Source organism: Loxodonta africana, chromosome 10, assembly GCF_030014295.1.
Source record: "Loxodonta africana isolate mLoxAfr1 chromosome 10, mLoxAfr1.hap2, whole genome shotgun sequence".
NCBI classification, from domain to species: Eukaryota; Metazoa; Chordata; class Mammalia; order Proboscidea; family Elephantidae; genus Loxodonta; species Loxodonta africana.
The window spans coordinates 76,844,221-77,132,578 of record NC_087351.1 but is presented as its reverse complement, the minus strand read 5'-3'; the positions used below and the strand labels follow the sequence as shown (position 1 = coordinate 77,132,578).

General features: G+C 43.4%; 5 protein-coding genes and 1 long non-coding RNA gene across 13 annotated transcripts in view; 4 read left to right on the top strand and 2 right to left on the bottom strand.

The window, feature by feature from the left end:
• Positions 1 to 98,913: 98,913 nt before the first annotated feature.
• Positions 98,914 to 127,859, top strand: MAX (MYC associated factor X). Of its 6 annotated transcripts, none has more exons than XM_010588691.3 (5): positions 98,914 to 99,155; positions 99,872 to 99,898; positions 107,394 to 107,501; positions 125,507 to 125,636; positions 126,900 to 127,859. In XM_010588691.3, the coding sequence occupies exons 1-5, from the start codon at positions 99,120 to 99,122 to the stop codon at positions 127,085 to 127,087; spliced, it is 489 nt and encodes a 162-aa protein (XP_010586993.1). In that variant the 5' UTR covers positions 98,914 to 99,119; the 3' UTR covers positions 127,088 to 127,859. The 6 variants fall into 6 exon arrangements, with proteins under 6 accessions (XP_010586993.1, XP_010586994.1, XP_003408763.1 ...); XM_003408715.4 differs by having other exon boundaries at positions 98,922 to 99,155; positions 125,513 to 125,636; XM_010588692.3 differs by lacking the exon at positions 99,872 to 99,898 and having other exon boundaries at positions 98,915 to 99,155.
• Positions 127,860 to 139,422: 11,563 nt separating this feature from the next.
• FNTB (farnesyltransferase, CAAX box, subunit beta) lies at positions 139,423 to 219,141 on the bottom strand. Its single transcript, XM_003408714.4, has 12 exons — positions 218,851 to 219,141; positions 191,128 to 191,192; positions 179,882 to 179,954; positions 177,305 to 177,396; positions 165,710 to 165,856; positions 165,525 to 165,608; positions 161,563 to 161,649; positions 154,018 to 154,147; positions 150,796 to 150,928; positions 144,527 to 144,638; positions 143,299 to 143,413; positions 139,423 to 140,847 (listed from the first exon to the last, which is right to left on the bottom strand). Exons 1-12 carry the CDS (start codon positions 218,992 to 218,994, stop codon positions 140,716 to 140,718), a joined length of 1,314 nt encoding a protein of 437 aa, XP_003408762.1. The 5' UTR covers positions 218,995 to 219,141; the 3' UTR covers positions 139,423 to 140,715.
• On the top strand, positions 185,214 to 211,710 carry LOC135232611 (uncharacterized). Its single transcript, XR_010323176.1, has 4 exons — positions 185,214 to 185,295; positions 185,556 to 185,658; positions 190,527 to 192,359; positions 205,091 to 211,710. It is a non-coding gene; the product is annotated as an uncharacterized LOC135232611 (long non-coding RNA).
• An 18,771-nt stretch (positions 219,142 to 237,912) lies between the features above and the next one.
• Positions 237,913 to 266,844, top strand: RAB15 (RAB15, member RAS oncogene family). Of its 3 annotated transcripts, XM_023546255.2 has the most exons (7): positions 237,913 to 238,053; positions 260,191 to 260,251; positions 261,014 to 261,074; positions 261,567 to 261,644; positions 262,337 to 262,426; positions 263,827 to 263,892; positions 264,071 to 266,844. In XM_023546255.2, exons 1-7 carry the CDS (start codon positions 237,930 to 237,932, stop codon positions 264,227 to 264,229), a joined length of 639 nt encoding a protein of 212 aa, XP_023402023.1. In that variant the 5' UTR covers positions 237,913 to 237,929; the 3' UTR covers positions 264,230 to 266,844. The 3 variants fall into 3 exon arrangements, with proteins under 3 accessions (XP_023402023.1, XP_023402022.1, XP_023402024.1); XM_023546254.2 differs by lacking the exon at positions 264,071 to 266,844 and having other exon boundaries at positions 262,337 to 263,933; XM_023546256.2 differs by lacking the exons at positions 237,913 to 238,053; positions 264,071 to 266,844 and adding an exon at positions 257,107 to 259,374 and having other exon boundaries at positions 262,337 to 263,933.
• Positions 266,845 to 268,434: 1,590 nt separating this feature from the next.
• Positions 268,435 to 273,027, top strand: GPX2 (glutathione peroxidase 2). Its single transcript, XM_010588689.3, has 2 exons — positions 268,435 to 269,882; positions 272,462 to 273,027. Exons 1-2 carry the CDS (start codon positions 269,661 to 269,663, stop codon positions 272,810 to 272,812), a joined length of 573 nt encoding a protein of 190 aa, XP_010586991.2. The 5' UTR covers positions 268,435 to 269,660; the 3' UTR covers positions 272,813 to 273,027.
• A 4,264-nt stretch (positions 273,028 to 277,291) lies between these two features.
• The window catches only part of CHURC1 (churchill domain containing 1), a 23,966-nt gene continuing 12,899 nt past the window's right edge, over positions 277,292 to 288,358 (bottom strand). The window contains exons 2-4 of the mRNA XM_003408713.4: positions 285,620 to 285,755; positions 283,546 to 283,616; positions 277,292 to 279,066 (exon numbers count right to left, since the gene is read on the bottom strand). Of these exons, the coding sequence (XP_003408761.1) occupies positions 278,974 to 279,066; positions 283,546 to 283,616; positions 285,620 to 285,755 (300 nt within the window). The 3' untranslated portion in view covers positions 277,292 to 278,973. The remainder of the gene's footprint in view (positions 279,067 to 283,545; positions 283,617 to 285,619; positions 285,756 to 288,358) is intronic.

Sequence of the window (288,358 nt, the reverse complement as noted above, 5' to 3'; positions counted from 1 at the left end):
GAAAACCAGGCCCAGGGACATGCGCAGAACATCCACCTGTGACCGCTGTGTGATCTTCCACCAGGGGCAGTGAGGGGCTGCAGCTCCAGCCAGGGAATCGAACCCAGGGAGTGGGAGACTGCGCAGGCGTGACACCCCGTAATAAGTCCTGCTACAAATCCCAGAGGCCTCCAGGACTGAAGCCACCTTGGAAAGCTGCTGCATGCGCACCTTAGTTAACATATCCCCACCTGTGCCTATGAATAAACATAAATCTCCCCCGCCACCCCCCCCCAACAAGAACTTTTAAAAACTCTGGCCTGTCTTTTGTTCTGTGAGATCAGGGTAAGTAGTTGCTCTAGGCCCTCCTCCTCTCTGCTTGCAAGCCTCTTCAATAAAGCTTTACTCAGGTGGAAAACTACGTGTCTTACCTGCTCATTCTTGACCAGTGAGAGGCAAGGACCTTATTCCGGTAACAGTTTGAGCCCACCAAGATGCACCTCAGAAGAAAGGTCTGCTATCTATTTCCAAAAAATCACCCATGAAAGCCCCATGGAACACAGTTATACCCTGATACACATGAGATCGCCATGACTTAGAATCGACTCAACAGCAACTGTTTTTTAAATCAGGATTCCGTAATTAAATGGCGATAGCAGTTGATTGGCCCTTTGTAAATGAGGTCGACCAACTGAAATGAAGAAATACCCATACTCAGCAACTTGTAATAAAATAGCTTTGACCCACCTAAAAGTGAGAGAGAAAGCAGTGTGGATAGGTTACACAAGAAACAAAAGTAAGCCAGAAAGAGACTTTCAGTCCCTGCCAAGTTGGTGGACCAGCAGGACTGCTGGCTCCATTTCTCAAATCCACCAAGAAGAAACTATAGAGGGAAACAAGGATTCCTGGAACCAGCAACAACAAAAACAACAATAGCAACAAGGCCTGAGAAACCCTGGGGAGATGGCTCAGATGAAGGCCTGGCCTTCGGCACTTTCCAGGTACGCAATACCAGACAGAGCAGCCTGTGTTCATGAGAGACACGTTCCCACACTGGGGCACTGTGACTCCCTCAGGAGAAACTAGCAAACCATGCCAGCCACACATGTATCCTAAGCAGAGGGACCAGAGCAGAAAGACCAAGAATCTAAAACAAGCCTCACAAGTATAATTAAGGAGATAAGATATAAGCCATATGAAACAAGAAACTAAAAAGAACAGGTAGAAGTATTAGGTACAAAAACTACAAAAGTGAATAAAGGGCATAGGTCCAGGCTGCAACTGAAACGAGACCAGTTGACAAAGAGAGTAAAAGAGGAAGCAAGGTGGAGCTAGACACCAGCCAGCATCCTTCCTCACCCCTAATTTTCAGGTTTTGCTTTGAGAGCTTTTTTATGAAAGGAGTTAAAAGGTCCCTGGGTGGCGCAAATGGTTTACACTCAGGTGGTAACCAAAATGTTGGTAGTTCGAACCCACTCAGCAACACTGAAGAAGAGAGCTGGTGATCTGCTTCTGTAAAGATTGTTGTTGTCAGGCACCATCCAGTCAGTTCCAACTCATAGCGACCCTATATACAACAGAATGAAACACCGTCCTGTCTGGGCCATCCTCACAATAGTTACTATGTTTGAGCCCATTGTTGCAGCACTGTGTCAATCCATCTTCTCGAGGGTCTTCCTTTTTTTCACTGACTCTTTCCTTTACCAAGCATGATGTCCTTCTACAGGGACTGGTCCCTCCTGATAACGTGTCCAAAGTATGTGAGATGAAGCTTCACCATTCTTGCTTCTAAGGAGCATTCAGGCTGTGCTTCTTTCGAGACAGATTTGTTCATTCTTCTGGCAATTCATGGTATATATTCAATGTTCTTCACCAACACCGTAATTCAAAGGCATCAATTCTTCTTCAGTCCTCCTTATTCATTGTTCGGCTTTTATATGCATATGAAAACCAAAAAAACCCAGGGCCGTGGAGTCGATTCCAACTCATAGAGACCCTATAGGACAGAGTAGAACTGCCCCCATAGAGTTTCCAAGGAGCGCCCGGCAGAGTCGAACTGTCAACCTTTTGGTTAGTAGCCATAGCACTTAACCACTATGCCAACAGAGTTTCCTATTTTTTAATATATATGCATATGAGGTGATTGAAAATACCATGGCTTGAGTCAAGCACACCTTAGTCCTCAAAGTGACATCTTTTTTTCTTTTTTTAACACTAATAGAGAAGTCTTTTGCAGCAGATTTGCCCAAAGCAATACATCGTTTGACTCCTTGACTGCTGCTTCCATGGGCGTCATCTGTGGATCCAAGTAAAATGAAATGGATCTGTAAAGATTACAGCCAAGAAAACCCTATGGAGCAGTTCTACTCTGCACACATGGAGTCACCATGAGTCCAAATTGTGTCAATGGCACAAGACAACAACAACAACGGCACCATGCCAATGCCACCCAATTTTAAAAAAGTCAAACTCTGATGGTGCAGTGGTTAAAGTGCTCGGTTGCTAACTGAAAGGTCAGCAGTTCGAACCCCACGGTCTGCACCTTGAGAGAAAGACATGACAGTTGGCTTCTGTAAAGATTTACAGCCTTGGTAACCCTCTGGGGCAGTTCTACTCTGTCCTATAGGGTCTCTATGAGTCAGATGGACTCGATGGTAGTGGATTTGGTTTTTTGGCATTAATGTGGAAGCTAAGGAGCACTAGTGGCAAAACGGTTAAGCACTCGGCTGCCAGCTGAAAGGTCGGCAGCTTGAACCCACCCAGCAGCTCCACAGGAGAAAAGACCTGGCGATCTGCGCCTAGAGCCTAGAAAACACTATGGGAGAGTTCTACTCTTACATGGGGTCACTATGAATTGGAATCGACTCAAGGGAACCAATCAAAAACAACAGAGAAGTTAGAATCCCCTGTCTCTTGTGCACTTGCTCTGTTTTCTGGCAGGCTCTAGACCTGCCAAGTAGGAAGCCCCTCCTCCCTTCCAGCCTGGCCCCTTTGGCCCAAAACTTAAGGTGGAATTTCTCCCTCTTAAGCTCTACAGGGAAACCCTGGTGGCGTAGTGGTTAAGTGCTAGGGCTGCTAACCAAAGAGTCGGCAGTTCAAATTCACCAGGCGCTCCTTGGAAACTCTATGGGGCAGTTCTACTGCATCTTATAGGGTCGCTATGAGTCGGAATCGACTCGACGGCACTGGGTTTGGCTTTTTATAAGCTCTACAGGTTTTTTTTTACAGGTAGGATCAGCTACATAATTTGCAGGATCTAATGTAAAATAAAAATGTGAGGTTCCTTATTTTAAAAAATTATTAAAAGATTCAAGATAATGACAGCAAAGTATTCAACCCTGCGTGGTGCCCTTCTGAGGGTGGGGCCTTGAGCAACTGCAAAGGTCATGGGCCATGAAGCCAGCCCTGCCCCATCTCCACTCTAGCAACTAGAGGAAGGGGAGGGAGTGGGGGGGGTGGGGGGGTGGAATTCCACTTTTGGTTTGCTAATGGACTGCTTTCACCCCTGTGGCCACCCACTGGGAGCTGTCAAACTCCATTCCCAGGTGATTTCTTCTTGCAAGATTCAGGCCAAAACCATTCCAGAAATTGTTTTTCCTATTCTCACCAGTTTCTTCCCATAGATAAATAACCTCAGAGCATCAGTTTCTTTGAAAACTTCTTGAGGCCCTCAATTACCCCCAGGCAAGCACTCTGCTTATTCTTTCCTCATTCTCCTTGCCCCCAGCAACAAGTGCAGCTGGGCTGTTGACAGCCATTCTGGGGCAATCTCATTACAGAAAAGAAAGAAACTAGGAGGCATCCCTGCCCTTAGGCATTCAGTTCACCAAACTGCATTATCAAAATGGCCACCGGGCTTAGAGGGCTCCAGTGAAAATTTTTGAGTCAGACTAGGTAATTTCGTTTCTCTGCTTATTAAAAAAAAAAAAAAAGTAGGGGGTGATGAGGTAGTTGAGGGTTCTAGGACTCTGCAAACCATTAAAGTCAACTCTGATTTGGTTAGCTGGGAGGTTTTTTAAGGAACAATATTAACACCGCAGACTACTGGTGGTCCCCACCCCCCTACTACCCTCCACCCTTCTCTGCCCTGTTTGTGCACCAGGTAGCTAACAGCTATGGTCAGCTACCTTGCCTTCATTGTTGTTGTTGTTAGGTGCTGTTGAGTCGGTTCCGACTCCTAGCGACCCTACGCACAGCAGAACGAAACACTGCCCGGTCCTGCGCCATCCTTACAATCATTGTTATGCTTGAGCTCATTATTGCGGCCACTGTGTCAATCCACCTCGTTGAGAGTCTTCTTCTTTTCTGCTGACCCTGTACTCTGCCAAGCATGATGTCCTTTTCCAGAGACTGATCCCTCCTGACAACATGTCCAAAGTATGTAAGACGCAGTCTCGCCATCCTTGCTTCTAATGAGCGTTCTGGCTGTACTTCTTCCAAGACAGATTCATTCATTCTTTTGGCAGTCCATGGTATATTCAATATTCTTCGCCAACACCACAATTCAAAGGCGTCAATTCTTCTTCAGTCTTCCTTATTCATTGTCCAGCTTTCACATGCATATGATGCGACTGGAAATACCATGGCTTGGGTCAGGCGCACCTTAGTCTTCAGGGTGACATCTTTGCTCTTCAACAATTTAAAGAGGTCCTTTGCAGCAGATTTACCCAATGCAATATGTCGTTTGATTTCTTGACTGCTGCTTCCATGGCTGTTGATTGTAGATCCAAGTAAAATGAAATCCTTGACAACTTCAATCTTTTCTCTGCTTATCATGATGTCGCTCACTGGTCCAGTTGTGAGGATTTTGGTTTTCTTTATGTTGAGGTGCAATCCATACTGAAGGCTGTGGTCTTTGATCTTCATTAGTAAGTGCTTCAAGTCCTTTTCACTTCCAGCAAGCAAGGTTGTGTCATCTGCATAAGGCAGGTTGTTAATGAGTCTTCCTCCAATCCTGATGCCCCGTTCTCCTTCATATAGTCCAATTTTTCGTATTATTTGCTCAGCATACAGATTGAATAGGTATGATGAAAGAATACAACCCTGATGCACACCTTTCCTGACTTTAAACCAATCACCATCTCCTTGTTCTGTCAGAACAACTGCCTCTTGATCTATGTAAAGGTTCCTCATGAGCACAATTAAGTGTTCTGTCCTCAGGCTTCCCAGTTGGATTAGACTAATGGGAGACACCATCAGGAGACCTGCAGAGCTGCAGGTAGGCTGTGCCTCTGGCAAAGGTCACAGCTCCTGTCAGGCGGCCCTGCTCTTTCCAGGATCCAGTAAAAGCTTCATCCCCCTGCACTTTAGGTCTTTTACCTTTAGGGGTAATAATGGCTCCCTGAAACTCTACGGGGCAGTTCTACTCTGTCCTATAGGGTCGCTATGAGTAGGAATCGACTCGACGGCAGTGAGTACTATTGCTAGGAAACCCTGGTGGTGTAGTGGTTAAGTGCTATGGCTGCCAACCAAAGGGTCACCAGTTCAAATCCGCCAGGCAGTCCTTGGAAACTCTATGGGGCAGTTCTACTCTGTCCTATAGGGTCGCTATGAGTTGGAATCGACTCGACGGCACTGGGTTTGGTTTTTGGCTTTTTACTATTGCTAGGCCCAAGCTAATTGCACCATCACTTGTTGGTTTTCTTTGACCCTGCCCACACCTTTGTAAGCAGACAAGCAGATCCTTTGTCAAATTCTCCTCAATTACCTCATTGGAGCCATTTCTGCTGTAACACTGACTAGTACAAATATAAACACTTTAGAGGTAGAAAGACCAGAGTCCAAATGTGGCTTTACTGCTTAACAGCTATGTGACCTTAGACAGGTTGATCTCGCTGAGCCTCCCTTCCCAAACAGTAAAGCGGAGAAATGAAAGAGCAGACATGAAGTACCCAGCAGACAGTACATGCTCACAAGTGCTGATTCTCTTTCCTTTACTGAGTATCATGGATTGAATTATGTCCCCCCCAAAATGTATGTATCAATTTGGCTGGCCCATGATTCCTGGTATTGTGTGGTTGTCCTACATTTTGTGGTTGTAATTTTACGTTAAGGAGGATTAGGGTGGGATTATAACACCCTTACTAAGGTCACATTCCTGATCCAATGTAAAGGGAGTTCCCCTGGGGTATGGCCTGCACCACCTTTTCTCTTACAAGAGATAAAAGGGAAGCAAACAGAGAGTTGGGGGCCTCATACCACCCAGAAGGCAGTGCTGGGAGCAAAGTGTGCCTTTGGACTGGGGGTCGCTGTGCAGAGGAACTCTTAGTCTAGGGGAAGATTGATGAGAAGGACCTTCCTGCAGAGCCAACAGAGAGAGAAAGCCTTCCCTTGAGCTGACTCCCTGAATTTGGACTTCTAGTCTACTGAACTGTGAGAAAATAAATTTCTCTTTGTTAAAGCCATTCACTTGTGGTGTTTCTGTTACAGTAGCACTAGATGACCAAGACACTGAACAAAGCTGGTCTTTGGCCTCTCTTCAGCTTTCTTTTGCCCCCCTGGTTCTGCTGCCCCTGGCTACTCAGACCCCCCTCAACCATGGTCCTCCACCCCTGGTCTGGTCAATCCTTATAATCTGGACCTTCCCTTGTCACCTAAGTAGCTCCATAAACATCCCCGTAGACCCCATTTAAAACCATTATACCCAATTGTCTCATTCCTTTAGAAATTTTTCCCCAAAGAAGTGAATGAAAACAATCCAGGAATTTCATCTCATATCTTCACTCACTTATACATTACTGTCACAGGTAAGAAACTTGCTTGAATCAATTAAAATTTCCCCCTCCTTAAAGTACGGGTCTGAGAAGGGATGCTCAAGACACTTGGCTAGGAATTTTCCCCTGGACTGCCCTTTTCCAGCTGCTGAAATCCTGCCAGATAGGTGTCAGAGTGATGGTGTCAGATTGCTGCAAGGCTGCATAGTGTAGCACCATGGTTTGACTCAGGAGTCAGTCAGCCTAGGTTTATTTGGAGTTCGATTAGCATCTTGAATAGATATCTTCTCATCTTTCACAATATCAGGGAAGTTTTCTGCCAACAAATCTTCAACAACTTTCTTTGTATTTTCTGTTATCCCTTCCTGTTCTGGTACTCCAATCACTCGTGGGTTATTTCTCTTGATAGAGTCCCACATGATTCTTAAGGTTTCTTCATTTTTTTTAATTCTTTTATCCGATTTTTCTTCAAATATATTCATGCCAAGTAATTTATCTTCCAGTTCAGAAATTCTAGCTTCTACTTGCTCAGTTCTGCTCCTCTGACTTTCTATTGAGTTATCTAATTCTGTAATTTTATTGTTAATCTTCTGAATTTCTGATTGCTGTCTGTCTATGGATTTTTCCAACTTATTAAACTTTGCATTATGTTCCTGAATAATCTTTCTGATTTCTTCAGTTGTTTTATCTGTGTGTTCCTTGGCTTGGTCTGCATATTGCTTCATTTCATTCCTGATGTCTTAAAGGGTTCTGTACATTAAACTTTTGTATTCTGCATCTGGTAATTCCAGGAATGCACTTTCATCTAGAAGATCCCTGGAGTTTTTGTTTTGATAGCCTGTTGAGGTGATCATGGTCTGTTTCTTTATGTGACTTGATATTGACTGTTGTCTCCAAGCCATCTAGAAGTTATTGTATTAGTTTACGCTTGCTTACTGTGTCGTAGCTGCTTGCTTTGTTTTGTTTTGGTATACCCCTATGGGTTGCTTGAGTGAGCTAGCTTGATTATTTTCACCTTTGGAGCTCTGGTGTCCTGTCCCCAGCTGGCTAGAGCTGTTATCAGGTATTTCAGTCTAGGAGTCCATTCAGCTTTCTTGTATGAATTCAGCTCAGGTTTCCAGGTAGCTGATATCAAGTGTGTGGTACAGGCTGTGTTCTACAGTCTTAGAAGGGCAGGGGTGATTGGCATATATACCAGGATCCGATTGCAGCAGGGGGTCACACTCTGAAGAAGGCAGGGGGCTGATAACTGACCCCCAAGTGTCTCTGAGGAAAACGTGTCTCTGTTCCCTAGAACGTGCTGGTGGGTAGGTTCTGCAGAGGGACTATGGGCACCCAAAGTTTTTGGTTGTAAGGACTGGGAAGTACCAGTTATCTTTGGACCCCTGTCGTGAGTGGCTGGGTGACCTGAGTAGAGCTACAAGTCCTTAGGTCCCTGATGTGGGTAGGTGAGGACCTTGTTTAATAGGCAAAGCAATGTCAAACGTCAAACACCCACCTCTCCACCGCACAGCTGAAATGGTTGGAGTTTGCCAACAAGGGCCTATTCTCCCAAAATAGGCCCACACAGGTCCATGTAGAAGGGAAAGGCGCTCAAGGTCCACGGACGGTTTATGCCTGAACAGGAGCTGCTTCTGTCCTGAGCTCCCCCAGTTAATGGAGCTAGCAAATTATCTTTTCCCCCCACTTGCAAATTTTTTCTTCCCCAAGGCTGGGAGGATGGCTCTAGGTGGTCACCAGAGTCTATCTCAGGCCCAGGGATTCAATCGCTAAAGCTGGCATGGGGGTGGGGGGGGGGTGGTAAAATATACGCAAGTACTTAGCTTTTGCCGAGAGCACGCCACTCTTCTCAGGTTCCGGAGGTGTGAGTGGGCTGTGTGGCTGGCTGCTTCTCCCTGAGGAAACTGCGGCTGAATGCTAGGACCAGCCCGCCGCTGCTGCTGCAGCCACTCCAGGAATGGTGCCTGAGGGCTCCCCTAGATTCAGGTCCTGTAACTCCAATCCATTTCTGAAGGGCCTCTTCCTCCCCCTGCCCCTCAATTCGTTGCCTACGCTTGCCTTTGATGCTCAGGGCTCCCAGCTTGTCACAAATATACTCCTTTCACTTGTTTTTGGGGGTCTTTATTGTTGTAAAGAGGGCTCGACAGAAGCATCTGTCTATTCCACCATCTCGGCTCCGCCTCATCTCAGCCTAGGTTTAGATGCCAGCACTCCCGCTCACTAGCTGTGTAACTTAGGCAAAGAACTAAACTTCTCTGATCCTTAGTTTCCTCAGCTACAAAATCAGGGTCATCATGCCAACTTCATAGATTTGGGGCAGTAATTGCATAAAATAATCCGTGCAAAATGCCAGCACAGCACCTCGTAAATGATTCACACTCAATAAATTTTAGCTATTTTATTTCTACTCCACTTAGCAGGATCCACCGGAGCACAGTGAAGGCAAGGTGTACAGGCCATTCTCAAATTTCATGACATACTTTATTCAAACACTTCCTATGTCTCTGTGACATTAGTGACTTTTTCTTCTCCAAAGTCACTTTTTGAGTCATCTCACAGTTTTCTAGAGTATGTTACCTTCCCTTCCATCTGAACTGTTTGAATTGTAGCATGTTTTGAATCTATGTGCTGTCACTGGAATTCTACCCTAGACCATAAGTAAAACAGTTGTTGTTGTTAGGTGCCATCGAATCAGTTCTTACGCATAGCGATCCTGTGTTCAACAGAACGAAATACTTACTGCCTGGCCCTGAGCCATCCTCACAATTGTTGCTATGTTCGAGCTCATCGTTGCCACTGTGTCAATCCATCTCTTTAAAGGTCCTCCTCTTTTTTTGCTGACCTGCTACTTTACCAACCATGATGTCCTTCTCCAGGGACTGGTCCCTCCTGCTAGCGTGTCCAAAGTATGTGAGATAAAGTCTCACCATTCTTGTTTTTAATGAGCATTCTGGCTGTACTTCTTTCAAGACAGACTTGTTTATTATTCTGGCAGCCCATGGTATATTCAATATTCTTTGCCAACACAATAATTCAAAGACCTCGGTTCTTCTTTGGTCTTCCTTATTCATTGTTCAGCGTTCGCATGCACAGGAGGTGATTGAAAATATCATGGCTAGGGTCAAGCTCACCTTAGTCCTCAAAGTGACATCTTTGTTTTTCAACACTTCAAAGAGGTCTTTTGCAGCAGATTTACCCCATGCAATATGTTGTTTGATTTCTTGACTATAGCTTCCATGGGCCTTGATTGTGGATCCAAGTATAATGAAATCCTTGACCACTTCCATATTTTCTCCATTTATCATGACATTGCTTATCGGTCCGGTTGTGAGGATTTTTACTTTTTTGTAAAACAGTTCAACCTAAAACAGTTCAGTTTTTCTTTTAAATATAGTCGTAAATAATAGACGGTAGTTTTTTCATGTGCCAGGTGATCTCCACAACATAACCCTTTACTTTTTAAGGTTACTTTTTCAACAAGTATTACATGAACATAATACAATAGTCAAAAGGAAAAGGTAATTTTTAATTTACCATAATATTCCTTCTTAAAATAGTATATGCTTAATCTGCCCCCATCCATATATATTTAGATTGTTTCCAATTTTTCATGGAGTTTGTTTTTTTTAATGACTTGGAGAGGAACTAGGAGAGAAAAATCAAGTTCCACTTTGAAAGATAATCTTGATTTTTTATAGTTCTTAGCAGCATCTAAGTGGTAACCCTCCACCCCCTTTAGAACCACATCTATTCTTTCACTCCAGCTAGTGCTCAGGGGGCTGAAGCCCTAGGCCCAGGCATTCTTAAACCAGCCCCTACTTGACCCTTGCTAAGCTATGGATGACCCAGTAGCTACCAGCAGCAGGGGCATACTCCAAAGGGTAAAGTTCCAACTTGGCAGGAAATTTGGCCATCAGGCACATATGCACAAACTTATATAACCCAGGGGTTCAGCATGGTCATGTCCCACTCCTTTGCCAGTTCCTTGTATTATATCAGGTAAGGCCTAAGACCTCCAGAGAGTCACCAGCTAAAGACAAGTCGGGACTGAAAAGGAAAGAGGGTTGGAACAAATATACCCAAGCAAAGGCCTCTGGTCTATTACTGTGACATTCAGTATATCTCAATAGACAAATGCCCAGGGGCTAGGAGGGACCTGAACAATTGGTACTTTGGGGCTTGAGGGGTGTACAAAAGGGAGTGGACCACCTCTCCCCTGAAAATTCTGCTTATTGCCTAATACTGCAAGAATTTTTCCCAGTTTGCTTTGATGAAATCTTCCATACCTACTAGAGGAATGAGTTGTTTTTGGTGATTGCGAATTCAGAATTTCCAAAGTGAAGTTAGAGCCAAGGAGCTTTTGAGGAAGCTGGGTTATGCCCAGTGATGTGCTGGTAAATATTTAACAACAGGCTGTGGGGAAGAAGTATGTGGGAGGGAAGCCCTGATTTGTAGCCTTTGCCAGTTTCCGTGGTATAAATACTCGTGCCATGGCCAATTTCAAGCTATCGACATGATGTCACTGGATGCAAAGTTTGAAAAGTTGTGCAATAGCAGACCATTATATATAATTCCACCATACAGGTATAATAGATGTAAATAGCCTCAGGAGAATAGACAATAGTAAAATAATTAGGATGTGATAAGCTTAAAATACTTACTACCTTTGATTTTTAATTTTTGTATTTTGCTTTAATTATTATTTTTTTTTATGGTGAAAATATTTGTAGTAAAACATTTACCAGTTCAACAATGTTTACATGTACAATTCAGTAACACTGATTTACATTCATCATGTTGTACAGCCATCGCCATTACCATTTTCAAAATTATTCCACCACTGTCTTAGGCTGAGTTCTCTAGAGAAGCAAAACCAGTGAAGCATATGCATATATCAAGTAAATGGCTCATGTGATTGTTGAGTCTGGAAAGTTCCAAGTCCGTGAGTCAGGCATTGGGCTGGAGGCTTCCCCTGACTCACGTAGCTGCAAGAGCTGAGAAACCCAAGATCAGCAGGTCAGACGGCAGGCTAATGGATCACGTTCCAGAAACCAGAGTTTAGATGATGACAAGCCAAATGTAGAATCCAGGGCAAAGCAAAAGGGAGCAAGCGTTGCCAGAAAGTCCATATATATTGGATACGGGCCATACATCCAAGGAAATTCCCTTTCAATTGATTGGCTGTTCATAGTAGGTCTCATCGTGGAGATTACATTATGTCAGATCTCATCAAGGAGGTGATTACATTATTGCATAACTACCAAACTACACCATAACTGCCAAATCACTGAGAAGCACGGCCCAGCCAAGTTGACACACAACCTTAACCTTCACAACCACCATTAACAGAAACTCAGTGCCCCCTAAGCAATGACTCCCCCTTTACCCCTCCCTCCTACCTGTCATAACCTTTTGGTTTCTATAAACCAAAAAAGCCAAACCCAGTGCCGTCGAGTCAATTTCGACTCATAGGGTGGGGTAGTGGTTAAGTGCTATGGCTGTTAACCAAAGGGTCAGCAATTCAAATCTGCCAGGTGCTCCTGGGAAACTCTATGGGGCAGTTCTATTCTGTCCTATAGGGTCGCTGTGAGTTGGTCTCTACACATTTGCCTATTTCATATATGTGGAATCATGCAGTATTTGTCCTTTTGTGACTGGCTTATTTCATTCAGCATAATGTTCAAGGTTCGTCCATGTTGTAGCATGTGTCAGGATTTCTTTTCTCTTTATGACTGAGTAATATTTCATTGTATTTATGTATCACATTTTGTTTATCCACTCAACTGTTGATGGACAGCTTGTTTCCTATCTTTGATTTTAGTTTATTTAATTGTAACTTCAAATAATTTAACTTTTAATAATGGCTGTTTAACAACCAGCTCACAAAATTCCTGTAGATTTAACAGTCAGCTTTCATGAGTCAGTAAAGCCAGCTCCAGCTCACCATTCTGCTTTTCACTTAACACTTGCCCCTGACGCTGACACATCTTGGTCCCTCACTTCATTGTAGCTCCAGCAGAACAAACTTGAGTAAAAAAATCCCTGGTGAATTTGAATAGTACTTGGACTGTTCCTTCATTTGCCTATTGCTCTGGTGACTCAACCTAGACCTTTCTTTAAAATGTGTTTTAATTATAAAATATGGCAGACATGCGAATTTTTTTAAGTTATAGACAATAATGTAATGAGCATTTGTGTACTGCCCAGTTTAAAAAGATAAAACATTACAAATTCACCTGAAGCTTCCAGTGTATCCTCCTAGTCACATCCCCTCCTCCTCTTCCTCAGAGGTGACCACTGTCTAAATTTGGTGTTTACCATTCCCACACGTATCTTTATACTTTTAGTACGTGTGTGGCTGCAAACTTAAAGGTTGGAGATTGAAGTCTACCCAGAGACACTCAGAAGAAAGATGTGGCAATCTACTTCAGAAAAATCATTGCAAGCCCTATGGAGCATACATAGGGTTGCCAAGAAAGTCAGAATTGACTCCAGGCAACCGACTATATGTATATATAATCATATACTAAACCCAAACCCGTTGCCATCAAGTCAATTCCAACTCAGAGCAACCTTATAGGACAGAGTAGAACTGCCCCACAGGGTTTCCAAGGAGTGTCTGGTGGATTCAAACTGCTGACCTTTTGGTTACCAGCTGAGCTTTTAACCACTGGGCTCTACATACATATGTACATATATATGTGTGTGGGTATATATATATATTTATCATCCCCATATTGTATATATATAAATAATATATAGTATTGTTTCCAGAATCTTTTTATAGATAGGAAAACACAGTGAACTCAGAGTCCAATTTGCTTAAATGAAAACATTGATTTAGTTTTTTTTTAAGTTTCTGATTCTGAAGAAAGTAACTTGCCTAACAGGCTTCAGGTGAAACTGACCCCTTTATTTCTAGCATAAGGATAGTTTAGAGTAGATGGGCACATGACTGCCTATTTCAGGATGGAAATAAATGCTAGTGAACAAAGAAGAGTCTTTTTTGAGACTCGCGGATGATGGCTTGTCTTCTGCTTCCCTGTGAATGCCATCAGCAACTGACCATGGTTGTCACCAAAGATTCCATCTTCTGGCTTTTCATGGTCATTCATTATAAATGCCCCTATGAAGACATCTTATTCATTGAATCCTTTGCTGACAGTAATTTCTGTCCAAGAGGTAAGTGTTTACATAGTATTTCTATTTTATCCCTTTTAAAAAATGACAAATATCGACAAACATCAAGGCCGCGAAATGTTATTTACAAAGATTGTTGTAAGCAAAAAATCACAAGATGGAGATTTGTGATTCTTTATTGAACTTGATTATAAAAGTTTTTATCGAGCACTGTCAGACTCTTGAGCTAGAGAGAGATTTCAGATTTATAACTGGGTCCTAAATGGGCAACAGCAGATATAAAATCTTGGAATTTAATATCAGCTTTGAGAATGTTAAACTGAGAGTTTGAGCAGTTCTCAGTTTATGAACTTGCACGTTGTAGAATGCAAGGGCTATATTGATTTCTGACAGGAGAGGCTGTCTCTAAAATGAATTTGAGCCTTTTTACATTCCACTTCATTCTAAAGGCCCATTTCAAGTGGTGTACTCTTGATTTCCATTTAGTGCGTGTGACTTAATTGGAACTAAAAGAAAACAGCTTAACAGAAGGACCTCTTCCAGAGGGCCTGTTGGGGCCACAGCAGGGGCAGAGACAGAACTAAGGAAACCTGCTAAATAACATGAAGTTCATGTAGTGGGTTTTTTTTTTCCCCTTCTTTTTTCCCTAAGCGTTCCTGTTTAGAGTGGATTCAAAGCCCTTTCCTTGGGCTATTTTTGCAATGGAGCGCCAACAGGAAAGACATCCTTTGTGTCACGCCTTCCTCCTCATCCCCTCTGCGTGCCTGTATAGTCTGCCTTTATGGCAATGCAGGGCTCTCAGCTCAGAGATCTTGTGGGTGGGAGGCACCCACCACCCCTGACCTGATGAGCAGTGAAGCACAAGGTCTGGGGAACATCCGTTACCAGGCAGAATCACACTCTGGCATCTGTTTTACATGTCATTAAATTACCTGGGTAGTTTTTATTCTCGGGATTCCAGTCCATTGGTGTCTGTGTAGAGACCCAACATTTGTTGGCAAAAAATTTACCCCAAGCAGGCCTTAGTGTAGCCTCTAACTACTGTGATTGAAGGATATCAAAAAGGAGACTCTACCCCAAAAACATCTCCCTATGTTAGTTTCCCAAGGCTGCTGTAACAAATGATCACAAATCCGTGGCTTAAAAACAACACAAATTTATTCTCTTACAGTTCTGGAGGTCAGGAGCCTGAAATGGATCTTACAGGGCTAAAATCAAAGGCTGCATTCTTTCTGGAGGCTCTAAGGGAGAATCCGTTCCCTTGACTTTTCTCACTTCTAGAGGCCACCTGCATTCCTTGGTTCATGGCTCCTTCCTCCATCTTCAAGGTACATGACTCCCATCTGCTTCCATTGTCACATCTCCTCCTCTCTTTCTGAGTGTCCTGCCTCCATCTTATAAGGATCCTTCGTACAGATAGTCCCCGACTTATGACAGGGTTCCATCCTGATGACTTCATCCCAAGTCAGTTCTGACATAAGTCAAATACCTTTTTTTCCCCAAGTTTTCATACCCTGCTATACAATAGCGTTTTGAACGGAAAACCGTAACATTGAACATCTGTAAGTGAACATTTGAGAATGATAACCAAAAACCAAAACAAACCCACTGCCATCAAGTTGATTCCCATTCACAGCAACTCTATAGGACAAACTAAACTTGCCCCATAGGGATTCCAAGGAGTGGCCAGTGGATTCGAACTTCAGACCTTTTGGTTAGCAGCTGAGCTCTTAACCACTGTACCACAGGGCTCCTTCTGAAAATAATAACATCAGCAAATTACAAGCTGCAATATTGTATGCAATACATATTACTAACTATAAGAGCTACAAAAAAAAAAAAAAAAGACAGTCGTTAAGTGCAGTTCATAGTAACTCAAATACATCTTAAGTCAGGGACTATCTGTAATATATTGGGCATCTGGATAAGCCATGACAACCTCCCCATCTCAAGATCTTTAACTTAATTACATCTGCAAAGTCCCTTTTTCCATATAAGGTAACATATTCACAGGTTCTAGGGATTAGGACATGGGCAGCTCGGGTGGTAGGAGATGCATTATTCAGCCTACCACACCTCCCTGCTACTAAACTGAAATTGAGAGACATGCCTTTGGGACTTAAGTTTTGTGTGCTTAAGAGTTCCTTTTAAAATGGAAACATCTCTGGTAAAGGTGATATCAAGGAAGTATTTGGAAGAGTGCTGGTCTGCTCTAGAGTTCTCCTCTAATATTAACCACTCTATATTTTCTATTAAATAAAGAGAAGGGTTAAGCTGGTTTATGGAGGCCCCTATAAGTTGCCCCTACCCTGGCCCTAAAAACTAGGAAATAAGATTACACTAATGATTTTATCACTTAACCAATCAGATCAGAGATACTTAGAGTTACCTTTAAGAAAGAGAATGGTTCCCAGACCAGGAAGATCTCTGTGTAACCCAACTAAAGGATTCATTCTGGAATGTCTCAAGCAGAAGAAGTGTGGTCAGATAAGAAAGCATAGGAAAGAAGAGGCACACTGATTGCAGGTCCATGTGCCAAATATTCTCTGCTTACCCCTCCGGACCCCCTCTTCACCCTTCTTTTCCCTGGTCTGTGCCCTGAGAGGCTGACATGTACAGTATGGATGAGCTGGGCCCTCTGGCTTCCACTTGTATTCAGCCAATGGGAACCACAAGCTTAATGGAGACAGGACCGTAAGAGAGAGAGATCACGATATTTCTTCCCCAGGTTGTTCCCTGCTAGACTGTGTTTAGGTAATGGCTGTATTCCTCTACCAAAGGCCACAGGTACCATGGAAACACCCTCCCTTACAGCTGTAGCTCTCTTCAGGTTCTGGTAACTACTTCCTCCTTTTATCTTTGAGGTGGTAGTGATGTCCACAGTTGCTAGACTTGGGGTATTTCATCATCCCTTGCTAATTTTTAACCATCCCTACATCTTTAAAAATAATCCCTTTCTTAAACTGTCTGCAATCACTATCCCCTTTGGAGCGTGCCATTGATTTCCTACCTAGACCTTGCCTTATATCAGCCATATCCTAGCATGACCCAGAAAAGAGTATGCCTAGTTTTATGGGGGCATTGCCCAGTCATTGGAAACCCTGGTGGCATAGTGGTTAAGAGCTACAGCTGCTAACCAAGAGGCCGGCAGTTCGAATCTACCAGGTGCTCCTTGGGAACTCTATGGGCAGTTCTACTCTGTCCTATAGAGTTGCTATGAGTCAGAATCGACTCGACCATGACAGGTTTTGTGCGGTTCAGTCACTGTGGCAGGTATTCCTTCATTTGGAGGTAATGGCCCCAGGACTCAGAGCTCAATGCCATTAAACCCTGCTGTTATGAATTTAATTGTTTCCCCCACAAAGTGTGTTAGAATCCTAACCCCTATGCCTATGGATGTAATTCCATTTGGGAATAGAGTTTTCTTTGTTATGTTAATGAGATCATAACAGTATAGGGTGTATCTTAAACCTAATCACTTTTGGATATAAAAAGAGCAGATCAGACACAGAAACAAACGAGCACAAATGAGAGAAAGATAGATGCCATGTGGAAATCACCAAGGAACAAACACCTGAGCTGGGGAAGATGAGACAAGGATTTTCCCCCAGAGCTGACAGAAAGCCTTCCCCTACAGTGGGTGCCATGAATTCAGGCTACCTCCTAAACTGTAAAAAAATAAATTTCGGTTCATTAAAGTCACCTAGTTGTGGTATTTCTATTACAGGAGTGCTAGCAAACTTAGCAAAAAAGCCAAACCCATTGCTGTCAAGTCAATTCCGACTCATAGGAACCCTACAGGACAGAGTAAAATTGGCCCATAAGGTTTCCAAGGCAGAAGCAGACTGCCACATCCTTCTCCTACACCCTTTTGGTTGGCAGCCGAGCACTTAACCCCCATGGTCACCAGGGCTTCTTCACTAAGACACCTGGTATTTTCTACCTAACTCCCCCCGCACTGATTCCAGGAGCCCTAAACAGGCTGTTAATACTTTGACTCCCCACATACCTTCTTGCCTCACATGCTAAAATCAGCTTAGCAGATTTATTCTTATTTTATATTAGTAAATTGCCTTTTTTGTTTGTGTTTTTCTCTTTGAGCTTTGTTACTATGAGTCAGCACCCTGCAGTTAGTCAAATTTGGGATCTGAGAAGATGGAGTGTCTGGACTAGCAAGGCTGGGGACAAGCCAGGCGAGGAGCTGGACCATAGTGAATGTCCCAAGGTAAATGCCACCTTGCAAGGCCTCCTGGTGATCAGGCCCAATGGCATCTCCAGGCAATATCTATCTCAGCACACACTTGCTTTCAGACTTCTACAGCCCTTAATATCCTCCACTGGGTGAACATTCGATGATCCACCCACAGGCTGTTATCAGCTGACACTTTACTGAGATTATGACAGCTGGCTGAGAGCAGAGACAAGCAGAAATGGGACACGGCTCAATGCTTAGAGAGGGAGGCAGGGGAAGGGGGAGAGGTGAGGTAAATTTAAGGCAAAAAGAGGCCAATAATGAAAGAGGAAGTCAACTTGATCTGTTCCACATTTTTGCAGCTGTCCCTTAGAGCCCTTGCTCCCTGTTGTCCTCTCTCTGGGTCTGGGTTCTAGTCTCGGCTCTGTCACTAACAACTTGTGTGACCCTTACCTTCTCCAGGTGTGTTTCAACTTACAAAGAAATGCTAGAAATCCATGAGTCTACAAAAGGACAAATATTGTATGATCCCGCTTATAGGAAATAGGCAAATAGAGACCAAAGCTCATTAGTGGTTGCCAAAGGCAGGAGGGAGGAGGAAAAGGGGATCATTGTTTAGGGGGCACTGTGTTTAGGGGGCACTGTGCTTAGGGGGCACTGTGTTTCTGTTGGAAACCTTGGTAGTGTAGTGGTTAAGTGCTACAGCTGCTAACCAAAGGGTTGGCAGTTCAAATCCGCCAGGTGCTCCTTGGAAAACTCTGTGGGGCAGTTCTACTCTGTCCTGTAGGGTCACTATGAGTCAGAATCGACTCAATGGCACTGGGTTTGGTTTTTTGGTTTGGTGTTTCTGTCAGTGGTGGTGGAAAAATTTGGAAAAGGATAGTGGTAAAGGTTACACAGCATGATGAACGTAATTGATGTCATTTAATAAACCCCCCCCAAAAAAAAGTACATGTAAAAATTGCTGAATTGGCAAATGTTTTATTTTATATATTTTTAACAAAATTACAAAACAAAAAACCTACTGGTCTCACCCCTTCAGGAGCAAGGGAAAGTGAAGAAAACTAAAGATACAAGGGAAAAGATCAGTCCAAAGGACTAAGATAAGGGACCACAACTACCACAGTCTCCACCAGACTGAGTCCAGCACAACTAGATGGTGCCTGGCTACCACTGGACAGAGCTGGGAAAACATGTAGAACAAAATTCTAACTCACAGAAAAAGACCAGACTTACTGGACTGAGAGACCAGAGAAACCCTGAGAGTATGGCCCCAGGACACAATTTTAGCTCAGAAATGTCACTCCTGAGGTTCACCCTTCAGCCAAATATTAGATAGGCCCATAAAACAAGACTAAAGGGGCACACCAGCCCAGGGGCAACAACTAGAAGGCAGGAGGGGACAGGAGAGCTAGTAATAGGGAACCCAAGGTCAAGAAGGGCAAGTGTTGACATGTCGTGGGGCTGTTAACTAATGTCATAAAACAATATGTGTACTAATTGTTTAATGAGAAGTTAGTTTGTTCTGTACACCTTCATCTAAAAAAATAATAGTAATAACAAAGAGGCTTAAAAGACATATCAATCAATTACAGCTGCTGCTTGTTATTTGGATCCCTGTTCAAACAAACTAAAAAAGTTATTACACTGGAAATTTGAACCCTGACATTAAATGACTGTATATTTAATGAAAAAAAAAATCCATGGGTCTATTCTAGTTATATTTAGCATATCATATGCAAGTATTTTTAAGAAACACGCGTATACCCTAACGGCTTTTAATTGGGACATTGAGATTCAGTTTGAAGTGAGCTCTTTAGGCTACAGGTTTAGAATACAGGAGGGCAAATAAATGGGCTTGTATTCTAGCTCCACTACGTACTGTGTGACCCTGGCAAGTTATTTAAGTTCTCTGAGCCTGAATTTGCTCATCTAAAAAAAAAAAAAAATTTTTTTTTTTTTTTTACAGATGAGAATTTGCTCATCTGTAAAGCAAAAATAATGTCACCTACCTTGCATAATTGTAAGAGTTTTATGAGATAATGTGATGTGCCTAGAGAGCAGCGAGGAGCCCACATCACTAGCCTCCATGCCAACTTACATTTGAAGACAGAGTTCTATACCAAAGGTAATTTTAAAAGCTTTCTAATCTTACTAAAAAAAATAACCCTTAATCTTACTAGCATCATTTAAAGAACATTAAGGGGGATCCAATTTATAACACACAACAACAAATTATCTTTTTCTCTTCTACCTAATTTTCCTACCCACCCACCCACCACCTCCCCCCCCCCCCCCGCCACACCCGCAGCTCCAGCCTCCAGAATCTCAGCTCTATTATTGTTGTTAGGTGTTGCCGAGTTGACTTTCGACACACAGCAACCCTATGTGATGGAGTAGAACCGCCCCATAGGGTTTTCCTGGCCGAAATACAGGAGCAAATCGCCAGGGCTTCCTCCCCCAGAACCACTGGGTGGATTCGACCGCCAGCCTTTCGGCTAGTAGCTGAGCACTTAACCATTGTGCCACCAGCAACTCTAGAAACCCTGAAAAATTCTCCCCAACACTAAGGTTGCCAGATCTGGCAAAAACAAAACAAACAAGAGAGAATGCCCAGTTAAACTTGCATTTCAGACACACAAATCATTTTTAAGTATGAACGCAGTAATGGGGATGTACTTATACTAGAAAATTACTTGTCGGTTATCGGAAATGCAAATTTAACTGGGCATTCTGTATTGTATCTGGCAACTCTACCCAGCGCCCAACCCACAATATTTTTTTTTCTGCTTCTCCATTCTCCCCATCCCATGTTTCTTATGTAGATCGGCTTAGCTTTCTCACTTGATTTTTAAATTTTCATCTCCAATTTTGTCCATTACCGGCATTCTCCACAACAAAGGAGAGTTTAGAGCTGTCCCAGCAAGAATCCTCTCTCTCCCCGCCTCTCCAATCCTTCTTCTCTAGCCACTCTCCTGATCCTACAACTACAAAGCTCAGTAGCTGGGAAAACAAAGACAGAACTTTCTTTAGAGGGCAGAAGAGAAACCAGCTGCTGCTGAGTTGTTTCTGACTCATACCAGCCCCACCTGTATCAGAGTAGATCTGTGCTCCATAGGATTTTCAGTGGCCGATTTTTCAGAAGTAGATTGCCAGGCCTGTCTCCTGAGATAGAAGACAGAGAAGCTAATCGGGCAAAGGCTAAAATTTTATTAGTGTTAGGGAGTGGATTCAGCACACTTCTCACACACTAATAAATAAGGTACTTAGTACAGGGCCTGGTATATGATAAACACAGAAGCACTGCTTCTTATTCCTGTTCCTATTTGTCCTCCCATCCTCCCACTCAAAATTCAAGGTCTAGTTCTTTATAGAACATCCCAGGGAGCTCAGAAGAAGCCTGGCCATCTTTTTTGCCTCCACAAGAGACAGTTGTGGTAGCCCGAAGCCCTCTGAGTCTGGATCCACACCAGCTCCCAGGTAATAACATCCTCACCCTGTTCACAGAGCCACATGACCTGCTCCCCTTGATACTCAGGAAATTCAAGATTTCCAAAGGCTTCAAATGAGCTGGGTGGCCCCTTCCAGGACAGTGCCCTTGATTTTCTTTAGAAGATGCTGCAGCCCCACTGTTGCTGAACACGGTAATATTCCTCCATCCGGGGGCACCAGAGAGAGTTAAATTCCCATTAGAAAAACAAAGCCCACTGAACTGGAAGAGACCTTGGTCCCAGCACCATCGAGAGCGTGCCTCCCAAAGGGGTGCCAGGTCCATTAAAGCTTTTCACAGCTGATTGCTCACCTGTTCTTCATTTTCCACTTCACTCAGCGCACTAAACAGTGTCCTGAAGAGAAGGGCCTAGCAGAACAAACCAATAAAATTGAACATTTCTGCCCCAATCCTCTTTGAGGCTGACTCAATGGGGAGATATGCTTTGTTTCTTTATTTTTCTTCTAAGAATGGGAATTCAATCTGGGACAGATCAGACCCAGGGTGTTTTTAAAAAATGGTAGCACATTTTTCATTATAACTACCAAGGGGTTTCTCTGCAGTTCTTTTTTCCTGTATCATGACAACTTCCCAAAAGACGTCAGATAAGAACAACAACAACAACAAAAAAAAGGACTAAAAGAAAGTCAAGTTTGAGTAGCATGGAGACACTTTCTAATTTCAATTCATTTCAACAAATGTTTGCCATGATGCCCCGGCCCACCTCAGGTGGGTAAAGTAGGGTGAAGCTCAGCCCTCGCCCTCCCAAGGTTCACAGCGTTGCGAGAGACACAGACATCCTGTTGCACAGAAGCAAGCGACTCTGCTGTTACACCGACAAGCTGTATGCACTTGCAGGAACAGGTAGGAGGAAACAGCTGGACTGAGGACCTCAGAAGAGAAGCTGTGTTTCTTGTACTTTCTCCCCGTTTCTCTCTTCCCACTGCTTTATCATTAAACCCAGCCTACCCCTACCCCTGGGATGGCCACGTTTGAACTTTATAATCCTTCAAAGCCCTCAACATTCCTCCCACCCTCCCACCTCTTCTTATAGTTCTTTCTGCTTGTAAAAGGTACAGAATACAATATACATAAGTATATAACCATTTGCTGTCTAGTCAATTCTGACTCATGGCGACCACATGTGTGTCAGAGTAGAACTGTACTCCATAGGGTTTTCAGTGGCTGGTTTTTCAAATGTATCTCACCAGGCATTTCTTCCAAGGTGCCTCTGGGTGGATTCAAACTTCCAGCCTTTTGGTTAGTAGCTGAGCACATTAACCATTCACACTACTCAGGGACTCCAAGGTATATGTATATAGTATATACAATGTATGTATACTATAATATGTAGCTTGTATGTATATACATATACATATGTGCATGCATTTTGAATTTTAATTGAGCACTTAACTATGGTAAGCACTAGGAAAATGGCCCTGGAAAACAGCAATGAACCCTGCCTTTGTGCAGCCTGCAGAGGAGTGGTTGAGCACAGAGTAGGGTTTAAAACACGCATACTTTGGAGTTGAATAGAGCTGCATTGTCTTACCCTTTGTGACACCTTTGGCCCATTGAATTCTCTGGCTCAGTTTGCTGATGTGTCAAATGGGGACAATAATACCCAACGCATAGGCCTGTTATGAGATTTTAAAGAGATACACATACAGCACGCCATGGTGCCTGCACATCACGGGCGCCCAGAGCACATCAGCCTCTACCGTTAGTGCTGGTAGTGATATGCTAGCACCACACATTTGGGCAATGAATAATAAAAGTAACAGCATACTGTGCTTTATTATTTTCAAATTGTTTCACGTTTCTGTCTCATTTCACTAACATTATAAGCTTCTCAAGAGCATGACAGCATTAGGCAATATCTAAGTCTTCAACAAATAGCTGTTGGGTTTAGATTGCAGGAGAATGTGGAATTTTTCTGCAAAGCCACTGAAGTTCCCATTTTAGGCAAGAGCCAAGGGAGCCGGAGAATTTCCACGGCTGAAATGCCGAATACACACATTTGCTCAGTGAATAGGGCAGAGGGAAAGATAAAGTGAATACCAATTGGGCTGTGACAGCCTCGTATGACAGATAGCCTGCGGAGCAGAGGAGAGCACAGCTGAATAAACTCAGGCATAGAGAGAAAGGAACGCAACCAGGGGACACTGAGCTGGATGAAAGGTGGTAGGCCAGTGTGAGGCTGCAAAGGAAACCTCATATTCCTGCCCAGAGAGAGGCAAGGGCTGCTCCTCAGGCTGAGTTCTGCTCAAGGAATCTCAGAACGTGGCTGCATGGGGATCAAGTGGAAACTCGACTGAATGCAACCACCAGCATGGAAGAGTGGGGAGGTGAGAGACGATCAATAAATGTTTAATTGAGCCTAAGGATGCTTCTTCTCCCTCACCTTGGAGAGATGCTGTGCTGTGGCCACTGGAGAGAAACCATGTGATATTGAGAGAGTGGAAAATGTTTTTTCTTAGAGAGCCCTACAGGTCCCTGGCAGATAGAAAGGACTCAAAAAATATTTGCCAGTAATTAGTTGAGTTCTCCACCACCCATCTGTCAGTTTGTTGTACTGTGGTGACTTCTGTGTTGCTATGATGCTGGAAAATACACCATCAGTGTTTCAAATACCAGCAGCGTCACCCATGGTGGACAGGTTATCAGTGGAGTTTCCACACTAAGACAGGCTAGGAAGAAAGGCCTAGAACTCTACTTTCGAAAATTAGACAATGAAAACACCGTGGATCGCAATAGAATATTTTCTGACATAGTGCTGGGAGATGAACCTCTAGGTTGGAAGGCACTCAGAATACACAGTGACCACAACAATGGACTTGAGCCTACCAACGATCCTGAATATGGTGCAGGACCAGGTGACGTTTCATTCTGTTGTACATGGGATCGTCATGAGTCGGAGTCAATTCAATGGCAACTAATAAAAAACTGACTTCTGAGATTAGAAACCCATAATGTAGTATTAGAAGGGGATTGTGGATTATCTAGGCCAGTTCCTTAATTTTTTCAGTAAAGAAAACCAAAACCAAGAAACATAAAGTAACTTCTCGCCCAAGGTCCTGCAGGTACTGATGAAGCTGGGATTATAGCTAAGGTCTCCAAAGTTCTGGTTCACGGCTCGTTCTTTAGACCAATGTGTCAGCAATCAGCAGCACTGAGGGGCTAGTGCTGGAGCTGCAGCTGCTCCTTGATCTTCACTCAAGCAAGACCCGTTCAACATGGTGCTTTCCTTTTCCCCAGTTCCCTCCCAACCTAAGTGTCTGTGGTTGCTTTTGCCCCATTTCCTCCTCTGTGGTTCTCACCACACTTCTTTCAAAACTACAGAAACCTTAGCCCTGAACCAACATACCTCCCTTCTAGAGAAATGAGAGGTGACCAAATTGATGCCTCAAAGTTAGCTCTCATTATTATTATCGTGATTATTAATTTATTTGGTTACCAACTACTGGCTCGGCCCTGGCAGTGACAAGCCAGCAGCAGCTAGACACTTAGAGCTGGCCTGCCCCTCTGTACCTTGTCAGAAATCGCAGGCCTCCTCCAGGCCTCCAACAGCCAAGCACAGGAAGAAAATAAATGAGTCGATGCTGGCCTCGAGCTGAGTCATAAAAACTCAGACAGGAGTCTGAAGGCAGCTGGGCTTTGTGAGCAAAGCCCAGACAGAGGCTTTAGGACAATAGCTTCTGCCCCTCCCGTTGACAGAGCCCCCCACCCCCCTAACCCTCCCACCCCACCCCCAGCAGTCTTCAGACCCCAGGGGGAGCCAGGGCTCCTCACACTAGCATTTTATTGCTGGTTCTTAAAAAATGCCATCATCGCCAATCCCCTGTTTCAAATCTTTTAGTTGTTTTAAAATTGTGTGCTGTGTGCCCTGAGGTGATTTTAACACCAAGGGCAGCACTTTATAAAATAAATAGATAATGAGCTGTACAACAACAATAAACAACAAATTCCCTTCCCTACAGGGTGGAGATGGAGCAAGCTGGAGTGGGGGAGCCAAAGAGGAAAGCCTTATGAGGGATAGGGGTGTGTAGGCCCCATCCCTGCCAGGCCCCTCCTTCTCATATTCTCCCTGCAGCTTCCACAGAAAGTGCCCAAGCCCCAGCAGAAACTAGAACATTGGAAGCTAAGGACTTCCACTGGTCATTTGGAAATATCTGTGGACTTGCTGCTGCCCAGGCCAGCCAAGCAGAGCCCATTTGAAAAGATAAAATACCTGAACGGACTGTTTCCTTTTTGTAGTTTCAAAGGACCTATGGCCCCAGAGTCAGGAGGGGAGCAGAAAAAGATAGATTTTTTTTTTTTTTTAATTTAGAACCATGGCCACACCTTCCCCACCCCAACCCAAAGGCCAACCAGTGTTGCTGAGAGCAGGAATGTATTCATTGCTAAGGGGTACTTCAGCCTGGTGTTTAGAAGCATGGGCTCTGGGTCAGATCTGGATTCCAGTCCCCACTCTGCCACTCACTGGTTGTGTCACTTTGGGGAAAAGGTGTGATTTTTCTGAGTTTTAGTTATTTCGTTTTAGTTGGTAAAATGGTGACAATAACATACCTTTTTCAAATGGATATTGGGAAAAACGAAAGAAGGTGGATAACCGAAGTGAAGGGTTTAACACAATGCCCAGCACACGGCAAACACTGAAGATTAGTTATTGTAGCTATCACTGTATATTTAGTGCTATATTAGGCAGTCATGGAAAGGGAGAAAGCAGAAATAGTCACTGTCAGTGTACTCCAAAATCCCACCCTATCTCCTCTCTGCCCACCCAAATAGGATTTATCTTTAGAAGCTTCTCCATGTAGTGGAAAACCCTGGGTTTGTGCCCTGGCTCTGCTGCTCCCTAGCTCTATGTGCCTCTGTGCAAATCACCTAACTTCTCTGAACCTCAGTTTCCTCTTCAACAAAATGGAAATAATAATCAAGAGTCCACCTACTTCACAAGGTTGTGGTGAGGCTCAGAGTGATATGTGTGAATGTGTTTCAAAAGCTATAAAGTATGATGGAAAAATAAAAGTATTATTCTACCCAATCTTATAGGCCTCACTCAAGTTCCATCTTCTCTAACTTTTCCTGTGAGAGAAATCAAATTCAAACTGTCTTAGTTAGCTCATGCAACTAAAAAGTCCGGAAGTAAACTCTGCCATAGCTAGATCCAGACGCTCAAAAGATGACATTTAAAAAATCTAATTCTCTCCTTCTCTCAGCTCTGCTTTCCTTTGTTTTGACTTGATTCTCAGGCAGGGTAACTATGAAATGGCAAAGATGGCCACAAGTAGTTCAAGACTTAGAGTTTACCAGCTTAGCAACCCAAAGAGAAACAGTACACCCCCTTTTTTTTTGCTCATAGTTCTTTTCTTTTTTCAGTCCACCCCTTTTTCAGTTGTTCCCAGCAAAAGTCCTAGAATTAAATCTCAGTGGCTTGAATTGGGCCACATGCCTGTCTTTGACCCTTTCTCTATAGCCAGGAGAATGGAATACGCCTATTGGCCAACCTTGGATCATGTGCCTACCTGTTGGAGCCAGCTAATGAGGTCATTCCACCACTCCCCCAACTGACATAAACAGAATGAGGGAGGTGGTTCCCTAGAGGAAAAGCAAGGTGATGTTTTCAATAAGAAAGGAGGAGCTACTAGAGAACAGATGTCCACTGCACACAGATTTTACTATTGTATTTTCTGGCAGGATGTATGAAAAAAAATGAGAGGTAGACATTTGCTTGGTGCTCTGTGGTTGAATCAACACTTTCCATCCCTGGGAAACTCTGCCGAGAAATAAGGGTTCAGGGAAATGAATGTCCTGGACCACTTTAGGGAAGGCACCCTACTACTGCTAAGAAATGCAACTGTGAATGACTCATTAAGGCAAAAGAGTGCTTAATAAATACTATTTGATGATGAAGTTCTAACAAGGCCACTCACTTAGTAACCACAATTCTGACTGATTTCCTATTCCACTGAAGAATCTGCATGAGCCCAAATTTCAGCTGCTATTAATACAGATAACGTTGTCGGCAGGCTGCCTTGAAGCAAGCTCCATGCACAGGAGGGCAAATACCAAGTGAGGCCCCAAGAAACCACAGGTTATTTCAATCTAAGTCACAACATCATTTCAGCCCAACTCCACTTCCCTTAGAAGCGAGACAGACTTCCCCTCCCATCACTATTTCCACCTCCTAAACCCTTCTCTTACCATTTTATTGTATTACAAAAGCCATACACATATTTATTTCAGGAAGTTCAAATAAGAGTGTATAAATTCCACATCCTTTTCTTGGCATGTACGTATACCGTATGTAAGGTTTGTAAGTGGGATCAGGATGTTTCATAATATATATTGAGAATACCTCTCTATACCTGTGGACACTCTTCTAAGGAATTAATTTCAATAAATTCAAGTTTTTCATTGCATGGGTGCATCATAAATTCCCTACTCAGTCCTCTACTGTTGAGTAGCTGGATTGTTTACAAAATGTTACCATTATGGAATTCTCTGGAGTTATTTGAACATAAAGTGAATGCAACCTGGGAGGTATAATGCTCAAGCAGGGTAGGAAAGATGGGACATTGTACAGAAAAGGAAGTATGACAAAGAAGAGTTGCTCTCAGAAAAATATTATTTCTGTCTGACATCATGTCACCCACACCTGGAACTCAGAAGTTTTTCTGGGCTCTGCTCCCAGCTCAGTGGAATTTTTGCTATTTGAGTAACATGAGGAAACGTCGTTTCTCTGGGTTCAGGTGTTTCTGAACGTAGTGGGTGTGTCACTAACTTTATTAACTTTGAATATGTTTCAGTTATCGATTACTAACTGACAAACGGCCCCACAATTTGGTGGCTTAAATTAATCATCTTATTTGCTTATGATTCTGTGAGTCAACGATTTGGACAAGGGTGGTTCTTCTGTTCCACATGCCATTGGCTAGAATCATTCATTCGGTTTTATTCTTTGGTAGCTGGGCAAAAAGATCAAAGAAGCTTTCACTCACGTGTCTAGCATCTCAGAGCTTCTTCACATGGCCCCTGGGTCAGTCTGGATTCAAAGAAAGAGAAAATAGATCCCACCTCTCTTTGGGAGGAGAAGCAAATAATTTGCAACCATCTTTCATCTACCACAGTAAATACGATGAGGACAAAAGGCCTATAGCACTCTCCTGTAATCAAGATACATAGAAGGTAATGTGTTGCAAACTAACAAACTAGTATGTTCCAAGCGTGGGCTGGACCAGCTAGAAGAGAGGTTTAAGGCCTTTCATAGTTAATGACTATGCAGTTCTAAGCAATACACCAACAGAGACTATAACCATGGCAGCATATGGGAAATGAAAGCTCCTGGAAGAACTCACATTCCAGTAGACAACAGTGACAATCATCCCCAAACCACAGCCACCACCCACAGTGCTGGAGAAGGCCATTGGGTCTTAGATAGCTCAGCCTAACTCTTCCCCCTGCTGTGGAGCTTCACTTGCCCTGGGCTCCAGCAGGCAGCTGCTTCTCCTTTTGTAGATATCCACTCTTTAAATACAGTATTTCTTTCCCATACCTATGTTATACGAGTTTTGAGATCTTTGTGAGAATATCTCTGGGGAAATTACAAATATTGGCTCGGGAAGCATTAATGTGCTTCTCCAGACTGGCAAAAGAAAAGTAGGTATAGGTTGCTCTATGCTGTTGTTGTTAGGTGCCGTAGAGTTGGTTCCAATTCACAGCAACCCTATGTACAACAAAGCGAAACACTGCCCAGTCCTGTGCCATCCTCACAATTGTTGCTATGTTTGAGCCCATTGTTGCAGCCACTGTGTCAAAGATGCTCTATGAAGATGGTAAATTTCCCACTTATGAGTTAATAGTATCCTTCCATGTGGGGGGCATGAAAAAAAAATCCCTCTCATGTCCTTGAGTCCTAGAAGGCTGAGTGAATCAGCTTGGATAGTAGGGCCCTGGCTATCACCATTATTGTTATTCTCATGGTGCATGAGTTTCTTGATAACATCTACTCCTATCTAAGAGCTAGTTTTATAGCTTCTTACAGGGTTTTCCAGGCACTGGGCATGGCCTAAATTTAATATTTAGTCATTCATTGCCTGACTCCTGCTTGATTGATACGAGATGCTGCAAATCAGAGTTTGATATACATTGTTGTTGTTGGGTGCCATCAAGTCTGTTCCAACTCATAGCAACCCTATAGGACAAAGGAGAACTGCCCCATAAGTTCTCCAAGGAGGGGCCGGTGGATTTGAACTGTTGACCTTTTGGTAAGCAGCTGAGCCCTTAACAACTACGCCACCAGGGCTCCATATATATTTGATATATAGCTTCTCTGAAACAAAGCCACTTGTGTGGTAGTATGAGTTGGAATCTACTGGATGGCACACAACAACAATAATATATGCAAATGGATCAGATGATGGGCAGGAAGTTGGGTCCTCTGTAATCTATGCACAACCGTGGGCCCAGCCATCCATCTTCACAGAATTGTACAGAGGGTGGCTTCTTTAAGAAAGGCTTAGACTTTGTGTCTTTATTTTCTCCTAAACTGATCAGATAAGGGCTGACCAACTCTTAAATATTTAAATATTCTTTCTCACAGCCCAGCCTGAAGGCCTGTGCTACTTGATTTATACAACTCATATCTGGCTGACGTTAGTGATTGAGACAAATACCATCTTTTCAGAATTGAAAATTACTCCATTTTTTTCCCACCCCTATGCCTCCCTCCAACCACAAGCCAGTGTTCCAGATGGCTGGGGGTTGGAGAGATGCCTGCTTCCAGGGTAGGGGGTGCTTCTACCCTGCCCACCCCTTAGGCTTCTCTTGCTGTCCTTAGACTACCGAGAAAGAATAAAGACATTATTTCATTTGATCAGGATCATTTATAAATAGCAGAATCACTCTCTGCTTCACTGGAGCTCACAATACTGAGATGAATGAATTAAATGGCTGTTAGAGAAAGGAGAGTGAATTTTAATGCAGCGTATGGCAGACCTTCCTCTGGAATCTCTTCATGTCACGACCATTGTATAGGCATTAGGGTAAGCACTTTGGGGCTTGTATTGCTGGATACCAGGTTCTGGCCAGGCCAGGACAAGTGTAGGGGGATGGGGCACTAGGCTTCACATCACCCCCAGCCCTAATCTTCTGAGCCTGAAGTTAGCAGCTTTACACAAACTGAGCATCTTTCGTGGCCCCAGGAAAAAAAAAAAAAAAGAGCCCCTTCCTGTAGAGAGGTATTCTGTATTCTGTCCTTGACAGAAATGACCCCTGCACCAGGTACCAGAGTGTTCGAAAAGATTCTAGGAAAGAAGAAAGGGAAAGAGATGAGAGAAAGAGAGAACTCAGTCCTTGGCTTTCTCCCATCCCCTAGGCTGTCTCTGAGCTGGGATCTGCACATCCCATGGAGGCCATGCCTTCTCTTCCCTCAGAAACCTGAAAGGAGTCAACAAGGGGCTTTTGACTTGGTTCGCTGGTCTGACTTCCAACATTGGAATGACTGGCTTTATGTTTGGCCTCTTGTGACACCCTGAGGGAGTAACTGCACCTTCCTTCCTGAGCCCCATTTATACACACGCACTCACACACACCCCCTCCTCAGGCTCCCACATTAAAGTAGAATTCCCCTGCATTGTGAAGGGCCCTGTGATGACCTAAATACAAAGCTATAGCATCAGAGTGAGGTTTTTTTTTTTGGTTTTTTAGCATCAGAGTGAGGGAAAGAAAAGGATAGGGAAAAAATCCATTCAAAAAAACTTTGAGTCTGCAGATTGGGCTATTTTTTTTTTAATCATTTCAGACTTACAGAAAAGCACAAAGTACTTTCTAGAGAAAATACAAAGAATTCTTGTATACTGTTTGCCTCATTTGCTTATCATTTTCTCTCTGTACATATACATTTATTTCTGAGTCATTTGATAGTGAGTTGCAGATATGATGTCCCTTTACCCCTAAATAGTTGAGCCCCTATTTCCTAAAAAACATGGACATTCTCCTTCATAATCCCAATTCATTATCAAAATCAGGAAGTTAATATTGATACAGTACTATTAGCTAACCTACTTTTTTTTTTTTTTTTTTCGGATTTTGCTGATTTTCCTAATAACATTTGTTACAGGAAAAGAGAAAAAAAATTTTTTGGATCCAGAATCTAATCCAAGATCACGTGTTGGCACGTCTCCTTAGTTTCTTTCAATTAGAATAAGCACCTCAGTCTTCCTTTGTCAGAAACCCTGGTGGCGTGGTGGTTAAGTGCTACGGCTGCTAACCAAAGGGTCAGCAGTTTGAATCCACCAGGCGCTCCTTGGAAACTCTTTGGGGAAGTTCTACTCTGTCCTATAGGGTTCCTATGAGCCAGAATCGACTCGAGGGCACTGGGTTCTGTGTTCTTCCTTTGTCTTTCATGATGTTGACAGTTTTGAAGAGTTTATTTAATAGAATATCCTTTATTTGGGGTTTGTCTGATATTCCTCGCAATTAGATTCAGGTTATGCATTTTGGGCGGGATTATCAGAGTGATAGTGTATCATATCAGGAAACAAGATATTCACTTGTCCCATTTGTCCCTTGTGATGTTAAATTTGATCTCTTGGTTCAGGCTGGGTCTGTCAAGTCTCTCCGCTGTAAAGTTACTATTTTTCTTATTAAAATCAGTAAGTACTTTGTGAAGAGATACTTTAAGGTAGTGTAAATAAACTGTTTCTCATCAAACTTTTATCCATTAGTTTTAACATCCATTGACAATTCTTGCCTAAATCAGCTATTATTATGAAAGTTGCTGTAACACAAATACAAGTGGGTGGCTTTAAAGAACAGAAATTTGTTTACTCAGAATGCTGGAGGCTTAAAGTGTAAATCAGGTTCTCAGCCTTGTGGATTCCTTCCTTGTCAGTAATCCCAGATGTTCCTTGGTTCCTTGGTGCCCCTTGGTTTATGGACAATCTTCACATGGTGTCTATCTCCCCACATGTGTGTGTCTTTGTGTCTACTCTGATCTTTTTGTAACTCAGATTAGTTAGGTTTAGGATCCACCCAACACTGGTATGGCCTCATTAGCATAACATCCACAGGTACAAGGGACAGGAATCCAAGATATATGTGTGTGTGTATGTGTATATATATATATATGTATTTTGGGGGGAGCACAATGCAATCCTTAACAGTTACCAGATGACTTTTCTAATTTCATCATTCTTTCTATGTTTATTAGTTGGAATTTTACTATAAGGAAGAGCTTTTTCTTTTCCTGCATTTATTTATTTGTTTATATCAACATGGACTTGTGTTTTCTCATTTTAGTCAATGGATTATAAACCACTACTATTATTTCTTTTGGAACTCAGATAGTCCCAGATTTGGCCAGTGGGAGCTCCTTCCAGCTGGCTCCTTCGATCTTTTTTATGTCCAGGCAGGGCTATTTTTGAGGGGATATGCACCAGAACTGCGGTCCAGAAAGTTTCTTCAAATTATGAAAGCTTAAATAGTATTTCAGAATCTGATTTTTAACATTATGACAAAATACACAGTGTATACCAATGAATTCTAGCATTCTAATCAAATAATCTGGAGTTCCTACTAGCCAAAACGGTGGTGGTTTAAACTCACCCAGAGGAGCCTCAGAAGACAGGCCTGGCAATCTGCTTCTGAAAGGTCACAGCCTTGAAAACCCTATGGACCAGTTCTACTCTGCACACGTGGGGTCGCCATGAGCCAGAATCGACTCCATGGCAAATAACAACAATGACCAAATAATAAAATGTTTATTTACATGTATTTTATTGTCTTCTTATACAGTAATTACCAGAATCATCTCATAAATTAAGGCATGACTCCCTCCTACTTTTCCTGAACCCGAAGTGAGGTCAGCCTGTTTCACAGTGGGCCCAAAGAGGAAAAGACAGAGGAGAGAGAAGAGTGGGGGAAGGGGGAGCAAAGGTAGAGAAGTAGAGAAGGAAAGAAGAGGAGAGAAGAGAGGAGAGGGGAGGGGAAAGGAGATGGAAAGGAAGGGGAGGAACATTCTATTAAAGAAACTCTCCTCTTCTCTCCTCTTCCCTCCCCTTCCCTGTCCTCCCCTCCGCTCATTCATTCAGGTGGGTCTGGCACCCACAGCCTCCTCACATCCTCCCATCCCCATTGCCCCCCCCGAAAGAGAGCACTACACCATCCTTGGCATTCATGTCAGCAGAATGCAGGATGTTTTGTTGGAGGTTAGAAATGGTCACCTTCATCTCAGAAAAGAGCTGGAAGACAATCTGGGTTGAATTGAAGGAACTCAAGTTTCCTCACCACAGAAACACCACTGGAAGGAACAGAGGAGAGAAATCTCTCCGTTTGTGATGTTCCCATCACTCTCCTTTCTGGAACTCACAGCACAGGCTGGAGGAGCTTCCGGTAGAATTGAGTGCTGGGAAAAGCCTGCAATAAATCAGCTCTGTCTTTACTAGCCAGGGTTGCTATGGAAATAGGAATACACTGTAGATTTTAAGAGATGTAATTTTCTGTGATTCACTGTATATTTTTAGCTGTTTTCTTCCTGTATTATCTCCCTGTGGCAATTACCTATTAATGTTGGTCTGCACCAAGACTGGACTTGCCAGTTCGTTTTCAGAAGTGATGAAAACCCTGGGGATCAGTAAGTACAAGAGGGTTATGATCCACGGACTTAAAGGTAACCTCATAGAATAACCAGATTGGTTCAGGACATGAATTAACCAGCATGTGTCATGCTACATCTCAGAAAAGAGTAGAGAAGAATTGGAAGGCCCCAGATACGTGGTGCTGGGTAGTCTGAGGTGGGAACCTGAATCACACCACTCAGTAAAGTTGGTTAGCTCAAAAAATCAGGCCACACAAGTTAGAAACAAGCATTCTGGGCAAGAGAAACTACCGCCCAGTTTCTGAACAGAGAACTATAAACTTATACTAACCTTCTTTTAATTCAGCTCAAGTCTTACTATTTCTTTCCTTTCTTTCTTTCCTTCCTTCCCTCCTCCCTTCCTTCTTTCTCTCTCTTTTCTCCTCCCCCCGCCTTCCTTCTTTGCTTCCTTCCTTCCCTCCTTTCTTCCCTTCTTCTTACTTTCCTTCCCTTCTTTAATTTTTACTCATTTCTTTCACCACAAAACCTGGAGGAAGGACTGAGAGGATGTAAAAACTGAATCAGGCTTCCTTGCTATTTGTGAATTTTTGTATCAAGAGTCTTCATTTCAGGCAACACAAAATCCATCCTAAGTTGCGTAAACACAAAGAAGACTTACTGACTCTTAACAACTGAAAAGTCCAGTGGTATGAGTTAGCCTCAAGCACAGTGTATACAGGAAGCCAGGTGACATCAACCTCTAGGCTCTCTGTCACACTACTAAGTTTACTGGTGTTTTGGTGTTTCAGCTGTAATAAAGAAAACTTAGCTAATAAAGGCTTCAACAAAGTATGATTTTTTTATTCTCACATAAGTTCAGAGATAGGATTATTTTTTCTCATAAAACAAGTAGACCAGAATAGGTAAAGATGACATTACTAGGCAGCAGCTTGGTAGTGTCTCTAAGAATCTGGGCTCTTTCTTCATTTCTGCTCCACCACGTTTAGCGTTACAAGAGGACTGCTCCCGCTCCAGGCATTCAAGGTAGAAATAAGAGGCTGCTCGCATATGATTCTTTTATCTAGAGGAATCATTCCCCAAAGCCCCCAGCTGAATTCTGCTTCTAATTCTTTGACATGTCAGTGTCACATGGCCACCCTAGGCATTGAGAAGAATAGGAAAGCCCTTATTTAGGTTTTTCTAGCCCTTAGAGTAGAGGCAAAAGGAGTCCTGGTGCCGCAGTAGTTAAGCACTTCACTGCTAACTGAAAGGTTGGCAGTGGAACCCACCATCTGCTCACAGGAAAAAAATGTAGCAGTCTGTTTCAGTAAAGACCACAGTCTTGGAAATCCTGTGGGGCAGTTCTACCCTGTCCTATAGGATTGCTAGAAGTTGGAATCGACCCCACAGCAATGGGTTTGGGGTTTTAGAGTAGAGACAAGGAGCTGCGGTGGTGAGCAGTTGAGTGCTCAGCTGCCAACTGAAAGTTTGGCCGTTGGAACCCATCAGCCACACCATGGAAGAAAAGACCTGGCGATCTACTCCCATAAAGATTACTGCCTAGGAATCCCTGTGGAGTAGTTCTACTTTGTCATATAAGGTCACTGTATCTCAGAATTGGCTCGACAGCACACAACAACAGAGTAGAGACAAGATTATTACTTAGGGACAAAATAAGCAATAAAGAACAGTCACAAGATCATGTTGGTTTAAGTAAGATAGGATTTTTCTTGCTTCTCACAACAGTACAAAGAGAAGCTGTACATGGGATGGTGGGATAATTCTGCCTCTTCATCCCAGATTCTGACTGGCTGCTCCATTGGTGTCATTTCCCAGCCAGCAGAGGAGAAAGTGGAAGAGAAGATCAAGAAGCTCTCTCTTAAGGACATGAAGCAGAAGGTGTACTCATCCCTTCTACCTATATCCCATTGGCCAAAACTCAGTCACATGGTCATAACTAGCTGCAAAGGAGTCTGAGAAATTTAGTATTTGAGTGCCAAGTGCCCAGCTAAAGCCTGAGTTCTGTTACTAACGTGGAAATCCTGGTGGTGTAGTGGTTAAGAGCTACCAAAAGGTCAGCAGTTCGAATTCACCAGGTGCTTCTTGGAAACCCGATGGGGCAGTTCTGCTATGTCTTATAGGGTTCTATGACAGCAACAGGTTTGCTTTTTTGTTGTTGTTGTTTTGTTACCAACATGAGGAAGGGAAGGGGTGTTGTGGCACAATTAGTAATCTCTTGCAGAGCAGTTACAGGAGAAGATGTTTGAACAGGTGTTGGATTAGTCAACCAACCATTTCTATTACCGTCTCATTCTCAGAAACCCTCACTTTTATGCAAGACAGCTTCAGCATCGCCAGCCTCATACCCTCCCTGGTACAAGCCTATTAGAGAGACAGCCCAACATTTTTGCAGCTACTTTAGCCAATCTCATTACATCTCTTTGTTTCTGATTGGGTCACCTGCCCATCCCTGAACCAAGGAGATGCAATGCACTACTCTGATTGGTCAGGCTGGAGGCACCTGCTTTACCAAATTGCCAGCACCTTTCTGGGCCACAGTTTTCTCATCCATAAAATAGACATAATAATAGGCTGTACTTGACAGGATTGGTGGGAGAGTACTGCTGGTGGCTATTGTCCATAAATGCATTCTCATTTAACGTACTGAATTGATCAGACTCACACTAACCATGTCATTTTAAAAGGTAAGAACCCTAAAAGCCAAATTAGAGGTTGTTGGATACTTAGCCTGTATTTTATCTCCTAATACATCCCAAAGGAAAAAATATTTGTTCAGCACTTGCCATGTGCCTGACACTGTGCCAAGCACTTGAGATACATTCTATCACGTAATCTGCACATGGGAGAGATGCTTCCATTGTTTTCAATGAACGGATAAGAAAATTTAGCTCAGAAAAGTAAAGACCTTACCTAAAGTCACAGCCAGCAGAGCAATGGAGCCACAAGCCAGGACTAATTCAGGACCCCCACGCTCTGCTCCATTTATTGTGTTAAACGGATGAAGTCATGAAAAATCACCTTGTTGATTATGGTTGTTATGGGACAGCACAGCTCTGATGCCCCTTCATAGAGAACCCTCTGCAAGGAGGGTAGCTGGCTGACAGCCTCTAGTTGTGACCCCTTTGGGATTCCCCCAGCATCTACACCGAAGCCTCACTCTCCTTGAGCACAGCAGGAAACTGGACCCAGCTGTCTCCTGCCCAATGGCAAACTCCTCTAGCGGGAAGTCTTTGCTCTGGGGCTCCCCATCTGCCTGGACAAAATCTTCTTGGAACTTCACTTCAGCCTGAGCTCTTCCCTCTCAGCCCTCATTCCTTTCCTCTCTCCTTTGGCAAGTGTCAGACCTGCTTTGTTGCCTGAAGGCTCCTCTCCCACTCACTTATTCCCCCAGTCTTTATCCTTCACAGGTATTCCCCCCAATACATTTATTGCACATCTAATTCCATCTTAGCATCTGTGTCTCAGAGGACCCAAAATGACACACTTCCTGTACCTGCCTTAATCACTACATGGACTATACGACAGGCATGTGTGCTTCTTTTTTTTTTTAATGTGATAAAAATACATATAACAAAGAATTTACCAGTTCACAATTTCTTGATGTGCAATTCAGTAACATTAATTGCCTTCATCATGTTGTACAACCATTGTTGTTGTTGTTAGGTGCCATCGAGTCGGTTCTGACTCATAGTGACCCTACCCACAACAGAACGAAACACTGCCCGGTCCTGCGCCATCCTTCCAATCGTTGTTATGCTTGAGCTCATTGTTGCAGCCACTGTGTCAATCCACCTTGTTGAGGGTCTTCCTCTTTTCCGCTGACCCTGTACTCTGCCAAGCATGATGTCCTTCTCCAGGGACTGATCCTTCCTGACAACATGTCCAAAGTATGTAAGACGCAGTCTCGCCATCCTTGCCTCTAAGGAGCATTCTGACAGCTCTTCTTCCGAGACAGATTTGTTCGTTCTTTTGGCAGTCCATGGTATATTCAATATCGTTCGCCAACACCACAATTCAAAGGTGTCATCTCTTCTTTGGTCTTCCTTATTCATTGTCCAGCTTTCACATGCGTATGATGTAATTGAAAACACCATGGCTTGGGTCAGGTGCACCTTAGTCTTCAGGGTCACATCTTTGCTCTTCAACACTTTGAAGAGGTCCTTTGCAGCAGATTTACCCAATGCAATGCGTCTTTACAACCATTACCACTGTCCTTTTCCAAATGATTCTACATCATTAATAGAAATTCAGTGCCCCTTAAGAAATGACTCTCCTTTTGCCCCTTCTTCCCACCTCTGGTATCTACTCATAAGCTTTGGTGTCTATACATTTCTCTATTTCATATAAATGGGATCGTACAATGCTTGTCCCACTATTTCATTCAGCGCAGTATTGTCAAATTTCATTGATATTGTAGCATGTATCAAGACTCATCTTCTCTTTACAGTTATATGATATTCCATTTTATGTACATATCACATTTTCTTTCTCCATTCATCTGTTGATGGATACTTGGGATATTTCCACCTTTTGGCTGTTGGTTCCTAAGGATTCTTATGTATTACAGAACAAGAAAGCAATGAAAATTATAATTCAAATTTGGATCAGGGATTTTCCACTGTAGGTCACTAAGGAAGCTCTTAGCCGGGCACTTAGAAAGCGGAACTTCTTCATTAGGCAAGTTCTTAAACAGAGGGGAGAGCAACAGCCATTGCTGATTACTGCTGCCAGCCTTCAAAGGGTGAACTTCAGCTGCATTGGGTGTGTTGGAAGAACAGGGTGGGGAGAGCTGAGATTTGCCTGGAGTCACACAGAAGGGTTTCAGAGAGATTCCAGTCATTCCCCCTTCTCTATCCAAAAATTCCCAGTGCTACTTCGACAAGGCATTGATTCTTTACGGAAAGAGCAATGACTCTGCTACTTAACTCAGACAAATGGATAAAACGATCAATTATACAAATATACTAACTTCAGACAAGTATCTCCAAACTGAAGTGGGATTCCTCTCATTCCCTATGAGAACACCTAACCCTGTACCAACTCGACCTCCACTGCAGGCTTAATCTGGTGATTGCTAACTGATAGCCACTAAGTAGGTACAGCCTAAGGACATGTTTTATTTGGCCCCCATAGTATTTTTTTACAAAACTTAAATTAGTTGGCAAGATTTATTATAATTAGGATATGATGCATAAAAATCTAGAGTTGTTTCTTCTCTTTAAAAATCAGAAAACCTGAGAACACTAGGCATGCAAATCCACTTCCTGCTTCAGACAGTGGGAATCCCCGCTATTCCTAGCCTATGGCCTCTGCTGACCCTGATGACGTTTGAGTGCTTGACCCCAGGCTTAAACTGCTCAAGACAATAGACCTATTTGATCTTGAGCACTCAGATTCAAATCCTAAGGCCTGGATAACAATTGTCTGAAGCTAACTGTGAGCTGTCTGAGAAAAATGGGCTACTAAGCAAATTAATAGCATAACTAGGATTTCAGGAGGGAATTTTTTTTTTTTTTAAGTCATTTTCAAGCAGTCCAACAGGAACAATGAGCATTGTAACAGTTGGAAGCCTTGTCAGCAGTGGTGATGGCCAGAGGCAGAGGTTGGCCAAAGAAGTGGGACCCTGACGGTTTCCTTTAAGCCCGCCTCGAGTCAGGTACCTGCTGTTGTAACAATAAATGACAGCCAACCACCTACCCCCCCCCGCAACCCCTGCCCCATAGCTGTTAACATAAAATAAATTCAGACTCATAGTGGACTACAGGACAGAGTAGAACTGTCACATAGGATTTCTAAGGAGTGGCTGGTGGATTCAAACTGCTGACCTTTTGATTTGGAACCACAAATCAAACGTTAACCACTGAGCCACCAGGGCTCTGATGATGTGCAAGGCAGTCTCATAAGTGCTTTTTGTGCATCCTCTTTTTTCATTTCACACCACACCCAGGAGGTCAAGTACTATTATTATCCTCATTTTACATATGAAGAAACGGGAGGGTTCCAGTGACCTGCCCAAACTGGTCAGAGTCAGTAAGTGATGGCACCAGAATCTGTAGCCCAGGCAGGGATGGATTACCCAGTAAGCAAGGTATGTACAGGCTTAATTGTGTTTACTTACTAGTCTGTGGTGCACAAGTTTACATGGGTTTCATCAGAAATTGTGCACCACAGATTAGTAAAAAAAAAATTTTTTTTTTTTGTAGGTAAGCGCAAATAAGCCCGTGCGTACCTGGCTTACTGGGTAATCCATCCCTGATTCAGGCAGTCTGGGTGCAGAGCCCACACATGTACCTACTGTACCGTGATGCTTAGGCCTGCTTCACAAGGTTGTTGTAAGAATTAAACAAGACCATATAGACTAAGTGCTTTCTGTAAAGTGCTACAGAAATGATCACTATTATCACAGTTGAGAACTACTACAATTTTTTTTCAGAAGTGATGCTTTGCCTTAAAATCACCAATTCAGCTTGGCTTTTCCTAATTCATTCAAATTAATGAGGATTTTTGTTTGTTTTTCCTTTTAAAGACATGAGAACTCAGACACATCATTAGGCCTGTAGTGCCCTCTGCTGATTAACCAAGAAAATTACAAAATTCTACTAGCAGTTGACACTGATTCCCTCAGCTCCGTTAAACAAACATTTCTGGGAGCACCTACTTTGTCCTGGGCTGCTGCATGGTCGAGAAAGGCTAGGAATGGAAGGCACGGGAGGTCTTTTTCTAGCCAAGCTTGTGCACTATGATTTAGATATTTGTTGTTGTTAGTTGCTGTTGAATGGATTCCAACTCATGGCCACCCCATGTGTGCAGAGTAGAATGACCCCACAGGGTTTTCGAGGCCGTGACCTTTTGGAAGCCGATTGCCAGGCCTGTCTCCCAAGGCATCTCTGGATGGGTTCAAATTGCCACACTTTCAGCTAGTCAAGCGTTTAACCATTTGCGCCACCCAGGACTCCTAGGAGAAAGAAAGCCACAGGCGAGAGGGACCCCACTTCCCACTGCCACATCACAGAGAGGATGCCAAAGCCAGACATTGTGGTCATGACTGCCCCACCCTAAAAGGCCACAATGAACTCCAGCCTACCATGTAAGTGGTGCTCCTGCCCAGGGGCGTGCTGGTAAATATCTAACCATCGTTTCTCCGGAAGGGGAAAGCCCAGATTTGTAGTGTTCGCCAATTTCTGCAGTATAAATAACCCCACTATGACTGAATTCAAGCTACCAACATGATAATTCACAAAGTTTCTGCAGATTTAATAATTGTTTCTCATCAGCCGGCAGGGGATCCTAAAAAGATGAAGTCTGTAGTGAGAAGACTGGGCTCTACTTCTGGCTGTGCTATGTGTAGTTGTATGTCCTTGAGAAAGTTCCTAAACCTCCTGAGGCTTGACTTTTGAAGCCTAAAAGGAAATAATAATCCAAGAGTGCTGTTGACAGAATTAAGTTAGAATGCATGTAAAAAGGACTTTATAAGTCGGAGTGTGATAGAAATGTTTATTATTTTTCCACCTGAGAGATGTCTTTACAATGTGTGTGTTTGTTTTGTTTTCTCTCTCTCTTTAAAAAAGGAATATGTGTTCTTTGTGGAAATTTCAAAAAATATATTTGAGTATAAGGAAAATAAAAATCACCCAGTGTTAACTGCCTTTCACATCTGATGTATTTTCTTCAGGTCTTTTTTCTATGTGTATGTAAATATACCTTTAAAAAAAAAAAAGGCCAGGGATATTTATGACCCATAAATAGTGGTTTCTCCCTTCACCAGGGGACCACACACAAGTCTTTCCAAACGACCTGCAGACCCAACAGTAGGAAAGAGGGTGGAGTTAGTCTTCCATTCTGAAACTTGAAAACGAGGCCTTGCAAATAGAGCACGTTCCTCTTATTCTTTGCTTTGCAAGCCATTTCAGAAAGAACATACCCAGCATCCTGTCTGCCTATTCTAATTTGTAAATTAAATTTTTTTAATTAAAATTTGGAAGCTTTTCAATTAGTAAAGCATATATTGCTGTAGCCGTATTGTTAAAATGCTCATTCTTAAAAAAAAAAAAAATTTTTTTTTTTTTAGGCTTTCTTAGATGTGAAACTGAATTTGCTGCAGGAAATACTTTGAAAACCTCACGTTTTTCTGTGGCTGGTCCATGATTCACCAGAGGTACCCATGTAGAACATAAATGCAAATTTGTTCTGCTGAATTCTCTGGGTATTTTGACAAAATGTCATCTTTCCATCAATATTACCAAGATTATCCCTTGCTTTTGTCCTAAAACACGTGTTTCTTGGCTGTCAGAAACTGTCTGGGTCTCTTCTCTCTATTAATAACCACCACAGAGACTCCTGCCTGAGTCCACCACAGCCCCAACTTCAATAGCCCACCAACCTGGTGTGGCAGGTAAATCTCCAGGTTCTCTGAACCCTGGGGAAGGAGGCAGCAGATTCTCACATGAGTTAAAGAGCACAGTTAGAAAGATTTGTTCTAACACTGAAGTCCCAAATGTCACTTTTGAAAAGCCGCACCTACCAGAAGAGCTTGTAACTAAAGATTTCCAGTCCAGATGTTTCAGGCTAGGTAGTGCCAGGGCAGGTTCTTCCCTTTCATGGTCCATGGTACATACGGTGTACTGCACACTTTTCCCAGCTCTCAGGTTCTTTGGTAGTATACTTTTACCACTGAAAGTATTTGCTTCCTTCCAGTGGGGACTTGCATAATGGTGAAAGGGGAAAGAAATATTAGAGGCAAAATAGCCAGGGTATGAGGCTTGCAAGTAGGGTAGTACAACCAAGAAGTATGATTGGGTAAAAATTTTGTCTCTTTTGGCTTTTGTACCCCAGGTAAGCCTTGTAAGCATGCTTATCGTTTCATGTTTGATAGCTAGGGAGCCCTGGTGGGTTTGGTTGTTTTTTTGTGTCATATTTAGAAAACTGGAGATTCCCCATGTAACCTAACAGAAAACGCCGCAAAAAAAATCAGAAACCAAGGTCCGGTGGTAAACACCGGCAATTGCTAAGTACAAGTTCAAGAACCGTAAAAGTTCCGTTGTAACTATGTAGTACCAGATAGTACATCTGAAAATCCATATTACCAACCAAAAATTTAAACACACTCCATGACTCAGCATGTTTCCATTAATGAAAACACAATGTATCAACAACAACAAAAAAAATTCACAGCAGAAAATAATTGGACCTCGAAAGGGTTAAATGCCTAGCACGAGTCCAGCAGCTTAGGGACATTGCTGTTTTCACCCTGCTTCTCTTCAGGCACACAAAAGGGCAAGGTGAAAATAAGGATGCCCCCTCCATCATTCCTCTCTGCTGCTAAAAAAAAAAAAAAAAAAAAAAGTCGGTAGCTTCTGTTTCAAAAGAGAATATTTAGCCCCATCCAGAGGACAGGTCCTTCGTTAGGTATGAGAGGTCAACCAGCGTTCCTGGTAAAAACCTGGGCTTTGAATTCAAGCCAACCTGGGCTTGAGTCCAGGATCCACCACATACCAGAAGTGTGGCTGCGGGCAAGTGGTTCTAGCTCTCTGAGCCTCATTTTCTTCCTCTGTAAACTGAAGAAGAGGCTGTGAGTATCCCAGGAGGCCATATTTATAAGAAAGCTTGAGGAGTAGTAATGAGAAAAAGGAGCTCCTGGAATAAGTCACTCAACACTTGCTCCCAAGCAAAGCTTCAGCAGTGGGATGATTCCTCTGGGCTCAGCAGGGGAAAAACAAAAAACAGTTGTTACTGAGTCAGTGTTGACTCACGGCGGCCTCATGTGAGTCAGAGTAGAACCATGCTCCAAAGGGTTTTCAGTGGCTGATTTTTTGAAAGTAGATCACCAGGCCTTTCTTTTGAGGTGCCTCTGGGTGGGTTTGAACCTCCAACCTTTTGGTTAGCACCCAAGCATGTTAATCATTTGCCCTACCCATAGACCTGGGCTCAGCAACAGTGGGTTTAGCTGTTCTCCACTCCTGCTGGCAACTGTCTCTTTTCAATGAATTTTACGCTCTTGCTGCAGTCCTTACAAAGTCATCACCTACAAACCAGGACTTGTCCTTTCTCCCAGGCTGAGCCATACTTCTGAACAGCCAACCCTGAGGCCTTCAGGGCTTCATTCAGGGCCTACACCTAGCTCATAACCAGGAGCCCCTACAGCAGGTCTTCAGTCTAGGTAAGGCCCTATTGGACTATCTCCAGCTCTTGGGCAAGCACAACCCCTTGAGTCTCCTCTTTGTAAGTTCACCTTCCGGCTCCCAAGGACAGCGATTCTGTTTCTAGTGCTGGGTTCCAGAACCTACTTCAAAGCAGGACAAAACTCCTCTGCCTCACCAACACCACCACCACCATGCACACCATCTCCACTTCCAGGGTTAGGAGCCAATATAGAGACAGGTGCTCGAAGCTCTGAGACCATCAGGATCATTTCATTATGTCCTTCAGCAGCATGACCAGAAAACCAGGATATTCAGCTCACCCTCATCCCTGATTCTTCTTCTGTAAGGCTCAGATGTCTCCTATCAATGACGCCTTCCCTCCCCATCATTTCCTAACCACTTCCCTGCTTTATTTTTCTCCCTAGCAGGTTTCACACTACATATCTCTCCTATGTATTTGGCTTATTTTCCAGCCTCTGCTATTAAAAAAAAAAATTAATGTTTTTTCTATTAAAACATAAATTAAGGAAAGATATAAAAAAGCAAGGATCTTTTTTGTTCACCGCTATATTCTCAGATATCCTGGAACATTGTTGTTGTTGTTAGTTGCTGTTGAATCAGTTTCAACTCATGGCGACCGCATGTGTGCAAAGTAGAATGGCTCCATAGGATTTCAAGGCTCCAACTTTTGGGAAGCAGATCACCAGGCCTGTTTACCAAGATGCATTTGGGAAACAGCAACTTTTTGGCTAGTAGTAGAGCACTTTACAGTTTGTACCACCCGGGAATACAGTGATAGATATAGATAAAACCAAAAAACCAAACCCACTGCATTGAGCTGATTCTGACTCATAGCAACCCTATAGGACAGAGTAGAACTGCCCCATAGAGTTCCCAAGGAGCACCTGGCGGATTCGGACTGCTGAACTCTTGGTTAGCAGTCATAGCACTTATCCACTACGCCACCAGGGTTTCCATAAAATAGATATAGATAAATACAGGTATAAGAACACAACATCAGGATTGGAGGAAGACTCATTAACAATCATATGCAGATGACATAACTGTGCTTGCTGAAAGTGAAGAGGACTTGAAGCACTTACTGATAAAGATCAAAGACCACAGTCTTCAGTATGGATTGCACCTCAATGTGGAGAAAACAAAAATCCTCACAACTAGACCAGTAAGCAATACCATGACAAATGGAGAAAATATTCAAGTTGTCAAGGATTTCATTTTACTTGGATCCACAATCAACACCCATGGAAGCAGCAGTCAGGAAATGAAATGACATATTGCACTGGGCAATTCTGCTGCAAAAGACCTCTCTGAAGTGTTAAAAAGCAAAGATTTCACTTTAAGGACTAGGGTGCACCTGACCCAAGCCATGGTATTTTCAATCACATCATATGCATGTGAAAGCTGGACAATGAATAAGGAAGACTGAAGATGAATTGATATCTTTGAATTGTGGTGTTGGCAAAGAATGTTGAACATACCATGGACTGCCAGAAGAACAAACAAATCTGTATGGAAGAAGTACATTCAGAACACTCCTTAGAAGCAAGGATGGCAAGACTTCCTCTCACGTACTTTGGACATGTTATCAGAAGGGACCACTCCCTGGAGAAGGACATCATGCTTGGTAAAGTAGAGGGTCAGTGAAACAGAGGAAGACCCTCAATGAGATGTATTGACAGTGGCAGCAACAACGGGCTCAAGTATAACAACGATTGTAGGGATGGCACAGGAGCAGGCAGCATTTCATTCTGTTGTACCTAGGGTCACTATGAGTTGGAACCAACTCGATGGCACCTGACAACATAGATATACGGTAAAAAACCTGTGACAGCCAGAACTCAGTGGGACTGCCTTATTTTTCTGGGTCTGGCAAGTTTTCAGCCTTTGACAGGGCACAGTCTTACCACTTTTCTATCACTCTCTACTAGTGGAAAATATTTGAGTTTCCTTTCTCTGACATGTTTCCACCTTGCACATTGTCATGGACTGAATTGTGTCCCCAAAAAATATGTGTCAACTTTGCTAGGCCATGATTCCCAGTATTGTGTGATTGTCCACCATTGTGTCATCTGACATGATGTTCCTATGTGTTGTAAACCCTACCTCTGTGATGTAAATGAGGCAGGATTAGAGGCAGTTATGTTAATGAGTCAAGATTCAATCTATAAGATTAGGTTTTGTCTTAAGTCAATCTCTTTTGAGGTATAAAAGAGAAGGAAGCACAGAGACAGGGAGCCCTCATACCACCCAGAAACAAGAGCCGGGAGAATAGAGGGTCCTTTGAACCCAGGGTCCCTGCACTGAGAAGCTCCTAGTCCAGGGGAAGATTGATGACAAGGACTTCCTCAAGAGCTGACAAAGAGAGAAAGCTTTCCCTTGGAGCTTACGCCCTGAATTTGGACTTCTAGCCCACTAGACTGAGAGAGAATAAACTTCTGTTTGTTGAAGTCATCCATTTGTGGTATTTTTGTTATAGCAGCACTAGATAACTAAGACACATATTCTGACTTTCACGGGTTATACTGTATATATACATTGGGAGGCGGCAGGATGATTAGGGGAAATTCTAACTTTCCATGAAGGGAAGTTTTAGAAAAGCACTTCCTCTCCCAAATTCTCTTGAGTTGTGATTCAGACAATGTTGCCCCCACCCTGGGGAGCAGAGGGAGCTCTGTGGGTCAGTGGGATCACTGTGGGAAGCAGCTACCACTTACCTGCAGTCCTCAGAACCCAGCCCCATGGAGGAAGCCCATGCTTCCCAAGCCAGCGCGGCAGTTGTTGCAAAGCGCTTTTCAAAATTCCTGATCTGCCGAGTGGGGAGCTTCTTGGGCCCTTGGCCTCTGGTTTCCCACTGTGAATAGTCTCCTCCTGTCACAGAGGGCCCTGCAGGTCTCTGGGGACAGGAAGGGAAAAGCTGCAGAAACTGAATCAGCCTTTTGATTGGGAATCAGAAAGAATCTAAAGCTGAAAACTCAGGTTACTGTAGGGGTTAGTCTGGGAGGACACAACCAGTGCTTTTAGCTCTGAGGAGACGATAAAGGGAGTATGGAGACAGAAGAGTGAAACTGAACCCTTCTATTCCTCTGGCCTCCAAAGCCATGGCTGCTGCTGACCCACTCACCCACCTCAGGGAGGAAGTCACCTGCTGCATCTGCCTCGAATCCTTCCGAGACCCAGTAATCACAGAATGTGGGTACAACTCCTGCCAGGCCTGCCTCACCCCCTGATGGGCAGAGGCATCGGGCAGCCTCTTCTGCCCCCAGTGCTGCCACAGCCTCCAGGCTGAGCTTCAAACCCAACAAGCAGCTGGGAAACGTGGTGGACATTGCCAGGCTGCTGCCGGAGTGAGAGGATGCTGGGCCCTTGCACCACAAGGCCTGTCAGAAGTACCTGGAGGACATAAAGCTGTTGGTAGGGAGGAACAGGAGGCCAGCACTCTGCGAGATTTGCCTCAGCAAGCTGACCAGAGTAAGGATTCCCATTCACCTGGGCTAGGCATGGGCACAGGGGCTGGGTGGGAGGTTTCAGGCAGAGGGGCTGGAGAAGGGAATTAAGTATGCAAAAAGAGAGAAAGGGATGGAGGGAATTTTAGTGACAGTCCCTGGGTGGTACAAATGGTTAAGGCGCTCAGCTGTTAAACTGAAAGGTAGGCAGTTTGAGTCTACCCAGAGGCACCTCGGAAGAAAGACCTGGTGATCTACTTCTGAAAAATCAGCCATCAAAACCCCTGTAGACCACAGTTCTACTCTGACACACACGGGGTCACCGTGAGTCAGGATCAACTTAATGGCAACTGGTAAGTTTTAGTGGAGTAGAATTTTTCCCAACATGGGCCACCAGATAGCTAGCTACTCATTGTGATCACAGAGTTATCATTAAATACTTTACAGGAGAAAATAATTTTTTTTCAAGTGGCTTAGTGGTTAAGGAAAAGAAGCCCTGGTGGCGCAGTAGTTAAGCACTCAGCTGACAACCAAAAGGTCAGTGGTTCAAACCCACCAGTGGCTCCACGCAGGAGAAAGATTTACAGCCTTGGAAACACTATGGGGCAGTTCTACTCTGTCCTATAGGGTTGCTATGAGTTGGAATCCACTCAGCGACAACGGGTTTGGCTTAGTGGTTAAGGGATCTGGATTTAGCCATAAATCAAACCAAAGCTGTTGCTGTCAAGTTAATTGTGAATCATAGTGATCCCGTAGTGAGAGTAGAACTGCCCCATAGAGCTCGCAAGGGGCAGCGGGTGTATTCGAACTGCTGACCTTTTGGCAAGCAGCAGAGCTCTTAACAGCTGCATCACCAGGGCTCTGGATTTAGCCATACCTACATTCAGATCTCCACTGTACCTCTTACCTTCGAGGTCACTTGAGTAAATATCCCAACCTTAATTAATCTTCCTTCATCTGCAAAATGATAATAATGCCTACCTCTTAGGGCGGTTGTAAGGATTAAGTAAGGTAATGTCTACAAAGCATGTATCAGCACAGTGCCTGGCTCAGAGTAAGCAGTCAATAATTGCTACTGTTCTTATTAATTATTATTGTCATTAGTAGTAGGTAAGCATGTGAATTAACGGAGACTGGTTTAGGGTCGGAAACCCTGGTGGCATAGTGGTTAAAGCTAACGCTGCTGACCAAAGGGTCGGCAGTTTGAATCCACCAGGCGCTCCTTGGAAACTCTATGGGGCAGTTCTACTCTGTCCTATAGGGTCGCTATGAGTCGGAATTGACTCAACGGCACTGGGTTTGGTTTGGTTTGGTTTTTGGTATAGAGTCACTATGAGTCAGAATCCACTTGACGGCAAATGGTTTGGTTTTTTTGGTTTGGTTTCCTAAGGTTAGCCCTTGTTGGAAGATGCCTCTTCAGCCTATGGATGGCAAAAATCCAGAAAACCAAATTAAAATTTTTCCAGTGGCAGGATGCTAATAGTTCCATCTACAGTGTTCAGTGCACATAGCCTTGATCAGGGAGTCTACTGCCAGACCCACTGAAAACATGCTCCATTGTGACCAAAAGCAGACAATTTGATTTCCCTATTTCTTGTTCCTTTTTTTCTTAATTTTTCTCAGATGGGCCTTGCCAAGGACTGGGAATCCTATTAATTCATGGAAGCTTGGGGAGCATCAACACAGCATAGCCCACTTCCCTAGACCTGCTTATGACTAAATTTGTTTACACTGGGATGGCCTCCTGTCCTTTCCCAGAAAGTACATAGAAGGTGTGAGGACGTCACAATATATGTTGTGGTTTCAGAGCTTAAAGGTGGTGTCAGGAGAAGTACCCAGCTTTGGTGGCTTAGAGCCCTTGTCTTTGGTACAAGGTGATATTCACATCTCATGTTGGGAACTCTAGAGCTATAACATGTGATCCACCAGCAAGGAGCCTCTAACTCCATGGCATGAGTTCAGAAGTGCTGCAAGACCGGGTTTCACTCTGCACCGCTAAATCCTTCTTCCACCTTCCTATCCCAAGACCTAAAATTTAGACCAGGGAAGTCACACTTTGGATCATGTTGCTGTTAAGTGCCGTCCATCACTTCCAACTCATAGTGACCTTATGTACAACAGAATGAAACACTGCCCAGTCCTGTGCCATCCTCACAATTGTTCTTGTACTTGAGCCCACTGTTGCAGCCACTGTATCAGTCCATCTCCTTGAGGGTCTTCCTCTTTTTCACTGACCCTCTACTTTACCAAGCATGATGTCCTTCCCCAGAGACTGGTCCCTCCTGATAACATGTCCAAAATACATGAGATGAAGTCTCACCACCCTTGCTTCTAATGAGCATTCTGGCCTTACTTCTTCCGAGAGAGATTTGTTTGTTCTTCTGGCAGTCCATGATACATTCAATATTCTTCTCCAACACCATAATTCAAAGGCATCAATTATTTTTCAGCCTTCCTTATTCATTGTCCAGCTTTCACATGCATCTTTGGATCATAGGAGTGGCTAATAGGTTGTATTGCAAGTACCAACTCAAAATTATTATTATAGCTTCTTTGGTTGTTGTTGTTTTCCCAAAGAAGGCTCTGGAATCTTTTCTGGGCTAGAGATGTATGTAATCAATTAGAGCATCTGTCAGGGCACTGAACAAAAAGTAAGAATGGTTTCGCTACACAATTGTTACCCTTAAATTTTTTTTTTTTTTACAGTGCAACTATATTGCCAGGAGAGAATGCATTAACTTATTAGGACTATGGTATCAGCAGGATCCTGAGGGCATAGAAGTCAGTGCCAGAAGATTCAGATAAGGGGGTTTGAGAATGGAGGGCTGCCTGAGACCCGTTGAGGAGGACAAGCCCAGGCTGGGGTGGAGATGGAAGCTGGGAGGGCCTTGGAGCAGCCCCAGGCAGAGAGTTCCTTGGGAAGGTACCAGCACAGATGTAGCGGCCTCCATATGGGGCACCAAAGCAAATTCTTTTGCCGCTCCACGTTCCCCACCTATGAGTTATACTCTCGGCCAGCCAAGAGCGTTCCCTGCCCTCTCCCCAGAGGGGAGCATCATCCTGTCAGTTAAAAGTGTATAAGGAAATGAGAAACATAGTTACTCTAGTATGCATTTAGTACATTGCTCTCTAAAACACTAGAAATGCAGAGAATTAGAGTGTTTTATTTCTTTGTAAAAAATTTATCAAGAGTAGTTTGAACTGTGGTTCTCTCCATATAACTTACAATACAGAGTGAGTATCATTTATATGCCTTGGCAAATTTTCATAATCCTTTGGGTCAGCTTCCAACATTTTATCCTTTGTGCTTTCAATGTTGTGAAAGGTTTCCAAGAGTTACTTTAACGTGAAGAGTTTTGCCAACATCGCTTCCTCTGACATCATCTTTCTCACCACAACCATTTCTCTCATTTATGTTGATAAATCCACCTTCTGATTGCACATCTAGGGTCTCTCAAATGGCAGCAGTGTCACCATTCCCAAGGTCAACCATTTTTTCTATAACTCCATTTATGTTAGACTAGAATCCTGCAAAGTTATTTGCACAATACAGTACAAGTTTCTGCCTACTGCAAGTAATTCAAGGAAGTAAACACTCCATTTCAACCATAAGCAGCTTCCTGTTCCTATCACAATTTAAACTAAAAGATCTTGAGCTGACTTTAACTTGCTGTTACATTCATCAGACATTTTCAATACGATTCATGCCATAGCTTCATGCAAGTTTGGGTCTCATCTTGTCTTTGCTTTGCGGTCACCATTTTCAAATCGTCTAATCACATCCAATTTCATTCCTAGTTTCATCACTTTGCATTTCTTGGCTGCATTTTCATTTTGCTGGCCAATTCCCTTTTGATCATTTATTTGTGTAAAATGTCACATGGGTTTATCACTGGAAGACAAGGATGCAACACAACTCCACACTTTGCTGTCTGTGAGTGCACTAAAGAACAAATGAAACGTGACCAATCACAGCAGAGTCTGAAATAAGTGACATGATTGGGCACAGATCATGATGCACATCTGTTATTTACGTAGTAATTTGTGGACTGAAGAGCTAATGGTGAAGTTTATACTTTATGCAATTACTCTCAGTTAATATCCTGTGTTACCTGAAATGTGAACCGTACTGTTGGGGGACTGGTGTTCTTTAACTAAACTTTGTGCATTTTGGACTCTGCAAAGCAAGGATGGCCTATAGTAATAATGGATGTTTATTGAATGCTTGCAATATGCCAGGCTCTGTCTAAGTGCTTTAACCCATATAAACCTTCCCACACTATAAGGTATGAACTATTAATAAGTTCCATTTAACAGGTGAGGAAATTTAATCACAAAGAGACAATTTGCCCATGGGCACACAGCTACCAAGTGGTTTGGTTAAGCCTGTGTTTTCTTTAACATTCCATACTGCCTTTGATGGAGATAAGGAAACTGAGGCTTAGAAAGTGATTTTTTTTTTTCCAGGATCACATGGTTTTATAAGTGGCAACCTCTGTGCCATTCTACCACAGCTGCCTCTCCCACAAACCCACCTTTGAGGACTATCATTCCTCAAAGTGGCTATCGCCACTTTTCCCCAGCTCACAGAAGAAGAGGAATGTAGCTTCAAACACCAATGTTGTTCTTATTTTATCTGTTTATTTTGAAATAGGTAATACAGTCACATGGGCCAAAATTCAAAATGTACAAGAGACTATACCATTTCCCTCTCACCCTGTCCTCAGCCATGCAATTCTCCTCCCTATAGGCAATCAGTGATACCACTTTCTTCTCCCTCTACTCCTAAGCTGTCTCAGAATGTGTCATACCACTCATCCCCCTCTCATATAGCTATCTACTAAAAGTCAAGTTTGATCAGGGCCATGCCCAGAATTGAGGTTTATAGAAATTTTCAAAGTAAGAAAAATAATGGAAGAATCAAAATTCTTTAAAAATCATCTTTGAGTTGTTTGTTTCCAGGAATTTGAGAACCATCTGGACACCAGGAAGAAAAAGAAAGAGTTAGCTTTGGAATTTGTGGAGGGAGGAACAAGGAAGAGCCAAGAACTCCTGGTAGGATGAATGCTCTGATATTTCATGACAGGTGTGCTCAGGCATGACCCTGACTCCCAGGTGGGAGGAGAGTCAGGCAGCCACCCTGTCTCCTATTGAAGTCTGCCAGTCACTGTGTTTATTGAGGACTCTGCATGCAGCCCTCAACCTTACATTAGGCATAGCTTGGAAAAGGACTTACAGGGTGTATCAGGCCATTAGAACACTTCTAGGTTCCCAAGGGTAAGAATCAGAATCAGCACAAAGTCTGTTCCTATGAGGTGAGGTCAAACATACCTCTACTCTACAGCTTCTTCACCATTTCTGACATCAGCCACCGCCCCCATCTCCCACAGCACTCTGTACTCCTCTGCTAGGCTCGATAATTCATTGCAATGGCCACGCAGAACTCACATACCACACTCACAGTTAAGTGGTTTACTAAGGAAGTAACAGGGTATAACTCAGGATCAGGATCAACAGGCTACAGCTTGGGATCAGGATCAGGAAGCATGTGGGCAAGGTCTGGAAGGTTCCCCTGAAGTGGAGGGTACACCTCTCCCTTCTTCACTGTAGGACAGTTCTCTCAGCTCCTCTCAGCCATGAAAGCAAGCAGGCCCTTCTGTCTCCTGTGCACGTGCCTCTCCGCTGTGCACACCCCCTCTCAGCCATGCAGGCCTTCTCTTGGCCCCCTCAGGACAGGTCCCCTCAGGTCAGGCCTCCTCGTGGCCATGTACGCCCCCTCTCAACCATGCAGAACTCTCTGCCTTCAGCCTCCCTGCTGTTGGCTTCTCCACACCCAACTGAGCCACCTCACACCAAGTGTAGCAGCTCATTCAGCTCTCTTAGCTACGTTCCTAGAAGCAAGTTTCACCAACTCTACTACAGGGCCCCTTCCAGTCCTGTTGCCACTGGCTCTGCTTGAAGGCCCTTTCCAGACCTCTCACTATCTTCGGCGTTACAGCCCTTGACCCATGTTAAAGTTCCTCACCTCTTCTCTCTGTTTCTTCTTTTTACCTCTCTAAAACCTCTGTAGGATTGGCTGCTTATATAAGCAAACTCCTTGTAAATTTCAAGGCTTGGTCCTCCCACCAGGGCCACAAAATGACCAATCCCCTTGGTGGACCACAAGTCACTCAACTGACATAGTAAACTGACCAATCTCTGCAAGTTGTATAAAATAGACCAATCACAGGGCAAACTGTAGCCCAGGGCCAGACAAAAAGTATCAACCCACCCACCAAGTTGATTACAACTTACCCAGTGTATTAGTTATCTAGTGCTGCTATAACAGAAATACCACAAGTGGATGGCTTCAACAAACAGAAGTTTATTCTCTCACAGTCTAGGAGACTAGAAGTCCGAATTCAGGGTGTCAGCTCCAAGGAAAGGCTTTCTCTCTCTGTTAGCTCTGGAGGAAGGTCCTTGTCATCAATCTTCCCCTGGACTAGGAACTTCTTAGCACAGGAAGCCCAGATCCAAAAGGCATGCTGAGCTCCCAGTGCTGCTTTCTTGGTGGTATGAGGTCCCTCTGCCTTTCTGCTCACTTCTCTCTTTAATATCTCAAAAGAGATTGACTTAAGATACAACTTAATCATGTAGATTGAGTCCTGCCTCATTAACATAACTGCCTCTAATCCTGCCTCATTAACATCATAGATGTAGGATTTACAACACATAGGGGACTCATATCAGATGACAAAATGGTGGACAATCACACAATACTGGGAATCATGGCCTAGCAAAGTTGACACAATTCAATCCATAACAGTGGATAGCCTCTGGCAAGTTACTTAACCTCTGTGGGTCTCAGTTTCCTCAAATGCAAAGCAGAAATTCTGAAGGAACCTGCCTGGAGGGCTGTTGTGGAAGGTAAAAGAATTCATCTGTGTACATAGATTAGCCATGATAAGCACAGGGCACATGATAAGTGGTCAGTGCTTCCTCTGGCCCAGGCACTGTTCTAAGTTCCTGTATAAACCCACTAATCCTCACAAAAACCCTCAGAACCAGATATCATTATCCTCATTTTACTGGATGAGGAAACTAAGGAACAGAGAGGTTAACTGCTTGTCCAAGGTCACACAGCTAGTAAGAATTAAAGCTAGGATTTGAACCCAGATAGACTGTATTCAGCATCCGTGCTCATGAACATTACACTAAATATCCTCTCAATATTCATTTTTATTTATATATTTTTTTACATTACTATTTCTGCCTCTTCCTTTAAATCGTCAATTCCTTCTGTTCCAGTATTCTATAATGACCATATTATCTGATCCAGAACTTTGAAATAGATATTTAGAGAAAGGTGTGCTGCAGAAGGCAAGAGATTTAGAGGTGAGATGCAGTTTTGAAGATGAGGTTTGAATATGGTAAAACTGGTATTTCTAAGACATTTGTGATAGTTTATGGGAATAGCAGGATAGAAATTTGAAATCAGTATTGTCCTGGAAAACCCAGCAGAGTAGATAAAGATATTCTTTTCTTTGCCTTGTGTGGTGAAATGAGTTCCTTTACGTGGCCTTTTGGTTCTTTGGAAAAACAGCTTGAGATATTTTCCCCCTAAGCCCTGAGGAGTTACCTTTGCCCTAATTTTCTACCCCAGAAGGTTTGTTACTTTTGTCCAGGTTGATTGACATTTCCTAGGTGTTATGGATTGAATTGTGTCCCCCAAAAATGTGTGTCAACTTGGCTAGGTCAGGATTCCCAGTATTGTGTGATCTACCATTTTGACATCTGATGTGATTTCCCTATGTATTGTAAATTCCACTTCTGTATGACATTAATGAGGCAGGACTCAATCTACAAGATTAAGCCCTAGAAGAGCGAAGCAAGCAGAGAGACAGGGGGACCTCATACCACCAAGAAAGCAGTGCTGGGAACACAGCACATCCTTTGGACCTGGGATTCCTGTACTGAGAAGTTCCTAGTCCAGGGGAAGATTGATGACAAGGACCTTCCTCCAGAGCTGACAGACAGAGAAAGCCTTGCCTGCAGCTGGCACCCTGAATTCAGACTTCTAGCCTACTAGACTCTGAGAGAATAAACTTCCGTTTGTTAAAGCCATCCACTTGTGGTATTTCTGTTATAGCAGCACTACATGACTAAGACACCCACCCAGGAAGCCGAGGAGCCAACATTCGATTCCTATCCTCAGAACCTATGCACTTTACCACCACACTGGACACTGTGAAGATAAGTGAGTGCAAAGTGATAGCAAAGTTTTAAAATAGAGGAATCTTCATTTCTTTGTGGACTTGCATTTTACCGTCTGCTCATCTGGTGTTGTCCCAAAACCACTTTGATTTGCCTCAATCTAGTCACTTATCAATATCAGCTACTGATTAGTCCATCTCCACCAGACTCCAATGCTCCTGTCGGCACATGCCAGAGTCAGCCTTCTGCCTCCCGACAAAGGAGGCCTTCCTGTGGGCATCTTCCAGCTACATGGGATCTGGGAGAAATGAGCTTTTTGTGCTGTGCTGCTTTCCAGCACCATTTCTGGAAAAGACTACAGCCAAAGCTGTAGCTAACCAGGATAGCCCACATCAACCCCCAAAGTGGTTAAAGGAAGAAAAGGCTGCAAGAATGCATAATAGCTTTGTAAAAGAAATTATTACTTCCACTGTTGCTGGGGCCACCCTGACATTACTCAACATGCCTGATCGACTGAAATCAAGTTTGAGCGACTAAGTTGTTAAGACACACATACAAAATTCTCCCACAAACTCTTAATGACCACTGACGAGACTCTTCACTGGAAAATAAGGTGAATGGTGTGACCTAAAGACCACCAGACTTGGGGTCACCCAATTGAATTTAGCTAATTGACTGAATTCTGCTATTGTTGACTGCTAGAAGCTATGTGATTTTTTGTAAGTCTTGTATACCCTCTTAGCCTCAATTCCTTCTTTGATGCCCTTCTGTTTCTATACACAATTCAGCAAACAGTTTTGAATATCTCTTATATGCCAAGTAATGCTTCTCATAGCACCCTGTTTTTTTCCTCCATTACACTTACCAAAATTTGTAATTACATGTTCATTTTTGTGGTTGTTTAATAACTGTCTACTAAGCTAAACAAAGCAAGGGCTTCGTCTGACTTATTGTTGTGTGCTGTCAAGTCCATTCCAACTTATATCAACCCTATATGACAGAGTAGAACTGCCCCCATAGGATTTCCTAACCCGGAATCTTTACCAGAACAGAGTGCCAGGTCTTTTCTCCCAAGACACTGCTGATGGGTTCAAACCACTGACCTTTTGGTTAGCAGCAGAGTGCATAACCATTGTGCCAGCAGGGTTCCTTCATCTAACTTAGTCACCATTATATTCTAGCACCTAGCACAATGCCTGGCACATATGGGCACTCAGCAAGTATCTGTGAAATATGTGAATTAGTTAATGAAATGTAAGGAAGGAGTTAGATATACAGTTCACTAGGATATAATATGGTATTTACTAGACAAAGTATATAAAGAGCTTGAACATAGCAAACAAGTGATTAAAAAAAATTTTTTTTTTTTTTTTAAGGGAGGGAGGACTGAGAAGAACTTCCTGGGTTTGGTTTACCTGATCTGGGTCCTAGATGATCTGTGGAAGTTCCCCAGGCAGAGGGGTATGTGTAGAGAGAAATGTATACAATAAAAGAGACTATTAAATATTCCCAGATGCTTTTCATGCATTTTTGAAACATTTCTCCCATAAGCCTTAAGTCATATAATGTGAAACCCAAGTGTTGGCCATCTGTCCATCTCCAAGTCCTCCAGCTGGTAGTGGTCATTCGCATGGCTGGAAACCTGAAATGTCTGCATGCTCACAGTGAGATTCTGTTCTCAGAGCACCTCTCATCCAATCTCTTACTTATGCTGAATTGTGAATCTGCCTTCTAGCTTTGCCTCCTTACTACTGTTTTGTTCTGCCAACTGGCATGGACCCAAACAAGGAAATCACCCCTTTCTGCTCTGAATTTCTGAAAGCAACCACCAGGCCAACACAAGGCTATTCATATAGAAACCCTTTACCAACAGTTGGGACATAAAGGTGTAGGATAGTTTCTTACAAACACACAAACAACATAAAAGTGATTAGACACCATCAGGTCTGGCACATGCCCTTTGCTCAGAGGGGTCCCATGCTTGGGGTTTAAAGCTCTGTGGTCACCACCTTGAAATTCTTAATTTTATCTTGGAATTTGTTTTGTAAGTGAAGTCTGATGGGTCAAGAGAACATGCACAAGGAATTAGAGCCTCAACTCACATGGGGTCCCGCCTCCCACCACCGCCCTGCCTCTCTGTGACAGGCAGTTTGCTGTCCGTTCCCCTGCTGCCTGGTCCCCCAAGTCTCGCCCAGCTTCCTCTTGACGACTCCTACAGAGTGACCATTGCCACCCTCTGCCACCTGCCCCTTGCTGGTCCACCAGTCCACCGTGGGTTGAGGTGATAGGCCCATGGGAAGGGAATATGCCTGGTTCAACTTCCCCAACCCTGGCTTCATCCTGGCAGCTGGTGGGAGGTGGGGATCTGTAGCCAGTGGGCTCCACATGCAGGGAGTCACAGAGCAGGGCCCTCAGTGCCTGTGAGGGTCTGCACTCACCCCGTGCATATCCCTGTGCTCAAGGGAGCATGGCATTAACTAGCAAATAAAAAACACCATGATTGGTTGAGAGAGAAACTGCATAAGAAAGGAAAAAGGCTTTATATTCACCTACCTTTAATGGCACTTTTTTTCTGCTTTTTGAACAAGGGACCCCACGTTTTAGTTTTACGCAGAGGTCCACAAATTACCTAGGCGGTCCTGGCCGTCATTATTCTGATGTTCTGTGTCCTCTTCACCACAGGGAATTTCTCACTGGCCAACTTGCCCCACAGGAACTTCCCCACCACCACGTTTCTTGGATTCTTCTTGTGCTCCCATAAACCCTTTTCTTTCCCTCTTCTGTCCTGCTCTCCTCTCAATTCTTCTTCCTAGACTAGCCCCAAATGCCAAATTACTCTCTCTGTGCTACGCAGAATTTTTTAACACTCTTTGTTTCCATTTTCCATCTTCCATATCCAGCTCCTGGAACTGAACTTTTCACAACCATATGACCTACTTACTAAAGTGTTTTGTGAAACAAGAAACAGGTTTCCCTCTGAGAGAATTTCTACTACCAGTTTTTAATATAGCAGAATTTTTCTATTACAGGTACATATATATAAATCACCAAGTACTTTTCCGCAGCATTTGCGAACAAGCCATGTTCCCTGGAACGTTAGTCCCACAAGAGAACCCAAGAAGAGGCGGAGAAAGAGAAGAAGGAAGGAAGGAAAAAAAGGAATGAAGGAACAAAGAAAAAGGTTCCATAGTCAAATAAATTTGGAAAACACCAAATACTGCTCTTCTCCCTCATTTTTTTTTTTAATAGATTACCATGTGGCATTAACTTACTAATGAAACTGGTTTGACTTGGTTTAAAATAGCATTTCTCACTTTTATTTGTCCATGAAGCACTTTTGCTTGGAACAGCTACTGACCAACTACTTTGTAATTGTTGCCTTAGAAGTGGGGTGTCAGCAAACTTTTTCTTTCCTTTTTTCTTTCTTTCTTTTAATTGTATGTGTTTTTTTTTAATGTTGTTTTTGTTGTTAGGTGCTATGGAGTTGATTCCAACTCATGGCAACCCCATGAGTGCAGAGTAGAGCTGTGCACCATATGGTTTTCATGGCTATGAACTTTCAAAAGCAGATCGTCAGACCTGGCTTCTGAGGCACATCTGGGTGGGTTTGAACCACCAACTTTTCAGCTAGTAGTTGAGCATTTAACTGTTTGCTCCACTGGAGTAGCACAGCAAACTTTTTCTGTACAGAAGCAGGCGGTAAATATTTTAGACTTTGAGAGCCACAGGGTCTCTGTGTAACTACTCATCCCTACTGCTGTAGCTTGAAAGCAACCACAGATGATACATGAAGGAATAAGTGTGGCTGTATTCCAATAAAACTTTATTTATGGACAGTAAAATTTGAATTTAATGTCATTTTTTCGTGTCATAAAAATCTTCTTTTGATTTTTTTCAACCATTTAAAAATATAAAAACCATCCTTACCTCAAGGGCCAAAGAAAAGCAGGCAGTGGCAGGATTTAGCTGGCAGGCAGTAGTTTGTCAATCACTGACTAGGGGAAGACCAAGAAAATAAAGTCACTCTTAAACGAAAGTTGGAAACCGTTTCTCTACTTTAACTGGTATTAATTCTGAATTTTTTTCTAATTGATCACTTCATATTAAGGGCTCCCAGAAACCCAGTGGCTATCAAAATGTCAGCAGTTCAAATCCACCAGCCGCTCCTTGGAAACCCTATGGGACAGTTCTTTTCTGTCCTATAGGGTCGCTATGAGTCAGGATCAACTCAATGGCAACGGGTTTGGTTTGGTGGGTGAGCTATTAAAAAAAAAAAAAAAACCTGATCACTCGTGGTTAAAATGGTTCCAGCCCTAAAATTAGCTGATACTCAGGTTTATTGGTGGTAAATGCTTAATTATCTCGTGCCTGCTACTCCCTCTGGGCACATACCCTCCTGACCCAAGCAGGTTAGTTCTCGGAGTACCTGCCTTCTGCCTTTTATACTTCCACTTCATTCTCTGTACCTGAATCACACTGACTACTACTTGTCAGGAACAGTCTAGAAGCAACAGAACTAGATATGTTCTATGAACTCTTCCCATTCACGTGGTTTAAGATGGATATACTCCCATAGACTCCAACACCAGAACCAAGAAACTGAACCGCAAAGTAGACAGATATCCGCATGCTTTGCAGAGTAACTCACTGATTTCCAGCCTTTCCAGGACCACACCCACGCATGTTCTTGACCTTATAACACAGCCCATCCTCCTCTTAGAAGTACAAGAATGCGTGCATTTTTTTAACAAAAGTAATTAAAATTAATTTTCTGAGAAGTTTACAGTTCCCTCTAAGGTAGTTGGAGATAGTCTTAGAGTTGCAAAAGCTGGGTTTGTAATCACATTGCATGGCAAACATTTTAAAGTTCTTGAGTGCATTTATGTGTTGGCTCTTTTTTTAATCCCCTCACAGTGGGTATGTCACGGGGATAGACTCAGATAAAGAGGACGTTACAGGGCAACATCTGTGGACAATGGTGAAAAGGAAAGCTGCATGTGGTTGTCTTAGTGTTCCTGGTACCATTCGCTCACTATTCCAGAAACAAACACAAATTGAGCGGCAGAAGGTCACCTGTGAATTTGAGAAACTTCTTCAATTCCTGGAGGACAAGGAACAAAGCCTCTGTTCCAACTGAAGGACACTGACAAAACCATATTAAGAAACCAACGTGAAAATGTGGACACATTCTCAAATCAGAGGTCTCACCTCAACCACCTTGTACAGGACATGAAGGAGAACCATCCACACTCAGTCAATGGATTCCTGAAGGTGTGTTGTTGCAGCAGTGAGAATGGAGAAGATGGTGGCGGGTGGGGGGCTGGTGACACTCATTCATCTTTAGACAACTCCATGCATATCTTTTGGCTGATCTGTAGGTGAATATGTGCAGAAACACCCTAGGAGGGAGGCTACTGGTATTGTCCACATCTAAAGCTCCCGAAAGGTCACAGGTTTCACTCCAAGGAAGAAGTTAACTTGTTGACTCCGTAATTACTTTTGACGTAACACTCTTAGAATAATTGCACCTGCAGCACAGCCAGAGCTAGTGGCTGTCACATCTGTGGCAAGTCAGAAGGCTGTTGTCACTGACTTGCTGGATGACCTTGAATTTCCCCCTTTAGTTCTACTTCTGCTAGCATCATTACCAGATGCTTATTAACACAGTGGAGCCAGGGTGGCAAAGTGGTTAAGAGCTACAGCTGCTAAACAAAAAGTTGGCAGTTTGAATCTACCAACTGTTTCTTGGAAACCCTGTGGGGCAGTTCTACCCTGTCCTATAGGGTCGCTATGGGTGGGAATCAACTCAATGACAACGGGTTTGGTTTGGTTTTATTAATACATTAAGGCATTATTGTCCAGTGGTTGAGAACACGGTCTCTGAAGCCAGACTGCATTCAAATTCTGTCTACCAGCTACAAGTTGGGAAGCCTTCTTCAAGTTCCTTAGCATCTCTCTGCTCTGTTTCCTCATCCATAAGCACCTGATAAAAGTAACTTATTATTGTGAGAATTAAGAAATCTAAACCCCTCCTCACTCCATCTCAAAGGGGTAGGGAGGGAGGCACTAACCTGGATGGGAGCATGAGGTTCTAGAAGCTTGGGGAATGATAGCAGAGAACCCTCACCTGAGGCAATAGAACACTGACAACAAGGAGGAGGAAAAGCAAAGAAGGCAAAAATAGAAGTTGTGCATGCTGGGAGCATGATGCTCCTGGCACTGCCCTTTGCACGTGGTATTATGTACACATACAACGTTATGAGGGCTGATGTCCTTATTATTATTAGCTCTGCTTTGCAGATGAGCAAACCAAGGCTTAAAGACATCAAGTAAATAGTTAAACGTTCCAGAGCTTGTAAAGGAAAGAGTCAATAGTCCAACTTAGTGTATACACTTACACACTACATGAACTAAGGATCAAAACACCAGGAGAGAGGTTGAAAGGTCCCCTGAACTCCATGAGGTCAAAGACAGATAGGAACTTGGAGGCCAAACCAGGAGTTAGCAACTAGGAAAAACAAAAACCAGGATGTACTTTTGTTCCTACCTTGCAATGAAAATAGTTTATAAAACGCTAGTGTTATTTAAATCATTCCTCCCTTGAATTTATTCCTTGAAGAATAATTCTTTGAAGAAAGCATTTTGCACCCTTGGAAGCCCATGGGCTCAAACACACCCCTCTCCTGAGTCATTTCTAGGACTTCACAGAGAAAATACCTTTTAAAAGCTGGAGAACTACCAAGGGGAAAATATCCCACCTGTTAAATTAAGAAAAACCTTAACTGATACATTAAAGGCTGTGTCTGTTGGACAGTATTTCTTTCTTGTATAATTAAGACTTAGAATACAAAGCGCTCTTGCTGAGTAATGAACGAAGTTAAACAAACATGTGAAAGAACCAGGAAAATCTAACAGATGACACCTCTGTAAATCCCACCAGAGAGGTTTATAATAAGCAGGTTATTTGCAGTCACAAAACAGTCTATAGAACGATGGCCCAGAATGAATGCTGGTCCGCTTTGTTGAAGTGGCAGCAGGATCTCTAGGAAAAGTCAAGAAGTCTCATGCAGAGTGGGACAGGGATCGGTGTGCAGAACAGTACCTGAGCCCTCTTTGTTTTCTTTACAGAATAGCAGGAGCATCTTAAACAGGTGTGTGAAGGATAAAGGGGGAAGAGGACGAACAGGGGATGTCTTGCTTTTGCTCACCTGTCCAGGGCATGAAACTGTGTGAAGACAAACAATTTGCCTGGACAGGCCCAGACATGATTCACAACATTCCCCCAGTCCCCTGTGCCATAAAGGCATTTGGCTGGACTCCGTAGAAGCTGAGAATGGAGTCCTGGACATTTTTTTTTTTCCAGAGTAGTGGCTCCAATCCAATGCATTGGTCATTAGCAGTAGCTGGAGGCCTAGGAGCTGATAAGAAATCCAATGAGCTGATAAGAAGGTGGTTTGATGAATTTCTTGTAGACACATGTCCACGTGGCATTGAACTCTGGCCCATTATCTCCCTACTGGCCTCCTCCCTGGTTGTCTAGAGCACACGTGAGGGAAAGGACTTGGGAAGACTGTGCCCCTGGGGGAAGAAGAAGGTCTTGGAAGGTGTGCTGTTATTTCAGGCAGTACTGCCCTCACACCTGGACCAGAGGCATCCCTGTCCTAGGCCCCAAGCATAGAAAGTGCCCTCTCGAAACCCCAAGAGTAAATCCCCAGACGCCCTTATAGCTCAGTAATGAAGTCACCCCTGAGGTTCACCCTTCAGCCAAAGATTAGACAGGCCCATAAAACAAAATAAGACTAAAGGGGCACACCAGTCTAGGGGCAAGGACGAGAAGACAGGAGGGGACAGGAAAGCTGTTAATGGGGAACCCAAGGTCGAGAAGGGGAGGGTGTTGACATGTCGTGGGTTTGACAACCAATGTCACAAAACAATATGTCTATTAACTGTTTAATGAGAAACTAGTTTGCTCTATAAATCTTCATCTAAAGTACAGTTAAAAAAAATTTTTTTTAAGTATCATCTCTTCCTCAGGGTCAAAGTGACATGCATACTTCAAGCCCCCTTGTCTATACCACAGTCTCAGAATTTCCTGCCCAAACAGTCCTGAATTCACCTCCAGGGCCTGTGTTGGTCTCTTCTCTGGGTCTGTCCTCCCAAGGACAGACCTCCCCACTAGTAAATGCATCCATCCCAAAACCCAAGGATGGACAAGAGGTGACTTTTTGCAGGGAAGAAAGTGCAACATATGGCTGGAACTTGGGCATGTGGGCTGGGGTGTCTGCACATGTGTGCATAAGGCCACTGACAATGCAGGCAGAGCCGGGGTGCGAAGCGAAGGGGATGGGGGGCTGGGACAGCCACACCCTGTGCTGCTGTGTCCCTGACAGAACTCTGAGGAGTCCAAGTATTCTCAAGTTGAACCTGGCTTTCTAGGTTGTAATGAAAGCATATGTGTCAAGGGTGTTGTTAGGTGCCATCAAAGCGACCCCATGTGACAGAGTAGAGCTGCTCCACAGGATTTTCTTGGCTATAATCTTTACAAGGAAACCCTGGCAGTCAGCTCGACGGCACTGGGTCTGGGTTTTAATCTTTACGAAAGAAGATGACCAAGTCTTTCTCCTGCAGAGCCACTGGGTAGGTTTAAGCTGCTAAAGGAGGATAAAACTTATTAACCAGTTTGCTGGACAGATGTATGCCTTATAAAGATGCAGACAAATGGTATGTGGGCCTCCATTTGTTCTCTTGCCCCACATGCTGCAAATATTAGGGGTGGACTTGTTCCAAGGTTGTATCCTTCTCTTCCAGATGCCACTCCTGGGAAGCGGGGGGTTCATTTTTCCCTTCTCCCTCATTCCTAAGAAATAAACCAAGTTATCCTTGATCTTCAAAAAAAGAGTGTTTATTCCTAGAAGTGAGAACAGTGGGTTGAAACCATTAGCCCCCAAGTTAACTGAACTGAGCGAGAGAATCAATACTTTCTCCAAGAGGAGTAAATGCCTCAGCCACATCCTGGATGAGTTCAAAGGTAATGAAAATTCCTACTTCACTTGTGGTGATCACTGTGGATCTAGGAACAGACAAAGGAGGTTTACCTGCAGCTGGGAAGCAGCCCTGGCTTTTGTTCTTAACTCTAAGGGAAGATACATGTGGAGAGCACCTGTTGGCTGGGAGCTCAAAGCATTTTCCTTTTCTCTCCCTAGAGAACCTGCCAAATGCCCTGGAGGAAATAGGAGGTAAATTGCTCAGAATAACAAGCCCAGTGAGGTTGTCTAAATGAGCACCAGCCCATGTTACTTACAGTAGGAAAGGAAAATGTCTGGCAAGCCCTGGAGACTGGGAGACATGTTTGACAGCAATCAGCTGCCCTGAATTTGCAGAGAGAGGGCACCAGGCAGGGCCTTCTTACTCTCCTTGTAGCCTGAAGTGTCTCCAAGCACTTAAGAAAAGCACCTATGTAGATTATTGACACTGGTGGTGAGGGAGGACCATAGGGAAATCCGGCCCGAGGAGGGAGCATCGAGGAGTGAGCCTGGGAGATCCCTCTGACCGAGGTCGGCTGGTAGCCTCCGGATGGCAGTAAAATTTAAGCCTGAAGAAGGCTGGCCCCCAAGTTCTCACCACCAAATCCTGGCAAAGGCCCTGCTAGCTCAGAGGGGCCCAAGCTCTGGGAATGGGGCACTTGAACAACTCTGAGAGTGAGTAAAAGAGCTAGTCACCATCAAGTCAATTCAACTCATGATGACCCCCTGTGTGTCAGAGTAAAACCGTGCTCCATAGAGTTTTCAATGGCTGCTTTTTCAGAAGTAGATCCCAGGCCATTCTTCCAAGGTGCCTCTGGGTGGACTCCAACCACCAGCTCAGGTTAGCAGCTAAGCAGCTAATGTAAATTAACTGTTTACATTATCCAGGGACTCCCTGGGAGTGAGTGCATCCTTAAATTTTGTTCCCTAGGCACCTCACTCGCCTCACCCTAGTCCGGGTCTCGTTGTTGCCACGTCAAGCAGGCAGGCCTGGGGATGCTATGCTGACTGCATGTCCACTGGCAGCTGAACCACACTTGGGTTTCCCAGGTTTTTCCCGCCTGAGAGAGGAAAAGTTAAGACCTGCTACAAAGATGCAGTCCTCTGAGAACCAGTGGGTTCACCTGAGCCTGGGAGCAGGTCTAGCTCCTTTTTTCTCAGAGAGTCCGACAGGGGCACCCATCCAGCCACAGCCTCTATCAGACTCAAGGCCACTTCCTCAAAGACCACGTGCCTGTCCTCAGCTGCCCTCACAACACTGCCTCTGGTCTTCTCTCCCTGGACAATGTGATTCTGGACCCCAAAACTGCTAGTTTTTACCTCTAAGTGGTAGAAGGTAACCCCAGCATAGTAAACATTGAGACTAAACTGTCTGTGCCTTCCAGCCCAAAGAGGTTCTACTACTTGTCCTGTCTGGTGGGGACTGTGGAATGCTTGTCAGGCAGACACTACTGGGACGTGGAGGTGGTTTTGGTGGCTGCTGGAGGCTCGGTGTGGTCAAAGAACCTGTGAACAGAAAATAGTGGTTTAAGCTAAAACCTGAAGAAAGCATCTGCGCCATAGGGCTCTAACGAAGTTGCTACCAGGCTCTCACCTGCCCCAGCACCAACATCTTTTTAAAAGACAGACCCAGGACAATTTGAGTGTCTCTGGACTGTGAAGGGAGTCAAGTGTCATTCTACAATATGGAGAATCTGAGCCCAGTCTTCACCTTCTCCACCACTTTAACAAGAAAATCTTCCCTTTTTTCTGGCTGCCCTCAAAAGGGGTCAGTATCCCCCTCTGTCCCTAACGGGAGACCATTCCCCCTCTGAGCATATATCTTACGGAGAAACTCAGAGCGTGGGTCATAAGCATCCAGGAGCTGCTGCCTCAGCTCTCTTTGCTGGTATCAGGAGAGGGTGGGGCTTCTATTGCTCATGGGATGACTTGGGAGATTTCCATGGCTGACCGCACAGTAGAAATAAAATCAACAGGATATCCCCAATGACACACCTTATTCTATTTTAATGTCTTAGTCAAGGAAAACTTTTCTGAACTCATTCTTTTCCTCTTCATCAAGTGTCTTTTAAAACTCTATTTCAATCTGCCTAATAAAAACCAGCCCATCCACTCTAAAAACTCTCCCCCAAACAGTGGCAAGTAGAGCAAATGAAGATAACTGTGAGCCACCAAAAAAATCTTAATAAAAAAGGCATCATCAATAATTATAGCTAATACACCCACGTTACTTTTATAGCAAGATGTGATGTAAGAGCAAAAACCGGCTCTGTATGTTCAATATAGTGTTTTAAGCATATTTCATACAGGCCCTGCAACATGGGTTTATCACGACCATAACTAAGATTTTTTTCCCTAAGTTTCAAAATATTTACAGACAACAGCTGAGGGTGGCTTCCTTAAGGACTGGCAAAATTAGGGACCCTTTTTCCCCGCTCTGCTTTAGATGGTACTTTCACTCTCACTTATAGTAACAAGGTAGACATGACAGAACCCTAAGACAAAGGTTGACCAAAAGAATTTTATGTTCCCCATTACTTCTCGTTAAACGCAAGGCCGTGCAGTATCCACGCTGCTCCTATCCTCTGTGTGAGGGTAAGATTAATCTGTTATATGAATGGTCCACGGCCTCAGAACTGGGCAGCTTACTGGGATTGGGGGTTGAGAACTACAAATATAGTGACCTATATTTGTAGTGGGACCTCTGTCAATGAGGAGGGGAGATGATGTGTTTCCCCTTTATTACTTTCCACAGAGCAGAAATTGTGAGTTCATGCTGCTATTTATTCACAACTCTCATACCTCATTGGGACCTAAGGGAAAGTGCACCCATATTCTTAAAAAGAGGGGGCAAGTACGATTTCCAAATTAAGAGCTACTATTTAACTGTAAATTTATAGACATTGTTTTCTTCCATTATTGCACATTATTAGTCTATTTTCTGGGAAAGGTATTCAGATCTTGGAGTTGCATACTTAGTCATAGTAGGTAAGCATCGTAACATGATGTTTAAGAACACAGACTCTGAAGCCAGACTGCCTGGATTCAAATCCTGGCCCTGCCACTTACTAGTCATGAGGCTGTAGGACACCCCTCATCCTCTCTGTGCCTCAGCTCCCCATATCTGGACCCCAGTGATTTGGGACTCATACTAGTTCCCACCTCAGAGGGCTGTTAGTAGGCTTACAAGATTTGCTACTTGTACAATGTTATATTTATTTTTTGTGGCTGCTATAACAAATTACCACAAACATGGTGGCTTAAAACAACAGATATTTATTCTGTCACAATTCTGGAGGTCAAAGATCAATGCATTGGGAGGGCCAGATTCCCTCTACAGGCTCTAAGGGAGAAACCGTTATTTGGCTCTTCCAGCATTTTTTTTTTTAATTTTTTTTTACTGTGCTTTAAGAGAAAGTTTACAAATCAAGTTAGTCTCCCATACAAAAATTAATATACTCTTTGCTATATATATATATTTTTTTGCTATATACTCCTAATTGCTCTCCCCCTAATTAGACAGCACACTCCTTCCCTCTACTCTCTCTTTTCGTGTCCATTCAGCCAGCTTCTGACCCCCTCCACCCTCTCATCTCCTCTCCAGACAGGAGATGCCAACATAGTCTCAGATGTGCACTTGATCCAAGAAGCTCACTCTTCACCATTATCATTTCCTATCCCATTGTCCAGTCCAATTCCTGTCTTTAGACTTGGCTTTGGGAATGGTTCATGTCTTGAGCTTACAGAAGGTCTGGGGACCATGACCAATGACATGCTTCTAGTCTTATTCAGACCAGTAAGTCTGGTCTTTTTACTTCCAGCGTTTCTTGACTCGTGGCCACATCCCCCCAGTCTCTGCCCCTGTGTTCACATTGCCGTTTCCCCTTGTGCTTCAAATCTCCCTCTGCCTTTCTCTTACAAAGACACATGTCAGTGGATTTAAAATCCAGTTGGATAATACAGGATATCCCCTCAAGATCCTAATCTTAATTTCATCTGCAAAGACCCTTTAACATTCACAAGTTCTGAGAATTAGGACATGCACCTGTCTTTTCAGGGACCATTCAACCCACTACACATGTCAAGCACATTGTAAGCACTATAAAAGAGTTTGTAAAATAAATATATAATTATGAGTCTATTCGTCCTACCTGCCTCCCATGAGAAAGAAAAAGAATTTCTTGGTATGTTAGGAAGACTCATGCCCCATAGGGTATTTCCTGAGGGTGTCCTACAACCGAAGTTCAAAGACTTATAAGGTCAGCATCCTAGACCAAAATCACAGAAATGAGACCACGCCTGGTATAAACCCTTACCTTAGAAATTCTGTACAAAAATGACCCTAAGTAATCCTAGTCCAATTTGAATCATTCCCCTAAAACTGTTATAAAGAACAGTTATTTTAACCAGGGAAGTTTAAATTACTTATCCTCTGAGATGAGTTTTACAGGTAATTCTATCTTGGATTAGACATGGATGCAATTGTTTTTTATAGATCTTGAAACCATGAGTTGAGAGAATAGCTTTCAAAGAAAATCTCAAGCCTTCACCTGCTTGCAGACGAAGTGTTCCCTAGTCTACTCAACACGTGCCCTCCGGGCAAGATTTCACCACCTCCCTTGGTGAACGAGAATGACCTTCCTCATACTGTAAATGTACTAATTCATACTGTACAAATGGTATGTTTATTCTGTGGTTATTATCACATCGTAAAACTGTACGAGGCAGATTTTTACAAGGCCCTTCCTTGTGTTGGGGACTCAAGAGTGAATCATGGCAGAATGTTTCTGAGGTGAGCCGAGACAAAGACCTAAGTGGCAATGGCTTAAAGATATCCATCTCTACTGCCCTGCGGGTCAGCTATGGACTAGAAGAGAGTGAGAGGCTCCTACGGGTTCCAGAAGGTTGAATTGTAATAAATCTGGGGTTTGTCCTTACTTGGAACAAGATGTATTTGCTGAACCAGCTGCCCTGAACTAGGGAACAAGATGGCATCTAGAGGCCACACAGCCAAGAGGCAGGCAAAGGAAGTGGGAAGATATGAAGGCAGACCAGACGCCTGCAAAGTTATGCTAGGCCTTTAAGTGTTAGCATGAAATTATTGCAAGAGCAGAAAAGACTATGACCTATGACTATGTACAGATCCTGGATACAGAATTTCTTAGGATAAGAAACCTATACATGAACAGCTTAATTGTTTTTATGTTAAGGCATTATCAGGCTTTTTCGTTTTTTTAATTGTGTTTTAGGTGAAAGTTTACAGAGCAAATTAGTTTCGCGTTCAAAAATTTATACACAAATTGTTATGTGGCATTGGTTGCAATCCCCACAATGTGTCAGCACTCCCCACCTTTCACTTTATACCTGGGATTCCCCATGACCATTTTTCCGTGTTTCCTGTCCCTTCCTGCCGTCTAGGCTCTGCTTTTGGGCCGGTGTTAACCATTTGGTTTCTTACACTGGATTGAACTAAGAAACACGTTTCTCACATGTGTCATTGTTTGCTTTATAGGCTTGTCTAATCTTTGGCTGAAGGGCGGACTTTGGGAGTAGCTTCAGTTTTGAGTTAGCAGGGTGTCTGAGGGTCATAGTCTCAGGGGTTTCTCCAGTGTCTGTCAGATTGGTAAATCTGGTGATTTTTTTGTGAATTTGAATTTTGTTCTACATTTTTCTCCCACTTTGTCCAGAACCCTTTATTGTGATCCCTGTTAGAGCAGTCGGTGATGGTAGCCAGGCACTGTCTAGTACTTCTGGGCTCAGGCTGGTGGAGACTGTGGTTCATGTGGTCCATTAGTCCTTTGGACTAATATTTTCCTTGTGTCTTTGGTTTTCTTCACTCTCCTTTGCTTCAAACGAGATGGAGCCAGTAGATGTATTTTAGATGTCTGCTGGCAAGCTTTTAAGACCCCAGATGCTACTCACCAAAGTAGGAGGCAGAACATTATCTTTATGAACTATGTTGTGTCAATTGACCTAGATGTCCCCTGAGACCATGGTCCCCAGCCCTCAGCCCCAGTAACTCAATCCCTCAAGGTGTTTGGATGTGTCTAGAAAGCTTCTATGGCTTTGATTTGGTAAAGTTGTGCTGACTTCCCCTATATTGTGTTTTGTCTTTCCCTTCACCAAAGTTAACACTTGTCTACTATCTCATTAGTGATCCCCCACATCCCTCCCCTCCCTTGTAACCATCAAAGATTTTTTTTTCTGCATGTAAACCTTTTCTTGGGTTTTTATAATAGAGGTCTCAAACAGTATTTGTCCTTTCGTAATTGTTTTATTTCACTCAGCATAATGACCTCCAGATTCACCCATGTTGTGAGATGTTTCACAGATTCATCACTGTGTGTATTATTGTGTGTATGTGCTATGATTTGTTTGTCCATTCATCTGTTGATAGGCACTTAGGTTGTTTCCATCTTTTTGTTATTGTGAGTAATGCTGCAAGGAACACGGGTGTGCATATGTCTATTTGTGTGACAGTTCTTACCAGGCATTATTTTCGTTAGTTTTTTGTTAAATATATTTTGTTCGTGGCAGCTTATCAGCTATGTTAAAGGAGTTTTGCCCATGCTTTCCTTGGGGTGAATAACCAAAAACTCATTGCCATTGAGTAGATTCCAACTCATAGCAACCCTATGGGAGAGAGTAGAACTGCCCCATAGGGTTTCCAAGGAGCAGTGGATGGATTCGAACTGCCGACCTTTTGGTTAGCAGCCAAGCTCTTAACCACTGCACCATATAGGGGTCCATTTTACCCCAAGGCCTCTGAACAGAAGAGGAAGGAGAAATAAAAAAATAAGAGACATTAAAGGAAAGACAAAAACTCAGGGAGAAACCCGCCTGTCCTGCCACTTGAGCACCTCCCTCCAGTGCTCCCACCTGGCCCAAATCTTCCCACCAAGCCACTTCCCCACTCTCCGGAAACAACCTTCTCCCACCTGGCCCAAATCTTCCCACCAAGCCACTCCCCCACTCTCCGGAAACAACCTTCTCTCAGTCTCCCAGGAGCCTTACTTCCTCTTAATTGACTTCACAGCCAGATCTTTCCAGTTGCGTTCTATTTGTTCTCAGGTTCTCCAAGTCCACCAGTATCAACCTTTCTTCCTTCTTATTTTCTCAAACATAAAGTTTTTTTCATAACTGCAGTTTGCTTCTACATTTGTGCTTCCTCTTTGTTGTTTTTTAAGTGTTCCATACTTGATATAAATAATTTTTATGCTGTTCTGTTCCACTGGAAGTTCTTTAAAGGTGAAGAGCTTCTGTTTCATTTGTAACTTTCTACCACATCATTTATATTAAAAAATTCTTCAAAAGTAAAATATCTTTATTGCTTTATTTTGAAATACATCACCATTGTAAAAAAAATAAAAACCCAAACAGTAAGAAAAATATGAAAGTCCATAATCTCACCCCAAAGAGATAACATCCATTAATAGTTTGGAATACATCCTTCTTCACATCTTGGTCTATGCATGTAAAAAGACTTATAAAAATGAGAATGCTTTATATTCTGTTTCACAACTTCCTCTTTTATTTTTATGTTACTACGCAGACCTTCTTTGTTGCTCTGAATGGCAATATGATATTTCATGGCACAGAAGTTTCCTAATATTATTGGCCTATTAATAGATATTTAGGTTGTAAGAAAGTTGTCACGGTTGAGGCCCATGTTTCAAGTTTGAGTTTCTGAATGGATAATGGTAATAGAAACTAAGGAAAAAGAATACAGAGAAGTAGCAGATCTTGGGTTAATTAATACTTCTTTCTTTCCCCTAATTTGCTCTCTTTACAGTAATAAACAAACAAAAAACCAGTTTCCATGAAGTTGATTCTGATTCATGGTGACTCCATGTGGTGCAGAGTAGAACTGTGCTCCAGAGGGTACAACCATCAAAATCAGGAAACCAATAATGATATGTTACTATCTAATCTTCAGATTCCACTCAAGTTTCACCAGTTGTCCCAATCACATCCTTTATAGCAAAAGGCTTCAATCCAGGATCACACACAGCATTTAGTTGCCAAGTCTCTTCAGTTTGCTTCAATCTGAGATAGTTTCCCCGTCTTTCCTGGCCTTTCATGGCCTTGAAACTTGAAGATTTCAGGCCAGTAATTTTCTACAAAGTTGCTCACTTTGGGTTTGTCTGATGTTTCCTCATAATTAGACTTAGGTTATGCCTTTTTGTCAGGGATATCAGAGAAGTGCTGCTGTGTGTTTCTGACTGTATTCTATCGAGTGGTGCTGGGTGTCCATTGTCCCATTTCTAGTGATGTTAACTTTGATCACTTAATTAGGTCGTATCTGCCAGGTTTCTCCACTGCAAAGTTACTCTTTTGTCTTTTGTAATCATCAAATATTTGTTGGGAGGTACTTTGAAGTTGTATAAATATTCCACTCTCATCCAACTTTCACCCACTGTTTTAATATCCCTTGATGTTTCCTAGCTGAATTTATTATTATGACTTCGGTTGCCAAAGTGATTTTCTGCTTTTATTATTATTCTACATTCACTAGTTGGCATTCCATGGTAAGGAAAAGCTTTCTACTCACACCATTTCTTACTCATTTATTTATATCAGTTTAGATGCATGGATTCCTATTTTATTAAATAGGTGATAACCTGTGACTAGTATTATTTATCTTGATGCTCAACTCATCTGAGATTTGGCAAGTGGGAGCCCTTTCAAGCTGGCTTCTGTGTTCTTTGACATGTCTCCATTATTCTTCTAGTACTTCCTTAATTTACAGCATGAAAAGATACTTCACATTCATCTTGTACTTTCTCTGTCCCAGCCCTGAGTTTAGCCATTTCTTCAAAGAGCCTTGGTTCATTTAAGTAGAGAATGTCATTTAGAAGCCAAGATCTAGGCATGACATGTGCTTATTGCTATTAGGGTGTTGCTCCTTTCAGACACTCTTTTTTTTTTTTTTTTTAATTAACTTTTATTAAGCTTCAAGTGAACGTTTACAAATCCAATCAGTCTGTCACATATAAGTTTACATACATCTTACTCCGTACTCCCACTTGCTCTTCCCCTATTGAGTCAGCCCTTTCAGTCTCTCCTTTCCTGACAATTTTGCCAGCTTCCCTCTCTCTCTATCCTCCCATCCCCTCTCCAGACGAGAGTTGCCAACACAATCTCAAGTGTCCACCTGATATAATTAGCTCACTCTTCATCAGCATCTCTCTCCCACCCGCTGACCAGTCCCTTTCATTTCTGATGAGTTGTCTTCAGGGATGGTTCCTGTCCTGTGCCAACAGAAGGTCTGGGGAGCATGGCCGCCGGGATTCCTCTAGTCTCAGTCAGACCATTAAGTATGGTCTTTTTATGAGAATTTGGGGTCTGCATCCCACTGATCTCCTGTTCCCTCAGGAGTTCTCTGTTGTGCTCCCTGTCAGGGCAGTCATCGATTGTGGCCGGGCACCAACTAGTTCTTCTGGTCTCAGGATGATGTAGGTCTCTGGTTCACGTGGCCCTTTCTGTCTCTTGGGCTCTTAGTTGTCGTGTGACCTTGGTGTTCTTCATTTTCCTTTGCTCCAGGTGGGTTGAGACCAAATGATGCATCTTAGATGGCCGCTTGTTAGCATTTAAGACCCCAGACGCCACATTTCAAAGTGGGGTGCAGAATGTTTCCATAATAGAATTATTTTGCCAATTGACTTAGAAGTCCCCTCAAACCATGTTCCCCAGACCCCCGCCCCTGCTCCACTGACCTTTGAAGCATGCATTTTATCCCGGAAACTTCTTTGCTTTTGGTCCAGTCCAATTGAGCTGACCTTCCATGTATTGAGTGTTGTCTTTCCCTTCACCTAAAGCAGTTCTTATCTACTGATTAATCAATAAAAAACCCTCTCCCTCCCTCCCTCCCTCCCCCCCTCGTAACCACAAAAGTATGTGTTCTTCTCAGTTTTTACTATTTCTCAAGATCTTATAATAGTGGTCTTATACAATATTTGTCCTTTTGCCTCTGACTAATTTCGCTCAGCATAATGCCTTCCAGGTTCCTCCATGTTATGAAATGCTTCACAGATTCGTCACTGTTCTTTATCGATGCATAGTATTCCACTGTGTGAATATACCACAATTTATTTACCCATTCATCCGTTGATGGACACCTTGGTTGCTTCCAGCTTTTTGCTATTGTAAACAGAGCTGCAATAAACATGGGTGTGCATATATCTGTTTGTGTGAAGGCTCTTGTATCTCTAGGGTATATTCCAAGGAGTGGGATTTCTGGGTTGTATGGTAGTTCTAATTCTAACTGTTTAAGATAACGCCAGACAGATTTCCAAAGTGGTTGTACCATTTTACATTCCCACCAGCAGTGTATAAGAGTTCCAATCTCTCCGCAGCCTCGCCAACATTTATTATTTTGTGTTTTTTGGATTAATGCCAGCCTTGTTGGTGTGAGATGGAATCTCATCATAGTTTTAATTTGCATTTCTCTAACGGCTAATGATCAAGAGCGTTTTCTCATGTATCTGTTGGCTGCCTGAATATCTTCTTTAGTGAAGTGTGTGTTCAGATCCTTTGCCCACCTCTTGATTGGGTTGTTTGTCTTTTTGTGGTTGAGTTTTGACAGAATCATGTAGATTTTAGAGATCAGGCGCTGGTCTGTCATAGCTAAAAATTCTTTCCCAGTCTGTAGGTGGTCTTTTTACTCTTTTGGTGAAGTCTTTAGATGAGCATAGGTGTTTGATTTTTAGGAGCTCCCAGTTACCGGGTTTCTCTTCATCATTTTTGGTAATGTTTTGTATTCTGTTTATGCCTTGTGTTAGGGCTCCTAGGGTTGTCCCTATTTTTTCTTCCATGATCTTTATCGTTTTAGTCTTTATGTTTAGGTCTTTGATCCACTTGGAGTTAGTTTTTGTGCATGGTGTGAGGTATGGGTCCTGTTTCATTCTTTTGCAAATGGATATCCAGTTATGCCAGCACCATTTGTTAAAAAGACTATCTTTTCCCCAATTAACTGACACTGGGCCTTTGTCAAATATCAGCTGCTCATACGTGGATGGATTTATATCTGGGTTCTCAATTCTGTTCCACTGGTCTATGTGCCTGTTGTTGTACCAGTACCAGGCTGTTTTGACTACTGTGGCTGTATAATAGCTTCTGAAATCAGGTAGAGTGAGGCCTCCCACTTTCTTCTTCTTTTTCAGTAATGCTTTGCTTATCCAGGGCTTCTTTCCCTTCCATATGAAATTGGTGATTTGTTTCTCTATCCCCTTGAAATATGACATTGGAATTTGGATTGGAAGTGCGTTATATGTATAGATGGCTTTTGGTAGAATAGACATTTTTACTATGTTAAGTCTTCCTATCCATGAGCAAGGTATGTTTTTCCACTTAAGTATGTCCTTTTGAATTTCTTGTAGTAGAGCTTTGTAGTTTTCTTTGTATAGGTCTTTTACATCCTTGGTAAGATTTATTCCTAAGTATTTTATCTTCTTGGGGGCTACTGTGAATGGTATTGATTTGGTTATTTCCTCTTCGGTGTTCTTTTTGTTGATGTAGAGGAATCCAAGTGATTTTTGCATGTTTATTTTATAACCTGAGACTCTGCCAAACTCTTCTATTAGTTTCAGTAGTTTTCTGGAGGATTCCTTAGGGTTTTCTGTGTATAAGATCATGTCATCTGCAAATAGTGATAACTTTACTTCCTCCTTGCCAATCCGGATGCCCTTTATTTCTTTGTCTAGCCTAATTGCCCTGGCTAGGACTCCAAGCACGATGTTGAATAAGAGCGGTGATAAAGGGCATCCTTGTCTGGTTCCTGTTCTCAAGGGAAATGCTTTCAGGTTCTCTCTATTTAGAGTGATATTGGCTGTTGGCTTTGCATAGATGCCCTTTATTATGTTGAGGAATTTTCCTTCAATTCCTATTTTGGTGAGAGTTTTTATCATAAATGGGTGTTGGACTTTGTCAAATGCCTTTTCTGCATCAATTGATAAGATCATGTGGTTTTTGTCTTTTGTTTTATTTATGTGATGGATTACATTAATGGTTTTTCTGATATTAAACCAGCCTTGCATACCTGGTATAAATCCCACTTGATCATGGTGAATTATTTTTTTGATGTGTTGTTGGATTCTATTGGCTAGAATTTTGTTGAGGATTTTTGCATCTATGTTCATGAGGGATATAGGTCTATAATTTTCTTTTTTTGTAATGCTTTCAGACACTCTTATAGGATAAAGCTAGGGAAATTTATTTCTTTATGTATTGATATAAAATGAAAATCATGAGTTTACACAGTTAAATTCAATTCTAATTTAATACCACACAATTCATTCATCCTAGTTATCTCCCTCTCTATGTCATAGCTTCTCTCTCTGATAGGGAGGCCTCTGCCTTTCGTTATTTGCAATATATTCACTAATTTGATCAAGGACCCTGCATGTAACCAACCAATCTCCTATTGCTGCCGTCACACCCCTACACAGATGCCCTCATCACCTCACCTACTCTGGTCTACCCTCAAGTCCTACACTGGCACAAGTGCCTTCCTTACTACACTCAGACCCTGACAACCTGTTGGGCCATCACCACCACACATTCACAGATGCTCCCTCACCCTACATGGGCTCCTATTCCCTGTGACAAGCCCCCGAACACCCCACTACCACACTCCCTGCTGATGTATTCTTTGTTCAGACCAAGGTAATGGCTTTACACTAAATGATTCAGAAGGAAGAGAGGAAGGAAAAAAGTTTATCTGATTATGTTTTAATTAAAAAATTAATGCAAATATGAAAGGCAAATAAAGACTTAAGAATTGTCACAGATTTAAGAAGACTAAGGAGGCATGATTAAAAAAAAAAAAAAAAACCCAGTGCCGTGGAGTCGATTCTGACTCATAGTGACCCTATAGGACAGAGTAGAAACGCCCCATAGAGTTTCCAAGGAGCGCCTGGTGGATTCAAACTGCCGACCCTTTGGTTAGCAGCCATAGCACTTAACCACTACGCCACCAGTGTTTCCAGGAGGCATGATAACTAAGCGCAATGTGGAATTCTAGACCAGAAAAAGGGCATTAGTAGGAAAACTGGTGAAATGAATAAAGTCTATAGATTAAAAAAAAAAAGTTAATAATATTGTATCAATATTTTCTGCAATTGTACTGTGGTTATGTAAGATGATAGCATTAGGGGAATCTGGGTGAAAGGTATATGGGAACTCTGTACTATTTTTGCAACTTTTCTGTAATTAAAACAGAAAGTTTTTAAAAACTATTTCATTCTCTTTAGAAAAAAATCCAAATGATAGAGAAATATTCAAACTAATAAAGAAGGAAGAAACAGTACCAATTGTACACAAACCCCCAGAAAATAGAAGAAGAAATACTTTTCCACTGATTACTCCAATAACAAAATCAGAAAGATATTACAAGAAAACTACAGACCAATATCCCTTGTGAAACTAAACACAACAGCTCTTAGTAAAATCTTAGCAAATCAAATCAAGCAATATAATTCACCATGTCAACAGACTGAAATATATATATATATGTGACTACCTCAGTAGATACTGGTGAGAATGCAAAACGATAGAGCCACTTTGCAAACAGTTTGGCAATTTCTTATAAAATTAAATATACACTTAATTTGTGATCTAACATCACTTCTAGGTATTTACCAAGAGAAATGAAAAGTTATGTCTACACAAAGACTTACACACAAATGTTTATAGCAGCTTTATTTATAATTGTCAAAAGCACAGAACATACCAAACTGGTGAATGGATAAACTTTGGTACAAAGGAATACCACTCAACTATAAAAAGGAACAAACTACAAGCAGCAACACGGATGAATCTCAAAAGCATTATTCTAAGCGAAAGAAAAAAACATCCTGTTGCAGCAGAATCGATCCCAACTCATGGTGACCCCACATGTTAGAAGCCAGACACAAAAAGTTATGTACTTACTGTATGATTCCATTATACGACATTTTGAAAAAGGCTAAACAAGAGCGACAGAAATCAGACCAGAGGTTTCCTGGGGATGGAGATGAAGACAGGAGACCGACTGCAGAGGAGCAGAAGACAACGTCTCGGCGTGATGGAAATGTTCCGTATCCTGATTGTGGTGATGACCGCATACTTTTGTCGAAACTCATCTAACCACACTTTTAAAAGTGTGATTTTGCTATATGTAAATTTTACTTCAATAAACATGACTTTTTAAAAATGATACTGTAACAAATACCAAAAAAATACTAGTGGTAGAGGTGGGAAGCAATGCATTCTCTTTAGGAAAAATTCAAATAGTATGGAAGTATATGCAATAATAAATTAAAAGTTCCTCTCTATCTTCTTCAATCCCATTTCTATTGCCAGTTTGTGTGTATTCTTCCCAATGTTTTTATGCATACTTATTTATATTCGTAAAAATATGTAAATACTACTAAATACATTGTTTGAAATATATGAAATATATTTCATGTCCCTTTTCATTGTGGACTTCTTTCTATCATCTGTCAGTACCTAAAAATCTCCCTCATCTCCCTCCTCAGCACTTTTTTCCACTATCAAGGATGGAGTGGGTTTTCCATTAAGTGTTGTTGGCCATCTCTGTTTGCCTTGAGCCAACTGGCCAGAGAGGGGTCAGCCTGGCCAACAAGAAGAACAGACTTATTCTAGTAGCTGACAGCATCCAAAGGACGCTGTGTTCTTTGGACCTGTTACCAAACTAGCCAGGTCAGTTTCTCCTCCTATTTCAAAGCAAATTTCCTCTCATTCTCATTGAATTGCCACAGCATTTGGCCTGTAATTGCACTGCAGGGATCAGGGGAGAGCAGGGCGTGTGGCCTAGAGGAAAATATTTCTATAAATACAGAGCAATTGTTGTTTGCACATTATAACAATTTCTTTTTATTCATTCTTTCTTCCATTCATTCGTTTTAGTGAGTCAATATGCTTAGAGTTTAAACTGTTGAACTACTCCTTGAGAGACTTGTTCAAGGTCACACGTGCACTGGCAGCGACAGGAAGGAAGAGGGTGAGGTTGCTATACTGCTCTGCCTTTGGTCAGCAGACAGGCTGTGCCAGACACCACCATTCCTACTATGCCCAGATCAGAATGCCAGAAGCACAAGTTTCAGCATAGGCAGTTGGAAATAACAGTTGAATTTTGGAAAGTTGTATGATAGCTTTAGCATGTCCCTAGAAGGAACACCTGGCAGGGACTAAGTGTCTACTTTGCACCTCAGAGAACTAGTTCTCAGACTGCCGTCCCTCATTATCCCCACACACTCCTTGAGCCCCAGTCTCAGTAAAGTGCATGACAACTTCAGACTGTGCTGACCAAATAAGGGTCTCAATCCACCTAAGGAATTCACAAGCCAGCATTTTCCAACTCACTTCTCTGCAAATTGGAGTGGGTAAGGAGCTTATGTAACTTGATAAAGATAGCAGCAACTATGCTGTGGCTGGTTAAGAGGTGTGGTTTCAGGTCTTATGAGTAGATGGTTTCTAAGTTCCCTTCACATTCTAAAGCTCTCTATTATGTTCCTAATCCAAGGCAGCAGTGCAGGGGTTATAAGCTTTTGTTTCAGCATCAGAGGGCTTGGGCTCAGTCCTGGTCCTGCCATCTACTAGCTAGATGATGGTTGGGTAAGTTACTTGGCCTTGCTCAACCTCAGTTTCTTCATCTTCACTGGGCTGTTGGGAGGTTTTTGTGAAAATATACCAGGGCTTAGCACAGCACCTGGCATATAGAAAATGCTCCATACTGTGGCTATCGTTATTACCATTACTAAGAAATTTATCTTGGAGGCAGGGCCAAGATAGTGGAGTAGTCAGATGCTTCTGGTGATCCCTCTTACAATAAAGATCAAAAAACAAGTGAAACAACTGTATATATGACAAGCTAGGAGCCCTGAACATCAAAGGCAAAGTTAGAAAACGGACTGAGCTGCAGGGGAGGGAGAGGCAGTTCAGAAGCAGTGAGGAGTTGCCGGACCTGAATTGCCGGGAACCCTCAGGCACCATTCCTTGGAATAGCCACAGTGGGACTGGCGGTAGCGTTCTAGACATGGTTTCCTCAGGGAGAGACAGCAAGCTGCACAGCCTACTCACACCCCCGGAACTAGAGAAGAATGGTGCTCTCAGCAAAAGCTAAGAACTTGCATTTATTTTACCATGCCCCCAGCACCCAAGCCAGCTTCAGGAACTGTCAGTTTCCCTGGGCCTGAGATAGGTCCTGCTGTGCATCCTGAGCCATTCTCCTGGCATTGGAGAAGGAATAAATTCTCAATTGGGGGAAAAGATAATCTGCCAGCTCCACTAAGCTGGTGAGCTTAGGGTAGAAGCTGCTCCTGTCCAGACACAAATGGTCCACAAACTTTGAATACCTTCCACCCCTGCATGGACCTGTGTGGGCTCACTTCAGGAGAATGGCCCTTTGTTGGCACACTGCAACTGTTTCAGCTGTGTGGTACAGAGGTGGGTGTTTGATGTTTGACACCACTGTATCTATTAAACAGTGTCCTCACCTACCCACATCAGGGGCCTAAGGACTGGTGGCTCCACCCATGTCACCTAGCTACCTGCAACAGGGGTCCAAGGATAACTGGTACCTCCCAGTCCTTACAACCAAAAGCATTGGGTGCCCATGGTCTGGCTGCAGAACCCAGCCACCTGTGCACTCTAGCGAACAGGGATGAACTTTCCTCATAGACACTCGGGGGAAGGTTGTCAGCCCCCTGCCTTGTTCAGAGTGTGACTCCCTGCTGCAACCAGATACCTGTGCCTACCCCAATCACCCTTGCCCCTCTAAGACTGTAGGACAAAGCCTGTACCACATACTTGATGACCAACTACCTGGACACCTGAGCTGAAACCATACAAGAAAAGTGAATGGACTCCTAGGCTCATATATCTGGTAACAGCTTTAGCCATCTGGTGACAGGACGTTAGCACTTCAAAGGTGAAAATAATCAAGCTAGCTTACTCAAGCAGCCTATTTGGGCATATCAAAACAGAACAAAGCAAGAAGCTAGGATACAGTAAGCAAACATAAAATAAACTAATACAATAACTTATAGATGGCTCGGAGAAACAGTCAATATCAAATCACATAAAGATGCAGAGCATGATTGCTTCAACAAGCTTTCAAAACAAAGAATCAAGGAATCTTCTGGAAGAAGGTGTTTTCCTGGAACTACCAGATGCAGAACACAAAAGATTAATACACAGAACTCTTCAAGACATCAGGAACGAGATCAGGCAAAATGCAGAACAAGCCAAAGAACACACAGATAAAGCAGTTGAAGAAATTAAAAAGGTTATTCAAGAACATAGTGAAAAATTTAATAAGCTGCAAGAATCCATACAGAGACAGCAATCAGAAATTCAGAAGATTAACAATAAAATTACAGAATTAGACAACTGAATAGAAAGTCAGAGGAGTAGAATAGAGGAAGTGGAAGGTAGAAATAGTGAGACTGAAGGGAAAGAGGCCCGGGATAAGTAGGGTGTTACTGAAAAAAAAGAATAAATTGGGAAGCCTCACACTACCTGATTTTAGAATTTATAATACCTCCACAGTAGTCAAAACAGCCTGGTACTGGCACAACAACAGATACATAGATCAACGGAACAGAATTGAGAGTCCAGACATAAATCCATTCACATACGAGCAGCTGATAACTGACAAAGGCCCAAAGTCAGTTAAATGTGGAAAAGACAGTCTCTTTAATAAATGGTGCTGGCATAACTGGATATCCACCTGCAAAAAAATGAAACAAGATCCATACCTCACACCATGCACAAAAACGAACTCAAAATGGATCAAAGACGGATGCTTGCTAGCGTTTAAGACCCCAGACGCCACTCTCCAAAGTGGGGTGAAAATGTTTTCTTAATAGATTTTATTACACCAATTGACTTAGATGTCCCCTGAAACCATGGTCCCCAAACCCCTGCCCCTGCTACAGTGGCCTTTGAAGCCACTGTATTCAGGAAACTTATTCAGGAAACTTCTTTGTTTTTGGTCTAGTCCAGTTGTGCTGACCTCTCCTGTACTGTGTGTTGTCTTTTCCTCCACCTAAAGTAGTTCTTATCCACTACCTAATTAGTGAATACCCCCTCCCTCCCTCCCAAAAGAAAATATTCTTTGATGGTTACGAGAGCAGGGAGGGAGGGAGGGAGAGGGGTATTCACTGATTAGATAGTAGACAAGAACTATTTTATGTGGAGAGAAAGACAATACACAATACAGGAGAGGTCAGCAGAACTGGGCTAGACCAAAAGCAAAGAAGTTTCCTGAATAAAGCAAACAATTTAAAGGCTAGAATAGCAGGGACAGGGATTTGGAGACCATGGTTTCAGGGGACATCTAGGTCAATTGGCATAATAAAATCTATTAAGAAAACATTTGCATCCCACTTTGGAGAGTGGTGTCTGGGGTCTTAAACACTAGCAAGAGGCCATCCAAGATGCATCAATTGGTCTCAACTCACCTGGAGCAAAGAACACCAAAGACACAGGTAATTATGAGCCCAAGAGACAGAAAGGGCCACATAAATCAGAGACTCCATCAGCCTGAGACCAGGAGAACTAGATGGTGCCTGGCTACAACCGATGACTGCCCTGACAGGGAACACAACAGAGAATCCCTGAAGGAGCAGGAGAGCAGTGGGATGCAGACCTCAAATTCTCGTAAAAAGACCTCACTTAATGGTCTGACAGAAACTAGAAGGACCCCGGAGGTCATGGTCCCCAGGCCTTCTGTTAGCTGAAGACAGGAACCATTCCCAAAGCCAATTCTTCAGTTAGGGATTGGACTGGACCATAGGATAGAAAATGATACTGGTGAGGAGCAAGCTTCTGGGATCAAGTAGATGCATGAGACTATGTGGGCAGCTCCTGTTTGGAGGGGAGATGAGAAGGCAGTGGGGGACAGTAGCTAGCTGAATGTACACAGAAATACAAGGTAGAAAGAAGGAGTGTGCTGTCTCATTAGGGGAAGAGCAACTAGGAGTATATAGCAAGGTGTATATAAATTCTTGTATTAGAGACTGACTTGATTCGTAAACTTTGACTTAAAGCACAATAAAAAAAAATTTTTTTTAAGAAATTTATCTTTCTTAGAAAACACAAAAAGTTTTTCTGAAAACGAAAATCCTCCGTTCTAAAAATGTTGCTAAGTAAAATAAAGGAGGATGTGACAATCTGAAGAAAAGGACTGGTCAGACAGTTCTTTTTCTTTTTTTCTTTAACAGATCAGCATGATAACCATAAAGAACAGTCTCAGAGGTAGTTATTGAAGAAAACTGAGGCCTGGGGAGGTTCAGTGACTACTCAAAATCACAAAGCTAATTAATTTGCCAATCTGTTCTTAACCTCATTTCTCCCAGTCAAGCATCCCCTTCAAGGCACCACGCCTGCTCTGAGAAACACTGGTTTTAGAGGTAAATCACTTAGCCCCTCTGGATTATACCGATGTTAAGCTCATTTACTGAGCACTTACTATTTGCCTAGCACTGTCCTCTACATCTTGATGTTGTTGTTTGGTGCCATCAAGTCGATTCCGACTCATAGCAACCCTACGTACAACAGAACAAAACACGTAAGGTGTCATAAGATGTGCTCTGCACCTTACAATCATTTATTCATTCAGTCTGCCACGTGTAAGTATCACTTTCCAGTTTTATGGGCAAAGAATCTTAAGAGCAGAAAGGTTAATCATCTTGCCCAACGTTATGCTGAGTGAAATAAGTCAGTCACAAAAGGACAAATATTGTATGAGACCACTACTATAAAAACCCATGAGAAGGCTTATACACACAAAGAAACAATCTTTGATGGTTACCAGAGAAGGGAGGATGGAAAAACACTAAAAAAACAATAGGGAAGTAGTAACTTTGGCAAAGGGTTTAAAAAAGAATCATCTTGCCCAAAGCCACACAGTCAGTAAGTAATGGAATCAGGATTCCGGTAGTGGTCTAACTCGATGGGTCAGAGGAGTCAGACCGTGTATTCTCCAGGCTCCCCACCAGCTCTAATTCACAGCTCTATGGATCTTAGGGTTCCAAGACACTCACAGGTACCCAACATTTGGAGCACAAGATTATCCCCTAGAACTTGACCTTCATGTGCTTCCATGTGACAGTGGGAATGGGCCCACATCAAGCAAGAGCTGGAGAGGGAGAACTGGGTCCATCTCATGGCACCAGACTGGGCTACTCTCAGCCTGACTTTCTCAGCCTGGAAGAGAATGGTAATTCCACTCAACTTGCCCCTCATTCAGTCAGATGGGCAAGAGGCTTTCTTCTCAGAATATTTTCCAAAGATATGAAGCATGACTTATGGCCTGATTTGGAGGAAGCTTTTTAGTAGGGCTGCAAACCGAGAACTGTGCCTGGAAGGGAAGCCCCACGAGTTTGGACTGGGAGAGCAGCAGCAGAAAGTCTCAGGGCTGCCCAGTGTTCTTGGCTAGGGTTTTGTGTGCAAGGAAAAGCATTAAGAAAAGTGCAAAGAAAAACCTGAAGAGCGTTAACCTAGTTGCCCCATTGCCATCAAGTAGATTACAACTCACAGTGATCTTATAGGACAGAGTGGAACTGCCCCATAGGTTTTCCAAGGAGAGGCTGGTGGATGCCAACTGCTGACTGTTTGGTTAACAGTCATAGCACTTAACCACTGTGCCATCAGGGCTCCAGAAGAGCACTGTTGTTGTTGTTGGTGTTAGGTGCCGTCAAGTCGGTTCCGACTCATAGCAACCCTATGCACAACAGAATGAAACACTGCCCGGTCCTGCGCCCTTTACAATCTTTGTTATGCTTGAGCTTATTGTTGCAGCCACTGTGTCAATCCACCTTGTTGAGGGTCTTCCTCTTTTCCGCTGACCCTGTACTCTGCCAAGCATGATGTCCTTTTCCAGAGACTGATCCCTCCTGACAACATGTCCAAAGTATGTAAGACACAGTCTCGCCATCCTTGCCTCTAAGGAGCATTCTGGCTGCATTTCTTCTAAGACAGATTTGTTTATTCTTTTGGTAGTCCATGGTATATTCAATATTCCTCACCAACACCACAATTCAAAGGCGTCAACTCTTCTTCTGTCTTCCTTATTCATTGTCCAGCTTTCGCATGCATATGATGCGATTGAAAATACCATGGCTTTGGTCAGGCGCACCTTAGTCTTCAGGGTGACATTTTTGCTCTTCAACACTTTCAAGAGGTCCTTTGCAGCAGATTTGCCCAATGCAATACATCTTTTGATTTCTTGACTGCTGCTTCCATGGCTGTTGATTGTGAATCCAAGTAAAATGAAATCCTTGACAACTTCAATCTTTTCTCCGTTTATCATGATGTTGCTCATTGGTCCACTTGTGAGGATTTTTGTTTTCTTTATGTTGAGGTGTAATCCATACTGAAGGCTGTGGTCTTTGATCTTCATTAGTAAGTGCTTCAAGTCCTCTTCACTTCCAGCAAGCAAGGTTGTGTCATCTGCATAACGCAGGTTGTTAATGAGTCTTCCTCTAATCCTGATGCCCCGTTCTTCTTCATGTAGTCCAGCTTCTCGTATTATCTGTTCAGCATACAGATTAAATAGGTATGGTGAAAGAATACAACCCTGTCGCATGCCTTTCCTGAAGGGCATTAGTGACTAGAAATTACTAGCTAGAAGGCCAGCATATGGGATCGGTTGTAAGAGTACAACGTCTGGATCCAATACTGAATTTTATTCCCTGTTAGGTTTCTTATGAGCTGAGTTGCCTCCTGAGTGGTGTCTTATAAAAAAGGAAAACAGGCACAGAGAGACACACACACAGGCGGAAGGCAGACATCATGTCCCAATGGAGACAGATGCATCTACAAGCCCAGAAACGCCAAGGATTGTCTGCAGCTACTAGAAGCTACAAGAAGGATTCCCCATAGAGCTGTCACCCTGAGTTTGGACTTCTAGCTTCCTGAACTGTGGGACAATAAACCTTTGTTCTTTAAAACCATCATTTATGGTATTTGTTATTATGGCAGACCTAGGAAACTAGGAAGCTAAGACGGTGAGTTTTAAACTGCTTCTTGGAATATATTTTGCCTTTTGGAAATCATCAGAATGAAAACGCTGATTAAATTATTTTTAAAATAATAGTTATTGTCCCATTCAACCGCAAACATTTCTATAAAGATCTGTGATTTTTTTTTTGTTTGTTTGTTTTTTCTTTATAAATTGGGCTTTGTCTAATAAGACAGTGAGACAGAGATCGGGCTGGCTGAATTAAAAAAGGACTACATTTCAAGGCCCTGTGTGCTTGACCGGCTATAATTAAATCTAAATCTGAGTGCAGACCACCATGCAACTTTTACTTCTGGCACCCAAGAATTACTTGTAATTAACAAACTAGGTGCTTAGACAAGATAAGGGGCTACATTTCAAGCCCCTGTGTGCTTGACCAGCTATAAATTACTGATAATCCTCCTGAGTTGTTTTTTAAGGCCTCACCAGGTGCAGAGCATTCGCTGTAAAGATCAACGTGGCCTATGATTGACCTGCCACATGAGATAAACGTGAACAGACCCCTCGCCGAGGATCAAACCAAGATCCAGAGGCATCATGCATGCACAACACCTCAGAATAAGTCCTGTTCAGCATCCCGACAGCCTTTGTGACAGACTCCATCTTGGTACCAGCAACCTCTGCAAGGAAGTCCATCTTGAATTCTAACTGCACGTGCATTTGATTTTCATAATCCCTCCCCTTCTCCTGGAAATCTCCACCCATCTAATGAATAAAAATAATGCCTCCCCCCTCAAACCTAAAAACTTTTATAAGCCTTAGGGAATCCTTTGTTCATTGAGAGACTGGAGGCTTGCGTAGGTGGAAACCCCTCTCCCTCTCTGCCTCGAGAGCTTTTTCTCTTTCTGTCACTAATAAACCTTTGTTCCTGTGGAACGTCTGAGCCTCTCCTGGTCATTCTTGGTCAGAAGAAGGTAAGAACCTAGGCAGGGCTTAGTCCCAAGCTGGGAAGCCTTGCCCTGTAACAACAGGACATATGTGCAATATTATTCTCACATATTTCTTATAAATTTATATAAAATCTATCGTGTATCACTAAGAGTAGCCAAGAGTGATCAGTGGAACAACTTCCCATCAACAAACTTCCAATGTATACTGAGAAACTAACCCTGGTCTCAAGGAAAAAAACATCCTCTGCTGGCTCTTTCTTACAAAAACTGTGAACAAATGCCTTTGGTTTTCTGACAAAGAACTCGAATTAATTTAAGAATTACAAGTAAGGTATAGGCTAAACACAGACTGGCCCTTGACATTAATCTCCTCCTCTCCACTCTGACCCCTAAGTCCTCAGGATTGTTGAAACGATCTGGATGATAATTCAGAGCTGGACATTGCTGGCAGGAAGTGCCCCGCCAAGCACATTGTGGAGGGGGACTCAAATAAACAGCCTCTTTGTTTCCCATCAACCCTCAACCCTAGGATGTTTAAGTCAGGTAGGGAAGCCATACTTAGCCCCCTTGCATAGGTGAAACAATCTTCATGGTTTTTTTATCTAAATTTAATTAATTTTGTTGTTATTACGAATATACACAGCAAGATACACCAATTCAAGTTTCTGCAAGTACAATTTAGTGACATTGGTTACAACCTTCAAGTTATGCAACCATTCTCACCCTCCTTCACTGAGTTCTTCCTCCCTCATTAACATAAGCTTAGGGGCCCCTAAGGTTCTGTCATGGATTGAATTATGTCTCCCCAAAAATGTGTTTATCAACTGGGCTGGGCCATGATTCCCAGAATTGGTGATTTTCCTATACGTTGTAAATCCTGCCTCTATAATGTTAATGAGGAAGGATGGGCAGCAGTTGTGTTAGTGAGGCAGGACTCAACCTACAGGATTAGACTGTGTCTTGAGGCAAGCTCTTGAAATATAAAAGATAGAAGCAAGCAGAGAGACAGGGGGACCACATACCACCAAGAAAGAAGCACTGGGAACAGAGTGTGTCTTTGGACTTGGGGTCCCCGTGTGAGGAAGCTCCTAGTCCGGGGGAACATTGATGAGAAGGCTGACAGAGACAGAACGTCTCACCCTGGAGCTGACACCCTGAATTTGGACTTCTAACCTACTAGGCTATGAGAGAATAAATTTCTCTTTGTTGAAGCCATCCACTTGTGGTATTTCTGTTAAAGCAGCACTATATGACTAACACAGGTTCCTATCTAATCTTTCGAGTTGCTATTTTCAATCTGATCCCATATAGATAGTTCTTTAAAGACCATAATGCTCAATCTTCATGATTTTTTCCCAAGTACTTCTAGGAATGGTTAATATGTCCATGCAGTTTATAAAATACGATGAAATTGAAATAAACTGTGGCTAGGTTCAGTCCCACAGTATTTATCGTTCAGTCCCACAGTATTTATCGTGTATCTATCACGTGCCAGGTGCCATGCTAGGCACCAAGGATACAACCAGCAGCAAAAAGGACAAGGTCCCCAACCTCAAGGAGCTTACAGTCTAGTGGGGTGATAGTCAATAAATTAGTAAACAAAATGCCAAATAGAAACAGATGGTGATAAATGGTGCCTACTTTAGGCAGTGAGATCAGAAACCTTTTGAAAGCAGCTAAAAGTGAGCTGGTCATGTACAGAGTCAGGGGAGCAGAGTCCAGCCAGAGGGAACACAAACACAAAGAGGCTGTGACTGGGAGGAGGTGACAGATGGCCAAGAGACCTAGGGGGAGTGTGTCAGGGCACGAGCGGTAAGAGATGAGGTTAGAAAATCGGTTTGGGGCCAGATCACAAAACACCTTATACATCGGATAAGGAGGCGGAGTCAAGGTCATTGAAGGCTTAAGAACCAACGAACATGATCTGATTTAGCTTTTTAAATTATCACTCTGGTTGTTTGAGTGGATTACAGTAGAGGCAAGTATAGAAATAGGAAACCACTTCATTAGTTCAAAAATAATTTATTAAATGCCTACCATGTGCCAAGCTCTTCGACTAAGGTGAGGTGGTAGAGAAGAGAAAATTAAGATCAGTGAGACCTGTTCTGCAGGTAGACCCAAGAGGACTTGCTGATGATGAAAATGGGAGATAGAGGGGTGGGAACACTGCTGAGAGGATTTAAGAGTCACTCCCATGTTTCTGGCTTCGGTAACTGGGTGGACATGATACCATTTTGGGGGAGAGGGAAGACTGGTAGAGGGCCAGGTTGGGAAAGAGTAGCAGAACTCAAGAACTGTTTTGAAGAAGTAAATCTGAGAAGCCTGAGTGACATCTAAGAGGACATGTCGAGTGTCATGGATGAGTGAAGGGCTTCAAGGAGAGGTCCGAGCTAGAAAAACATCTGTGCACAGATAACAGGGGACATGATCACCTACAATTGAGCCCCAAGGACTTCCAGCAAGCAGTGAGTAGAGGAGGCATCAGTAAGTTGGACAGTGAGGTGGAAGTAAAACCATTCAGTACAAAGCCTTGGCCTGACTAAAGCCACCGCAAGTTACAAAATCTATCCTTGAGCTTACTATCAATCTGGTGGGAAACAGACTTGCAAAACAGGAAGTCACAGAACAGAACAGTAAGTCCTGTGAGAAGGGAAGTACCAGGTACTATGAGAACAGTAAATGGCTCCTACTCCAGACTTGGAGAATCCAAGACTTCCTGGAGGAGGTGATGGTTAAACCCCAAAGAATGAGAAGAAAATGAGCATGAATGGGAGTACTTTGGTGGAGATACCTCTCAGAGCAGTGGGAGCAGCATGTGGAAATCTCTGGAGGCAAGAGAAAACATGGTCCTTCTGGGGAAAGGCAAGAAATTCTGCATGCCTGGAGTATAGAGGCTCAGTGAGCTGGAGCGAAAAGGTACAGCCAGATCACAAAGGGCTTTATCCCGAGGACATTGGGACATTAAAAGGTTGAATCAAGGGAGTGAAGATATTTCATTCCTGACAAATCACTCTGACTGCAAAGCGGAGAATGGGCAGGAGAGGGGTGACACTGGAGGCAGGAAGACTCTCTAGGAGGCCATTGTCCAAGCGAGAGATGGCAGAGGCCTGAATGAACCAGGCCCTGCAGAAGCTAAGAGCATGAAAGGCCTGGAACACACCAGACCTACAGACTGACTGCATGAGAGGTTGCTGGGTGAGATAGGGATGCTGGGGTTTAAGAGGGCCAATAAACAACATTCTGGTCTTCCACCCTGAATTTGGAAGCAATTCATACGGACACACAAGACAGACAGATGGAGATGAAAATAGTAGCTTTATTACTGATAAGGCTAAATTGGAGAATGAGGTTTGACCTATGACCTCCCTGATATTTCTCCCCTGAACTAACTTTACCTACCCAGATGTAGCAAAGCTGGGCAACTACAAGTTTCCTCACCAGGGACAGGCCCTCTACAGCAGAGCAGAGTAGAAGTAGGTCCCTACAGATGAGGGAGAAAAGACTGAGCCACACTCCACCAGCTTCTCCTCTCAAACTCACCAAGCTCATGAGTCACTCCTCCTTATAAGTGAGGGGACAGAGAAGCCAGGAATATTCCTGCCATATTTTCCCCTCCCTGAAGAGTTGATTGGAAGCTCCCTGCCCTCTAAAATGTGAGAAGAGAAGGAAAGTATCCCCCACTGTATTTGGAGATTTTCCTTTTGCCCATCTAGACCCAATTGTTCTGGGCTCCAAGGTCTGAGTTCCAATCAGCCCCCTCTGCACTTGGCCCTGCCCGACCAGCCCAGTATCAAAACCACTCCATCCCCTCTCTCCTACAGGCCTGGTAGTGGTAACAGAGTCCCAATGGTACTGCATAATACCTTGTAGTTTCTTTATTTGTAAATAACTTCTTTATTAAAGGCTCTTTAAGTGATCCTAATTTGAATGTGCCAGTGGTTCCTAGAGTCCTGGAGTAGTGCAAACGGTTAACACATTCAGATGCTAACCAAAAGGTTGGAGGTTTGAGTTCACCCTGAGACACCTCAGAAGAAAGTCCTGGAGTTTTACTTCCAAAAAAAATTAGCCATTGAAAACCCTGTGGTATGCAGTTGTCTTCTGATACACATGGGGTCACCATGAGCCAAAATCAACTAGAATCAATTAGAGCAGGTTCCTACTGGGACATTGGTGATTACCTCCCCTCCCCCAAATTAGGAGAAAACAAGTATAACTGACATGGGGAAAAGGATGAGACTGAGTTCCTAAGGATTATGGTTTGAGAAGTTCACTGGTTTGGAAAGATAATAGGCTTACTGAGATAGTGCTTGTCTTTTAATAGCTCTGCTGTTTTGGCAAGAATGATTCTGCTCATTTAAAAAAGAAAAGAAAAGGAGAAATCTCTGGAAATTTCACCTCCTGGAGACAAATGCTATTAATATCTTCCTACACAATTCTCTTAAACACAAATATATATACTTACACAGATACGTTCAATTTTTGTGTGAGTGGATCATACTCTAAATACTGTGTCAAAACCTATTTTGTTTCTTGCTTATCTTTAAGTCTTAATTTTGAGTTGTCTGGGAAATAATCCAAGAAGATACGTTCAGAAATAAATTAAATATAACAATTTAGAGTTCAAGAGAGAGATACGGTCTTGGGGTCACCATCAACGAGATGATCATCAAAGTTTCAGGGGGCAGAGGATCCCACCAGGCAGCGGGTTGGAAGAGAAGAGGTGAGGGCCAAACATAATTCCCCAGGAACTCAAACACCGACAGGGCAAGAGGACCCAGAGGAGGGACTGAAAAGGAGCAGCCAAGGAGGTAGGAGAAAACCAAGAGAGTTCTTGACCTTCAAGAAAAAAGAGTGGTCAATAGTGTAAAAGAACACCATCAGGTCAACTAAGATAAGGGCTTTGGATTTAGCAATAAGGAGGTGGCTAGTGGCCTGGATAAGAGTGATTTTAGTCAAGTGATAGAGCAGAAGCTAGGACGTAAAAGAGCTGCGGAGAAAATAGAGGTAATTTTCCTGCCTGCCCACTCGCTGTCCCCCTTACCCTCATCAGAGCCTCTTGAATTCTAATGTGCATATAAATCACAATGGCATGTTATTAAAATGTAGATTCAATTTAGTAGGTCTAGGGTGGGGCCTGAGATTTCGCATTTCTAACAAACTCCCTCGTGATTTCCACACTACTGGTCTCTGTACCACATTTGAAGTAGCAAGTACTAGTGTGATGAAATGAGTTACTTTACGTGGCCTTTTGCCTTGGTTCTTTGGAATAACACCTTGAGAGATTTTTCCTGAGGGGTTAGCGTTGCCCCAGTTTTCTAGGGCCTGAGGAGTCAGCTTTGCCCTAGTTTTCTACCCCAGAGGCTTTGTTACTTTTGTCCAGGTTGATTGACATTTCCTGGGTAAACTATAAACAACTCGATGGTTTGAGACTTTTTGTCTGGCCCTGGGCTGCAGTCTGTCCTGTGATTGGTAAGGGACTGGTCAATATAGTATGCAAATGAAATGACTATAGGCTATGTAAACGAAGTGACTGTGGTCCACTGAGGGAACTGGTCATTTTGTGGCCCTGCTGAGAGGATCATAACTTGAAATTGATGAGGAGTTTGCTTATATAAGCAGCCAATCTCACAGAGGTTTCAGAAAGGTGTAAAGGTAAGACAGGCAAGAAGAGAGAAGCAGAAAGAAAGGAAGAGAGGAACCCCCTAAGAGAGGTGTAACATAGGCCAAGGGCTGTAACACTGACGATATCAAGAGGCCTGGAAGGGGCCCTGCAGCAGAGCTGGCAGCAACAGACCCAGGAGGGGCCCTCAGGCAGAGCTAGTGGTAATAGCAGAAACCTGTTACTAGGAATGCAGCTAAGAGGGAGCAGAACAAAGCTGCTACACTGACTATGAGCTGAGTTAGTTAGCAGTGGGGAAGCCAAAGGCAGGAAGACCTGCACAGCTGAGAGGGGTAGTGCCTGGCCAAGAGGTGGCCTGTCCTGAGGGGACCAAGAGGAGGCCTATCTTGAGGGGGTTGAGAGGAGGCCTACACACCCAAGAGGGGGCGTGCATGGCAGAGAGAAGGGGCTGTTTGCTTGCATGGCTGAGAGGAGCTGAGAGAGCTGTACTCTCATAGGAAGGGATGTACTGTCCACTTCAGGGAAGCCTTCCAGGTTTTGCTTATTTGCTTCCTGGTCCTGACCCTCAGTTGTACCCTATTAATTCCTTGATAAAACATTTCATTGTAAATATGGTCTGTGAGTTTTTTGTGGCCATTGCAACGAATTATCAAAACCAGCAGAGAAGTAGAGAGTGCGGGGGCGGGGAGGTGGGGGACTGACGTCAGAAACAGTGAAAAGTTGGAGAGTTGAGGTATGTCTGACCTCCACCTCACAGGAATCAGCTTTGTGCTGATCCTGATTCTTATTGTCCCTTGACAATTTAGACGAGTTCTGACAGTATTGCTATTGCAACACAAGCAGTAACTAGATCTGACCAGTCAATTCCAACTCATGGTGATCCCATGTGTGTCAGAGTAGGGCTTCTGTTTGCTTGTTTGTTTTTAATTTAATTGTGCTTTAGGTGAAAGTTTACAGCTCCAGTTAATTTCTCATGCAAAAATTTATATACATTGTTTTGTGACATTGGTTGCAATCCCTGCAATGTGACAGCATGCTCCCCCTTTCCATCCTGGGTTCCCCATGTCCATTCATCCAGTTCCTGTCCCTTCCTGCCTTCTTGTCTTTGCTTTTGGGCAGGAGTTGCCCATTTGGTCTTGTATATTTGATTAAACTAAGAAGGACGTTCCTCTTGTGTTTTATTTTTTGTTTTGTAGGCCTGTCTAATCTTTGAAAAGTAGGCTTCAGGAGTAGCTTCAGTTCTGGGTTAGCAGGGTATACAGGGGCCATAGTCTTGGGGGTTGCTCCAGTCTCTGTCAGACCAGTAAGTCTGGTCTTTTTTCATGAATTTGAATTTTGTTCTACATTTTTCTCCCACTCTATCCAGGATGTAGAGTTTTCAACGGCTGATTTTTTGAAAATAGATCACTAGGCCTTTCTTTCAAGGCACCTCTGGGTGTACTTGAACATTCAACCTTTCAGTTAGCAGCCAAATGCATTAACCATTTATATCACTCAGGGACTCCTTAAAGTAGCAAGGGGCTAGAGAAATTGGGCTGCTCAGTGACAAGGCCCAGTCTTGATAAGTTCACATAGGGCTTTACCAAAGAAATGCAAGTGTACAAAGATGAAAATGAATTAAAGTCCTAAATTACTATTCACATCAGGAAAGCACTAAAAAAGAAAACTAGAGGAAATTTCTGTTCTAATATGCTTAGTTCTCTTTCCTGCCTATGTGCCTTGGCCATGAAAGTCCTTTTATTTAGGTCATTTAAAAGTATTTCTTAATTTCCAAACTTAGGAGGGTTTTCTAGTTATCCTTGTATTATTTCTAGTTTAATTACATTAGGTCTGAGAACATCCTCTCTAAGATCACAGTCCTTTGAAATTTGTTTATGGCTTAGAACATGCTCAATTTTTGTAAATGTTCCATGACTGCTTGAAAAGAATGTATTCTACAATGATGGGTGCAGTCTTTTATGTCTATTAGGTCAAATTTATTAACCAGGTTGACAGGTCTCCATATTCTATCAAGTACTAAAAACAGATGTGCTAAAATCTCCAGTCTTTCTACCAGGAAGGCCTTTCCTCCTTACCTCTGCTTACTTGCTCAGGTCTCCATTCCACAATCAGAGAATCAATGATGAGCACAGTCTGCTCTGGTCCCTGCAGACTGGTCCTCGTCCTCGAGAGCCTAAGAAGACTTCCCTGATCATCAACACCTCCCTAACACCATTTCAGACCTGGGAAAATTTCTCCCTCCTCTCCTTTCTTACAGCATTCACTGCCTTTTCTACTAATTCAACATTTACATAATCTGTCTTCATTATAATTGTTTGTGTTCATAATTTGCCAGGTTTTAAATTCAGGGAGGGTAAAGGCTATCTTATTTCTTTTATAACAGCTTTTGTTGTTGTTTGGTGCCGTCAAGTTGGTTCCAACTCATAGCAACCCTATGTACAACAAAATGAAACACTGTCCGGTTCTGTGCCATCCTCATGACTGCTGTTATGCTTGAGCTCATTGTTGCAGCCACTGTGTCACTCCATTTCATTGAGAGTCTTCCTCTTTTTTGCTAACCCTCTACTTTACCAAGCATGATGTCCTCCTGCAGGGACTAGTCTCTCCTGATAACCTGTCCAAAGTACGTGAGATGTAGTCTCACCATCCTTGCTTCTAAGGAGCATTCTGGCTGTACTTCCTCTAAAATAGATTTATTCCTTCTTTTGGCAGTCCAGGGAACCCTGATGACATAGTGGTTAAGTGCTACTGCTGCTAACTAAAGGTCCGACAGTTTGAATCCAGCAGACGTTCCTTGGAAACTCTATGGGGCAGTTCTTCTCTGTCCTATAGGGTCGCTATGAGTCGGAATTGACTCGACAGCCACAAGTTTGGTTTTGTGTTTTTTTTTTTTTTGGTTGGGCAGTCTATGGAATATTCAACATTCTTTGCCAATGCCATAACTCAAAGGCATCAATTCTTCTCCAGACTTCCTTATTCCTTATTCCAGCTTTTGCATGCATATGAGGCAATTGAAAATACCATGGCTTGGGTCAGGTGCACCTTAGTCCTTAAAGTGACATCTTTGCTTTTCAACACTTTAAATAGGTCTTCTGCAACAGATTTGCTCGTTGCAATGCATCGTTTTATTTCTTGACTGCTACTTCCATGGGCGTTGATTGTGGATCCAAGTAAAATGAAATTCTTGACAACTTCAATCTTTTCTCCATTTATTATGATGTTGCTTATTGGGCCAGTTGTGAGGATTTTTGTCTTCTTTATGTTGAGGTACATACTGAAGACTGTGGCCTTTGATCTTCATCAGTAGGTACTTCAAGTCTTCTTCACTTTCAGCAAACAAGGTTTGTGTCATCTGCATAATGCAGGTTGTTAGTGAGTCTTCCTCTGATCCTCATGACCCGTTCTTCCTCATATAGTCCCACTTCTTGGATAATTTGCTCAGCATACAGATTGAATAGGTATGGTGAAAGGATACAACCCTAACGCACACCTTTCCTGACTTTAAACCACACATTATCCCCTTGTTCTGTTCTAACAACCACCTCTTGACAGCTTTATTGAAATATCATTTACGCACCATAAAACTCACCCTTTTAAGGTACACAATTCAGTGGAAAGCTGTCTTATTTATCTTGGCATGCACTATACAAATGATTCTCAATCTTGGATGCATATTGGAATCACCTAAAGAGTTTAAACAATACTGTTGCCTGGCTCTAACCCCAAAAGATCTGAACTTAATTGTTTGGGGGTGTGGTCTGGGCATTGAGGTTTTTCAAACCTCCCAAAGTGATTTTAACTTATGGCCAGGGTTGAGAACTACTGCCCTATAGCATTTTGTGCATAGCAGGCACCCAATGATAATTTGTTAAAATCATCGATTAGCCCTAGCTTCCAATATCAAGTTAATTAACTCACCGAAGAGCTACCATCCAGATCTAATACCCCATCAACTGATCACATAATGGTTTGCTACATGTGTCCGTCCCACTTAGGTCGTTTGAAAGGCAGACTCACAAACTCATTTAGAAAAGAGGTTTCCTTGTGAAGACATGCAGACTTCAGTTGAACAGGATCACTGAATAAGACACAAAACAGGTATTAAAGGAAAAAATGTAAAGGAAAGATTTACCGCGTTTACATTTGTCTCTTGCAGCATAAATGACATGCTCACATGGGGAGATACTGTCACAAAGATGGTGACATATCCCCAGATTTCTGCATTCAAAAGTCAGAGATAAAATGGTTTTCATTAGGGCATCAGTAATTTATGGAGAAACCTCAAGATTTCATTCAAGACCACATGTAAAAGTACTTCTGCCACTTTGTTTATCTCAGGGTGTCTTTGTTATTGTTTTGCTTTTTTCTTCTTGTGGGACTTGTATACTCTTCGAATGACAGCAGAGCAGTCTCATTTTTGCTTCCACAGCTGTGAGCGGCTCCAAGACAGGGACCGTTCAGTTCTTGTACATTAGCGCATTCTCGTGCTGGCACATGTTAGGTGTTCAATAAATATTGGTAGAATGAATGTGATCACATCTCTTCTCACAATATTTACATATGATTTAAACTGTGTAGGGGGCTGCAACCAGTTTCCCGTTTTGATCCTTTTTGCGATTCTTAATTATGACACTCTGAACTGGGGCACTCCGTAAACTGCCTGGGCTACAACAAACTCCAAAGGGGCTTTTACTTCCACGAAACCGGTTGTTGAAGGTAAGAAAGGGATCTGTGAAAGCAAAGCCGCACACTGAGTAGCAAGGTTGGTCACTCCGGGATGAATGAATACAAGATTCTCGCGCCTGGGAGCAGTCCCAGAGAAAGGCGATTCTTGTAACACCACTTAACACCTGCCATTGACACCTTCTCCTCAGAACCTAATCCCGCAGGTCTGCATGGGCTTTCCGAGCCGCGCCCCCTAATTCGCAGCCACAGGACTCCCTCGCGGGCAAGTTACGCCCCAGGTCGCAAAGCGGGACAATTCGGGAATCAAGAAGACAAAGTAAAACTAGGTGCAAGAAGGAGAAGCAGCTTATTTAGGCAGCCAGCTACTCCCTCAGAACCTCCACTCCGTCCCCTGGGCCCGGCGCTCATACGGTGCCGGACTCCAAAAGCCCAAGCTCCCTCCACGTGTCCTCTCTTCCCAGAAGCCTCCTTTGCTGCCTCGGGAGGAAAACCTCCTGACAACTCGCGGTCTGTGGACTACGACTCCTAGAAGGCACCGCGCCGCTTCTCTCTCCGCCCCCCCTCCACGGGACACGCAGGCGCTTTGGGCTTCGTCAACAAGCCGGGCTGGCGTCTCCTGGATGAAGTTCCTGATGGGATTTGTAGTTTTTCTGGCGCCAGCTGGGCGGTCGGTCAAAGGAATGGGAACTACAAGTCTCGGCGGCCTAAGCGTGACGAGTCGTCACGTGGCAGGGGGCCGACCGGGCGTGCGTGCCGCCGTTGATCCGGTGCTGCAGTGAGGAGGTGGTTCTCGCCCGTGTTGTGTGTGTGAGAGAGCGAGTGAGTGAGTGAGTGAGTGAGTGAGTGTGTGTGTGTGTGTGTGGGGGGGGACTCGGCTTGTTGTTGTCGGTGACTTCCCCCTCCCCTTCACCCCTCCCCCTTCCCCGCCGCCGCTGCAGTGGCCGCTCCCTGGGCCGTAGGAAATGAGCGATAACGATGACATCGAGGTGGAGAGCGACGTGAGTCCCGGGGCTTCTTCTTCCCGTGCGGGTTGTCAGGCGGGGACAGCGGCTGGGACTCTCAGCGGGGCGCCGGCGGGAGGGGGCCGGGCTGCCGCCGCCTCATTTCCCTTCTCTCCGGGACTTGGACCGCTTTAGTCGCCCTCCCGGCTCGCTTCCTTCCCAGCTCCTAAGCGGAGGGGCCTCCAGGGACTGGAAGTGGGGAGGAGACACGCGGCCTATGGGACCCCCACCTCCCCTGAGGAGGAGGGTGCTGCGGCCGCCCGCTCCTACCCTATTCCGCTCAGGATCCAGGGGACAGGGGTGGGGTGCGCTCGGGATCCCATTGTCCGGATCCTGGGAAAGGGGACGGTGCTCAGGACCTGTTCTCTCGGTCTGCGATCACTTTTTCCTGTGACCTGCGGATCCTGGGGGTGAGGGAGGGCAGAGAGGGATGAGAGTGTCCAGAAGCCCCGAGCTGGGTGCAAGGGGGAAGAGACAGTGCTCGGGACCCCCTCCTACCCCGGTCGGATCCGGAAGGAGAGGCGGCGCTCAGGACCCCCCTGCCCCGCTGCCGGATCCCGCTGAGGGGTTGGAGCGTGGGGTGGGAAGGGAGGGAGGGGGTCGGACTGACTCCCCACCCGCCGCTTCCTCCGCCGCCGGCATTTTCTAATTATTGAATATGAAGTGTAAAAATAACTTTTATATTTTCTATTTTTTTTTTTCTCTTATTTCAGGAAGAGCAACCGAGGTTTCAATCTGCGGTACGTCTCCTACTCTCCATTTCATTTTCATTTCCGTTCAGTTCTAGTACATTTGGGGGTCAGAGAAAAAAAGAGATCGTTCTATTTTAACATTGTAGTAAATCTGTTAACCGCTAAGGTGAGGTGGGGCCTTGTTCTGGGATTCCAGGTATTGGGGGAAGGTTGCAATTCTCATAATTCCAGACTCTCGGGTGATAGGTTCCAGTGACTGTGAATGGGATGAGCTGTATGTGAAGAAAGGAATCGTTCCAGTAGTTTTCAGATGGGGAATCTAGCCACCACACTCTAAAGCAGGAAATGAGAAATACAGCGTTCTGAAGTAGACTGTAGCATAATTTCAGGGCAGTGTCCTCAGAAGATGTAGAACAAGGAGGTTCCAAACAATATCTGCATATTAGTCGTGAGTGAAGCTGAAGCACATGCAATCACCTTTAACCAAAAGTCATGTGACTGCTGTAGACCTAGAATCTGGCATGTGATACTGTAGTGCAGAAATTGGAAATGTAGAGGAGCCAGAGGTTGAATATGAAAGTGTCACATGCAGCTTATTGTGGTCTGACTTTTTATATTTGAGTTGAAGGAGAAGTATAAAAAATAGGAAAATTGTTGGAAGATGTGGCATTGGCAGACAGGTTTGCTAAGAGATGAGGACTCCATACACTGTATGGACTCCATACAGTGTTATCAGTAATTTATCAGGGTTATTAGTATTTTTAGTAGATGATTCTGTGGATTTAGGTATACACTAATCTCATGTCTTTGGAGACAGAGCCAGTACTGTGAGTGTTCTGTGAATAATAGATTAGAGGGGAAGAAGGAATAGACAAAAAACAAATCAGAGAAGTGAAGGGAGAAGTATATCAGAGTATCTAATATATGACAGTTGGAAAGAAGGGTATAGAATAGGGATCAACAATTCAAATGTCTGTGGGGGCCAGGCAGCGAGATAGTTAGGAATACAGCAGTGGGAAGAAGTGAGGACTGGGGTACTGGGGAGCACACACCTCTTCTAAAAAGGCAGCCATTACTCAACTCCAGTGAGTTGTTACTATGTAGGGGTGAGGGTTCAGTGCTGACAGGTTCCCTATTTTTTTTAAGAAAGATTTGGAACCCGGATTTTTATGTTATTCTGATTTTTAAAAGAATGTGTGGAATGTTCAAGCTGTTTAGTGGCTGGTTAGAGTGTGCATGATGCCACTTTGATACTTCTGGTATACGAATTTAATTACCACAGGATGAAGGCAGGCACTCTTGTACCTGCTCTTTATTAGAGCGAGCAAAGATTGTGCAAGTGGCCCAAGCAGATGCACAGTAAGAAAAGTGTTGCTTTTAAGAACTGATACTTCCATTAAACTGCAGGATACAGTTGTCCCAGGAGTCCTAAAAATTGTCCTGGAAAATAGTCGCTAAGAAGATTTTTTTTTTTTTGCCTTAGGTCTTTGAAGTATTACCACATACCTGTATTTGTACATATATTTGAAAATTGAATTCCTTATTTGGTTATTATTATCTCTAATAATTTAGAGTCTGTTTACATTAACAGATGTATCATGTTCACGGCCCAGTCTATTTGAAACATTTTTTTCCTCCAAGTTTCCATTTTTAAGATCTGCCCCAGGGCCTGGGCAGGACTGGCGGGTAGGGATTGACTAGAGCTCTCATAGGCTTCCTTTGCAGAATTACCCATTCAATTGGAATTATTTTGGCTCTCCATTGAGAGAAAAGCTTTCTTTGTGAGGTTTTGGCTCACGGTTCTTGAAAGTGTTCTGCTTTTCAAAATATTGAAAAGTTGATGTAAATTGGTTTATTAGATTATTAAAATGCCTCTACTCTCTTAGAATGCCAATCTCATTGTCTTCCCTAGATGTTTTTAGTTTGGTGTTAAGGTGCCTAGGATTTTTCCCTTAGATTTCGGGGGTTAGGGAAGGCGTGTGGGTTTGACCCTTTGTTTTTATTTTGACATATATACTTGTTAAGACTTTTAAGATAATCACAACAGCATGGAGAAGAAGGAGATGTGCTACAGGCAAATTTTGTAGTTTATCAAATAATTGTGAACGAGTGAGGTAAAAAAGGATTGTTTTTTTTTTCTTTGTGAATACATCTCTTTACTCTCTGAGACTTAGTATAGGTAATAAACGTTTTTAAAATTTTGCGGGGGGGCTGTTAAGCTGTATCTTAGGAATAATGTTCAGAAAAGGGCGTGAACTGTAAACAACCAAGTATTTAGATTTGTAAACCAACTTTTAAAGTTATTTGAAAAAGGTTCTGTGGGTCCTAATATCAAAAGAGACATTCGTGTTTTGTAACCTCACTGCAGTAAGTACAACCTTAGTACATGAGAAATGTAGGATACTCAGCAAGAACAGAGTTAGGAAATAAGGCTAACTGTAAGAGAAAGTGAAACTGTTTTGACGAATATTTTTTGCTATTGCCTCGGTACAAACGGAAAACAACTTCTCCAGCAGCAGCCAGTAAGCTTTGTTTGAGGAAGTAACCCCAAACCATTTTTATTATTAAATTCAAACACCACAGAATCCAACTGATGCTACTTTATTTATTTTTGGAGGGAAAAGCTTGCATTTTGAAGATAAGTTTCTGGGACAGGTATATATTATGCAAGGGGTTCCTTTTGCTTTGTTTCTATTTGGGAAGTTTCTTTTGGAAAGGAAACCCTAGGCCTTTTCCAATGTATTGTCCTTTGTGGCAGCTGAATGTGTTGGAGTTACAGTGTACCTGTAGGAGATTTAAAAACAGATTTGTGCAATTCCACTTCTGTACCTTTCTGTTGTGACATATTTTTAACTTCTAAGCTCTCTTTTTTTTTTTTTAAGCTCTCTTAGCTTCTTTAGGGATTGCAGTGTATTCAGAAAGAAACGAGCTTGGTCACCTCCGAGATTGGAATCCACCCAGGAATTGAGTGTCTGTTTTACCTGAAATCAGTTGCACAGCAGAAGTGCTGCATGATTCATGTGCTTTGTCTCTCCTTAGAGTGTTGACAGTGATGCAGAACTGTCAGGTTTGGTTTCTCAGTATGCCTGTTTGATAGAGCAAAGGATATTCTTACGTTTAAAAATTCTTTTTTTTTTTTTTAAAGATGCTACTAGTGGTGAAATAGTTGATCAGAAATTCCAACTTGGTTTTTAATTAAAATTTCCTGACCAAGAAAGGCATCCTTCATCTTAAATGACTATAGTTTGATGGCATGTTTTGGTAATAGTGTTCCCAAGCTCTTTTAGGCACCACATGATAAAGTCTGGATAACAGACTTACTCATTAGATGATGTTGGGAATGTCTTGGCTTCAAGCAGGATAGGTGTTGGGAAGTTGAAATTAATAATTTCCTCTTAAAATCCTTAGTGAGTTTATCTCCTTCTGGCTGCCTGTTATTTCACGTTGCAGTCTTCATGTTGTTTAAGGTGAATGTTTTAAGTTGCTTAGAAATTCACTTTTATTTATTCTTTCTGGTCCTGATCTACCAGATGGAATAAATTGATCTTTTCTGATGAGAATTTCAGGCCTGTTTGTTTCCAGTGTTAAGGTTATTAATGTTTAATAAGAATAGATTGATAATAACCCTAAGCAATACTACCTTCCATCTAGGACGAATCTTTCTTAAAGTTGGTGAATGTTTAGTGGACAACTCTAATTCTCTGTATGCTGAGAATTTTCTATATTGGAATTGAGAAGATTCCGGTCAGGTGGGGCTAGGTGTCAGGTAGCCTGCAAGAAATGCATTGTTGTGGAGAGCCTTGTGCATCCTAGAATAATGAAGCATTTGTTTCCCCAAGCTATTTGCTTAGAACTTACAGGAAGTAAGGCTGCTGACTGATGTAATACCTTGAATGAAGATGTGTTCTCTATGCAATAAGTTGGAAGGAAATAATTTAAAGAGATTTCCCTCAACTTTGAACAGACCTGTTTAGCTTAGATGACCTCCTGCCAATTTAGCAACTTCTTGGCTAAAAAAATAACGTTTGCCTTCAACATTTAACAACACTTAGAATACACGTGCTTGTTAGTGTCAGAGATGGACAAATTGTAGGTGAGGATTTTTGTTCTGGCTGCCAGTGTGGAAAGTTTAGTGGAAGTAAAACTGAGAGGCTGAATGAAAACCTTGGCAGAAATGGCCAAGCTGGAAGCGATTTGGTGCCGGAGTTCTGTTGAGCATCTGTGGGCCACTCTTCAGTATTGCTAAGTCCCTTGGTATTTGTGTTAGCCTAAGATGCCCTGAAGGAAGAGTTTTCTGGTAGAAACTGCAAATCCGGTGTACCTGAAACCAGTGCCCTTCCTTATAGGTTGTGCACATGAGGTGTATTTGGGGGCCTGCTCTACAGCACGAGAATACCTTGTTGTCTCCTAGAATTGTGCCTGAGTGCTTAATTAATTCCACACGGGTGCTTTCAGTACCACCTGTTTTCATTATCAAACATCTTTCTCAGTTCAGGAAAGAGAAAGCTGGCTTATCTGAGTTGAGCTTTATTTGTTTAGAACACAATTGTTTGCGCCCTCCCCCCCCCCCCCCCCGCCTTTAAATCAGTTTTGAATTTGTGGGAGGATCTCAGATGCCACACATTGGGAGTCTTCACCCAGTTTTTCTTTCTCAGCTCTGAAGTCTTGGCCCCTTCAAAAAGGGTTGCCAGCAAGTGAAGACAGTTAACAAGGCAGTGATAAGTCTGGCAACTGGCCCTCCACTTGAATGAAGCGGGATGGAAGGCAGTGTTATCAGGTCGGGTGGATCTGTGGTTTGGAAATGTTCTCAAACTGAATTCTCAGCCTTGTGTAAAGGTTTTCCATATGCTCTTTCAAGCCACTATAGTGTATCATTAAGTTCAAAGTTGCCTGGAATTAGACATGTTAGTTCTGCATATTTCTAACGTGCTGTTTCAAATGAGGGTTGGAGAGGAGAAAAATACATCCTTGCCATTGTCTGAGAGAGCTTTAAAATTGACTGGTTAAGCATAGCAGCTCAGGCATGGACACGGCAGGAGGGATTGGTCTAAAATCCCACCCTTCTGCTAATTAAATTGAGCCTGGAACCACCACAGAAATTCCATCCACTACTTTAAGAACAGTCCCCAGCCCAGGCTTTCTACCAGGCAGTAGACTGCTGCCTTTCCTTGTTGAGCCAACTTCTCAAACTTGGCTGGCTCCCCAGATGAGAAGCCAAAATTTCTGCTGATGGTCCACAGCCAAGTTCACTTACAATCCTCTAACCGAAAGGCTTGCCTATCTGAGTCCTTTCAGGACTCAGTGAATGGGAAGGGGGTAGTGCATTGTGGGGATGGTTTGGTGTTAGGTTATATTTAGCTCCACCCCTCTAACGCAGGCCTGAGTGAAACCAAGTCCAACTCAATTCTAGCAGCTTGAGATTTGCAGGGCTCTCCCAGAAAGAAAACAGACACTTAGAATTTTATTTGTATCAACAAGAGGGATTGTGGGTAACTGTGGTGTCATTGCTTCTGTGCACAGCTCTTCAGCTGGGAGGAGGGCCAGGAATGGGGTGATTTAGTAGACTGGGAGTATCTTGGGCTGCTGCTGGAGACCAAAGCTGTGCTGTTAACTTGCATGTAAATAAGCCATCTTAAGGGAGTATGTAGCCAACACAGGAGAGTCTGATACCTGCCAAATGTCATCCCTCAACTTTCTAAATGCTTTAGTTATAGTTCAGGTTAGAACCCAGCCCAATTTACATGTGTATAGATGACTAGAGGAGACAGTAGTTTAGAAAAGGACTGGGCACTTAAATAAATTCCTTCATATTTTACACTGCTATTTCATACAGCTCTGAGAAGGCATTTGCTGTTTTCTAGCTGTAAAGCTGTATGATGCAGAGTAGCTCCCTACCCTCAGGTTCTCTGTTGTTTCTAGCTTGATTGTCCCCAATTTCCCTATAATACTCCATATATCGTGATGGTTCAGTAACTACTCATTTTATAGTGGATTCAGACTTGATAAGGAAAGCTTTAGAAATACTCCAGGTCCCTGCCCTGGAAAAGAGGGAGATGCTGTGGAGAACCAGGTTGTGATGGGAACCATGTGTCAGATTCAGCAGAGCCGCAGGTGAGGTGTTGCGCTTGAAAGACCAGGAAATAATTAAAATTACCACAGCTGCTCCCAAACTCCTTTTCCTCTGTAATGACTTAGACTTTTTGGATTAGATAATATGAGAATTTCAAGTCCTTTCATCCCTACAGTTCTTGTCTTGATAGTAGATTTTTATCTGTACATCTTGTCTGATACAGGGATTCTTTTGAGGCAACATGATTCTTACGCTAAGCCAAGCTATTTACTCTTGTTGCTTCATTTTTAAAATCCCTGGTGCCCTGTCTGGGTGGGTTAAAGCTGTGAACTTCTCATACACAGACTTGCTTTTTGGGTAAACTCAGAGCAGGCTTATGTACTCAGGGTAAAATCTCAGAATATCTTTCCATAACTCCCAAAGTGTAGACGTGATTAAGTTCTTGCTTCAGGTCAATTAGGCGTTTGTGTTGAGAGTTTGGAGGAGATGCCCTTTAATGAGGACCTGTTGAACGGTCCTGCAGTGCTTTCCAGCCCTGTCACTTCTACGTGGAGCTCTAGTGCATTTTGCCATTCCTCACTGTTGACAGTGTCCCTCCCCTTCCAGCTGACGGTTCCTCTTTGTGGTTCTGATCAGGACCAGAATAAAGATGTTGGTCTGTGAGCATTTAGATAATGCCAAATAAGTATGACCTGCCACAGGTGCTTGAGGAAATTCTTCAGAGCCTGTGGGTGTCAGAAGATCGCCATCTAGGAAGTGTGTCTTTCTGGCACAATCTGTGAGAGGGGAAGCCCTTGGCAGGATAGCACCTTGGAGCTACTTTAAAAAATAGGAACTCTGAATGCAGTTGGTGTCTTTTATCAGCTCGGTTGTAATGCTTTCAGATTCAAACACCTGGGTTTTCTAGAAGTTTCAGTTTCTATTGTATAATTTGGCTAGAAGATCCTAACCTAGTACCCTTAGTGAGCTGGAGACCAGACAGAGACTCACGGTGATGGGGTTCACACGGAAAGAAGCACGGCACCAATCATTTAGCTCCTTCCCTGGGCACCCTCCATGGGACTCTCTTACAGTGTGGGTGATCACACCCTATGAAGGAGCTGCTGGTGCTTTTCCCTGGTCACCTCCCAGCCATGGACTGGCAGCTCTTCTGTCACATAAGTAAGTTGGGGCAAGGACTGGTGTTGCAGAAGAGTCACATTTTGTCCCCACAAATAACTTTTCTTTTACTTATGCACGAGCTGGATGCATCGAGCTACTTTGGATGTTCCTGTCGCAAGCCTTGCTCACTCCTTTTTCCCCCTTTAGCAGAGCCTAAACCTGGAGACTCCTAACTGTCCATGTCGACAAATCCTTCCCAGTTCCATCACCAGGGACAATGATGACAGCATTTACTTCCAGGCTGTATCCCACCTGCCTTGTACCAAGCAAAAGAGTGACATTTCTAATGTGCTCTTTCTCACATTCTTATAGGCTGACAAACGGGCTCATCATAATGCACTGGAGCGAAAACGCAGGGACCACATCAAAGACAGCTTTCACAGTTTGCGGGACTCGGTCCCATCACTCCAAGGAGAGAAGGTGAGTTTATTAAGAAAGCTGATTAGCCACCACTAACTTGGAACTTGCTGTTGGCCTTAGCAGGGCACGCACCTCTCTGGAAAAAAAAATGTAGCCAAGGGTGTTCGGATGGCATAGTTCTTTTTCTTTTTTGATTCTTGATCCACTTTAAAGGAGCATCATGTACCCTACCTGTTTATTTTACCTTTAGCGAAATATGTCAGACGTACTAGAGCTGCTTATAAGACATCAGTAGAAATTGCCTTTAAAAATGAGCATTAGTTGTAATAAATTACTCATGCGAGAAATTGTTACAACTGTACACTGTAGTATAGAGAGTAGTCCATAGTAGTTTGGGATAGCACTAAAGAGTCCTTAGGTTATTGATACTCCAGATTTCCATGAGAATTTCTTTCATATTGTTCGAAGTTAGTATTTTAAATGAAAACTTACAGGAATGTATGTGAATGGACCTGAACACTAATGGTTTTCCAGTCCCAATGGTTGTCATGTATTTTCAAGAAGTATAAAGTGCATTTTAAGCTTTGTTACAAAAGACTTTGGGACAGGAGACACATTCATACGAAATAGAAGAAAAAAGTAACCATTCTTTCCCCTCTTCCCTTCCCACTGGTGGCCTTCCAGAAACTAGTGTTTTTCCTGGAGGGGTAGGTGCCAGCTGTTTCTACATTTGAAAGCAAAGTTAGGAGCTTTGAGTAAAAAGCCTGTGAGTTAGAGTTATTCCTTGGAATTTGGAGAAAACATCTGTTTGCAAAATTAGTTCCACCCTTGACACAGAATGTAGCTGGCTGATCTCTACAAGAATTGAGTGAAATAAGTGGCAAACTGGGAAGAGGACCTGTGTTTTTCTGGTCCAGTGATCCAAAGTTTAAACAAGCAGCCATTTTCTTAAGAAAAATCTTTGCTTTCAGGTGTAGTTTGAATGGCTCGCCTGATTTAGCTGTGTGGTAGGGTTCCTGGATTTGTTTGGTTATTCACTGTTAAATTTGGAATCATTATGGTTTCATTTTGCTTATATTTGTCACTCTGGTAAGTCATATGCGTTATACTTTATCTAAGATATGGCTTTCCATGTGGCTGAAGCATAGATTAGGTCTGATCTTTATTTAAAAAAAAAAAAAAACAGACCCTGTGAATAGTATTGCAAAACCAGAATTTGCCATGGGTTAGGCCTACTTAGTGTGGACTTGATTTAATGGCCTTGAACCAAGATACTTACCTGGAATAACAACATTCCTGGGCCCAGCACCACGGGAAAGCTTTATGATGGAGAAAAGGACACACCCTCTTTTAGTCAAAGTATACACGTGTAAAGGATTATGTCTTGTGCTTGTCTGAGCTGTTGACAGTTGGTGCTTGTTCCCATACCATGGTGTCAATTAAAATCACTGTGGCGAACTAAATGGACAAGAGTTGCCCTCTCCCAAATCTCATAGTCACATCTAACTAGGCGTGGTACCAGGGCAATGTTCCTGAATTGTGGCCTGTGGACTACCCCCATCACAATCACTACTGAATCAGCCTTTTTGGAGGCAGGCCTGGGAATCTGTATTTATAACAAGCAGTCAGGTGACATTCTTAAGTTCGAGAAGACTTTAGGAGAGGCAGGTCATAGAACGCGCAGCTGTACATTTTTCCTTATCCAGCATATACATTGCCGTAACATTCTTCCTTAAGTCCTTATAATCGCATTATCCTAAATCCTGTGTCGTCTCCTTTCTTCAAGGAAGTCGTAGGTTTGAATTTGGTAACCTTACAAACAGAATAGTTGGTCGTTTGTTGTGACCCATTCGTTTATTCACTCCCTCCATTCAATATGTATATTTATTGAGTCCTGCTACATGCCAGGCACTGTTCTAGATACTGGAGTATAGCAATGGACAAAACAGACAAAAACAAAAGATCTTATTCTGATGAGGAAAGGATAGAAAATGAACTAATAAGTAAAAAGATATATATGGTGCATCAGATAAATGCTGTGGAGAAAAATTAAGCAGCGAAGAAAGGGTTGCAATTTTAACAATTAACTCTCAGTGTGAAATATTTGTATTATCACACAGGACAGGACAGGGTTTCAAAATTAGAGGCAAATAAGCAATGTTTCACTAGGAAGGTGACATTCGAACAAAGATTTGAAAGAAATAAAGGAAAGAACTGTGCCTCTATCTGGTGATGAGTATTCCAGGCAGAGGGAGGGCAAGTGTAATAGCCTTGAGGCAGGAGCATGGGAGCATCCCTGGGCTGTTGTAGGAAAACAGAGAGTCCTGCTGGTTGGAGTGGAATGAGTGAAGGGAAGGTGGTCAGGGTGGTCAGAGAAGTAGCAGGACTGGTGGGGGTGGGTGTCAAGGGAAGCCAGATTTTAAAGCACCAGTCAACAGAGCCCTAATTTGGGAATTTACTAGGTGCTATTCTAATTTTGAAACCCTGTCCTGTCCTTTGTGATAATACAAATATTTCACACTGAGAGTGAATAAAGGAAATGGCTATTAGCTCTGATTGAATTCCAGCCCCTTCCCATCTAAAGACCTCGATCTTCTTTATTCTGTCTACCAGCACTATTTCACAGTGCAGTGACTCTAACATAATACTTGGGTTTCTGAGACTTCAGAGTTCTCACTAAATGTTGCAATTTTTTTAAATGTGGTATTTAAACCAAAGGAAATTGGCTCATGCTGATTTTGATTGCATGTTACCAAGTGGACATTTACGTGCAAGAGAGTGCCTCTTCTAGAGGACACGTGCCTTCAGTGTTCATGTTTTGTTTCTTAAACGCTGTTGTTTGAGTCTTTTGTGTCCTTTGCTGTTTTTCAGCTGGATGTGGAGCCATCTGGGAAAGGTAGGATGGCATTAGAACCCTCAGCCAGTCAACCAGAGTAAAGTAGTAAGGGCAAGCTCAATTGTGCCCTGTTTTTTATAAGGAGGTGTTACCTTTTTTAGAAGAAAAAATTGTAATAATTCTGTTTTAAGAGACTTCAGTTGGGGTCCCTAGGGAATGTTGTTGAATGGCTCCTTGCCAGCATTAAGTTCACCATGTTGATGTAATTAGGTTATGACATTATGTAAATAATCACAAAATGATTATTTTCAGGGCTTTTGAACCAGTTCAAACCAATTCAGTCATGGCTGATAAAGCATAACTAAAACGCCTGAATTCTTACAATTTAGGTGATCCAGAATGGGAAAAACTTCCGTTGAAGCGTTGGAATGGGAGACTTGGAAAAGGCATAGTGAGCTCTTTCAGGAGCCTGATGCAGGAGATTGGATTATTGCCAGGACTGTGGAGAGCGACGGACATGTGGACATTAAGAGCTGCACGGGGCGGGGCGGGGGGGGGCAGGAGCGCCATCTTTGAGCAGGGCACTGCAGTTTCTCCCTCTGAGCAAAATCCTATGGGCAAGAGATTTGGTTGCTGTGCAACACATCTGCTGCTCTTTTCTTAGAAGAATAAGTTTCTAGCAGGGCTTTGACTCATAATTTTTCCCATTCTGGTTCACCCAAATTCTAAAAATTTGGGTCAGCTTCCGGTGTCGCTTCCTTGGCCATGGCTGAACCAGTTCGAAGCCCTGATTATTCTACTGTGTGAGTTTGGGGAACTTAAAGCAGATCCTTATAAGGAAGGCCTACAGTCTCCTGTGACTTGAGCATCTTTATGTCCCAGGTGACTTCTCATTTAACATTTAGATTGTCGTATGTGTGCTGAGCTTTTTATTTTTAAAGAGAAACTAGCGTTGTTAGATTAACCAAGAATAGGGGATACGTGTGAAAAAAAAAAAATAGCTTTGAGTGTGAAACCTGAACTCCATTTATCCTTTGTTTCTTACATTTGCACTCTAAAATAAACATCCTAAAGAATAGTCATCTTTTACTTGTGTAAAGAAAACAATAACTAACATCCGTATTACAGCGTAAAGTTAAGTCTGCACAGCAATTCAGTTGGTATAATTATTGCTGCTACTACTTATCAGAGGAAGCAGGCTCAGGATCGTGATTCTAGTCTATAGGGGACAGGGACTAGAACTCAGGACTGCTGGTTGTCAAGTCCCATCTTCCTAACACTCCATGTTGTTACTGTTGAGTCAATTTTGACTCATGATAGTGACCCTATAGGACAGAGTAGAGCTGCCCCAGCGGGTTTCCAAGGCTACGGTCTTCCTTTATGGAAACAGACTGCCACATCTGTCTACCCTGGAGTGGCTGGTGGGTTTGAACTGGCGACCTTTTGGTTAGCAGCTGAGTGCTTAACCACTGGATGGCCAGGGCTCCGATACTCCGTAACCCATTGCTGTCAAGTCGATTCCAGCTCATACACTCCACAGAGGTAAACAATTTAAGGGTATTTTAAAGAAATCTTGCCAAAATACTTATGTCTTTATCTTGGGAGCTTTACCTGGAGAGAAACATTAATCTGGGCTGTGTGTGATACCTGGGCTACTAATAAAATACTCTTCCATAAGGGGCATCAGTCACTAATATTGAGGTGCAGAGAGTCGAGGATCATTAAAGTTTGTAAATTACTTCCAAGTACGCATGGCTGCTCTGAGCCCAAGGAGCAGAACGTTACAGTTGGCATCCATTGGGTCTTGCCATAGGTCCCGGTGTTCGCAAGTGGACCTTTATGTGCAAGAGAATGCCTCTTTTAGAGGACATGTGCCTTCGGTGTTGACGTTTTGTTTCTTAAACTCTGTTGAGTCTTTTGTGTCCTTTGCTGTTTTTGAGCTGGGTGTGGAGCCAGCTGGGAAAGATAGGATGGCATTGAAACCCTCAGCCAGTCAACCAGAGTAAAGTAGTAAGGGCAAGCTCAATTGTGCCCTGTTTTTTATAGGGAGATGTTACCTTTTTTAGAAAAACAACTGTAATAATTCTGTTTTAAGAGTCCTCGGTGTCCCTAGGGAATGTTGTTGACAGGCTCCTTGCCAGCATTGAGTTCACCATGTTGGCGTCACCCCATCAGTTTGCCTTTACAGTGGGGGTATAATTCTGCTGTCTCTCAAATAAGTTAGCTTCAGCACCTGAACCAGATGATTATATCCAGTCAGTGTCGTCTTATCACATGTGACTTTAGGGATAAAAAAAATCAGTGTCGTCTTATCACATGTGACTTTAGGGATAGAAAGTTGTATTTCACTATTGCCATTTGTATCTGTATGGTGGTTTGTAGTAGTTTCTCATCTTTTAAGTTTCTTCCTAAGTGCCTGTTGACGATACTTAACTGCTGTCTCAGGCATATGTGCTCTGGATTTCCTCCTTCTGGATAGGGCTATGTTGAAAAGAGAAAAATATAATCTAAATGAAAATTAACAACAGGGTTTTCACCTGGTCAGCACTAAGGTCAGAATTTCTGAATTTTGGTGTGAGAACATGAGGGCTGCCTCTGTCAGCGCCAACCACAGAGTCTGGCTCTTACACATTGTGGAGTGAGAGAGAGAGCCAAAGGAAATGGCAGGCTCGCTCAGCTCTTTAAAGAAAACAGCAGTGGCCAACTTTGTGGTGCTCTCCTAGATGAATAAGAGCCTTACAGTGCTGTAGATATTTAAAGGTGTAATGAGTGGTGTCTACTCTGGGGGGGTCTTGCTCTCTTTGGGAAATGATCATACCTAACAATTAACAATGATAGGTAACATGCTGAGCAACAAATAAGAGGTAAAAACATTGAGCTAATTTCAGTTTCATTTCCATTAGAACCTGATTTCCTTAACAGGTAGATGTTGAAACCAGATCATTTCCTTATGCCAGCGAACAGAATGATCCTTCAGGCTGAAAGACAGGATCCCTGGTAGATCCTCCCATAGCTCTGTGACCAAGGCATTTATCTCAACTGTAATTTTACATATATTTATGTGATTGGAAACCCTGGTGGTGTAGTGGTTAAGTGCTATGGCTGCTAAGCAAAAGGTCGGCAGTTCGAATCCACCAGGCACTCTATCCAATAGGGTCACTATGAGTCGGAATCAACTCAACAGCAGTGGGTTTTTATGTGATTACTTGATGAATGTCAAATAACCATTGAATAACCATAATAAGTACTGTGAAGGCAGGGAAGACGTCTCCTTTTCATCATGTTTCTTCCTTCAGTGCCTGGCACGTAATAGAGAGCACAGTATTTATTAACTGAAGGAAACAAGTCTGCTGTGTACCCTGGCAGTGTTAAACTTGGAGGTAGCCCGTTCTGGCGAACATCTCCAAAGCCAGGACAGTTCATTCAGCAACACTGTGTCTTTACATCGTATCTGGGCTGCTGGTTGGAGTCTCCTTAAAATGAAATGTGAACCACCAAAAAAAACCCCTTGCAGATGCCTCGATTCCAACCCATAATGACCTTATAGGACTCTGCCCCATAGGGTTTCCAAGACTGTAATCGTTACGGAAGCAGACTGCCGCTCTTTTTTCTACAGAGTGACTGGTGGATTCAAATGGTGACCTGTCAGTAGCTGAGCACTTGTCCACTGTGCCACCGCCTTGTGCATTTCACCCTGTTACTTACTCATTGAGGTTATTACCTCGCCAGACTCCAACTTGGGCAATTATTTTCTCTTGAATTTTCTATATCTTAAGTGGTTGCCCATAGCTGCCCAAGTCCCCCTTAAGCTTTAGGCTAAGCATGTATAAATGTATTTATTTAATTCTTTATACACTGTATTTGTGCTCTGCTGAAAACCTAGTTTTTCGTTTACCCATTAAGGTTTAATAACAGGCGTTCCATGTTCTCTTAATAAGGTACCCAACTTGCCCTTTTGCTTTTTCTCTTCCTTTCCTACATTGTTGTTGTTGTTAGGTGCCGTTGAGTCAGTTCCAACTCATAGCGACCCTGTGTACAACAGCATCAAACACTGCCCAGTCCTATGCCATCCTCACAAACATTCCTACGCTTGAGCCCATTGTTGTAGCCACTGTCTCAGTCTGTCTTGTTCAGGGCCTTTCTCCTTGTCGCCAACCCTCTACTTTCCTACATTAACCCTCAGCTTTATCTGAGTCTTTTCTTTTCCTCAAGGTCCAACTCAAGCCTGGTGCAGTCCGGCTTTCACTTTTTTTTTTTAAGTCAAAGAAATACTGTGTATCTCTATTAATATAGAGGCTGGAGTGCCCTGATATTACAATATCTGCAGTGTACTTTAAAATTCTTCAGGACCAATAAAACCAGTTGCTGTCCAGTTGATTCTGACTCATGGCAACCCCATGTTTGTTGGACTAGAACTGTACTCCATAGAGTTTTCAGTGACTGATTATTTGGAAGTATACTGCCAGGCCTTTCTTCCAAGGCACCTCTAAGCAGACTCCAACTGCCCACTTGTCCATTAGCAGTTAAGCATGTTAACCATTTGCACCACCCGGAGACTCCTCAGTCCCAATGGTGTCATCTAAATGTAGGTGTGTTCTTTTTAATCTACACCCTAGAGGTAGCCAGCTGCCCGAATAAGGCAGCTCCCCCCTCAAAAAAAACTGTTGCCACTGAGTCAGTTCCTGTTCGTGGGGTCACCATATGTTGCAGAGTAGAACTGGGCTCCATAGGGGTTTTTTTTTTTTTTTTCTATTTTATTTTATTTTAATTAATTTTTATTTTGCTTTAAGTGAAAGTTTACAAATCAGGTCAGTCTCATACAAAAATTCACATACATCTTGCTATACACTCCTGATTGCTCTCCCTCTAATGAGATAGGACAGTTTTTCCCTCCACTCTCTCTCCTTGTGTCCATTTGGGTAGCTTCTGGCCCCCTCTGCCTTCTCATCTCCCCTACAGACAGGAGATGCCAACATAGTCTAATGTGTCTACTTGATCCAAGAAGCTTGTTCCTCACCAGTAGCATTTTCCATGCCATATTCCAGACCAATCCCTATCTGAAGAGTTGGCTTTGGGAATAGTTCCTGTCTTGGGCTAATAGAAGGTCTGGGGACCATGGCCTCCAGGGTCCTAGTACCTGTCTGACCATTAAGTCTGGTCTTTTTATGAGAATTTGAGGCCTGCATCCCTCTGCTGCCTCGCTTCCCTCAGGGGTTCTCTGTTGTGTTCCCTGTCAGGGCAGTCATCAGTTGTGGCTGGGCACCATCTAGTTCTTCTGGTCTCAGGCTGATGTAGTCTTTGGTTTATGTGGTCGTTTCTGTCTCTTAGGCTCATAATTACCTTGTGTCCTTGGTGTTCTTCATTCTCCTTTGGTCCAGGTGGGTTGAGACCAATTGATGTATCTTACATGGCCACTTCCTAGCATTTAAGACCCCAGACGCCACTCTCCAACGTGGGATGCAGAATGTTTTCTTTTTTTAAATAATTTTTATTGTGCTCTAAGTGAAAGTTTACAAATCGAGTCAGTCTCTCACATATAAACTTACATACACCTTACTACATACTCCCATTTACTCTCCCCCTAATGAGTCAGCCCGCTCCCTCCTTCCCGTCTCTCTCCATAGGGTTTTTAAGGCTGTGAGCTTTCAGAAGCAGATCATCAGGCCTTGTCTCCCAAGGCGCTTTCTCGATGGGTTAGAACTGCCAACCTTTACACTTGGTAGCCAAGTGCTTAACTGTTTGAGCCATGCAAGGATTAAGGCAACTCCAAAACAAAAAACGCAAACCCACTGCTTTTTAGTCAATTCGGACTCATAGTGGCCCTGTAGAACAGAGTAGAACTGCCCCCCTAGGGTCAGGTTTCACATTTAAGAGAACTATTCACAAGGGCTACCCAATCCAGTGCATGCTTTCCTGCCTGTATACACTTAAGTGTTTCTCTCTGCCTGGCCCTCCCATTCCCTGTCTCTAGCTACCCGGCCTTCAAGGCCTGTATCAAACTCTTCACTGCCCTTTGAACCCAATGGTACCTCTCTTAACTCTGCTGGCCTTTTGTGTTGCCCTTCTGTGTCTTCCTTATTCCTTTTTCTTCTTTTTTAACATTTTATTTTTGTTTGGGTGAAAGTTTACAGAGCAGATTAGTTTCCCATTCAACAATTTATACACATTCTGTTTGTGACCTTAATTGCAATTCCCTCAACTCTCTACCAGCTTCCTCCCTGGGTTCCCTATTTCCATTCGCCTATCTTTTCCTGCCCCTCCCTGCCTTCTGAACTTTGTTTTTGGGCAAATGCTGCCCTTTTGGTCTTGTACAGTTGCTTGTTCTGGGGAGCACATCGTTAATGGGTATTATTGTTCACTTTATAGGCCTGTGTATTGCTAGGCTATATGGTGATCTCTGGGAGTGGGTGTAGTTCCAGGTTTGAAGGGTGAAAAGGGGCATAGTTTTGGGGGTTCCAACAGTCTCTATCAGACCAGTAAGTCTGGTCTTATTTATGAATTTGAATTTTGTTCTACATTTTTCTTCCACTCTGTCCAGGACCTTCTATTATGACAGAGTCAGTAGTGGTAGCTGGGCACCATCTAGTTCTTCTGGTCTTAGGCTAGTGGTAGCTGTGGTTCATGTGGTCTATTAGTTCTTTGCACTGTTCCCCTGAGTCTTTGATTTTCTTCATTCTTCTTTCCTCTAAACGGGAAGAGTCCAGTAATTGTATCTTAGATGGCCACTCACAAGCTTTTAAGACCCCAGTCACCACTCAGCAAAGTAGAATGTAGAACATTGTCTTTATGGACTATGTTATGCCAGTTGACCTTGATGTCCAAGACTGGTCCTAAACCCTCAAGCCCAGTGACTGAGTCCCTTAAGGTGTTTGGTTGTGGCTAAGAAGTTTTCATAACTTTGCCCACTGTGTGCTCTACCATACCAAAAACCAAACCCACTGCCGTTGATTCCGACTCATAGCGACCCTATAGGACAGAGTAGAACTGCCCCATAGAGTTTTCAAGGAGCACCTGGCAGATTTGAACTACCGACCTCTTGGTTAGCAGCTGTAACACTTAACCACTACACCACCAGGGCTCTACTATATACATGGATATATCTGCAGTACATACAAATATGTATGTAGAAATATCCTCTGCCAAACCTATATATTTTCATGGGTATAGTCCTATATGCTATCCCACACCTCTTCAGCTTAGGTACCTACCTATGTATCATCCACTTGTGAATTATCATGTTATTAGTGTCATGGCAGGGTTGTGTATAAGTATTTACTGTTGCTGCGTTTTACTTTTGGGTACCTCCCAGTGTTCTCCTTTGCCTTGGTCATATTGTGCTGGTATCCCCCTTACTGTATATTGCCTTTCCTTTCACCCAGGTTAATACCTGTCTACTGTCTAGTTAGTGGTTTTTCTTCCCTCCCTCTCCCATTCCTGGTAACTGTCAAAGAATATTTCTTTCTGTGTATAAACCTTTTCTTGATTTGTTATAATGGTGTTCTCGTGCAATATTTGTCCTTCTGTGATTGACTTATTTTACTCAGCATGATGCTCTACATACTCATCCGTGTTATGAGACGCTTCGTAGATTCATCGTTGTTTATTGTTGCGTGATACCCCATTGTGTGTATGTACTGTAGCTTGTTTATCCATTCATCCATTGATAGGCACTTAGGTTGTTGCCGTCTTTTTGCTATTGTGAATAATGCTGCAGTGAACATGGGCATGCATATGTCTATTCATGTCACAGTTCTTACTTCTCTAGGACATATACCTAGTAGTGGAGTTCCTGGATTATATGGCATCTGTTTCTAACTTTTTAAGGAAGTGCCATACCATTTTCCATGGTGGGCATACCATTTTACAGTCCCACCAGCAGCGTATGAGAGTTCAGATCTCCTCACACCCTCGCCAGCATTTGTCGATTTCTGAGTTTTTCTGTCATTGCCATTATTGCCAGGGTGAAATGTTACCCCATTATTTTGATTTTCATCTCTTTAATGGCAAATGATGTGAGCATTTCTTCATGTATTTGTTGGCCACCTGAATGTGTTCTTTGATGAAATATCTGTTAATGTCCTTTGACCAATTTTTAATTGGATTGTTTGTCTTTTTGTTGTTGAGGTGTTGAAGTTTTCTATAAATTTTAGAGATGAGTCCCTTGTCAGATATGTCATTGCCAAAATTTTTTCCCCAGTCTATGACTTCTCTTTTTATTCTCTTTTGATGTACGTAAGTATTTCATTTTTAGGAGGTTCCAGTTGTCAAGTTTATCTTTGGCTGTTTGGGCATTTTTCCTTATTTCTGTGATTATCTTACCTACCTAACTAAAAGATAATGCTGCTTGAAGCCAAAATCCTTGTTAATTATTTTGGGATTCTCTGCTATACAGAACTGGGAGGAAGGAGTCACTTCGATGAAGAGAACTTAAGAGCTAGGAGACTCTAACTTTTTTTGCATCTTGAGATTTGGAAGGATAGGGCTTGCTTACTAGGCTTTTCCCTTTGCAATTCTTTTTCTGTTTTCCTCTAAAAAAAAAAAAAAAATGTGGAAAATTCAGAAAAACCTAAGCCTCCCCCCTCTAACACAACCATATTTCCTTTGTTCTAAGATTCTAACAAACACTGCCCAGTAAAAATTTAATGCAAGCCACAAATACATTTTAAATGCAGTTTATTTTAGATACAGTTAAATTTTCTAGTAGTCATGTTAAAAAAGTTAAAAGTAACTGGTAAAATTAATTTTAATAATGTATCTTATTTAGCCCAATGTATTAATTATAATTTCAACATGTAATCAATATAGGGAGCCCTTGTGTCCCAGTGGTTAAGAGCTCGCCTGCTAACCAAAAGGTCAGCAGTTCAAATCCACCAGCTGCTCCTTGGAAACCCTATGGAGCAGTTCTGCTCTATCTTATGGGGTCACTATGAGTCGGAATCAGCTCAACAGCAAGGAGTTAACAGGGTTAAAATCAATACGGTAAAAATTATTAGTGAGATATTTTACATTTGCTTTCTAGCACTAAGTCTTAAAAATTTGGTGTGTGTTTTACGCTTACGGCACATCTCAATTCAGAGTAGTCACAGTTCAGGTGCTCATTAGCCGCACGTGACTAGCGGCTACTGTATTGGACAGTGTAGTTCAAAGACATATTTTCCCCACCCCACCCATTTTAATGAGACTGACATTGGGTACCATCTTAAAGTGGATGTTAAAAGAAATGCCCCCCTTTTTTCCTCTGCAAAAAGCTGCTTTTAAATCGTGGTTCATCTTAAAACGTATGGCATCTAAGTAACAAGAAAATGTGAATCGATTTGCATATTCTTTTCTGGTTTCCTCATATACGTGCTTTACACGGGTGAAATGTTACAGCTTGCTGCTTTCATGTAATATGCTTTTTCCCTCATGCTGGTGTTCATCTTTCCTCATTAAGGATTTTTCTGTTGGACATTTAAGTTGCTTCCAGTTTTCCAATTTTGTAAACGAAGTAATGGTGAACATCTTGGTGTACGTGGCTGCTTCCGTAGGATAGATTCCGAGAAGTTGGATTGTTGGGTCAAGGGGTGTAAGCATCTGTTTTTTTGCTGTGTGTTGCTAAATTGCTTTTCAGGATGATTGTTTCCATGTCTTCTTTTTCTCATTTCTTACTTTTTCAACAAGTTCTAAAGACTAGCTTTTGGTGGTGTTTTGAGAGTACCAATTTCACCATTACTGGGATTTTTTTTTTTTTTTTGGAAGGGGATGACTGTTTCCATAGACAAAAGGCAGTATCTTCATTAGTTTTGTATTTTATTTATTATCTTGGAGAATAATTTTTTTTCTACATGTTTGTTTACCAGTTGGATTTCCTCTTTGTGAACCTGTGTGCTCCAGTTCTTTGTGGCTAGAGATTTGATAGGGAAGTGCCACACCTTGGTTTCGAACACCAGGGGCACAAGAAAAAAGAATGCAGGGTTTGAAAAGTGATTCATGCTGACGCTTAAACAAATGTCCAACTCCTAGCTTTAACTAAGCCCCTTATAGAGCCTGATAGCTCTGCCCTTGCCTAGTGGTGAGCAGAACAGTCCTGCAAGCTAGGGAAGGCCTGGAAGAAGGAAGCGGCTGAGGGGCCACAGGCTCTGCTGGCTGTCACCCCACTACCCTCCAGCCTCACTTGTTGGCATTGATGAGGGTTCTCCCTTTTTTTTTTTTAATTGTGTTAACTTCACATAACGTGAAATAAACCATTTTAAAATGAACAATTCAGTAGCATTCAGTGCATTCATAGTGTCGTGCAATCACTGTGTAGTTCTAAAACATTTTTCTCACCCCAGAAGGAAGGAGGTCCCAATGAAACTTTCATTCCAACTCTGAATGAAATCGTTTCATTTCATTCAAAAAACCTAAGTCTATTTCACAGTCTAACTTTTTTTCCCAGAAGATAGCTTATTCAAATGTAAATTTACACCAGCTTTGCCCTAAACCCCTTGATTGGATGCCAACTCACAGTGACCAACCCTATAGGAGGACAGAGCAGAACTGCCCCAGAGGGCTTCCAGAAGCAGACTGCCACATCCTTCTCTCTTCGAGTGGCTAGTGGGTTCGAGCCACCGACCTTTCGGTTAGCAGCCGAGCTCTTAACCACTGTGCCATCAGGGCTCCCTAGCTTTGCCTTAGCCCTGTCTTTATCTCAATATGTGTAAAAGCTTGTGCAGATTTCAAAAAAATAAATGTTTTTATTTTCTTTAAAATAACTAGTGCAAAATAAAACATGTCAGTTGGTGAGTAAGGTAGTAAGTTGCTTTTTTCCATCCCTCAGGACATGGCATTTAGTTCTTAAGGGAACAAAGCATCTGAAATACTGGCTCTATAGAATCTCTTTTTGACAGAAAGCTAAGATCAGTGTCTCTCAAGTCAGCCTTAGGACCCTGGGAAACAGCAGTGCGCATACCTTCTGGTGTTCCTGAGGTTAACGATGTAGTACTATTGTTCTCTTCCTCACCTCTCCCCACCCACCTTTTAAGACAACTTGGATTGTTATGCAAATCCAAGGTACTGTAATAAGATTTACTACTCCAGAAAGGTTTGGAACTCTGTGTGTAAGGCTTCCTTAAATGGGATTTAGTAACCTTGGACATCATCCAAAAAAAAAAAAAAAGCATTAGCATTTACTATTTCAGGAATCATTTGGGGTCTTAAAAGGTTCTTATTGGAATCCAACTCTTTTGGATCTGGGGCCTTTCATTGAAATACATAGTAGATTTTTTTCTCCGGCACATGGGGTGGGACAGACTCAGGTCCAAAGCAGAGCTTTGTAAAAGTGGGTGCCTCTGGAGGATGGGTTGACTCTGAGGACATACCTGTTGACAGTGACAGTCACTTGGCAGGAAGTGACAGCAGGTAGGGAGGGCTGTCAGAGAGATGAGAAAAATAATTAAAAGCTAGTGTCCATGCCCTGTGTGACTTGGTGATGCAGTAGAAAGAGCATGGATTTTCGAGTCACATGACTGCATTTGAATCCTTTCTAAGCCTCTTAGTGACACTGATTTTAGGCCACTTCCTCTCTGAGCCTCAGTTTATCTATAAAGTCAGGGGGTACTAATACCTACCCCCATGATAGCGTTGAGGATTAGTTGAGATAATATGCAATGTGCCTGGCACACAGGTAGTAAATAAAGAGCAGATGTTAAACAGCGCAGTGCTTAAGAGCATGGGCCCTCGAGGCAGACTGCCTGAGTTCAAATCCTGACTCTGCTACCCGCTAGTTATGTGACATTGGGTAAGTTACAGCTTTGTGCCTCAGTTTCCTTGTTTGTAAAATAAAATATCAGAAGGTTGTGTGAGGATGCTTGGCACTTAAGTACTCAGTAAATGTTGGCTGCTGCCATTACTGTCATCATCATTTTTACCATTATTTGTATTGCTATGTGCAACCATGGCTTTGAAACAAGGTCCAGCAAGGCTGTCCAGCATCCTTTTGCATGACTCCCAGAGGTAAAGAAGAGGTCCAAGGAGCCAGTTTGTATTAATTGATAACGCTCTCTTCAATCCCCTCATCCCCAGTCCATCCTGCCTCAGGGCTATGTCCAGACCATTTAAGAGACTCGTTTCTCCTCAGAAAGGGCGTCAGAATTAGCAGCTTTTTTTTTAATTGTATAAACTACCAAGAAAAAAAATTATCCCTGTCCTAACTGAGTACCCGAAGGCAACAGTCAGTTGTCTGTGGACACTCTGACTTACCAAATTCTCTGCTCAGTCCCACTCACTTGTGGATTGTCACTTGATTCAGTTGGCTGAGAGCAAAATCAGAAACTGAAAGCTCAGAGCCATTCCATAGTTCATGTCATAAATTCCAGCTTCTTGCTGGCTTTGTGTTACTGTTCACATATTACAAACTCATAAACGCAGAGAAGGTCCTGCCCACACCTTAACCTTGTGCCTGGGGTCACGTGATCTTGTATGGTTTGGGAAGATGGGATTTTAGATGAGTAGCATTTTTCTAGTTTGTCTTTTTGCTCTCTCCTCTGGACCAAATGCATATGCAAGTTTGGGGGAATTCTGTATTTTGTGCTTTAAATTTTTTCTAGTCTGGTTTATTGCTTATTGGTACCCTGGGAAAGGCAAGATTATGTTAACTCTGAATTACTCTTTTGGACTTGCCTCTGCGTGGTCAGGGATACCTGGAGTGACCTGGGGCGCATCTGCTTTCAATGGGAGTGGAGGAAGGGCTGTGCTTAGCATTCTGGAAGCCTTGTGCTAGGTTTAAAGGTTGCATTAAAGCCGCCTTTGGGACCTCTTGTTCCTAAGGTACTCTGTATTCTAAGCATCTATGAATTTTATCTTCACCCAAAAACTACCATGGTGTGAAAATCCCATCATTCACGGGATCCCTCTTCTGGTTTGTTTTACTGTACTTCCTGCTCACTTTGCACTCTTGATCCTAATTTCATGGTTTCATGTATAAATGTATAAATACTTAAAGGAGAAATTGTAGCGTAAAGGCTACTACTCCTTTTGGTCATTCATGAAAAGTTATCACTGAACATTCGCAAGTACTCTCTGGTATCAGAGGTTTTTGCTTTTTTTCTCTTGTCCCAGATGTACATAAGTAGTTAAACAAGAGCTAATGTTGCTGTCCAGAAGCTGTTAGTTGAAAAGTAGTTTTAAAATAGGCAGATTTAAAAACAGACTAGGGTCTACCTATACATAGCAATTATATCAGTGGTGGAAAGGGTAGAATTTGGAGGGCTAGGTGGGGTCTTAGAGAATTTCTTGTCAGATAAGGAATGGCCATGGAGAGAAGTGTTGTGTCTGTAGTCACAGAGCCCATTAACAACACAGCCTAGACTGCACTGCCGTCTCCTGATTCACAAACTCTTCCTGGCCACTATACCACTCTGCCACCTATCATCCAGTATTCATCGTTTGTCCTCCATCTCTAGGATGCAGAGAGGCAAGATATTTTAATTACTTCCTTTTAATTATGTGCCTTATATTTTCAATTTACCACCTAATGATTAGATCCTAATAAGGCCCCTTTGGCAGAAATGGGAGACAGCATCTGGAGTGGCCTTACAACCAGATTTGCAAGCCCACGTTGCTAGTTACTCTCATTCCTTCTATGTAAGCTAAGCTACTCAGCTAAAGAAATACATCTGGCTGTTTCCCACCCCTCATGCCCTTGCCTGTGCCCAGAGTGACCCTTTCCCACAAAGTCCACTTTGGCCTAATGCAGGGTTTACCATTTCAGATGGGAGCAGGTGTAAGCAGAGCCCAGGCCAGCACCTGGCACACGGAAGGTAATCCCCCCCAGCCAGAAGCCATCTTGCCTGTGGCCTTTCTAATCTGTACTACTCAGTAAGCTTCTGGACAAAAGAAGCCATGACTAATACATTTAATTTCCCCACAGTGTCTGTCCAGTACCTTGCACATATTTCGTACAAGATAAAAATTGGTTGATTGAATATGAACGATTTCCTTTTGAGGAAATTGCCTTAAGGGTGCTATAGAGGAAAGCCTGGTAATTCTAGCACTTGAGAGGACTGGTGAATAAACTCAAGCCCTGCAAACCTCTCTGATACCCTAGCCAGCCTGAGGGCTAGACATCGAGATTGTCAGAATTTAATACAAATGGATCAGTTTTGCTAGCCCGAGCGTGAGTATTTTCTTTGCTTTTCTCCTCCTGCTGTATTCGGTTACTTAGGGCCTGCTGGGGTTATTATACAAAATTGTTGAGTACTGCCCTGGTCTGAGTAAGACACTTGCCTACTCCAGAGGGGCCTCAGTGGCACGAATGCCATACTTTAGCTACTAGACTACCCTACCTTTGGCTTCAGTTCTTTTGGCTTTGTACCATTCTACCAATTCAGCTGGCTGGCAGATGTGTTCACTCTAGTCATGTTTGCAGCCTGGAGGGAATCTCCCAGGCACATTTGACTTCTAGGAGCACAGTAACCTGACGTCTGTTTTGCTGGTTTATTAACTTGTTCCTCTGACAGGACGGTGCCCAGCCTGCCCACAGCCATGGGAAAGGTGTGGCTGCTTCCTGAAATGGCCCAATCTCATGCCCTAACTGTATTGACGCCAAGCACCAACAGCTTTCACAAAAGTTTCTTGAGCCAGGAAGGCTGAAATATAGTAACACAGCAGTATCACTGACTTTGAAATCATTAACAACAGTCTGAGCATTTGGCTGAACTCTAGGACCTTAATAAAAACTTCATACCCACTTGCATTCCAAGCCAGCTCCAACTGAGGTCTTCTTACTCATGTCTTTCTGGACCAGCTGCCTGTCGTCAGGCTCTACCATAGAGCGAGTGTGGTCAGCTGTCGGTTGAGTAGCACTTCAGTGTTCTCAGACGTAGCCGGGCTGAGGACCTTAAAGCAATTTAAAGAACCAAAGGGCATGAGAGGAGGACAAGTTTTGGAGTCAGATGGACCTGAGTTTGCATCCAGGCTCTGCCACTGTCTAGCTGGTGATTTTGAAGAAAACAGTGAACTTCTCTGAGCCTTAGATTCCTGGTGTATGAAGCTACCTTTCTGAGAATGCTAGTGAGAGGAGGTATGTGAAGCACCTGACACTGTCTGGCACAAAGAAGACTCCCCATAGCGATTACACTTCATTTCCTCAGTCTTGTCCCACCTCACACTGTCACCCCCAGGACCCCCGTTGCTGTTGCTACAGAAGGCATGGTTCCCTCACTATTCGGACTAGGTCTTTATTTTGTCTCCTGTGCTTTTTCTCATATTGCAACAGGCATCCCGGGCCCAAATCCTAGACAAAGCCACAGAGTACATCCAGTATATGCGAAGGAAAAACCACACACACCAGCAAGATATTGACGACCTCAAGCGGCAGAATGCTCTCCTGGAGCAGCAAGGTGAGCGCCCAAGTTCGTGGGGCAGCTGGCCCTGCTTTTGCATCTGGGCCTGCAGAGTCAGAGCCAGTTTTGGAGCATGCATGCAGAAGCGGCTTTGGCCCTGCTTCTTGGAGCCTCAGTAGTTGAGCATTAGAACCATCCTGAGGAAGGACCTGAGCTGCCAATGAGGAGACAGTGGAGTCTAGGGAGTTGGACATCTAGAGACTTGTATCTTTTCTGACACAATTTCTCCCCTTCTTGGGACTCAGGTGCTCTGTCTGCAGGTAGGGGGTCACACCTGGTGGCATCAGGTGTCGGAAAAGAGCTTTGAGGTCCTTGGAGTGGAATGTGCTGTGTGAGTACCGGAGACCCCAGATGTTCAGGGACAGTGAGCCCCCCCCATTGTCAGTGGTAGTCCAATCAGGGCAGCCTATGGGCCAGGCCCGTGCTGTTCTCAAATGCTCACACCCACCTTTTCCTACAACCACAGGGGAAAGCGAGAGCTGATCAAGTTCTTTGTTCCTGGGGAATTCACTTCTCTTCCTCCCTCATGGAAGATGCAAGTAAAAGGAAATGCAAGTAACCACTTGGGATAGAACACCTCAGATAAAATAAAATAAATGGGTTGACCGTCAAGGCTGCAGATGAGCTGAACTGTGGGATGGGCAGCGGGAGGCATCAGTGGGTTGGTTACTGGGCCAAGCAGCCTGCACGTAGGGGCTGTGTGTCAGAGGACCCAGGTAGTCTATGTGTATTCATGACTTGCTTCCAAGTGCCCAGCTTATCATTCCAAGTGGATCTTGTACATGAGAACTAAGCCAGTACTTTTCTTTGGATGATATGTCTTATGTCATCCTTCCCTGCTATTGTGGATGATGTCATCAGAGCTGTTAACGTATGACCTTTGCACCCTTGTGGAGGCTGGCACTGCCAGACCAGCTTCTCCTCTGTCATTGCACTGTTGGATCCCACAGGGAGCTCATGCTCCTGTCTCCACACCAGGCTTCCATGGCAGGGCAGTGACATCACAAGCCTTCTCTTTCGGGTTGAGTGGGATTGCAGAGTGTCTGACTGTGTTCACTGGGCCCCCAGGCCTGGCTGGAAAAGGAGGGAGGGAAATGAAGTATATGGATGGAACAGCCACCAGAAGGGAGTTCTTCTGAGCCACCTTGAGCCTCAGGGGCCAGCAAGCCCTTAGGAAGAACAGACTGGACCCTGAGTCTGAGACTTCCTTACTCCCTGGTCTCCAGAAGACTGTAACACTCTCCTTTGGTTGCCTTTCAGTCCGTGCACTGGAGAAGGCGAGGTCAAGTGCCCAACTGCAGACCAACTATCCCTCCTCAGACAACAGCCTCTACACCAACGCCAAGGGCAGCACCATCTCTGCCTTCGATGGGGGCTCAGACTCCAGCTCGGAGTCGGAGCCCGAAGAGCCCCAAAGCAGGAAGAAACTCCGGATGGAGGCCAGCTAAGCTAAGCGGGGCAGGCCAGCAATAAAAACTGTCTGTCGCCTCTGTCGTCTCATCCACTTTCAGTTCATCGTTAGAACCCTCAGAACCATTTAAGAGACTCTTTATTTTTCTTACTCTTTTTTTTTTTTAATTTTTATTTTTATGTAGAAGCTCTTGGACAACAGCTGTCGTTCTACTCCTCCATTTCCACTACTTTTTTTTTTATTTTAAACATTTTCCCTTCAGGGATTCCCTGTTCCCACCAGGAATTTTTAAACCAAAACACCCCAACTTGGCAGCTTTTTCTGTGGAGGACAGACGGCCGGCCGGACCTCTGAGCACATGGTGTCCTAACCGCCCTACCAGCTTCTCCAGCCCTGCCGGGCACCACCACCTGGAGGACTCCTTCCCCTCATAGGCCTCTCCTCCCGGTCCGCCCTCACCTCTACTTGATAGACTTTGTGAATCTGTGAACTGCTCTACTTTAAGAAGACCATCGGTTTGGAATAATCAGAATTATCCCCACTCCCCCTTTTTAAGGATTTTTTTTTTTTCCCTAAAAAGCTATTTATCACTCCTGTTAAAAGACCAGATCCTTGAGGAAGTTGGTGGTGTAAAAGGAAAGTGGGGACAGGTTTGCAGAGCAGAGTCTTTGGCATGTTTCACTGCTGCTTCTCCCGCAGCGGTTCTAAGCCTGCGTGGCAGCCCTGCGGGGGCTCCATGGCCCTCTGGTGTGCGTGGGAGAGAGCAACCGTGACGCGTCAGCCACCAGGGAGTTGGTAGGGGGTGGCTTTTTGGGGGTGGGGCGGGGGGGGGGATTGGGTGGGGGTAGAGGTTTTGTATTGAGGGCCAGTGATGACGTTTTGATATTTATTTCCTGCTACTGAAATTTGAATCTGAGTGAATTGTCCCTATTTCTGATGATGTCGGTATAGCAAAGCTGCAGATTCATAAAGTAATGATCAAATCTTCCTTTCTTTCCGTGTGCGTTTCTAAGAAATAGAGCCAACTGATTTTGTATGTAAATACCAAGAGCAATTTACCTGGTACTAAACCCGCACGCACCAGTGCGGACCCTTCCCCGCCCTCGCCCGCTCCTCTCCTTCCATCTTGGAACCTGTCTCCATTATGTGACCCAGCCCTGGTTCTGGCTCGGTCAACAGATCCCAGTGAGGGGTTGTGTGTGTTTAGGCCTCATTTCTTTGTCTTTTTCCTACTCTGTTCCTGGCATTCGCTGATTTCTAGTGTATACTCTGTAGTCTCAGTCCGTGTTTGATTCCATTCCATGGAAATAAAAAGTATGTTGTACATACTGCGGAAGAATTGTCTTGCAAGTTAAGGCTTCCCCCTTTACTATAAGACTATAAATAAAAACTTATTTTATCCTTCTTAGTGGTGGTGGTGTCTTCTTGCCCTTGCAAAGGCTAAGATGGAGGGAAGAGCTCTGTGGAGGCCACTGAGCCAGTGTGGAAGCCTAAGAAGCAGAGGCTGCTTAGCTGGGCTTGCAGATCTGGGAGCACTCACAAGCCAGAGCTGCTCCCCCTTTGTTCTGAGGGCTTAGCCCAGCCCAAGGGGGTGGGTAGACCCCTGTGATAAGTAGAGGATGGTATCTTAGCTTGCTGGACTGAGGCTTCTGAGGTTCCAACAGGGAAGGGGTTAACCATGGAAATATCGCTAGATGTGGTTCCTGCTAAACAAATGAGCCATGGAGTTAGCCCAGAGCAGTGGGTTCAGGTTCCTTCTGGCATTCTCCAGGACCTTTCGATTCCAAAGAGTTCCAATATGTTAAGAGGAGTCAGCAGATCTGCCAAGGGCTGGATGTAAAGAGGCTACAACAACATCCAGTTGCTAAGGACTCAACACTAGACTGAACGTCTGTGACCTTGCGGCAAAGAGGATTTATGACCAGAACACAGCTCAACTTTGGTGTTCCTGTCTGGCTAACTGACAGTCACTCGCTGTTCCTAGACCAAGGAAGGAGTGAAGTCAGCTTTTCGATTTGCCACCATCTCTAGAATGGTGGGAAGTGCTGGGACTCCTCCCAGTTGGGTGTCAAATCCATAGTATTTTTTTTTGGTTAATGGTGGTTGGCAAATGTTTCTACGATAGACAATTTATAACATGAGCAAACAAAATGCACGATTACATTAAGGAAAATAAGGATGCTAGGAGATATTAAAGACAACGTTTTTAAGGCAGAGGAGAGGACTGGAATAAACACAAAATTGAAAATGAGAAGTCAGGTAATTGCATAAGCCCTCAAGGTTAGCATGTTTTTTTTTCCTCTTTTCCATCACCCTTAAATCTCTTCGTTGTGTGTCAGGCCTTAATTATAAACTCTGTATTAAGAGGCTGTGTGTAAGTTAGAGTGGGGTCGGTCAGGGTGAGCCTAGCAGCAGGTGAAACCACATTGATGGGGGATGAAGGGAGTGTGAAGCGGGGCAGCCAGAGGGCACGGAGCAAGCCACTCAGGGCTGGACTTCCAGAGCAAACAGAAAGAACCTGGGGAGAGGTGATGTCCCTTAAAGCAAGTCGTTGGCTCCAGGATGTTGGCTGGACAAGGGGTTGAGTCTTGGGCTTCTTCAGAAGATTTCAGTAAGCCAGTTGGAGGAAGAGGGGCAGGAGAGACAGCTGGTTCACCTTGGAAGATCTGAACCCTGTGAAGAACATGCTGAGCGGACGCTGGTAAAGAGAGGCTGGTGCCACCGGGAGCAGCTGCCTGGAAAGGAAGACAAGGTAGGAGACCTTGGGCTAAAGGGAACAAATGTCACAGCTAAGTTCCCTGTATGCGGTATGTGTGTCTAGGAAGTGAGAGTGTGTAGCCCCCAGGACACCGAAGCTTGGCTATAGCTTAACTTTGACAAGGATGTTATTCTATGGTTGGTTTTTGTCATTGCTCTCTGGACCCAACCCAGTAAAGCTCTCTGGACAGTCTGCACAAAAAGCCAGATAAGTCATTTTGCTTGATCGCTGCAGTGGGTGGCTTTACTGAGTGAGGGAGGGGCTTGTTAAGTCTACATTCTCTTTTCCACACTAATTAAGCCAATGTGTCCCGGCCCTTTTGCAGTGGTGAGCTTGATATTTCCCGACCTTTACAATTGCCCAAGTGCAAGAGTATTTAAAATGACCCAGTTTTTAAAGTTCTTGATATGCTAATCCCACTGTATTAATAGCTACAACCTCAGCAAAGAATTGTCTTAACTTACAGAGCTATCATCCTAGCTGGGAAAGGAGGAAAAAAAACTGGGTAGATGATAGGAGATAGAACCCTAAGCTAGGACTGAAAAAAACAGAATTCTGCTTCTAATAATGGAGTGCAATGTTTTACGTTTGGTCTCTGAAGTCAGACTGCCTGGTTCAAAATCCTGTCACTGCCACTTAATAGCTGTGTAATCTTGGGCAAGTCACTTCTCTTAGCCTCCGTGTCCTCATCTATAGATGAGGATAATAATAGTACTAACCTCAAAAGGTGGTTATGAGGATTAAATGAGATAATGCTCATAAGGCTGTTGACCTCTGGGCCAAGTGAGCACTCAGGAGCCAACTGTCACTATCTACACAACGCAGGTGACGGGCTGAATCTGCAGGAGGGAAACGCCCAGCTCCCGCACTCCTCCCGAAGAGGCCCCTGGTGCGTTAGTCTGGTGTCTGCCCGTGGCTCTGCCCATTCCCGCGCATCACTATTCAGTTGGCATCTCTGACCTTTGTATACTATTGGAAGCTGAGACAGAAGCCCCCATAGTGGTGTTACTCAAAGTGGAGTCCTTGGGCCATCCCCAGGGGTGCCTGTTAACAGGATTCCTGGGCTCCAACTCCCGTGGCCTGTTAAAGCGTACTGTGGCCCAACACCCAGAGTCAGGCTGTTTAACGAGTTCTCCCAAGTGGTTCTCATGCTACTCAGATTTGGCTACCCAAAGTCAGATAACTCAGGGAACAAAAGGAAGCTGCTGGGGAAAGTGGGGCACAGCTGAGCTGAATAAACAAAGTGGGTCTGTGGTCAGGCTCTTTAGGCTGCACTTGGAGGAAGGCAAGATGTGGTGGGGGAACTGGTCCCTGAGCTACCTTGATGGTGTTTCCCCTTCTTCCAATGGGGCTCTAACTTACTATTTTGGATGCCTAGCTGAGCTGCCAAATCCTTAAACTCAGGAAGGAAGCACGCCAGGGGCTGCCCCAGCCACTCTCTTTTGAGCCTCCAAGCGAGGGTGGTGTCGGGGCAAAACCCATCTTTATCCTGCGCCCTGGCCAGCCTCTGGCCACCAGGCAGGTTTATGATGCAGCCAGATCAAGGCCCTCTCAGGCCTGTTCTCCAGGCTGCCTTCTGGACCAGCTCCAGGAATGTTAAGCTACATCTCTTATTTGTTCAAAACGGACTTTCTCTAGCCTGAGGAGGAACCCCAGAGTTTGCCAAGTCCTCCACTAGATGTTGAGTGGAAAAGCCCTGGTGAGAATGAGGCCCTGTTGCAGGTACCATAGATAGATCCTGACTCTGCAGAGACAGACTTGCCTTCAGTGTGCAGGGCTTAGTTAGGTATGGGCTAAGTAATACAGCCCCAGATTTTCCCCAGGAAGGAATCAACAAAAATATTTTCTAGTTAATTCCTCAGGTAGAAAATATATTGGCCAAGTGCCCCATTCGTGGAACAGTTAGGGAAGGGCAGGTTTAACTATGTGTTGGACTGGAGTGACTGCATCAAGAGTCCGTGCCTGGGTTTTGGAGGCTCTCCTAGCAAAGCATCATGGCCCCACTGTTAAGTGTCGTCATGGTTCAGCTTCATCAGGGCCAGGGGCAGGGGTAGGGAGTCCCAGAAGCTTCATAATCAAGGCCAGAGAGATGCAGGCCCCCAGCTCTAAGCCAGCCTATCTGGGTTGGCAGCCCAGCTCTGGCTCTTACCTTTGGGTCATAACATGAGAGTGGTAACACAAAGTGGCATTGTGAGGCTCAAATGGCATAAGTGAGTAAAGCCCTTGAACTGTGCCTGGCACATAGTAAGTTCTCAACAAACGGGAGCAATTCTCAGGCCTGTATACAAAAAAAAAAAGAAGTAAATTCTGGGCCATGCAACCAACATGTCTGAGCTTTGCTGAGATAAAGAGTAGATAACCTCTATCCTTCTCTGGTGTAATAAGGGTTGAGTGCATAAAAATCCTTAAAAGAAAGGGGAAGGAAATGTATATTGAATGCCAATGGGTGGTAACAAATAATATCTCCCTTGTTTTCTGAACAAACAAGACCACAAATCTGATTCGTTTTGGAAAAAAATGGAAAATGAAATATACTCTTGCTGGTGGGACCAGAACCACTAGCCATTAGCAGCCTGGTTTCAGTTCGTGTTTCTGCAAGTGCCTGGTGGCAGGTACGGTGCTGGGCACAGAGGCTGCAAACACACCTTGTGCCCCTTTGTTCCCCGCCTACGGCTGGCTCCAGTGGTGGTGGAGCCTTGCCTCAGAGGGGACCCTCTTACCCTTGAGCAGAGTCGGCCTAGTGGGGCGAGGTGGAGACAGGCCCATCAGCTCCTTGTGGCCTGATGACGGGCCCTCCAGGCATCCACCCTGGCTGATGTTTGCATGCTTCTGCATGGTGGGCGTGTCTAGAAGAGCCAAGCAGGTGGCCCCGGACAACTCACAACTAACTGGCAGAGTGGGTTCCCTCCTGCACCCAGCTCTTGTTGCCAGCTGCCAGCAGGCCTGCTTCAACTGCCAGGCCCCCCTTAGGATTGTTTTCCTTTGATGTCCACTGCAGGGGTGGGGCCCTTGTACACCTACAGCCTTCTGCAGGCAACATTATCCAACACAGTCACTGCTATTAAGTTTTCCCAGTAAATTGAAGGCCAAAGGGAAAATAAAACAAAGAAGAAGAAAAATCGAGGATCCAGTATTAAGAAAGCCATGCCAGAACCTTCTGCTCCAATGCCGAGCATGGAGAGGGATTAGCCTCCTACCAAGAAAAACAGAAACCTGACAGCTGCCACGGAGGCTTGTAGAGATAGGTGTGCCTTCTCACCACAAGCCAGCCCCTGTGCCAGCCCGGGAGCACTGAGCAAGCACTGCAAAGTCTGGTTCAGGAAATAACCAAAGGACGGTCAGAGCAGCCAACCACACCCTCAGTCATATATCACCCAGCCCAGGGGAGTCCAGTGACAGTGTGGCTCCCCCGCATAGTATTTGAGGGTGTCATTGTTTCATATCTCCCAGTGCCATCAACAACTCAGAGGTGGCAGGGGCAGATCTGGGGCTAAAGGCCAATGGCTTTGGGTCAAAAGGCCACAGCAAGGCCAACCAGCTGAGATGGAATGTCATGTCCACAGCAAATACCTACTGAAAGGCTAGTAGGAGCCTTCAGGTAGGGGAGACTCGTTAAACAATTTGACCGTTCCCCATCTAGGAAATAAGAGCTCAGGGTCCCTTTGCTGTTTTTAGGCAGGCATTTCCAACTGGGAGCTCTGACGAGGCCGGAGACTGGTCTCCGTGCTTCCAGCCACCTGCCCAGCACAGTGCAAGGCCTATCATGGGTGATCTCCACGGGTGCACAGATGTGTGCGTGCCAGTGGACTTCAGCTGCCTTGAGTATTCACCTCTGTGCACTTGAGCATCAGCCCTGGGGTTGGCTCTGCATGGGTTCAACTCACAAGGTATCAAGCAGCTCATATTCTAAGCCCAGCACTGTGCCAGATCGAGGTATCCTATAAAGCCAGGGCCCTGCGTTCAAGGAGCTTAGTTAGAGTAAGGGCTGTACCACCTTTCCCACAATCCACTGCACCTCAGCATCTAGACTTGGGGCAGCTGCTGCTCAGAGAGGGACTTGAAGGTGGAGCCTAGCAAAGTCAGCCTTCCTGGGGGTACAGTGTAGATCTCCAGCATTCATTTCACCATCACCATCGTTATCCCCTGACAGGGGGACCCTTTGCAGAGCACTCAACCATCCTCTTGCGCACCAGGCCCTGGTCAGCGTGTCTTGGAAGCAGCTTCCCTAGAGCCCTGTGAGGGAGGACCTGTCTAGCTTTCTTCCTTGAGAGGGTTTTGAGATTAAGCCCCGTTCTGGGTCTAGTAAGAAGCCCTGGTGGCACAGTGGTGAAGCGCTTAGCTGCTAATCGGACCCACCAGCTGCTCTGCAGGAGAGAGATGTGGCAGTCTGCTTCCATAAAGATTACAGCCTTGGAAACTCTATGGGCAGTTCTACTCTGCTGTATAGAGTCACTATGAGTCAGAATTGACTCAGCAGCAACTGGTTTTGTTTGGTTTTGGTTCTGGGTCTAGCTGAAGTCCCAGGCTCCTGTTATGCCTTTGTCTGCCCCATCAACCCAGGCCATCACAGGGAGAGCAGGTGGCAACATGAAGTCTCACATCCAGATAACCAATAGGTAGTATTTTAAAAACATTTTATCATGGAAAAATTTTAACGTGATAAAAGCTGAGAGAATAACATACTGAACCCAAATGTATCCATAACTCAGTCTCAACAATTATCAACATGCAATGCTTCTTGAAAGAAAAGGGATGAGAAAACTGCATTATTACTATTGAAAGTAAGACAGTGCTCACCAAATAAAACTGAAGAATTCCAAATCATTTATGTTGATATTCCCTCCTCAAGGATGTAGAGCCTAACTCCCCACTCCTTAAATAAGGACTGCGCAGAGTGACTTCCTTCTAAAATGCGTAGTCTGGAAAGGGGGGAAAAGACAGTGTAGAAACCCCACAAACTACCTCAGCTGAGCACTGATGAATCATGTTGATAGTATGTACCCCCGGTATGATGTGATGAGCAGGGTACTTTACCTCTGAGTCTTCCTCCCAAAACCCATAACCTCAGTCTAATCATGATAAAAACATCAAATTCCAATAGGGGGAAGTCATGGATTGGATTGTGTCCTCCAAAATATGTGTCAATTTGGCCAAGCCATGATTCCCAGTATTGTGTGGCTGTCCTCCATTTTGTGGTTTGAGTAATTATCTTCCACTTTGTGATGTGTTGTAAATCCTACCTCTATATGTTAATGGAGCCCTCGTGGCACAGGGGTTAAGTGCTCAGCTGCTAAACAAAGTGTCAGCAGTTTGAAAATCCACCAGCTGCTCCTTAGGAACCCTCTGAGGCAGTTCTACTGTGTCTTACAGGGTCGCTATGAGTCGGAATCGACTCAATGGCAATGGGTTTGGGTTTTTCTGGTATATGTTAATGAGGCAGGATCAGTGTGGGGTGTATCTTGAGTCACAGCTTTACAAAAGGGTATGAATCAGGACACACTCTTACTCAAGTCACACCCTTGCTTGAGTTACACCTTTTGTCTTACAAGAGATAAAAGGAGAGACAAGTGAGCAGAGAGAAGAGGGACCTCACTACTACCAAGAAGGAAGAGCCAAGAGCGGAGTGTGTCCTTTGGACCTGGGGACCCTGCGCTGAGAGCCTCTTAGACCCAGGAGAATATTCATGCCAAGACACATGTGGAAATCTCCAAGGAATGCCAGGCCCACAGATGTTGAGAGGAGACAAGGACCTTTCCCAGAACCAACAGAGAGAGAAAGCCTTCCCCTAGAGCTGGCACCCTGAATTTGGACTTCTAGCCTCCTAGACTGTGAGAGAATAAGTTTCTGTTTGCTAAAGCCATCTAGTTGTGGTATTTCTGTTATAGCAGCACTAGGTAACTAAGACAAGGGTCATCCTACAAACACACGTGACCAGCACTCCTGAGAAATGTCAGTCATCAAAAACAAAGTCTAAGAAATTGCCACAGCCCAGAGCAGCCTATGGAGACATGACAACTAAATGTAATGTGGCATCCTGGGTAGGATCCTGGATCTGAAAAAAGGGCATTGGGTAAAAACCAAAGCAATCTGAATAAAAGGTATGCTTTTAGTTAAAATAATGTATCAATATTGGTTCATTAGTTGTGATAAACGTACCATAGTGAGGTCAGATGTTAACAATAGGGAAAAATGAGTATGCAGTATATAGGACCTGCGTCCTTACAGCTTTTCTGTTGATCTAAAACTATTCTAAAATAATTGTTTTTTAAAATATATTATTTTTATTATAATTATTGTTGCTGCTGTTATTTGTATTTTCGGGGCTGTTTCTGCAAGGTGACCAGAGGCCAAGGGAAAGTTTTCCACTAAGCTGGGCTAGCAGTGAGCCCTCTGTTCTGGCCCTACCTGGTTTTGTTCTTGGATGTACCAGGGGAGTAGGGGGATGGAAGCTCAGGCCACCAGGCCCAGGTTTTCTGAACCTCACGCACTACCTGTGAAAACCAGAGACGACAAGCCTTATTGCAGGGAAGTGCAAGAGGGTGTCCAGGGACTGGCTAGGCGTGCCGGGCGGGTTGGAGAAGGCTGGCTGTCTTCAGGTCTGCGGTCAGCTCCCGGGAAGACTGACTCATCACGGTGTCGCTGCCTGAGTCACGCCAGCCTCACGCTCTGTACTGGGGCGGCACGCATGGCACAGCGAATGCCACCCTATGCCTCTGACAGGGCAGAGTAGAGGGTCAGAGGGTGAGGTGGCCCTGTCCTGCTTGCTGTCACCACCCCCTTCTGAGTGAAAGATGGAGGCAGGCATTAAGAGCCTCAGTCATCCAGCCCTGGAGGTCACCCAAGCATGCCCCCCCGCCCCGCCCCCAGGCCTAGAGTGATGGGAGAGAAGCTTGAGCTTCGGAGGCAGCAGGTATGGGCTCAGGTTCAGACGCCGCCCCTCAATAGCTACGGATCCCTGGGTTAAGCTCTCTGACCTGTTTCTCCAGTTGTAAAATGCAGATAATACACCTGCCTCACCCACCTCATGAGGTTGAGTCAAGGGTCAAATGAGGAAAGTGCCTAGAGCAGGAGGGACTCTCTCAGGGGTTATTGTTTGGGTGGATGTGCCAAGAATGGTCAGGGTTCTTCAGGCAGCAAATAAGGATCTCCTTGGTCTTGGGGCTAATCTGGGATAGCATTCTGTATTTATTGGGATGCTTTTGGATGCAAGTAATAGTAAATATAACTCAAATTAGCTCATAAAGCTGAAAAATCCAGAGGCAGAGGGGCCTCGGGAGCGGTGTGATAAGGGTTCCGGCCATGTTCCCAGGGAGTCTTTGTGTGCTGGCTTCTCAGGCTGGCTTCCTTGTAGGCAGGAAAATGACTGTAGAAATCCCAGGCCACACAATACACTACCCCTAAAAGGAGTTGCTTCCTCTCTACCATCAAATGTCCTGGGCTTCTCTCTTTGGACTATATAAGGTTACCTGCTGAATCACTGTCGCTATCTAAGCTATGCTGATTAGTTTAGGCCTGGGTCACTACCAAACTTGAACAGATTACTGAAGTAAAGGATAGATTTAAATGATTGGTTTAGGCTAATCAGGGTCTGGCCCTAGGAGAAGGAAGGAGGTCAACCTCACCCAAACTTTTTGGCTGCTACAGTTGGGGAGTAGGGGGATGGATACTAGGGGAGTAGGAGGCCAGCATGGTCCACTACAGGTTTCCATCCCAGTAATAATCCACTGTTGTAGAGAACAATGGCAGTCTGCCTCTCTAGCATCCATTTCTCCCTTTTGGTAAGAGCCCTGATTTTTCATTTGGGGCTTCATTCCTCCCCCATCCTTAAATTATGTGAATCTGATAGTGCCTCATTTCCCACTGTGGGAAAACCATGTGACCAAGATTTAAGCCAATCTGCACTGTATTCTCCTGGCCACTGTGGTTGCTTCTCAGAAAGGCACTGGACTTGATCAAAGCCAATAGAATGCAATGATTCTCACTGGGAAGGAAGACTAGAGCAGTGTCAGCTGCTCTGTTCTCTGAACTTGAACTCCAGAGGATATAAGGTCTGGAGCTGCTGCTGCTGTCATTTTGCAACCACACAGAGAGACCCCGAGGTTGGGGCTGGTAAAAGAGGGAGCATTGGAGAGAAATGGAGAGGACAGAGACCTACTGAAGCCACTTACAGCCAACCTAATTCCTGGACTTCGCAGTGTCTGAGTCAACACATTTCCTCTTGGCTTTAAGCCAGTCTGAGTCAGGTTTTCTGTCAGTTCCAACAGTGTCTTAAATCATACAATTCTCCTTCCTACGTGTAAAGGCAGGGAACAGCAACAAGTGAAGGGCAGAACAGCAAAGGGGAAAGGCCGTTCATTGTTCTGTTTGTGTCGTGCCCTATCATGAAGCTACTGGCCAGAATCTAACATGTGCCTTTAAGCTCAGAAATGATGCCATCGAGAGCAGGCAGTTTAGGAATAATCTTGTTTACAGGTATGATTATCTAAGAATTTACACCAGCTTAATCATGAGATGCCCCTTCTGCTCCCAGTAGGGCCTGACAGGCTTCACACCTTATACAGCACTCAACTCAAGGTGATCTGAGGTAGGCTCTAAGAGGGAAGTCTGGCCCACCTGGATATAGAGATCTGTTGTAGTTTTGTATTTCTTTATTGATGGAGGAAAATACTTACTTGGGGTAACCCATCTTGAATGCTATGTAAGTGTCTCCTATTTAAGGATCTACATGATAAACACCTCAGAGAATTTACCAGGAAACCTCCAGACCCAACTGGGAGTGGAAAGGGAATGTCATGGATATGCCAGCGTAAACTCCTCTGAGATAATAATAATATAGTAAGCGACCCTCTCTTCTCAACCTTGCTAAATGTTACCTACCCTTTGAGCCCCAGCTCAAATCCCCCCTCTCTGGTACAAAGCCAGCTCAGACTGGAGTCTCTTCTGGCTCTTAATCATAGCAATTATTACTGCAATTAATCTCTCAGTATCTTGAGGCTTCCAGTGTCCTCTAAGAAGGTTTAGTCTTTTGTTACAGTGATGGGAGGGATGCATTTCAATGTGTTACTTTGCAGCCCGAACCTTTAACAGGGTAAAAATAGCACAGGAGGCAGGAATTACCCTACCTCTGAGGATACCTTCTTCTCTTCCCTCCAAGGCCACAAAGTACCCACCATCTTGGCCACCCTTGGGAGAAGATCTCTGGCTCAATGAAGAGGAAAGCCAGGTGACTATGGGGTTCCAATCTGTCCCTGTGACAGCATCCCTGCCTCTGGCTAGGACATCCATCCATCCATCTACTCACCAGGTGCTGAATGCCAGCTCTGGGGCTACGGAGCCCAGTCCCCACTCATGGGGAGACGGGCACACAGGCAGTCAACGATACACACTGTGTGGAGTGCTATGACAAAAGTAAACGGAATCGCTATGGGGAGCGTAGGCAAATAGCTCTCCCACTCCTTTTCAGTCCCACTGCATCCTCAACTGGAGTGAGAAGATCAAGTCAGATCTCTTTGTCATCACCAGGAGGAGACTGGCAATCAATGAGTAACCTTCAATACCTTCTAACATTAGGCATCCTGAAGGAATTTTTTGGCAGAGATCACAAATAAGAGACGTTGTAGAAAATGTCATTCTTTTATTAATTCAAGGAGGTGAGACATAGCCCAGTATGCCAAAGCAACAGGGAATAAGAGGCAGCAATGGCCAGAGTTTTGAGAAGAGCCTCATGCTGCATCTCCACGCTCCAGTTTGCCTGCAGCCCGTGGCTGCTCACGTGAACGCCGGTGACATGGAGTTCACTGTGACGCAACAGTGAACAGACGACCCAATTCGACAGCCCACTCACCAAGGGGCTCAGTGTGGGCGGGCAGCAGAGGCACTCACTCCCACCAGCAGGTCTACAAGGCAACTTGCCTTGCAGCAGCCGGCTTATTTAGCACTGGATTTTACTTCTGCGAGCCAATAGTGGGCAGAACGTGAAAAAATCCTGAGTCAGAAATTAAGGTGAGAGATTTAGTAGTGTTAATACTTTAGGTGAGAAAAGATAACACTGTCTTCAAGGAGGGTGGCCTGGCAATCTGGTGGAAGACAGATGGAAATAAACAGGACAGTCCTGGGCTACAGGTGCTGCCTTGAGGACACCAGAGGGGTTTTCAGGGCACATGATGGGGTGCGTGAGGGGGCTGCTTCCTCCTCCACAGAGTTGAAGTAGAGGTTCCTTTTCCACTCATAATTGGTTTCCCAGGTCTAAGTCACCACACCTGGGGCTGAAGCACCACTTGCGGCCTTGGAGAGACTGCAGGGCTCTGTTCTCCGGCTGAGGAAGGACTCCAAGTTCACACAGCACTTTCTCCCCCAGCTCCAGATGACCAGGGTGGGAGGTGAGAGGTATCGAAGAAATGCAGGGAGACTTGAGTATCTCCTAGTGGAGTTCCATCAGTGTTTTTTTCTGGAGAACTCGTATTTTCAGTCCCTGGGCAGGCACCTGGCCCGCCAATTTAATGGTGGTGTGCGGGTAAGAACCGCAGTGGTGGCTCTGGCTGCTGTAATACTCATAGACATCATTTATTTCAATACGACTGTGCAGGCTGGAGAGCTGGCGGGAGGGGCTGCTTCCTGTCAGCATGCACTGTTCCCCAGCCTAACCCTGGGCAGGCCAGAGGCGGCTTTAGATGTCACACGAGCTGATAGATTTTTGGTTTGACAGGTGTGGAAAGGATTCAGAAACCACGCCACAATGTTCTCCAAACCCAGAGCCAATGGTTTTGTTTAACAAGAAAGGAAAAAAAGAGAGCCACAGCTCAGAGTGGCTAAGGCTTGCGTTGCACAGAATGCACTACGTATCGGATCGTATTGACCTTGGTCTGACTGGGGCGGTGGGTGAACACAGCCAGGGAACCCCATGTCCTCTAGTCGGTGGCAGGCTCTGCTGCTGCCTCATCCTCCTGCTCCTCGAGGCTGGGGACTGGCTTTTGCAGAAAGTGCATGGTGGCCTGGATCACCTTATCGGGTCCAATGTTGTACACAGGGTGAGTGGGCTGCTGCAGGGAGACAGACAGATGACAGTTAATCACCTCGGTGCTCTGCAGCAAGTGTTCACCTCCTTGAACACATAGTGTGCTTCTAAGAATCTACTATGTAGAACCATCAGAATATACACAAATATTTATCACACCAGGCCCAAATGTTCAACAGCCTGTACCAGGTCCACAGGGTATTTGCTAAAAACATACTATATTACATGAAACACCAAGTAATATTATACAGCCATTAAAAAGCATGCTTTCAAATACTTAGTGATATGGGCAGATGCTTATAACATATTGAGAAAAACAGTATGCACAGTATCATCCCCAACTTACTTTTAAGAAGTGTGTACATGAGGGCAAAGAACTTGCTTTGGCTCTATGGCTCTGGTTTCTGAAAATAACCAGAGCAATCAAGACAGGCATTTGTCTTCCAAAATAGCCAGGCAAGTAGGGGCTACAGAGGCCCACACCTAGCAAACGAACTTCAGGGCCTAAATGCAGACATGCATATTCACTGATTGGACTGATAATAACTATGCGTTAAGGCCCAAGTCATGCATATTCATTGAGGTCCCAACCAGTAGGGGACCTGGGACCTTGGAGGGCTCTCTTTTGGGGCCTTGTGGATTGGTGAGAACATCTGTGTATGGTAGAGGGTGTGGTGTGTGCGTCCCTGGGAACAAAGGAAGCCTTGTGGTATCGGGACCTCTCCCAGACCTTGCCTGATGCGTCTCTGGGCTTGTATCCTTTCTGGTTGTACTAAATAGGTGACTGCAAGTACAGGTAGCCTTTGTGAGTTCTGTGAGTCATTCTAGCGAATTATCGAACCCACCAGGGGCAGTGAGAACCAGCAGAGAGGCTAGTGTTTTGCCTATTTGGCAGGGGCTGGAAGGACAGAGTCCTAACTTGTGGAGACCCAACTCTGGGTGGTTAGGGTCAGGGAGAGAAAGTGCCATATGGGTGGCTGGTATCAGAATGATCAAGTGGAAAAGTGAGGATATGAGTTATCTTCCCATTTTGGAACTTAGCTTTATGGAGACTATCGTTCATACAGTATATGTGATGTATATGAACAGACATCCACCAAAATAGTAACAGTGATGTGTGATTGTTCTCAGTTTTCTTATTTATACGTGTGTGCGTGTATTCCAGTTATTAAGACAATGAGCATGTATTTACATTTGTAATCAAGAAAATGAACCGTAACCCTACTGTGCAGTAAGGGTGTCAGGCCATGTTTAAACTCTTTTATTTTACCGTACTTCGTCACAAAAAACCCAAAGGAAACTTTAGGTCTGCGACAGGGCATAACCCTAGGCCAGGATTCAGGACTCTCCCCCTCTGGGAGAATGAAGAGGACATAATCACAGGAGAGATTCATAAAATTATAAGAGAACACTATGAGCAAATTCATGGCAAAACATAATGAAAATTCAATAAACTGAGTAATTTTATAGAACAATATAAATGGTCAATATTGACTCAAGAAGGAATTTTTTAAAACCTATTTTTTTATATGAATAAATTAAATCAATAATTGATTATTCTGTCATCACTGCTTCACCTCCACAGAAAAGATACTAGGCCTTGATGTTTTGTTCAGGCAAGTGTTATCAAACCTACAAAAATCAATCTTTAACCTATAAAAACTTTTTCAGACTTAAAAAAGGGGGGGGGGAAGCTACCCATCTAATTTTATGAGGCTGTATTATCCTAAAATTACACACAACATGACAACTGGCAGAGGCCCCATCATTTGATCACTCTGGACATTCTTAACCGGGCTCACATCACAGACCCAGAGGACATCCTGGAGCGTCTCCTACCACCAGGCTATTCTAGAACCCATGCAGCATGAACATGCTGCCCTCAGGGAGCCGACATTTCTGAGGGAGGCAGACAACAAACAAGCTGAACGAACACTTCCAAGCTGCGAAGAGTGCTGTAAGGGGACAAAAGAGGCCCGACGGCAGCACACTAGGGACGATCCCAGCTACAGAAGGTGTCTGGTGCAGCTTCTCTAAGATATGGCACTAGGCAGACAGCTCACGGAGAGGTGAGGTCAGCCATGCAGTGCAGTGTGGCTGCTACAGGCCTGCAGGGACTCACTGCCTGAGTAATAATCGCCTGTGGCTTCCTCAGAGAGGGGACCCTCGTAAGTGGTAGTAGGTTGGAGGCCCTAGAATAAAGGCACAAAACCTCTCTCGTGGATTAGTCCACCGGCCGGAACTGAGTTGGCCTAGAAGGGTGTTCCCTCCACAGTCACAAAATGGGGAGAAAGTCCTCATCCTCATGAGTGGGCTGCAAAGTGGGAGGAGGGTAGGACTGTGAGCTGACCAGCCTGTCTACACAGGACACAGAGAGCTAGTTCCACACACCAACGGCGCTGTGCTGCCTCCTTGGCAAGTCCCCCGTCCTGGGGCCCTGTGAAGGAGAGGTGTTGAGCCGCCCACCCCACCTTACCAGAGCGTTCTCAGGCACCCCCAGCACCACATCATGCAGCATGGCTCCGCTGCCAAAGTGCTGGGCTATGGACAAACCGCTCAAGCAGTAGCAGGTGTGGTAGAAGTCACGTGACCTGCAAGGACAGGGAGGCTCTGAACAGGTGCTCCTCTGCTCCCAAGTCTCTGGAGCAAGTGTTATCAAAACAGGGCTTCCACGGGGTTTGTCCAGGTTCCAGCCCCTCTAACAAGTTCCCGGGCGACGCTAATGCCGCTGGTTTGGGACCAACTCTGAGAACCACTAGCAGAGCAGTGGTTCTCAAAATGTATTATACGTAAGAATCACCTGGGGATCTTGTTTAAAATGTAGATTCCGATTCAGTATATCTGGGGTGGAAATGCAAATTCCCAGCAGGGGTGCAAACTGGAATGAACTGGTTGGCACCAATGGTGGCCACACACATTCAGGGGCTGTGATGCTCACACATCCCACCAATGCCCCCCACACGGCTAGAGGGAATGGGTTTTCCCAGCAGTTTTTTTTTTAACCCATCCTTCAGTCCTGCCCAGAAATGTGAACTGTAATTTTAGAGTTGGTCTCTCCAGCTGTCTTTTGGAAAGGGCTGGAAGGCACAGCTCTCTGGTGCCAGTGCTAAATTAATATATTTGTCTAGAAAAAAACAACAAAATGTCTAGAAATGGACCAGATTCTTCCTATAAATTGCTGGGGACTGACCTTCAGCGGGACCTTCCCCTGGATGCTCAGGGAGGATGTTGGGGGAACAGGGGGGCAGCAGAGGAGGGCAGGGATTATGATTTCCCCTTTCTTTTTAAATTACGGCACATACAGCACCTCAGATTTTGTCATTTAATCCACTCTGTAATAGCTGTTGTGATTACAATCTCTGTTTACGACACTCGGGGGTTTTAAAAATCCTGTATCGTGTTCTATTTAAATCAGTTTGGTTAAAAAAAAGAAAAGCTAACAACCCAGAAATTTGCTGTTTATGTATCTGGAGGGAGATGGTGTAGGTGGCGGGGGTAGGGGGGCAACTGGAGATGGGGGACACACCCAGTTGGGGTACTTTTTCCCATGCAACACTAGCACTAGGCAGCTGGAAGGGCCAGCAAAGATGGAAAGGGGCGCCTAGGCTTTTCCTGTAAAGGCTTTGGTAGGTGCTTCCACCGAGGGGCATGCTCCTCTCTCCCCTTCCCAGCTCTCCCTCCCTCCCCAGAGAAAAGGCACTCACTTGCCAGGTTTATCCAGAAGCCCCCCAGCGGGGCACTGGCAGCACATCAGAATGTACTCCTGCAGGGCCTGCTGATGAAACATCCAGTGGCTCATACTGAGGGCGGGATCACCTGTGAGGAGGCAAAGGACAGTGAGGGCCTGGGGGAAGGAAGCAAAGGCAAGTCCAGCAAAGTACCCATGACTTACTCGTATTTAACTACCTGATGGAACCAGTCAAGGTCTCTATTCTTGAAAATTATACTCAAGACATGAATATAACATCACATGTCCCTTCTGAACCGTGACATGAATCAAAGCGCAGCAGCTCAAAGCGGTGCTTTCACTTTCCTTGAAGTGTACCCCACTAACTTGGAAGACCACCCCAGACCACATCTCCGGCAGGCAGTGAACTAGCCGCTTGGCTTAGCTTTCCAGACTGGCTTGTGTTACTGCTCCTGACCTCGGCTCATGACGCTTCTTAAGGCATTTCCTTTAGCGAATCTCTGAAACTTGCTAGCCAGACTCTAATCAGCTATGGGAACACTTAACAGGGGCAATAAAGTCTTATTCCTTCTCCTAATTGCCTAAGCCTGAATTTAGACTCTCTTCAAAGGGAATTTTCCAACTTTTCTCTTGGCTCAAAAAGTTTTACTAAGAGGCATTCCTGGTAAGTGCCCTCCTGCATCATGTAATATGATGGTGCTGTTGTTGGCAGCTGTGGTAGAGGCCGCTCTGACACATGGCAGCCTGGGGTATAACAGGATGAAATGTTGCCTGGTCCTGCGCCTTCTTCACGATTGTTGATTTCCAAGGAGCAGCTGGTGGATTCAAACTGCTGACCTTCTGGTTAGCAGCCAAATGCTTATTAACCACTGAGACACCAGGGCTCGCTCGCTCTCTACATACATTTACCATGGGGCTTCACTCCATCTCCTTTTACTTATTTTCAAGGTTGTTTCCAGTTCCTTGCAATTATAATGATGCAATGAACATCTTTGTGAATATTCTCCATTTAGGATTATTTTCTTCAAACAGATTCACGGGAGTGGAATTAATCAGTTGAAGGGAATAAACATTTTGAAAGCTTTTAGGAGATGCTGACAAACTACTTTCCAGAATAGCTTTAAAAATTTATACAGCCTCCAGTAGCATTTAAAATGTTACTGTATTATCGGCAGCATTAGCCACTAAAAAAATTCTCAGTAATCGAAACGCTAAAAACAGTACCTGATCATTTATTTTGATTTGCATGTCTCTGATTACTAGAGTGAAATTTTTCCAAAACTTTACTAGTTGCATTTTTTTTTTTTTTTTTTTTTTTTTGAGATGCCATCTATCTGTCCATTGCCTTCTGAGAGCCATTAGTCAAGTTTATTAATCTGGCTTTTTTATATTTACCCTTTATCTGTGACATCTGCTGCACATATTTTCCCCTGGTTTTTTGACCTTTTTTTAATGCATGAAGTTTTAAATTTATGCTGCAAACTGTTGATTTTTCCTTTGTGACTTCTTTTAGAAAGCGTATTTAATAGATACGGGGTTTCCTTTTGGGGTGAAGAAAATCTTCTAAAATTGATTATGGTGACGGTTGCAAAATTCTGTGAATGTACAAAAAAAAATCCACAGAATTGTACCCTTGAAATGGATGAACTGTATGGTATGTGAATTATCTCTTAATGAAGCTGTTATTAAAAATCATATTTATTAAACTTCAGGAGATCTGCATTAAACAACTGTACCACATATACTTTTCATTTATAATCCACAACAAACAAAGGGCTACTGTTATGACATCAGTGATAACCTATGGCCAAAATGAGAATCTGAAAAGAAAATGCTGTTTTTATTACTAAAAAGATTACAGAGTGTTTCGGTCACCTCCTACATTACTGGAGTTTGGAAGTTCAAGAACTCTACAAGGAACCTGCAGAGATCCTGAATTAGCACACCAGCACTCATAATCATAGTAGGTTGAAGGGAGATATGATTACAGGGGATAACTGTGTACTAGAATCAGCCTTTTAAATCTCTTACACACACCCAAACCCAAACCCAACCCACTGCCATCAAGTCAATTCTGACTCAGAGTGGACCTATAGGGACAGGGTAGAACTGCCCCACAGGGTTTCCAAGGCTGTAAATCTTTACAGAAGCAGACTGTCCCATCTTTCTCCTGTGTAGCAGCTGATGGGTTCAAACCACTAAACTTTCAGTTAGCAACAGAGCACTTTAACCACTGCACCACCACGGCTCCACCCCCCCCCCCCTTAAACTATAGATCCCCATTCTAATGTCTGAGCCCTGGTGGCGCAGTGGTTAAAGTGTTGACAGTTCAAATCCACCATCCACTCCTTAGAAACCCTATGGGGCAGTTCTACTCTGTCCTATAGGGTCACTATGAGTCAGAATTGACTCAGTGGGGTAAAAACAATGTCACACTGCATTTCAAAGGTACCTTTCATCTAAGAAATCAAGTCTTTCCAAACAACTGACAGGGGTAGCTCAATTTCACAGGTGGAGAAGTACAGGCATAGGGTATGCCTCACAGAACACACAAGACACTAGTAAGTGACAGTGGAACCAGAATCCCACAGGCCTGCTGCCTTCTTAGTGTTCCACAAAAATGAAATAATGCACTGATTAGTCAGCCTGTGATATTTCTGAAATATTAATTCATTCTTCTCAAATACTGTCTTCTCCACATGCAAGACAGCACTGTTGTGGAGCTACTGACAGTCACTTGCCAAGTCAGGGGATGCCCTGGATTCTTGGCTGCACTGTGTCAATCTTTTTTTTTTTTAGTTAGCAATACAATCATTGCCTTTTAAAAATGTATTTGTTCATTTACTAAGATAAAAGTAATAATGCATACGGTTAAAAAAAAAAAGTAGAGAAGGATATAAAATAAAAAGTAAGCCTCCTTCCTCTCCCAAAGGTTCCCACTGTTAAAGAAAGGAGTCTGATCTGTGTATGCTTCCAGGGAAAGTTTTGTGTCTGCAGCCTGGATGCACACAGATGCACACGGCCGTCCTCCGCACTGCTTTAGGCCGCGCCTTTCGCGCTTAGTGTTGGATCCTGGAGAGTGTTCCATGTCAGCCCACAGAGATCTGCTCTTGTATGGCCAGATCATAATTTATTTAACTTTCTGATGGGCATTTGGGTTGTTTGCTATTAAAATCTGACTTCAATATACATCCTTTGTTAATCTCTCTGCAAATAAACTCCCAACAGTGCAGTTGCTGGGTTTAAAGGGTATGTGCCCTTATAATTTAAACTGATGTCTCCAAATTGCCCTCCAGAAAGTGATGCACCAATTTTACACCCTCACTAGCGGTGCGGAAGTGCCTGGTTTCCCACACACTCCCCAACACAGGCTGCTATTAGGTTTTTAAATCTCTGCCAATCTGATAATAAAAATAAATAGTGCCCTACTGTTCTAACCTGCATTTCTCTAACTGCAAGCGAGCTGAACATCTTTTTGTTCAATTAATGGGCATCTGCAGTGGTTACAAGCATGGCTCTGATGCGAGCCAGTCTGCACAAGGACCTACTAATGGTTGTAGGTGGCGACCAGGTGTGTTACGAAGCTACTCACTTAACCTCTCTGTACTTTGTGTCCTCATCTATAAAATGGGGATAGCAATCGTAGTTATTTCAGAGGATTGTTCTGAGGCTCAAAACAGGAAAATACACATGAAATGCTCAGCACAGTCTCTGGGACACGGTGAGTCCTCACTAAGTCTCAGTGGCCAGTAAGAGCAGCAGCTGTAGCAGACGCAGTACTAAAAATAGAAGTAACCATAATAGTAGCACTTCCTTTTATGGGATCTGTCCAGATTCTTTGCCTGTTTCTCCATTGGTGGTTCATCCTTTAATTGATGTGTATGAATTTTTTTAAATTAAAGAAATTAGCCCTGCATCATATGTCACAAATATTTTCCCGTTTGCTACTTGTCTTATAAAATTTCCCTTCTTTTAAAAAATAACTTTGTTTTTCTTTACCCAAGAAAAGCATATTAGCTGTAGAAAAATCAAAGATACAAGAAAAAAAAAAAAAGAAGGAAAATGACAACCAGATACTCTCTATTAATATTTTGGTGTCGACTCTTCACTAGAAACGGGACTGCAGGCGTACTGATCAGAAACCTAACTCTGATCACAACGTATTATGAATGTCTTTCTACTTTATAAGTCCTTTTGACTCCCAAGGTCAGTATTTTGCCTACTGCTCAAAATACTTCCCTTTGATCCAGACCACTGTCTGTTTCAAGTCTACTAATTCCAAGACGGAAGTAAGCTTCCCTTCAGGCCCAACATGGGCCTTCTCCCAGGCAGTGGAGAAAGCTAGAGGCCCAAGAATCACAGGCAACCTTTTCCACAGGAAAGCTTTGAACCGGACTAGTCCTCCAGAGCTGGTGCTGCAATAAGCAAAACGTCAACAGCAGCGCCCCCTGCAGGTGCTGGCAGGTAGCTCTCCTGTTAAAGCACTCTCCAGATTTTCCTGCCAGCTGCAGAATGGCTGCACTTATCCCGGCCAGGGACAGGTACGGAAAAGGCTGACGGTTTTACCAGGTGCTCAACCTCACCAGTTCCAAATAAAAAGATCACCAAAACTGCACGTTATTTCTGGTTTTGGAAACATTGTACTCTCAGGGAATTGCTGACTTTCCTACTAGCGGTCAAGCCAGAAACTGGGCAGGCTCCCAAGCTGGGGGAACCCTGAGACCAAAGCCCAGTGTCCCAGAGCCTGGGCTTGGAGTGACCGGGTGGGAGAAATTTCAGGACAGACCCAGCAGCTGAGAAAAGGAAGTCTCTGTTTATTTCAATTCACCATCAAAAGTGGCCACAACTTAAGAACCCAAATGCAATTAAGAAACTAAAGAAACAGGTTCAGAAAGAGAAGCCAAACAAGAAGAAAAGCAGGAAGGGGGAGTGAAAAAGAGTATGATCTTCTACATTCAAACAATTAATTACGCAACTACTATGTCCAGTGAAAAGCTTCCCTCTGGGCCAAGGGTCTCCCTCTACAAACAGGTCCCCCACCAGCAGGGCAGCCATGAATTCCCCTCTCCCACTGGCTTACTCGGAGACACCCTGTTCTCACACAAAATAAATGAGTAAGATGATTCAAGAGTTGGCAGGCAGCCTGAGATTTCAAGAGATAATAAGGGAGTGTTCCCAGAATTTTTGCTTGCTCTATATGACTACTATATTGGAGATGGTTCTGTATCTCCAATTGAGACTCCACAGAAAAGAACATGAGTTTCTCCACTCCAACAGCAAGAGTAGAACAAACTTGTACTTCACACTGTTCAGTGAATTTAAAATAAAACATTTCTGCTGGCAACAACGACACAGCCAGCCATGCATGCTTAGTCTTTTCTCAGTGGGTCCTGGTTCCCTGCCCCTTGATGCAAGTGCCTATCCTGTCATTGTGTGACCATGTGCAGAGGGTGGGTTTTCAGTTCTGACATGACAAATAAGGAGCTTTGGGTTGGGAAGTGGCTCACATCCAGCTGAGGTGGCAGGCACCATGGGGCCCAGGACAGGAGTGGGCTGGCCCCTCCAGATAACGCAGAGGCAGCAACAGCCCCATACCAGTTTAAAAGGAGCTCATTCTTACCACAGGGGCAGTGGTGGTTCAGTGATAGCATTCTCACCTCCCCTGTGGAAGACCTGGCTTGGAGTCCCAGACAATGTACGTCAAGCACAGCCACCACCCATCTATCAGTGGAGGTTTGCGTATTCTATGAAACTGAAGAGGTAGACTGAGACGGAAAAAGGCCTGGAGATCTACTTCTGAAAATCAGCCAATGAAAACCTGATGGATCACAACAGTTCCATCTGTAAACAATCATGGCACAGGACTGGGCAGCATTTAGTTCTGTTGGGCATGCGGTCCCCGTGGCCAGCTAAAAACAATTTCTGGCTTCCACAGCTAGTTTGAAACAACAATGACCCTTAAACCAGTGGGACAAAATCCTATTCTGCATACGCATGCCCTACGGCAGGAGGTTCCAGGCAGGTTCAGGACAGACAGACCTTGTATCAAACACTAAAAAATCACTCTGGCTTCCTGATTTGGAGTCCTGGTGCTGTAGTAGTTAAAAACTTGGCCACTAACCAAAAAGGTCAGCAGTTCAAATCCACCAGCTGCTCCTTGCAAACACTATAGGGCAGTTCTACTCTGTTCTGTAGGGTCACTATGAGTAGGAACCAACTCGAGGGCACCTGACACCACCACCCAGGGAAGAAATCTAACCCCTGCTGACAGGCCCCTGGACTCACCTTGGGCATGCAGGGCTCGATGGAGCAGGGGTAGAAGCCCAGCCTGCCAGAAGGAGTAGCAGCCATCCACCAGCTTGTTGCAGCGGCCCTGAAATCCACCTTCAAATCGCATCTGCCGACTCGTCACCCATTGCTGAGAGTGAGACACAGATAGAAGACGTGGTTGTGGGCTGACTGAGATACAAATCCAGAAAGACAAGTCTCCAGAGGCCTGGCACTTGAGTTTTGGTACTTCAACTGTCTTACCTTCCTTTCTCTCACTGCCACAAAAGATAGCGTGCAACATTTAAGCTGACCCCTCTCAGGCAACCACACTGATCTCAGCTCAGCTCTCCCGTTCCAGCTCTCTCCAGATCTTCCTGGCAATTAAAAAATGACTGCACTCTCGTCCCTGCCGGGGACAGGGTCAGTACCTAATAGACAACTAACTACCTTTTTCCTGGTTCCAGATCTGTGCTGGTTCCCAGAGAATAGAGAGGCCAAGTTAGCTTGTAAGGAGACCTGCAAAAACCTCGTAATAAGCAACAAGGCTGAACCAGTAAATTTAAAGGCAAACCATCAATGACGATTTCTAATCACTTTCTCTGCTCAGGGAATTTTATTAAAAGGAGAGGAAGGGAATCTTGTGCTACATCTCATCAGATGATCTCAAACTGTTCCTGTATTTTTATCTGGCACCCAAAGTCTCTTCCCAAGCCCCTAGCAGACCTGGGTACAGAAGCCATCAGTCCTGATAACCAAATGATGGCTCTGCCCCACCTTGCTGCTCTGCTTCTCCAGGGGAAGCTGGTTGGCTCATATAAGAAAATCTCTGAAGCTACACAATGGCTCTTGATGTCACCCTGGTGGTCACACATGATACTACCATCCTTCGCTTATCTCCACATGTTCTAAACACGCTATACTACTGAGACAGAGATAGTCATGGGTTTGGCCTGTAGGAAGGAGCAGAACCAACTGGCTGAGCAGATATTGAGGTTTCCATTTCCCTCACGTGACCTCCAGGCAGTTCCAACCACCAGCTGCTGACTTGCAGAACTGCCTTCTTGAACTGAAAGACTACAGAAGGGGTATTTCCCCTGCACTTAGATGCTTCCTGGATCGAGTTGCCCGAAGTAGCCACTAGAGACCTTTATGTCCCGGAGCTCCAGCCCTCCCTTAAATTAACAGTTGTAGAGTTTAGATTATATCCCTCCTCCAGGCAAAACCCACCCATAGTCGCAATCCCAAACTCTTAAAAGAAAGAAAAGCATGCAGTGCCGGTTCAGGCACTAATACAGCCCCAGGCTGTCTTAAATGAACTAGCACTTAGGGATGACACAGTCAATGGAAGTGGGCTAAGCATTTCTCTAGAAAAGAGAATATAGGTCCTATGGGGTGGGGTGGAGTATCCATACTTACCCCACAGCTTAACCGTTTCTAAGCCAGACTAATTGTATTTCTTCTAGTCCATGATCCCAGGGGCTTATTATATACCCCTTAACTACCTGAATTCATAAAAACCCTCAGAAAAGGGTCCCAGTGAAGGGAGGAGCAGTTTGGGTGAGAGGAACACTGACATTTATTGAGTACCTACTATGTACCAGGCTGTTTTTATATGTTCTCTCATTTAATCTTCAAAGAAAAAGGAATTGTTACCCTTACTTTACAGAAGAGAAATAATTGAAACTAAAAAATTAGACAGTTTGCCCAAGGTCACACAGCTAGGAAGAGGCAGAGGCAAGGTTCAAATCTAGAATGTTGCCATTAGAACTTGTTAACTGCCGTCCAATCAGCTGCAACTCATGGCAACCCTACGCACAATGGGATAGAACCATTAGGATTCACAGGCTCACTTTTGAAAATAGATAGCCGGGCTTTTCTTCCTAGTCTGGAAGCTGCACTGAAACCTTGTTCTGCATCATAGCAACGCACAAGCCTCCACCAACAGACAGGTAATAGCTGCACATGAGGTGTGTTGGCCAGGGATCAAACCCAGGTCTTTCACATGGAAGGCAACTTTCTTTGAAACTCATAAGGCTAAGAAATGATGCAAGGATAATATATTTCTTATTAATGTTTCAGAAACCCTGGTGGCGTAGTGGTTAAGAGCTACAGCTGCTAACCAAAAGGTCTACAGCTAGAATCCACCAGGCACCCCTTGGAAACGTATGGGGCAGTTCTACTCTGTCCTTTAGGGTCACTATGAGTCGGAATCAACTAGACAGCAATGGGTTTTGTTTTGTTTATTAATGTTTCATCCTTGTCAGAAGATCAGATTTTAAGAGGCCTGATAACTCTCAGTCCAGTCCACAAAGTTAGCCATGTGAGCATGAACCCTCAAGGGAGAAGGGCAAGCTGCGGTAGGCTCCTGAGGATAAGGACGCATACTCTGGTTTTAAACTCTCTTGGAAGCTCACAGTGGCTTCCACGATGGGACCCTGACATCTAAACTCAAGAAGGAGCTGAATGTCAGATGCAGCACAGTCTAGCTGACCTGCTTTGAGGTCATGGTTGGAGTGGGCCTACTCCCCAGAAAACACAAGGGGGAACACCTTCTCTTGGGTGGCTGTGGGGTGCCTGTATGTTTGTGCACTAGGCCACCAAGGAGAATTTAACTATACTCTAGTGACTCCATGAACCTGACTACTTTCTGAGTTTATTCTGAATACTGCCAGAGCTTGCAGTCCAGATATAAATGGCATGGGCCACCTTCTTCCATAATTACCTGGCTCTGCCTAGAGAGCTCGAATATTCACATAGTACAGTAGATAATAAAAGCTTGGCTTCAAAAAGGTTCAAGCTCTTCTCATAACCTTTTTTTCCAGGAGATTCTTCCTGAGACACATGTTAACTTCTAGTTCTATAAGACAGACTGAGGATAACATTCTTCTTGGAGTACTACTCCAGGAACTTAGAGGAGTACTCATGACAGATATCTGAGTTACTCAAGAAGACTCTGGAGCTGGCTTAACACACTACTAGAGAGTTCTGAGCAGGAAGAAAAAAAGGCAGAAAGAAGGGAGTCAAGGCTGGAGATAAGACATTTGCCCAACTCCACTTTCTCAGAACGGTGCTGAGTGCTCCAAAAACTATATCTAAAGCTTCATTCCAGGACTTGTAGTTTGTTAAGCTCAAGGCAAGAAGTCAGCTAGTGCTTCCCATAGCCAAACTCTCCCCAAATCCCACAGGTCTCAGTGCACTGAGTCACCAACAGTGAGTGGGGGCCCAAGAGACACTTACTAATAAGCTCTTCAGGTTTAAGTAACATTCCTTCTTGAGAATTACCAGTGCAGCCAGGCCACAGAAAGTGTAGCCACCATGGGCTTCCATCCCTGGCACCCCGCCAATTCCACCTTCCCAATTCTGACACCTAGGAAAAGGATGAAAAAAGCAGATTGAGCAGTCAGTCTCAACTAACTTGCAGTCGGGCTGAATGGATGCACACAAGTCAGGACCATCCTTGGTACCAAAGACTGAGTTCACTCAGATGGGAGCATAAGCAGCCATACTCTGAAAGGGAAGATGCTAACTTTCAGAGTTGTCTTTCCCCCCAAAAAATAGAAACTTAGAAACTCTATGTAAGAAACATAGCTCCTCAAATCATTACTCTTTGGAAAAAGGTTATAAAATTATACATATGGTATGAAAACCATCAAGTTAAAAAACATACATTGAAAAATAATCGCTAATTCTGGTTATCTTTGCATGTAGGTCTATTCGTGATATTTTTCCTTTTTATGTTTCTTTCTTTTCAAAAAGTTCTATAATGAACATATGTATCTTTATAGCTATTCAAATATCAAAAATAAACCCTCAATTTTAAAAACTAAAATATCCTATATATTCTGATTATTCATATATTACTGTTACTGTAATTATTTGGGTTACGCTATATATTAAGACTATATTTTCTAGTCATAAAAACATGAATAATCTTTGACCCAATAATATACTATTTCTAGGAATTAATCCTACAAAATTAATACGAATGTGCCCAAAGACCAGACTATAAGAATGTTTACTGTATGCCCAATTATAACAGTGGAATATTAGAAACAAGTTAGAAGCTCAACAATAGGAGACTGGTTATATAAACTATGGTCATTTAAAGGAATACTAGAGAAGTATAGTGACTTCTAAAACATCATTGGAGGAAATGTTTCAAACATATGAAAGAAGTTATAAAATGGTAATATACTCTATGATTTCATGTTCAGAATTCTGGAACGATTAATAAGAAAAACAGTGGTTATCTCTTGGTGGTGGGGTTCCAAGTGATTTAGATTTTGTTCTTTTTGCTTGTCTGTAATAATCATGTTTTATCTGTGAAGTAATAAAGTATAACAACGTAGAACTTTCCCTGCAAGGATCTCTAAGCATGGAGTCACACTCCCTACAAGTGGGACCGCCTCACCATCCCAGCAGTGAGACAGGTGGACAGGAAAACCAGCATTTAATCCAAGAGCTGCTAAAACTTCAGGTGGGAGAGAAAGGGAGAAGTAATATCTTGCTGTCTCACGGCACCTGGGGAACTCACAGGTCTATTTTGGAGGCGTCCCAGCCCAGAGAGATCACCAGTATAGAGTACAGGGTCAAAAACAAGCTAACCTTCTCTGTACAGGTTCCTCGGAATCTCCTCTTCCCCCGCCCAGACACACACCTTCAAAGTTCCCTTTCCAGTGCAAGATTATGGCATTTGGCTCCTTGGATTATAGGAAAAGCTCAAGTTTGAAAGATGAGTGAAGGATATGCAAGGGATCTCTAAATTTTTATCAACTGGTCTTTTTTTTAATTGAAAAGGTAAAAAAAACATTTAAAAAAATTCAAACAGTACAAAAGAATATAGAATGCAATGTAAGTCTCCTGCCGCCTCATAGTCACTTTCTACACACACACACACACACACACATACACACACACCACACACACAGATATACACAGCTATGTTCCACTTTCCCTCTCTTTGTTTTTACATACATGGGAGCATATGATACATGTTCTTCTGCACTTTGCTTTTTTCATTTAGTAAAATTCTTTGGGAGTATCTTCTAGCTAAACATAATTGATTGAACACAAGTAAAAAAGTGAAGGAATTAAAAGAAAAAAAAAAAAAAAACCACCTACAAGGGTAAAGAGAGTACGAGAGGACATGAACACAGACAAGAGATAATAAAAATTTGGAACCCAGAAAAGGAGAGGGCTAGAAGTAACCAACTTAGCAAAAGGAAGGAACCTAAACCAACAAGGGAGAAAAGGTGAGGAGCTGGGGAAAAGCAGGCAACAAAAAGCAAGGGGCCTCCTCCAAAGAAAGGTTCAAGGATTAGAAATATAAGATAGTTCTAAAAGTGGGATGGTGTCATGGATTGAATTGTGTCCCCCCAAAATATGTGTCAATTTGGTTAGGCCATGATTCCCAGTATTGTGTGGTTGTCCTCCATTCTGTGATTAATATAATTTTCCTATGTGTTGTAAATCCTAATCTCTGCCTGTGGTTAATGAGGCAAGATTAGATTATGTTAAAAAGTATTTTAGGGTGGGATATAACACCCTTGCTCAGGTCACATCCCTGTTCCAATGTAAAGGGAGCTTCCCTGGGGCATGGCCTGCATCACCTTTTATCTTACAAGAGATGAAAGGGAAGGGAGCAGAGAGTTGAGGACCTCATACCACCAAGAAGGCCGAGCTTGTACTTTGGACCTGGGGCTCCTGCATGGAGAAGCTCTGAGACCAGAGGAAGATTGATGACAAGGGTCTTCCTCCAGACCTGACAGACAGAGAAAGCCTTTGCCTGGAGCTGGTGCCCTGAATCCGGACTTCTAGCCTACTAGACTGTGAGAGAATAAATTTCTCTTTGTTAAAACCATCCACTTGTGGTATTTCTATTACAGCAGCACTAGATAACTAAGACAGATGAGTCTGAACCAAGAAGATTGGCTGCAATGACAGGCTGGCCCATAAAATAAATGATATCACCCATGAATACTGTGCTCCTCTAAATAATCATCTAAATGAAACCAAACAGTAAACATTTTCCCTAGACCAAAGATGAGAAGGTAATGGGCACAGGGAAGCTAGACAAAAAGAAACAGAACAACCAGGATGGAAATAATGAGAATGCTAATATACTGTGAAAAACGTAACTGAACGATATGTACAGAAATTATTAAATGAGAACCAAATTTGCTGTGTAAACTTTCACCAAAAACACAAGGAAAAAAAAAATTCCAAAAAGCTAAAAATAAAAAAGATGATTAGTCGCAAATTCATGTAAGAATCAGTTAGACCTCTAGGTACCCACCTCAAACCTAGCAGAAGATAAGAGATTTGGAGGGCTTAATCAAGAGTACTTGAATTAGTGGATATCAAGCACAGCTGAGAGCAGGGGCAAGGCACCATACCAAACAGAAAGCTTAAAAGTGAGAGTCTATGCTCTGAAAGCAAACACTCCCGATTCCTTTCCCCACTATTATTTCACAAGGTAGGAATCTGGAAGATTCCTCCTTGGAAAACTGGTAAGCTGAAGAAAAAGCCCTACATATATGAGTATTCTCCAATGAGATGGCTGGATCCTAGCCCACCATTGCACACATAGCTCCCTGTCAGCTTTAGTACTTTACTCTTAAATATGAACAGCCAGGCTTTGAACACCAGACATCGGAGCAAAGATGAAGGAGAGAAAGACAGAAATCAAAGCAAACAAAAAGAAATAGAAGGAAATAATGCAGGAAGCAGAAAAAAAACTTTTTAAAATTATATATCTTTAAATATTACGTGAAATAAAAATATTGCAAGGAAGTGACCATCTAAGCTATATCAATTGGTCTCAACTCATCTGGAGCAAAGGAGAATGAAGAACACCAAAGATACAAGGTAATTATGAGCCCAAGAGACAGAAAGGGCCACATAAACCAGAAACTACACCCGCCTGAGACCAGAAGAACTAGATGGCGCCTGGCTACAACCAAGGACTGCCCTGACAGGAAACACAACAGAGAAACCCTGAGGGAGCAGGAAAGCAGTGGGATGCAGACCCCAAATTCACATAAAAAGACCAGAGTTAACAGTCTGAGACTAGAAGGACCCCGGTGGTCACGGTCCCCAGACCTTCTGTTAGCCCAAGACAGGAACCATCCCCAAAGCCAACTCTTCAGACAGGGATTGGACTGGACAATGGGATAGAAAATGATACTGGTAAAGAATGAGTTTCTCGGATCAAGTAGACACATGAGACTACGTTGGCATCTCCTGTCTGGAGGGGAGATGAGAGGGCAGAAGGGGTCAGAAGCTGGCCAAATGGACACAAAAAGAGAGAGTGGAGGAAAGAAGCAGACTGTCTCATTAGGGGGAAAGCAATTACGAGTATATAGCAAGGAGTATATAAATTTTTGTATGAGAGACTGACTTGATTTGTAAACTTTCACTTAAAGTACAATAAAAAAAAATATTGCAAGGATAAATCATCCCTGAAGTGAGAACAGGAGACTATATAAAAAAAGCAGCATTCAGGGAATAAGAATAAGCTCTGGAAAATTAAAAACAGAATTGCAGAAATAAAAACTGAATAAAAGAATTGGAAAATAAAAGGTAAGGGAATCTCTCAGAAAGTACAAGAAAGATTAAAGAATGGAAAATAGGCAAAAAAAAAAAAAAGATTTAAGAAATTAGAAGAGTGAAAGAAATTATTAAGTACATGGGCTCCCTGATCAAAGGGGCCTGCTGCGTGCCCTGCACAATGAATGAAAAAAGATCCACATCAAACTCCATCAGCATGAAGTTTCCCAATGGCAAGAAGAGATATTCCAAAAGCTTCTACGGAGGGGAGTGGAGTGGGTGGTAACAAAGAAAAAGAAAATCAAAACAAAAACATAAAAGATTGGGACTCACAATAGCACTGGCAAGCAGCATAGCACAGAGGCTATCATAACAGCTCTGGTCCACTGAATTTCTTTGTGTCTCAGCTTAATATCAAATTCAATATCCCATCATTTGACATATAAAGAAACACAGTGAAGTTAAACAGTTAAATAACTTATCCAAGGCACACAGCTAATAAGTGGCAAAACTAGGATTCAAACCCAGGCTGAGTTCCACATCTAGTAGGTGCCTAACAAATCAATCCTCCCACAAAGAACAGCTATAAACTCTGGACAAAATACAAAAGAAAATTTCCTGAGAGCTCAGCAGACTGAAAAATAGCAGACAGGTTTTGGTGGGGACTGCAAACTTGGAGCAAAGAGCAGGGAGTTAGACTCTCCTCTCCCCTTTGCTTGTTTTTATCCTCCTGGTTTGCCCTAAGGATGACCAGAGTGGTGGCAACAGCAGTTCAGGAGTAGTGAGAGGGCAGCCAAAACAATAATAGAAAGCTCACCATCTTTCTGGCAAGAACCAGGTTGCCAGAGAGTGAGGAGGAATTCCAGAAAGAAGAGAACCAGAGAAGAAACCCCAAATTCTATGTTTAAACTTAGCTCAAATCTCTGACTGACCCCAGAATCACACATACAATGGGCAAACTGAAAGCAAAATTGACCTGAGATTTGAGTCACTGCTCACTGCAGGAGTGATAATTTGCAGTTTGAGTTTAACCCAAGTTGATTGCCTGCTAAAATAAAACATTAGCACTCTTTAGAGCAATATAACAAAATCCAGTCTATTCAACATAACATCACAATGTCCAGGATACCATCCAAAATTACTTGACATATGAAGAGTCAGGAAAATGTGACCCAGCCTCAAAGGAAAAGACAATCAACACATGCCAACTCCAAGATACTCAGTTTCTGGATTATCAAACAAGGATTTTGAAGCCATCTATTATAATTACATGCTTATCTCAGTGAGGTGAAGAAAAATATACTCATAATGAATAAAAAGATGATAGAAAATATAGAAAAGAACCAAACCCAAGCAGTCTAACTTGAAAACCTATACTCTCAATCTCTAAGCTAAAGCTACCTTGCTAATGAGCATGACATAGCAAGTGCTCAATAAATGTTGGCTATTATCAACAGCCTTATTAACAATGACACTGAAGGTTAGAAGATAACGGAGCAGTGCTTGTAAAATTCTGAAGAAATAAAGTTTATACAATTCCCAACTTAGAAATCTCAAACCAAATAAACTATCAATCGGGTGTGAAAATAGAATAAAAACATATGGAAAATCTTAAAAATGTATCTACCAAGTGCCCTTTCTGGCATCTACTGAAGTATGTGCTTCATTAAAATGAGTAAGTAAATCAAGAAAAAGGAAGGCAGGAGCTCCAACAAAGGAGAGTGAAGCAAATTACATGCTGAAAGGAAGCTTCTGGATGCTTGCTGTGCAGCAAGCTGAGAGCAATCTGTCCAGACTGAAGCAGGAAGATAGAGGGCTCCAGGAAGGATGACTGAAAAACACACACACAGAGACACAAGAGAACTGATAGACTACCTGAAGTATCTGACTATATTGTAACTTTATAGCTCTGGCAGAGAATTTGGGAATGAATTCATGAAACATGCATTTTTTTTTTTTTTAAGATGTAATGATTAACTCCGGGAAAGTAAGTTATATAAAAAAATAAGTATGACCATAGTATATTATCTGGTTCAGCTGTAAACAATACTTACATAGTAATAAGTACTATTTTGATAAAAAATAAAAATGTAAAAAACAATACAGTTTGGATAACATTCTACTAATAGTACACATATATCTATTATACCTTCAGTTTTCTTTTTTAAAATATTAAATATTTGAAGCATCCAGGAAAGTATAACAAATGATATATAGAACATACACGTACCTAATGCCTAGCTTTGACTTAGCCATACACACTTCAGGTCTTCTTTTTTTAAAAGAAATAAACTATTACAGATGACTGAAGCTTCCTGTATACTCCTCCCCAATCGATCTCACTTCCTTTGTTTCTTCCCCAGAAGTAACCACCATCCTGAATTTAGTGCTTATCATTCTCCTACATACGTTCCTAACATTACTACGTATGATTCTTCCCATAAACAACACAGACATGTTTTACATGCTTTCAAATTTTAATTAAATATATTGATCTGTATGTTTTCTTTAACATCCTTTTTTTAATTCAACATTATGTTTTTGAGATTTATCTCTATTGATACAGGTAGCTCTATTTCATTCATCTTAACTGTTATATTATATTCCAATATGACTATACCACAATGTACTTATCCAATCTAGTGCTTATGGACATTTAACCTATGTCTAGTTTCTTGCTATTATAAATGATTTCTATACTTGTTTCCTTCACACATCCATATAGGAGTTTCTGTAGGAGTGGAATTACTGGGTCGAAAGCAAGAGTAACTTTGAGATATTGCCAAATTGCTCTCCAAGCTGGTTAAATCAATTTAGACGCCCACCAAGACTGTTTATCAAGATTTTTGATCTTTGCCAACCAATAAATTATACAACATAAAGAAAGTTTGGAAAACAGAAAAATTTTTAAGTATTTTTAAAATGTACAATCGTAGAAGCCTAATAGAAACCCTGGTGGTGTTGTGGTTAAGAGCTGCAGCTGCTAATCAAAAGGCTGGCAGTTCAAATATACCAGGTGCTCCTTGGAAACCCTATGGGGCAGTTCTACTCTGTCCTTTAGGATCGCTATGAGTCGGAATTGACACGACAGCATTTGGTGTCAGGTTAGAGGTCTAATAATACATCTCTTGTAACCTTACAATCCCTTCCAGTGCTTTTTCATTTTATTTTTTAGAAGTAAATACTCAACCACTTGAGGTCTAGGAGGCCAAGAAACAGCCCAGCTTCTCTCACCTTGCTATCCATTCAGCAGTGCCCTCAAAGAGGTCTGGGGTGATGATGTTTGTCAGCGAGGCTACTGAGGCCGCACAGTATGCACTCCTGGCAGGAAAAAAACAGAAGGGGAACAGTGTTAAGCCTTAGGGGAGAACCTAAACAAGGCTCACTGAACTTCTTGGGTGGGTTGCTCTCTTTGCCTCATTAGCTGTAATCACCTCCTGTCCTCACTCTTGGCACACGGTCAGTCCTCTTGGGTCTCCAACTGAGAGGTTTGACATTCTGTTTGGACAGAGCTGCTCACAGCATGGCTTCAGTGAAAGAACATGACATTCTATTCTCCCTACCTCCACTTGGTCACATCTACATCAGAGGAAATAATAGCCGTATCAATTCATGTCAAATGGGAATTCAGCTCTTCTTTCAAAGACCTGCCATGGTTCCCACAATTCCATGGTACCATTCAGGTATTTCTGATGTGCTCATTCATTAGATGTCAATACTATGTTAGACCCAGGATTTCGGTCTGTTTATAGCATGAACACATTAAAGGTACTAGCTGTGTATTTTTTTCTGCAACAGATACATGCCAAAGCAAGCCACCAGACCCTAATGGCTGCTTGGACCAAACAAGACTGATAGAAATAGATGAGCTCACTCAGACACATTCCTTAAATCTCTAGACGGAGATAAGAGCTTTGATTTCAAGCATCTCACCACCTCCACCTACACACACCTTTAGATGAAAAAGAAAGAGCATGTCTATTTATTTGTCTTTAAATGTTATCCAACTTGATTTGGAATAATTCTTGCCATTCCATCCTCTTAGCCCTAATTCCTCTCAGGACACATTTTATTTTGGCTTTCCCCTTGTCATGGAACACATCTACAGTCTGCCTTTTCTTATCCTCTACGGTCTTTTCAAATATCCAGCATCTTAGCTTCATTTTATGTTGAAGAGAAAAACTGTTTGTTCTAATTCTGCTCACAAATCCTTTTTCTAATGGCTCCTAAGAAACATAAAAGGGAGGAATAAAGAAGGGTCTAGTTTCCATCTTATTCAATGGAGGCATTCCAAAGAAATCTCTGCAGAAGCTGCAAGCGTTATTATCCTACCAACATTTTTATCAGCCCTGCATAGGCTGGCCAAAATCACAGCAGAGGTTTAGTTACACCAGCAGGCATCCGGAGCGAGAGTCGTACGTGCCAATGCCAACTGTTACCATTTACCATAAGCTCACTTCGAAGGTCTGATCTAATTTCCTTCAGGTCTTGAGCCTCTCAAAGGTCCAAGAGTATTTGCTCTTGAATCCTCTGAGGTAGGGAGGCAGCCAATAATGTCATCTGCCTCTCATAAATGAAAGAACGAAGAAATGGTGCCAGAGGCCACTAGTCCTAGATCTCACATTGAGACAAGGAGGGAACAAAATACTTTTTCATGTAGTTTCTTCCTCTCTTCTTCCATCCAGTCGCCAGATCTCCTAAATTTGTCCATTTCTCTCCATCCTCACTGCCGTCACCCAAATCCAAGTTCTAATTATCTTCTGCCTGGATCAGTCTCCTGTCCGGTCTCCCACCCTCCAGCCCTGAAACCAGAGTACTTTCACTGAAACACTAAAATCTATTCACTGCAACTGGAGAACTCCTAATAAAATACAAACCTGATCGGGCCACTCCCTGCTTAAAACTCCTCAGTGGCTTCCCATTGCCCTTAAAATAAACTGCAGACTCAAGGAGAGTTCAGGGCCCTCGGCAGTCTGTCCCTGGCTGGCTGGCCCCTCCAGCTTCAATTCTCACCACTGCCCAGCATGCCTTCGATGCTCCAGCCACAAGAGCTTCTCATTTCTTGAACACACCCACTCTCTGTCACCTAAATCTTTGCAAATGTTGGGTCCTTCTCTCCTCACTACCCCCACGAAATGCCCAGATTAGATAACCTAAATTAGGGGTCAGGAATACTTGCTCCTTTCTTAAGAACTGAGAAAATATGGTGCTTGCTAGGAGTTCACTGTAACTTGATTATTTTAAGTACACCGGAGCTGTAAACTCTTGAGTAAGCTCATCCAGAAACTATTAGGAGTTGTTACAGAACCTGAAAGATCATCAAGAGACCATCTTTGTCTAACCCAGAATGAGTGCAAGCTAGCATCTAGATGCCAAACTGTCCTCAATCATTGCTATCTCCCTCCAGGTCAAACCCATCAACAAGCACTCCTGGGCACTGGCAGGTGCTTCCAGGCCAAGAACAATTAAACGTCAAGTGAAAACCAAGGGAAATGGGGTACCAGAAACCAGGCAAAGCAAGGAAATTGGATGTGATCTGATAGGTTTTTCCATCATTCCCATCTTTAATTCTTCACATAAATGAAAAGCAAAGGCTAGAATGGCAGAGTATTACCAGAAGTGCTTAGGTGGAGGGATGTGGCTACTGTGCTCTTCCGAAGACAAATATATTTTATTGGAGAAATTTCCTACCATTAGTCTAGCAGGCTGGAATAAGAACATAGGAAACACCGGTGCTGGGATGAGTAAGTTATAAAATAATCATATCTGAAAAAAGGTATGTGACAAAATACCGATAGGGTCTTGCCAGTGTTTGTCCGCTTCTGCCTAGTAACCTCAGTATGTTTTAAAAAGTTAAGTTTCAACACTTTTGAGTGTGTGATTGACATATCTGCAGGATAGGAATAAAAATGTAGTGACCGTGGGGTGAAAAAAATTTTTTTTTCCTTTTTCCTTCAGAAGAGTCAACACAATACTGCCTTACCTCAATAGTTCTATTGGCTTCATTGGTACATACAGATGCCAGGTCTAATTTTTTTATTTGGACAGATTCTTTCCCTATACTTCAAACCAATGATTTTCCATTTCACTTAAACCAGATTATTAATCAACTTGTACAGAAGCAAACACATGTACAAATAGGATATAAGATGGCTTTGATTTAGAAACTCCATAAAAAATACATTTCTCAAGCCAAATAATAAGGAAATGGCATGAAATCTCAATGACCTGCCACCTTTGAGAAACGATTTACTCAGTGAATTCCCTAAATGCTTCATAAGTAATCTCGTGCCAGGTGAGTAAGCTACTTGCTAGGTACATCAGACACAATTCTTAAGTAATAATTCTGAGCCAACTGGTACAGATCCATTAATGCCACTTTACGGCACCGCTCTCTACTGGCCCGTGAGGGTTTCTGCACCTCCCAAAGCTACTCTCACACCCCTCGGGAGGATCTCAAGTATTAAAAATTCTCACTTTCTTTTTCTAGTCCCTGGAGAAGGACATTATGCTTGGTAGAGGGTCAGTGAAAAAGAGGAAAACTCTCAATGACACAGAAGGCTCTCAAAGAGTCACAGTGGCTGCTGCAATGGACTCAAACATGGCAATGATTATAAGGATGGCGCAGGACCAGGAGGTGTTTCATTTCTGGTGTACACAGGGTCGCTATGAGTAGGAACCAACTCGATGGCACCTAACAACAACAGTCCTAGATAGATGAAAGATTAAATTGCACTACACAAACGTAACCAATGTCACTGAATAATTATACGTAGAAATTGTTAAATGGGAAATTAATCTGCTGTGTAAACTCTCACTGAAAATAGCATATTATTTTAAAAAATAAATTATACTATACAGTTATTATATATTACATCATTTTATTCCAAACAAATATATTTTTAATTTTTAAAACAAAACCTTTTTAAGCATTACTTATAGTTTGACATTTATACAAAAAAGGTCTGGTGATAATGGTTTTTAAAATGCACTGCTAGAAAAAGGGCTATCCCAAGGCCACCGTATCACATTTGCCATGATTATGACACCATGACATTATGTAATTCTGTGAGAACAAAGCAGCAGCTTTCCCAAAGCTTTAATACTGACCCCTGCTGTTCCTTAGGTTTTACATCTCTAACGGCAGATAAGCTCTAGAATCTACTGATCAGCAGCCTGAGAAAAACCCTACTCACCTCACATCCACCTCACCTCCAACATGCATAAGAAAAGAGCCATCAGGTTGCTTCAGAGAGTACAAATACTGAAGAAGCTTCTCTCTGAGAAAAAATTGGGGGAAAGGCAGGAGAGGGCAATGGTCAGTGCAGGGTCAGCAGGCAGGCAGCCCTTCTGAGTTTGTCGCTGCTGGCTGGGGTTGTACCTGTTAATGACGTCATAGGCCTCCTCAGTGCCAATGATGCACAGTGCATTGACTGCTGCATACGTGGGTGCAAGGTGTGGGTACTGACCAGGGCCCCCTCCAAAGCCACCTTCTGGGCTTTGACACAGCTCCAGGAACTGGCACACACTAGATACACAGTCAAAGGGAAAAAACAAAGTCAGAAAGCATTACCCTACCATTGTTAAACGTCAGATTCCACACCTTTCCAATGACATCTCCTTCCTCAAAAGGGAAAAAATTATTTCCTCCCACCTAGTGAATATAAACCGTCCCCTCCCCAAGGAACTCAGCTTTGTACCCTGGTATCATCAGCTTCTGCCTTCTTATCTGAGTTTTGTATTAAGCATATGCCTAGTCATGAAGCAAGGAACATAAGACCAGGTATCAACAGCCTTTCATAGAATTGGGGGTAAGAGTCCCATATACTCAAGCTGTTCTTGACCAAATCTTTCCCATACTTTTTGTCATCCGCCTCCCTAGATCTGTGGTAACTGCCTCCTTTTCCTTGCCTCTGGGGTACCTCCCAAGCTTTGAATTTTGTCCAGAAAAGTAGTGCTCAACTGCTTTCCACGCTAACACCCTGGTCTAGATCCATTACCTTGGCCAGCCATGAATGTCTGAAGATGCTTTCTCACTCCTCTTGCCACTTGGAACCGAGTGGCTACGGATATTTATTTTTACCACCAGTAAGAAACAAACTCTTACTGGAGTTGGCCTCCATGGTTAGGAGAGTGAAAGAGAGGTGAGCTTCTGTCATGCACACCTCATGTGGTCACTGTCAAAGAAGCCTTGTTGACTCATATCACAAGAATGCATCACAGTCTATGGGTTCTTGGAGAACTTTTCACACTAAACCAAATAGGCTCTGTTGTTTGTTGTGCGCTGTCCAGACTATCTCGACTCATAGTGACCCTATATGACAGAGTATAACTGCCCCATAGGGTTTCGTAGGCTGTAATCTTTATGGGAGCAGATTGCCAGCTCTTTTCTCCTGCAGAGCCACTGGTAAATTCAAACCACCAACCTTTTGGTTACCAGCCTACTGCTTAACCACTGCACCATCAGGGCTCTCAAGAAGCTCCAGTTCTATTTATTGAGGGAAACTGTTTATTAAAGGGTTGAGTGCGTTGAAATAGCCCTTGTCTTCAAGGTGGCATCAGGTTACCAGAAATTATATTCCTGCTTTAAGGTGAAACCAGGAAAGCCCCTATTTGTCCAAGTTTACCAGAAAGGGGTGTTCCAGGAAAGCCCTGGCTATCGAGTTGTTTGTCTACGGCTCAGCAGGGGTCACAGCCTTCCTCTCAGGACAAACCTTCATTTAAGAGAACAAGCTGCAAGCCTGAGTCCTTTTAGTGCTCAGGAAGCCTCCTCTTCCCAGGCACTTTTCATTTCATTCTTTCTTATCTACTGCCACCAGACAGACCACGTACAGCCTAGTTAATTTCCATTAAGACACACATTTATTACTGCTTTCCCCGTCATATTTGATTACTTTTGATTCCAGACCTTCCATTATCCAGAGAAAGCAATATAAGATGCTGCTTACTTGCTACTTGAGTCCTGATTTAAGCACAGATTAAAAACAATACACATTCACTTCTATTTACGCCTAAAATTTTACTGTAGGAAAAGTAAGGATTGAAACTGAAATTGGTAATAAGAGAAGGAAGACAGTTCTATGGCACATTTTTAATAGCAATTAATTTTTATAGAGAATTTAATTTGATTGTAACATACTTGCCAAACCTTCACCAATTCTCGTTCCATTTTCCAGAAACAAATAGCTAATAAGCTACATCCTAACAAAGGTTGGCTGCACTAGCATACGAGCAGCTTTCCATATCACAAAAACAAAAAGTTTTAACTAAAAAGACTAGACTTAATGTTCTGACTGAGACTGGAGGCCCCCGGACATTGTTAGCCCAGAACTGAAACCATTCCTGAAGCCAAAGCTTTTTCTTTTTTATAAGACTTTGTGTGTGTGTGTGTGGTTGAAGTGAAAGTTTCCAAATCAAGTCAGTCTCTCATATAAAAATTTATATGCACCTTGCTATATACTCCTAATTGCTCTCTCCCTAATGAGACAGCACACTCCTTCCCTCCACTCTCTCTTTTCATATCCATCTGGCCAGCTTCTGACCCCCTTCTGCCCTCTCATCTCCCCTTGAGACAGGAGATGCCAACATAGTCTCACGTGTCTACTTGATCTAAGAAGCTCACTCTTCACCAGTAACATTTTCTATCCCATTGCCCAGTCCAATCCCTGTCTGAAGAGTTGGCTTTGGGGATGGTTCCTGTCTTGGGCTAACAGAAGGTCTGGGGACCAGGACCACCCGGCTGCTTCTAGTCTCAGTAAGACCATTAAGTCTGGCCTTTTTACGAGAATTCGGGGTCTGCATCCCACTGCTCTTCTGCTTCCTCATGGGCTCTCTGTTGTGTTTCCTGTCAGGGCAGTCATCGGTTATAGCCGGACACCATCTAGTTCTGGTCTCAGGCTGATGTAGTCTCTGGTTTATGTGTCCCTTTCTGTCTCTTGGGCTCATAATTACCCTGTGTCTTTGGTGTTCTTCATTCTCCAGGTGGGTTGAGACCAACTGATGGATCTTAGATGGCCACTTGCTAGCATTTAAGACCCCAGACGCCAGTCTCCAAAGTGGGATGCAAAATGTTTTCTTAATAGATTTTATTATGCCAATTGAATTAGATGTCCCCCGAAACCATGGTCCCCAAACCCCTGCCCCTGCTATGCTGGCCTTTGAAGCATTCAGTTTATTCAGGAAACTTCTTTGCTTCTGGTTTAGTCCAGTTGTGCTGACCTCTCCTGTACTGTGTATTGTCTTTCCCTTCACCTAAAATAGTTCTTATCTACCATCTAATTAGTGAATGCCCTTCTCCCCTCCTCCCTCCCTCCCTCCCCCCCAACCATCAAAGAATATTTTCTTCTCTTTTTTTTTTTAACTTTTATTAAGCTTCAAGTGAACGTTTACAAATCCAGTCAGTCACATATAAGTTTACATACATCTTACTCCGTACTCCCACTTGCTCTTCCCCTATTGAGTCAGCCCTTTCAGTCTCTCCTTTCGTAACAATTTTGCCAGCTTCCCTCTCTCTCTATCCTCCCATCCCCCCTCCAGACAAGAGTTGACAACACACTTTCAAGTGTCCACCTGATATAATTAGCTCACTCTTCATCAGCATCTCTCTCCCACCCGCTGACCAGTCCCTTTCATGTCTGATGAGTTGTCTTCGGGGATGGTTCCTGTCCTGTGCCGACAGAAGGTCTGGGGAGCATGGCCGCCGGGATTCCTCTAGTCTCAGTCAGACCATTAAGTATGGACTTTTTATGAGAATTTGGGGTCTGCATCCCACTGATCTCCTGTTCCCTTAGGGGTCCTCTGCTGTGCTCCCTGTCAGGGCAGTCATCGATTGTGGCTGGGCACCAACTAGTTCTTCTGGTCTCAGGATGATGTAGGTCTCTGGTTCATGTGGCCCTTTCTGTCTCTTGGGCTCTTAGTTGTCATGTGACCTTGGTGTTCTTCATTTTCCTTTGCTCCAGGTGGGTTGAGACCAATTGATGCATCTTAGATGGCCGCTTGTTAGCATTTAAGACCCCAGACGCCACATTTCAAAGTGGGATGCAGAATGTTTTCATAATAGAATTATGTTGCCAATTGACTTAGAAGTCCCCTCAAACCATGTTCCCCAGACCCCCGCCCCTGCTCCACTGACCTTTGAAGCATTCATTTTATCCCGGAAACTTCTTTGCTTTTGGTCCAGTCCAATTGAGCTGACCTTCCATGTATTGAGTGTTGTCTTTCCCTTCACCAAAGCAGTTCTTATCTACTGATTAATCAATAAAAAACCCTCTCCCTCCCTCCCCCCTTCGTAACCACAAAAGTATGTGTTCTTCTCAGTTTTTACTATTTCTCAAGATCTTATAATAGTGGTCTTATACAATATTTGTCCTTTTGCCTCTGACTAATTTCCCTCAGCATAATGCCTTCCAGGTTCCTCCGTGTTATGAAACGTTTCACAGATTCGTCACTGTTCTTTACTGATGCGTAGTATTCCATTGTGTGAATATACCATAATTTACTTATCCATTCATCCGTTGATGGACACCTTGGTTGCTTCCATGTTTTTGCTATTGTAAACAGTGCTGCAGTGAGCATGGGTGTGCATATATCTGTTCATGTAAAGGCTCTCATTTCTCTAGGATATATTCCAAGGAGTGGGATTGCTGGATAGTATGGTAGTTCTATTTCTAGCTTTTTAAGGAAGCGCCAAATCGATTTCCAAAGCGGTTGTACCATTTTACATTCCCACCAGTAGTATGTAAGTGTTCCAGTCTCTCCACAACCTCTCCAACATTTATTATTTTGTGTTTTTTGGATTAATGCCAGCCTTGGGAAGCCAACTCTTTGGACAATGATTAGACTGGACTATAAGACATAAAATGATACTCGTGAAGACAGTGCTTCTTTGCTCAAGTAGATACATGAGACTAAATGGGCAGCTCCTGTCCGGAGGTGAGATGAGAAGGCAAAAACGGACAGAAGCTCACTGAATGGACATGGAAAATCCAGGGTAGCAAGAATAAAGCTGGGGTGGAAAGGAGAAATCTGGGGTGGAAAGCAGGAATATGCTGTCACATTATAGGGAAAGCAACTAGGGTCCATAACAATGTGTGTATAAATTTTTGTATGAGAAACTAACTTGAATTGTAAACTTTCGTTTAAAACATAATGAAAAACAAAATGTTTTAGCTGGTGTAAAACTTAAAAAAACCTAGTTATCCATTCCCACCGCCAGTTCCCAAGATAGAATCAGTCAAAAGCAACACTCCTGACCCTGTAGCCTAAAGTCTGAAATGAGCTAGGATCTGAATGTACCAGACACCTTTCAATCCCCTCTCCATGCCAACTTCTCTCAGCTGACATGCTGCATCTGACTGTCCCTGGGGTGGTGCTAGAGAACTGGGGGGTTGGGCTCTTCTTGAATCTCAGACACTTACGGATCACAGAACATTCTGATCCAGAGGCTTAAGAACTTGCACCTTAAGGAACTGGCAAATGTGACCATGAAGCTACCAGCTGTCACTTGCAGAATTCTTAGCAATTCTGAAAACCAAGATGTTGTTAATGACGATTCTACCCATCCAAAGGTGGAGAAAAATTATCTTAGAGACCAGAAATTCACAAACTAAAAAATCACAAGCAGCAAACCTTGTGCAAACACCAAAAGAGTGCCCAACTCAAAAAAAAAACCATTGCTGACAAGTCGATCCTGACTCATAGCAACCCTATAGGACAGGGCAGAACTGCCCCATAGGGTTTTCAAGGGATGGCTGGTGGATTCAAACCTCTGACCTTTTGGTTAGCAACTGAGCTCTTAACCACTACACCACGAGGGTGCCACACTTCGTGAAGTCTGCACAAGCTCATTCATTTACTTACATGACTAAACGATCTAGTAGGTCAGTTTTCTTTAATGTCAACAAAGCATTTCAGTCTAGCTTATGTGACGGTGGAAACTCTGGTGGCGCAGTAGTTAAGTGCTATGGCTGTTAACCAAAAGGTCAGTAGTTCGAATCTACCAAGGGCTCCTTGGAAATTCTACGGGACAGTTCTCTTCTGTACTATAGGGTCACTATGAGTTGGAATCAACTCGACAGCAATGGGTTTCTTTTTTTTTTTAATGTGACAATTACCAACAAAACACCAAACTACCTTCTAGATTTGGGAATTTCAAACGTACAATGCGTACACCAAAATCACTGGGGAGCTAGCAAAGAATACAAGGACTCCAGCAACCCAGCTTGCTGAAGAAGAAAAGAGCCTGGGCCTATTTTCACCAAATTCCCAGGTGATCTGGAAACACACGAAGTGGGAGAACCACTACTCTAGACATGCAGCCCCGGTGCACAGTGGTTAAGAGCTTGGCTGCTAACCAAAAAGTTTGGCAGTTCAAATCTACCAGCTGCTCCTTGGAAACCCTATGAGGCAGTTCTACTCTGCCCTACAGGGTCGTTATGAGTTGGAATTGACTCCACAGCAATGGGTTTAATGCTATAAATCTGCACCGACCAACAGGTAGCCACTGGCCATATGTGGCTATTTAAACTTTAATTAAAATTAAAAATTCAGCTCCTTGGTTACACATGGCACATTTCAAGTGTTCCAACAGTCATATATGGCTAAAAAAAAAAAAAAAAGTTCCCTTGAGTCAATTCCGACTCATAGTGACCCAATAGGACCGAGCAGAACTGCCCCATAGGGTTCCCAAGGAGCGGCTGGTGGATTCCAACTGCTGACCTGTTGCTTAGCAGCAGAGCTCTTAACCACTATGCCACCAGGGCTTCCAAATGTGCCTAGCGACTACGAAACTGAACAGCACAAACGCAGAACATTTCCATTATCACAGAAGTTCTACTGGATAGCACTGTTCTATCATTCGACCACTAAAGAGTATGCAAAACTTACAAGAGGATCAAGTTCAATGCAAGATTATTCATGATTTACTGTTGGCCTTATAAGAATTAACTCAGACCTTTAGGTGGTAGGTGAGGCCTGAAAAAGTGATCTAACAAGCAGTTAATTCTAGACATCACTGTTACCAACCTGGATGAAGGACTCAAAAGCATGTACAGTAAATAAGCAAATAACACAAAACAAGCAGGGAACACTTCTAAAGTGAGAATCAAAGTCCCCAATAATATAAATCAAATCAGAGGCCAGTAAGAATAAAAGAAAACGAAATAGGTTTAAGTAGCCAGTAAAATACTTAGTGATGGCAGGCTTGGGGGATGAGTAAAGGATATTAAATGCAAGGTGGGAAATGACAAGAAATATAGCAGAAAAAGAACCACAGGTTGTGGGTCCTTGGGTTATGAAGAACAACCACCACAAAAATGCTTGTTAAAAGCATCATGAACCCAGTACTCCTTAGAACTGTATCTGGCCCAAGCCTTCATTTCGAACTTAAAGAGAGTTCAGGTTAGAGTTGTAAAAATGGCTAAATATAAAGAAACATAAAAAGACTTAATATTACACAGACAATCACAGTGAGGAAGCTACCAAGCCAAATACTGCAAGTATACAAAGGGTAATTATAAAAAATCTTCTAGTAAAAAACAAAAATTGAGACTAATCTGCAGCAAGAAGAATTTAGTTTAGATTTAAGAGAAAACTTCAGTACCTGAACAGGTTACCATGGACAGACCTGAGACCTAGAAAAGGACCAATCATCAGGAAGAGATGCAGGTGCAAGATGGACGGGATGACATTAGGTTTCTTGTATTAATCTTCTAGTACTAATTCTTTCAAATGTCCCAGTAAAACAGCTTCAGCTTAATACAATGGAAAGGCAAATCCTTCCTACAAAGAGTATGACAATGAACAGGTGAAAGACAGGTAGGGTCTCTTGCTAATTCGGGGAGGCCATACTGCTTGTGGAGTCAGACAGGTTGACTTTTCGTCAAGTGAAGGCAATCGTTAGGACAGCAGCTATTTTAAAAGTATGGTCAAGTCTAAACTTGGTTATTTTAGAGCAGGGTTTCTCAACCTTGGGCCAATGATTCTTTGTTGGTGGGGGGCTGTCCTGTTCAGTGAAGGATGTTTAGCACTCTCTTTTTACAAGCCAGCGACATCTGGTCAAAAAGTCCCCAGGTGACAAATAACTACGTATTATATCCTAAATGAAAGGTAAGGAAACATAGAAATTATATTTAAATTTAAAAATTAAAAAGAAAAATATTTAAGGAGATAAGCTACTAGCCCTTCCAAAGGGAAATAATAAAAGATTGGCATATCAAAATTTGAATTGATCTTTGCAAAAACTTTATGTGCTGAGGTGTCCTAAAATAATTTTTAAGTTAAAGATAATTTGTAGATGCTACAGAAGCTAAAAACCTAACTTTAACAGTGTAATAGTCTCTCTCTGATTTTTATTTTACCCCATTTTATTAAAGTGGCTTTCAATAAAAAAGCATGGGAGTTCTCATTAAAGGCTACTTTCTTCAGTGATAAAATCATTAAGCAAAGCAAATGTGGTTAGTCTAGTTCCAAAATATTAATTTATTATTATATGTAAACACATAAATTTATGCATACAATTTCTTGAGAGGCATGCTAAATCTGTGTCTGTGAATATATTATTATTGAAATATCTGATACCGCAGTGAAAGCCTGGCTTTGCTGGCCTTAGGCAACAGTCACCACAGCTGACAAAAATGATTTTGTCCACTAGAGGGAACCCAGCTTGTGATATTGTTCCTTAAACAAACAGAAGCACGACAGTGAACAAAATAGGAGAGAAAAACGTGTGTGTGTGTGCGTGCACGCGCACACACACACTAGAGAACGATGAAACTCCAGAGCTAAACTCTCTGCCTCTAGGTCACTTTAACATTTATGTTAAAAAAAGAAAAAAAAGACTACATTTGTAAAGCACTTCTTTTCTCTGTGCAAAATAAATAAAATGGCAGTATCCTTTTTTTTTATTAAGTAGTCTAAAAAAGAAACCTCACATTTTTATAGCTGTCAGTAAGATTGCTCTATATCTCACTAAACCCCCAACCCACTGTCGTCAAGTCATTGCCAACTCATAGGGACCCTACAGGACAGAGCAAAACTGCCCCATAGGGTTTCCGTGGCTGTAATTTTTACAGAGGCCGACTGACGCATCACTCTCCTGCGGTGCAGCTGGTGGGTTAGAATTGCTGACCTTTTAGTTAGCAGCCAAGCACTTAACCACAGTGCCACCAGCGCTCCTTATATCGTACTAAAAATAGTTTATTTCCTTACAGGTCAGAACTATAAGGCTCTGTTCATAATAAATATTATTGGCACCTAGAATTGCCTGCTAGGCACAAAACAAAATACACTTATTGGTAAGTCTAAGTAATTCTTGAAAAGTCTTCATATCACTGCTCAGAAGAATGACAGGTAAAGCTTTTAAGGCAGCTGTGAAGAAGAAATTTTCAGTCATCAACTATCAAGTGGTTCTTAAAATTAGGGCAAACCAGTTTTTTATTTTTAAAACATTAATTATAAAACAACTGTAGCAATTGTAGACATTTTGGAAAATACAAATAAGCTTAGAAAAGAATGAATGAACCCCACCATCCAGAAATAATTATTACCACGTTTATACAGGAAACCCTGCTGGTGTAGTGGTTAAGTGCTATGGCTGCTAACCAAAAGGTCAGCAGTTCAAATCCACCAGGTACTCCTTGCAAACTCTATGGGGCAGTTCTACTCTGTCCTATAGGGTCACTATAAGTCGGAATGGACTCAATGGCAATGGGTTTGGTTTTTGGGTTTATGTCTGCATATATCCCTATGATTTTTTCTGTGCATATACTCATCTATTTTTTAATCTATACAAGTCAAATCTTTTTAACTACCCTTTTCCACTTAATAAAACATGAACATCTCTATGTTAATATGTACACAAAACACAAAACCTAAGCCAGTTACCATCAAGTCGATTCCAACTCACAGTGACCCCATGTGTGTCAGAGTAGAACTGTGCTCCACAGAGTTTTCAATGGCTGTGACCTTTCAGAACTAGATTGTCAGGCCTTTTTCTGAGGTGCCTCTGGGTGGATTCAAACTGTCAACCTTCTGGTTAGTAGCCAAGTGCTTAACCAGCTGCACCACCCGGGACTCCTTAAATGTACATACAAATATGTATATATGGAGCCCTGGTGGTGCAGTGGTTAAGAGCTATGGCTGCTAACCAAAAGGCTGGCAGTTTGAATCTACCAATCACTCTTTGGAAACCCTATGGGGCAGTTCTACTCTGTCCTATAGAGTCTCTATAGGTCGGAATCGACTTCACAGCAACGGGTTTTGGGTTTATATGTATATGTAAATTTTTAAATGGTTACATGGTATTTCATTGTATGTATTACATCATAATTTAAACTTTAAATTTTAAAGCATCCCCTACTGCTAGTTATGCTGTTTCCAACTGTTCACTGTGTAAAGCCCTCTAAGGGGTCTTCTCATTCTCATGGGACCACAAAAGTAGCTACAGAAGCTCTGACACTTAATTCCTCAGAAAAGGCTTTGCTCTAAACCACCAACTATACAAACTAGAAAAAAAACCTCAAAATTGATTTTGACCTAAGTTCTTCCACTTCAGAAATCTCCTTATCATTCTATCTTCCCAAATCAAATTGGCCCATGTCCTCCTCCTCTATCGGGCATCTGTGCCTCACTCTCACAGAATCCTCCCGTTGGTTTTCTTTTCTCTCATACAACGTTCTCTTTCCGCTAGAGCATATCCTGATTGTGGATGTGCGGGGGAAAAACTTCCCAAACAACCCACAACCCCCAACTGGTATTTCAAAAACACATGGGCCTTTATTTTGACAATTAAATTCCTGTTACTGCAGAAACTGTGACCAACTTGACTTCCAGTGCTAGAAGCAACTTGGCTTGCAGCAGCATCCTGATAAAGACAATGCATATTTTTCCTCTCCCTCAGAAAGCTTTGTACAGATCACAAGGGTTAATGGCCTAATTCTTCATTATCTCCCTCATCCACATTCGTCACAAGACACCCTGCCCAGGAAGGCAAGAATGAGAGGTTATTGTTAAGACAGAATGAATGAGACAATGTGCAGTTCTGTTCTTCCGACCTGACAGTGTGACCGGGGCAGGGGCACTGTAACCAGGCAGGGGTACCGGCTGGCTTCCCTGCCTCCTGGCACAGCTGCCTCTGTGTGCTGCACAGATGAGAACCTGGCTCAGGAGCCTTTCCTCCCAGAGTCCTCTCCCTCAGGAGCACCAGGGGGAGTGGATGAAGTCAAGATGGACATGTTCTTTCTCAGTGAGAACTAGGACATTAGATCTGCTTCCTGGCTGCCCTTGTCTACCCTAGGTATCGCTAAGACTGGGGTGATGATCAGCTTTTTTCTTCTTTAAAATATAAAATCTTCATTAAAATATAACATATAAAGCTTCTGAGGATGAGGTGCCACACAGAGAACATCAGCTGCACAAGCATCTTGGGAAGAATCTCAATTGCTTGAATCTCAAATCATAAACCAGACATTTAAGAAAATTGTGAATCATGGCATCTGCACACCAAGATGACAACACATCCAGTGCCATCAAGAACCACACTGTCCCCCAGGCACTGCACTGGTGGGATGCTTCTATGGAGGTATTTACAGACGCAAACGGCTTTTTGTTCCTTGGGTTGGCACGCACTTTCTCACAGGAGCTACTCAAGTGTATACTGTACTTTCTGGAGAAATTATGTCTTTCAGAGTTGATGTGAAGACTTTCCTCAAAGACCAGAGTAAGAGCCAAAAGAAAAGGCCACAGAAGAAACCAGAATCCTTCTCTTGGGAGTTCAAAGTCTTCATCTACCCACCAGCTTATAATAGGTTCCTAAGTGGAGGAGTTTCAGGAAGTTACTGGAGGTCAAGAGAAGGGCAAGGATTTTTTGTAACACTCTGCATTTTCAATCAAAACAAATAAACAGAAACTCAGCGGGAAGAACCCCAAACTCAAAATACAATTTGAGAGAACACCTCAGATCCCCCAGAGCCAGACTCACTCTGTAGCCACCATCTGGGGGGTGGGTTCATCTAGCAGTTCCAAGCTGTGCAGGATCCAATAGCAGAGCCATGGGCGACTGGCATCCAGACACTGTGACAGGGAGGGGGAAGAAAACACACCCCTTATTCAGAATCAATCTGAGACACTGCTGACAAGGCGACATCTGTCTCACCCCTGGCAGCCTAGCAAGGGGTAGGAGGGTGCCCTATGGACAAGAATCAGTGAATGAGGGATGCTTGCTTTGTGGCCTTAGCTGGGAGGTGAAATGATATCGCAGTGAGAAAAGGATAATGAGGTAAAGAACTTCACCTTGAAGTTGGTGTGTCCTTCTCTGGCATCTGTGGAAGCCTGAGCAGAGGACTTCTTACACGCCAGGACATAAAGTCCTGCTATTTTTCAGTGTAGACCCAAGGAGATATACAGTACAATCTCAGGAAGGAATTTCCTGGCTTAACTGCTTCACTGATTTCAGAAGTACTTAGTAAGTATGCACCTGTGCCAAGCATTGCATTAGATACTGGGGGCATGATAATGAACACAATTTAGTTCCTATTCTTGAGATGCTGGGGATATAGAATGTATGTAGCTATCTCTGTGGAAGAGAACAGCAGACAAGACACATAGTTGCCTTGGGTCTTTCTGGAACAAGGCGGAATAAAACACATACGTATATGTATGTGCCGTAATGGGCAGAAACAGAGTTCTGAGGGAACACAAAGAAGAGATTAACTCTAACTGGGGGCGCTGGTAAAGCCTTCCAAAGGTGATATGTGAACAGATCTTGATCCTAATTCAAACTATAAATATTTATTGGGCATTCAAGTCTAGGCAGGGCAGGGCAGGTAGGATTACTGTCCCAGTGTTACAGATTAAAAGTATATAAATGAGGTCCAAAGAGATTAATTTTTTCCAGATTATAAAGACAGTAAATGTCAAAGCTGAGACAAAAACCCAGTTTCTCAGGCTTCCAATCCAGTGCTCTCTCCACAGGCTCAAGCAGCCCTCTTCATCAAAGCACTGTACGTCCACAACTGTGGCCGTTTGCTAGCCTGCCGCCTAGGGGGCAGCCTGGTGTGGTCACTGAAGAGACTGCTATGGATTCAGCCTGCCTGGGTTTGAATCCTGGCTCATCCTCTTACTAGCTATGTGTTTTTGGACAAATCGCTTATCTTGTTATGCCTGCTTCCTTATCTATAAAAAATACCTCCCTCATACAGTACTTGTGAGGATTAAATGAGATAATGCATGTTAAGCTTTTAGCTCTGGTTCTAATAAATCATTAAATCATTAGCTGGTATTAATTCTACCAGGGCTGGGCTCTAATCAGAGGGCTTGAGTCAAAGGCTGGAAACTGGGAGCCCAAAAGCCAGATCTACTCCATGGATGTGTTTTGCTTGCAGTGTTTGTTTATTTAGAATTGGTTGCAACATTTTACTATTGGGAGATACACATAAAAATCTGGATTCCTAGCTTCATTTGAAAAAAGAAGAGAAGATCTTGCAAATTGTGGGTCTGCATTCCTGTACTGCAGCAATTGGCTGGAACAGTTTGCCTTAGCCTTCACCCAGCCAACTTCATTCACTTATGCTACCTGCCTGGGCCCTACATTTGAGTTTGCAAAGCCCTGACATAAACAGTCAAACTTAAAAAACCCAAACCCATTGCCGTGGAGTCAATTCCGACTCATAGCCACCCTACAGGACAGAGTAGGACTGCTCCACTGGGTTTCTAAGGCTGTAATCTTTATGGAAGCAGACTGCCACATCTTTCTCCCGCAGAACCGCTGGTGGGTTCAAACTGCTGACCCTTCAGTTAGCAGCTGAGTGCTTTAACCACTGCACCACCAGGGATCCTAGTCAAACTTAGGCCCCTCTCCCCAAATAAGGAGCAGGTTAAAAGCTGAGCTGTTCTGTGTGAAGTGAGGCAGGAAAGCTGGAGACCGCCTGTTCCTATTCGCCCTTTGGCTGCCACTCAGTGCCATTCCCAATACCCTGCTCCCCACATATACCCCTTCCACATGCCTAAGCCCACTCCGTGCAACCCTAGGCCACGAGGAATATGATTCAAAATCTGCTTGTTACACTGCAGGTAGTACTCTCTGCGACTTATATACTGGTCCTCTGGCCAGTACAGAAATTAGATCAGCTAACAGGACAAACGAGCCCTGGTGTCACAATGGTTAAGTGCCTGGCTGCTCACCAAAAGTTTCGCGGTTCAAACCCATCAGTGGCTCCAGGGAAGACCTGGCAATCTCTCCCATAAAGATTATGGCCTAGAAAACCCTATGGGGCAGCTCTACTCTGTCACATGGGGTTGCTATAAGTCAGATTTGACTCAACAGCACACAACAGCAATAGGGCAAAGGGTTGGGGAAATAGGATATGATACGGAACTTTAGCTAGGTGTCAAGGGTTATTTGCCCCTTTGAAGAAGGACCTGGTTTCCTGCCAGAGCCACATGGTACAAGGATGAACCTGCAACAGGCCAGGCTCATATGCCTTTTGTATTTGAATAGGAAAAACATGAAAGACTTGGCTAAAAACTTGATAGAATGAGTTCCTGGGCAATGAGTTACCTCATAAGCATCTGTCAGCTGTCGAAGGCCTCTTTTCAGATAATGGAAGTGCTTCTCCCTCTGCAAAATAAGCCTGGAAAGACAAGCGCATGTAAACTTATTCTCATAACTTATGTGTCCACCCCCCTACCGAACATACGTGCGTGCGTGGGCAAACGCACATGCGCACACACACTCTCACAGCTTCAGGACATCCCCCAGCAGTCACTGGATAGATAACCAGCAAATTCTTTACCTCAAAGGGCAGCTAAATCAGAGCAGAGACCAGCATCTGAACGTCTCTAATGTGTCTGAAAATCGTGCTGGCAAAAAGTCACCTTCACGGCAGGTAATTCTGTACTAACAGAAAAGCCTCAATGAGCACAAGCACCTGGGCAGTGACAACCCATCCAGAAAGTTCCTCCAGGGCCTAAGAACAGATATCTTCTGGCTCCTTATCCTGCAGGCAGTTTAATATCTGAGCTTTGCCACCTCCTTGACTTGGTTACCCTTGCCCATCTCACAGTCATTTCTTCTGAAGTCACTTCTCCGAGGTCTGTAGTTTGTAACTCTGCCACCTGCCCCTCAGTCATCCATCTATTACTCCCTCCCTGAAATTCCACCTCCCACGTGCAGATCCACTGCCCCAGCCAGGGGATCATGTTTGTATTCTGCAGCCAGTAGCTCTCCTTGGCACCAATGCCAGCAAGACTGGCTTTAAGATGGAATGTGCCACCCATGGCCACCTGCACAGGCAGCACAGGCAGCAGCGGAGAGCACAGAGGCTGCGCTTCTTGCTTGGTCCTGCAGGAAGGGACTTATGTGGTTACATAAGGAAAAAAGAAAAATAGAACGTCAAGACATTCACTCTGTAGCTGATCACGGAAAAGGAAAGAAGTAGCACTCCCTTTTCTAGGTATTCAATTCAACAAATGTTTATTCAATTCCCACTGTACTACACACGGAAGATAAAAGATCATCCATGTGGTTTCTACCCTCAAAAAATCTTCCAGTTTAGTGCTGGAAATAAGATAAGTACAGAATTGGGTAGGTTTCATAAAGGAAACAGATAAAATGCTACTGCGGCTCAAAAGGGAGGGGGAATCTCACTAAGAAAGGAGTGATCACGAAAGGGTGTGAGAAGAGGTGGAATTTGTGGTGGGCGGCCCTGATGGAGGGAGAGCGATTTTACAGGTAGAGATAGGGAGGAGATGGTGGAGGAATAGTTGAGCTAGAAGGTAGAGAGCAACGCTATCCACAGAACTTTCAACAGTGATGGGTATTGTTTCTACCTACATTGTCTAATACGGTTGCCACTAGCCACATGTGGTTACTCAGCCCTTGAAATACTGCCAGTGTTACTAAGGAACTGAATTTGTAAATTTAAGTTAAAATAGCCAGGAGTGGCTAGTGGCTACCATACTGGACAGCAACCAAGTATAAAATGTGTGAGTAACAGATGGAGTCATTTGTCCTGAATATTAGGAATGAAAAAGAAATGGTAGAAAATGCTGCTGGGGCCCTATTTACAGGGGTCTGGGATACTAGCTGAGAAACTTCTACTTAACTTAGTAGGCAAAGGGAAGCCCTGAAGGTTTTTCAAGCTGAGAATAAAATGACTAGAGCTATGCTTTAAAAATTATCTGACAGCAGTAGGTATTCAATATGTGTTTACAAGCTCGGCTGAGTGAAGGCACTGAAGTGGGGAGAGAGATGAGGTGGGGGGACTGGGTAAGACGCTGTTAAGAGTCAGCCAGGTGGTAAGTTCTCAGGGTCCAAACTAGCATTGGGACACGAAATAAGCTGACTGTTGGGACATGAAAATTTTTAGGCACTGGAAGAATACTCAGGAGAGGATGACAACTGGGCTGCTGGAAATACATGCTTAAAGTTCAGCAGAGGGATTCAGGTTACACAAAGAGATTGGGAATCGTTTATCTGCACACATGTAACAGGTGAAGCCGAAGGAACAGACGAAGAGTGCAAAGAGAAAAGCTTGAATACAAAACTGTTGGAAGATCCATCTTCAACGGCTTGGAGGACAAGGGGCCAGGGAAGGAGAGAAACAAAGAGTTGACAGAAGCAGAAGGAGAACAAAGGCAATGTCATGTCACAGGCAATAAGGGAGAAGAGATTTCCACGTAGGTATTTAACAGTGGCAAATGCTATAGCAAGACTAAGAGACATAAGTACAAACCACATAGTGGCTAGTGACCTTCAAGAGAGTTCAGGGCAGTGACGAGCGCAGGCTCTGCACTGCAAAGGGTGATGACAGAGCAGATCATAAGGAAGACGAAAAAGCCAGACTCCGTTTCTCTTTCCAGAAGGTCCAGTAGTTAGGACTCTCTGACACCCACTCTATGTAGGCAGAATGTCTTAGGCTGGGGTAAATATGGACTCTGCTCCATCGAGCTATATGGTCCAGATGGACAGACAAGTAAGTGACAATTACAGTCCTGTCTGATAAATGCTGTGATGGGGGACGCATAGTGGGCTCTGGCAGCACACAGGAAGGCATGGAGGATCAGAGAAGCTGCCCATCCCACCCCAGGAAGTAGCACTGAAGCAAAGACCTAAAGTACACAAGTTAGCCAGGCAAAATTAGTGGGATGCACCACGGCATATTCAAGTAAGTTTAGTTCAGCTGCAGCAAAAAGTACAAGGTCGTAAGCAGAGAGAACTCATATAGAGAATGGGTACAAAGGCATCAGATAATGCAAGACTTGTAAGCACATTATAGGATTTTGATGTTAAACCTAAGAGCAAAAGGGAGTCATTGTGTTTCAACTTGCAATTATACCAAATGAAAGAAGCCAGTCATAAAAGACCACATATTGTACTATTCCACTTATGTGAAATGTCTGAAAAGTAAGTCTATAGAGTAAGAAAGTAGATTCTTGGTTGTCTAGGGCAGGGAAGGGGAAGCATGGGCTGAATGCTAAAGGGCATTGCGTTTCTTTTGGGGGTAAGGAAAATGTTCTAAAATGGCTTGTGGTGATGGATGCTGTCTTAGACTAGGTACTCTAGTGAAGCGTATATATATATATATATACACACACACACACACACACACACATAGACAGAGAGTTATCTCGAAGAAATGGCTCAAGTGGTTGTAGAGGGTGGCAAGTCCCAAGTCAGGCATCAGGCTGGAGGCTTCTCATGACTCACATAGCTACAGGGACTGACAAACACAAAATCAGCAGGTCAGGCAGCAGGCTGCTCGCTCACGGACTGCAGAGGCTAACAAAATCAAGATTGGTAGGTAAGACGGCAGGCTGCTGGTGCACAGGCTGCAGAGGCTGATGAATACCAAGACTGGCAGACAAGATGGCAGGCAGCTGGCTCAAATCCCAAGAACCAGAGGTCAGATGATGACGAGTCAGATGCAGGATCCAGAGCAAGCAAGTGAGCTTTGCCAGAATATCTATATATATACTCTATGCTTGCCACACCCCTGAGGAAACTCCCCTTACAACTGATTGGCCAATCACATCATGGAGGATGACTACATTATTACATAACTGCCAAACTACATCATTACATAACTGCCAAACCACTGAGAATCACGGTCCAGCCAAGTTGACAATTTAAAAAAAAATTTTTTTTATTGTACTTTAGATGAAGGTTTACAGAACAAACTAGTTTCTCATTAAACACTCAGTACACATATTGTTCTATGACATTGGTTAACCCTATGACATGTCAACACTCTCCCTTTTCAAACTTGGATTCCCTACTACCAGCTTTCCTGTTCCTCCCTGCCTCCTAGTTCCTGCCCCGTGGCTGGTATGCTCCTTCAGTCTTGCTTTGTTTTATGTGCCTGTCCAATTTTTGGCTGAAGGGTGAACCTCAGGTGTGACTTTATTACTGAGCTGAAAGGGTGTCTGGGAGCCATACTCTCAGGGTTTCTCCAGTCTCTGTCAGGCCAGCCAAGTCTAGTCTTTCGAGTTAGAATTTTGTTCTACATTTTTCTCCAGCTCTGTCCAGGGCCCTCTATTGTGATCTTTATCAGAGCAGTCAGTGGTGGTAGCCGGGCACCATCTAGTTGTACTGGACTCAGTCTGGTGGAGGCCACGGTCGATGTGGTCCATTAGTCCTCTGGACTAATCTTTCCCTTGTATCTTTAGTTTTCGTCATTCCTCATTGCTCCCAAAGGGGCGAGACCACTGGAGTATCCTAGATGGCTGCTCACAGACTTTTAAGACCCCAGACACTACTCACCAAAGTATAATGTACAACATTTTCTTTATAAACTATGTTATGCCAACTGAGCTAGATGTTCCCCGAGACCATGGTCTCCACCGCCCAGAGCCCAGCAATTCAGTCCCTCAGGGAGTTTGGATGTGTCTATGGAGCTTCCATGACCTTGCCTTGTACAGGTGGTGCTGGCTTCCCCAGTATTGTGTACTGTCTTACCCTTTACTAAAGTTACCGCTTATCTATTGTCTATTTAGCGACACACAATCTCAACCATCACAGATACACAACTCTGTGAATATACTAAAAGCCACTGAACGGCACACTTTAAGCGGGTGAATTGTTTGTTATGTGAATTATATCTTAATAAGGTTGTTACCAAAAAAAGGCAACTTTTTTTTAAAGGGAGTCATTGAAGTATTTTAGGCATGGGAAAAAGACATGGTCAGATTTATATTTTCTAGACCACATTCGGTACAGTGTACTGAATGGGCTGGGATGGGGAAAAGACTAGAGGCAGGAAACCAGTTAGAAGGTCAAAGCGGCAATCTAAGTGTGTTTGTGAAGGGAAGAAAGGCAAAAGAGCAGTAGCCTGAGGGGATACTGGGGCTAAAGGTAGGATATTAAGGTAGAGGAGGGGTGAGCATTTTTGAGGGCAAAGAGGAGGTAATGAAAATACAAGAGCCCAGAGAAAGCTCATCAAGTAAGGTCCCCAAAGAGGGAGGAGGGCTGGGATCAAGAGTACAGCAGGACAGATGAGTCTCGTGATAAGGAAGGATTCTATATTTGTAAAGACAGAAATGGTGGGGGATACTGTGAAGCTAGACAAATACAGGAGATAGAAAGCGGGAAGGAGGGAAACCAAGGAAACTTGTGTAGGGTGGCCTCAATTTTCTCAGAAAGTGAAAGGCAGGATCCTGGGAGAATTGTGGACTAGTCACTGCGCTCAGTGTGTCAGGGAATCTACATGAGATGAGTAAAAGGATTATGAAGCAGCAGTGAAGGCCCAGCTGAGGCTAAGTTGTGTAAAATTTTAGTGAAGTCACGCAGCAGGCACTGTTAGGTGATAGATGTATATATATACGTATATATATATATATATATATATATATTTTTTTTTTTTTTTAATCTTTCTGGGACCCTTTAGCAGAAGCACTGAGTGGACAGTAGGCTGCTAGGGTAAGGACTGGCAAGATGGGAAGAGCCGAAAGTCAAAGGAATGACGGAATTGAGAGGTAAGTGAAATAGCTCACCGTATGAGCTGGCCCTGACTGAGCAGGTTGGAAGCCAAGGCCAGAATGGGTTCCATGGATGAGAACCAAGACAGTCCAAGGGACTTTTAGCAATGGCAGGCAGGGACCCAGTAAGAGAAGGCTGAGAAATCCAAGCCAGCAAGGGTGAGCACAGAATTTCAACTGGAATTCCTGATTTCTAGCTCTAATTGGATCTGTTCACAGTGGGGTTTACTATAGGTCATTTTTTCTCTGAAAAACAGGCAAGAAAATTTGTATATGCCAAATACCTTGAGATGCTAAGACCAAAGGGGAAAGAAGAGAGAACACTCTACACCAAAAGAGAACATCATCCAACTTATTTAGGTATGTCAGGCTAGACCCCATTAAACGTTCCTTCTAACTCTAAAATTCTGTGACTGTTAAATATAATGCTGTTTACTTCTGAAAAGATTACACCCTTGAAAACCCTAGGGGGCAGTTCTACCCTGTCCTATAGGGTTACTATTAGTTGACTAGATGGCAACGAGAAGTATAATGCTAGAGAAAGGAAACAGGTAAAAAAGGAACTGAACTTTATGGGAACCACCTGTGCAGTATGCCCGATTATTCAACTACACTATAACTTTGTAAGGAGCAATCACGTCTGTCTTCAGCATTAACCACAGGGCCTGGCATAGAGCAGGCTCTCAACATCTATTTACTGAATTAACAAAAGAAAGAATAAAGAATGGTAAAGTCACTTTTCTGACTGACCAAAAGAGACTGTCTCCCTGGATACATATCCCTTCAATTTAAAAGAACCATAAACCTCAAAGGAGAAGTCAGAATTCGGTCATCCAGGCTAGGAGAGCAATGCTTAGATTGAGGCAAGTATTTGCTCTGGCTGAGGGGCTCTTTCTGTCAGTTCTCTCCTGTGTTCACACATACCACATTGCAGGTGATCAATCAGCCAAGGTTAACCTTCCCTATTGGACTTAGTATCTTTAGAGAGCTAAATTAAGCAACTAAACAAATTCTTCCCTTTTTAAAAAAAATCTGGAGAAGGAATACTTTTCCTTATCTTCTCAGCACTCTTCTCATCTGATAAGGGGCTTTTAAGCAACTAGAAAAATGTAATACCTCAGAGGCAAATGCTTTTCTGCCTCCAGAGGGTAAAAGACCCTGGCTTTCTCCTCAGGTTCCTGAAATGACAACTACCTGGGGCCCCATCTGCCTGGAAACATCTAATTGAAGGAAGCCTCTGTCAGCTCTTCTTTCACTGCAGGTTGGTCCATGAGGACAAGGATCTGAGACAGCCCAAAAGGGAGTGACCCAACAGCTCTCCTCCCACCATGAACTTCATTCACAGACAGCTAGGCCCTCAGAGTCCTGCTGGGATAGGGACTGATGAGTTCCTCTGGCTGGTTTCATCTGAAGACAAACTGTAGCCACAAACACAGGAAGAGAAATTCCCTTCTGTGACCATTTCCACCGTGGAAACTATTCTTCCATTCTCATCCATTTAATCTCTCTCTCTCTCAAACACACACACACACACACACACACACACACACACGCTGATATGCATATGTTATTCTAAAATCTTGGAAAGGCATTTGTTTCTCTGAGTGTTTATCTAGAGCTTCAAGGATCACACTGTTAACTGACTGAAGTTTAATTTCTCCACCGAGGTTTACAATTCTTTTAAACTGAAGGGACAAATATTCATAGAGAACAGTCTTTGTACCAAGAACCTTACCATTCTTAACTCATCTCTAGCCAAAAATGCTCTGCATAGGGGGTTAAAAAGAGAAGCTAGAGCTCTTCCCCCTTTCCTTCCTGAACAATTCAGCCCTCAGAGTAGTTTGATTAGGTGGAACAGAACACCATCAGCTCTGTGCAGGGGCGAGGGGAGGAGGGGAGGCAGAGCTCAAGTGAACAAGGAGGGCGGCTGTGCAGAGGATGGGGACAGGAGCTTGGGACACACAGGAAGACGGATCAAATAATATATTAAAAATATGGGGAGACAAAGCCAACTCTTCAGACATGGATTGGACTGGACAATGGGCTGGAGAGGGATGCTGGTGAGGAGTAAGCTTCTTGGATCAGGTGGACACTTGAGACTATGTTGGCATCTCCTGCCTGGAGAGATGAGAAGGTAGAGAGGGTTAGAAGCCGGTGAAATGGACATGAAAAGACAGAGTGGAGGGAGAGAGCGGGCTGTCTCATTAGGGGGAGAGTAATTGGGAGTACGTAGCAAGGTGTATATAAGTTTTAAGTTTTTATGTGAGAGATTGACTTGATTTGTAAACTTTCACTTAAAGCACAATAAAAATTATAAAAAAAAAAAAATATGGGGAGAGGCAGTTTCCACTGTTCGAGAAGGAACTTTCAAATATATATGCCCTGGGTAGGAATGTAAGTTGTATTTCTTATGATGGGCGAGCCAACTGGTCTCACCTTCAGGATGTGCTTCCGTATAATTCCCTCCAACCTTATCTCATGCCCTCACTGAGTGCCAACCACACTGCCTTCTTTGATCTTCTGGAAAGCTCCGCTCTTTTCAGCCTCAGGGCATTAGCACGTGCTGTGCCCTCTGCCTAGAACACCCCCAGCACCCCCTAAACGTAAATAATAAGCCACTTGGGGGAGGGTGGGAGGAAAGAAGAACTTAATTGTAAGGGCCTTGGAAAGAACAATAAGATAAAGGAATAAAGCTTCTAACTGCTCAGGATTTGAGAAACTCTGTAAGATAATGTTACATAGAGGAAATGGCACAAAACAATGGCGCTACGAGGCGCCTGCATGTGAGCTGCTTTAAGTGCTTTAAATCAGTTTTTTGGCTTCAGAGCCATCATCTATACTTAACCTCCAGAGTTCTAATACCTGTTGCTATTGCCGTAGAGTCGATTCTGACTCATAGCGACCTTACAGGACAGAGTAGAACTACCTCCTATAGTTTCCAAGGAACGGCTGGTAGATTCGAACTGCCAACCTTTTGGTTAGCAGTCTTAGTTCTTAACCACTGCACCACCAGGGCCCCAAAAAGCATGATTAGAAGGATGAATATTTCATAGTTTTAGGATGAAAGGAAAATCATTTCTGGGATGGGGAATAACTGTAAATGCACCAACATTCAACTTCAGCCTTGAATTTCAGCCAAAATCTGCTATTCAGCTTTGGCCTCAGGAGGCTGAGCAGGCAAATGCCTTACGTCAGCATCATTCCTGGCATCCCAGGACCTGTGCGCAGTCACTGGTCCCGGGATGTGTGTGATCCCATCACAGCTGATCAGCACAATGACCTCAGAGACACAAAGAAGCCACGTCATCTAGCGTTACTGCTAATATCGGAATATTCACTGCAGCTAATGGTTAAGGTTTTCTTTTTGCGCTCTAATGTCAGACTTTCAAAATCTGCTACTAAAATGTGAAATATTAACATCGTGACAATAGTTTAAAATTCAGATACATTTTCAGACTTATATCCTGGAAGTTCACTCTATGATGGTGATGTTTGGAGTCAGTCTTATACTGATAAATTCATTTTCTTTAACACTCAACCATTCAGCTAAAATATGAATATTTCTGATGTTAATTAGCATTCTAATTAGCAGCCTTTAAAATACCCATTTTCACAGTCAAGGATGATAAAATGAGAAATGTCAGATTCCTGAAACAAACCCAAAGTCCTGATATCTACTCTATTTCCCCAAGAGGAACGTTTTTTGTTTTCCACCCATACCTGACCCAAGACCTATGAATCAGGGGATTTTATTTTACTCCTTATCGCCCCCCACCCTGCTATACCCCCCACAAACAACTTCTTCTTCCCAGACTATAACCTGTTATTCTCCCTCATACCTCAGCAAGATTTAAAGGAAAGAAAAGAAAAGCCCAAAGGCTCTATTCTGATGGTGGGTAAAAAAGAGATGCCACATGATCAAAGGTCTCTTGTGTTGGAACTTGTGTTGAAAATAAAGGACACGTGTCCATGGAGACCCAGACAGCAGCCAGTGACTCAGGCCCCCATCAGGTGAGTCATCTGGGGGTGCGACTGCCAGCAGCAGAGGTGGAAGCAGGAAGCACCACGGTGCTGATCCCGTTCTATCTCAGAGAGCTCACTCTCTGTGAGCAGTTTAAACAGTGTCATTTGCTTATCTCCAGCTGTGGCTCCTGACAAGAGGAATAATTAATGCTATTGTGGTTCTGAGCTTTGGGTTAATGCAGAAGTTTAGTTCAGCAATTTGGGGAAGACTCCTCGTTAGTAGGTGTTTTCTTTCTTTCCTGGGAGGGAGGATGAAAATAACCTTCCCACCCTGTCTTTCCCTATAAGCAGTTGCCTTTTTCAATTGCTTTCTGCCTTGGCTAATTACAATTTTGATAGAAATGGCTTTTTAAGGACATAGTGGGGGAAAAAAAAAAGATATAAAGTTCTCTATGGTTTAACTCATTTTAATAATGTTCTGGTAAATAGAAGTACCCTGGAGACTGGCTTGCCAGGATTTAGGCTCTTAAAAAGTTCCATGAAGTCACAGACATGAAAAAGGTGGTTAGGGGCTGGACTTCAGACCCCTTAGCTTCCCATCCAGAGCAAATCAGCCAGCTGCCTAAATACACTTTGTTTAGAGACTGTCAAGGAAAAGTCATTAAATCATTATCATTAAAACAAAATGATCACCACGCAAGGTTTTGGACAAGATTAGTTCTCATGGCTGGAGGCAGGGGCAAATTATCCAATAGGCAAGGTAAACACCAGATTATCTTTGATGTGGTGAAGCCCACGTGAAATTGTTGACTGCCGACTAGTAAGCATGCTCAAGTAAGCCCGCGTTTACCTTGCTTACTGGATCATCCGCCCTGTCAGGGATTATAAATTTAAAAAGAAGCTTTGATTCTGTAGGAAGGTGCTGTGCGGTTGGGAGAGAGACAGATGCCCGCCATACCTAGAAGCAGAATCTTTGATGTGGTGAAAAATGTGAATTTGTTCACTACAGATGATCTGGTAAGCAAGGTAAGCACTGTGCTTACCTCGTCTATTGGATAATCCACCCCTGGCTGGAGGTGTAACACAGGATGGTTTCCGAAAGACAATTTGTAACTAGAAGAGAAATGCTAATAAAGGAATGGAATAGCCTTATGAAATTTTAGTGTGACACATTACAAAATATTGGAAAAAAGGGAATATAAAAGTTCAAATTAAATAATAAGTTTCTGCTTATAATCCCCGTTATGGAATTTCTGACCTCACAGGGCTTAACAGACTTCGACCTGCTAAGATCCAAGGAAAATGAAACACCTTATACTTCTCACTTGAAATTTCACCCTTGGGATCTGCTGCTCGATCACCAACGAGGACCATGCTGCTGGCAGCTCAAACTTCTCACATTTTCCCAGTCAAATAACAACTGATGGCAAAGGAATCCAATACTCTGCCCTCCCCCAGGCCTCTGTATCAATCTCAAAAGTGCAATGAGAAAAAGAAAAGCAGGAGTGTCCTCCATTTGAACACCAGAGCAGCAGGCCACAAATAAACAGCAAAATCATGAACTTTCTTCCTTCCTTGCCCCAACTTCGGCCCTCAGAGTTCAGGCTCAAGAGCATCCTGATGTAGTACCTGACTGCTCAGTTCAAGCAGAGCACCTACTGTAAACAGTATTCTAACAGAGGAAGGTGTCTGAGTCATAGCATATCCTGGGGGCAGTTTCACAGCTTATGGCTGGATAAGCTCAAGGAGGAAAGAATGCCTCTCTCAGGAGGTGGTGCTCTCCCAGCTAGTAACCAGTGTTCACACCAAGTTGACTCTGACTCATGACAACCCATGTGACCCTTCAAACTCCAATCCACAGCTTACCGTGGTACAAGGTGGTTGAACTTGTAAGAACTGAAGACCTCTTGGATCTTTTCTTCTACTTTTGCCTGGTAGGATGCAGAAGATAGGAGAGAGAAAACAAATACAGATGAGACTTCTATCAACTTTTTCCTCTCACTGCCACAAATGCCTATTGGCTGGAGTTGCCTGGCATGGTTGTATACTTTATAGAGCTATAAGGCTGCGGGGTGACAAGCTTAGGACAAGGAGTAAGAGAGAACGCGCTGTACCATTTGGCATCACAATCAACTCCTCCAATAACTTAATCCATAATATCCAAACTAATGGTGGTTTTGGAATTGGCCTCTGTGGTACCGGTAACTCAGGGAGCAGATGAAGACAGATACATTTTGCTTGCAAGATTTATTCTTGCCTGCTCTATGAAGTTGTTTGGTGTTCATTAACTAGCTGCCCTCACGTACACAATTAATTCCTGCCAAGGGTCATACTTCTTACTGTCATATTGAACAGCTTAAAGTATTAAATGCCCTAAGGAATTTATAAGGACATCAATCACCGAAAACCAAAGGGATAGCAAATCTGGGCATTGGTCCTACATCACATGCAGGACTCACTCCACAGTCTCATAAAGCAAAGGGTCTTAGAAGGTCAGGTTACAAAACACACCAGATCACCTGTCCTTTCTGAATACCACACCATAATACACTTCCAGTGTAGCCTCAGTGAGGAAAAGGGTACTAATGAGGGTAGGGCTGGTCAACAGGATACAGGTTTTCACCTTCATCAGAATCCCTCCTCTTTGTAGTGAGGCATGTTCTTGCTAGGATTTCAAGATACATAATAATTGCCTCCCTGGGAAATTTTAAAAACATGTCATTTATTTCTGGAACATTCATTGAGTTAGAGCTTCTAGTCCCTTTGACAAGTTTGCAAGAATTATTTATGATGAGGGGTGAGCAGTGATGTGAATCATCTAAAATGGCAGCCAATTTAAAATTCATTTATATTTGGTTATAGGATATGCTTTGGTATTTGTCTTTGAACATGAGTTTGAGGGATGATCTGGCTAAGAATTTACAATATTTCAAAAAACAGGCTAAAGTCACCTTGAGAACCTGACTTAAGAGGAACAAGAAAGTTGTTCCAGATCCCTCATAATTCTTTTTCCATTCCAGAAACTCATACGGGACTAACATGAAGCACCAGCCTAAACGGAACAAAGACGGCATTTCTCAGTCACGTGTTCCTTAGCTGTAAGTAAAACAGGATAGAAAAATATACAAGAAACATATGTCAGTAAGGACATTAAATAAAGATTTGCCTAGGATATCTGTTATATCTAAATGAATTGATGAATTTTGAATGAAACAAAACCAAGTGGGAGGAAAACTCACTTCCTTTACCCCAATACAACCCTACTCAAATCCCTATGACTTAATATTAAAAAATGAGCCCATCTCCTCCTTAGCATTCTGATACTTAGAGCCCTACGGAGAAAAGGTTCCTGTCAAGAACTCCTTAATGAGAAGTCTCACCTTCAGCTCCCACTGGGGCAACATAAGCAGACAAGCAGTAGATGAAGAAAATGGAAGTTTATTTCTAAACTAAGATACCCAACAGAGATATATCATACCCTGATGTGGAACATGCTTAAAATATTCCCAGTGTGGTGCCATTTCTCTTTGGATTTCATAATCTTCTTCAGAATGAACAAGCGATATTCCAGAACAGTAACTGACCCATAACTGGAAACATAAGTTCTGAATTCTAATAAACACCTGATTATCACAGGCCAGCTGCTCATGATAACAGAACAATAAAACTGTACCTAGTTAAAAGAGCTTTACCTGTTATCAAAAAACACTTTGTGTTACAAAGCACGAGAATGTTTCCAATATATTCTGTGAATGAGAAAACAAGGTAAAGTTTCCCCCATTCAAGTACATGAAGTCAAAAGTGTTTTCCGTGTCATCTCAATACACTTTGGTTTCCAAAGGTAAAAAAGTTCCCAACACAGTGTGTGGAAAAAAAAAAAAAAGAATTCACTTTATTTTCTCTTAAGACCTAGTGTGTGTTTTTAATAGCCTTACTGAGATAAAATTCAGACTATATAACTTACCCATTTAAAGTGTATGATTCAACGGCTTTAATATATTCACAGAGCTGTGCATCCATCACCACAATTTTAGAGCATTTCCATTATTCAAAAAAACAGAAAAGAAAAAATCCTACACCCGTATCCATTACCCGTCCCCCAAATTCCCTTCCTCCCCAATCCTAGGCAACTGCTGATTTACTCTGTCTCTATAGGTTTGGCTCTTCTGCATTTTACATATAAATGGAATCATACAATATGTAGTCCTTTGTGACTGGCTTCTTTCACTTAGCATAATGTTTTCAGGGTTCATCTATGTTACAGTACGTATCAGCACTGCATTCCTTTTTTATTGCTAAATAAAATTCCATTGTATAGATACACCACATTGTATTTATTCATTCATCAGTTGATGGACATTTAGGTTGTTTCTACTATTTGGCTATTATAATGCTGCCAAAAACATTAATGTTCAAGATTTTGTGTGGACCCACATTTTCATTTCTCTTCATATATACCTAGGAGTGAAACTGCTAGATCATACAGTAACTCTGTTTAACAGTTTGAAGAACTGACAAACTGACTTTCAAAACAGCTGCATGATTTTACATTACAGCAGTGTATGAAGGTTTCAATTTTATTATCTGTGTTTTTCATTATACCCATCCTAGTGCGTGTGAAGTGGTATCTCACTGTGGTTTTGATTTGCATTTTCCTGAGTGGCTAATGATGTTGAGGAAACCCTGATGGCATAGTGGTTAAGTGCTATGGCTGCTTACCAAAAGGTCAGCAGTGCAAATCTACCAGGCACTCCTTGGGAACTCCATGGGGCAGTTCTATTCTGTCCTGTGGGGTTGCTATGAGTCGGAAACGACTCGATGGCAGTGGGAATAACGTTGAACATCTTTTCATGTGTTTGTTGGCCATTTGTTTATCTTCTTTGGAGAAATGTTTATTCAGATACTTTGTTCTTTTTTTTAATTGGGTTGCCTTTTTGTTATTGAGTTAGAGCAGTTCTTAACATATTCTAGATGCATGTTCTTTATCAGATACATGATTTGCAAAAATCTCCCGTTCTGTGGGTTGTCTTTAGGAACTGGTATGTTTTTTAATAGAAAAAGATCACCTCAGAGTGATCATTATGGTTTTTGGAGTAAACGAGTTGCCATTGAGTGGATTCCGAGTTCTACTTGAATAGAACTGCCCCATACGGTTTCCAAGGAGCAGCTGGTGGATTTGAACTGCTGAACTATTGGTTAGCAGCCAAGCTCTTAACTACTGTGCCACCAGGGCTCTGGTTTTTAGAGTACAACATTAAAAATAATACTTAGCCGTAAACCTGCACATTTTTTACAAACAGTAATAGATTAACACAGAAATGAAAAAGCACTCATCCAGAAATGGGAAAAAAAAAAAGTAAACCCCAAAACATGGACTATCTCTCTTTAACAAATGGTGCTGGCATAACTGGATATCCCATCTGCAAAAAAAATACCTCACACCATGCATAAGACTAACTCAAAATGGATCAAAGACCTAAATATAAAATCTAAAACGATAAAGATCATGGAAGAAAAAATAGGGACAATGCTAGGAGCCCTAACACATGGCATAAACAGTATACAAAACATTACTAGCAATGCACAAACACCAGAAGAGAAACTAGACAACTGGGAGCTCCTAAAGATCAAACACCTATGCTCATCCAAAGACTTCACCAAAAGAGTAAAAAGATTACCTGCAGACTGGGAAAAAGTTTTTGGCTATGACATTTCTGATCAGCGCCTGATCTCTAAAATCTACATGATAACTGCAAAAACTCAACCACAAAAAGACAAATAACCCAATTAAAAAGTGGGCAAAGGACATGAACACGTCACTAAAGAAGACATTCAGGTAGCTAACAGATACATGAAGAAATGCTCATGATCAGTAGCTATTAGAGAAATGCAAATCAAAACTACAAGGAGGCTCCATCTCACTCCAACAAGGCTGGCATTAATCCAAAAAACACAAAATAATAAATGTTGGAGACATTGTGGAGACTGGAAGACTTAGTGGGAATGTAAAATGCAACCACTTTGGAAATCGATTTGGCACTTCCTTAAAAAGCTAGAAATAGAACTACCATATGATCCAGCAATCCCACTCCTTGGAATATATCCTAGAGAAATGAGAGCCTTTACATGAACAGATATATGCACACCCATGCTCACTGCAGCACTGTTAACAACAGCAAAAAAATGGAAGCAATCAAGGTGTCCATCAACGGATGAATGGATAAATAAATAATGGTATATTCACACAATGGAATACATTGATAAAGAACAATGCCTGTGAAACATTTCATAACATGGAAGAATCTGGAAGGCAATTATGCTGAGTGAAATTAGTCAGTTGCAAAAGGACAAATATTGTTTGAAACCACCATCATAAAAACTCAAGAAATAGTTTAAAAAGAGAAGAAAATATTCTTTGATGGTTACGAGAGTGGGGAGGGAGGGAGGGAAGGGGTTTTCACTAGATAGTAGACTAGACCTATTTTAGGTGAAGGGAAAGACAACGCACAATACAGGAGAGGTCAGCACAACTGGACTAAACCAAAAGCAAAGAAGTTTCCTGAATAAACTGAATGCTTCGAAGGCCAGAATAGCAGGGGCGGGGGTTTGGGGACCATGGTTTCAGGGGACATCTAGGTCAATTGGCATAATAAAATCTATTAAGAAAACATTCTGCATCCCACTTTGGAGAGTTGCGTCTGGGGTCTTAAACACTAGCAAGGGCCACTTAAGATGCATCAATGGGTCTCAACCCACCTGGGGCATAGGAGAATGAAGAACACCAAAGACACAAGGTAATTATAAGCCCAAGAGACAGAAAGGGCCACAGAAACCAGAGACTATATCAGGCTGAGACCAGAAGAACTAGATTGTGCCCGGCTACAATCGATGACTGCCCTGACAGGGAACACAACAGAGAACCCCTGAGGGAGCAGGACAGCAGTGGGATGCAGACCTCAAATTCTCATAAAAAGACCATACTTATTGGTCTGACTGAGGCGAGAAGGACCCCTGAGGTCATGATCCCCAGACCTTCTGTTAGCCCAAGACAGGAACTATTCCCAAAGCCAAGTCTTCAGGAAGGGATTGGACTGGACTATGGGATAGAAAATGATGCTGGTGTGGAGTGAGCTTCTTGGATCAAGTAGACACATGAGATTATGTAGGTAGCTCCTGTCTGGAGGGGAGATAAGAGGGCAGAGGGGTCAGAAGCTGGCTGAATGGACACAAAAATAGAGAGTGGAGAGGAGTGTGCTGTCTCATTTGGGGGAGAGCAACCAGGAGTACATAGCAAGGTGTATATAAATTTTTGTATGACAGACTGACTTGTAAACTTTCACTTAAGTCACGATTTAAAAAAAAAAAAATGGAATATCCTTTTTTGCTTCCCCTTTTTCCCATAGAGCCTGTCGGTGTTATATAAAATCTGAATAAATTTGTTGCTAGAAAGATGCAAGCATTCTTCAAATGTACTGCTTTACATAACAGAAGGAAAGTTAAAAAGCTAGTTATGTATAAAAGAGTTAACATACTCATTGCCATCGAGTCGATTCCGACTCATAGTGACCCTATCAGACAGAGTAGAACTGCCCCATAAGGTTTCCAAGGGGTGCCTGGTGGATTAGAACTGCCGACCTTTCGGTTAGTGGCTGAACTCTTAATCACTATGTCACCAGGGTTTCCAAAAGAGTTAACATAGCAGGCCCTGAAGCTGCTGTTCTCAGAAAGTTTTCCTTGCAAGGTTGGCCTTGGTTGGCATTTTGGGAATTTGGATTTCAGGAGGGTTCTTACCACTTCCAAACTAATAAGAGCGGCCCCTGAGCCTAAACTATTTGTACAAACAATGTGGTTTATACTGAACATCTGCTTTCCGTCTGAGAGTCTGGTATTTTGAAACACGCTAAGCAGTAGGTGGCTACCTATCCAACCCCCAGTAAAAACCCTGGGCGCTAGATCTCTAGTGAGCCTCCCTGGTGGACAGCATTTCACACGTGGTGTCACAAGTTTTGTGTATGTGTGAATCCACTAGGGAGGCCTTTTTGATGTTTGTGACTGGTTTCCTCCAGATTTCGCCCCATGCACCTTTTCCCTTTGCTGATTTTGCTTTGTATCCTTTCACTGTAAGCAATCGTACCTGTGAGTACAACTATGTGCTGAGTCCTTCTAGTGGATTACTGAACCTGGGGTGGTCTTGAAGACCTCTGGCACACTAGTAGAGTTAGAAAGTTAGCCTTTGGTATAGAATTAAGAGAAACAGTCACAACAACTGCATAATATCTATATGCGAGATCTGTAATTAAATTACCTTTTAAAAATTTATCAAAATCTTCTTTATAGGTGAACTGAGTTAGGCTGTTAAAAAAAAGTCAGCTAAATCTCTAAGAGTTCTGAACACTACACTACTGGCTCTCAAATCTGTTTTCAGAAAAAAGAACCGGCTTCAACACAGGGATGCTCAAGCATGTCTATTCTGCAGGGCCTCTATGTTGTATTTCCAGGCTTCCTTTCTATCCCAAAGGAACTGATTAAACTAGTCAGTCCCTCCTTTCTGTATAATAACCACCACAGGCAATGCAGTGGGTGCAATACAAAGGCAGTTTAACAGGCCCATAGCAACTGATAGTTTTCTTTTGCTTAAACAGCAAAGGGTCCATTGGTTCATTTCCTCGGGCACAAGGCACACAGTTCATGCTAATGAAAGTGATAGGCTCTCTTGGGAGAAGGATGATGGCCTAAAGCATCTAATCTGTTCCAGAAACACTACTACATGAAAATGTTACAAGAAACACTACTAGGATTAGTCACAAAAGATTTAGTCCCAAGGGATTATCGCTTCAAAATTTAAAAAGAGCCTGAATTAAATGAACTTTGATTGGATCCTGGTTCAAAACAAAACAAAAAAGCTATATAAAAAAATTGGGGGACAATTGGGGAAATTTAAAAATAAACTGGATTAAAAAAAAAACCAAACCCAGTGCCATCAAGTCAATTTCAACTCATAGATATTAAATGATATTATGGTATTATTTTTTTATTTTCTTAGCTGTGATGTTATTTATTGTGCTTATGTAGACAAATGTTATTCTTTTTTTTTTTTTATGTAGACAAATGTCATTCTTATGAGATGCATGTTTTAGTATTTAGGAGTGACATGTCATGGTGTCTTCATCTTACTTTCAAAGGTTCAAAAAAAAATTACTTGTACACATATATGCACATATATTGTACACATATATATATGTATGTACACATACATGCACACAAAGGAAAAACTGAAAGAGTGAAATTTATGGGTGTCCTGGCTAGCTCATTCACTGGGTTATCTTCATCTTTGTCTTTGACTAGGCTACTCCACAACTCTGTAGAGATAGAAGTTAATCTGTAGAAAACTGATAGTGATGCAAATAATTTCCACAAAAATGCAAACTGTATCTGCTAAAATGCAATTAATTATCACCCTGTGGATACTTACCAGGTTTGGAACCATTTGAAATTCACTTCAGCATTCCTTATCTGACTAAAAATATGTGGTACTCTGAGCTCTCTTCTGAACCAGTTGCAAAATCTTATTGGTTCCCTAATTAATTAATTAGTTAAATAAAATCTTTTGATGTGTGTTCATTTTTTATTTGTACAAGTCATGATTTTATCCTATTAAAAAAATGATCCTTTAACAGTTTATATAGGAGGGGGTTAGGTGGAGGGTAAATAGTTGCCAATTTTTCCGCATATTTGAAATATTTGATAATAAAAAGTTGTGAGAAACTATTAAAAATTAAAATGAAATGAAACAATAAAAAACTTAATACCCAGATTCCACAACTATGTCATCCAGGTATAAGAAAGACTTCTGAAAAGTTAGACACATCTGCACACACACACAAAATGCATTTATCTGTATAACCCAACCCAGTGCACTTGAGTTGATATTTATCTGTATACTAGTTAAATAAATGTTTACACTAATTAGAAAGTATTTCTGGGAATTTAAAAATACACTACAGTGAGATACCACTCCACACCTACCAACAAAGTCGCTAAAGTTGAAAAGGTGGTCAACATCAAATGTTGGCAAGGATGCAGAACAACTACAGCTCTCCTACATTGCTGGTGAGGGGGTAAAACATACAACCACTCTGGAAAAAGGACTAGCAGTTTTTTACAAAAATAAACATACACCTACCCTATGATCCAATTCCAATTCTAGGTATTTACCCAAAAGAAATAAAAACATATGGCCACCAAAAGACTTCTACAATGTTCATAGCAGGGTTATTCGTAACAGCCAAAATTTGGAAACAGCTCAGTTGTCCATCAATAGAATGGATTAAAAAAAAAAAAAACTAGTATTTTCATAGAAATACTAAATGCTATTCAACAATAAAAAGAGACAAATTACTGATACATGCAACAACATGGGTAAATCTTGTAAATATGCTGTGTGAAAGAAGCCTTACAAAGCCTTACACGAAAGAATACATGCTGTATTACTGCATTTAGATGACATTCGAGAAGCAGCAAAACTATAAAAACAAATCAGGGCAAAAGTACCTAAGGGAAAAGTGTACTCAGCTTGACGAAGGTAAACGATGTCACTAAAAAGCACCCAAGAAAAAAGAACCTGTTGGTAATTGCTATGACACATATATATAATTACGAAAAAACATCAAAAACAACCAAAAAATTTATGTGCGGGGTATATATGTACGTACATAGGCATATGTGTACAGTTATGTACATATGTAGGTATACATTGTTGTTAGGTGCTGTGGAGTTGCTTCCAACTCACAGCAACTCTATGCACAACAGAACGAAACACTGCCCGGTCCTGTGCCATCCTCACAATCATTGCTATGTTTGAGCCCACTGTCGCAGCCACTGTGTCAATTCATGATTGCTGAGGGTCTTCCTCTTTTTCGCTGACCCTCTACTTTACCAGGCATGATGCTCTTCTCCAGGGACTGGTCCCTCCTGTATGCATATATAGTTATATGCAGAAGAATATGCATCTGTGTGGCTGTACGCACATATATTCATATATATAATAAAACATACAAGAGGCACAGTTACAGATACTTCTTAGACATGATGAAACACCTCGTGGAAATGGATTTCTGGGTTTGAAGGATTAGGACCACAGTCTCGTGAGACATCTCAGCATAATATAGTTCATAAAGTTACATTCTATATCCTAGTTTGGAGGACAGTGTCTGGGGTCTTAAAAGTTTGCTAGTGGCCATCTAGGATACAACTATTGGTCTCTACTGGTCTGGAGAAAAACAGAAAGAAGGAAACCAAAGACCCAAAGAAGAAACTGGTCTACAAGATAAACATTCTACACAAACCACAGCCTCGTCTACCTTGTGACCAGAAGAACTAGATGGTGCCCACCTACCACCACCAACTGTTCTAATCAGGGCCACAATAGATGGACCTTGATATAATGTGGAAGAGAACCTCAAATTCTTATTAAAAAAAAAAAAACCTGCTGAGCTGGTTGACGCTGGAGGACTCCCCTAAACTACTGCCATGAGATGCTCTTCAAACCTTGAACCAAAACTAACCCCAAGGACACCACATAGCTAAATACCAAATTGGCTCAAAAAATAGGAATATCACCCGTAAGTACTGTGCTCCTTTAAAAAAATCACCTATATGAGACCAAATGGTCAACAATTACTTTAAAACAAAGATGAGAATGTAAGGGGGCAGGGAAACTAGATTAATGAAAATGGAACCACAAGAATGGAAATGAGAATATTCAAGCATTCTGAAGAATATAACCAGCATCACTCAGCAAACTTGTGTAGAAAGTGCTGAATGGAAACCTAAACTGTTGTGAAAAACCTTCACCAAAAACACAATTTTTTTTTAATTAAAAATTATTACTGATTTACACCAACTTCATATGGAAGGGAAGGAAGCCCCAGATAAGTAAAGCATTAGTGAAAAAGAAGAAGAAAGTGGGAGGCCTCACTCTACCTGATTTTAGAACATATTCTACAGCCACAGTAGTCAAAACAGCCTGGTACTTGTACAACAACAGGCACATAGACCAAAGGAACAGAATTGAGAACCCAGATATAAATCCACCCACAAATGAGCAGCTGATATTTGACAAAGGCCCAGTGCCAGTTAATTGGGGAAAAGATAGTCTTTTTAACAAATGGTGCTGGCATAACTAGACATCCATTTGCAAAAAAATGAAACAGGACCCATACCTCACACCATGCACAAAAACTAACTCCAAGTGGATCAAAGACCTAAACATAAAGACTAAAACAATAAAGATCATGGAAGAAAGAACAGGGACAACGTTAGGAGCCCTAATTCAAGGCATAAACAGAATACAAAACATTACTTAAAATGATGAAGAGAAACCAGGTAACTGGGAGCTCCTAAAAATCAAACACCTATGCTCATCTAAAGACTTCACCAAAAGAGTAAAAAGACCACCTACAGATTGGGAAAAAATTTTCAGCTATGGCATCTCCGACCAGGGCCTGATCTCTAAAATCTGTATGGTTCTGTTAAAACTCAACTACAAAAAGACAAACAACCCAATCAAAAAGTGGGCAAAGGATATGAACACGCACTTCACTAAAGAAGATATTCAGGCAGCTAACAGATACATGAGAAAATGCTCTCAATTATTCGCCATTAGAGAAATGCAAATTAAAACTATGATGAGATTCCATCTCACTCCAACAAGGCTGGAATTAATCCAAAAAACACAAAATAATAAATGTTGGAGAGGCTGCGGAGAGACTGGAACTCTTATACACTGCTGGTGGGAATGTAAAACGGTACAACCACTTTGGAAATCTATCTGGCATTTTCTTAAACAGTTAGAAATAGAACTACCATACAACCCAGAAATCCCACTCCTCGGAATATACCCTAGAGAAATAAGAGCCTTTACACGAACAGATATATGCACACCCATGTTTATTGCAGCACTGTTTACAATAGCAAAAAGCTGGAAGCAACCAAGGTGTCCATCAACGGATGAATGGTTAAATAAATTATGGTATGTTCACACAATGGAATATTACGCATCGATAAAGAACAGTGACGAATCTGTGAAGCATTTCATAACATGGAGGAACCTGGAAGGCATTATGCTGAGTGAAATTAGTCAGATGCAAAAGGACAAATATTGTATAAGACCACTATTATAAGATCTTGAGAAACAGTATAAACTGAGAAGAACACATTCTTTTGTGGTTACGAGAGGGGGCAGGGAGGGAGGGTGGGAGAGGGTTATTTACTGATTAGTTAGTAGATAAGATCTACTTTAGGTAAAGGAAAGGACAATACTCAATACAGGGAAGGTCAGCTCAACTGGACTGGACCAAAAGCAAAGAAGTTTCCGGGATAAACTGAATGCTTCGAAGGTCAGCAGAGCACGGGCGGGGGTTTGGGGACTATGGCTTAAGGGGACTTCTAAGTCAATTGGCAAAATAAATTCTATTATGAAAACATTCTGCATCCCACTTTGAAGTGTGGCATCTGGGGTCTTAAATGCTAACAAGCGGCCATCTAAGATGCATCAATTGGTCTCAACCCACCTGGATCAAAGGAGAATGAAGAACACCAAGGTCACGCGATAACTATGAGCCCAAGAGACAGAAAGGGCCACATGAACTAGAGACTTACATCATCCTGAGACCAGAAGAACTAGACGGTGCCCGGCTACAACCGATGACTGCCCTGACAGGGAGCACAACAGAGAACCCCTGAGGGAGCAGGAGATCAGTGGGATGCAGACCCCAAATTCTCATAAAAAGACCAGACTTAATGGTCTGACTGAAGACTAGAAGAATCCCGGCGGTCATGGTCCCCAAACCTTCTGTTGGCCCAGGACAGGAACCATTCCTGAAGACAACTCATCAGACATGGAAGGGACTGGACAATGGATTGGAGAGAGATGCTGATGAAGAGTGAGCTACTTGTATCAGGTGGACACTTGAGACTGTGTTGGCATCTCCTGTCTGGAGGGGAGATGGGAGGATAGAGAGGGTTAGAAACTGACAAAACGGTCATGAAAGGAGAGACTGGAAGGAGGGAATGGGCTGACTCATTAGGGGGAGAGTAAATAGGAGTATGTAGTAAGGTGCATATAAGCTTACATGTGACAGACTGACTTGATTTGTAAACTTTCACTTAAAGCACAATAAAAATTATTAAAAAAAATTATTACTGATTAAAAAAAATAGAACAGTGGTTGCTTCTTGGGGAGGTGAGGGAGTGGGGCTTGACTGGGAAGGAGCATGAGGGAACTTCCTGGAGTGAGGGTAATACCCTATATCTTGATAAAGGTTTGGGTCACAGAGGTCTGTGCACTTGCCAAAACTCAGGGAATGTGACCGTATGTATACTTAACATATATACATTTCATTGTGTGTAAAGAACTATAAATAAATACTGAACTCCAGTTAATAACTTGCATACTAGACTCACACACTTGGTGAAAAGTATACGGATGTCTGCAATTTATTTTGAAATGCACTAAGAAGATAGGTGCTAAAGCAAGAATAGTAAAATATTAATGACAGAACCTAGGTGTTGAGTACACTGGTATTCAATATGAATTTTTTCAACTTTGCTATATATTTGAAATTTTTCTTAATAAACTACTAGGAAAAAACCAAACACCTTATTACTACTATAAGAGTTTAAAAAAATATTTTCTCAATGCTGTCTCATCTTTCCTCTATGTGTCAGGCACTGTTCTAGGTGTCTGGAATACATCCATGAACTGAACAGACAGATTCCTTCCCCTGCGAAGTCTGCTTTGTACTCACCCATCTCCTTAAACAAAAGCATACTGAAATGCAGAGAGACATGTTCCCTTTAGAGCAGCAGTACCAAACTGCTCATAAGCAGTTCCCAGCAAGAGGCAGCTCCGGGGAAGAGGAACCAAGCTAAGCCTCAGGCCCCCACTTACAAACGCCCCTTCCAAGATCCTGTGTCCAAAGTTGTATTTACAATTACACAGTTTTTCTTTTTTTAATATGCATTTATTATTTTATTATTGTACTTTAGATGAAGGTTTACAGAACTAGGTTCTCATTAAACAATTAGTACACATTTTGTTTTGTGACAATGATTACCAACCCCAAGACATGTCAACACTCTCCCTTCTCAACCTTGGATTCCCCATTACCAGCTTTCCTGTCCCCTCCTGCCTTCTAGTCCTTGCCCTGGGCTGCTGTGCCCCGTTAGTCTCATTTTGTTTTATGGGCCTGTCTAATCTTTGGCTGCAGGGTGAACCTCAGGAGTGACTTCATTACTGAGTTATAAGGGTGTTTGGGGGCCATACTCTCAGGGACATATTGTTTTCCTTAAAGAGGGCCTCCAAACTGTAAAAACTTCAGGCCCCACAACACCTGGATCTGCCCCTTGTGGCCTACGGCCCAGTAAGGCCCACAGACCAAACTGGCCTTTAGAATTGTTTTGTTGGGCCCTTATTTTTTTTTTAATTGTGATTTCGTTGTCAACATCTGTTGTTAGTTGCCGCCAAGTTGACTCTGACTCGTGTCCACCTTATGTGTAACAACTAAATATTGCCCTGTCCTGCGCAACCTTCGTGATCGTTGGTATGTTAAAGTCCATTGTTGCGGTTATTGTATCAATCTGCCTCATTGAGGGTTTCCCTTATTTTCACTGACCCTCTGTTTTAGCAAACATGATATCCTTTTCTAGTGATTGGTCTTTCCTGATGACGTGTACAAAGTAAGGGAATCGAAGTCTCATCGTCCTTGCTTCTAAAAAACATTCTCGTTGTATTTCTCCTAAGACTGACTTTTGTTCATTCTTTTGGCAGCCCACAGTATATTCAATATTCTCCACCAACACCACAGTTTGAATGTATCGACTCTTCTTTCTTTTTCATTAAGCAGCTGTTGGATATGGATTGAAGAGACCATGGCTTAAGTCAGATGCACATTACAAATCAGAAGAATGCACATAAAAATGAAGATTTCTAGCTTCTCTCAAAAAATTGGCAAGTTTGGACACATATCACAATCATCTAGGGCTGAGCAGTGGCTGTCCTCTTTGGATGAGCACCTGCTTGTCAAGTCACCAGAGGCCCAATCACTACCCGTTACCTCCCTTCTGACTTTACCTGCCTGGCCCCTTGTAGGCATCTGAGTATGAGACCCATGTAGTCAAGTAAAGACCCAGAAGAAAAGGAAAATGACTGGAAAGTAGCTCTAAGGCAGTGGTTCTCAAAGTGCGGCTCCCAGACTACAGCAACAATACTACTGGGAACTTGTTAGAAATGCAGTCTCTGGTCACATGCTGGGTCTGCAGAATCAGAAAATACATGGGTGGGGTCCACTCGACTGTTTTTGAACAAAATCCAGAGGATTCTGATGTATGCTAACATTTGAGAACCCATGCTAAGGAATAAAGAGATTGAAAAAGGCTTTTAGTAGTGGTAACAGTCACTGTAAATGAGATGAGTCTTGCCATCCTTGCTTCTAAGAAGTACTCTGGCCGTACCCCTTCCAAGACAGATTCATTTGTTCTTTTGGCAGTCCGCAGTATTTTCACAAAATCTGACTAGGAAGAAGTACAGCCAGAACGCTCCTTAGAAACGAGGATGGCCAGACTTCATCTCACGTAGTTTGGACATGTTATCAGGAGGGACCAGTCCCTGGAGAAGGACATTGTGCTTGGTAAAATAGAGGGTCAGAGAAAAAGAGGAAGATCCTCAACAAGACAGGATTGACACGGCGGCTGTAGCAATGGGCTCAAAAATGGCAACAATTGTGAGGATGACCCAGGACCAGGCAGTGTTTCATTCTGGTGTATGTAGGGTCGCTATGAGTCAGAACCGACTCAACAGCACCCAACAACAACAAATACTCACTGAAGACTTCAACTCAGAGGCTGATGTGTGGAGTTGGACTTCAAATAGTGCTTTCTTCATTCATAATTACTTAATTGCTGGTTTTTTTGTGGCTTTTTTTTACTGTTTACTGTGCCTTTTTTCTCTCAATCAGTAAAGGAAAAACGAAGCTAAGAAGGCAAAATATTTCTCTGAATAACCTAAGGCTTTGCGTAGAAGATTCAACAGGTCAAAGTTGACCTAGTCCCCTTATCCAGCTGTTGTTTCCCTCTATCAAGACTGAAATCCTTTATGAATCAGAGCAGACGTTCTCAACCTTGGCTACATATTGGAATTGCCTGGGGAGCTTTAAAAAAAAATGCTGATGCCTCATAAGGAGAAGTGAAGTCCTGATACATGCCACAACATGCATGAACCTTGAAAACATTACACTGAGTGAAGTCAGTCACAAAGGACAAATACTGAATGAACTCACTTAAATGAAGTAAGTAAATATACCAAAACTAAAGCTTATTAGTTACCGGGGTGGGAGGAAGATAAGAAGAGAGGGGTTTTGCTTTGGGGACGCTGAGTTTACCTTAATGGTGGTGGAATAACTAGGAAGGAGATAGGGATAAGGGTGCAACATGAGGAGTGCAATCAATGTCACTGAATTGTGCACGCAGAAACTGTTGAATTGTGGAATGTTCTGTTGTGTATATTTGCATCACAATATTAAAATGCTGATGCCTAGGCCCCATTCCTAAATATTCTAATTTAATTCATCCAGGGTGAGGCCTGGACACCAGGAGTTGTGAATCACTGCCCTGTCAATGCCTTTAAAAAAAAAAAAAAAACTTTAACACCAGGTGCTTCTAGAAGTAATGATGGAAAGCTAAGTTTATATCACAAACCAAAATAAACACTAGAAGGTGGCTCCCAGTGGCCTTTACAATATATCTTAACAGCAGTAACCCCTCAGCACATACAGGGCAGGTGCTTATCATTACTATGGTGTAACAACATTCAGGAACCTTCCTTTTGTACCAGTTTTGCCTCCACTTGCAATTCAATTTCTTTACTCCACATAAATGTGTGGTTTTTACTTTTCCTTTGAACTAGTCATAACATCTGCCTGGTTCCCTCATGTGTAAGTAAAATAAAATTTTGAGCATGTGTTCATTTTTACATCTGTATGAGAGTCATGATTTTACCTTTTCCTGAAAATGATCTTTTAACGGTAGTTACACAGGAGGAACCAGTCCTAAATATGTCAATTTGGAGAGAGATCAAAAACAATGTTAAATTTTTAAAAAGCAAGATGACAGAGTGCAACACGATTCATGTAAGTTTTTAAAAACAATTCACAAATACAGTGCATATGGACACATAAAAGGATTAAAGGTGAAGTGGAAGGGTACATCCCCCAACTCTTGCGACAGGCTGCCTCTGGGGAGGGAGGCCAGCTGTACTGGGGATGGGGTTAAAGGATATTGGCTATATCTGTAACTGTTTTTCTTTAAACAAATAATCACAGTGAAAAAAAATTTTTAAAAGATGTTAACAACTGTTAATTCTAGGTTATGGGAAAACGGCTGTTAATTATGTTGTTATTTGTACTTTTTGTTAATGATGATATTTCCTTTTAAAAAGGATTTCAAAGTGCTAAGATTTGTGATGCCTTATCACCCAAGCTTTCCCACGCCTCTGCAAGGAAGCTGTGTTCTGGATGTTCATCGATAAATCAGTTGTTTAGACTTTATTTGTTTCCCCACCAAGACAATGTTATACCTAATTGTTAGGTTCCCAGGCCGGCCCTCCTTAATCTATCAGCCAAAAAAACCACAACCACTGCCTTCGAGTTAATTTCAACTCATAGCAATCGTATAGGGCAGAGCAGAACTGCCCCACAGGGCTTCCAAGGCTGTAATCTTTAAGGGAGCGGCTGATGGGTTTGAACTGCCTGCCTATCCTAACAGCACATCTCTCACCTTCTCTGGCACAGTCATAAGGCAACTCTCCACTTGGGTTACAGCAAAAAAAAAGAATAGTTCAAAATTAAGTCTACTTGTTTACTGGTTTGTCAGGAGTCCTGGTAGCGCATTAGTTAAAGCGCTTAGCTGCTAACCAAAAGGTCAGTGATTCGAGTCAGAACCGTTTCGACAGCAGTAGGTTTGGTCTGGGTTTTTCGGTTTGTCAGAAGCCCTGGTGGTACGGTGGTTAGACTTGGCTGGTAACAGAAAGTTCGGCAATTTGAACCCGCCAGCCGCTCCACGGGACAAAAACGTGGCAGTCTATTTCTGTCTTATCTCTACTCTGTCCTATAGGGTTGCTATGAGTCGAAATTGACTCAACGGCAATGAGTTTGGGTTTTTTGGTTTGTCAGTTTATCCCTGCTTCTGGGAGGACACGGACTGTTTCTATGAACGGAATATTTTTAAGTTTGCTTAACTCAGATTTTATATGTGTATGTGTGTGTATACATATGTAACACACACACGCATATATATCTTTAAAATATATAAACTAAGATTTTTTTTATATACCTATACCTGTGTGTATGTATACATATACTTTTCAGTTATATACGTGATATAAACTTATATATGTATATATTAGTTTATATACGCAACTACATATATATGAGTTCGTGTTTTTCAACAATGAAGAGATTGAGCTAGACTCTAGGGGTAGAGATTAAACAACTCTACCCAAATCCCCAAGACTTGGATGCCAGGGCAATAAATAAATGAAGATCTAACCATCAACCTCATTCTCAACAGCTTTGTTTTTCTAGAAATCCAATCCATAGAAGCGCAGAATAAATTTCATTCACCGATGAGTGGTAAGAGCCAACTAAAGCATTTGATACTTTCTCTTTCGCAGCTTCCATCTAAAACCAATTTCGTGGAGCACCAACTTTCATCTCATGGGCTATCACTTCCCTTTTTCCCCCCCTCTCCCATAGGAGGACCATTCCAGAAAGCAGACTTGCTGCCTGAGATTCATATTAATGCTTAAACCACAGTAAAGAACCATTAATACATTAAATATATGGCAAAGATTTTTCTTTAAAAAAAAAAATCTTTATATATATGCCTCAGAAAAGACAAGTGACCTTACAAAGGTCCTCTGGCTAGGGGAAGTTCTTTCAATTATTTTGAATATTACCACCCATCTGTCAGTTTTTTGTACTGTGGTGGCTTGCATGTTGCTATGATGCTGGAAACTATGCCACTGGTATTTCAAATACCAGCAGGGTCACCCATGTTGAGCTCCCAGTGGAGCTTCCAGACTGATGGACTAGGAAGAATGGCCTGGTAATCCACGTCTGAAAATTAGCCAATGAAAACCATATGGATCACAACTGAATACTGTTCAGTATAGTGCTGAAAAATGAGTCTCCTAGGTTAGAAGGCACTCAAAATACACAGTAGCTCCAATACTAGACTCAAACATACCAAGGATCATAAAGGTGGCTCAGGACCAGGCATCACTTCCTTTCATCATACACAGGGTCACCATAAGTTGATTCTGATGGTAATAACAACATTCTGAACACAAGGTAACCAGTTGGGGGTTGACACAGGCTGGTTTTGGCTGCTTACAGAGTGGAAACTTGTACAAGTATGAGCGAAAGAGAAAGACAAGCACAGATTTAGTATTTATTCCTGGAGATACGAACTCACAGTTCAAAGTGTAGGTTGCCATTGTAAGCCAGCTTTTTAAGGTTCATTTTAAAAAATAATAGAATAAATGCCCTTTATCACCGCTCTTATTCAACATTGTGCTAGAAGTCCTAGCCAGAGCAATTAGGCTAGACAAAGAAATAAAGGGCATCCGGATTGGCAAAGAGGAAGTAAAATTATCTCTATTTGCAGATGACATGATCTTATACACAGAAAACCCCAACGAATCCACCAGAAAACTACTGAAACTAATAGAAGAGTTTGGCAGAGTCTCAGGTTATAAGATAAACATACAAAAATCACTTGGATTCCTCTACATCAACAAAAAGAACATCGAAGAGGAAATAAACAAATCAATACCATTCACAGTAGCCCCCAGGAAGATAAAATACTTAGGAATAAATCTTACCAAGGATGTAAAAGACCTATACAAAGAAAACTACAAAGCTCTACTACAAGAAATTAAAAGGACATACTTAAGTGGAAAAACATACCTTGCTCATGGATAGGAAGACTTAACGTAGTAAAAATGTCTATTCTACCAAAAGCCATCTATACATACAATGCACTTCTGATCCAAATTCCAATGTCATTTTTTAAGGTGATAGAGAAATAAATCACCAACTTCATATGGAAGGGAAAGAAGCCTCGGATAAGCAAAGCATTACTGAAAAAGAAGAAGAAAGTGGGAGGCCTCACTCTACCTGATTTCAGAACCTATTATACAGCCACAGTAGTCAAAACAGCCTGGTATTGGTACAACAACAGGCACATAGACCAGTGGAACAGAATTGAGAACCAAGATATAAATCCACCCACATATGAGCAGCTGGTATTTGACAAAGGCTCTGAGTCAGTTAATTGGGGAAAAGATAGTCTTTTTAACAAATGGTGCTGGCATAACTGGATATCCATTTGCAAAAAAATGAAACAGGACCCATACCTCACACCACGCACAAAAACTAACTCCAAGTGGATCAAAGACCTAAACATAAGGACTAAAACGATAAAGATCATGGAAGAAAAAATAGGGACAACCTTAGGAGCCCTAATACAAGGCATAAACAGAATACAAAACATTACCAAAAGTGACGAAGAGAAACCAGATAACTGGGAGCTCCTAAAAATCAAACACCTATGCTCATCTAAAGACTTCACCAAAAGAGTAAAAAGACCACCTACAGACTGGGAAAGAATTTTCAGCTATGACATCTCCGACCAGCGCCTGATCTCTAAAATCTATGATTCTGTCAAAACTCAACCAGAAAAAGACAAACAACCCAATCAAGAAGTGGGCAAAGGATATGAATACACACTTCACTAAAGAAGATATTCAGGCAGCTAACAGATACATGAGAAAATGCTCTCGATCATTAGCCATTAGAGAAATGCAAATTAAAACCACGATGAGATTCCATCTCACTCCAACAAGGCTGGAATTAATCCAAAAAACACAAAATAATAAATGTTGGAGAGGCTGCAGAGAGATTGGAACTCTTATACACTGCTGGTGGGAGTGTAAAATGGTACAACCACTTTGGAAATCTATCTGGCGTTATCTTAAACAGAAATAGAACTACCATACAACGCAGAAATCCCACTCCTCGGAATATACCCTACAGAAACAAGAGCCTTTACACAAACAGATATATGCACACCCATGTTTATTGCAGCACTGTTTACAATAGCAAAAAGCTGGAAGCAACCAAGGTGTCCATCAACGGATGAATGGGTAAATAAATTTTGGTATATTCACACAATGGAATACTACGCATCGATAAAGAACAGTGAGGAATCTGTGAAACATTTCATAACACGGAGGAACCTGGAAGGCATTATGCTGAGCGAAATTAGTCAGAGGCAAAAGGACAAATATTGTATAAGACCACTATTATAAGATCTTGAGAAATAGTATAATCGGAGAAGAACACATACCATACTTTTGTGGTTACGAGGGGGGGAGGGAGGGAGGGTGGGAGAGGGTTTTTTACTGATTAATTAGTAGATAAGAACTGCTTTAGGTGAACGGAAGGACAACACTCAATACAGGGAAGGTCAGCTCAATTGGACTGGACCAAAAGCAGTTTCCGGGATAAAATGAATGCTTCAAAGGTCAGCAGAGCAAGGGCAGGGGTTTGGGGACCATGGTTTAAGGGGACTTCTAAGTCAATTGGCAAAATAATTCTATTATGAAAACACTCTGCATCCCACTTTGAGATGTGGCGTCTGGGGTCTTAAATGCTAACAAGCGGCCATCTAAGATGCATCATTTGGTCTCAACCCACCTGGATCAAAGGAGAATGAAGAACACCAAGGTCACACAACAACTAAGAGCCCAAGAGACAGAAAGGGCCACATGAACCAGAGACCTACATCATCCTGAGACCAGAAGAACTAGTTGGTGCCCAGCCACAATCGATGACTGCCCTGACAGGGAGCACAGCAGAGGACCCCTGAGGGAGCAGGAGATCAGTGGGATGCAGACCCCAAATTCTCATAAAAAGACCAGACTTAATGGTCTGACTGAGACTAGAGGAATCCCGGCGGTCATGGTCCCCAAACCTTCTGTTGGCACAGGACAGGAACCATCCCCGAAGACAACTCATCAGACATGAAAGGGACTAGACAGTGGGTAGGAGAGAGATGCTGATGAAGAGTGAGCTACTTGTATCAGGTGGACACTTGAGACTGTGTTGGCATCTCTTGTCTGGAGCGGGGATGGGAGGATAGAGAGAGTTGGAAGCTGGCAAAATTGTCACGAAAGGAGAGACTGGAAGGGCTGACTCATTAGGGGGACAGCAAGTGGGAGTACGGAGTAAGGTGTATATAAACGTATATGTGACAGTCTGACTTGATTTGTAAACGTTCACTTGAAGCTCAATAAAAGTTAATAAAAAAAAACAATAGAATAAGTGGTTAAGTTGTGGTGATCATAAATACACTAACTGGACACACTGCAAAAAAACTTCCAGTGTTATGCAAATGATGCTTGTAGCTTTGGATAAAATATTCAGTGACAGTATCTTACACATATTTAAAGGAGATGAATCAAAGAACTTTAAATGTGATCGGGAAAACCATACTGGCTGGCTCAAAAATGGCTCCGGCAATGACAAAAATACTGAGTTCAGAGATGCATGTGAAGAGTTTAAAGAAAAATGTTCTATGAATAAGGAGACAAAGAAAAAAACAGTATTTCTAAATTTGTATTATTTTATAAAGTATGTGATTTTAAACAGGTATACGTACTTAAATTTAAAACAAATTTTCTAAGTAGGCATTTGACCAATTCACCTAAAATACCTGTTACAGATTGAATTGTGTCCCCTAAAAAGATACGTTGAAGTTGTAGCCCCTCGGTACCTGAGAATGTGACCTTGTTTAGAAACAGATCTTTGAAGCTGTTTTCAGTTAACATGAGGTCAGACTGGAATAGGGTGGATCCTAATCCAACGAGTGGCACCTTGTACGAGAGGAAAAGAGACACGGAAGACACAGAGGAGAAAGCCACGTGAAGACAAAGGCAGAGACTGGGGGTGATACATTTGCAAGCCGAGGAACATTAGCGACTGTCAGGAACCACCAGAAGGTAAAAAGAGGCAAGGAAGAAACTTCCCCTAGAGTCTTCAGAAAGAGCATGACTCTGCCGACACTTTGATTTCAGACTTCTAGCCTCCGGAACTCTAAGACAATAAATCAATGTCCTTGCTGTAAGCCACCCAGTTTGTGGTACTTTGTTACAGTATCCCGACTTCTGAACTTTTTAACAGGGAAAATGGGAGACTATACTTGGAAATGTCTTATAATTGGGTACATACAGTATATGCTTAAATTCTAATAAGTAATAAAATTGAGGGGAAAAAAACGCATTCATATAGCTAGGCTATTGACCATTCTATCAAGCAGAGCTCTGGCCCCTTCTATCAGAAGCTTTAAAAAAAAAAAAAAAAAACCAGTAATTTTAATCATGTTTAGTGACTTGTTCCACCTCAATTTAATAATCTTTCAGAGATTATAACTTGAAACCTCTCAACAGCAGGATTCCGATATTCTTCCCTGGATCTTTCAGGATCTGCCCCAGCTCAGCACCCATCACTGGTAGCCAGCTACTCAGTCAGGCTCTAAAGGCCCTATCTGGCCCCACTCATCTAGCTGACCTAATTTCTTACCACACACCAATGCACACGCTCCTTGCTGGTAAGCCTTCTCCTCACTATTCCCAGCCAAGCCTGAGCTTTCCTCATAATGGTCCTTCCCACTGGAATGGCTACACCGAACTCCATCTTTACAGTCCCGCTGGAGTCCCACACTTTCCATGAAGTCATCCTGACTACATCAGCCCACACAAACGGCTCTTCCACTCCCTGAAACCCTAGTGCAAGGCAGTCATCATGTAGCGCCCAATTACATGCTGTTGTAAATGATTCTGTGATGGCTTTAGGCATATTCTTTTTTTTTTTAGAAAAAGGATTTTGAGAGCAGGGACCAAGACAGATAATTCGTCTATATTCTGCCTCAGAGTTGACTATCACTTGATTAAATGCTGTCTAATGACATCCTGTCATTTCCAACAGAGGATGCTTTTGCCCCTGTAGACTATTCCAAAGGGCAAACTAAAAGGAAAACGGGAGTAGTATTTTCTATAACCAATTGTTTTTGGCAAGGCTGCTACCTCCTGAGACTGTACGGAATTAACCCAGTGGCCTGAATCACAGAGCATTTGCGGTGGGTTGATTACAGATGGCACATGAAGGATGGGAGCCACTGACAGTACAAACAATACCACATTATCTTGCTTTCTAGAGTCACAATAAGGCCCAAATACAACAGCAAAACAGCCTGCCAAGGTAGAGATCTTCAAAAAATACCCAGAACCTAACTACTTCTCCTTACCTTCACTACCATCACTCTGACTTTAGCCACCATTAACCTTTACCTGGAGTGCTGCAATAGCTTCCTAACTGGTTTCCCTGCATCCACCTCACCCCCCGCCCCCCCCCCACCCGCAATCCATTCTCAACAGTAACCTAAATGAGCCAATTAATATGCTGGCAGAATTAAAAAAAAAAAAAATGCTAGCAGATTGTGTCACTCCACTTCTCATAACCCTCCAATCATACATCACTCTGGTTCCTGGCAGGAAACAGATGGCACATTCGAATTAGGAAATTTGAGGAGAGTTTATAAAGGAACTATTTGCAAAGGTGTGGGCAAGGTGTAGGGAAACCAAGAGGGACAGTACAGTACTCTGGGGCTGGTAATACAGGGGTACTTGATCCCCTCCTAGCCCTGAAGGTGTGAAGAGGAGTAGCGAGGGAGACAGAGAGCTCTGTGGAGAAGGCCCCGACAGGTGATGTGACCTAAAGTCTAGGGAGACTGCCAGCCACACAGCCCCACAAAGAGGGAGTCAATACACCTCTCTCATAGCCCATCAATACCCCATGATGGCCAGATACAAGCAGAGGCCCAAGGCAACGCAGCCTGTTGATTCAAGTCCACCTCCTCAGGCACAGAACAGGGCAGAGACAGGAAAGGGTGAATCTGGGCAGGTAAATGGAAGTTGTCCATCCAAATAGCTTCCCATCTCAATCAAGGAATTCCAAAGTACTTGCAATGGCCTCTAAAACCCTACATGATCTGCCCTCAACTCCTGTTCTCCTGCTTGCTGACCTCTACTCATAGGGGCTCTCTACTCACCAGGTATACTCCTGCCTCAGGCCCTTTGTACTTGCTGCTTTCTCGCCCAGGATGCTCTTCCCCCAGATACATGCACGGCTTGCTCCCTCACTTACTTCAGGTCTCAGCTTAAATGTTACATCAGAGGTTTCCCCTTACCACCTGTCTTGCCTATCTAGTACTGCTATAAGAGAAATGCCACAAGTGGACGGCTTCAGCAAACAGAAGTTTATTCTCTCAGTCTAGTAAACTAGAAGTCCAAATTCATGGCGTCAGCTCCAGGGGAAGGTTTTCTCTCTCTTTTGGCTCCAGAGGAAGGTTCCTGTCATCAATCTTCCTCTGGACCAGGAGCCTCTCCACGCGGGGACCCCAGGTCCAAAGGACACGCTCTTCTTCTGGCACTACTTTCTTGGTGGTATGAGGTCCTCCTGTCTTTCTGCTCACTTCTCTCGTTTATATCTCAAAAGAGACTGGCTTAAGACACAATCTAATCTTGTAGATTGAGTCTATATAATTGCCACGAATCCCATCTCATCGACATCATAGAAATAGGATTTACAGGACACAGGAAAATCAGCAGATGACAAAATGGTAGATAATCACACAATACTGGGAATCAAAACCCAGCCAAGTTGACAGATATTTCTGGGGGACACAATTCAATCCATGATACCACCTTACACCAGCCCCCCCCCCCCCCCCCCGCCCCACCACACACACACATACCCACAGCCATTTCTGGCACCTTCTATTCCTTAATTCTGGCTTTATTTTTCTCTACAGCACTTCTCACAAACTATATACATGTATATACATATTCTTCTTTTTAACTGACTCCCTGGTCTAGAGCAAGTTTCGTAAAGGCATCAACTTGGCCTCTTTCGTTCACTGCCTTATCCCCAGTGCCTAGAATAGTGCCTGGCCCATAGAAAGCACTCAGGTATTTGTTGAATGAACGAATGGAACAGAAGGGCCCATAGCTAAGGGCTCTTTCTACACTGTTTAAAGTTTAATTCTTATTATCCAATTATTTTTTAATACATAAATAAATGAGGCCTCCTGATAACCAGATAGGAAGCAGGTGACAAGCAAGCACCTGCTTTTATTGGCAAAGGCACAAAATTGGGCTCTGTCAATAAAGCCCTGTGAATAAATGGAAGCTTCAGTCAGAACCAAAAGATTAACAGTAGAATCCTCTGTCAACAACTCCTCCTAGCGAGGTTTGTTTCTTTTGTGACTATACCATTATTAACCTACCAACCTGGTACTTCCGTAAGCCTCAGTTTCCTCATCTATAAAACGTATAAGGATTGAATGACACAATGTGTGGACAACATGTAGAACAGTGCTGGCACCCAACAAATGGTCATTATAGTGATTGGTAAAACATTGAGGCAGCCATGAAAATGACAGCACATTATCTTCCTACTATCTGGAACTGTTTATCCTACACTTTTAAAATATGAGCTGGAATAATGACATGGAAAAGAAATATAAGATGCTCTACCATCTACCATACAGCTGGGCTGAGATCTGAGAGACATCCTATAATACCAATGTTCCATTTCAGAACTTAGCTTCCAGTTCTGGCCCTGTCCTTGACCCACTCTTTTGCAGACGAGAACCTTGATGCATCCATTTTTTCGTATCATTTATTATGCCTAGTTACTTAGTACACAAGCACTGGTGTTTCCTGGTAGGCATTATGCAGGGGCACTCTGAAAAGGGCAGTAGGAAGAAGAGAAACAGCCAGATCAGAAAAGCTCCTAATAATATTCCTGTTTTCAACTGACTCTCTAACCATGGAAGTTTCTGTTCTGATCTTTAAATTAACAAACCAACTTCTGATTCCCTTTTTTCCATTGGCATCCTATCCACATTATTATCTGCTGGGTCTGCGAAGAAGAGGAAGACCCTCAACGGGATGGACTGACACAGTGGCTGCAACAATGGGCTCAAACAGAGCAACAATTGTGAGGATGGTACAGGACTAGGCAGTGTTTCCTTCTCATGTACATAGGGTTGCTATAAGTCGGAACCGACTCAATGGCACATAACAACAACAAATTCACTTAACCATATAAAAGATGACCCCATAGTCTAAGATCAGAAAAAAAGAAAAAGATTTGGCCTTGATGAGTTCAACAATATTACTGCAAATATCCCAAAGGTGTTTTATTGATAGGAGATTTCTTTGCAGCCTTCTGCAAGGCTTCTGTAGAAGGAAGCAGTAGTGGGTTAACAAAGCTGAGGAGCTAGATTTCTACCCTAAAATTCATGAAGCATCAACGTCCAGGTAAAATATTTTCTCTGCCTATTGTGTATATAACTGTTTTCAAGCCTTTGTTTTTGTTATTAATTTATAATTAACTTACAGTCATAAATATACAACATAATAATTATTGCTATTAATTCTGCTTAAATGGAGGGTTTCAACTTCAGGTAGAAAAGACAAATTCAGTCCCTCCAAGGCTAAGGCTGGGGACTGATGTTACTGAGATCTTATTTTAGCAAGGAGACTGATGCTGTCTTGTTAGTGCTAAAAGGTATCATTCTGACCACTTCTGGTGACAGAAGGGTAAACATCTTTACAATAACTAACTTGGGAGCAATTTCAACTGGAGAATGAGAAGAAAAACAAAACTATGGTTTACTGCTCATCTCCCAAACACTTTTCAAAATGGTAAGTTCGGTCCTACTTCTAGACCTTAGAGAATGACAAATAGTACAAAATTCATAGTTTTATTATGGCATAATATTGTTTTCCAGTCTTCCTCAACTAGACTGTGCGCTGCTCCTAGTCAAGGGCTGTTTTTATTTATCTTTGTATTTCCAGCGTTTAACATTGTGTCCAACACACACACTGGTGCTCAAATTCAAACGACTCAGTGACTTCCAAAATGCTCACCCACGAGGCAGGCCTCAAACCTGGCTCTGTAGGTCAGATACTAAGCAGATTATGGAATAGCATGATCACGGTGTGGCCGTTCCTTTCCCCTCGGAGGTCCTGAAACTGCAAACAGGTTGGGGAACGAGAGCCGTCCACTGCCCCGGCAGCAGGGAATGGGCTGTCGGAACCGCCCGCGCTGCTTCAGTCCTCCAGGCACAGAACACGTTTCTCTCCTCTCCCTAAGGCAGAGAGGGCCCGAGATTGTCCTCTCCACCAAGCGCACCCTTGGCAAAGACCCCTTCCCAACCTAGCCCCCTAAATACTCCACTCCTAAGCCCCAGCCTGGGCACCCAGAGCCTCCCAGTGGGGAGGCGCCGCGGTGCACTGTGGGAGTCGTAGTTCGCCTGGAGTTCCGTACCCGGGCGACCCCGCGGACCGCACTCCCGCTCCCAAAAGCCCCCGCGCGGGCTACTCGCCCGCTCCTGCCACCTCACCTGTTCTATGGAAGTGACTGTTTCCAACGAGTCGTCCTGCAACCGCTCCCTCGCGTGCTCCGGCCTCAGACTGTACAGCGGCTCTGACCAGACTGGGGAGGATGATGGAGGGCAATAGTAGGTGAAGGAACTCGAAGAAGCCATAATCAGGAGTGCAGCCGGCGATGTACAAGACTCAGCTTCGTCAAGCAACAACGCGCATTGAAACTCGAGCGGGCTAAGGCGCTACGGAGAGCGGGTAGAGTCAAAAAGATTTTGAATGCGAACTTCACTCCTCCCACCTACAAATCTTCAGGGAATGAGTTACTTGGATGCTGCCGCCCCCCATTGGGCAGAGGAGCTTCTGCAAGAGACTACTGTCCGGAGCCCAGGAAGGAAGGATGTGTACGCTGAATTTCATGATAGAGACGTGGCGTAGGATGCCTCGGTTCGTTATGCAGTTTCTTTTTAAAGCTTATTATCAACAGTATGCTGGGTTCTTTCTTAATCGTAATGGCAAGAGTTTGCAATTTCGAGTGCCCAAGAACCCAATGAGCGTAACATTAACAGCCTTTCTGACAGCTCCCCAGTTGCCTCAGTAAACGCTATTACTAGTGCACCTTTGGGAACTTGGCAGCCGCCTGAGAAGAGCCATCAGCTTCTCAACAAAGGTGCAGAATTGCCATCCCAAGACTCAGTGATTGTTATGGATTGAATTATGTCCCCGAAAAGTTGTAAATCCTAACCTCCATGCCTCTGGTTATAATCCCATTTGGGAAAGGTCGTCTTTGCTGTGTTAATGAGGCAGGATTAGGGTAGGGTGTATTTTGAGTTTGTCCCTTTTGAGATATAAAAGAGATCAAACAAGCCAGTAGAGCAAAGATGGGTGAAGAGAGATGCCATGCCACATGAAGATCACCGAGGAGCCAAGGAATGGAAGCTGAGGAGATAAGGGCCTTTCCCCCAAGAGCCTACAGAGAAAGAAAGCTTTCCGCTAGAGCCAGTACCCTGAATTCAAACTTCTAGCCTCCTAAACTGTGAGAAAATAAACTTCTGTTTGTAAAAGCCACTACTTGTGGTATTTCTGTTATAAAAACCCACTGCCGTTGAGTCGATTCCTGTTATAGCAGTTCTGAGTAACTAAGAGTGGTTGAGGGATGGGACAATGTAATTTTCTTCTATTCACTTAGTGGTTACAGTGCAGCAGAGAAAGAAAACACCTGTTGCCATTCACTTGATTCTGACTCATAGGACAGGGTAGAAGTGCCCCGTGGGATTTCCAAAGGAGCAGCTGGTGGATTCAAACTGCCAGTCTTTTGGTTAGCAGCTGTAGCTTGCCATAGCTCTTAGCCACTGCACCACCCGTACAGTGCAGTAGAAGGAACTAAAATGCAATAGAAGGAACAAGTATAAGTGAAACAGCCATGAAAATTTTTTTTTCTCATGGAAATATTCATTCATTTATTCAGCAAGTATTTATGGAGCACATACTACAAGCCAAGTACTGTGCTGTTGTTGTTAGGTGCTATGGAGCCGACTTCAAATCATAGCGACCCCGTGTGACAGAGTAGAGCTACCCCATAAGGTTTTCTAGGCTGTACTCTTTACGGAAGCAGATCGACAGCTCTCTCTACCGCAGAGCCGCTGGGCAGGGTTCAAACTGCCGACCTTTCAGTTAGCAGCTGAGCACTTAACTGTTGCACCACCAGGTGCTAAGCTGTAGAAATACAAAAGTGAATAAAACAAAAAAGCCCCTGCCCTCGGGAAGCTTACAGCCTGTTGAAATAGACAGAATTAAATGATTGAGCACAGTAAATACATGACTTGTGATAAATGCAAAGAAGGAAAATAACAGGGTCTATGAGAGAGACTTGGAACCCTGATGGCTCAGTGGTTAAGACCTATGGCTGCTAACCAAAAGGTCAGCAGCTTGAATTCACCAGCAGCTCCTTGGAAACCCTTATGGGGCAGTTCTACTCTGCCCTATGGGGTCGCTATGAGTCGGAATTGACAGCCACAGGTCTTTTGTTTGTTTTGTTTTTGGTTATAGGGTGACTGACCTTACTCAGTAAGAATTTCCTTTATTCTGAATACCTACAGATTAAATATCATAATTAATACAAACATAAATGCATGTCTCTGTGGTATATTGTCTCAAACTAGTCATTCCTTCCTCCTGAGCTCTTACCCATGTTGTTCACCTGGATGGCTCCTCTCCCCTTAGTCTCTCTCGTACCAAAACCAAATCGACTTGATGGCAACGAATTTGGGGTTTTTTTTGTTTTGTATTGGGGAAGAGCTCAGGAGGAAGGAATGGCTAGTTTGAGACAATATACCACAAAGACATGCATTTATGTTTGTACTAATTATGATATTTAATCTGTAGGTATTCAGAATAAAGGAAATTCTTACTGAGTAAGGTCAGTCACCCTATAACCAAAAACAAAAAACCTGTGGCTGTCGAGTTGATTCTGACTCATGGCAACTCTATAGGACACAGTAGAACTGCCCCCGTAGGATTTCCAAGGAGCAGCTAGTGGATTCGAACTGTGGACCTTTCGGTTAGCAACCAAGCTCTTTTTTTTTTTTTTAATCTTTATTGTGCTTTAAGTGAAAGTTTACGAATCAAGTCAGTCTCACACAAAAACCCATATACACCTTGCTACACACTCCCAGCTACTCTCCCCCTAATGAGACAGCCCGTTCTCTCCCTCCACTCGCTCTTTTCGTGTCCATTTCACCAGCTTCTAACCCCCTCCACCCTCTCATCTCTCCTCTAGGCAGGAGATGCCAACATAGTCTCAAGTGTCCACCTGATCCAAGAAGCTCACTCCTCACCAGCATCTCTCTCCAACCCATTGTCCAGTCCAATCCCTGTCTGAAGAGTTGGCTTTGGGAATGGTTCCTATCCTGGGCCAACAGAAGGTCTGGGAGCCGTGACCACCAGGGTCCTTCCAGCCTCAGTCAGACCGTTAAGTCTGGTCTTTTTATGAGAATTTGGGGTCTGCATCCCACTGCTCTCCTGCTCCCTCAGGGGTTCTCTGTTGTGTTCCCTGTCAGGGCAGTCATTGGTTGTAGCCGGGCACCATCTAGTTCTTCTGGTCTGCGGATGATGTAGTCTCTGGTTCATGTGGCCCTTTCTGTCTCTTGGGCTCGTAATTACCTTGTGTCCTTGGTGTTCTTCATTCTCCTTTAATCCAGGTGGGTTGAGACCAATTGATGCATCTTAGATGGCTGCTTGCTAGCATTTAAGACCCCAGACGCCACTTTTCAAAGTGGGATGCAGAGCGTTTTCTTAATAGATTTTATTATGCCAATTGACTTAGATGTCGCCTGAAACCATGGTCCCCAGACCCCTGCCCCTGCTACGCTGGCCTTCGAAGCATTCAGCTTATTCAGGAAACTTCTTTGCTTTTGGTTTAGTCCCATTGTGCTGACCTCCCCTGTATTGTGTGCTGTCTTTCCCTTCACCTAAAGTAGTTCTTATCTACTATCTAATTAGTGAATACGCCTCTCCCACCCTCCCTCCCTCCCCCCTCTCGTAACCATCAAAGAATATTTTCTTCTCTTTTTAAACTATTTCTCGAGTTCTTATAATAGTGGTCTTATACAATATTTGTCCTTTTGCAACTGACTAATTTCACTCAGCATAATGCCTTCCAGATCCCTCCATGTTATGAAATGTTTCACAAATTCATCACTGTTCTTTATCGATGTGTAGTATTCCATTGTGTGAATATACCGTAATTTATTTATCCATTCATCCTTTGATGGGCACCTTGGTTGCTTCCATGTTTTTGCTATTGTAAACAGTGCTGCAATAAACATGGGTGTGCATATATCTGTTCGTGTAAAGGCTCTTATTTCTCTAGGATATATTCCAAGGAGTGGGATTGCTGGATCATATGGTAGTTCTATTTCTAGCTTTTTAAGGAAGCGCCAAATCGATTTCCACAGTGGTTGTACCATTTGACATTCCCACCAGCAGTGTATAAGAGTTCCAATCTCTCCACAGCCTCTCCAACATTTATTATTTTGTGTTTTTTGGATTAATGCCAGCCTTGTTGGAGTGAGATGAAATCTTGTTGTAGTTTTGATCTGCATTCCTCTAACGGCTAATGATCATGAACATTTCCTTATATATCTGTTAGCTACATGAATGTCTTCTTAAGTAAAGTGTCTATTCATACCTTTTGCCCATTTTTTAATTGGGTTATCTGTCTTTTTGTGGTTGAGTTTTTACAGTATCATGTAGATTTTAGAGATCAGGCGCTGATCAGAAATGTTATAGCTAAAAAGTTTTTCCCAGTCCATAGGTAGTCTTTTTACTCTTTTGGTGAAGTCTTAGGATGAGCATAGGTGCTTGATTTTTAGGAGCTCCCAGTTATCTAGTTTTTCTTCTACATTCTTTATAATGTTTTGTATACTGTTTATGCCATGTATTAGGGCTCCTAACATTGTCCCTATTTTTTCTTCCATGATCTTTATCGTTTTAAATTTTATATTTAGGTCTTTGATCCATTTTGAGTTAGTTTTTGTGCACGGAGTGAGGTATGGGTCTTGTTTCATTTCTTTTGCAGATGGATATACAGTTATGGCAGCATCGTTTGTTAAAAAGACTATCTTTTCCCCGTTTAACTGTTTTGGAGCCTTTGTCAAATATAACCTGCTCATATGTGGATGGATTTAGGTCTGGATTCTCAATTCTGTTCCATTGGTCTATGTATCTGTGGTTGTACCAGTACCAGGCTGTTTTGACTAGTGTGGCGGTATAATAGGTTCTAAAATCAGGTAAAGTAAGGCCTCCCACTTTGTTCTTCTTTTTCAGTAATGGCTTATTTATCCGGGGCCTCTTTCCCTTCCATATAAAGTTGGTGATTTGTTTCTCCATCTCATTAAAGAACGTCCTTGGGATTTGGATCGGAATTGCGTTAAATGTATAGATCACTTTTGGTAGAATAAAAAAAAAACCAGTGCCATCGAGTTGATTCCGACTCATAGTGACCCTATAGGACAGAGTAGAACTGCCCCATAGAGTTTCCAAGGAGCGCCTGGCAGATTCAAACTGCTGACCCTTTAGTTAGCAGCCGTACCACTTAACTGCTACGCCACCAAGGTTTCCTTTGGTAGAATAGACATTTTTATAATGTTAATTCTTCCTATCCACGAGCAAAGTTTGTGCTTCCACTTATGTAAGTCTCTTTTGGTTTCTTGCAGAAGTGTACTGTAGTTTTCTTTGTATAAATCTTTTACATCGCTGGTAAGATTTATTCCTAAGTATTTTATCTTCTTGGGGGTTACTGTAAATGGCATTGATTTGGTGATTTCCTCTTCGATGTTCTTTTTGTTGGTGTAGAGGAATACAACTGATTTTTGTATGTTTATCTTATATCCCGATACTCTGCTGAACTCTTCTATTGGTTTCAGTAGTTTTCTGGAGGATTCCTTAGGGTTTTTTGTGTATAAGATCATGTCATCTGCAAATAGAGATACTTTTACTTCTTCCTTGCCAATCTGGATGCCCTTAATTTCTTTATCTATCCTAATTGCTCTGGCTAGGGCTTCCAGCACAATGTTGAATAAGAGTGGTGATCCTTGTCTGGTTCCCGATCTCAATGGGAATGTTTTCAGGCTCTCTCCATTTAGGGTGATGTTGGCTGTTGGCTTTATATAAATGCCCTTTATTATGTTGAGAAATTTTCCTTCTATTTCTATTTTGCTGAGAGCTTTTCTCATGAATAAGTGTTGAACTTTGTGAAATGCCTTTTCTGCATCAATTGATAAAATCATGTGATTCTTGTCTTTTGTTTTATTTACGTGGTGGATTACATTAGTTGTTTTTGTAATGTTGAACCATCCCTGCATACCTGGTATGAATCCCACGTGGTCATGGTGAATTTTTTTTTTTGATATGTTGTTGAATTCTATTGGCTAGAATTTTGTTGAGGATTTTTGCATCTACATTCATGAGGGATATAGGTCTATAATTTTCTTGTGGTGTCTTTACCTGGTTTTGTTATCAGGGATATGGTGGCTTCATAGAATAAGTTTGGTAGTATTCCATCCTTTTCTATGCTCTGAAATACCTTTAGTAGTAGTGGTGTTAACTCTTCTCTGACAGTTTGATAGAACTCTGCAGTGAAGCTGTCCAGATCAGTGCTTTTTTTTTGTTGGGAGTTTTTTGATTACCTTTTCAATCTCTTCTTTTGTTATGGGTCTATTTAGTTGTTCTACGTTTGTGTTAGTTTAGTTAGGTAGTGTGTTTCTAGGAATTCATCCATTTCTTCTAGGTTTTCAAATTTGTTTGAGTATAGTTTTTCATAGTAATCTGATATGATTCTTTTAGTTTCAGTTGAATCTGTTGTAATATTGCCCCTCTCATTTCTTATTCAGGTTATTTGCTTCCTCTCCTGTTTTTCGTTTGTCAGTTTGGCCAGTAGTTTATCGATTTCGTTGATTTTTTTTTCAAAAAACCAGCTTTTGGTCTTGTTAATTCTTTCAATTGTTTTTCTGTTTTCTATTTCATTTATTTCAGCTCTAATTTTTATTATTTGTTTTCTTCTAGTGCCTGTGGGTCTCTTCTGTTGCTCTCTTTCTATTTGTTCAAGTTGTAGGGATAATTATTTGATTTTGGCCCTTTCTTCTTTTTGAATGTGTGCATTTATTGGTATAAATTGGCCTCTGAGCACTGCTTTTGCTGTGTTCCAAAGGTTCTGATAGGAAGTGTTTTCATTCCCATTGGATTCTATGAATTTCTTTATTCCACCCTTAATGTCTTCTATAATACAGTCTTTTTTGAGCAGGGTATTGTTCGGTTTCCAAGTGTTTGATTTGTTTTCCTGTTATTGATTTCCACTTTTATGGCCTTATGGTCAGAGAAGATGCTTTGTAATATTTCAATGTTTTGGATTCTGCTAAGACTTGCTTTATGACCCAATATGTGGTCTATTCTAGGGAATGTTCCATGTGCACTAGAAAAGAAAGTATACTTGGTTGCTGTTGGGTGGAGTGTTCTGTATATGTCTACAAGGTCAAGTTGGTTGATGGTGGCATTTAGATCTTCCATGTCTTTATTGAGCTTCTTTCTGGATGTCCTGCCCTTCACCGAAAGTGGTGTGTTGAAGTCTCCTACTACTATTGTGGAGCTGTCTATCTCACTTTTCAATGCTGATAGAGTTTGTTTTATGTATCTTGCAGCCCTGTCATTGGGTGCATAAATATTTAATATGGTTATATCTTCTTGGTGTATTGTCCCTTTAATCATTATATAGTGTCCTTCCTTATCCTTCATGATGGATTTAACTTCAAAGTCTATTTTGTGAGAAATTAATATTGCCACTCCTGCTCTTTTTTGATTGTTGTTTGCTTGGTATATTTTTTTTCCATCCTTTGAGTTTTAGTTTGTTTTTGTCTCTAAGTCTAAGGTGTGTCTCTTGTAGGCAGCATATAGACAGATCTTGTTTTTTAATCCATTCTGCCACTCTCTGTCTCTTTATTGGTGCAGTTAGTCCATTTACATTCAGGGTAACTATGGATATAAAAAAAAAATGTAGGTATGAATTTAGTGCTATCATTTTGATGTCTTTTTTTGTGTGTTGTTGACAGTTTCTTTTTCCCACTTGATTTTATGTGCTGAGTAGATTTCCTTTATATATTGTCCTTTCCTAATATTTGTTGTTGTTAATTTTGTTTCTGCTGAGTCTGTATTTTTCCCTCGTATTTTATTTTGATGAGTAGGATAGTTTGTCTCCTTTGTGGTTACCTTATTATTTACCCCTGTTTTTCTAAATTTAAAACTAACTTTTATTTCTTTGTATCACCGTATCTTCCCCTCCATATGGAAGGTGTATGTTACATTTCTTAATCCCTCTTTATTATTTTAATGTTGTCTTCTTTTATATAGTAACAGTGCTGTTACCCCGTTTGGAGCTTTTTTTTTTTTTTTATAATCTTGCTTTGTTTTTTTGGATTTCCCTGTCTGGGTTGACTTCTGGTTGCTCTGCCCAGTGTTCTAGTCTTGGGTTGATACCTGATATTATTGATTTTCTAACCAGAGAACTCCCTTTAGTATTTCTTGTAGTTTTGGTTTGGTTTTTACAAATTCCCTCAACTTGTGTTTATCTGGAAATGTCTTAATTTCACCTTCATATTTAAGAGACAGTTTTGATAGATATATGATTCTTGGCAGGCATTTTTTTTTCCTTCAATTTTTTAAAATATGTCATCCCATTGCCTTCTTGCCTGCATGGTTTCTGCCGAGTAGTCCGAGTTTATTCTTACTGGCTCTCCTTTTTAGGTGACTTTTTGTCTATCCCTCGCTGCTCTTAAAATTGTCTCTTTATCTTTGGTTTTGGCAAGTTTGATTATAATATGTCTTGGTGACTTTCTTTTAAGATCTACCTTATGTGGAGTTCAATGAGCATCTTGGATAGATATCTTCTCATCTTTCACAATATCAGGGAAGTTTTCTGCCAACAAATCTTCAAAAATTTTCTCTGTATTTTCTGTTATCCCTCCCTGTTCTGGTACTGCAATCACTCGTAGGTTATTTCTCTTGATAGAGTCCCACATGTTTCTTATGGTTTCTTCATTTTTTTAAATTCTTTTATCTGATTTTTCTTCAAATATATTAGTGCCAAGTGATTTATCTTCAAGTTCAGAAATTCTAGCTTCTACTTGCTCAATTCTGCTCCTCTGACTTTCTACTGAGTTGTGTAATTCTGTAATTTTATTGTTAATCTTCTGAATTTCTGATTGCTGTCTGCCTATGTATTTTTCTAGCTTATTAAACTTTTCATTATTTTCCTGAATAATCTTTCTAATTTCTTCAGTTGCTTTATCTGTGTGTTCCTTGGCTTGTTCTACGTATTGCCTCATTTCCTTCCTGATATCTTGAAGAGTTCTGTATATTAAACTTCTGTATTCTGCATCTGGTAATTCCAGGAATGCACTTTCATCTAGAAGATCCCTGGGTTTTTTGTTTAGTGACCAAGCTCTTAACCACTGATGCCTCCATGAAAACAATTTTAAAATGGTGATTTTAGGAAAACCCTGCTACCTTTGGACAAACAAAACAAGAGAATCTCAGGGCCCACACTAAAAGGGTTACACCAAAATTAAAATTCAAAGAGGTAAAACTAGGGTGGGGATTGTGGGAAAAGATAATAGACTTTACAGACATACTTAGAGACAAGCTCTACTTCCTGCTCAGAGGATTTTACTCCTGATTTCGCTCAATTTCAGGTCACATGTCTAGGATCCAGGGAATAGTACTATATTTCATAACCCGCCTTTCCCTGTCTTCAGTCTCTGGTATCAAGTTGAAGCACTCAGAAAGATGCCAAGGATGAGGCCGGGATGGCAGAATGGCCTCAGGGCAGTGAACTCTGTCACCAAGTCCATCTTAAGGGTACTGTTGCAGAGTAAGACCTGTAGGCACCAGGATGTTACCAAATCTGAGAATAAGTAGACTGTGTGCATTAGGATCAGGGATGTGGCTGCAGAACGTGAAACTGTCTCAGTATTGTTCTTCCCTTTGCACTGGCTTCTGATTGTCTCTCAGTTCTCTTTTGGAAAAAAAAAAATGTGTCTGATAAACTCAGGGTCGTATCTGAGGATTCAATCTTCCTTGAAAAGCATTGCTTTGTTGAAGAGCTAGAAATGTAGTATTTCAATCCCAAGGATTATACTATTGAAAGAGTAGCTGGAACACTTATGACATATTGTTACATCTGTTGCAAACACACTTAAAGCAACTGTGAATTTTTGTCTAGAAATAGAAATCAATTTCTGAAATGCAGTCTCCTCTGCAGTGGGATCCGAAAGATGTTACTAAGGGCATGACAAGAGTCTCCCGCATAACGGTGTCTGCTCACTCAGTAAATATTTATTGAGTACCCATTATGTGCTTGGCCCTGAGCTAAATCCTGAGGAGGCAGTGGTGAACAAGCTAAGCACAGTCTCTGCCCTTATGGTTCTCATGATTTACCAGGAAAAACAGACATTAAACAATAATACAGAATTGACTGCTTCAATACAATTGGGAGAAATGGCATGAAAGATAAGCAGAGGGTATTGTTGAGATTATATAATGGAGGAGACCTAACTAGTCTAAAAGATCAGGAAAGACTCTCATGAGGAAATGAGTTAATTAACCCCGGGTGAGGGGGCGGGGGCATCGCAGGCAGAGGAAACGCTAAAGAAAACCAAAAATCACGCAAAACAACAGAAAATTCAAGGAGTTTGTAATCTATGTAAGCATCAAGATAGCATTCAGCCTCGGATCAGCAGTGACACACTAGTTATCCTTCTGGGATTAATAAAATCACTTGTTCAGGAAGTAGAAAACCAAGCCCATTGCCAGAGTTTATTCTGACTCATAGTGACCCTATAGCACAGAGCAGAACTGCCCCATAGGGTTTCCAAGGAGCGGCTGGTGGATTGGAACTGCCAACCTTTTGGTTAGCAGCCAAGCTCCTAACCACTGCGCCACCAGGGCTCCTCAGGAAGTACAGTGAACATAAACATTGGCAGTACCACAAGGGGTGACATATTACAGGGGGAACGCCTTAGTAATGATAATTAATTAACAGCAACTCCAGCTTGGACTGCAAATAGTTTGGGTTTATTTTACTCAAATTCCTGATTTTTTTCTAGATTAAACTCCAAATCTTAATTGTTTCTTAAAAAATAAGAATAAAATGTGGACAGTGCTATTTTGTACTTCCATTAAGAGAGCCAAAAAAAAAAAAAAGCCTAGTGAACCACTAGAGGGCGCTTTTGACCCTGGAGAAGTTTAAAACTGCTCTCGCTGCAATGCTCATGCAAGCCTATTTCAGAATGAATTGTTTTTAATATCTTCTGAAACTACGTCACAATACATATCAGAAAGTTTGGGAACTAGAAAGAAAAAACAAATTATCCCTCTAGGTAATTAATTTTCTTCCCCACATTTACTTCCCTACCAGCATCTGTGCCCTCATCTCCTACCGCCCCTCATATTTCCCTGGATGGAATGACTGCCCCAGCTCCTACCTAACGCCAGTCCCTCCCTCTCCCCTGAAACATTCTATTTCTCCATTCTTGGGCAGGAGGACATTTTCAAACCCTTTTGATTGCACTTTTCCTCCAGCCACCTCTCCATTCCTTGTTTCCTTTCAGAGCAAAGGTCCTTGAAAGAGTTGCCCCTACCAGTGTCTCCAATTCTCCTCCAACTCTCTCTTGAATCCATTCCCATCTGGCTTTCCAATCAGCCCTTGTCACACCTCCATTAAACTTCGCATTGCTAAGTCCAACAGCCAGTTCTCAGTCCTCACCTCAGGTCTTCTGATTTGACTTCCCAATAGCATTTGACATGGTCGATCCCCTCCTCATTGAAACACCTTCCTGGTGTAGGTATCTAGCATGGGTTTTCCTCCTGCCTCAGAGGTCTGTGCTATTTCCTCATTGCACCGATGCCTGAATTTCTGAGTGCCCAGTATTCAGTCCTTGGACTTCTTCTCTGTCTATACTCACTCCTTCCCGAGCTTGTGGGTCTCCATGCTTTACATAGTCAAAAAAAAACAAAAGCAAACCAGCTGCTGTGAGTCAATTCTGACTCACAAACTCATGCCAACCCAATGTGATCTTTCAGAAGCAGATCGCCAGGCCTTTCTTCTGAGTTGCCTCTAGGTGGGCTCAAACCTCCAGCGTGTCGGTTAGTAGTCAAGTGCACCCAGGGAATTTAAATAACCCTAATAGGTTGAAAATTCCCTAATTTGTGTCTCCAACCTGGATCTCTTTTCTGAACTCCAGAGTTCACATCTAATGACTATTTGCATGTCCACTTGTGTATCTGATACACAAATATAACATCCACAGCACAGCTGCCGGTCTTCCCTCCCAAACCTGTGCACCCACTCTTTGCCATCTCAGTTCATCCTTCCAGTTACCCTGGCCAAATACCTTGAGCCATTCATTCTGTCACACTCCAATAATTATGTTCAAAATATATCAAGTTTCTGACCACTTCTCACTTCTTCCACTGCCAGTGCCCTGGTCTAAACCATTATCTGTCACTTGTTCTTACAGTAATCTCTTCACTGTTCTCCCTGTTTCTACTCTTGTCCCCTGACTTACTCTGCTAGTGCTGCTATAACAGAGATACCACAAGTGGGTGGTTTTAAAGAAAAGAAATGTAGTTTTTCACAATTCTGGAGCCTAAAAGTCCAAATCAGGGTCTCGGCCACATCGATTCCTTCCTTGTAGGTAGTCCAAGGTGTTGCTGGGTTCCTTAGCAATTCTCACCTAGCATCTGTCTTTCCCTGTGTGTCTCTGTATCTAACTCAGAAGTGATTCACTTTAGAACTCACTCTGCTCAGGCTCACTGTGAGTTGGAATCGACTTTAAGGCAATGGGTTTTGGTTTGTGCCACTCAAAAAAAAAAAAAAAAACCCAAACCCATTGCTGTCGAGTTGATTCCAACTCATAGCAGCCCTATAGGACACAGAAGAGCTGCCCCATAGGGTTTCCAAGGAGCACCCAGTGGATTCGAACTGCTGAGCTTTTGGTTAGCAGCCATAGCTCTTAACTACTATACTAGCAGGGTTTCCTACTCAGGCATGATCTAATTAACATAACAAATAAAACCCTGGTTCCAAACAGGACTACATCCACAAGTATAGGGGTTAGGATTCCAACACCTCTCTAGGGGTGGGGGTACAATTTAATCCATAATATCCCCCTACAGCCTAATACGAAGTCAAAAGCCATACCGAAACTTTTTAAATGTTAGCAAAGTCACCCCTTCACTCAAAGATCTCTTCTTCTCTACTCAGAGTCAAAGTCAAGGTCCTGACGCTGGCCTACACGGCCCCAGCAACCTCTCTGGCCTCTTCTTGGCTTGCTCCCTCTGTTCATCCACGCTGACCTGCTGCTCTGTGTACGCCAGGTTCACGCCAGCCTCGAGCATGTGTTCTTGCTACTTCTTTTCCCTGAAGTGTCCTCCCCCCAGATATATACATGCTTGCCCCATGACTTCTTGTAGCCTTTACTCCAATTCTTTAGTCAAACTCAAATTCCTTTGCCTTGAAACCTTTCCTGACCTCCCCATATACAATTGTAACACCCTCACCTCCAGCAAGGAGTCCACTGGGAAAAATTCCTGTCGAGAATAAAACTCTTTTAGGGTTTCCAAGGACCAGCTGGTGGATTCAAACTGCCGACCTTTTTGGCTAGCAGCCGATCCCTTAACCACTGCACCACCAGGGCTCCCACATAAAGATTACAGCATAGAAAACCCTATGGGGCAGTTCTACTGTCACATGGAATCAACGGGACAGGACTTAACAACAACCCTCTCCAGCAATGCGCTACCGCACTCTCCCACTTTATTTTTATCCATAGCACCTATCACCAGCTGAAAGACTTTATATTTTACATATTTATTTTGTTTACTGCCTGTATTCCACCCACCTGAATGTAAGCTCCATAGGGCAAGGATTTTTGTACATTTGTTCATTACTGTATTCCCTGGCACATAATAGGCATCGAATAAGTTAAATTAATTGAATGGTTTCCAGTCATCATAATAAACATTTATGTGTAACAAACTGTAGAAGATAATGTTGTTGTCGTTGTTAGCTGCCGTCAAGTCAGCCCCAATTAGTGGGGAACTAAATGCTACCCAGTCCTGCACCATCCCCATGTGGATTGGACCATTGTGATCCACAGAGTTTTCATTGACTGATTCTCAGAAGTAGATTGCCAGGCCTTTCTTCCTAGTCTATCTTAGCCTGGAAGCTTCACTGAAACCTGTTCAGCATCATAGCAACACGCAAGCCTCCACTGATAGATGGGTAGTAGCTGAGCATGAGATGCATTAGCCAGGAATCGAACCCACGTCTTCTGTATGGAAGGCAAAAATTCTACTACTGACCCGGCAATGCCTTAGAAGATAATGACAATAAACATAATACTAGTCTTACTACTCAGGAGCTCACTATATAATAAAAATAAATATAAATGCATATGAATAAATGTAACTTTAATTAAATATATATAAATATATACAAAATAAAATAAATTAAATATATAATATAAAACAAGACATAATACATAGACAAAATGCAATGGGAGAATAGGGGAAGGAGTAATTAATTCTAATCTGTTCAATGAAGATGGCCATATCACATTTGTGTTTAGTAATATTTTCAACAGAGTAAATATTCTCTGCTGATAATTCTTAAATGATGCCATTAGAATCTGGAAATTATAAAATTCTTTTTTGGTTCTGATTTCCTGTAGCACACAAAAGGGAATATAAAAATGTTTCAAACCACTCAAAAAAAGAATAGCTTTCTGAATACAATTATTTTATGGCACAGAGAACAACTGTGAGCTTCTCAGAAATCAATAAATAATCACTTCAACATGCCTACATAATTGCCATCTATTGATATAAAATAAATCACATTGTACACTATTAATCATTACATATACTCTATTACTGAAAGCCTGTGCAAAGTACTATGACCCTGAGTCCTGTTTGGGGTTTGTCACAGTAAAAACTATTTTACCAGCAGATACAAAATTGAAGGCAAGTAAACAACATTGCTTACACTGAAAAGTCTGAGAAATAATTTGCAAAACTCTTGAGAGGCAATGGCAGAAGTGTACACTCCGAGCCTGCTGGTGTCTCTCAACCCTGGCTGTACATTGGCATCCGCTGTGAAGCCTTTAAATCTGCAGACACCCTCAGGCACGCCCAGACCTACTGAATCAGGATCCCTAGGGCTGGTGCTGGGCACATGCCCGTGTAGTTTTTACAGCTCCACAGGGGATGTTGGTGCATAGCTGGGGTTGGAACCCACCAGGGACCTTCTTTCTATGTGGCAGAGATGCTGACTGTCCACACAGGAGTCCTGTTCCCACTGGGAAGTGACCGCCAGCAGCCCCCCATGCATCTAGGCAGGGCCTTGTAGCTGAGTTCCAGCCAATGAAACGTGGGCAAAAGTGAAAACCACCACATCCAGTCCTGGCCGTTAAAGGCCTTCTACTCCATCCTCTGTTTCCTCTCTTCCCCCCTCTGCTGCTGGATGCCATTGTCAGGGCAGCCCCCATATTCAAAACAACATCACGTCACGTGTCCTAAAAGTTAAAATCTCAGTTAACAGAGAAATCTTTGGTGTAACATCTTCTTTTTAAATTAAATCCCATGATGGGAGTCCTCTGTTGCAGACAGAGAGCCTCTGCCGCCCTAGGTGCCTAAATGACTTAATGGAACAGGAGGATCCCGTCCGCACCCCTTACTGTCCATTTACATGAGACAGAAGTAAATCTTTATAGTGTGAACCCCTACAATTTAGGAGTTTATCTGTTAAGTAGCATTACCTTAACTCATTACTGCATGGATTCTAACTGCGATTATAACTTATCCCCCAAAGCATAACTTTGACGGTAAAAGTTTAATAGGATACAATGCATAGCTGGCGGTTGCTGCTCATATCTTCTACTCCAGTCTCATAAAGGAAAGGCTCTCTCTTCTGGGGCTTTCCCATCACAGAACCCTCCACACCCACAGTCTAGACCACCTATCAGGAAGCCACAAGAAAGACATCGCAACTTTCATTTCCTGCTCAGAGAATGAAATAATTCCAAAACACTATCTGTGTACAGACAATCATATCTGATATGGCTCCTGGATTTGGTCCTGAAGGTGGTAGCCAGGATACCAAAGACAACCTGGAATGGTATTGTGGGTCATTTTGTGTTAATGTAACTGCCATCCTGAAAGTTCCTTTTCCAGTATTAAGAATTCAATTCCTGATCCCATATGCTCGTCTCTCTGACAACTTTCCCACGTTCTCCATCGTTTAGAGGTAGAAATGAAAAGGGATGCAAACGGAGGGCGGTGCTGAGATGATGCAGGGGGAGTGGTGGTGCCTGTTCTGCCTCTGCTGATCCTGAGGTAAGACAGACATCCTTCTACAAGGTGAAAACCACTAGTCACCTAGAGTTGGAAACACAGGTGTGCGTCTGGAAGAGAGGGTGGTCCAGAGCTTCCCTAATCAGGAGCCCTGTGGCCCAGCTGTGTTGGCTGGCCGGTGGTGGGCTGCCTACCAGTATATCTCTGCTGTTATTCAGCTGTTGCTATGGTAGATTCAGTAGCAGTGCCCTCCATGGCTGTCTGAACAGGGAGCATGCTCAGTGTGGCTGCGGGCGGATGGGGGCAGGGACAGGCACTAGTCTCTGGTAAAGAATCAGTATAACATAATTGAGAGAATTATTCCTGGAGGCTTCTTGTGGAGGAGACATCATTAACCATTCCTTAAATGTCTCCCAGCTCTACTGAAATCTGCCTCAAGCCAAGCTAGCCAGAACTGGGGAGAACATCAGGATGTCCCAGTGAGTGACAGAGGCAAGGGGATGGAGTTAGGTATTTCATTAACAAGACCCCGGTTAAAGCAAACTTTGATATCTTCGCTAGTCTGGACTAGTGGTTCTTTTGCTAACATTTTCCCAAAATCTCTTAGCTCCCCCACCTCCTAGAGAGCACACACACACACACACACACACACTCTCTGTAAGATGGCTCTGAAACACACACACTGTAAGATGGCTCTGAAAGTGGCTGGGTCAGGATGTGAATGGATAATCGAAGCTTGGGCTTCTAGACCATTCTTTTTTTTTTAAGCAACATGAGTTACTGAATTTGAGGTCAGCCCAGTATGATGAGATATCCTCAGATTTTTACAAGTATAAGCGTTTATTTCCCTGGATGGGTTCAGGAAGTCTCATGCCCTTTCCTATCTTGCCATTTCCTTCAAAGAGAAGTTTCCTCTTGAACTGAAGAATCCACCTAAGGTTGCATCCTCTTTCCTGCAAATGGAGAGCCGCTACTGGCCCACTAAGGAAGTCTGTGGAGAGTATTTACCATTACAGTGCTGACCAATAGGCAAACAGCTGCAGTGTCCAAAGGGGGCCAGGCTGGGTTGAACTTGTGGTCTGTACTCTGTGTGGAGGTGTGGAGGAAAATCACAACAGGATGGGGCCTCAGCTCAGCTGACACATCTCTGGCCATATTCGTTTGTGGTATGTATTTAATATTTACCACTCAGGTATGCATCAGGAAAACATTACCGGGTGTGTTCTTTGTCTCTAAGCATTTATTGAGTACTTGTTATGTGTCGGAAACCCTGGTGGCATAGTGGTTAAGTACTACGGCTACTAACCAAGAGGTAGGCAGTTCGAATCCACCAGGCGCTCCTTGGAAACTCTATAGGGCAGTTCTACTCTGACCTATAGGGTCTCTATGAGTTGGAGTAGACGCGACGGCAGTGGGTTTTTGGGTTTGGTATTATGTGTCAACTTCTTTGCTAAGCCCTTTCCACACATTATCTTATTTCATCGTTCCAACAACCCTGAAAGGTTGAAACGCAACCAGTAGCATCATGGAAGAAAGGCCTGTCGATCTGCTGCCATAAAGATTACAGCCAAGAAAACCTTACGGAGCTCAGTTCTATTCTGTAACACACAGGGTCACCATTAGTCAGAATTGACCTGATAGCAGTGGGTTTAGGTTTTTACCCTCTCTCTAGTTTACAGATGAGGAAATTGAGGCACAAATGCGTTAAGTAACCTGCTCAAGGTTGCACAGCTAGAGAGTGGGGGAGCTGGGACTGGAACCCAGGTGTGCCTAACTCCTCTGCATGCACCTGAAACCCATTGTAAACCCAGTGAAAAGAAATGCACTGGGAAATCCTAATGGAATCTGCAGGATCACTTTCCTTGGTTTTAATGTAATCAAAGTCCCTATCAGGCTCAGGATTTTTTCCTCTTTATTATAAATTTAGACACTTTGCCTGAAATATAATTCTTCAAGTCAAGTAAATGAACATACTACTTACCTTGACCTACTACTGAAAAATACTTTCTGCACTTAATATTCAGCCTGAAAAGTCACACACACACCCACCTTCATCACCTTTTAAAGATCTAATGGACTAGACTTGCTTTCTTCTAATGCTCATTCTCAGGAACAGGTGATTTTCTAGACTCCAGAGAGCATTTATTTGCCTCTCTCCGGGGCTAACACATTCAGTAAAGGTAAACTGGGTCTTGAGAGAGGTCCACTCATTCTTCGGTGCCACTGGAGGAGGGTCCACTACACCAGAGCAGGAATACTCAGTGGTCTGGACTAATGTTTTCACATCCTGAGCACCTATGCTACACAGCTTACACCTTAGAACAGAGGTATTTGTTCGCACCTTCAAAGGATTTTGCATTTGGAAATAACCCTTTTCAAGAGGGTAGGCATTTTTCCCCCCAAAAAATGGGTACGGGAGGGGAGTGGTGACACTGACACAGGGTTACTGGGAAGCCAGGCAGCTGAGGGAGAAAATTCCAGCATCGCCCTCAAGCGTTCGAGGTGAGGGCGATTTGAAGAGTCGGCAGGTGTTCGAATCCACATTCTGATGCCAGGGCCTTCCAACCTGGGATGAGCCCGGGCCAGGCTCCTGCAGGGGCAGGGGGCCCGTGGGGCGGAGTTAGCAGGGCCAGGCCTAGGATGGGATTTGGCGAGAACGGATGAGACAGGAAGCCCGAGTTTGCACAGGTGGGCTGGGTGGGCCTTCGGCCCAACTCCCCCATTCTGAACGTCCTCAGAAAAACAAAAATGTTTCCCCCGAGGGTCCCGGAACAAAGAGGTGGGGAGGCGAGGCGAGGCGAGGCGAGGCGGGCCCCTCCCCGGCCGCGCGCGCCCACGGGGCCGGGAGCGTGCCCTCCGGCTCGCCTCCGCTGTTGGGGGCAGCCCCCCGCTTCTCCGCCCGCGCTCCCGCCCCCTCGCCCTGGCGGCGGCGCGGGGGAAGGTGGGAAGGGGCCGGGCGCCGCCTTCTCCTCCCACCGCGGGAGCGCGAGCGGAGCGGGCGCCGAGCGGGCTCCACCGCAGCGCGCTTCCCGGCGCCGAGCGAGCGAGCGGGCGCGGGCGAGGTCGCGCGGGGCCGGCCCGGCTTCCTTCTCGCCGCCCGCGCCGTCCCCCGGGGGCGCGGGCCGAGATGGCAGAGGCCGAGCGGGGCTGAGCCCGCCGCCCGCCCGCATCCCCCCGGCCCTCTCCTGCCTCAGCCATGGCGAAGCAGTACGATGTGCTGTTCCGGCTGCTGCTGATCGGGGACTCCGGGGTGGGCAAGACCTGCCTGCTGTGCCGCTTCACCGACAACGAGTTCCACTCCTCGCACATCTCCACCATCGGTAAGGGGCGGCGGCCAGAGAGGCGCCCCACCCTCCGCGCCCGCCACCTCCCGCCCGGGCGGCCCCTTCCTCCCCATCCCCAGCCCGGGATGAATTGTCAGCCCCTCTGGCCAGAGGTGATGGCGCGGGAGGCCAGTGCAAGGGAAAAAATCTCGGGGTGGCCGGCCACGGGCTGGAGGTGAGGGGGTCCCTGCTGCCGTCCATGACTAGGGGTAGGATCTCGGCCTCTCACTGGGGAGCCTTCTTATCGAAGCCGAGAGAAAGGGACCAGGTGTAGCTCTCATATCTGCTAGCTGTGTGTAGGCCTGGGTACCTCGAGCTGGGCAGGCAGAATCGTAGCTCCTGAAACCCCCACATTCCCAAGTGGAGAAGGGGAGGGAAGGCGGGCTCAGGGTAGGGAGCCGAGTCCCTGAGGCACCCTCAGTTCAGGGATGACCCAATGTGGAGCCAGGGTGGGAAAGAGAGGAGGAAGGGAGGGACCAACAGGATTGAGTTTCCAGGGCACAGCTGTGAAGGTAAGCCACCAGGTGGGACACCTGGAAGAGGACATACCTAGATCAGGTGAGAAGCCACAGTGAGTGAGAAAGGAGCACTCAGCCAGTGCCAGAAAAGCATGAGGCAGGCCCAAGCATTTGTTTTGAAGGAGGTGGAGGAGGATGGAGGAAAGTCAGGAATACTTGTCCAGCCCAGGAGTCAGAAGGTGGACAGGACCCCCCCACCCCCCGCCCGAAAACACCTCTGTGATCTGGCAGTGCTGGATCCTGCGGTTAGAGGGCCGAGGCCTGGTGGCATCTCAGACAGGCCTGTGATGGGATCTCCTCTTCTGGGAGTGGGCTGGTGGCCTCCCCTCTGAGAGGGTCTCTCCCTCATGGGCTCTGAAGAGCCTCTTCCTCAGAGGTCTGAGTTGAGGGAATTCCACCCACATCTAACAGGTTCTGACTTGGTCAGCCCTGGAGTCACATCCGCCCTGCCCCTGCCTCTAGAAAAAGCAACCCAACTGGAGTGCCCTGGAGAGGGCCCCTACACTCAGCTTCCTTCTGAACCTCCCATCCCCATTCCTTGCCGAGAGAGAAGAGGGAGCAGGTGCAGCCAGGAGGAACAGAACCTCGTGGTTAAGAGGAAGGCTTTGTTGTCAGACAGACTTGGAGCTGCCGCTTTGGGGCAGCATGACCTTGAATATCACCTAAGCTTCTGAGCTTCACTTTCTCATCTATAAAAAAAAAATTATCTATACAGTGGGTATAATAATAGTACCTACCATATGAGGTGTTGTAAGGATTAAATGAGGTAATACTTGTAAAGCACTTAGCACAATGTCAGACACATGGGTGAGGGGGCGAACGCTGGATAAATGCTGGTTGTTATTACTTGTCATTATCACTGAGCTCCAGGGCTCTCGTTCTTTCTTTGTTTACTATTTTCAAGGGACTTGGAGTCCGAGAACAGAACACATCCATCTTTCTTGGGGAGCTGTAAGACAAGCTCCTAGGGTATCTGGTCTGTGAGCTTGGGCTGGGTCTCTCTGGATGAGAGATAGCTCAGAGAGACAGTACAGCATGGAGGCAGAGCCTTGGTGAAGCAGGGGCTGCACGCCTGGGGAAGGCTCAGTGAGGAGCGTGCACAGTATGGGTGTGGCTGAGGAAGCAGACCGGGTTTGAGGACAGGTTGCAGGCTTGAGGCAGCAGGTTACCACTTAAGGAAATTTGCAGTGGCAATTTTAGGGATGGGCTTGGTGTCAGGAGCTGCTGAGCTATCTGTAGAGCACTGTGGGCTGCCTGGGGGCACCTGGCTTTTACCTAGAGACCGTAATTTGCACCTGGTGCCCTGACCCCATTCCAAGTCCTAGAAGTGAGCTGAGTTTTTCCCTTGAGAGTTTTTACTCATCCACGCCCTTGGGGCTCTTGCTTAGTGTTGTAGGGAAGTGTGGGTGTTAGCCTCATCTAGGAGACACCTGTCCCTCTTCCTTGCAGACAAATGAGAAACCCCTGTTTCTAAGATACCAAGCTAGCCATTCTAAGGTGCATGCTTTCCTTAGAGAGAATCCCTTCTTCCACACCTCTAATTCGCAAACCCTTCTCCTTAAAAAATTTTCTTTTTTTTTTCTCCTTATGTCTCTTCCACCTTGCATTCTCTCAGACACCTTATTCCTGCTAGAAAGATGAATGTGCAGCTTTTCCTCACAGGTCACAGGGAAATTCCTTAGAAACCTCTGGGGCAGAGGTGAATTGTAAACTGGGCGGGAGTATCTCTGCAGCACACTCTTCCCTCCAAGACCATTGGTATATCGACCTAAAACGTGAAGATGGCTCTCAGAACTCTCTCTCCGCTTCTAATAGCTGGATTCACCACTCCACAGATACAGAGGATGCTTTAGTGGTTTGGATTCCATGGAAGAAAATAAAACCTGTCTGTCTTCACCCCATTACCCGTTGCTATTGAGTCGATTCCGACGCATAGCGACCCTATAGGACAGAGTAGAGCTGCCCCATAGAGTTTCCAGGGAGCGCCTGGTGGATTTGAACTCCCGACCTTCTTCACCCCAGACTTTTAAAATCTGCCCCACTGGGTTTCTCACATGCTCTCTTATTTAAAGCTTACTAAGAGACTTTTTTTTTTTTTGGTTCTGCGTTGTCTTGGGTGTGTTTTCAGCATTAACTAAGGCTTAGAGAGAGTTGGATGGTCAAGAAAAGCTTTTCCCTTAGGCGATACAGAAAGTTTCCCAAGGAGATGGGAAGGGGTAGCCAGAAGACAAACCAAGGAGCCAAAGAAATGGGTGCTACCAAGTCAAACCCATTAATTTATTCATTCAAAGAAATGTAGGTATCCTAGGCACTAGACTGGGTACTAGGGCCTGGAGATTCCAAGATGAGTAATATACACAGTCACTGTTCTCAAGCTGCTTGTTGTCCAAGACATATTCTTTTACCGTGCTGTGCGTTGATCTACGCACCTTTCCTGGGGATTTCTTTGTCCATTATTATTATTTGTTTATTGTATTTTTGTTGAAAATAATGCACAGCAGAAGATAACCAAATGAACAGTTTCGACACATACAACTCAGTGAAATGGATTACATTCAAGTTGTGCAACCATTCTTACCCTCCTTTTCCAAATGATTGCTCTGCCATTAACTAAACTCACTGCCTTCTAAGTTTCTTTAACCTTTTGAGTTGCTGTTGTCGATTTGATCACCTGGGGACTTCTTCAGTGAATAGGGGAACTGAGGCAATCCACCAATTACTGCCAAGACAGAGTTGGGATTCTTGGACCATGTTGATGTCACCTAGGCTGACACTTTTGTGATTTTCTGTCTATTCCACTTACTGTAAGAACCTGTGACATTCCAGAGAAGGGCTTGCCAGGGAGTGGTGAGAAGACCTCCCATGTGGACTAAGGCACTGGCACCCCATAACCATACTTCCTTCTCCTTCCTGGCCAGCAGGTGGACAGGTGGCCCTGCATCTGGATCTGTGCCACAGATATTCCATTCCCAAGGCTGGCCCCAAGGGGCTTGGTGCAGAAGTGGACGCCTTGATGTTTTTTTTTTTGCCTACAGCTGCTTCCTAACAAGACTATCCATTCTGTTACATTAATCGAGCATTCATTAGAAAACACGGTGCCATGCATTTTAGGGATATATTGCATTCAGTTTTTCCCTGCCCACTAGGAGTCTGTAATCTAGTTGTGGAGGCAAGACAGGGCCAAAAATAGTTATTGCCAAAATCAGATAATGTATAGGAAAGCACTTGGCAAAGCACTCTTCCAGTGTAAGGGATCGATTATCATCATCACTGTTAACAAAGGTCTTGCCGCCTGCTCTGGGGAGGGTACACATATAACAATGTCAGACATGCCTTGAGGCAGCCAGTGAATGGGAATGGGACCTGAGGCCAATGAGTGCTATTGCTACTAAGTACTAGAGGAGGTTGGGGAAGGAGAGCGGCCCTGTGGACTAGAATCATTGGGGAGGGAAGGCTGAAGCTAGACCTTCAAGTGTAGGCTGCCTCTTAGTTCCTGCAGAGGAAGGGAACAGATGGAGGAACATGGGCAGAGACGGCAGAGGTGGGAATTCAGTGGGTGTTCACGGGACTCTGGGCAGTCTAGCTGGAACAGAAGGGATTTTTTAGGGGACAAATAACATTCCTGTTTCTCTCGTCTCCCAAACTGTAAGTGCCTTGAGGATGAGAGGAAATCTTCGTCTTTGTTTTCATAGTCCCTAGTACAGGGCTGGAGTCTCTGGGTGGTACAAATGGTTAACATGCTCAGCTGCTAACTGAAAGGTTGGAGGTTCGAGTCCACCCAGAGATGCCTCAGAAGAAAGGCCTAGCAATCCCCTTCCAAAAAGTCAGCCATTGAAAACCCTTTGGAGTGCTGCTCTGACACACACATGGGATCATCATGAGTTGGAATAGACTTGATGGCACCTGTTTTTGTTTGTTTAGTACAGACCTAGGCACAATCTGGATAAATGTTGAATGAATGAATGAATGAATGAATGTTGGGACCAGTTGGCAGAGGGCATGAGGGCCTAAGGAGGTGGAACTTGAGCCTCAGAAATGGCATAAAAGGTTTTTGAGCAGGGGAATGACCTGGCAAATATGGTACTTACTATGTTGGCTGGAAGACCGGAGTCAGGGAGACCAGTCAAGGGCTGGGCTAGTATCTGGGCAAGAGAGAGCCTCTGAGCTGGCTCCTCTCGCTTCCACTTTCAACCCCCTCTTGTGACACCAACACGAAACTCCACACAGTTTCCTATTCTAGTTTCCTTCCAGAGTGAGGAGGGGTCCAAACTAAACAACCTGGCAACTTCTGAAAGGGTCTCATGTGACCTGTGCTCTCTGCCCAGGCAGGGAGGGAATGCCCTATGTGGACATCTTCATTCAGGGACCCATGATCACCTTTCTGCATAATGGCCAGGAGTGAAAGGACTGCCCAGGAGTTGGTTTCCTCCCTCTCTCCCTGTCCTTGGTCTTCACTGAGTAGTCCCGCCAGCCTGGTCTCTGGAGCTTTTGTTTTAAAGGCTGCCCTCTTGGGCTCAGCACTCCAGGGTGCCAAGGTTGCTCTGTCCTGTGACTTTCTGGTCTGACTGGTTGGACCACTATAGCTTCAAGGCTGCTTTCTCAGAGTGGGCTGCTGCTGCAGTATCACGTTTCTCAGGAAGTTCTGCTGGGCTGGCTCGGGCTACAGGGGGTAAGGGCTTGCGTGTAACTGAGGAGGAGGGGCAGGCTAGGGAAGGACCAAGGGGTGAGCTCTGAGGCTGGAATTGAGTGACCTAACAAACATCAGGGCTACTGCTTTGGTGCTACATTCCTGGGCTCTGCGGGTCTCTATGTACAGGTGCCATGTTGCTATGTGATACTGCGGGAGGGGCCTGGCTGGGTCTGTTTGCCTGAGCCTCTCTCTCTCCAGCCCTGGGGCAGCCTGAGATAGTTCTCTTCTGACTCTGTTTCCAAGGCCCTGCAGAAAAGAAGGGGGGTGAGTGTGAGAATGGAACAGCGTAGACAGGCATGAAATTCCCCATGCCCTTACTGGTTCTGTGACATTAAAAAACTGATTTAACATCTCTGGGCTTAGTTTCCTCATCTGTAAATTCACAAAAGTAACCAAAACTTTCTTAAAGGCTGTTGTGGAGATTACGTAGACTTGCGTTGTTGTTAGGTGCCCTCAAGTCGGCTCCAACTCATAGCGACCTTATCTACAACAGAACAAAGTGTTACCCAGTCCTGCGCCATCCTCACAACTGGTGCTATGTTTGAGTCCTTTGTTTCAGCCACTGTGTTAATCCATCTCATTGAGGGTCTTCCTCTTTTTCACTGACCCTCTACCAAGCATGATGTCCTTCTCCAGTGATTGGTCCCTCCTGATAACAAAGTCTCACCACCCTCACTTCTAAGGAGCATTCTGGCTTTACTTCTTCCGAGACAGATTTGTCCATCCTTCTTGCAGTCCATGGACATAAAGCACGTGGCAGAGCCCTCAGTGAGATGCTAGTTGTTATTATTCCTAGCACATAACAGTGTTGTGGAGACTAACTGCAGATCCCGTGCTTTGAGGTCACCACATCCATCACGTGTGTATTCAGCCACTGTTTACTGAACACCCACTAGTTGCCAGGTGCTATGCTAGGAGCTGGGGATGCAGCAGTGAACAAAACACACTAATCAGGAAGCTTGCAGTCAGGGGGGCACAGGAGTAGGCTCTGTGTTTCAGTTTAGTTTTGATTCCAATACTTCTCTGTGCCAGGCAGTCAGTGCCCGTGTCTGAGAAGGCAGAGTGGGTGAGGAGGATGTAGGAGGGGAAAGAGAGGTGCCCTGAGAGGAAGGGGGTGGCTCTGCCTCAAGGTTGGGCATCTGCCAGGTGTCGCTCTCTCTCAGGCCTTCATTCCTCCTCCTGACCCAGGCATAGACCAGGCCTTCTCCCCTCCCCAAGGGTGTGGTTGGTGGGATCATGTCTGAAGCAGACTCTGAAGCCCTCAGACAGTATGCATCTGTGGCGCACTCACAGATCTCCAGCTGCACCCACGGCTTTGAGCACCCCATTCTCCCTGCCTCCCTGTACTCCCTGCTTTCTATTCCTTCCTCCCTCTCCCATCCTCCTCTCTCTCCCCAGACAGGAGAGTGATGAGCTTTATAACTCGAAAGTCGATATTTGGCCATTACCCTTCTACCCAGGTTGCCAGCTCTCCTCAGAGTGCCTTCTTCTGTAATCTAATATTTGAGCCTGTTTCCCTGTAAAACTGCCAATCTTCTGTGCAGGCCTCTGAACTCTTTCTGGCTATTCTGCCTTATCATTGTGCTTTGTCAAGAGGAACACAGGGCTTCCTGGACATTTAAATTAATTCCTCACCACAGAGGAAGAAAGGGCCGATTATCAACTCTATTGTATAGCTGGGAAAGCTGAGGCCAGAAAGAAGTGATGACTTAGATCTTTCGTGCAGGTGACCCATATTTGAATCATCTCTCCCCTTCCTCCCCTGGTTTCCGCAGTTTCTCTAGCCTGGCTCTGGGCTGTGCCCTTGCTCATTCCCAGGTCCCTTCCCCAGGTTGCTGCATAGACCCTCCTGTGAGCCAAAGGCCTCTGTTGTGGAAGTCTGCTTCCTTCACCCAACCCTCTGAGGGGGAGTCGGGCCTGTGACTGAGGACTCGGTGGGTACCTTTGAGGATGAGATCTGAGTGTTGTCCTCTGTTTTCATTTACTAGTGTGGCAGTAACAGAAATACCGCAAGTGAGTGGCTTTAATGGACAGAAATTAATTTTCTCACAGTTCAGGAGGCTGGAGTCCCGAATTCAGGGCACTGGCTCTAGGAGAAGGCTCTCTCTGTCAGACCTGGGGGAAGATCCTTGTCTTTTTCACCTTCTGTAGCCCCTGCATTCCTAGGTTCCTTAGCCATCTTCAGGTGGCACCTATCTTCCCCTATTTTGTGCTCATTTCTGTGTCTAATCTGTTCTCATAACTCAGAAGTGGTCAGGTTTAGGACACACCCTTTACTGATATGGCCTCATTAACATGACAAAAACTCCTGTTTCCAAATGGTATTACATCCACAGGGGACAAAATTCAATCCACAACACCCTCCTATTATTATTTTGGTGATGTGTTTACTGAGAACTCTGTGATCTGCAATGAGGGCTGACAGTTGTCTTCCAAGTGTGGGCCACTCCCTGATCTCTCTTCCCTGATGAGGATTTTCTCTCCACTGATCTTTTCTCCTTTCCTGCACTGACTTCATTCATTCACTCATTTATCCACTCACACATTCATTCATTCTTTCACTTATTCAACCTTGTTGAATATTTAATGAGTGTCTTTCTTCTGCCAGGCAATGAGAGTATCAAATGAATAAGACGATGCCTTGGCCTCTGAGAGCTCCCAGTATAGTTGGGGAGTCAGGCACCGAACCAGACAGCCAGAACATTACATGAAAGGAATGTCTAAATGCTGTGGAATCACAGAGGAGTGATCAGTTCTTTCTCCTGGGGAGGTTGGTGAAGGCTTCACGCAGGCAGGGACATTTGAGTGGGGCCTTGAAGACTGAGTAGGGCTCCCTAGGGACGAGGGGGGTGGGGAAGACACACATCCTCTCCCAGGGAGCAAGTGCTGTGGAAAACAGCTCCAGATTTGGGGCTGCTACTCTTCTGCCTTGCTGAAGAGTAGGGCTAGTTGGTAGTGGCCAGGTCATGATTAAACCAGCTTAAACTCGACTGGATCCTGCTAGGAGTTTGCTTTGCTGACTGTGTCTGATGACAGATGCATCTAGAGGCTCTGTCCCTTCCAAGATCTTTGCTCCTGAGGCTCCAAGCCCTGTTCTCTTCTTCCCTGGACCTTCTTCTGGGAAGCAGGTCCTGGAGAAGGAGGGTGGAAGAGTGAATGGTTAGTAGCCTGGCAGATCCTGGCTGCCTCATCAGTGCTCGCCGACTACCCAGCAGCTGGCTCAGGGATGTGAGGCCCAGGCCCAGGGAATTGCAAAGGGAGTGGGACACGGTTAGCTGGAGCACACTGCACATGCCCCTGGAGCTCTCTGGGGGTCTGTGCATAAGGCAGCAGGAAGAACAAGCAGAAGGGACCCAGTATTTCCTAGGTACGTATGATGCATCAGCAACTGTGTGCTTTACACTGGTGATGTATCCAGGGTATGGAGATCTCATCATAAAGTGGGGGCGAGGAGTTCTGCCATTTGCCTGCTGGTGTTTGAGAAGTATCTTGGTGCATTCTTCAGGTCAGAGCCCCGAATAATTTATGTGTGTGTGTGTGTGTGCACGGGCATCTACGCACAGGAGAAAGAAAGGGTCTTCCCATGGTTTCCCCATTTGTAACAGAGGAAAGAATAATACCAGTCCCTCTTCCTTTTCTCTTCTGAGGAACTGTGAGTTTGGCTGAAATGTGTTCCTGCCTTAGGGACATTTGCTGCTTCCTCTGCCTGGGGCCCAGTTCCCTCAGAGCTCCCTGCTGATACCTTCTTGTCATTAAGGACTCAGTTCAAATGTCACCTCCTACGGTCGTACCTAACCAGCCAACCTAAACTAGTCTGCTCACTGACCTTACTCTCTTATCCTACTTTGGCTTCTTAACACTTAACCACTCTCAGAAATGATTTCGTTATTAGCTTATTTATTTATTACCTGCCTTCCCTACCTTTTTTTTCCCTACTAGAATGGAAGCTCTCTGATGGCAAGGACCTCTCTGTATTGCTCACTAGCTCAGTTCCTGGCACATAGTAGGGACTCAGTAGTTTGTATGAAGAATCAATGAATAAGTGAAATCATTTTTCTAGAGGACTTTTGCTCTTCCCTGATGGAAGCCTCATGTAGTATTGGTTTCCTGGGACACATAAGGCAATGAGAAGCTCACTGTGTCACTTGCATGCTTGGGACTGTGAAAAGAAAGGGAAACATCTGCAAGGGTGAACGGTTTCTAGTAGCTTTTAGCTCTTCTGCTCAGATACATGTGGTAGGAGAAGCTCAGATGTAGGCGGGGAGCAGGAACGTGGCTCCCAGGACCCCTATGTGATTGGGATCCTCTTTGGGCTATGCTGAAATAAGAGGTTGATGTCTTTCAGAGTGGGGTCAGTATTGCCTGTCATTCAGGGCAATGTGTAACATGTAAGATGATGCTCATCAGCTCAGCCAGGCTGCTGGAGTGATCTCTCAGGACCATCTCAGCAGCCAGGGGCCCTGGAGTAAGAGTTACTAGGGCTCAGGCACCGAGACTTATATCCCTTCCTGCCTCAGGGGAGCTAGCGTTTGACTTGGAAACCTTTTTACATGATAACAGCACCTGGGTCCTGGGTTTTCAAAGATGATCCTTCGAGATTTTATGTGAAGAAGTTGGCCTGGCCCACATGTCACTGCTGTCCTTTTCAAATTGAGGCTCTGCGTGTGAGTGTGTGTACATGTACCTGTGTCTTGAAAAAGAAAGGAGAAATAGAGTATCTTTCTGAAATCTCCACTATTTCTTACAGGTGGACATTTGAATCAAAGCCTTTGATCCCAGTGCTCTTGAGGTTAAACATGGCCTTGGAGTGAGAGGATCAGGATTCTGTCTGTCAAGACCAGGGTGTCTTCTTTTATTTCTGCTTCTCGTTGTTGTTTTTGTTAGGTCCCATCGAGTCAGTTCTGACTCATAGTGACCCTATAGGACAGAGTAGAACTGCCCTATAGAGTTTCAAGGAGCAGCTGGTGGATTTGAGCTGCCGACCTTTTGCCAAGCTCTTAATGACTATGCCACCAGGGCTCCTGCTTCCCATCACTCTCAGGGAAACCAAAAAAACCAAACCCATTGCTCTTGAGTCAATTCCAACTCATAGTGACCTTATAGGACAGAGTAGAACTGTCTTATAGGGTTTCCAAGGAATGGCTGGTAGATTTGAACTGCTCACCTTTTGGTTAGCAGCCAAGCTCTTAACCACTATACCACCAGGACTCCCGCTTCTCATTACTCTCAAGGAAAGACAGTTCAAATACTAACACATTTGTTGAGACAGTCTGAGTGCAACTCTCCCCCAGAATGAGACCAGCATGAGGGACAGTTAGGCTGCAATTCTTTAAGAGGGGAAGGCCTGTTGGCGTGCATTCCAGCAAACAGTGAGGCTGAGAGTCTCCAGATAGAAGCCAGAGGGCTGCAGCAAGTGGCAGGTTTAGGGCAAAGACAGTCTCATCTCTCTCCCCTTACGTAATTGGTATGAGGGACATTTGTGTACCAGGAGCCTTTGTATTGAATCCTGCCTTTAGTTTTGTCTCTCAGCTCTTCTCTGTGTTATTCTCTTCCCTATTCTCCCCTTCATGTTGTCCCTCAGGTAAGGGGAAATGGCATTACTGGTTTCCTGGTAAATTTTTTGCCACTGCAGGAACCACTTCCCCCAGGTTCTGCTTTTTCCCAAAGTGTGTTTTGGGGGTTGCTCAGGGTGACCTCTTTGGAGGTGACCTCCTGCCACTGCGCACAGGAGCTTCACATGTCCAGCACATGCTGGTTTCCTCCAGGGGGAGGGAATGGGGGCATTCCTGGAGCCTGTGCTTGGTAACTGGAGCCGGCACGGCCCCGGGGATTGAGTGTCTGCCTTGGGTTTCAGGTGTATTAAATTGTTCCTTGTTGTGGAATCTCATTGCAAATGAAAAGGCTCACGTCACACTGCTGGTCCTTTGGGTTGTGGTTGATCACAGTGATAACATTTGGCACCCAGAAACAGCCCTGTTTCCACTGAAGCATGTGGCACTTGGCAGGCAGGCAAGCTGGTACATTAACCCATGAAGTGCTGGCTGGAGGGAGAGGGATTGGCTTTCCAAAAATCTTGCCCTCACGTGCCCCTCAGTTAGGGGGGAAATGGTATTATTGGTTTCCTGGTAAATTTGGGGGGCCATCTGAGCTCTGGTGGTACAGTGGTTAAGAGCTCGGCTGCTAACCAAAAGGTTGGCAATTTGAATCCACCAGCTGCTCCTTGGAAACCCTATGGGACGGTTTTACAGTTGTCTTATAAGGTCGCTATGAGTCAGAATCCACTAGACAGCAATGGGTTTTTTTTTTTGTATCTAAGCTCCACCATGGGTGGTAGTTTCCCTTGTTGTTGAAACACTCCCGCTCAATTCTGGCTCTTTGTCTCCTGTCCCTGCCCTGTTCCTCTTCCTCTTAAACATGAGTCCCCTCCTACTTCCCAGAGCTCTTTTCATGCCCTAAGCTGTGACTCTGGGTTCCCTAATCTGTCCTTCCTTAAGTGAGACTGCTGGTTTCTCCAGCTAACATTTAATGAAGCTCTATGCGCAGGCCCTGTGTTACAGGTTTTATGCCTCATCTCCTAGTCCTCACAAAAATCCTCCGACATCGGGGATTGTTACTTCTGTTTCACAGGTGAAGAAACTGAAGAGAAGTGGCTTTCCCAAGAACACACAGATAGTGGTGAAAACAGAACGGAAACCAAACTGTGACCTCACAATTGTGTTTTTTTGACCGTGCTCCTCACATTCTTAAGCGGCACTTCCTCTGTGCTTTCCAGGGCTTTCTTTGGAGGCAGACAGTGATAAGGAGTGTTCATTCACCTGGATGTGCCGTTTCCTTCTTTTCACCGTCTTCACAGCCCCTCCTTGCTGTACTACGGAGGCAGTAAGCACTACCCTGTTTTACCACCCCAGGCAGAATGTTTTAGGGGCCCAGTGAGTGCCAGCGCCCTCTTGCCAGCCCTGCTGCTCAGAGGAAGGCCTCTCCTGACCTCCAGTTCCCTGACAGCAGCATTGGCACTGCACTCCGGGGCTCTGAGCAGTGGCTGGCAGTCATTAGGCATTGCTGCTGGAGGAGTGGTGGCCACACAGCCAGGGACACCGCAGGAGGAGCGAGCAGGAGGCCTGGGGCTGTGCTGCCTCAGGCCACAGCTGTGTGTGGGGGCAACACCATTCAAAGGCATGCTGCACTGTTTGCTAACAGCGCTTCTTGTCAGTGTGTATGAGGAGTTCAGATGGCAGCGTGGTAAAGGCAGAAGACATGTCCCTGCTCTTGAGCCACAGGCACCCGTCCCTCCTTATGCTCTCTAGGGCAGGAAAATTCCATGAAATCTATTCAGTACTTCAACTCATACTAGTGGAGTCACTACTGTACACTGGCACTGTGTTGTCACCAAGGTTAGAGATTTAAAAAAAAAAAAATAGAAACTTTGTGAAACATAAAATATATTGTCTGTCTCTTAGGTGCATTGTCTAGCTGGGGATGTTGTTGTTAGGTGCTGTCGAGCTCATTTTTGACTCATAGCGACCTCGGACAACCTGGCTGCTGAAAGTGAAGAGGACTTGAAGCACCTACTGATGGAGATCAAAGACCACAGCCTTCAGTATGGATTACACCTCAACATAAAGAAAACAAAAATCCTCACAACTGGACCAATAAGCAACATCGTGATAAACAGAGAAAAGATTGAAGTTGTCAAGGATTTCATCTTTCTTGGCTCCACAGTCAACGCCCATGGAAGCAACAGTCAGGAAATCTTAGAAGATAAGAAACAGGACCAGGGAACTTTATTTAGAAGTCCTCTTCCCAATCCATCCAGGTGAAACTTCTTGCCAGCTTGGTGGCACTCTTAGGCACCAGTCAGTCAGACTGTGACTCTAAGCAATCCTGAGGCTCTCAGGTTCCGTTAAGTAAAGGGTGCTGTGTTATGAGGCTTCCCATAGGCTAGAACTGGAAACTGAGTCTGGTCTGGATTGATGGCTGCTCTAAGAAATGCGTCCCCCCACTAGAATGTTCACTGTCTTTAGGCATTTCTGCTTCTCTTGGAACATCTGTCTGCCTCATGCACCTCTCATTACCAACCAGCAGTTCCCCTGCGCTGTCTGGAGGGAGCTGATTTGATTGGCTTAGCTAACCTTCCTCAAGCAGCAGGGTGTTGCACGGCCCTGGTAAAGGGCCACACGCCACTGAGCAGTTTCTGTTAATCCGGTACAGCCCAACGTCTTTCCTCAGGCACAGTAATGTGTTAATTAGAAGATTAATAAGCTTGACTTACATTTTTGAGCTGATATTATGGTAAAGTTATCTAAAAAGGGGGTATCAAAATTTGGACAGGGGCACAATTTCAGTGCTTGCCATAGGCGCCATTTTCTGTTTGCCCTATGGGGTTAATAGAAACTGCTCGGTGGTGCCATGCACCCAGGGCAGGTCCAATACCTGGCATACTGTATTTACACCTGTCAGCTCCCCTTAGTGGGGCTCCTTTGAGTCAGATATCCATCCTAGTCTGGTCAGTAGCTGCTTCTTTACAAAGAACACACTGCACCCAGCCTTGCTTCCCTTTGGCCTGGGCAGTTTTAGCTGGAAAAGGGCACTGGGTGTGTCAGACACTATGATTGACACATCTAGTGTATTGTGAATGAAAGAAGAGCTGCTTTAGTTGCGGGAGAGCCAGGTCTTCCTCTTTCTCCTCCCAGTGCTCCTGAGGTCTCTAAGAACCTCTGCTAGGACTGTGTAGAGGTGGTTTGCTTGCTTGCTTCACACTTGAGTATTGTCTTTACCTGGGAGAGGAGGTGGGCTCTTTTGGAGGGACACTGAAGTGGCACTGTCCAGGATGAAGAATTTGGGCTTAGTGGGGTCATGAACTACCTCAGTGAGTTCCTTGGAAGTAGGTTATGGCTTGCCCCATGTATACCCAACTCCTCACTTCTGTTGTGTTGTTGTTAGGTGCCATTAAGTCGGTTCTGACTCAGCGACACCACATACAACAGAATGAAACACTGCCCAGCCCTGCAACATCCTCACGATCGTTGTTATGCTTGAGCTCATTGTTACAGCCACTGTGTCAGTCCATCTTGTTGACGGTCTTCCTCTTTTTCAGTGACCTCCTACTTTACCAAGCATGATGTCCTTCTCTGGGAACTAGTCTCTCCTAATAACATGTCCAAAGTATGTGAGACGTAGTTTTGCCATCCTTGCTTCTAAGGAGTATTCTGGGTGTACTTCCTTCAAGACAGATTTGTTCCTTCTTTTGGCAGTCCATGGTGTATTCGGTTTTCTTCACCAGCACCATAATTCAGATGTATCAGTTCTTCCTCAGTCTTCTTATTCATTGTCCAGCTTTCACATGCATATGAGGCTATTGAAAACACCATGGCTTGGGTCAGGCACACCTTAGTCCTTAAAGTGACATCTTTGGTTTTTAAAATGACAGATCTTTTGCAGCAGGTTGCCCAGTGCAACGCGTCATTTGATTTCTTGACTGCTGCTTCCATGGGTGTTCATTGTGGATCCAAGCAAAATGAAATCCTTGACAATCTTTTCTCTGTTTGTCATGATACTGCTTATTGGTCTTGTGAGGATTTTTGTTTTCTTTAGGTTGAGATGTAATCCATACTGAAGGCTGTGGTCTTTGATCTTCATCAATAAGTGCTTCAAGTCCTCTTTACCTTCAGGAAGCAAGGTAGTGTCATCTGCATATTGTCATTTGTAAATGAGTCTCTCTAATCCTGATGCTGCGCTCTTCTTCATATAGTCCAGCTTCTCAGATTATTTGCTCAGCATACAGATTGAATAGGTGTGGTGAAAGGATACAACCCTGACGCACATGTTTCTTGACTTTAAACCATGCAGTATTCCCTTGTTCTGTTCAAATGACTGCCTCTTGGTCTAAGTGCAGGTTTCTCATGAGCACAATTAAATGTTCTGGAATTCACATTCTTCTCAACATTATCCATAATTTGTTCTAGACACCTCATAATACCAGGCTATGAATGAAAAAGCAGTAAAATTCTACAGCCTCACAGGGTGGGAAGCCAGTGGTTCAGTAAAGAGTACCCTGGGTAAGTTCTTTTTTTTTAAATAATTTTTATTGAGCTTTAAGTGAACGTTTACAAATCAAGTCAGTCTGTCACATACAAGCTTATATACACCTTACTCCATACTCCCACTTACTCTCCCCCTAATGAGTCAGCCCTTCCAGTCTCTCCTTTCGTGACAATTTTGCCAGTTTCCAACCCTCTCTACCCTCCCATCTCCCCTCCAGACAGGAGATGCCAACACAGTCTCAAGTGTCCACCTGATACAAGCAGCTCACTCTTCATCAGCATCTCTCTCCTACCCACTGTCCAGTCCCTTCCATGTCTGATGAGTTGTCTTTGGGAATGGTTCCTGTCCCGGGCCAACAGAAGGTTTGGGGACCATGACCGCCGGGATTCCTCTAGTCTCAGTCAAACCATTAAGTCTGGTCTTTTTATGAGAATTTGGGGTCTGCATCCCACTGATCTCCTGCTCCCTCAGGGGTTCTCTGTTGTGCTCCCTGTCAGGGCAGTCATCGGTTGTGGTCGGGCACCATCTAGTTCTTCTGGTCTCAGGATGATGTAAGTCTCTGGTTTCTGTGGCCCTTTCTGTCTCTTGGGCTCAGAGTTATTGTGTGACCTTGGTGTTCTTCATTCTCCTTTGCTCCAGGTGGGTTGAGACCAATTGATGCATCTTAGATGGCTGCTTGTTAGCATTTAAGACCCCAGACGCCACATTTCAAAGTGGGATGCAGAATGTTTTCATACTAGAATTATTTTGCCGATTGACTTAGAAGTCCCTGGGTAAGTTCTAAGTGACAGTTTTCTAGTTCTGGCCTCAGCTATGGGATGTGAGAACATGAGTAAGTTGCTTGACTTCTCTGTACCTCATGGTAATATTGCCCACTCCTGTGGACTTCCTAGGGCTGCCATAAGAGCTAAGGGCTCTGAATTCATAGCTAAGGAGTGTACTATACATGCAGTATTACTGTGAATCTTGGGTGTGGTCCTGCTCAGAGATGAACTAGAAAGTGATGCTCAAACATTTTTGTGCATAAAATTTAGTAGGTCTGGGGTGGGCCCTGAGAATTTGCAATTCTAACAAGCTCCCTGAAGATGTTGATGCTTTAGTCACTGGACCAACATTGAGTAGCAGAAGACTAGACTACGTAATCCATTCTACATCACGGATATTCTGGGTTGTTTTTTCTGGCTGCTCCCCAGGAAGCCTTTATTCAGCAGAGGGAAGGCAGGAGCGAGAGAACCATGTTCTACTCTGTGCTAGGTGCTTTACAGACATAGTTTAATTTATATCCCATGACAACCTTTAGGAGGCAAGTGGCATTCTTTTCATTTGACAGATAAGAAAATTGAAGCTCAGAGAAGTTAAAACTTGCCCAAAGTCACACAGCAAGTGGCAGAAACAGAATTCAGACTCCGATCTTTCTAATTTCAATGCCAATGGATGTCTCTTCCACTATCTTATAGCTCTCTTAGTTTCCCCTATCTAAAAATTATGCAAGATGTTGTTAAACATACAGTTTTCTGGGCCTCACAAGTTCTGACTCAGTAGGTCTGTGCAATCAAGGTAGCTGCATTTTTTAAAACTCACCCAGGTGATTCTAAAGCTGAGGGTCTACAAAGCACACCTTGAGAAACAGAACTCTCATGCAGCCTCTCAATACCAGGTGCAAAGCTGTTGTCTAGATGTAACTCTCAAACTTAAGCATGTAGTAGAATCACCTGAGAGCTTGTTGGTACAGAGTGCTGGCTCCACCCTCAGAGTTTCCTGATTCCTTAGATCTGAGGTGGGGCTCAAGAATTTGCATTTCTCACAAGTCCCTAGGTGCCACTGATGCTGCAGGTCTGGGGACCACACTCTGAGAGCCACCATCTTAGAAGCTTGCTATTTCAAGTGTGGTCCGTGGACCAGTTGCATCAGCTTCACCTGAAAGCTTAATGCAGCATCTCAGACCTCCTCCCGCACCTCCTGAATCAGAATCTGCACCTGAACGATCTGCAGGGATCCCTGGGCACCTTCAAGCTTGTTAAGTTCAGCCTTAGAGGAGTCAGAGTGAGAACTTCTGGGGATAGACTTAGAGAGGGAACATTCCTTCTTCCAGTAGAAAAGAAGACACTGAAGATGCAACAAAGAGAGAGGGTAGTGGCTCGAATGTATACCCCGAGGAGTCTGATGAGGACACTGAGAGGTGAGACAAGGAAAGGAGAGAGGACTCTGCTGTGGGAAGGCAGAGAGGACAGAGGCAAATTCTGAGGAAATGAGGTGGGCCTCAGAGGACAGGCATCATCAGGCAGATCCACCTTGCCCTTAGAAGAGCAGAAAAGGTGTTCTGTTGAGAGCACAGGGATGGGCTGAAGCCTTGGGCTGGGGGGAGGGCATTAGCTGTAGGGACTGTGACAGGTGAACACAGTATGAATGCAAATATGAACAGTGTGCTAAGCAGCTGCGAGGGCCTGGCAGAGGTGAGAAGGCATGACTCTGTAGGGAACTAAGGAAGGCCGGCTCTCTGACGTCCTGCACTGCTCAGCAGTGGAAAAAACCCAGCAGCTATGCAGGGAGAGGGATGGGGACGTGGATGGGCACAGGCTACTGCAGGCCAGGGGTGATTGGCAGGTGGCACAGTGGACCGGGAGAGTGTGTGGGAGCAGAGCTGAAGGAGTCGTTGGTTCCACTTGAAGATCCTTGGGCTGTTACCTTTTTTTAAATGAAAAAGGGAGGACCAATGTCACTGAACAAATTATGTAGAAATTGTTAAATGCGGACCTAATTTGCTGTGTAAACTTTCACCAAAAACACAATAAAATGTTTTAATAAAAGGGGGGGGGGAGTTGAGAGGGGAAAATCCCTCAGAAGACACTCTATTTCTTCCACCATGTATTAGCGCATATAAGTAGCCGAAATTGAAGCATTTTACTTTACAGAGATGTTAAAACAAATTTTATTGGGTGGCCAGTAAGGGCGAGGTTGCAAGATGTGGGGTTTTGGGGTGCTCTGAGCCCCCAGAACTCTCCTGTCTTGGTCCGTGGCCACACAGCTAAGATGGGAGGAAAGGGGTGAGAAGAAATCAAAGCCCAGCCCCCACTGCCAGTGTACTTCCATAGCTTCTTGTCAGCCATGCCTTTTCTAACAGCCTGTTTCCATCTCTCCCTCCATCCCCTCTCTCACATGGAAAGGGTCCCCTAGTACTGAAAGCTCCTCTCTCAGCTGAGTCTTTGTCATGGACCCACTGGGAAACAGGAAGCTAAGCATAGTTAAGGCTTGTATGTGTAGTTAATAAATAACTCTTACCTTCCTCCAGGAAGCAGTGCAGGGGGTAGCATGGGCTCTCGCATCAAACAAATCTGTTTGAATCTCTGCTAATTGCTGTGCTGACCCTGGGTAGTTATTTTACCTCCCTGTGTCTTTGCTTCCCTCCCACTAAGCTCTGTGGTGGTCCAGTGGTATAATTCTCACCTTCCATGCAGGAGATCCAGGTTTGATTCCCAGCCAGCGTACCTCAAGTAAAGCCACCGACTCATCTGTTAAGCCACCACTCATCTGTCAGTGGAGGCTTGCATGTTGCCTTGTTGCTGAACAGGTTTCAGTGGAGCTTCCAGAATAAGATAAACTAGGAAAAAGACCTGGCGATCTCCTTTGAAAAATCAGCCAATGAAAACTCTATGGAGCACAAAGGACTGATCTTGTCGTGCATGGGGCCACGATGAGTTGTGGGCTGACTCGAGGGCAGCCAACCAAAAGCAACAAAGCTCTATGACAGCAGAGACCATATGTCTTTTTTTTTTTTTTTTTTCAGATTCATTTATTCTGAAAGTTTACAGATCAAGTCAGTCTCTCATACAAAAAGCTATACCCACCCTGCCGTGCACTCCCAGCTGCTCTCCCCTCAATGAGACAGCACATTCTTTCTCTCTACCCTGTATTCCCCGTGTCCATTCAACCAGCTCCTGTTCCCCTCTTCCTTCTCATCTAGCCACCAGATAGGAGTTGCCTGCATAGCCTCACGTATGTACTTGAGCCACGAAGTTCACTCCTCACCAGCCTCATTGTCTATCTTATCGTCCAGGCCAATCCCTGTCTGTAGAGTTGGTTTCGGGAATCGTTCCAATCTTGGGCTATCAAAGTGTCCAGGGACGACCATATGTCTTTTTCCGTGCTCTCTCCACACCTAGCGGTATGCAGGGCACATAGTAGGCTCCCATAAATGTTTGTCAGATAAAGGAAGTATAACCTTCTAACCGCACCCCTGATAACCACTTTGCACAAGGTACTGTCCTTTACCAGGCTTGCTCGGCTAGCATGAGGTTGTTGTTGTTGTTAGATGCCTATGAGTTGATTTCCTCTCATGCTGATCCCATGTGACAGTAGAACTGCCGCATAGGGTTTCATAGGCTGTAATCTTTACAGAAGCAGATTGCCATGTCTTTCTTCCTCAGAGCTGCTGGGTGAGTTCGAACTTTTGTTTAGCAGCTGAGTGTTTAACCACTGCGCCACCAGGGCTTCTTGAGGATGAGCTAGCTTTATAAAAATTAAAATGAACAAAATTTCTGGTACTCCTTGGAAGAAGGCACTATACCATGCAACAACAAGATGGTGCCAGTTTCTGAATTACTCTGGGAAGATGCAAATTCTTGATAATGGTTTGTCTGGGGAGGGACTTCAGGATGTTCTAGCCTGCCCCCCACCAAGACCAGGTGGCCCTTTTCTTGCCTCCCCCCTTCATCCTCTTCCTCTTCTCCGCTCTTTCTCAGTGCACATTGAAGAAGGGCGTACAGACAGTGCCCATTTGGAAAAGTAGAGCTCAATAGGTATGAATCAGCTTGGGCACGCGAAAAGTGATTCACGTCTGACCAACTTGGTTTATGCAATTCAGGTTGTCTGTTCTGAATTTTTTTCCCCTTTCTAATTAAATGATGATTAGTCTGGATGGTGAGAGGGGGGAGATTGAATTTAATCTTTCTGTTTTTGTGGAGAACTGGGACAGGATGAATAAGGGGAGATGTATTCCCATCTGGCAAAGAACTAATGATAAGGTGGAATGGCTGTGATGTTGGGAATTTTGGCACCTTTGGGGTCTTCTGTGCTGTGCAGCCTGGTGATGTGTGGTCCAGAACTCTTTATCATATTCTCATCTGAAGACTGTCTCCAGGGAGTACATGAAGCTTAATTGACAGAGCTCTTGAATCACTGGGCACTGTGCCTGGGTACAGTTAGGGCTGGGGAGAACGGTGATGATAAATGCATCTACCCTCATCTCTCTGCCATCACTCAGATTCAAGCCCAATCCTAGCTGACTTCTTTTGCTGCAAATTCTCCTGGATATGTTTCTGCCCTGGGGTGGTTTGCCAAATCCTTTATATTTCCTGTGTCCTGTGACACCTTAGCCCTTAAGCCCCTGGGAAGATGAGCCTGAGAACCCTGGTTGTGCTCCCCCAATGACATACCATACCCCTGCCTTTTCATATGGTCACTGACAGTCACTCACTAAGTGCCTGCCATGTACCAGCCACTGTACTAGGTTACAGTGAGAGGAGCTGCAATTGACTGAATACCTATCATGTGCCAGGCACCATATCTCGCTTGGTCTTCTCAGCAACCCTCTGAAACAATTGGTTCTTGTGGTTGTTAGGAGCCATCAAGTCGGTTTGGACTCACAGCGACCCTGTGTACAACAGAACGAAACACTGCCTGGTCCTGCGCCATCCCCACAATCGTTGTTATGTTTGAGCCCATTGTTGCAGCCACTGTGTCAGTCCATCTCATTGAGAGTCTTCTTCGCTGACCCTCTACTGCACCAAGCATGATGTCCTTCTCCAGGGACTGATCCCTCCTGACAACATGTCCAAAGTATGCGAGACATAGTCTCGCCATCCTTGCTTCTAAGGAGCATTCTGGTTGTACTTCTTCCGAGACAGATATGTTCATTCTTCTGGCAGTCCGTGGTATATTCTATATTCTTCTCCAACACCACAATTCAAAGGCATCAATTCTTCAGTCTTCCTTATTCATCGTCCAGCTTTCACATGCACAGGAGGCAATTGAAAACACCGTGGCTTGGGTCTGGCGCACCTTAATCTTAAGGTAACATTCCAAATGATTGGTAATATCCGTATTTTATTGGCGAGGAAATGGAGGCGCAGAGGAGCAAAGTGCCCAAAGTCATAGCTATGAGTTAAGTGGCTAGAGTCAGGATTCAAGCTCAAGCCTGACTTCAAAGCCTCTGCTCCTTCTATTAAACAGTGCCTCCTGCTGTAGACAGGCGTTAGTCAACAGCAGAGATCCACTGAGGACTTCCGCTTGGCAGGTCTTCGCTAGTTGCTCTGGGCTTCATACACACCATGATGAGGCAAGGGTTGGAACAGTCCTCCATCTCTCTAGTCTCTGACTGCCTTCCCCACATTCAAAACAGTACTGTAACCCCTCCTGGTTACTAATAAGGCAGAGAGTGAAAACCCAGCCAAATGAGGTAGCTTGCTATTCCTAGGGATAAGAATTCCAGGGTGGATAAACAGAGGTGATTTTCTTCAGAAGTACAGTATAAATAGGAAGACTTCACACGCGAGTAGAGTGAGACACATTTTGGGGCTGTTGATTGAGGCAGTGATGAATTCTCCCATGTTCAATCTGCCTTCCTCTGCTTCCCCAGAGCCCTTTCCTGCTGGTCACTCTCAGCTCAGTGAGGAAAGCCAGCCCCATTCAAAGCTCCAGACACTTCCTTGGGGTCAATTTTTGGTTAAAGAAGTCCCTTACCTTATGCCATCTCTCTGCCAATTAAACCAAAGGGAAATCTCAAGTGTGAGTGCCCTGGGCCTTTACTATGCAGTACTTTGTAAAGTTCTGAACTTCACAGTTCAGTTCTTACTCTTTCTAACTGTCCTGCTTTCTCCGTTTCCTCAGGCGTTGACTTTAAGATGAAGACCATAGAGGTAGATGGCATCAAAGTACGGATACAGATTTGGTGAGTTGGGTAGGAGGAAGGCCCTAGACTGCTCCCCAGCTGCCTCACCATGTGTAAAAGCCCTAGGCTGCATCTTGGATAATGACCACCTCTCTGATGGAGAGAAGTCTCAAAAGATATGAACTCCAATTTCGTTTTAAGAAATTTTATGAGATTGACCACAAGTCATAAGAAGGCAGGACTGAGAAGGAATTGGCAAACTAACCACTGTGGGTTTGTCTTAGGATAAGGCTGTGCCCCACTAAAGTCAAGATTGGAAGGAGGGAGGGACCCTAGTGAGAATTTCTCAGTACAGCACAGCTGCTATAGCTCTTGAAGGCCTGGAAGCACTGCCTTTGCCAGCATTTGGAGCTGATGCCCAATTCCAGAACAGTATAGGCATTGCCTTCAGAGGTCCCACAGGGACTGTGGGTATGGCAGCAATACCCCCCACGCCCCATCCAGCCAAGTCTGGCCACAATGGCCAAATTCTGGAGAGTTTCCTAAAGCTGAGTTATGGTTGCGACTCTCAGTCCAGATATAGTTGTCAGGAGGGGCCAAGGCACTGCCGAACTTTTGGCAGTGCCAGCGTAGATGTCTGGGCCTCTCCTGCAGAGTCAGGTATGTTTGGACTCCTTCAAGGATCAAAGCTCCACTGATTTTCACCCTGCAGCTCCCCAGTTTTTCCTGCAAGGGCACAGGGTCTCCCCAGTTCCTGCTTCTCCCCTCTCTACCTGGCTTCCTTGGTTCCTGCTCCTCTGAGGGACTGGCTTTCTACTGCAGGGATACAGCGGGGCAGGAGAGGTATCAGACCATCACAAAGCAGTACTATCGACGGGCACAGGTGAGCCGCCATTCTCAGGGTTCAGAGGTGGGAAGCTGCCACGCAAACTCCCAGCTCTGGGTGTTTGAGTTATTTGTGCTACTGACCCCCAAAATAGGGCTTTCAGATTGCCTACTGGGGAGGGGCAGCCTCAAGGGAAGCTTTCAGTTGTTGCTGATCATTCAGTCTCCATTATTGACTGAGTACTCACTACAGGCAGGTCCTCATAAGCCCCCTCACCTCCAACTTCCACTCTGGCCAAAGACCTAGGTCAAAGCATCCAGTGTCCTCCAGTCCCAGGGAGTTCAGCAATGAGCCTAGGAAGCTGAAGCATTGAAGGTCTGAGAGGGAAGGTGGTGTTTCTGGGTACTGGGGGAACCTCATAACTAAGCTGGGAGAAGGGGCAGAGAGTGGGACCCAGCATTTAAGGTACCACACACCCCTTTTGGACCATGACTGTGCATTGTCTGTGTGTGTCTTTCTCCCCCATCTCCCTCTCTTTGTTTCTCTCAGGGAATATTTTTAGTCTACGACATTAGCAGCGAGCGCTCTTACCAGCACATCATGAAGTGGGTCAGTGATGTGGATGAGGTAGGAGACCCACCACATTGATAGGGGTAGGGGAAGGGGGCCTCAGAGGGGAAAGCAAAGTGAGAGCCAGATGGGAAGGGCTAAAGCTGTCAGGGTTGGTGAGTAAATGCTACCAGGAAACCTTGCCTTCCACACCCCAGTGGCCCCTTGGATGAAAACTTGTGGGTAAGTAAGACATGGGGAAGAAGCCACGGCTGCCATATCTTCCTGCTTCATTCTCTGCCAGGCCTCATGGCAGTTTCTTCCCCAGAAGTGAGTTAGTTTAAAGCCCTACCCTGTGAATAGCTTCCTTCCTGAAATCTCAGGACCAAGCATAGTTGACAGACTGGGGTCCTGGTCCTGGCTCTGCCATATGGCTGTAGAGCTGTAGGTAAGCCATTTGAACTCTCTGGGTTCCCAGTTCCTCATCTGTAGAATGAGGGGTTAGACTAAGCCCATTGTTCATTCCAGCTCTGATACCAGTTGTCCAACCCAAGGGAGCACCAATTATAATATCTTCTACGCTAAGCTGTCCCCATGACATCCCTCCAGGACCCCTGGGGTCAGCATGGCGCCTGCATCCAATCAGTCTGTTCTGTCCCTAGGGCTCTTAAACTTAGTGCTGATTTGGAAACCAGTATAGACTGTATGATAGGGGAGAGGGGAGGGAGAAGCAGCACTCACTGGGAGTTAGACCTACCCTTTGTCCCTAGTATGCACCAGAAGGCGTACAGAAGATCCTCATAGGGAATAAGGCTGATGAAGAGCAGAAACGGCAAGTGGGAAGAGAGCAAGGGCAGCAGGTAAGTGGGAGTGAGCCGGCTGAATCCATCCTTGGGTCTCTGGCTGCACTTTCAGGGCCAGGCATAAGAACTGGGGTCCAGGCGTCTGTTCACCATCATCAGCTCCTCCCACGCCTCCCACAGTACCCCAAGGCTCTGGGCAACTCGCCATCCTTAGAGAGTTTGCCTCCTGTCCTTCTGGTCAGTGGTTTTGGGTCCATCCTGAAACAAAGACTTCTTGGACAGCAATTCTCTCCAGTCCAAGTCCCAAAAAACAAAATTATCCTCTTTAAGAGATGGTCTCCATGTTAGTGATGAAGAACTCCAAGTTACTGACTTTTCTAACAGCATCAAGACATAGCTACCATTTTACAGTCAGGAAATATCACTCCCACCCCCCACCCTCCTCCATACACTCCTGCTCCTTTCTCCTTACCCTTGAAAGAGGTAAGAAGGAAAATGAGGGAAGGTGAAGGACCATGGTTGGAGAGGCCATGGGGGCAGAAGGGGTAGGAGGAGGGCACTGAGGGAATTCCCAAACATACTGGGAGACCGTCCTCACAGAGATCAGAAAGATTGGTGTTTCTGAGATAAGAGTCATCCACCCATTCCGGGGGCCTCAAGACCTTTTCTTGCCTTCTTCATTTAATAGCATTCCACTAACACTTAAAATAAATTTTTTTTTTTGGCTATTAAAATATAACACATGGTCATTCTAGAACAATTTGAAAGTAGAGACAAAACCTTCTATAATAGTATTTATTGAGCACTGTATGTCTGATGGAAACTCTGGTGGCACAAACGTCAGCAGTTCGAATCCACCAGGCGCTCCGTGGAAACTTTCTAGGGCAGCTCTACTCTCTCCTGTAGGGTCACTAAGAGAATTGACTCGATGGCAATGGGTACGGGTATGTCTGGTGTGCTGTGCTAGGCAAGTGCTTTTAGATGCATGACCCTATTTAATCATTCCACAACCTTGGGCAAAAGGCACAACTATCATCCCATTTAACAAATGATGAAACTTGGGCTTAGAGAGAATAACTTGTCCAAAGTCGTACAGCTGCTAAGCGGCACCACCAGTATTCAAGTCTGGGTCTGTTTGACTCCAAAGCTCGTGTTCTTCATTAAGATGTAAAACATTTTGGTGTCATTGTGTCCTGGTGTATGATGTATATAATGGCTATGTGGATGGGTTATGGGTTATGGGTGTTGAGGGGGAGAGTATTTGTAGAGCACCTTTCCCATTCTGTGCTAGCCCATGCCTTAGAAAGAGCTCCCAGTCTGGTCTGAGAACTTACCTACTCTGGGAAACTGTCAGGACACAGCCTGGTCTGTAATATGATGGCAGAAGGATGTGCCAGGTGCTGTGAGAGCCTCCCTTCTCTGACTGACTCCCATTTAGAAATGTTCTTCTCTTGCAGCTGGCTAAGGAGTATGGCATGGACTTCTATGAAACAAGTGCCTGCACAAACCTCAACATTAAAGAGGTGAGATCGTTGGAGACCAGCTGCCCTGTTCTCTGGCTGAGTCCAGCAGAGTGGGGTGGCAAGAGGAGGGGGTGGCAGATAGAAGCTACAATAGTGGAACCTCCCCTTTTGGGCAGGTACACGGCAGCAAGGGAAAGAGGAGGAGATGCTGACTAACATGTGCCCCTTGGTTTCCCAGTCTTTCACACGTCTGACAGAGCTGGTGCTGCAGGCCCACAGGAAGGAACTGGATGGTCTCCGGACACATGCCAGCAATGAGTTGGCACTGGCAGAGCTGGAGGAGGATGAGGGCAAACCTGAGGGCCCAGCAAACTCTCCAAAAACCTGCTGGTGCTGAGGGTCCTGTGTGGGGCACCCTATACAATACCCCTGTTCCCTCAGGAGGCCTCTGGGCAGACAGGGGAGCCTGGGCTTTTCCCCATTGCTGTCCTCTCATTTGGATGACCCTGTTGAATATCAGTAGCTGCTACTCCCCCCTGCCTGGCCCTGACAGCATCTCTGCCGTCATCTCTGAGCAGCCTTGCCCCCAGCCCTCTCCCTGGAGTGGTATCCTTCAACCTGTTTCCCCAGCCATAAGCCTGCTATGAACCCTGAGTGCTGTGAGCACGGTCTAATCGCCCCAGGCTCCCCAGACGATGGCTGACTGGGGTCAAGGCCACTTTAAGGCTTCTTCTTTCTCAGTACATTTTGTCTCCTGTCTGCTTTTTCTTTCTTCTTCCCACTTCTTGTTCTTTGTCCTTCTTCTACACTGTATTTTGTATCAAAGCCCCTCAGAGCCCTTTTCCTCTGTGTCTCACTGTATGGCTGCTGGTGCAGCTTCTTTCTTTCCTTCCTTCTTAACCCTGTCCAAGGGAATGGGCCCAGGCTTGTGGGGATGTTCCATACCCTTTGCTCCAGGGAGAACTACCCCCCGGCTTTGTGGGTGGGCCAAAAGCTACAGGGTGCTTCTTCCTATCCTCCCCGCCCCACCGCTCCCTTCTTGTGCCATGTGCCTGTCTCCCCAGTGATCTGGGAAAGTGGAACATCAAGGTAGGGAGGAAACACTAACCTGGTGGGCCGCAAGCCTGGGGCTGTCCTACCTCCACTTGCTCCCCAAGCCTGAGCTTTGGTTTCGCTTGGCTGCCTGCCTGCCTGCCTGTCTCTCTGGAGGAACCGAGCTTAGAGGTAGTGCTCCAGAGAAGAAGAAAAAAATGGTGAGGGGTGGCAGGGATAAAAAGTCACCTCCATTCTCTACCTCCCATGCAGTGTGGACACAATTTCTCTCCACCTGGGCTCCTGAACTTACAGATGTGGGCCAGGACCTGAGGGCACTGCAGGGGCAGGAGAGCGCTGGGGCCGGTGACACTGACAAGTCACCCTGCACTCCAGGAAGAAGAGCATTTGGAGACAAAGGACTAGCTCCTACATCAGGTTAAGAGCCAGGGAGAGCAGGCCAGGGACAACACTGCAACCAGAGGGGGATGTGGCAGCAGCAGGGCCTGCTGGGCTCCATCATCCATTTCTTGTGGGAGAAGAACGTTTCCCCACGATCCTCTGGCAGAGGTGAGAGGAGCTGTAACCACCTCAGTCTTTCACTGAACTCAACCTTCAGCTCTCAAGGTTTTCCTGGGATCCAGCATTTGTGAGAGAAGGGCAAGGACCTTACGGGACGAAAGAAGGAAGGCCCTGCGTAGACATGGTTGGTGCTGTTCTCTTCAGCCTTCAAGATAAAGTGTTCATCTTGCCCTTCTAGCTCCTGAATAGGACTCTTGAGGGTTTGCCAACTGTGCTGTGGCTACAGGTAGTGGGAATAGGGCTTCCTCCGCCAGAGTTCTTTGTTCAGGAAGAAGTTTCTTTAAACCCATGTGGTTTGAGAGTAGCTTGAAAGTGAAGGAACAAGTTGATTACCACTCCTACTAGGGTCCCTTCCTAGTCCCTACCTACATGGTGGGAGAAGTCCAGATAAGAGGATCATTCTCAAGCTATATTAGCTGCAACCACATGGCTGGGACAAGTATTGGGCATGGAGCATTCTTCAACTTAGGACCAAAATCTAGGGCACACACATCTGAAGGAATCCTCCTTACTCCTCCAAAAAAGGTGGGGGTGCAAAATCACCAGATCTTTCCTCTTGTCTCTTAACAAACCAGGAAACAGCCAGCAGGAGAGGTAGCTCAGGATTAAGGAACAGGGTAGGTTAGCATAGTAGCAGGAAGAGGAGTGCAGGAATAGTTATAAATCATTAGCTAACGAGAAACTTTGCTGAGTCTAGGATGAAGCCATGGCTATGGCTGGGGATGCTTCCTTGAGGACTGACTCCCTGGGTACCAAGACATATGCAGCATCACATATGGGGCTGGGGAGGTTGGCAGTGCCAACCCTCAGCCTGCCCTCAACCAGGGACTTCAGTAAGGGGAAGTTATACTGGGCACTGGTGCCAACCTGTGGGTCAGTGTTGCAGCTTTCCCTGAAGATTGGGCAGAGCACCATTGCCTTTCTCCCAGCCCCCTCAGGAAAGAGGGACTACGTTTTTACTGTACCCTAGGGGTTCTGGAAGAGATCACTTGGGGTTGGGACTCTATGGACTGATTAGCCCTATCCACAAGGGCCATTGCTGGGGAAAGAGATGAGGGCAGAAGGAGGGATTGGAATTTTAGGGTGGAGTTACAGTTACTAGGTACCAGAATTGGCCTCTCACCCGTAAACTCCAGTCGAAGAGGTGACCTGGGATCTGGCATTAGTCCAGACTGTTGAGCAGGCCCACCTGGCCTGTTAACATCACCACCTCTGCACCTGCTGTCTTGAGACTCAGCCCAGCCCCCAGGCACCATGCTCTTGAGCCCCCACCATCTCCCTATGACGGGTGAACTTTGTGTACTGTGTCTCGGGTCCATTATATGAATTGTGATCAGGGTTCATCTATTTTAAACACGGATGTTTACAAAATAAAGAATATTTCAAACCACAGGTGTGGCAGCCTGTATTGAGTCCCTTGGAGTAGGTCTCACTTAGGCCCTGGCAGTGATGGAGGAGGGGGTGAGGCAGTGCTGGGGAAAGAGGTTCTGGAAGACTAAAGCCACAGCCGTGGAATGGCAATGGAATCAGCAAACACTGTCCTCCGATTTGTACCTTCTCTTACGTTACTTGCTGGGGAGCCCAAAGCAAAGTCCCCAGGCCCTGCAATAGGCTTACCTTGCAGAAATAAGATGAAGCACAAGGAAGAACTTGCTAACATGTCATTGGGTGAATGCTGAACATCTGTGTTCTGAGGGAAATCTCTAAAGTCGATGGTTTTCGTCTATTTTGGATGGAACAGGTCTTCCTGAAGGCATGAGGAGAGATTAATCTCAGGGGATCAAAGGCAGACTAGGATCTCAGCACTCCATGAGGTATTTAATACCACACTTCGGCGTACAGGGTTGTATGAAGTAGAATGCAGTAAAGATAGCGTGAAGAAGGAAGAAGTAAAACAAGGCAGGCCAATAATAGCCTAAGATCTTAACCTGCACTTCTCAGTTTTATATACTTCATCTCCTTTGACCCCAACAATTGCTGTGTGAGATAGGGAGGGTGGTTATCTTTATCCACATTCAACAGATAAGGAAACAGCTTACAGACGTTAAAAGATTTGCCTAGTGGCACCAAGTAACAGTGGCAGAGTTGGGCTAGAAACCACAGAATTGGAACCTCCGGAGGGTAAAGCTTTGGCATCTCTAGAAAAATCTGTAGGTGATTCTCATTTGCAGCCAGAGTCGAGAACCACCCACCTAGGCTTTCTGCCTACTAAGCCAATGCTGTTTCCACAACAACCACCGTCCCTGTGGAAAGTTGTGGGAGTCACGCCCAAAGTCAGAAGCTGCTGGCGAGTGGGGCCAGATGAGGTAAAGTTGGAAATGAGGTATTTTAGTAGAACCTTGTCAGTTTTATTCAATCATGAAAGGTGAGAACCTGGGAGACTCATAAAGGTTCTAGGTTGTACCTGGACAAAAGGAAAGAGGAGGAAACCCCCTCGAGGCTCAGAATCTTCTACGGCCTTACTAGAGAGGGATCCTAAAAGAGCAGCCAATAAGAGGTGTCTGGAAGCCCAGAGAGTACTGAGGAAGCTCTAGGCATGCAGATAAATCTCTAGGAAGCTGATGTCATTACAAGTTTTGCCCATTGTCAGTACGAAGTCCTGGCTCAGTGGCTTGATAGAGAGGCCTATTGGCTGCTTCTAAGAACTCCGAGACACAGCTGGGGACATATGTCACTCTGCTCTTCCTGCCAGCTCTTCTAGTGGCAGAAGTCCCCATTCCCACTTAGGTAATGGAGGCTTCTTTTTAGAAGCAGCCTTTTGGGATATATAGGTCCCTGCATGCTATGAACAGCCATGGAGCAGGTTACAAAGACAGAAAAGCTGAACACTCCTTAGCAAGTAGTTCTTCCCTCTCTTCAACAAATTGGATCCTCGAGAACAGCTGCTCCCCAGCCTTGCTTGTTTGCTCTGTTCAAGCAGACAGTTCCCAATGGATGTGTACCTGCGAAAACACTCTCTAGCAGTGAACATTTGCATTGTTACTGAAAATTTCACTCTAAAATCCCAAAGCCAGGTAAAGCCTAATTGTCCGTTTTACTGATAGAGAAATCAAGGCACTAAAAAAAAAAAAAAAAAAATTGAGTCAGTGGGTGCTTGGAAGAATAAAGTGGCAATTATGGTCTTTTTCATTTCTGTGAGCTTCTAGGGTAGGTTCCCATGGTAGACCTTAGCAGAAACTCAGATGACCTATAATATATGACATGGCTGGTGTTGAAAACTCCATGAATGTCCTGGCCGGCTCTTCAGCCACAGTGGGTTCATCTCCTGCCCACTTTCTTTGGTGCGGAGATGACCAGCACAAGCCTGTCTCTGAAAAATCTTCGGGACTGAAGCTTTGTTTAAGGGGAGATAGGTGCAGCTCAGCCACCTTGAGTTTACACCCTGTTCTCTGATTCCTCCTCTCCCTTATCACAGTGATGACTGCACCTTCTTTGTCAGGGAGGCAGGGGGCAGCATGGGGTATGTAGATGGTACAGTGCAGAGGCAGGGCAGACATGTTCTCCAGGACAAGAAACACCTCTCACTGAAAGACTTTTCAAGACTTCATCTCTTCAATCGGGTTCAAGCTGAGGCACTGAAAGCCATTATTTCTAGAAAAATCACATACTTTCCTCCTAAGGTTCCCTTTGATTTTGTGTTTGTGGAAAGCAACAGCCAAAGAGAAAAATTTTAACAGTGATATTTCAGTTGTAGCCTGAGTCGGGCAAACACGAGCCCCAATTCTCTTCCTCATCTTTCAGGTCTCAGCAGGCCCTGACCTCTCACTGCACAATTCAGAGCTTGGCACTCAGCAGGCATTCAATAAGTGTCTGTGCCAAGTGAAAACAACTTGCTGGGGCAAGTAGGAGTCAATCCTTGTGCATCTCTCCCTCCTTTTTTTCCTCCCCATTTGGCTTTTAGGGTTCTAGTTTCCTGCAAGTAGTTAATTATTCATGTCTGCTCAGAGGTATCAAATTGGCCCTTCCCAGGTTACGACTAAGGTGGGACAGGGAGGTGGCTTTGTTCAGAGTCTGTAAATAGGAGGAGTAACCTCCTTGTTCAAATAACACTTACAAGTGGGTGACTATTTTTGCTAAGTCATCCTGGGGATGCTCAAAGCCCCATTCTGAGATCCTTTCTTTCCTCCTTCCTGGTTCATTCCTTCTTCCCCTCCCTTTAATAGGCCCTTAAGTGGGCTCCCTCCACTCTGCAGGGCTCACTCTGTGCTGTTACCATGACTCACATTGCCAAGTCCTTCTACGACCTAAGTGCTATCAGCCTGGAGGGGGACAAGGTAGATTTCAACACATTCCGAGGCAGGGCAGTGCTGATTGAGAATGTGGCCTCGCTCTGAGGCACAACCACCCGGGACTTCACCCAGCTCAACGAGCTGCAATGCCGCTTTCCCAGGCGCCTGGTAGTTCTCGGCTTCCCTTGCAACCAATTTGGACATCAGGTGAGGGGTCCTTTGTATTGTACCCAAGGAGCTGGGCTGATGTAGCTTGAGGGGGATGAGGAAGGGTGTGAGTGAGTATGTGTGTTGGAGTGTCTGGAATTGTGGGGTATGTTTTGTTGATCTAGGTCTTTAGGTGAATACCAAGGAGAAGTGTATATGATTCTCACGGTCTGTACCTCTTAGTTTTGAGATTAAACACTGTTTATTGTCTCCTCGCTATACTCCATGAGAGCAGGTACCACACCTGTTTTTGTCTCTATTGTGTCCTCAGTGCCTAGGGTATGGAAACCAAAACCAAACCAAACCAAACCTGTTGCTGCCCAAGTCGATTCCGACTCATAGCAACCCTAAAGGACAGAGTAGAACTGCCCCACAGAGTTTCCAAGGAGTGGCTAGTGGATTCGAACTGCTGACCTTTGGTTAACAGCTGAGCTCTTAACCACTGCACCACCAGGGCTCCAGGGTATAAATGTTCTTGTTAGGTGCCGTTGAGTCGGTTCCGACTCATTGTGACCCTCTGCACAACAGAACATTATAGAAGGCACCCATTAAGTATTTATTGAATGAATGAGCAGAGGAAATAGAACAAGAATCAAACTAGGATCGGATTGACTTAGGAGACCTTAGTTCTACCTAGTCTTGGTTCTGCTGTTTAAGGGCTCTGTGCCCTAGAAATAGTCGTTCAAATTTTGTCTTAGTTTCCTCAACTATAAATTGAGGCTAATACCACTTATCTCATAGGGTTATTGTGAGGTTCAGGTGATATAAAAGCAACCTAAAAAAAAATCAAGTATTATACAAATGCAAACAACTTGTTTATTTAGATTGAAGGCTTAAAAAAATAAATCAGCCATGTGGAAAGTAAATACAGGGGTGGGGTAAGGGTTCACAGCGAGCATGTGTCTCCTCTCTGGGTCACGTGTACATCTCTGTCTCTGACTAATGGACCAAGTTGTTATAGATCTTTAGCCCACACACCTCGAGTTATCTTTTAAGTGATTTTTCTCTTTCCACTTATGATTTTAATGGCACAAGCAGGCAGAATGTCCCTAAGTGAACGCTCTATTATAATCCCCTTAGTTCAATTCACAGTGGCGTGAAGACAAGGAAGATTAGCAGAGCTATAAGCAGGAAGGCTGAAGTGTCATTGGCTGTGACAAACCTGAGCCAAAACCATTACTGCTCTTGCTCTTCCTTTCCTGTCTCAGTCCTCTTAATAGGCTTTGTCGTGGCAGGGGAGATGGAAAGGGCAAAACCCCTTTAGGGGTCTCTCTCTTGCCCTAGAGGTGCCTCCAGCCTTATGCCATCATTCCAGCCTAGCTAGTTGTTAGAGGGAGTCCATAACCTGCCAGAAGTCAGCTAGCCATTTGCCTTAAGAGATAAGAATTCTAATAGAGATCAACTCTAGGCTCGTGGTGACCTGATGCCTCAAACTGACTGTACTAATTGGCTCTAGCAGGTCAGAGGGAGAAACTCTCTCCCAGAGGAAGATATCTGACTCCTAAACTGGGGTGGAATGGGAGAAAGACAGGATCATGAATAAGGATTCTCGTGGAACTTTTGGGGTTATTAGGTGGGGAATGCTGAGGAGAGATAGGACAGGGATGGCAATGGGGAGGCAGTGAGGACAGGTAACAGTTTCAGAGCTAAAGCATTCATAGTTGAGGCTAGTGAGCAAACAGGAGGTACAAAAGTCTTGGGATAGCAGCCTCTAAGTTAAAAGAGTAATAATTACATATTCACAACCTTTAGCCCTCAAGCACTTATTCCCTTAACTTCCCCTTCCCCTGGGCCTAGTCCCAGCCCTAAACCCTCTATCCTAGTTAATTCATGCCTAGTGGTCACTAAGTGACCACCTAGGACATTCATTGTTGTCTCTAACTTGCTTTTCCTTTGTGGTATGTGAGAACTAGACTTACTTGGATGGGGTCTTCTTTCATCAGAGCCTCCTCCTACCTGTGCTTTAGTTCTAGGATGAGGCAGGATGAAAGCAAGAAGCTATAAATCCCATTCCTTTGAACCTCAATTTCATCCTTAGTTCAATGAACTGAGTAAGGCAGAGGCAAAGGCAATACTCAACATTTCCATAGTTAAAAGCAATAGAGACAAATCCAGAGCAGAGGAGAGGGAAGGTAGTGGCAGGGTGTGTACATACGTCTGTATAGGTAGGTGGGTAGGTAGGTAAGTAGAGTGTGCTAGGCAGTATAACCTGAGATCTCCTTTCCCTTTCTTTCTTCTGCCCTCATCTCAAGGTTTCTTGAAGCTTCAAACAGATACCCTAAGAACTGCTCAGGGTAGATTGGAAAGAGATGCAACAGCTCAAAAATGCTAAATCTTTCAGTATAAGAACAGCCAAACTAGAACTGCAAGAATTTTCGGAAACCATCAAACAATAACTGTGAGCGGGAAATTCCAAGTCAAGAATAGGCCAAAACAAATGGAGAAAGAATAGAGAAAGAGAGAAGGGGAATGAAAAAAAGAATGATCTTGGAAGGGAATGGGGGTAAAAGATTTGCATGGTATGGATCTTTCAGTTCCCCCTTCCCTTTTCCATGCTCTTTGTCTTTTTCCTTCCTCAGGAGAACTGTAAGAATGAGGAGATCCTGAACAGTCTCAAGTATGTCCGCCCTGGAGGTGGCTTCCAGCCCACATTTACCCTTGTCCAAAAGTGTGAGGTGAATGGTCAGAACGAGCATCCTGTCTTCGCCTACCTGAAGGACAAGCTCCCCTACCCTTATGATGACCCACTTTCCCTCATGACCGATCCCAAGTTCATCATTTGGAGCCCTGTGCGCCGCTCAGATGTGTCCTGGAACTTTGAGAAGTTCCTTATAGGGCCGGAGGGGGAGCCCTTCCGACGCTACAGCCGCACCTTCCCTACTATCAACATTGAGCCTGACATCAAGCGCCTCCTCAAAGTTGCCATATAGATGTGAGCTGTTCAGCACACAGATCTCCCACTCCATTCAGTCCCTCAGTATCCTTCCTTAGGATTCAGTGTGCCCTCAGGGCTAAGCTTTCCCTTGAGATCATTCTGCTTCACTGAAGAGCCTGCCTTTCCAGTCTGCCTATTTCCTTTCCCTCTCCTAACCCTCTGGTTGCTGATTCAACATAGAACTCCAAGACTTGGGTAGGCTCTGGACCTTCGCAGAATGATGGCACCTTCCTAAACTCAGTGGGTGGTGTCTGAGAAATGTGAAGGGCCTAGGGCCAGCCTGCTAGATGAGTTTAATAAAGGGCAGGTGTGGAAATGGTGAGGCTCTGTGTCTTTTTCCTTGATAAATGATAGAAGGTAAAAAATTGCAGGTGAAATAGAGAAGCTGGTAGCACACAAAGGTTTGACAGAGAAAGGCTTTGATTGAGGGGACACCCAATCACTGCCTGGAAAGCGGGCTCTGGTCAAGGTCTACCGAGGCAGTTGGAATTGCAGGAAATGCAAATTGAATCATTACTTTATTACTCTTCTCCAGAACTGGATAAAACAAGAAGGTGGTAAGGGAAGCAAAGAAGAGGAAAACACCCTTTTGGGCCCTTTGGTTGAGGTTACTGGGGGGTCAATTAGAAGATCACAACTGGGAAGATGTCATTCTGTTTGTGGGTACTGAGCCAACTAAATACTGTCTGCGCTTTGAGAAATTCCTGGAAAGTCAATCTGGTCAACTTTTACTGATAACACGGGTATGAAGGTGCAGTTACTAGAAATACAAAGAGCATTTTATCCTTTTTCCTGATCATCTTACGGAGTAATATTTATTCTTGAATGTTTGCTAGACAGATTCTTTTAAGTTCACATTCTATCCCATTCTTCTCAAACTCATATATTCACAAATTCAGGCACAAGACAAACATGTTTAGGCATGAATGACTAGGTTCATTTCTCCTTCCATGGGAGTGGGGTTGGAAGAAGGCCTGCTTTCATACCTGCCAATGTAACAGCTGTTCACTGTAGAACAGACTTCTGCTAAACAGCTTTGTAAGGATGGTGCCCCAGATTCCTCATCCAGCGTAGGTCTATTAAAAAAGTACCAGCACCACCAGGGCCAGGTCCTATCATGTTCTGGAAAAGATCTGCTGGAAGGCCATTGCTCCTGTCACTTTGCCCCACAAACTGTCCTGGAACCTTTCCATTTCGCCTTTCTTCCCTTTGACCACTAGATGGCATATTTTACTACTCTTCATTGAAGTCCTTGAGGGCCGGTTCTCCAACTGGACACACTGCTTGAGAACTCCAATGCTGAAGGGAAAATGCCTTTCCCTTAATTACTCTGCTCCCCACAACCATTTTTTAAATACTTGCATCATCTGAGAAATACCAGTGGAATAGAGGTTAAAGATCCCTTCAAGTAGTAAGTTTTCAACTAATGCTATCAGGATAGGTAATGTTATCGGGAGGGGCCAGTTCCTGCAGAAGGATGTCGGGAAGACCCTCAATGAGATGGATTCAAACAGTGGCTACAACAATGAGCTCAAACATAGCAATGATTGTGAGGATTGCGCAGGACCAGGCAGTGTTTTGTTCTGTTGTACGTAGGGTCGCTATGAGTCAGAACTGACACCACGGCACCTAACAACAACAACGCCATCTCATTGTGCTTTATTTGAAGAGAGTAACCTGAGGGTGATAGTGGGAATCCAATGGCATCCTTTTGCAAGGCTTTCTGCTAAATTAAAGCTAACCTTGATTCTTTTGAAAATGCAAGTGTTTTCAGATTCCTGCTCTTGAAATCAGCAGCTGGAGTATGAATTCTTTGAGGGCAGTCTCAGGGCAGGACCACACACTGATTTTAGAGCAAAACTGTGGAGACAAGTTACTTCCCTGATAAAATAAAATGCAGAATTCATGCTGGATGCTAGCATGATTTGTTCATTTTCCTGACAGTGTTTAGCCTGTTGTTGTGCCCAGTAACAGAACCAGCTATCCTGGATGTTGGTATTATGCCACAGGCAATGCCAGTACGGTACTCTAGGTCTTCCCTATGGGAATCAAGTTGAAAGAACTGCTTAGGGATTCCCAAAGGAATGGGAATTACAGTATAATGATTTTGCTGAGATAGTCAGAAAGGGCAATAATGCTGGAAAGAGGGCCCCTCACTTGGGCAGGGGAAATGCTCTTTGCTTCAGAGGAGAACCTGACTAGTTTGGCTCAACAGAGAAAAGGAAAGACAGGGTTGGAGGAGCTTATTTTACAATTTAGCTTTACTAAATCTTTATTGATGCTGTTGTTAAAATAATGAGAAATTGTCTCCTTTATTCTTCATCTTGCTTATCCCCCTTTCACCCTCAGAAGTATCAGTTCGTGGTCACCAACAGACAAAGCAAAGGTTAATATAATCACTCACTTTCCTAGATAACAGAACTATTTAATCGAATTTCCCTAGGGCATTCAGAAAGTAGGGATATGTCCCATTAACAAGCTTTCCCAGAAGTGCAGTGGTAATGTTACTCAATTTAGAGGATGGACAGAATCACCTGAAAGCTACCTGTACATAGCATCGCACAGCTTAAAAATGCTTCCACCTACATTGTATCATTTGATTTAAAACCTCTGTGAAAGAGGTGTGATTATTTCTATTTTTCCATTGAAGAAACTGAGGTACACGTAGGTTAACTGACTTTCCAATGATCCACCATTAGTAGGTGGCAAAGCCAATTGTAGACATAGGTCTCTTGATTTTCTTTCCACTCAACCATACTGTATCTCACAATAGACTTGTACTACAGTCAAGAAACATACTTTAACATCAAGAGCCTCAAATTCAGTGAAGTTAGCTCCGCTCACAAAATAAAACAAGAGGACTCCTACACACTGAAATAAAGAATAGTGAGCATATACCTCTAGTGATAATTTACAACAAACCACACTTGATTGTGCCCAAACTATATCATGTCAATTAATTAGTATTAGAAGAACCCAAGACCATATGAAAAAGACAAGAGCTAGCTAAAACATCATCACAACCATATAGGCTGAGCTTTTAAATTTAAGAGCCTGACTAGCAAGACCTGAGGTCTGACCATCATGGAGCTGGTAGAGAAAGAAGGTTGAAGTGAGGCAGCAGGACAAGCCCACATTCCTAATTACACCACAAGTGATTTCTTTTCTTTCTTGTACCTCAGGAAGGAAAGTAAAGAAGACAAATGCTTTTGCCAGGTTCCTCTATATTTGAACAATAAGGATTAAGTGGAACTGGGTTCAACAAGTTTTTCTTCTATTAGATCCACAGAAGAATTCTACAAGATGGCAAAGCATCACAACACACAGTATGATGCTGGCTTAATAGTAATGAAATATGAATGTAACACCGTATGTTAAAAATTTCTGAAATACATGGTCCTACACAAATAGATCATCATTATATATTCTGCAGTAGATGAGGATGTCAGTAGGGGCATATAAACGGATACTCTTGAGCTCCAAATGGCTAAGTTGGCAGCATTAGCAAACTCTAAGAAGGGACAATTCAGAGGCTATAATGGGCTTAGTACTGCTATTTAAAGTAATGAAGCATTTTCTCTGCTTTCTGGATTCATTTTGCCAAATGATTTCCTCAGCAGGTCAGATATAGATTTGCAACAGAGTGGAAAACATTTTCCAGGAATAAAACATCTGATCCCTAAGAAGCAGCTGACTTAACTTTCCTGAATAAATCTTGGTCTCACGCACCTAGATTCCTCTGTGTTGTCACTGATATTCTCAATCTCTTCCTAACCTTGCCACACCCTTATACTTAATGTTTACCAAACACTATTGAGAGGGAGTCACTGTACTAGCTGTGTGACCTTGAGAAAGTTACTTAACTTCAGGCCTTAGTTTCTTTGGCTCTAAAATCGGTAACAATAGTACTACCTGCCTCACGGAGTTGTTAATGAGGATTAAACGCACAAAGTGCTTAAAAAGGCCTAGGCACAGAGGAAGCACTCAAACCTCAGCTATGACTATAATCACTGCTGTTATAAAACAAAGTTTCTCCCTGGGCAATGAACACTTTGCTCACTTTTTCTTCTTATAAGTAAACTGTTAGTTCAGAAAAAATTTCTTTGGGTATGACTAGGAAACAAACATGTTTCTAATGCCTGGCCCTTTAAGATTTGGTTTCGGACGGAGAACTAAGTCAAACAATGGCATTGTATCTAGTACTTTATATGCTTTCCAAAGCACTTTACATTTAATTCATTTGTATCTCCTAACAATACTGTGAAAAAAGCACAGTATCAATTTTTACTAACCAAGTATTACAAAAATGTAACAAAGAAGTCCAGAGTAATGCATTCCTAATGATTATATTGCTACCAAATGGCAGAGGCCCAAATGCTAGGGTTTGTGGGCCCCAAGCCAGTGGTCTTTCAAGTATGCAAAGTAAGATATTCTAAGATCTCTTTGGAGTAACTGAGACCATTTTTATAATTAATTATCAACTAAAATACACACTTTATTGAGATTGCCTTAATTTTTTTCTTTTTTTTTAACCCAATGTCCTTTTTCTGGTCCAGGATCACTCAGGATACCACATTACATTTAGTTGTCACGTCTCCTTAGGGTCCTCTTGGCTGTGACTGCTTCTTGGACTTTGTTTTTGATAACTTTGACAGTTTTAAAGAGTGCTGGTTGGCCTTTTTTTAAATTGTGCTTTAAGTGAAAGTTTAAAATTTAAGTCAGTTCTCATACAAAAACTTATACCCACATTGTTATATGACCCTAGCTGCTCTCCCCACAATGTGGTAGCACACTCCTTCTCTCCACCCTATATGTCCTGTGTCCATTCTGTCAGCTCCTGTCCCCCTCTGCCTTCTCATCTCGCCTCCAGAAGGGAGCTGCCCACAGTCTCATGTGTCTACTTGAGCTAAGATGCATTCTCCTCACCACTGTCATTTTATGTCTTATAGTCCAGTCTAATCTTTGTCTGAAGAGTTGGCCTCAGGAATGGTTTTAGTTTGGGGCTAATCGAGAGTCCGGGGGCCATTACCTCTGGGGTCCCTCCAGTCTCCGTCAGACCACCAAGTCTGGTCTTTTTACTGGAATTTGAGGTCTGCACCCCACTTTTCTCCTGCTCCATCTGGGATCCTCTGTTGTATGCCCTGTCAGGGTAGTCATTGGTGGTAGCTGGGCACCATCTAGTTCTTCCGGTCTCAGGCTGATGGAGTCTCTGGTTTATGTGGCCCTTTCATGGTTGGCCATTTTGCAGACTGTCCCTCAGTTGAGATTTGGGTGGTGTTATTCTCATGATTAGACGGGGACTATGAGTTTTTGGAAGACTGCTGAGGTAAAGTGCCATTGTCATCACATCATACATACTAGTATCACACATACATATCACACACACTATCAACATGACTTACTGCTGATGCTATTAATCTTGATCACCTGGCTGAGGTAGTGTTTGTCAGGTCCCCACTGTACAGTTACTCTCCCCACTCCCCTTCCATGCTCTTTGGAAGGAATACTAGGTGCAACCCACACTTAAGGGTTGAGGAGTTATGCTCTACTTCCTTTAGCACAGTTTCTACACAAATTTTGAATTTTTCTGTCCAGGAGATGTCTCTTCTCCACTTATTTATTTATTCTATCATTTATTTATATCAGTATGGTCTCTGGATATTTATACTTTGGGTTACAATCCAACACTACTTTACTTATTTTGCTATATACATTGTTCCATCTATTGCTATTGGGAGCTTTAGTTGTTTAGCTGATCCTCTGTCTCTTTGACATACCTCCAGTCATTGTGACTTTTTTTTTTTTTTGAGCACTTCATTACTTTATGCTCCATGCTCACCTTGTATATTTCAGCCCCAGTCCTAGAATCTGGGCACTACATCTGTTCCCATACTAGTCATTTTTCGCCATCTAACTGCTAATAATGATGCTTCACTCTGGTTGCACTGATGTGAACTGGGAACTCGAGCAGAAGAACTCAGTTCTGGAGAGCAGCAACTCCCTAAATTACTTTTTCTTTCAAAGAATAGATAAATCTAAACTGATAAAATATGCAAAGAATTTTCACTACAAACTAAGTCTGCCGTATTATAAACCAACTGTTTGCTGTATTATAAACCAATTTTACGTGGTTACAACAGAACTGCAGGAGCCTTCTTAGAACAACAGAGTCATCTGTCGGGGGTCATCAGGAAGAATACTGATAGTATCTTCGGCTTTGCCACACAACAGACACAGCATGGTATACTCCTGGAACAAGATAAAGTGTATAATTACGTTGAGGAACAGGGAGAAAGGTACTTCATAATTTATTGTTTGGTAAAGCTGTTTTCTGCAAATGGCCACGGACATTCTTTCTGTGCATTAGACCAATTTCTTCAACACCTATCACAAGGTCTTAGGTTTATTCTGTGTATCCTAGAGCCTTTTGTTTATATAAACTGAATGCACACTGATGCTCTGTTTACCATGAATATAAGAATGTCATCATCTTGGAAATGGACGGCTATCTCTTGGATTTAAAAAAAACACATATTTGACTTAGAGCTGCTATTTAGAGTAACAAAGTTATTTGGGTGTGGGCTCATGAGGATAAATTCCTGTTCTTAAAGCTGTTACTTTTTAGGGTGTTTAACACTAATATGCAATAGAAATAATTTTAAAAACAAAACACAGGGAAAATTCTCAAGCCCAAAAGGCTATTCTTATCTACTCTAGGAAAAGAAACAGTTTTGTTAAATCCACTATGTCATGTCTCATATTTAGATTTAAGCAGCTGGTTGTCTGGAATTTGATCCATTTAAGGAGTTTTGTATTTCTTGGGATTAACAAATATCCAGACTAGTGATAGAAGAAATTTTAATTTAGGCAAAGAACCCTGGGGCAAAGTCCTGTTCTTACAGAATATGTAATGTAGTCATAAACTATACAGACATATTTCTTTTAAACCCTTTGTTTAAAAGTGGGTTATCTTCTTTAGGAAAACAAAAATCTATGCGAAGTCTATTAGTATTTCATAAGTAAACTGACATTCAGATTGCTTGCTGTCTGACAGTTTGTGTTTCTCAGGTCTGGGCAGTCACTGGAGGGGTCATGGAGGTAAACAATGACTATGGTACAGACTCACAACCAGGTAACTGCCTTTCCACCTCCCGCTAGTGACTTCAGCAGGGGAGCTTAATTGAGGCAGTGGAAAGACAGCTTCTTAAAGCCCACACTTAATTTTAAAGTCTGCTCTATATACACAGTAGAAGTAAATGAAGGCTAGAGCTCAGAGAACAAATATCAGCCTCATGAATTAAAAAATAAAATAAAAATCTAGCCTTTCCAAGATCTTTTACTGCTGTTAAATACTTCTACTGCCTTCACCCGTCACACATTTCTAGCAGAACAGAAAGGAAGAAGAAAAAGTACAGTAGTCAAGAGGGAAAATGTGTGAAGCTAGACAAATGCCTGATTTCAACAAATTCTATCAATTGACAAGATTTTACTGAGTGCCTACATGCTCTGCAATGTGCTAGGCGCAGTGGAAGAAAAGGACAGGTCCCTGACTTTTATGAAATTTAAAATCTAACTTGAGAGGGGGAAAAATAATCAGAAAAGAATATTAAATCAGTGAAACTGATTATACCTGTAATCTTATATTTATAGGTGGGTGTCTAGGCTGGGTTCCCTAGAGAAGCAAATTTCATTGTAAATCAATTATCTGGAATTCAAAAGTCGCTCCCCACAGAAGCAATGTTATACAGGGCAGTGAGGTTCCCAGGCAAATCCACAAAGCCTTTAAATTCATATTGTACAAGTACTGCAGAATCTAACCATACATAGCAGTGTTTCTGTGGGAAAGTATGTCTGGAATTCTAAATTGAGATGCCAAGGACACATCTCCCTGTGCTGCCAAAGCCCACCAAGTAGGGATAAGTATTCTGCCCCTCCCCCATCACTCATGGGGACCCTCAAGGACTAGCTGGCCAAGGACTGGGGATAGAGATTTAAGAAAGGGATGAAGAGCTCCTAGGGTACAGTGGGTAGAATCACCTTTGGGGAAGACCAGGTACTTTGTTTTATTCTGAGGGCCCCTCAGAATTTCCTCTATTAACCAAAAACCAAACCAAACCCAGGGCCGTCGAGTTGATTCTGACTCATAGTGACCCTACAGGACAGAGTAGAACTGCTCCATAGGGTTTCCAAGGAACAGCTGGTAGATTTGAACTGCTTGAAGGTACAGAAAGGGGGCAATTTAAGTCAAGGAAAAAGCACGAAGTAGAAAACAGTAAACATATCACATTTGAGTCAGGGAAATACAGTTGCACTTGGAGGCTTTTTAGCAGGGGAGTGATAGGATGGAGTATTTTAGGAAGATGAATTCAATGCCAATGTATAGAAGCATAGTTTGGGGGTTGCTGCCATGATTTAGACTTGAGTAGGTAAGGGCCTAGACATGAGTTGTGGCAACCAAACCCAGTGCCGTTGAGTCGATTCCGACTCATAGCGACCCTATAGGACAGAGTAGAACTCCCCCATAGAGTTTCCAAGGAGCGCACGGCGGATGTGAACTGCTGACCTCTTGGTTAGCAGCCGTAGCACTTAACCACTAAGCCACCAGGGTTTCCGTTGTGGCAACAGAGCTAAAAAACAGCAAGAGAAACAGAGGAAGAAACGAAGGCAGGTGGGGTGTCAGAGTTGGAGAACAAGAGTTGGAAGATATTTAACAGGTTTCAGGTGAGATTCTGAGTGTGCATTTGCTCACTTAATAAGGGAGTACAGAGAAGGTTCCAGACCAGAGATAAAGCCTCAGGGGGAAAATGAGGGAAAAACAACAAAGGAAACCAGACAGAGAAAAAGAAGCTGTGCCAGCCCATGAAGAACCCTGGAATGAGGAGCTTGGATATTATGTATGTAGCTAAAGGTGAGCTATGGAAAGGCCAAAGTGGTGGCCTGAAAGCATCATTTTAAGAAAAATAACCTGATGACAGAATATAGAATTGAAGGGGGAGGGGGTGGGTGGATGTTGGGGGTGAGAAGACAGCAGGTAAGAGAATTTCACACTCTCTGGGCATGCCACTTTGCTCTACCTTCCTCCTCCAACTGCAGAGTAATTTCTGGGGCAACTTTGAAAATGGCTATGCTTAGTCACGATGGAACATCTTTGGTCTCATGGCAGTGATTTACAATGGCTCAGTTAGGCCATAAACAGGCAATCCAATATCCAGTCAATGGCTCTAAAAAGTCCACAGGAGCTTCAGGAGCTTCTGGAAAATGGCTTTAAGACCTCCTTTCCTGCCATTAAATGAGAGAGCTGCTCCTTTAAGCCTCTGAATTGCTCACTCCCCTGTTTGGTCACTACTTATTCATTGAGACCTTGAGTTTGCCCTAGATTTTATATTTATATATACATATATCGTATTCTTATTGCTGCATAACTTTTGAATGTTGAGGAGATATGGCCAAGGTGTTGTTCAGAAGATTAACCACAACATATTAGACCAGATTCTCACAGGTGACTAAGTGTTTTGTCCCATGCTAAACTAAGAATGAATGTGAGTGGTTATACCACTTTATAAGATTCTATAATGGAAGATTATCTTTTTTTTTCCTAATTAAAGTACTGGCTATGTTTGAAGGGCTTAAAAAGAATCCCCTTGCCTGTTAAAGCTGTAGCCTGATATTTATATCCTATGGCTGAATATGCAGTTCACACTAAACAAGTAACTCAACTGTGAGACAGATGCAGATTCTAGTTGGTCCTTGTGGGTTACAGTTTGTCCTTGGCGCTCTCCTACTGTCTAGCTTTTCTTCCTGACCATCAGACTTGTAAACCTTCAACTTCAGAGCTACACAAGCCTTCCAGAAAATTCTTCACATGCTTTCACAATTATTAAGTACCAATCCTTCGAATAAATCCCTTATCCTCTATCCTCATAGTAGTTCAAGTTCCTTCCTCCAACCTCAACACATCCATCTTGTCATTTTACTTAACAAGTAACATTACCACAATTGAGACTCCAGAGTTGCTCAACTCTACATGCCTACTAGGGAAAACAAAGATAACCTCCTTCTCACAATTTTGATGTCTAGCAAGTATGGTATTAGTGGACAGGCCAACACTTAATGCCAACAATTATGCAATCTCGTAACTGGGCAGAGAAAAAAGAGGCACAATAGGAACCTCATAAGAAGTCATACTGTGCTGTTCTTTACAAAGAAAAATGACAGGACTGAGATCTCATTTGTGAGGCATGCACTTTGATTTGTGACTCTTAGAAAGGATAACAAGCATCCACAGGATAACAGAGATCCACACAAATTAAAAATTTCTCTCTTGACTTACATAGGCAGAACAGAGGGACAGTTTCCTTTAATATTTGCTAGTACCTCATTTATGAAAGCTATACATAGGTTTTCAAGGCTACTTTTATTACCATCCCAATCACACACCCATTTTTTTTTTAATATATATTTTATTGTGCTTTAGGTGAAAGTTTACAGATTGTTAATTTCTCATTCAAAAATTTATATACATATTGTTTTGTGACATTAGCTGCAATCCCCACAATGTGACAGCACACTCCCCCTTTCTGTCCCAGGTTCCTGTGGCCATTTGACCTGTCCCCATCCCTTCCTGCTTTCTCCTCCTGCCTCTAGACAGGAGCTGCCCATTTGGTCTCATACATCTGATTGAACTATGAAGCACGCTTCTCATGCACACACCCATATTTATACATTTACCTGAAATTCATCCATGATACTGAATGTATACTCATGCCTGGCAACTACATGATGACAATTCTTACACAGATCTGCCAAAACAAAGAGAGACTTACATAATCAAGTTTTGAAAGGTCTCTTAGAACAGTAAAGTTTCTATTCTCAGCATGGTAGTATTTAAAAAGAATCTTAACTCTATTTGTCATATTTAACACAGCAGGAAATCTATTATAATATCTACCTTGATAAGAAATCCAGAATCTGTCACATAGCAACATTACATAACTAAGGGGCTGAGCTCAGAGACTTAGTATGCATATAATTCACATTGAAAGCTCTCTAAGGTAATTAATTAACATATACTTAAGGGTGTTTTTTAAACTAGCTGGACCTATCTAACTATGAAAAGTTTCTAGTCTCAGAAAAGAAAGGAAAAAAATCTTTTAATTTAGAACATTTTTTCAATTGTTTGGAGCCCTGGTGGCACAGTATTTAAGAGCTATGGCTACTAACCAAAAGGTCAACAGTTTGAATCCACTTGCTACTCCTTGCAAACCCTTTGGGGTAGTTCTACTCTGTCCTGTAGGGTTGCTATGAATAGGAATCAACCAAATGGCAAAGGGGTTTTTTTGTTGTTGTTAAATTGTTTGACTCTTATAAAGGCTTGGTGTCTTTCATGTCTCTCTTTCAAAATATCATTATATTTATTCCTCATATATTCAGAATATACCTAAGAACAAGGAGACATGCAAAAAGGGGATATGGACAGTCTAAAGACTTGTCACAGTATCTGGGCACAGAAATTTTTGGTGCCAGCCTTTGAATGGGTTTATTTTTATTATACATGTAATTCTAACTTGTTTATGTATTTGGTTTCCCATTACTGAGGATGAGTAGCAGCATAAAAACAGTAGTATTGCTGGAATTAAGCATATTTACAGCAGTAAATTTAAGAGACAATAGACTGACAGGAAGATAGGAGACAAAAAAGTTATAAAAGCAGAAACAACTAAATATATGTGTGTGTGTGTGTTTTGTTGTTATCATGTGCTGTCAAGTTGATTTCAATGCATAGCACCCTATGTGACAGAGTAGAACTACCCCATAGGATTCCCAGGCTGTAATCTTTAAGGAAGTAGATCACTAGGTCTTTTCTTCCTTGGAGTGGCTGGTGGGTTCAAACCAGGCCTTTGAATGGGTTTGCTCCAGTTTGAACCCCTGCAGAGAATTTGCATTTCCACCCTAGACATACTGAATCAGAATCTGCAGTTGAACAAAATCCCCAGGTGATTCTTACGTATAAATATTTTGAGAACCACTGCTCTACTAGTGGTTCTCAGAACTGGTCCCTAACCAGCAGCATTAGCATCACCTGGGAACTTGTTAGAAATGCACATTCTCAGCTGGGGTTCGAACCAGACCAAGCATGTCAGAACTACTGACCTTTGGATAACAGCCAAGTGCTTAACTATTGTACCACCAGGGCTCCTTTTATATACATAAATATAAATATATATATGGCATTCTGGGGTCATCTAGTATAGAAGCAAGAATCCCTAATGGACCATAAACCAAAACCAAACAAAACCCATTGCCACTGAGTCGATACCAACTCACAGTGACACTGTAAGGACAGAGTATAACTGCCTTGTAGGGTTTCCAAGCCTGTAAACCTTACAGAAGCAGACTGCCACATCTTGCTCCTGAGAAGTGGCTAATGGGTTTGAACCACCGACCTTTTTTAGCAAATGAGCACTTTAACCACTATCCCACCAGGGCTCCTTTAATGGACCCTAAGGTCACCTAAAGACAGTCTCTACATTTTGTTTAAGAAGGCATAAAGGCCTAAAAAAATTTCCCTGAAAAATAATGTAATACAAAATTGGTGCTGGAAGCATTAAACCTTAGTTATGTGCAAGTCATTTAGCAATATCTGATGATGCTAGATAAAATGTGGCATTAACTCTTAAAAATATAATTAGTAACTAAATGTTGCAAATATGTTGAAATAGGCCTCAGAATACTTTGTATAATGTATCTACTTTCAGAAGATGATACCTACTAACAGACTGTCATAAAAAAAAAACCTACTTACGATCATAGGTAACTATTTCTTCTCCATCTTCCTCTTTGAAGGATTTGTTTGTGATCAGCATAAAATCTCGTTTACTGCACACTGCACAACCTGTAAAGTTCAGCAAGAAAGATCCATTCTCCAAGCAGGTGTTACCCTAAAATATTAGAAATAGGAATTTTATTTTCTTATATCTCAAATAAACCAAAACCAAACCAAACCCAGTGCTGTGGAGTCAATTCCGACTCGTAGCAACCCTATGGGACACAGTAGAACTGCCCCACAGAGTTTCCAAGGAGCGCCTGGCAGATTCGAACTGTCAACCCTTATGGTTGGCAGCTTTGGCACTTAACTGCTAGGCCACCAGGGTTTCCTATAACTCAAATACTAATCTATAATTCAAGATCTTTGGTGAAAATGATTAATAAATTTCTAAAGACAAAAATATGGACAGAATTTACATATTTGAAGGCTATACCAACTAATTTTTGGAATTACTGACTTTCCTAAAGAAGTATTATTTGTAACAAATAAAACTGAAGCCCAGTGTTAGATCTTCAAGTCTCTGAGGACTGCAACTATGTTTGAGAACCAAATGCAAACAGATATTTAGAAATAACTTAGTAAAATCTTAATAACATAAAATGTGAAAAGGAAAAACTAAGAGAAATTGAACAGCCAACAATATTAAGTGGGGAATCATAAAAAACTAGAATTAAAATTCAATCAAAATGGAATCACTAAGATCGTACACACTGATGCTCAGCTGTTGGAAGTTTTCTTCCAAGCCTTAATAAGCCACAAAATACAGAAACTTAAAAAAAAAATCTCAGTTCTAAAGACGTCAGTCCTCAAGGATGTGTGATTCAGGCAGAGAAGGCGAGTTCCATAATTCATCAGACTGACACCCCAGACATTCAAGAAAGGATTTCACTTCATCTCTAAGAAACTGTAACCAACATAGGCACTTGGCTAAAAGGAAGTCTTTGGCAAAGGCTTACTAATAATTAAAAGTACACACCGAGAACCAGAAGTCATAAATAATCCAACCCCATTTTCTGGCCAACAAACTTAGGTCTTTTAAAATAGTTAACTTGACTGAAAATCATTGAAATCAACATTTCTCCAATTATGTATGTGATACTGCACGAGGCAGAGTGAAGGCTCCAAGGATGAACAAAATATATTTCTATCTTCAAGGAGCTTATGTAGCACAGGGGAATCAGGACCTACCACAAATGATCCCACAGTGGAGCCTTCCTGGCACCACAATTAATCTCCCCCTTCTGAGTTACTCTTTTGTGCTCTGCATTACGGAAGAGATTAACTCTGGTTGGTGGGATGGGGGCACAGGATATTACTGTACAGTCTGTAGAAATTTAATCACAGGCACAGTGACTTAACTACTATAAGAAAAAAAAGTCCCCAAAGTATAAATTTCCAGCTATTAATAGGAACTGCTTTGATTATAAAAAAAAGAACAAAAAAAACTTTACTTAGGCATAATTTACATACTATAAAATCCAGATTTTAAGTGTACAGGTCAATGACTTTTAACTAAAGTATGTCCATGTCACTGCTACTCCAATCAAGATACAGAATGTTTCTACCTCCCAAAAGTTCCAGCACGCTTTGCAGTCTATCTCCACCCCCCACTGCACCCCAAGCAACCATGATCTGATTTCTACCTCTATAGTTTTGCCTGTTTGAGAATTTCATACAAATATAATTATACAGTATTCTCTTTTGTGTTTGACTTCTTTTGCTCAATATGCCTGTGTTAGTCATCCATGTTGTCATGTGTACTGGTAGTTTGTTGATTTTTATTGCCAAGCAGTATTCCATTGTATCAACACTCTACAGTTTATATATTCATCTATTGATGGACATTTGACTTGTTTTCAGTTTTTGGCTATTACGAATAAAGCTGCTATGAAGATTCATGTGCAAGTCTGTGTGGACATATATTTTCATTTTTCTCAGGTAAATACCTAGAAGTGGAATTGCTGAGCAATATGATAAATGTATATTTAGCATCACTACCAAATGGTTTTCCCAACTCTTTCACTTTACATTTCCACATGCTCTGTATAAGTTCCAGTTGCTCCACGTCCTCACAAACACAAGGCATCATAAGTCTTTTTATTTTAGCCATTCTATTTAGCACATTGCATTAGCCATTCTTATGGTTTTAATTTGCTTTTCTCTGATGACTAATGATGTCGAGCATATTTTCATGAAACTTACTGGCCATTCACATGTATCTTCTTTTATAAAGTGTCTATTGTAAGAGTTCTTTATATATCTGGATAGAAGTCCTTTGTCAGACATATGTGTTAGGAATATTTTCTTCTAGTTGGTGGTTTGCCTTTGAGGGTGTCTTTTGAAGAGCAAACAGTTTTAGTTTTTATAAAGTGTAATTTATGTACTTTTTCTTTTACAGTTTGTGCGTTTTGTGTCTTAGGACATCACTTCCTACCCTAAGGTTGCAAAGATTTTCTCCTAGAAGTTTTATAGTTTTAGCTTACATGTTTACATCTATGATCCATGTTGAATTAATTTTTATATATTGTATGAGTTAAGGATTAGCATTCATTTATTTACAGATATCCAGTTATTCCAGCAACATTTGCTGAAAAGATTATCTTTTTCCATTGAATTACATCAGTAGTAGGAAATCAAATAATTTCTTTGCAGGAAATCAAAATGCTATATACATAAATACATACATATAGTCATTTGAAGTATATATGTCATGGA

What these genes read in the sequence shown, in the direction of transcription:
- MAX (XM_010588691.3), top strand. Translation starts at nt 99,120, where the DNA reads ATGAGCGATAACGATGACATCGAGGTGGAGAGCGAC. An exon ending in AACCGAGGTTTCAATCTGCG is followed by an intron (nt 99,899 to 107,393) that starts GTACGTCTCCTA and finishes ACATTCTTATAG; the next exon opens with GCTGACAAACGGGCTCATCA. An exon ending in TGCTCTCCTGGAGCAGCAAG is followed by an intron (nt 125,637 to 126,899) that starts GTGAGCGCCCAA and finishes GTTGCCTTTCAG; the next exon opens with TCCGTGCACTGGAGAAGGCG.
- FNTB (XM_003408714.4), bottom strand. Translation starts at nt 218,994, where the DNA reads ATGGCTTCTTCGAGTTCCTTCACCTACTATTGCCCTCCATCATCCTCC. An exon ending in AGCTGACAGATGCTTATGAG is followed by an intron (nt 177,397 to 179,881) that starts GTAACTCATTGC and finishes TCCCTGTCACAG; the next exon opens with TGTCTGGATGCCAGTCGCCC. An exon ending in CTTCTGGATAAACCTGGCAA is followed by an intron (nt 143,414 to 144,526) that starts GTGAGTGCCTTT and finishes CTGTCCTTGCAG; the next exon opens with GTCACGTGACTTCTACCACA.
- RAB15 (XM_023546254.2), top strand. Translation starts at nt 237,930, where the DNA reads ATGGCGAAGCAGTACGATGTGCTGTTCCGGCTGCTGCTGATCGGGGAC. An exon ending in CTCGCACATCTCCACCATCG is followed by an intron (nt 238,054 to 260,190) that starts GTAAGGGGCGGC and finishes CCGTTTCCTCAG; the next exon opens with GCGTTGACTTTAAGATGAAG. An exon ending in AAAGTACGGATACAGATTTG is followed by an intron (nt 260,252 to 261,013) that starts GTGAGTTGGGTA and finishes TTTCTACTGCAG; the next exon opens with GGATACAGCGGGGCAGGAGA.